The 288,358-nt window shown below is 43.5% G+C and overlaps 2 protein-coding genes, 1 long non-coding RNA gene and 1 other non-coding gene across 6 annotated transcripts; 1 reads left to right on the top strand and 3 right to left on the bottom strand.

Moving 5' to 3' along the window:
• Window positions 1–46,016: 46,016 nt before the first annotated feature.
• On the top strand, window positions 46,017–49,553 carry ID2 (inhibitor of DNA binding 2). The gene is made up of 3 exons (XM_040348647.1): window positions 46,017–46,495; window positions 46,756–46,817; window positions 48,966–49,553. Exons 1-2 carry the CDS (start codon window positions 46,133–46,135, stop codon window positions 46,810–46,812), a joined length of 420 nt encoding a protein of 139 aa, XP_040204581.1. The 5' UTR covers window positions 46,017–46,132; the 3' UTR covers window positions 46,813–46,817; window positions 48,966–49,553.
• Window positions 49,554–99,781: 50,228 nt separating this feature from the next.
• On the bottom strand, window positions 99,782–101,306 carry LOC120936367. The gene is made up of 2 exons (XR_005748608.1): window positions 100,564–101,306; window positions 99,782–100,050 (listed from the first exon to the last, which is right to left on the bottom strand). It is a non-coding gene; the product is annotated as an uncharacterized LOC120936367 (long non-coding RNA).
• Window positions 101,307–101,648: 342 nt separating this feature from the next.
• Window positions 101,649–282,359, bottom strand: KIDINS220 (kinase D interacting substrate 220). Of its 3 annotated transcripts, XM_040348643.1 has the most exons (31): window positions 282,234–282,359; window positions 259,699–259,836; window positions 253,015–253,113; window positions 250,640–250,738; window positions 250,135–250,233; window positions 247,312–247,413; window positions 241,012–241,110; window positions 235,459–235,656; window positions 234,523–234,621; window positions 234,197–234,295; window positions 232,788–232,886; window positions 231,468–231,645; window positions 225,497–225,661; window positions 220,839–221,018; window positions 219,787–219,952; window positions 217,659–217,810; window positions 211,181–211,470; window positions 209,637–209,777; window positions 205,041–205,284; window positions 200,747–200,835; window positions 195,644–195,788; window positions 193,773–193,935; window positions 134,649–134,827; window positions 131,483–131,706; window positions 129,691–129,804; window positions 127,486–127,542; window positions 109,705–109,842; window positions 107,368–107,466; window positions 105,412–105,633; window positions 102,574–103,789; window positions 101,649–102,421 (listed from the first exon to the last, which is right to left on the bottom strand). In XM_040348643.1, the coding sequence occupies exons 2-31, from the start codon at window positions 259,804–259,806 to the stop codon at window positions 102,384–102,386; spliced, it is 5,301 nt and encodes a 1,766-aa protein (XP_040204577.1). In that variant the 5' UTR covers window positions 259,807–259,836; window positions 282,234–282,359; the 3' UTR covers window positions 101,649–102,383. The 3 variants fall into 3 exon arrangements, with proteins under 3 accessions (XP_040204577.1, XP_040204578.1, XP_040204579.1); XM_040348644.1 differs by lacking the exon at window positions 127,486–127,542; XM_040348645.1 differs by lacking the exons at window positions 127,486–127,542; window positions 129,691–129,804 and having other exon boundaries at window positions 282,234–282,358.
• LOC120938706 lies at window positions 191,261–191,442 on the bottom strand. Its single transcript, XR_005749201.1, has one exon. It is a non-coding gene; the product is annotated as a U2 spliceosomal RNA (small nuclear RNA).
• Window positions 282,360–288,358: the final 5,999 nt, after the last annotated feature.

Below are 288,358 nucleotides of genomic sequence, written 5' to 3'. Positions count from 1 at the left end.
CACACCATGTCAGTTGAGCTGCGTTTATCTGCATAGATCAACACAGACTCGACGTAAGGGCACATCATCACACCATAATGCTTTGTTAGGGTGGGACATGTTGCATTTTTATGAACTACACTGCACCACGTCAAAATGCGCTGGGTCACGTGGAGTTCAATTTAGTGTTTTGCGAAACTTCAATAAAGTTAGAAAAAAGGACAGAAGATAAAAGGACTCACTGACCCTACACAACGTACAACACTGCTTGGTTTATTGTAGCCAGATCTGATTGATTCTGATTGGTTGTAATATATCACTGCTCTTTGCACCTATAAGAGTCATCATGCTTTTACTGTGTTAATAAACAAGTTACTAATTGTGACATCAACCTGGCTGTTAAAAGAGAAGTTTAGGAAAAAAAAGTTATTGAAGAATTATACTCACCTAGATGGATGTAGCATCAGTCTAATGCTGCATCTGTGCCCTGCCTGCTCTAAGACTGAGAACTGAGCGATCAAAGACCACATAGTTACATAGTTAGTCAGGTTGAAAAAAGACACAAGTCCATCCAGTTCAACCACAAAAAAATAAACAGACAAAATAAAAAACACAATACAATCCCATACACCCAACTCCATACCCACAGTTGATCCAGAGGAAGGCAAAAAACCCCAGCAAAGCATTATCCAATTTGCTACAGCAGGGGAAAAAATTCCCTCCTGATCCCCCGAGAGGCAATCGGATTTACCTACAAATCTTAGTACTCAGTTATTTTATGTACATTTAGGAAAGAATCCAGGCCTTTCTTAAAGCAATCTACTGAGCTGGCCAGAACCACCTCTGGAGGGAGTCTGTTCCACATTTTCACAGCTCTTACTGTGAAACAACCTTTCCGTATTTGGAGGTGAAATCTCTTTTCCTCTAGACGTAAAGAGTGCCCCCTTGTCCTCAGTGTTGACCGTAAAGTGAATAACTCAACACCAAGCACACTGTATGGACCTCTTATATATTTGTACATGTTGATCATATCCCCCTAATTCTCCTCTTCTCAAGAGTGAATAGATTTAGTTCTTCTAATCTTTCCTCATAGCTGAGCTCCTCCATGCCTCTTATCAGTTTGGTTGCTCTTCTCTGCACTTTCTCCAGTTCTCCGATATCCTTTTTGAGAACTGGTGCCCACTGATCGCTTGGTTCTCAGTGCTCTGTAAACAGAGAGCTGGTAACTGTCAGTCACCGGTTCTCTGCTCTGCCCTCCTCCCCCTGGGCTGTGGAGGGGGCGGAAGCGGCTGGCTCAGGCTTTAAGGGAGTGCTCCTAATCTCAGCTTGTTACCTGTATAAAAGACACCTGTGCACAGAAGAAATCAATCAGATTCCAGTCTCCCCACCATGACAAGACCAAAAAGCTGTCCAAGGATGTCAGGGACAAGATTGTAGACCTACACAAGGGTGACAACAGTTTGTGCTATTATTCGCAAATGGAAGAAACACAAAATAACTGTCAATCTCCTTCGGTCTGGGGCTCCATGCAAGATCTCACCTCGTGGAGTTTCAATGATTATATGAACAGTGAAGAATCAGCCCAGAACTACACAGGATAATCTTGTCAATGATCTCAAGGCAGCTGGAACCATAGTCGCTAAGAAAACAATTGGTATCATACAACACTGTGACAGACTGAAATCCTGCAGTGCCAGCAAGGTCCCCTGCTTAAGAAAGCACATGTACAGCCCATCTGAAGTTTGCTAATGAACATCTGAATGATTCAGAGGAAAAGAGGATGAAAGTGTTGTGGTCAGATGAGACCAAAATCAGACACTTTGGCATCAACTCAACTTGATGTGTTTGGAGGAGGAGGAATGCTGCCTATGACCCCAAGAACACCATCCCCACTGTCAAACATGGTGGAAACATTATGCTTTGGGTTTTTTTTCTGCTAAGGGGACAGGACAACTTCACCGCATCAAAGGGGTGATGGCCATGTACCATCAAATCTTGGGTGAGAACCTCCTTCCCTCAGCCAGGGCATTGAAAATATTTTGTGCAAATGGGTATTCCAGCATGACAATGACCCAAAACACACGGCCCAGGCAACAAAATAGTGGCTCAAGAAAAACTACATTAACCACTTAAGGACCGGACCAATATGCTGCTAAATGACCCAAGGGGTTTTTACAATTCGGCACTGTATCGCTTTAACAGACAATTGCGCGGTCGTGCGACGTGGCTCCCAAACAAAATTGGCGTCCTTTTTTCCCCACAAATCGAGCTTTCTTTTGGTGGTATTTGATCACCTCTGCGGTTTTTATTTTTTGCGCTATAAACAAAAATAGAGCGACAATTTTGAAAAAAATGCAATATTTTTTACTTTTTGCTATAACATATCTAAAAAAAAATGTTTTCCTCAGTTTAGGCCGATGCGTATTCTTCTACCTATTATTGGTAAAAAAAAATCGCAATAAGCGTTTATCGATTGGTTTGCGCAAAATTTATAGCGTTTACAAAATAGGGGATAGTTTTATTGCATTTTTATTAATTTTTTTTTTTTACTACTAATGGCGGCGATCAGCGTTTTTTTTCGTGACTGCGACATTATGGCGGACACTTCGGACAATTTTGACACATTTTTGGGACCATTGTCATTTTCACAGCAAAAAATGCATTTAAATTGCATTGTTTATTGTGAAAATGACAGTTGCGGTTTGGGAGTTAACCACAGGGGGCGCTGTAGGAGTTAGGGTTCACCTAGTGTGTGTTTACAACTGTAGGGGGGTGTGGCTGTAGGACTGACGTCATCGATCGAGTCTCCCTATAAAAGGGATCACTCGATCGATGCCGCCGCCACAGTGAAGCACGGGGAAGCCGTGTTTACATACGGCTCTCCCCGTTCTTCAGCTCCGGGGAGCGATCGCGACGGAGCGGATATAAACGAATAGCCGCGCCGTCGTCCCGGATCGCTCCTGAAGCCACGGGGACCGCCGCAAGTACCGGGGGGGTCCCGATCGGACCCCCGACCCACGTCAAGCAGAGCATGTGCCTGTCCGTGCCATTCTGCCGACCGAATAGCCGCGCCGTCGTCCCGGATCGCTCCTGAAGCCACGAGGACCGCCGCAAGTACCGGGGGGGTCCCGATCGGACCCCCGACCCACGTCAAGCAGAGCATGTGCCTGTCCGTGCCATTCTGCCGACGTATATCTACATGCGGTGGTCCGGAAGTGGTTAAGGTCCTGGAGTGGCCTAGCCAGTCTCCAGACCTTAATCCCATAGGAAATATGTGGAGGGAGCTGAAGGTTCGAGTTACCAAACGTCAGCCTCAAAACCTTAATGATTAAGGATCTGCAAAGAGGAGTGGGACAATATCCCTTCGGAGATGTGTGCAAACCTGGTGGCCAACTACAAGAAACGTCTGACCTCTGTGATTGCCAACAAGGGTTTTGCCACCAAGTACTAAGTCGTTGAAAATAGTACTAAGTCATTTTTTGCGAAGGGGAAAATACTTATTTCACTTATTTTCTGGATTTTTTTTGTTGTTATTCTGTCTCACTGTTAAAATAAACCTACCATTAAAATGATAGACTGATCATCTCTTTGTCAGTGGGCAAATGTACAAAATAAGCAGGGGGACAAACACTTTTTCCCCTCACTGTACGGGGTAAGAGACATGACTGTTCCTGGGGAATAAATTCAGTAGGCAGGATGTCCCGTATAGGAGGGCAGTGGCTGGTACTGCCAGACATTATAAATGTTATTCCTAGAAATCGAGAGATGCTTGTTTATGCTGAGTCCATCCTTTATCAGTCAAGCAACAACATGGTGTCTCTGATTACTGTCACAACAAAATCTGTTTCTCTGAGCAGTGATGGCAAACACTAGAGAAAAGGCATGGCTGTAACATGTCACAGATACTCTGCTGAAGCTGCCAAGCTGGGTCATCGGCTTTACCACCCGGAAACATTTTGCTTTTGCTTGTGTCAGCTTACAACATTTGTGTACAAAAGGCCTAACATTGTCTTGCTGGTGGTTATAGACATTCCCTGTTCAGCCACTGGGTCATGCACAGTCCACCCAGTGAATGACCCTTGTGATGAAAGACTGTGGTACAAGAATGCGAAATTCTGCCAGTAATGGAGGAAGACTGCTGACATCCCTGGTACTGGCCTCTCAGGGTAAAACGGTATTCATTGGTAAGGAAAAATATAGCCCGACCAGTCCAATCAGGTCTGCTCTAATAAACATACAAATCGTCCATCATCCCACCATAAACAGACAATCAGATGAATATTTTCCAATTTCCATAGGCACCGAAGGGGCAGATCCACAGAGCGAGTACGCCGGCGTATCTACTGATACGCCGGCGTACTTTCAAATTTCCCACGTCGTATCGTTGTTTTGAATCCTCAAAACAAGATACAACGGCTTTTTTGAATTAGATCCGACAGGTGTACGTCTTCGTACGCCTTCGGATCTAAGATGCAATACTTCGGTGTCCGCTGGGTGGCGTTCACGTCGTTTTCCACGTCGGTAATGCAAATGAGCTATTTCCGACGATCCACGAACGTACGAGCGGCCAGCGCATTCCTTTACGTCGTCTCTAGTCGGCTTTTTCTGGCGTATAGTTAAAGCTGGTATTTCGTTGTGTATAGTTAGACTTGCCATGTTAAAGCGGGGGTTCACCCTATAAAAAAAAAAAATATATATTTTTTTTCTTCTAGCATAAAATTTGGCATAGTAGCGCGAGCTACAGTATGCCTGTCTTAATTTTTTTCTCCCCGTACTCACAGTGTAATCGTACATAGAAGAATCCGACACGGGGAATGGGCGTTCCAATCCAGACGGAAGGTGATTGACGGCCGGCTCTGGCGCGTCACGCTTCTCCGGAAATAGCCGAAATAGGCTTGGCTCTTCACGGCGCCTGCGCATAGTTTGTGCGCAGGCGCCGTGAAGAGCCGAGACCTACTCCGGCTGTCTTCGGGGAGCGTGACGTGCCAGAGCCGGCCGTCAATCACCCTCCCTCTTGAAAGGAACACCCATTCCCCGCGGGCAGTCGGATTCTTCTATATACAATTACACTGTGACTACGGGGAGAAAAAAATTAAGACAGGCATACTGTAGCTTGCGCTACTATGCCGAATTTTATGATAAAAAGTTGTTCTGCAGGGTGAAACACCGCTTTAAGTATGGCCATCGTTCCCGCGTTCAATTTAAAAAAATTTTTTTTGCGTAAGTCGTCCGTGAATCAGGATGGACGTAATTCACGTCTATGTTAAAAAAATGACGTCCTTGCGACGTCATTTAGCGCAAAGCACGGCGGGAAATTTAGGGATGGCGCATGCGCAGTTCATTCGGCGCGGGGACGCGCTTTATTTAAATGAAACACGCCCCCTAATCGCCGATTTGAATTCCGCGCCATTACGCCGCTTGAGATACACTACGCCGCCGTAACTTATGGCGCAAAATCTTCCTGGATTCGAAATAAAGCCAGGTAAGGTACGGCGGCGTAGCATATCGCATATACGATGCGCCGGGGCAGATCTTTGTGGATCTGCCCCCTTAAGTCTTAAAGTACCCAATGCGAAAGGAAGAATTAAACCCTGGAGCAACTGTTTCCATATGCTCTGCAAATCCATTGGATGGATTTGGAATTACCTCTTGATAGCAGGATATAGACAGCCCTGACTCACAATTGTGCTCCTGTGTTGGCACCCTGTCAAAGGGGCTTCAGAAGCAGACTATAAGTGGCAATTTTAACACACATTACCATAGGCATGGTCCACTGTTTCCATCATCAGGAAACCTACCCTGAGAAATGCCATGCATCCTTCAGTGGAGTGCATGTAGTCAGGAAGAGGCTGCCGGAGATCAACCTTCAGTGGAGTGCATGTAGTCAGGAAGAGGCTGCCGGAGATCAACCTTCAGTGGAGTGCATGTAGTCAGAAAGAGGCTGCCGGTGATCAACCTTCAGTGGAGTGCATGTAGTCAGGAAGAGGCTGCCGGAGATCAACCTTCAGTGGAGTGCATGTAGTCAGGAAGAGGCTGCCGGAGATCAACCTTCAGTGGAGTGCATGTAGTCAGGAAGAGGCTGCCGGAGATCAACCTTCAGTGGAGTGCATGTAGTCAGAAAGAGGCTGCCGGAGATCAACCTTCAGTGGAGTGCATGTAGTCAGGAAGAGCCTGCCGGAGATCAACCTTCAGTGGAGTGCATGTAGTCAGGAAGAGGCTGCCGGAGATCAACCTTCAGTGGAGTGCATGTAGTCAGGAAGAGGCTGCCGGAGATCAACCTTCAGTGGAGTGCATGTAGTCAGGAAGAGGCTGCCGGAGATCAACCTTCAGTGGAGTGCATGTAGTCAGGAAGAGGCTGCCGGAGATCAACCTTCAGTGGAGTGCATGTAGTCAGGAAGAGGCTGCCGGAGATCAACCTTCAGTGGAGTGCATGTAGTCAGGAAGAGGCTGCCGGAGATCAACCTTCAGTGGAGTGCATGTAGTCAGGAAGAGGCTGCCGGAGATCAACCTTCAGTGGAGTGCATGTAGTCAGAAAGAGGCTGCCGGAGATCAACCTTCAGTGGAGTGCATGTAGTCAGGAAGAGGCTGCCGGAGATCAACCTTCAGTGGAGTGCATGTAGTCAGGAAGAGGCTGCCGGAGATCAACCTTCAGTGGAGTGCATGTAGTCAGGAAGAGGCTGCCGGAGATCAACCTTCAGTGGAGTGCATGTAGTCAGGAAGAGGCTGCCGGAGATCAACCTTCTGTGGAGTGCATGTAGTCAGGAAGAGGCTGCCGGAGATCAACCTTCAGTGGAGTGCATGTAGTCAGGAAGAGGCTGCCGGAGATCAACCTTCAGTGGAGTGCATGTAGTCAGGAAGAGGCTGCCGGAGATCAACCTTCTGTGGAGTGCATGTAGTCAGGAAGAGGCTGCCGGAGATCAACCTTCAGTGGAGTGCATGTAGTCAGGAAGAGGCTGCCGGAGATCAACCTTCAGTGGAGTGCATGTAGTCAGAAAGAGGCTGCCGGAGATCAACCTTCAGTGGAGTGCATGTAGTCAGGAAGAGGCTGCCGGAGATCAACCTTCAGTGGAGTGCATGTAGTCAGGAAGAGGCTGCCGGAGATCAACCTTCAGTGGAGTGCATGTAGTCAGAAAGAGGCTGCCGGAGATCAACCTTCAGTGGAGTGCATGTAGTCAGGAAAAGGCTGCTGGAGATCAACCTTCAGTGGAGTGCATGTAGTCAGAAAGAGGCTGCCGGAGATCAACCTTCAGTGGAGTGCATGTAGTCAGGAAGAGGCTGCCGGAGATCAACCTTCAGTGGAGTGCATGTAGTCAGGAAGAGGTTGCCGGAGATCAACCTTCAGTGGAGTGCATGTAGTCCGGAAGAGCCTGCCGGAGATCAACCTTCAGTGGAGTGCATGTAGTCAGGAAGAGGCTGCCGGAGATCAACCTTCAGTGGAGTGCATGTAGTCTGGAAGAGCCTGCCGGAGATCAACCTTCAGTGGAGTGCATGTAGTCAGGAAGAGGCTGCCAGAGATCAGCAGCACTGAAATTTAACAAAGCATAAAAGCTGGTGAAAACAATTATTTTATTAAAAAACAAACGTGGCATTTATAACACACAATGCTTCTTTAATCAACAAAATGTCATTCAGTGTCATTAGTGTTTACACATACTTTAACAACCCAATTGTCTTCCAGTTTCTGCTGAACCAGCCAAAACTCAAATCGCAGGTGGCCCTGTCAGGTAGGAAATATTTTCTGTACAGTAACTGCATCCTACCAGATGCAGTCACTGTTCAGGTATTTAGACAGCCATGGGTGCTGGCTGACTGCACAGCTGCATGCCCAGATAGGAGGTCTGGACTGGATTTGGGGGGGGGGGGGGGGTCCCATTTTTCTTGTGTTTTGAGTGGGGTTCCCTGTAACATTCATACCAGACACTCATATATATATATATTTAGTGGCACTCCACCTGTTTATTTTTTTCTTTTGCATCTATACCAGACCCTCATCTTGGGTTGTGTTTGTTTTTTTGATTTTTGGTTGATATTCTGTCTCTATCATTTAAAATACACCTATGATACAAATTATAGACCCTTCATTTTTTTGTAAGTAGGCAAACTTACAAAATCTGCAGGGGATCAAATAATTATTATATAAAGGGAATTTAACTAGTTGCCGACCAGCGCCGTCGCTTTACGGCAGCAGGTCGGCTCCCCTGTGCGAGAGCCCGTAGCTATACGTCGGCTCTCGCGCAGGCCACTAGGGGAGCGCTCGCCCCCGACTCCCGTGCGCGTGCCCGGCGGGCGAGATCGCCGCCGGGCACACGCGATCGCTCATTACAGAGCGAGGACCGGGAGCTGTGTGTGTAAACACATAGCTCCCGGTCCTGTCAGGGAGAGAAATGCTGATCTTCTGTTCATACAATGTATGAACAGCGATCAGTCATTTCCCCATGTCAGTCCCACCCCCTCCTACAGTTAGAACACACCCAGGGAACATACTTAACCCCTTCCCCGCCCCTTAGTGTTAACTCCTTCACCGCCAGTGGCATTTTTATAGTAATCCAATGCATTTTTTAAGGCACTGATCGCTATAAAAATGCCAATGGTCCCAAAAATGTGTCAAAAGTGTCCGAAGTGTCCGCCATAATGTCGCAGTACCGAATAAAATCGCTGATCGCCGCCATTACTAGTAAAAAAAAAATATTAATAAAAATGCCATAAAAATACCCCCTATTTTGTAAACGCTATAACTTTTGCGCAAACCAATCAATAAATGCTTATTGTGATTGTTTTTTCCCGAAAAATATGTAGAAGAATACGTATCGGCCTAAACTGAGGAAAACATTTTTTTTTATATATATATTTTTTGGGGGATATTTATTAGAGCAAAAAGTAAAAAACATTATTTTTTTCAAAATTGTCGATCTATTTTTGTTTATAGCGCAAAAACTAAAAACCGCAGAGGTGCTCAAATACCACCAAAAGAAAGCTCTATTTGTGGGGAAAAAAGGACGCCAATTTTGTTTGGGAGCCATGTCGCACAACCACACAATTGTCAGTTAAAGCATCGCAGTGCCGAATCGCAAAAAGTGCTCTGGTCTTTGACCGGCAATATGGTCCGGGGGTTAAGTGTTTAATATTTGAATTAAAATATCATTAAATTGCCTATTATCCCAGAAAATGGCCATTACTGATTCCTTAGATTTGGCTCCTATTGACTGCAGTGGGTTTCAGAGTCAGCATTCGAACTTCAGTAAAGGTTGCCGAGTGGCCGCCTCGACCAAGCCCAATCTAATGGGGCGAGTCCCATTTAAATTAGGCGCGCTCCCGCGCCGGACGTACTGCGCATGCTCCGTCGGGTAACTTACCCGACGTGCATTGCGCTAACAGACGTCGCTCCGACGTCATTTGCTTAGACGTTAACGTAAATGGCGTCCAGCGCCATTCACGGACGTCTTACGCAAACGACGTAGAGTTTAAAATTTCGACGCGGGAACGACGGCCATACTTAATAGGGCTTAGTCAAATAGGACTTAGCCCTATTTTTACACGGCGTAACTCGACGTAAACGACGTAGATTTAGCACGACGGGCCCGTCGGAACGTTCGTGGATCGCCGTAAGTGTTCATTTGCATATTCTAGGCCGGCCTCAATGGCCTCGCCACCTAGCGGCCGGCCTAGAATTGCATCCTTAAGATCCGACAGTGTAATTCAATTACACATGTCGGATCTTCTGCCTATCTATGGTAAACTGATTCTGTGGATCAGTTCCATAGATAGAAACAGGGATACGACGGCGTATCAGTAGATACGCCGGCGTATCCCTTTTGTGGATAACCCCCTCTGTTCTTTACTTCACCTGAGTCAACGTTGCTACTTTCTAGAATCTTGGCCGATTTATGGGCAGTCAAACCATGCTACATATCTGACCGCCCCAACTGTCGGCATCCTAACAGACAAATAGCAGGGGTATTTACATATACAAAAAAAAAAACATTTTTTTTTCATTTTGAGTAAAAATCTACATTGGGCATTAATAATATTTTGCAACATTTTTTAGTATATAATAATTTTTATCCTTTTTTCTTTAACTTTTGTTTTAGGAACACTGACAATCTTTTCAAACTGTTCTGTAAAAAAAAGGTAACATATCTGCCAAAATGCTAGATTTTGCTGGTGGTAAGTTCAGAAGAAAATGTCTACCAGCTGTATATACAACTACTGTTTTTCAAGCATCACTTTCTGATGATAATTCTTGCTAGAAATTTTCTTTGACCTCAATTTAAAGAACATTCCATAAAGCCCGCTCCTAAAACATGTGGCTCTAGAACGCCACAAACTATTATAAAGGAAGGCTGTGTGGTCAATGAGAACAATATAGTTTATAATTTCACCAAATTGAGACAAACAACTTTTTTTTTTCCAATATGTTAATTACAATTTTTCTGCCCTTGTTTTCTTACAGATCAAATTCCCAAATCAGAAAAAGTCACAAGATAACGTTTAAAGCTGAACCCAGGGCAGATAGAAAAGACACAAATAAATGCAAGTAAAGTTTTCATTACTATATCAATAAATACATTTTTAATATGCAAAAAGGTGTAAGTACTTAAAGCGGGGGTTCACCTAAAAATTTTTTTTAAAAGCCACAAGCTACAAATACAGCAGCTGCTGACTTTAAAAAAATTAACACTTACCTGTCTAAGTCGCCGGCGACGTCGGCAGCTGAAGCCAAGCGGTAGCTCGGCTCTCGGCTTCCCCCACAACCATCCTCGGTAAAGAAATCGGGAAGTGAAGCGATGCGGCTTTACTGCCCGGTTCCCTACTGCGCATGCGCGAGTCACGCTGTGCAGTTCCTACTGGTCCCCGTTGTGTTCTGGGAGCCGAGTGTTTCCCAGAACACAACGGGTGGGCGGGGGGTTGACGCGGAGGGGCCAGACTCCCGTGGGAGTCTATACCCGGAAGTGGTGCAAATACCTGTTTTATACAGGTATCTGCACCCCCTCCCCCTGAAAGGTGTCAAATGTGACACCGGAGGAGGGAGGGTTCGGAAAAGCGGAGGTTCACTTTTGGGTGAACCTTCGCTTTAAAGCGGAGTTCCACCCAGAAAATGGAACTTCCACTGATCCGGTCCCCCCCTCCCATTTGGCAACTTTCAGGGGGGGCCAGATACCTGTCTAATCCATGTATTTTGTTCCCACTTCTGGCGAAAGAGTGCCGCAGAATCCACGGCAAACTATGCCATGTCCGGCCTCTCCTCTGTCCCCCTTACTGTATTCTGGGAGACATACAGGACCCAGAAGACAGGACCATCAAAATGCGCAGCGCGACTCACGCATGCGCAGTAGAAAACAGGCTGTGAAGTAAGGGAATCGCCTCCACCCAAAACTGAGGGATGGGTCGGCTTCGGGTGAGGAAATTTCGGGGGCACCCTGGACAGGTAAGTGTCCTTATTTTAAAAGTCAGCAGCTGCAGTATTTGTAGCTGCTGGCTTTAAATATATTTTTTTTGCAGGCGGAACTCCGCTTTAATGTCACTTGGTATCAGCATCCTGAGATCCACATATAGCAAAACTCAGACTCAGGGTCAGGACATACAGTAGAACCAATCAGGTGTGCTGTATGCAAATATGCTTGCAAGGAACAACCTGATAGGAGGAGAGAGCAGATTGAGCAGAGAGATGACTTCACCAGCCCCTTGCTGTACTTCCATTGTACAATTAGCAGGTTGTGGTGGAGAGGAGACATCACTGTCACCACTTTGGCAGGTAAAATAGCTCCCTTATATGTATTTCAATGATGTCATTAGTTTTTTGTCTGGAGTTCTGCTTTAAACTAGAATACTTTAAATACCAATAACCTATTTTAAAGTGAAGCAATCATCTGTTGGAGATCTGTTGGAGAATGTGTGTTAAAGTGGTTCTAAAACCTTCTGTGCTGCTGGATCCCACCTCAACCCCCTTATACTTACCTGAGTCCAATCTTGATCCAGTGCTGTGCATGAGAGCAGTGTCTCTCTCTGCTCTCTTCCTCCTCATAGGGCAGATTGATAATGGCTCCCACTGTTGTCAATCAAATTCTCTCACAGGGGGGGCCTCGCTGTCTGTGCCTATAGATGCAGACTCATAGGTAGATTCAGGTAGAGTTAGGCCGACTTATCAGTAGATAAGTCGACCAAACTCAGAATCTACGCTGACTTATGTTTAAGCGTACGCTTAAACATATCTAAGATAAATTAGTAGATACGCCAATTCACGAACGTACGCCCGGCCGCCACAGTCGATTTACGCCGTTTCCGTAAGGCATTAGCAGGCCTAAAGTTATTCCATCTATTAGGTGGAATAACAATGTTAAAGTATGGCCGCCGTTCCCGCCGCGAGATTCAAATTTTTTACGTCATTTGTGTAAGTCGTCCGCGAATCGGGATTTACGTCATTTACATCCACGTCGAAATCAATAGGCCCGTGCGGCGTACGTAGCCGCAATGCACACTGGGAAATGTAGGCGCCCGGCGCATGCGCAGTAAAAAAAACGTAAAAAAACTTGAGGTCAAGCCTCATTACCATCAAACACGCCCCCCTCCAAGACATTTGAATTCGGCGCCCTTACGCCCGCCCACTTTAGGCTACGCCGCCGTATATTAGCAGGCAAGTACATTGAGAATCATGTACTTGCCTAGCTAACTTACGGCGGCGTAGCCTAAACAGGCTAAGCTACGCCGCCGCAAGTTTAGGCACTTCTCTCTGAATCTACCTAACTGACAGGACAGCTTGGGATTGAGCCCACGCAAGTGTCCCTATAGTGAGCAGATTTTTATGGGGGCCAAAAAGAGCCAGGAGCACCGATGAACCCTAGAAGAGGAGGATCAGGGCTGCTCTGTGCAAAACCATTGCACAGAGCAGGTGAGTATAACATGTTTATTTTATTAAAAAAATAAATATTTACAATCACTTTTATGTTTTAAAGATCCTTTGTCAGTGTGTATTTGTTATGCATGTACATTAGGCAGCCTTATTTATATTTAAACATGCTGTTTCTGGTTCTTCCTAGTGCTGCAATGTTGTCCTTTGCTAATCCTGCTATCTTACTTCAAATAAATCTACCAAACAGGGAAAACAATAGATTCTATGCATTCTCTAATGATGTGATATACCCACAATGCCCCTGCTAGTTAGAGACATGTGATCCTAGGTTTGTGATCACATGAGGACAATGAAGAGCAGTGCTCCTGAACATTAGCGTGCATGGCGGCTGTGGAATGATTCTTCATCAGAACGAATGCGTGGCATTGAACCTCCTGACCAAACTCTCATGTCTATTGATATATTGCCAGATTATAACTGGCAACCATATACACTGCAGCATAGTAGGCTCAGGAGAGAGACCGTGCCGGCACGGAAATCTAAACCCTCAGAGGAAATGTTAGATACAGCAATTGAAGGAAAAAAGCCTGAAGTCATTTTCTACATTCTTAATGATATGTAAGAGCATATGGGAATGATCTATCATTATTTTTTAGTTTATGAAGTGTAAAGGTGGCATTTCACCAAACTGATTCATGCTGTGATTTTTATCATAAACTATCTCAGCTGCAGGAATAAGGATATGTAGACCTGTTATATACAAGGAGGGGGAATGAATGCATTACTTTAGAAGTTATACAGTCTCTATGTACATATATGTATTGTCTTCTGGGCTACCAGTCACATGCACTTCCGTGGTCTAAGCAGACGTACCAATGGCCATGAAGGGAAGCTACATGCTGAGACTAGACAGGGGCTCTTGAAGGATGCAGGAAACATCTGGTGAGAATGAGAATGGGACTAGTAGAGATAGAAGACTCATAGAATAGCCATGAGAAACATTTCAATCTCTTGGGAGGCAGGAAGAATCAATGGGATGCCAGTAAGATATTCTGAGCAGTCAAGTAAGTCACGAAATGTTGTGCCAGCATTGAAAAAAAAAAAAGCCTTCTACAATATTTGGCACATAGCCATCCATATGTCCAACACAAAACTTGGGTAAGAAGAAAGAAATGTCACACACCCTAAAATAAAGCTGGCCATAGACTATTAGGCCCCGTACACACGAGGAGACATGTCCGATGAAAACGGTCCGCGGACCGTTTTCATCGGACATGTCTCCTGGGAGCTTTTGGTCTGATGTGTGTACACACCATCAGACCAAAATCCCTGCGGACAGAGAACGCGGTGACGTAGAAGACACCGACGTTCTCAAAAACGGAAGTGCAATGCTTCCACGCATGCGTCGAATCAATTCGATGCATGCGCGGGATTTTGGGACGCTGGTTACACGTCATAACCAGCGGACATGTCCGATTAGGTGTACTAACCAACGGACATGTCCGACGGACATGTTTCCAGCGGACAAGTTTCTTAGCTTGCTAAGAAACTTTTGTTCGCTGGAAACCTCTCTGCTAGGCCGTATACACGGTCGGACATGTCCGCGGAAACTGGTCCGCGGACCAGTTTCAGCAGACACGTTCGACCGTGTGTACGCGGCCTTACAATATACAGTCATTTGAAAATTTTCATGTAAAGCATGTTCGTTCGGTTTTCTAATCGTTCGTGGGGTCAAATCAATGTTTTTTTCTGACCACAGTGACAAGCCTTGAAAGAGCAGGATAGACATTTTTTGTTGAATAAACACATTTCTAACAGTGAATATGGTTTTTGTTTTGGAAAGTCCATTTACTCCAAAATCTAATGCTAAAAGGAAATTTGTTTTAAATACTTTGGAACAACATTCATCAAGTCAATGAGTGTACTGATAAGGATTTTTCTGGTACAATCATTTTTTTTTTATTGAGAGATGCACAGATGCAGATCAACAGGTCACCCATGCAGGGGGATCAGGTGAGGAACATATGATTACACAGAACATCAATGAATGAATCAGAGTACAACCCCTCTCCACAGGCTGTAGGTCTGCGAAAATTACTAAAGTCTAAAGGCACCGGCACATATCAGGAAAGGAGGAAGGTGAGAACGGGCATATGCATGAAGGTAAAAAACCTTATCTGTGCATGTGCAGCAGTCCCCCCCAGCCCCCCCAATACATACCTGAGGTCCCTCTCGATCCAGTGCTGTGCACAAAAGTCTCTGCTCTCCAGGGACTCTTCTTCCTCCATTAGCTGAGACGTTGGCTCCCGCTGCTGTCAATCACAGCCAATGAGGAGGGGGTGGGGCCGAGCTGCGGCTCTGTGTGTGAATGGACACACAGAGATGTGGCTCTGGAACAAGTCTGCTTGGGTGCCCTTAATGCAAGCTGTTTGCTCTGGGGGCACTCGGCAGGTAGGAGTCAAAATGAGCGCTGACGGGGGGACCTGAGAATAGGAGGATCAGGGCTGCTCTGTGAAAACCATTGCAGTTTAAAAAAAAAATCCTTTAAAATAACTTTAAGCCATCTGCCATCTGACAGTTTGCTAAGTTCTTAAGGACTCCAGCTCACAACGGAAAACGTCAATGACGCCGACGTGAGCGTCATTGACGTAAAGTCATATTCAAGAACGACTTAGTAAAACGACGTAACCGACAGAAAAAGATGACACGGACCCGACGCCATACTTAACATGGCATACGGCGGACTGGCGTAAGGTTACCCCTCATATAGCAGGGGTAACCTTACGCTTACGGAAACTACGTAAACGATGACGACGCGGCGCGAATTCGTTCGGGAATCGGCGTATCAGGCTCATTTGCATAGTCAAATGAGACCTGAACATAAACGCCACCTAGCGGTCAGCGCTGTATTGCATTTAGGATCCGACGGTGTAAGTGACTTACACCAGTCAGATCCTAGCCTAATTCCGGCGTATCTTGTTTTGTGAATACAAAACATTGATACGCCGGCGGGAATTTCGAATTACGCCGGTGTATCTTTAGATACACCGGTGTAACTCTTTTGAGAATCTGGCCCTCTGTTCAGTGAGCTCACTAAAGTTGAGCCATGTTCCATTGTAAAGGAGTTCCCATTCTCTGTGTTGGATTTTTATTTATTTTTTATATTGTGAAGAATCCAACAGAAGGATCTGGAACATGCGAAGATGATTGGCATCTTGAACATGAAAAGGTGGGTAAAAACAGCCTGACTACCAGGTAGACAAGAACAGATTTGGGAAGTGTGCCGGGGAATCTCACTGTTGGAGCATCCAACATTCCGCCCTCAAGGTTCTACCAATAACTGAAATAACACTTTTAGGTTAAATGATTCCTAAAAGTAAACAGTCATACCGCGTACACACGATCATTTTTCGGCATGAAAAAAAACGAAGTTTTTAAAAACGTCATTTAAAATGACCGTGTGTGGGATACAAATCGTTTTTCGGCTTCTGAAAAACGGCCAAAAAAAATTCGAACATGCTGCATTTTTTAACGTCGTTTTAAAAAATTTCGTTTTTCGGGTTGTAAAGAATGATCGTGTGTGGGCTAAAACAACGTTTTAAACCCGCGCATGGTCAGAAGCAAGTAATGAGATGGGAGCGCTTGTTCTGGTAAAACTACCATTCATAATGGAGTAAGCACATTCATCACGCTGTAACAGACAGAAAAGCGTGAATCGTCTTTTACTAACAAGGAATCAGCTAAAGCAGCCCAAATGCGAATAGAACTTCCCCTTTATAGTGCAGTCATACACGTTGTACGTCACCGTGCTTTGTTCATCATTTTTTTTAAAATGATGGTGTGTGGGCAACGTCATTTTTAATGATGAAGTTGGAAAAACGTCATTTTTTGGACATGCTGAAAAACAAAGTTTTTTTTTTCATGCTGAAAAATGATCGTGTGTACGCGGCATCAGTGTTAAAACTGATGAATGTTACTGGGACCTGGATTACCCATTATAGAATGGAAAAATTCAGATACTTGAGTAATGGATGTGGGTGAAACTAGACAATAAATGGGCTTTATAATCTTGTAGCAGGTATCCAGATGGAGAATAACTAGTGAATTATTCAATGACTGCTTTATAGGTGCCCCTGGAAATCAGGATCACTTAACAGCGTTGCATAGGTCCTTCAAGGCAGTGAACAAGTTAAAGTGTGGGTACAAGTGAGAACAATCCATCACGGTCATTTATAAAGTGTTTTCTACTGTAACACGATTAACTGTCAAAGCAATAGATTAGAATAAATCCTGTGCACATATGTTCACCGCGGCTGTGTCTTTATTCAAATTAAGTATGTACCTAGCGTGGACGGTATGATGAGACAAGATTAGAGGCAAGTATTTCTTTCAGGTTTAACTAGATGAAAAGTCTGTCACAGAGAACCAGTTATGAAAAACCATTTATCATCAAGGGAGACAAAAGTATTTACAAAAACTCTTAGATGTGTCCCGCTGTATGTGAAACCGGAGAATGGTGTAGGACACAAACATGCGCAGGTGTGTTATTGTTTAGTTTTATTTTAATGAGCTTTCTGTCCAGTTGTACAAAAAAAATTGGACTGACATGGGATGCTTTGAAACTAAAGTCTATTATCGTCTATGAGTCAGATGCTCCTAAAGGTGCCTATAGACACAAAGGAGTGGTTGGTCACATAGGCATGATCCAACCTCTTTATAGTAAAGGAGACAACCATAGCTGCCATGAATATGGAGTTGGGATTTAAAATGAGGTCCTATGTGATCCCACACATGTTGAGATGTCCTGAGTACACAATGCATGGCTAGTTTTGAAAAAGCATCCAATTTAGAGAAGACGTGGATATATGGCTGCCCACAAAGGAACAGGGAGGAGAGCGTTATGGGTAGATGGGACCAGTAAGGGCATAATTGTGATCAGTAACTTACTTTTTTAAGCAGGATGCACCATTCATAGCCCAATATTTATTTGAAATCACTAATATTCTTGAAACCTGTGCAATGCTAATTACCAACACAGGACACTGTCATGGATATGCAATAAAGTCTGGCAGCTTACCTGTCTCATGTGTTCATTAGAGGCCTGACTCTGACTTTCTGGCTGTCTTCTATCACCTTCCTCCCAGGTCATCCCAGGAAGCCTATATTAACCACTGCACTGCTAGTCTGCTTTGCTGCTCAACCTTTGTTTGTAGCTTGTTCCTGTCTGCAGGGTGTTACGTTTACCTTCCTGTGTACCGACCTTGGCTCTTCTCTGACTTCTCCTGTTTGCCTGACCCTTGGCCTGTTCCTTGTTTACCTTTGTCTGCCAGTTGCCCCGACCTCGGTTTACCCATCACTATCACTTGTCCTGGTTGCTGCTTCCCCTCTCTCCCTGCGGAGCATGACCTTGGGGACCCCAGGGGTCGCGACCTGGATCCAGCTGTGGCGAAGGCCATCGTCACCACCAGAGGCTCTGGTGAACATAAAGCTGGGTCTTAGACTCCGCGCCCTGTGGAATCTTGGGCTCACGCTTCCTCTCTAAACGCAGCATTTGGCCATAGGGTTCACTACCCTGTGGTGCATCCCTGACCTGGCCACAGGTGACCTGACAGACAGCTGCGCTCTTTCAATGCAAACAGATTGACTGAAAACCTGATATAATGGAAGCGCGCTATTCCCTTATTACATCTATAAAATATTAATTACTCAGAAACAATGAAAAATAATAAATAAATAAATATCCTGTGTTGATTACACATACCCTATATTACCAAAAGTATTGGGACGCCTGCCTTTACAAGCACATGAACTTTAATGGCATCCCAGTCTTAGTCCGTAAGGTTCAGTATTGAGTTGGCCCACCCTTTGCAGCTATAACAGCTTCAACTCTTCTAGGAAGGCTGTCCACGAGGTTTAGGAGTGTGTCTATGGGCATGTTTGACCATTTTTCCCGAAGGGCATTTGCATCAGCAGAGAGCGGACTTCAGTCCACTCTCTGCTGAAAACGGGTCACAGCAGTGCAAAACGAATTGCACTCCTGTGATCCATAGAAAGTACAGTGAAACAAGCTTTGGTTGTATTTCTTTTTTAATGATTGATTTATCCACTTCACTGCACAGCATATTTATTTTTAATTTTTTATTGTTTTTGAGTAATTTATCTTGTACAGATGTAATAAAGGATAAGCACGGTTCCATTATATCAGTTATTTGAAATCCTCACCATTGTTTACCTACTTTGTTCTAACACCTTTGTTTGATATACCTGTGCAAGCTGAGACTATTAAATGGCTTATTTCAATAGAGTACACACAATTGTTGTCAACATTTCTTCCTAAGGGTTAACTCCCTGATGAGCTTTGGGATGATAAGCTGTGTAATAATCAGAATATTTAGCTCTCTCTATCCCACAGAGTAACACAGCTTTTTTTTTTTTTGCACAGAGTGTATTGTACACCAGAATTTCTGCATAAGATAGGCTATAGGGAGAACTCATATTGTGTTAGGCTGGCCATACACGTTGAAAATATATTTCCTGCAACCACAGGTTGCAAGAAAGAAATTTGCACAGTTCTCCACAGACCGTGTTGACGGGGGAATGAGCAAATGAATGAGCAAATGTCTTCTTTTCTTCTCCCGACAGGGGGGTGGGGGAGGGCAGGGGAAGCCGTGACTGTAATTTTTGCTAGCGTCTATAGCAGCCACATCCGGCAGGCTGGTTGTGCAGACGTTAAATCGATCACCTTGGCACATTCAGCCTACCCATTAACTGTTTGAATCTCAGCCGGTTCCTGCTGAACTGGCCAAGATTTGATCCGTGTATGGCGAACCTTAGATTTGGCTTTCCACATGGTAACCACCATCCATTGTGGAGATGCCCAAAGCTTAGGCCCCATACACACGATAGAATTTATCCGCGAATACGGTCCAGCGAACCGTTTCCGCGGATAAATCCTCTCGAGGATTTCGGCGGATTTTCATGCGATGGAGTGTACACACCATCGCATTGAAATCCGCGCCGAAATCCTCTGGCGATGACGCGGCGACGTGCGCGACGCTGTCATATAAGGAATTCCACGCATGCGTCGAATCATTACGACGTATGCGGGGGATCCCTTCGGACGGATGGATCCGGTGAGTCTGTACAGACCAGCGGATCCATCCGTTGGGATGGACTCCAGCAGATGGATATGTTCTGCATGTCAGCAAATATTCGATCTGCTGGAATCCATCCCAGGGGATAAATATCCGCGGAAACAGATCCGCTGGCGTGTACACACCATAGGATCTATCCGCTGAAACCCATTTGCTGGGATTTATCTGAGGATGGATTCTATCGTGTGTACGGGGCTTTAGACATTATTGGCATGGGGTTATCTAGCTCTTGCTGCCATTTTATGTATCCTAGTGTAGCAAGGTCCCAGGCCTCCATTGATCTAATGAAAACCTCCAGGGCCAGGGATAGTGTCAAGTTGTGGGCTTAGTGCTGTATATTGGTTTTTATTTTTTATACTTTCTTTTCTTTTTTTCTCCTCTACTTTTAGTTTTGTTGATCTGTGGGACAATTTGTCTTTATGTCGTTTCGTACTTGGATTTTTTTTTTTTTAATAAAATGTGATTTAAAAAAAAATGTTTATTGTTTTCAATTTCCTTTTATACACAAATAATTACAATTATACAAAATTCATTAAAATTAGTTCTAATTCTTCTCCTGTATGTCTATAAAGTTGTTATCCATTACCTTTCTTATTCCCATCCTACATTCCTCTATTCGACTTCAGGAGTTTTACATTCTCACCCTCATACCCACCTATCATTCCAAACACATTCATCCTACCGAGAAAAATAAAAATGTTTATTGTTACATTAAAATTTTCAGACAGATCCAGGACCATGCAGGCTTTTCTTTTAAGCTTAACAATCACGTTCGCTTTTTTTCTGCAGTTCTAAAAGAACATTTAACAATATTCATTGATATCAAAGAGAGCTTGTGACCTTGCATACATATAAGGTTTTCTAACCCATCTGATCCACTTTTTTCCTTTCTTTCCTACTCTTCAGCTGTCAGTGAGGTCAGGGTCTCCCCAAAGACATGAGATCATTGCTCAATCAATCCCAACAACTGTTGAGTCATGCAACCTATGCCGTTGTTTACCTTGGATGTGTCGCCTACAGATTTACACCTGATTCTGGTGACCATTGCATCACAGCTGCAATTCTGTAATAATTGGAGGACGTCAATTGGTGTATTTCATAGTCATGTGATCACAGTGACAGACTTTCAAAGTGATCTCGGTAAAAATACTCTTTTTAGATAAATGATGTATTTGTACCTAAAGCTGCACAAAGACTTTAGAGCAGGGGTCTCTAAAAGTTTTAATACAGGGGCCACATTGTATAGTTTACAAATATCTATGGGTTAAAAAAAAAAATGTTTTATAAATTAACAAATCAAATTTAAAATGAATGAATAAGTTTTAATTGTTTTTTTTGTTGTTTGTAATTAGCAATAAATTATAAGAAAATAAAAATAAATCAGTAATACAAAGCAAAGACATTCTGAAAATACAGGAGCCCATCAGAGTCCCCATCAAAGTCCCCTTTACATCAGGGTTGTTCCCCCTTACTTGAGATTTGCCCCATCAGAGTCACCCCTTACATCAGGGTTCCCATCAGAGACTACTGAAACGATTCTAAAGCCCTATACACACGATCGGATATCTGATGGAATCTAATCCGATGGATTTTTTCGTCGGATATCCAATGAAGCTGACTTTCATCAGTCTTGCCTACACACCATCGGTCAAAAATCCGACCGTGTCCAAATGCGGTGACGTAAAACACTATGAGGTGCTGAGAAAAATTAAGTTCAATGCTTCCGAGCATGCGTCTACTTGATTCTGAACATGCGTGGATTTTTGACCGATGGACTTCCACACAGACGATCGTTTTTTTCTATCGGTTTCTTATCCATAGGAAAAATTTAAAACATGTTCTGTTTGTTTTCACCAATGGAAAACAAACCGATGGGGCCCACACACGATCGGTTTGTCTGATGAAAACGGTCCATTGGTCCGTTTTCATCAGACAAACCGATCGTGTGTACATGGCTTTAGCCTTTCCAAAACAGAAGTCATCTCTGTATTGGGAAGGGGTTGGGGGGACAATGATCCTGATGCCAAAAGTTTATTAGGGTAACATCAATAGAGACAAGTTTTTAACTTGTTCCTTCATGCTAGCTCCCTCTGATATTGACTGGAAAACTTGTTTAGGTGACTGCTGGTTTTTGTTGTATACCTAAAATATAATTGAAACTGTTGTAACATATTTATGTACTTTTCACATTATTTCTATGCTTACCCTTTAACTAAAGGCAAAACTTTTGGATAGCATGGTAAGGAATTAGAACCCCGTCAGGTTTTCTTGCGGTCTGTGCAACTATTATGGAGATTCACCCTCGTCATTTATCTTATTTACCTATATCCCCAAGAGTAAAAGTGAAAGAAAATCCCAAGATTTGGGTTGCCTTTAGAACACGAATAGAGAGGAAATCTTTCAATGAGGACACTAGTGACCCTGGGGACAACCAGGGATTCCCTCACTTTGTTGAGATTGCTCTCATTTCCTGTTCTGGCTCTTGGACAGAAAATGCAATGGGACTCCGAATTGATAACTGACAGGGGCTATACCCTTCCTTACCCTATTCAAATTGAAAAAAAAAAAAATCCCCTTAGTTCTACTTCTAAGGAAATTCATATGGAGGGGGCGAGCAGGAGTGTCAGGACACCCACTAACACACAGCTCCTTTCTCTATCTGCAAAGTAGAGAGTGTCCTGACTTGCCTGCTCGCCCCCTCCCCCCTCAAGAGGCTTTCTCCACACCAGGGAGAAAGCCTCGCATTATGGTGTGTGTGTAGTTACAGACAGAAGAACAGGAAGTGAGGATTTCTCAGAAGAAATAATGACATTTAAAAGCAAAATCGAAGGATGAGGTAAGTGAAGGAGGACTGCACTAAGGTAAAGGAAGCTATTTAGAGAAAACAATAATTTCCTTTACAACCCCTTTAAATCAATATTCAATTTGATGATGTTGATATTACTGTAAATATGTTTAAACATGCTATGTATGTACATATACATGTCTTTTATACATATCTATTTTTAGAAAATATTCAAAAATAAACTATTTAGTACTCAACATATATTTTAAGAAATTTGTGCCATAAAAGTCCACCAAAAGGGGATTTTTGTTTTCCTCTAATTTTACTGGATGTGGCACTTCAATGTTCAATATTGCCAACTCACACCCCTTTATATACTATCCAAAGGTATAACAACAAGGGCAGAAGATTTAATAGATGGAAAGATTAAAAAATGAATGAAGTTCTGCCTTAAGGGGGGTTCGGCAACAGAAGCCGTGCTGTCAGTCCACAAAGCAGTGGGCAGGACTACATGTAGCCAGGGGCTGATTGACAAACTACAATGCTGATAGCCACAACCCCTGCAACATTTTTTCATCGCACTATAGTACAAGCAGGTACATTCTCCATGAGAGTGGCAACTCTGCTTTGAATTCAGGAGCAGTGCAGCGTTGTTGTCACAACATAACAGGAAACTGCATTAGCTGTACTTCACTGGTAAGATCAACAGCTATTTTTGTGACATTGCAGGCAGCCATAGCAAGTTAGGTCATGGTTCTACTTTAAGCAATACAGCCTGATCTTGGATACACCATCCATGTGCTCACTCCTCTTATAAGCATGCTTACAATGTTAACCACCTAACGCCAGGCGACGTACATGTAGTGGTTATACTGGGATGATGCCTACAGCCGGAAGAGCACTTTTTTGTTAAAGCAATCCTAGTGGCTAAATAGCGGCTGGATTGCTTTTACAAGTGGTGGGAGAGGTCCCACCGGCTGCTTTCCCAGGCTCTCCAATCCCAACGGGGAGCCGGGGATTGCAGCCAGCAGTTCCTCTGGCTGACCATAGAGCTAAATGGGGACCGGAATGTCCCCAATCATCTCTATGGTCTAAGAAAATGAAGGCGACAAGTATTTCATAACTTCCAGTTTCATCAGTTAAAAACAAACCATTAGTGGTTTATAAAAAGCATCGGATCATACCGATCTTGGTATGATCTGAAGCTTTTAAGAGCAGAGGAGACTTGTGGGGTCTAATAGACCCCACATGTCTCCGTAAAGAGGACTTGTCACTGCCTATTGCTATCACAAGGGATGTTTTAAAGTGTGATATTTTTGTTATCTGTTTACTTGACGTAACATTATCTTTTATGGTTTACCAAATAATTGGATTATGTGTTGTGTTTGTGTGCATTTTTTTCCAAAAATATTGTGTTTAAAAAAACGCTCTGCAAATATCGTGTAACACAAACAATATTATTCTCTAGGGTCTTTGCGTTAAAAAAAAGGTTTGACCAGGCTCCTCTCAAGAGACTGAGTGAGTGAGTGAGTGAGTGAGTGAGTGAGTAACTTATATAGCGCTACAAGACTGCCATTCCTGAAGCACAGAGGCCCAGATTCACAAAAGAGATACGACGGCGTATCTCCTGATACGCCGTCGTATCTCTGTTTTAGGGTGTTCCTAACTATGCGACTGATTCATAGAATCAGTTACGCATAGTTAGCCCTAAGATCCGACAGGTGTAATTGAATTACACTGTCGGATCTTAGGATGCAATACCTCGGCCGCTGGGGGGAGTTTGCGTCGTAAACCAGCGTCGGGTATGCAAATTAGTAGTTACGGCGATCCACGCCGGTTTTTCGAGTTCGCTATGTCGCTGCTAGTCTAGTTTCTCGTCGCAAAGTTAGTCGTCGTTTTTGCTGCCCTAACTTTACACAGCCCACGTATGTGCTGTATAAAGTATGGCCGTCGTTCCCGCGTCGAAATTTGAAAATTTTTTGTTCTTGCGTAAGATGTCCGGGAATACGAAAGTACGTTACGCACGTCGCCGTTCGAAAAAATGACGTCACTTCGCGCAAAGCACGGCGGGAATTTCAAAACGGAGCATGCGCAGTAGGTCCAGCGCGGGAGCGCGCCTAATTTAAATGGCACACGCCCCTTTGAATTACGCGGGCTTATGCCGGAGGCCGCCAGCATAAGTTTTCATGCAAATGCTCTGAGAATCAGGCACTTGCGATGAAAACTTGCGGCGGTGTAACGTATCTACGATACGTTACGCCGCCGCGATTATATGTGAATCTGGGCCTAAATCCTTCAGGGACTGGCGTATGCGGAACACCCTTGATGACGGGTTTTTAACCATCTTATCTTGTGCCGAGGTTTCCTTAGTTGGTTCAGGTATCTCTTGAGTGGCATAAGTCCCTTTAAGTCCTCTAGACGTGTTAGACCTCTAACACGTCGGAGGAAGCCCGCAAGGGGGGGGGCGCTTTTATAAAAGCGCACCCCCTCCCGGTGGAAGAAAACCAGACGGCGGCGAAGAGCGGCACATTCCCCCCCCCCCCAGAAGACATCGAAGAAGCAGCCCCCCCTTGTGAAAGAGCTAAAGAAGAGAGGGGGCCCCCCGGAGCTGACTAATAAATTTTACTTTACCCTGTGTCGTGTGTTTTTTTTACATTTTTTATTCCGCCAGGTGAATGGGTAGGGGTATGATGTACCCCATACTCATTCACCTAGGGTGGGGGGCGGGCATCTGGAGGCCCCCGTTATTAAAGGGGGCTCCCAGATTCCGATAAGCTCCCTTCCCGCAGACCCCGACAACCAACGGCCAGGGTTGTCGGGAAGAGGCCCTGTCCTCATCAACATGGGGACAGGGTGCTTTGGGGTGGCACCCCCCTGCCCCAAAGCACCTACCCCCCATGTTGAGGGCATGCGGCCTGGCACGGTTAAGGAGGGGGGGCGCTCGCTCGTCCTCACCCCTTTCCTGACCAGCAGGGCTGCTGCTGCTTCAATTATTTTTTTGTCGTTTTTCACAAGACATAAAACAATGTTTTCCCCACACACGGTCATTTTAATTGACGTTTTTAAAAACGTAGTTTTTTTTTCATCACATAAAGTGATGGTGTGTACGCGGTATTATACATAAAATATTCACAAATTGGATCAGTGAAATATACAAACAACAGGGGCACATCTGATTTATCTCTACATGTTATCGCCTTTTACGGCTTCTTCAGGAGATCTTTTACAACAGGCACTGTATATGAACTGATCACTACAATAAAAAAATACATGTTACAAACCAATAACAAAAGAAAAACAAGAATATAATACAAGAATATTTAAATATTATATTACAGACTTAAACGAAAAAGATACAACCCGTGCACTGATCATAGTACCAACATGTGTATTCAATAATGGAACCCCTATTGATTGTGGAAGGATGTATAGGATCATTTGGGAGTATCATATATTAGAGAGGGGTGAAGGACTAGGAGGATCCGTAGGTCCATCTGTATGGAAGGTAGATGAACATATCTAAAACATTGTCCCTTACTATGTATCAAAAAAGGGGAGGGAAATTGGTCTATAGGAGAAAGCCTACCTTTGTACTACCCATGCCTCATATGAAATTGGGACACAAAAACTTCAAAAACGCCATCAGAAAAGGAAAACCAGCAAAGAATGGAAAATTTCCCTAATGGCTGTTGCCGTGATGTTCCAGGTGTTCCTTAAATGAAACAAAGTCAAAGCTTACTAAATTGATAGGGTAGATGGTGTAAAAAGGCTAAATCAGTCACCCAAATACCTAATTGTAACTGGAGCGCTTCCAAGGTTCCTTCCTTCATCGGACCGAACATCACAGTGAGTGATGATAACCTCCTCTTATACCCCTCTCCAGTTCGCTTGGCACCAAAATATTGACTGAACATCGGATCCCGCCGCACCGAAAATGACGCTTCACGTCATCCAGGCACACTGGAAATGACACAACAGCAACCCTAAGGCGCTGGAAAATGATAGGATCACTCTATTCACCTCCTGTCATCAGTTGGAAGCCTACGGTGGCCTAATGATGCCAGAAAGCACCACAATGGTGCGGAGATGGAAGTAATAAAGCAAAATATGCTCAGGGAACTTTAAGACCAAGTTGAAAAAGTATTAAAGGTGGATCGTTTGAACAACTAGGGTGGCGCTCTCCATAGGAAATACGCCTTGTGTGACAATATGATACATCTAATCCCCCATCATTCTACATATACTACATATCATACACAAATTGTAAGATACAATTCCCTTGAGGTTAACCAATAGTCATAACCAAGGGAATATCTAATCATTTATATTAAGCATTCTCAATTCTCATTTTACTAACACAGTTGTACTAACAGTCCAAATCAGGCATCAGTGGAATTAAAAAACCTTTAGTCCATTCACATGTATCCTAGATACACATATTTAATTGTTGAAAAAACACAATTAACAATGAGAAAAGAAAATTCCCTATTTACAATGGCTATATCACTATAGAAATGGCTTTAGGCTCAGGAGATTCATTAAGGTCTGGGTGGATAGTAGCAGATAAGGTATGTATCCATTTGGATTCTCATTGGAGAAGTACCCTATGAATCTCTCCACCCTTATCGGAATCTGGTACATGTTCTAGTGCAAAAAAAATCATTTTAGAAGCATCAAAGGCATAAAACAGCTCCATATACCTACTGATTGGCGTTTCCATCTTCTTTTTGTTCAAAAGAGTAACATGATCTTCTATGAAAAATTTTTTTTCTTTTTTGATTTACCAACATAAAATGTATTGCATTCACAGTTCATGTAATAAACTACACCAACAGTTTTACAAGTGGCAAAAAAATGTGGTTTATTTATTTGGCCATTGGGGAGAGTCACCTCTGCAGTATTCGTGAGAAGACCACAGAAGTCACATCTTCCACAAGAATAAGTGCCTTTATGTGTTATTTTTGCTCTAGGATTTAAATGTACCAATTAGTCTTTGAAGGATCTCGATTTACGATGGGTAATTTGAGGGTTTTCACCCACTTATCTAGACAAAACCTCATCTGTAGCAAGTAGATGCCAATATTTCTGAACTATTCTACAAATCTTTTTGTGTTCCCCTGCAAATCTTGCAATAAGACGCACATTTTGTTCACTTAACAGTTTTCCTTGAAGGGATTAGATTCCTTCTATGTTTCTGTTTAGCTCTTTTGTAGGCTTTTTTCAATATTTTGGCGCAAGCGAACTGGAGAGGGGTATAAGAGAAAGTTATCATCACTCACTGTGATGTTCGGTACGCTGAAGGAAGGAACCTTGGAAGCGATCCAGTTACAATTATGTATTTGGTTGACTTTATTTAGCCTTTTTACACCATCTACCCTATCAATTTAGTAAGCTTTGACTTTGTTTCATTTAAAGAACACCCGGAACATCACGGCAACAGTCATTAGGGAAATTTTACTTTCTTTGCTGGTTTTCCTTTTCTGACTATGTTTTTGGGTCCCAATTTCATATGAGGCATGGGTAGTACAAAGGTAGACTTTCTCCTATAGACCAATTTCCCTCCCCTTTTTTGATACATAATGAGGGACAATATTTTAGATATGTTCATCTACCTTCCATACAGATGGACCTACAGATCCTCCTAGTCCTTCACCCCTCTCTATTCTATGATACTCCCAAATGATCCTATACATCCTTCCACAATCGGTAGGGGTTTCATTATTGAATACACAGGTTGGTACTATGATCAGTGCATGGATTGTATCTTTTTAGTTTAACTGCTTGCCGACCAGCCGCCACAGTTATACGGCGGCAGGTCGGCTCCCCTGCGCGAGAGCCTGTAGCTATACGTCTGGTCTTGCGCAGGCCACTAGGGGTGCGTTACAGAGCGGGGACCGGGAGCTATGTGTGTAAACACATAGCTCCCGGTCCTGTCAGGGAGAGAAGTGCTGATCTTCTGTTCATACAATGTATGAACAGAAGATCAGTCATTTCCCCTAGTGAGTCCACCCCCCTACAGTTAGAACACATCCAGGGAACATACCTAACCCCTTCCCCGCCCCCTAGTGTTAACCCCTTCACTGCTGGTGGCATTTTTATAGTAATCCAATGCATTTTTATAGCACTGATCGCTATAAAAATGCCAATGGTCCCAAAAATGTGTCAAAAGTGTCCGAAGTGTCCGCCATAATGTCGCAGTACTGAAAAAAAAACGCTGATCGCCGCCATTACTAGTAAAAAAAAATATTAATAAAATTGCCATAAAAATACCCCCTATACCCGCTATAACTTTTGCGCAAACCAATCAATAAACGCTTATTGCGATTTTTTTTTATGAAAAATATGTAGAAGAATACGTATCGGCCTAAACTGAGGAAAAAAAAGTTTTTGTTATATATTTTTGGGGGATATTTATTATAGCAAATAGTAAAAAATATTCATTTTTTTCAAAATGTACGCTCTATTTTTGTTTATAGCGCAAAAACTAAAAACCGCAGAGGTGATCAAATACCACCAAAATAAATCTCTATTTGTGGGGAAAAAAGGACGCCAAAAAGTGCTCTGGTCTTTGACCAGCAATATGGTCCGGGGGTTAAGTGGTTAAGTCTGTAATATAATATTTAAATATTCTTGTATTATATTCTTGTTTTTCTTTTGTTATTGGTTTGCAACATGTATTTTTTATTGTAGTGATCAGTTCATAAACAGTGCCTGTTGGTAAAGATCTCCTGAAGAAGCCGTAAAAATGTGAAACATGTAGAGATAAATTAGATGTGCCCCTGTTGTTAGTATATTTAACTTATCCAATTTGTGAATATTTTATGTATTCAATTTATGAATTTGTATCTATTACAAAATACATTTTCTATTTTTCTAGTATTGGGGTATGTGCGCTTTAAAAGTCCCAACAAACCTATCTATATTAAATATAATATTCAGTTGATAGTCATATTTATATATTCATAGTCATATTTTAAAGTACATGTTTGTTTTTTATTAATAATTACAAAAGAGGCAGTAATGCTCTTCTACATTTTCTGGTGGGTCAGAGGTAAAACCAAACAATTTTGAGAGTGTCTCTGATCTCTTAAAACAGAAAAGTGCAGTTTAGTAAACAGAGTTGGACACAATAGAGCGAATGGATATGCATTCCAGTCTCATAAAACAAAAATAATAATATGGCATTTGTGTCGTGCACACACATCCAGGTGCCATTTAATGTCTATGACCAGCTTGGAGTCTCCTTTAGAACCTTTATAATTGTTTACACTCTATACTCAAAAGGTCATTTGCAAACATCTGATCTGCTGACTGCTCCATGATACTGTAGACACACCTGCAAAGTGATCTTTTATGGAAGGTTTATAGAGGTAGAGCCCTGCCATAAAAACAAACACTGAGTAGTCAGCTGTACGCCTCCAAGTTGCAATTGGAAGACATACAGGTAAATAGGGCTGGAAGGATTCTGAGCATGCAGGTGAAATTAGCAATGCACTGCCCTGATTACTGCCGAGAGCTGGATTGTTGGGTGACAGCAAAAACCTGATTCTGCTTCTGCTTCATAGAAAGAACCTGAGCAAATGTTACCTGATATGTAAATCAGGAAACACCGAGAGGATTTTACTTAGCTACTGATACGTGTTAATTATAGTAAAGAAGATAATCTTTGCACAGCAGGTGTGAAGTGGAGGTCACAGTCTCTTTAACATCAACACTGTAATGTAAGATCAGAATATCATCATCACGTAACCAGACAGCAACACCAGCTGACTCAGACACAAATGTGCAACCCTATGAAACATTGTCCCCACCAAACACAAAATCTGGGCAAATAAAAAATGATCCTCTTACAGTGGGGCTGTGTCTGCACTGCAAGGCTTGATTACTCTTTTTGGGCCAGATCCACAAAGATCTGCCTATCTTTAGGCAGGCGTAGCGTATCTAAGATACACTACGCCACCGTAACTTTGAGCCAGATTCACGTAGAATCGCGGCGGCGTAACGTATCGTATATACGTTACACCACCGCAAGTTTTCATCACAAGTGCCTGATTCACCAAGCACTTGCGTGAAAACTTACGCCGGCGGCCTCTGGCGTAAGCCCGCGTAATTCAAAGGGGCGTGTGCCATTTAAATTAGGCGCGCTCCCGCGCCGGACTTACTGCGCATGCTCCGTTTTGAAATTCCCGCGGTGCTTTGCGCGAAGTGACGTAATTTTTTCAAACGGCGACGTGCGTAGCGTACTTTCGTATTCCCGGACGTCTTACGCAAGAAAAAAACAATTTTGAAATTCGACGCGGGAACGACGGCCATACTTTAACATGGGCTGTGTAAAGTTAGGGCAGGTAAAACGACGACTAACTATGCGATGGGAAACTATACTAGCAACGACTTAACGAACGCGAAAAACCGCCATGGATCGCCGTAAAACCTCATTTGCATACCCGACGCTGGAATACGACGCAAACTCCACCCAGCGGCGGCCGAGGTACTGCATCCTAAGATCCGACGGTGTAAGACAATTACACCTGTCGGATATTAGGGCTATCTATGCGTAACTGATTCTATGAATCAGTCGCATAGATACTCTGAGAGATACGACGGCGTTTCAGAGAAACGCCGTCGTATCTCTTCTGTGAATCTGGCCCTTAGAGCGTAGTTTCTGTATCCTGAAAGAATTTGCGCTGTAAGTTACGGCAGAGTAGTGTAACTGTGTCGGCGTAAGGGCGCGCAATTCAAATGGATAAGATGTGGGCGTGTTTTATGGTAATTCATCTTGACCCCACGTAAATGACGTTTTTTTTAACGGCGCATGCGCCGTCCATGGGGGTATCCCAGTGCGCATTCTCGAAATCAAGTTGCAAATAGTCAATGCTTTCGACATGAACGTAATTTACGCAAAGCCCTATTCGTGAACGTTTTACGCAAACGACGTAAACGACGGAAAATTCGACGCTGTCCCGACGTCCATACTGAACATTGCATACGCCTCAAAGACCCAGGGGTAACGTTACGCCAAAAAAAGCCTTACGTAAAGGACGTAAAAAAATGCGCCAGGCGGACGTACGTTTGAGGATCGGCGTATCTATCTAATTTTCATACTCTACGCGGAAATCGACGGAAGCGCCACCTAGCGGCCAGCGAAAATATGCACCTAAGATCCGACGGCGTACTAAGACGTACGCCAGTCGGATCGAGCCCACATTCAGTTGTATCTTGTTTTGTGGATACAAAACAAAGATACGACGGGGCATCTTAGAACTTACGCGGCCTATCAATAGATATGCCGGCGTAAGTTCTTTGTGGATCTGGGCCATTATGTCTAGGGGAACAAAAAAAATATTTATTCACTCGATTTTCCGTTCCCCCCTCGCCACAGCCACAGCTAGACCAGTATCTGTAGTGTTCCCCTGAGGATGCCAAGGGACAATCCACGACAAACTGTGGGGAAGCACTTCCTGCCAGAGGATCAAGTAAGTAAAATGGTTTCTCCTCTCCCATAGACAAACTGGGCAGTCAACCCCTGCAGAGGAAAATTGCCAATTTCCCCCGGGGTTGGACTTTAAGGGACAACTGCACATTTATACCTAAATTCTTTCACACACACCCCCTCAAACACCTCCTGAGGTAACCTGCATTAACACCCCCAAGCCCAGTTTCTTACCTCCATAGCAGGACCATGTCCTACATCACTGCAGATTTCACCATAGGGTGAGGAACTCATCTTTGCAACAGACGGAAAGCTGGCCTACACCAATAAAATAAAATTCTGTTTGGAAATGTGTGTTTGTTTTCTAAACAATCATTAAATTTTTGAATGGTCAGTGGGGTCAAATAGACTTTAATTTTCGACCTCAAAGCAAAGCAAACTCACCCATTTAATCATTTAAAAAACAGTTACATTTTCAGCATGCGATGGGAACGTAACTGTCACATTAGTTGTGCTCTCAACGAACTGTCAAACCATCCAATGGCTGGTGTCATAACTGATCACATGTGCAGCATCATGGCAGTTGAAGATGAAACAGAGGCTTAGATGGCAGCTTCCTTGGCTGAAAACGATAGGAGGGTTTACTACAACTTTAATGATGGAATTTTTTTCTATATGGTGTAAAATTCTCAATGTGAATGTAGTTTAATTTGAGAAAAATCATACATATAATAAAATTTTTTAGGAGCTTTCAAACTAAATTAATTGATTCGGTGATAGCAAGAAAGAATGTTTTGACAAAGGATTCTTCTAGGAACATTTGAACGAAAGTCTCTAACCATGTATGGCGAGCTTAAAGCGGAGGTTCACCCGTACATAACATTTTTTCCCCTTAGATGGATGCTCGTTTTGTCTAGGGGAATCGGCTATTTGTTTTAAAATATGATCCGTACTTACCCGTTTACGAGATGCATCTTCTCCGTCGCTTCCGGGTATGGGTCTTCGGGACTGGGCGTTCCTTCTTGATAGACAGTCTTCCGAGAGGCTTCCGACGGTCGCATCCATCGCGTCACGATTTTCCGAAAGAAGCCGAACGTCGGTGCGCAGGCGCAGTATAGAGCCGCACCGACGTTCGGCTTCTTTCGGCTACGAGTGACGCGATGGATGCGACCGTCGGAAGCCTCTCGGAAGACTGTCAATCAAGAAGGAACGCCCGCTCCCGAAGACCCATACCCGGAAGCGACGGAGAGGATGCATCTCGAAAACAGGTAAGTACGGATCATATTTTAAAACAACTAGCCGATTCCCCTAGACAAAACGAGCCTCCATCTAAGGGGAAAAAAAAAACGAATTGGGTGAACTCCCCCTTTAAAGCATACAATATGTGAACCCTTGCCTTGTAAAACAACCCATTCATTTTAAAATTGAAATGCAAGGCAAAACTTTTGTATATATATATATATATACACACATACGCAATGTTTAAAAATTCCTACAGGTTAACAGTTTTGAGTAAAAACTATAACAGCAGTAGTCATACTCACAAAAAAACGTGTTAAAAAGGCTTGTCAGTACACCAACAAATGGAATCGTGTCCCTAGACACCTGCAACCTGGACTGGGTATTGAAGAGGACCAGATGGCATTGCAAATGGATAACGCATTTCGAGGGAGGACTCTCTTCCTCAGAGCCAAATCGGTGAACAACTGGCCTACTCTGGTTATATATCTCCACATACACATTTCCAAGCAAACACCCACCAGATCCTTCCATGCCCATCAGAGTGGACAACCCCCATTATGTGGATTAATCGGAAATGTATGCTATTATCCAATATCCTATGTTTTTCCCCTGCTAGCATGGAAGTGTCCCTAGCCCATGGACAGGGAGTCACAGCCCCACATCATGGACAGGGAACAGCATAGGTGTGCATAATAGCTACTATCACATACAGCATTGATACAGCATCCTAGCCACAAAAATGGAACCTCCGCTTTTCAGAACCCTCCCCCCTCCGGTGTCACATTTGGCACCTTTCAGGGGGGAGGGGGTGCAGATACCTGTATAATACAGGTATTTGCACCCACTTCCGCAGAATCTGCAGGGGTCTCCGTCACCCCCCCCTCCCCCCCGCTGTATTCTGGGAAACACACAGGTCCCAGAAGACAGAGGGGTCCAGTGAGGAAGTGCAGCGCAAATCACGGATGCGTAGTAGGGAACCAGGAAGTGAAGCCGCAACACTTCACTTCCTGATTCCGTCACCGAGGATGGCAGCGGGGGGCAGCCAAGCGATTGATCGGCTTCGGCTGCCAACATCCCGGGTACCCTGGACAGGTAAGTATTCATTTATTAAAAGTCAGCAGCTGCAGTATTTGTAGCTGCTGGCTTTTAATATTTTTTTTTTAGGCGGACCTCCGCTTTAATTGTGTACGCATGCCGCAATGAAACCAGGAAGTGTGAGTGGATTTGCGTTTCACCCACCACTTCTGGTTGCCGAAAATGTCACTTCCGGTCTGGGGTAATTTCCAGCATGGCGGTTTGATGTAAACAGACACACGCTGGCTTGTACATTAAACCCTTCTCCCTAGTGGATTGGCGGGCAGTTGCTAGAGGACAAGTTTGAACGCTCACACACACCCCTTACCCTCTCACAGCTGGGGAGAACAATGGTGATTTGCTAAGTGCAGGGGCCAATCAGACACCTAGCCTAACCAACATTTCACTAGGGAGGTATAGCCTTAAACAAAAAAATGTATCGTGTGCTTTCCTTTCTTCTTTATATGTTTCAGTTCTAAGGATACCCATTGTTCTAAGGAGGGTAGCAAGACCCAAGTTTTATCCAAAGGGTTGGCTGCACCACCTACCTATAGACTAAGCACCCAAGCGCAGGAGATTGTGTTGTAACAGTTTTAGGTTACAGAGGAGGTCTAGTGCTAGAATTATTGCTCTCGCTCTAACGATCGCGGTGATACCGCACATGTGTGGTTTGAACATTGTTTTTATATGTGGGCGCGACTTATGAATGCGTTCACTTCTGCACGCAAGCTCGGGACAACGGGACACTTTGGGCCAGATTCACGAAGCAGATACGACGGTGTATCTCAGATACACCATCGTATCTCAGCTTTTTTCAGGTCCTATCTATGCGCCTGATTCATAGAACCAGTTACGCATAGATAGGGCTGAGATCCGACAGTGTTACACTGTGTTACACTGTCGGATCTTTTTTTTGAATTAAAAATGGCGCCGGGGGCGTTCCCGCTGATTTACACTGAATAATATGTAAATCAGCGAGATACGCGAAATTCACGACCGTACGCGGACCCGACGCAGTGTTCTTACGTCGTTTCCGTAGCGCGGTACCCGTCGTATACTTACCCCTGCTAAAAGCAGGGGTAAGTATTGTTAAGTATAGCCGTCGTTCCCGCGTCGAGTTTGAAATTTCCTACGTCGTTTGCGTACGCCGATTCACGAACACGCGCGTCGCAAGTCTAGCTCCCGTCGCAACCACTGACGTCCTATTGACGTCAGTGGGAGCAATGCACGCCGGGAAATTCCCCGGACGACGCATGCGTATTTAAATCGGCGCGGGAGCGCGCCTGATTTAAATATGACACTCCCCTAGCCGCGGAATTTGAATTCCGCTGGGGGATTTAGGATCCGCCGTCGCAAGTTTGGAGGTAAGTGGTTTGTGAATTAGCCACTTGCCTCCTAAACTTGCGGGAGCGGATCTTAATTCACGTAGAACGAGCGGATCTATTAGATCCGCTGCGCTACGTGAATCTGGCCCTTTAAGTTTATTTTATTTTTTCTTAGTTATTTTACTTTTTATTTTTATTTTTTTTATTTTACATTCCTTCTAATAAAGGTGACCCAAAAAAGGACAGTGTAAAAAATAAAATAAAAAGTAAAATAATTAAGAAATAAAAATTAAAAGCGATCCGTCCCATCGAGTTTGCGTGCAGAAGCGAACGCATATGTAAGGCCCCATACACACGATAGAATCCATCCGCTGAAAAATCCCAGCGAATGGGTTTCAGCGGATAGATCCTATGGTGTGTACACTCCAGCGGATCTGTTTCCGCGGATATATCTCCCCTGGGATGGATTCCAGCAGATAAATATTTGCTGATGCTAAACAAATCTATCCGCTGGAATCCATCCCAACGGATGGATCCGCTGGTCTGTATAGACTCACCGGATCCATCCGTCCGAAGGGATCGGATGCGTGGAATTCCTTATATGACAGCGTCGCGCACGTCGCCGCGTCATAATCGCGGCGACGGCGCGACACGTCATCGCCAGAGGATTTCGGCGCAGATTTCAATGCGATGGTGAGTACACTCCATCGCATGGAAATCCGCTGAAATCCTCGAGAGGATTTATCCGCGGAAACGGTCCGCTGGACCGTATTCGCGGATAAATCCTCTCGTGTGTATGGGGCCTAAGTCGCGCCCACATATGAAAACGATGTTCAAACCACACATGTGAGGTATCGCCACGATTGATGGAGCAAGAACAATACCCCAGATTCAAGAAGCACTTGCGCCCGCGCAACCATAGGTTACGCAGCGCACGTGCTTACTTGCTCCGGTGTAACGAGTGCTCCTGATTCAGGAACCTTGTTACACCGACTGCAGTCTAAAATCTGCGCGGCATAAGGCTCTTATGCCTCGCAGATTTTAGGCTGCATTCTTGCGGGGGGCGCTAGGGGGCGCTCCCATTGTGTATCAGCGTGTAGTATGCAAATTGCATACTACCACTGATTCACAAGCTTGCGCGGGCCCCGCGCAAGCCAGGTACGGAGTTTCCGTACGGCTACTTTTAGCGCAAGGCTGCTCCTTCTAATAGTAGGGGCAGCCAATGCTAAAGTATAGCCGGCCTTCCCGCGCCGTGAAATTTGAATTTCACGGCGTTTGCGTAAGTGAAACGTGAATGGCGCTGTACGCCATTCACGTTCACTTAGAAGCAAATTACGTCCTTGAAAGTTTCCCGACAGAGCACGCGCTGTACGCTCGGCGCGGGAGCGCGCCTAATTTAAATGATTCCCGCCCCCGGCGGGATCATTTAACTTGCGCGCGCTTACGCCGGGAAAAAATTTGCCGGCGCGCCCTCGCAATTCACGGAGCTACTCCTCTGTGAATCGAGGGCGGCGCAAAATATTTGCGGGGGCGCAGGGCAAAATCGTTGCCCTGCTCCCCCGCAAATATCGCGCAATTCTACCTGAATCTGGGCCAATAATTCTAGGTATCAATTTACTCAGCGTAACATTATCTTTAACAATATAAATAGACTAACTTTACTGTTGTCTTATTTTTTTAGTCAAAAAAAGTATATTTTTTCCCAAAAAAAGTGCGCTTGTAAGACCGGTGTACAAATACGGTGTGACATTAAGTATTGCAACAACTTAAGCCCTGTACACACGATCGGTCCATCAGATGAAAACGGTCTGATGGACCGTTTTCTTTGGGTAACCGATGAAGCTGACTGATGATCAGTCGTGCCTACACACCATCGGTTAAAAAAACGTGTCAAAACGCAGTGACGTAAAACACAACGACATGCGGAAAAAAACGAAGTTCAATGCTTCAAAGCATGCGTCGACTTGATTCTGAGCACGCGTGGATTCCTAACTGATGGATGTGCCTACAAAGATCGTTTTTTTTCCTATCGGTTAGGCATCCATCGGTTAAATTTAAAACAAGATTGCTTTTTTTTAACCTATGGATAAATAACCGATGGTGCCCACACACAATCGGTTTGGTCCGATGAAAACGGTCCTTCAGACCGTTCTCATCGGTTTGACCGATCGTGTGTACGCGGCAATAATGTTTTGGGTTCCTTCCTCCAGATTAGACATTTTTTTACATCCCTGTCCCCCCTACTGACCCTTAGCGTTCCTACCGATTTTGAATCACTATGTGCTAGGGGCCCTCACGAACTTCACCAGATCTCCACTATCTATAAAATCCTACACTCAGATTCTCCCCTCTCTGAACACACCCATTTATATATGAGGAAATGGTCCCACATACTGGGTAAACCCATCTTACTGGGAGATTGGAGACGAATTTGGGACGCTACCTCAAAAGTATCTAGGTGTGTGGGCCAGAAAGAAACCGCATATAAAATACTTATGTTCTGGTACAGAACCCCAGAATTTCTGGCAGCACATGGATTGACCCCACATAGCCATTGTTGGAGATGTAGCTCCTCTGTGGGTACCCACCTCCACATCTTTTGGGATTGTCCATTAATTACTCCCTTCTGGTCACAGGTCCATAATCTCCTCGAGAAGGTCCTAGGGACCAGTGTACCTTTTCAGCCTTTACATATGTTGCTAGGCCTACCTTTCCCGAAAATCTCAAAAACTCTTTGCAAATTGGTGGCTTTTCTTTTACTGGCAGCCAAACGTGTCATCCCACAACGCTGGAGAGATACCTCCCCTCCAACCTTTGCACAATTCTTATCAACAATTGCTGATATTAGAAGGATGGAACGTCTTACAGCTGTCATAGACGATTCCTTACCCAGATTTGAAACTATTTGGGAGAGATGGGACTCTTCTGAGTTTAACACAGAGCCTCATCTCACCCCACCATAACAGAGTACCCATTGCCCATATCCCCCCACTGCTTCATATAAGATAATATCCCTTTCTTTCTTTTCTCGCTTTTTATTTCTCCTATGTATAGGTCATAGTTTGTCTATATAGGTTTCTACTTAGCAGAGCCATGATTAGCTGTTCTTGTTGAACTCGCTACTTAATTCCTAATTTCTTTTATTGTTATAACAAACATGTATACGTCTGGACCTGTATGTTTCATGCTGACAATGTGATTGTTTATTTCCTATATTCTCGATCAATCAAATGTCTGGATTTTGTTATTACTTTTTATGACTTAAAAATCTTTAAATAAACAATTTAAAAAAAAAAAAAATGTTTTGGGATTCTAAGTAATTTTCTAGCAAAAATAAATAAATATTTTAACTTGTAAACACAGGGTCTGAAAAATAGGCCCGCTCGTTAAGTGGTTAAAAAAGAGTAATAAAAATAAAATAATAACATGTTTGCTTTGCTATAAACTGTGCGTGAGAGATAAAAATAAATAAAAATAAAAATAAAAAAATTTAAAATTTCAATTCAAAATCTGCGAACACGTAGACAACACAGCGGTACCATAATTGTACTTGCTCCCAGATGTGGCCGCATCCCATATAAAGTGGATGCGTTGAATCTCTGTGCACAGAGAACATGCTATCCTATGTTTGTAATGTGCTTTGACAATTCATTTGTACCTCCTGCTGTTCTTGCTCAAAACCTCTCATCAGGCTCTCGGGCGCTGGCAAAGTAAATCTAGCAGGCAGCTCTGCATCCTTCCTGGTCTGTGTAGGGTCCTGAACCTCTACTCTTACTGTATCAATTTGTTACACTTTAAAGACACTCAATGTCAACCTATAGTGCCAGCATGAGATAAATGGAAAAAGATTAACCTCATACAGAGCAGAGGGGAATAATGCTGCCTCCTGCCTGCTTTCACTTCTCCAGACCTTAAAGTGGAAATGCTTGCTCTATTACTCAGCAAGTGAGCTGTCAGTCTTCAAACAGCACACAGCCACCTTCTGTTTACCCATAGCGCACGCATGGATTCCTGCATTCCTTCTAGGGACAAGCTCACCTCATTATCAGTCTTCAGACTATTTTAGCTGAAGATTTCCATCTACCGCTAAATAGTATCGTCTATAGGGGAGTACGCTCCCGTAAAAGCTATTAGATTGCTGCCCAATGTAGGAAGCTCAATGTTCATTACGCATAAGATGTACTGAGAGACAGGTGCCTGCCTGGCAAATGATCCCAGAGGATGGAAAACGTCTTGCAATTTTCTTCTCCTCTATGCGGACACAGCAGAGATAATCTGGCACCAGGTGGTAGTGCCTTAGAGGCGGTAATGAGGGGATCACCCAACATGCACTGAATAATGGCTCTACATATCAAGTAAACAGAGGATTGTTCAGGAAATATCAAAACTGACCAGGTGGCTGTTCTAGGGTAACCATAAATGTACCGATTGATGCAAGCGGTGTAACCAGGCCAAGCATTACATCCAACAACAGGCACATCATCACACTGTCTAAGGAAACTAGAAAAGGGTAAAAACATGGGGCTGGATTCAGATAGAATGCTCTATCTTTGTGCCGGCGTAACGTATATCAGATACGTTACGCCGCTGTAAATTTGGGCGCAAGTTCCCTATTCAGAAACAACTTGCGCCCTAAGTTACGGCGGCGTAACGTATGTGGGCCGGCGTAAGCCCGTCTAATTTAAATGGGGATGTTGTGGGCGTGTTTTATTTAAATTTCACTTGACCCCGCATATTTTACGTTTTTTGTGAACGGCGCATGCGCCGTTCGTGAAAGAATCCCAGTGCGCATGCTCGAAATTACGCCGCAAAGCCTCATTGGTTTCGACGTGAACGTAACTTACGCAAAGCCCTATTCGCCAACGACTTATGCAAACGACGTAAAATTTTCAAAACTCGGCGCGGGAACGACATCCATACTTAACATTAGCTACGCCTACGCCGGAAAAAGCCTAACGTAAATGACGTAAAAAAATGCGCCGGCGGGACCTACGTTTCTGAATCGCCGTAAATACCTAATTAGCATAATCCTGGCGTAACTATACGGAAGCGCCACCTAGCGGCCAGCGTAAATATGCAGCCTAAGATACGACGGTGTAAGACACTTACGCCGGTCGGATCTTAGGGAAATCTTTGCGTAACTGATTCTATGAATCAGGCGCATAGATACGACGGCCCGCACTCAGAGATACGACGGCGTATCTGGAGATACGCCATCGTATCTCGTTTCTGAATCCGGCCCTATATCGCACCACGTCCTTAAACTAAATCTCTCTAAAACTGAGCTATTAATTTCCCCCTAGCCCGTGCCCCCCTCCGTGGCTTTTTCATAAAAATCAACAATGCAACCATCAGTCCCTCCCTCCACGCCAGGGTACTAGGTGTAATCCTAGACTCTGACTTGTCATTTCAGACTCAAGTCCAATGGTTGTCAAAAGTTTGTAGAATTCACCTCCGTAACATCTCTAAAATTCACTGTTTTTAAACAAGTGGGAGGCTGGTCATCCTGTATTTGTAGGAGGAGTCAGGAGGTATTTAAACCCGCCCTCTATCCTCCTTTCTGGACGACGGTTCTCTCGTGTCCCACCCACATTTCCTTCTTTTTCATTGCTATTTCTTCTCTTTTAATTCTACTTGGGTATGCCCCCTTTTAGGCATACTGACCGTGTGTCCCTGGCACACCTCAGGTCACTTTCCCTGTTTTCCCCTTAGACCTTTCCCTAGCACGATTACCCGAGACTCTGAGTACAAATGAAACCACCCAGCTACTCATTCACTCCCTTGTTATCTCTCACCTTGACTATTGCAACTCCCTTCTCATTGGCCTGCCTCTCCATAGGTTATCCCCTCTTTAGTCTATCACGAATGCTGCTGCCAGACTTATTCACCTTACCAACCGCTCAGTGTCTGCCAACCTCTCCCCCAATCCCTACACTGGCTCCAGATCGCCCAGGAAATTAAATTCAAAATACTAACCACAACATTCAAAGCCATTCACAACTCTGCCCCGAGCGACATCACCGATCTTGTCTCCAAATATCACCCAAACCGTCCTCTCCGCTCTTCTCAAGACCTTCTACTCTCTCTACTCTCAAGCTCTCTCATCTCCTCCTCCCATGCTCGTCTCCAGGATTTCTCCAGAGCCTCTCCCATTCTCTGGAACTCGTTACCTCAACCTGTCCGGCTATCCCCTACTCTTGCTACCTTCAGGCGGTCCCTGACACCTCATTTCTTCAGAGAAGTCTATCACGTCTCCAACTAATCTTTTTACAACTATTTACCACTTCCATGAGCCCATTCCCCACAGTTACAACCTTTTGTACCACCTGCCCCACCCTATACAGGGCCCTCTTAATCCTCTTGTATTTCATTGTATTATAACTGTATTGTCTCCCTTTTATATCGTAAAGCTCTGCGTAAACTGTTGGCGCTATGTAAATCCTGTATAATAATAATAATTATCCTACCCAGAGACTTTTTTTTTTTTACTATGTTGGGAAATCTGTCTGATCATATAATCATGGAAAGGGATGACCCCCCACCCCCATGCCAACATCCAAAAATTGAATATAAGGATTGAGAAAAAATCTAAAAAAATAGGCGGATTTTGTAGGCACATCATGAGGCAGTGAATATGAAAAATCTTATGTCATGTCCTCTATGTCATGCCTGCACTCTCCTCATGTCATGCCTGCACTCCCTCCATGTCCTCCTCTATGTCATGCCTGAATTCCCTCCATGTCCTCCTCTATGTCATGCCTGCACTCCCTCCATGTCCTCCTCTATGTCATGCCTGCACTCTCCTCATGTCATGTCCTCCTCTATGTCATGTCTGACTCTGTTTATGTCATGTCCTCCTCTATGTCATGCCTGCACTCCCCTCATGTCATGTCCCTGTCTATGTCATGCCTGCACTCCCTTCATGACATGCCTGCACTCCCCTCATGTCATGTCCCCCTCTATGTCACGCCTGCACTCCCCTCATGTCATGTCCCCATCTATGTCATGCCTGCACTCTCCTCATGTCATGTCCTCCTCTATGTCATGTCCACCTCTATGTCATGCCTGCACTCCCCTCATGTCATGTCCTCCTCTATGTCATGTCTGCACTCTCCTTATGTCATGTCTCCCTCTAGTCTATGTCATGCCTGCACTCCCCTCATGTCATGTCCTCCTCTATGTCATACCTGCACTCCCCTCATGTCATGTCCTCCTCTATGTCATGCCTGCACTCCCCTCATGTCATGTCCCCGTCTATGTCATGCCTGCACTCTCCTCATGTAATGTCCTCCTCTATGTCATGCCTGCACTCTCCTCATGTCATGTCCTCCTCTATGTCATGCCTGCACTCCCCTCATGTCATGTCCTCCTCTATGTCATGCCTGCACTCCCCTCATGTCATGCCTGCACTGTCCTCATTTCATGTCCTCCTCTATGTCATGCCTGCACTCCCCTCATGTCATGTCCTCCTCTATGTCATGCCTGCACTCCCCTCATGTCATGTCCTCCTCTATGTCATGAGGAAAAAAAGTTGCGCTAACTGTAAATATTGTAAACCAGTAGCAGCTAGCACCAACAAAAGACAATATTGTGTACAAAGAATAAAAAAGAAAAAGTGCAGCGCTGAGTATTCAGTGAAATGAATCAAAAAATATGGTAAATAATCAAAATTCAGTGAAAAATCAAAGAAATTTAAAAAAGAAAAAAGAGGGGGACACACCCCCAAGTAATGTGACAGGTAAATAACCTGAAAGACAGCTAGAAAGTGAGATCTAGCTGGATAATGTGTAATATAAACACACCGTGATAGGTGAGAGGACACAAAAATAAATGATAATGAGAACCTCAAATGAAGTCCATATAATTTATACGTGTAACTCCAAAATGTAAATGTGATAGTCCAAGGTCAAAATGGCCTATACAGTCCAAAGAAATATATATATGCAATGTATTTCCTTTATTGGAGTTGGTCAAAAGTTCTTTGTGGAAAAGACCAGATGACTGTAGAGGAATGGAAGATGTTGTGATCTTCTCAGGTATGGAACTCAGATGTTCTTAATAAGCAGTTGGAACCTCATCAGCAATCCACAATGGTATCCAAATAAACAAGTATAAAGATGGGTACTCTTACCGGAAAGTGTGGACATACACGTCAGCGACGGTATGTCAAACACGCATGTACGAGCTCCTAGGCAGCCGTGATGTCAATGGGGAAGCTGTTTGATGTGCCAGCCTTTAATCCGCCAGGACGGGTCCAATCCAATGAGAGGAGACAGCTCGTGCAGGTGTGGTTCTCAGATGAAAGAGTGTAGTATGCAGGCCAAACGTAGAAACCTCCAATCACCAGGACATCACCAGCATTTACTATCAGTGTGATAGTAAATGCTGGTGATGTCCTGGTGATTGGAGGTTTCTACGTTTGGCCTGCATACTACACTCTTTCATCTGAGAACCACACCTGCACGAGCTGTCTCCTCTCATTGGATTGGACCCGTCCTGGCGGATTAAAGGCTGGCACATCAAACAGCTTCCCCATTGACATCACGGCTGCCTAGGAGCTCGTACATGCGTGTTTGACATACCGTCGCTGACGTGTATGTCCACACTTTCCGGTAAGAGTACCCATCTTTATACTTGTTTATTTGGATACCATTGTGGATTGCTGATGAGGTTCCAACTGCTTATTAAGAACATCTGAGTTCCATACCTGAGAAGATCACAACATCTTCCATTCCTCTACAGTCATCTGGTCTTTTCCACAAAGAACTTTTGACCAACTCCAATAAAGGAAATACATTGCATATATATATTTCTTTGGACTGTATAGGCCATTTTGACCTTGGACTATCACATTTACATTTTGGAGTTACACGTATAAATTATATGGACTTCATTTGAGGTTCTCATTATCATTTATTTTTGTGTCCTCTCACCTATCACGGTGTGTTTATATTACACATTATCCAGCTAGATCTCACTTTCTAGCTGTCTTTCAGGTTATTTACCTGTCACATTACTTGGGGGTGTGTCCCCCTCTTTTTTCTTTTTTAAATTTCTTTGATTTTTCACTGAATTTTGATTATTTACCATATTTTTTGATTCATTTCACTGAATACTCAGCGCTGCACTTTTTCTTTTTTACTCCTCTATGTCATGCCTGCACTCCCCTCATGTCATGTCCTCCTCTATGTCATGCCTGCACTCTCCTCATGTCATGCCTGCACTGTCCTCATTTCATGTCCTCCTCTATGTCATGCCTGCACTCCCCTCATGTCATGTTCTCCTCTATGTCATGCCTGCACTCTCCTCATGTCATGCCTGCACTGTCCTCATTTCATGTCCTCCTCTATGTCATGCCTGCACTCCCCTCATGTCATGTTCTCCTCTATGTCATGCCTGCACTCCCCTCATGTCATGCCTGCACTGTCCTCATTTCATGTCCTCCTCTATGTCATGCCTGCACTCCCCTCATGTCATGTCCTCCTCTATGTCATGCCTGCACTCCCCTCATGTCATGCCTGCACTGTCCTCATTTCATGTCCTCCTCTATGCCATGCCTGCTCTCCCCTCATGTCATGTCCTCCTCTATGTCATGCCTGCACTCCCCTCATGTCATGTCCTCCTCTATGTCATGCCTGCACTCCCCTCATGTCATGTCCTCCTCTATGTCATGCCTGCACTCTCCGCATGTCATGCCTGCACTCCCCTCATGTCATGTCCTCTTCTATGTCATGCCTGCACTCCCCTCTATGTCATGCCTGCACTCTCCTCATGTCATGCCCTCTTCTATGTCATGCCTGCACTCCCCTCTATGTCATGCCTGCACTCTCCTCATGTCATGTCCTCCTCTATGTCATGCCTGCACTCCCCTCTATGTCATGCCTGCACTCTCCTCATGTCATGTCCTCCTCTATGTCATGTCTGCACTCTGCGCTCTGACAGTATGAATCCATCGCAGTCTATTTACTAGCACAGCTGAGATCACACGGACACGCCCCCCGCTGTCCTTAATTGGTTTAGAACGCGGAAGGGATTCGCATTCCGTGAGTCTAATCCCCTTCCAATCACAAATCTCCGCCGTTCCTTCCAGCCAACCAGAACGCCGTGTACCGCCCACCTGTCATTCGCCTCGCGCTGGGGTATATAAGTGAATGCCGAGCGTCCTGCAGCTCATTCTGAGCTAATCTAGAAAAGGAAAATAGAAAGGAGTGTGAGAAGTGGAGAGGGACCGCTGAGCGATCGTCTCCCTGTCTGTGTCTTGTGTTTCGGGGAATCCCTGTCTATAGAGTCGGCACTATGAAAGCTTTCAGCCCCGTCCGATCCGTCAGGAAAGGCAGCATAACGGAGCACAGCCTGGGCATCTCCCGGAGCAAAACGCCGGTGGACGATCCCATGAGCCTTCTGTACAACATGAATGACTGCTACTCCAAGCTGAAGGAGCTGGTGCCCAGCATCCCCCAGAACAAGAAGGTCAGCAAGATGGAAATCCTGCAGCATGTCATCGATTACATCCTGGACCTGCAGATCGCCCTGGACTCACACCCCACCATCGTCAGCCTGCACCACCCGAGGATGGGCACCACCTCCTCCTCTTCACCCTCCAGCACCAGGACCCCACTCACCACCCTCAACACAGACATCAGTATCCTGACATTGCAGGTACGGGGAGCTGATCCCTATGATGATCCCTACATCCCATGCATCCTCTGTACATGCATTGTCCTGGCTCTCCTCCATCTGGACTGCACACACTTGTACCCCCCCATCCCCTATTACCCCCATAGCCAGGTGTCTCCTCTCCTCCTTCTTCCCCCTGCTGCTTTGTGTATGTGCTCCCCTCCTCCTCCTCCCCCTCTCCTAGCAGACTGTCAGCCTCTGTTGGCTCCCATCCTCTTACACGTGCTTGTTTTCTCTTGCAGGCGTCTGATTTATCGGCAGAGTTTATCACGAATGACAGCAAAGCTCTTTGTCCTTAAAAATGGTGAGTGTCTAATGTGTGATGTGATTGCGGGGTGCTTGTATGTGGGGGGCTGGGGAGAGGATGATCATCCTCACCAAGAAAGATACTCAACCTTCTAGGTGTCTTGCGGGGTGTGTGAATGTGGGGTGAGGATGATACTCCACCTTCTAGGTGTCTTGCGGGGTGTGTGAATGTGGGGTGAGGATGATACTCAACCTTCGAGGTGTCTTGCGGGGTGTGTGAATGTGGGGTGAGGATGATACTCAACCTTCTAGGTGTGATTGCGGGGTGTGATTGCGGGGTGCATGTATGTGGGGTGGCTGGGGTGAGGATGATCAACCTCACCGAGAAAGATACTCAACCTTCTACTAGGCTACGCCGTTTCATCAGTTCTGGACGTTCTAATGGACCTACTGAAGGTTCCGTTGGGATCTGCTGTCAATCTGAACATTTCTAGTACCCCCTTTGTATCCTAGAGGAACCGTTTGACATTTTCAGATCCCTGCTAAAAGTTGTTAATTGGTGGTCAGTGGAAAGAATACCCCCTTCGATTGGGTGGTCAATGGGGAAGAATTCTTCTTCCGTTGGTGGCCGGTGGGGAGGAATGCCCCCTTCAGTTGGGTGGTCGGTGGGGAGGAATGCTTCTTACGTTGGTGAGAATGCTCCTTACATTGGTGGCTAGTGGAAGGAATGCCCCTCACGCGGGGAGGAATGCCCCCCTTCGGTTGGGTGGTCGTGGGAATGCTCCCTTTGATTGGTCCATGGAGAAGAATACTTCTTACATTGGTGAGAATGCTCCTTGCAGTTGGGTGGTCAATGGGAAGAATGCCCCCTTCGATTGGGTGATTAAAGGAGAAGAATGCTCCTTACATTGGTGGCTAGTAGGAAGAATGTCCTTTGCACTTGGGTGGGGAGGAATGCCCCTTTGGTCAATGGGGAAGAATGCTTATCAAGTTGGTGAGAATTCCCCCTTCAGTTGGGTGGTCAGTGGGAAGAATGCACCCCCTTACCGTTGGGTGGTCATTAGGTAGCATGCACCCCTTTACAGATGGCTATAAAGATAACTGGTGTCATGCAGCTGGCTCTGCCAAGTGGCACAGGCCCCGGAACTATGCAGACACTATTAAATAGGAGGTCAATCAGTTACAGCTTCAAGAACCCAAACTGTAAAATTGAACCCTGGCTGAGAATGACTGCGATATTGGGGTACTGAATGTTCAGATTTATGGCACGTCCTATTAGGAAATTGAATTTCGGATATGCTAAAGGTCTATTAGACTGGTGAACGCTCTGTTGGATGTGCTGTCATAGCTGAACATTCGATTTATACTTCCCATTCAGTTTGAGCGGTCCATCTTCCTCCCTTCTGTCAGAGGCAGAGTAAGTGGCGGAGAGTCAGCCCTAATGCCTTAAATGTTTGTGGGCTCCTGCCATCACGTTTAAGTGGCTGCATTTAATCAAATAATTGATGCAAGCAGTACACTGGCGCCTACATGCGTAGATCCAAGAGAGAATGGCTTAAACGCCTTTTTTTTTTTTTTTTTTTTTTTTTATCTGCTTTAACCAGTGCTGTGCCTAAGCAGCCTGCCCAGTCTTATATAGTTTTATTTATTTTTTAATGCCCACCATGTCCTTATCACCTGTGCAGTGCCTAGCAGCATGTACTAGTCTTCATTATTATGCTGTGTCCATTTTTAATAATTACTACTATACCCAGCAGCCTGCCCCGATCTTATTCCATACTCCGCTTACGGTGTCGCTTCTTATAACCGGTGCTCAATGCCCTGGTCTCCTTTGTTTTTTATGCCCACCATGACCCTTATTGGTCCAAGTACCTTGCAGCAAAATTGGACAAATGATTTTGTTTCCTTTCTAAATGTATTATTGTGCTGTTTGTATACGAGTGTGTTGTATGTGATCTGTAGACTGTTGTAGTAAGTCTGATGGGGTGATCGGAGATGTGTGGGGTCTAGCATGTGACCTAGCAGTGTGGGTGAAGCTGCCTGTAGCGTGGGAAGGGTTAATCCTCCAGCTCCTGTGTACATCTGGAGGACTGGGTTCGCCCCCAGTGAGTGTTTGGTTAAATGTTCAGTGTGGCTTCCTCACTGGCGCCAGTCTGTCTCCTCACTGATCGCTTCCACTAAAGGCCTCCTTCTCAATCTCTTGCAGGTGTTCCGATTGACTGTTTTTCTTTGCACAACATGGCTACAAGACTTCTCTATTTCATTATTTGAGTACTGCATTTGTACAGAAGCTTGTGGAAGAGGGGGGGTCCGTGTGGCTATGAAAAGGGACTCGCATCCAGTTTTTATTTCTTTTTTTACCACCCCCCCAACCCCTGAATTTTTTTATTTTGTTCCCAGCCAAGCTTTGGACTGCTTATTTATGAAAGACTTTAATTCACCTTTCCTAATACAGGGAAGGCTTGAAATCTACTATTCTCTCCTGCAATGGGGAGTGGAAGCTAAAAAAAAGTTACCACAAGGGATTTGCCACTTTACCAACAGCTATTTTAATGCCTTTTTATTTAATAAAAGGTGAAGCATCAGGCAACGTGGACGGGAGTTAAAGTTGTATGGGATCAGATGTCTCCTCCAAGACTGAAATTAAAGATGTGCGTGTACATAGATTATTAAATGAGAAAATTGTGAACTCTTTAACATTCCAAGTCTTTTCCCCTCCCTTGTACAGTGGCAGAGATTTTGATTTCTGCAAAATGTGTAATAAGAATTTAATCATGCTAAACTTTTTATAAAAGTTTGGTTGTAAGCTTTTTTTTTTTTTTTTTTTTTTCTTTTTTTTTTTTTTTTATACAAAATAAATCAATGGTGTTTATTGAAATGAACAAGTTTTTAGTCTTTGTGGGCTTATTCTAATAAAGGTATTGCGTAATATGTTAAATAGTTAACGAAAATCCTTTTACCTGTGTACAGATATTCCTCCAGATCCTTTTATATGAATCACACTAATTGACTTGAGCAAGTAAATGATTGTCTAACAGACTTTGCCCTGCTCAGTTGGATCAGGTCACACATGATCTATAAGGTTATTGAACAAACCATGCAGAACATAAAAGAAACTTGTAACACTCCCCAGCCTTGTGTGTACCAGCTTGGAAGTGACTTGCTGTCCTTCTGTCCCCTCAAAATAGGCTGTATATGGTTGGGAGGTGTTGGAGATATAAATTCTTTGCACCCAAAGCAGCTGCCTTTGCATGTCATGGGTTTTATTAGGTGACTGGGGAATAGGTTGCACTCAATGACCCACTTCTTTTTTTTTTTTTTCTCTAGATCAGGCTGGAGTAATGGGAGTTGGGTTGAAATAACCATTATGTTACTGATTAAACCTTGGCTCCTCTTGGAAAAAGACTTAACGTCTCCCATAAGAATTGAATTATTCCCGTAATAGGATTTTTGTTTTTTTCCCAAGATCCAGTTGGAGAATTCTAGGTTATTTTACCCTAGTTTGACCTCTGCATTGGTGTCCAGCATTATTTATGCTTGTAGTAAGATTGAGAACTCCTTATCCAAGTTAGTCTATCCTTATGGTGGTAGACCTGGTGTCGTCTGACAAGTCATCCAATTTGAGTACATTATACAATTAACCCAATGTAAAGTATTAAGCTGGTCATACAGGAGAATGTAGTTGGCACATAATTTAGGACCATACCTGGTTTAACCACTATATACCCATGTTGGCCACTGTAATTCACTAAACACACCCACAGTGCGAGCTGGATTTCAAGTACTATATTTATTGGCGTATAACACTCACTTTTTTATCCTGAAAATTTAGGGTAAACTGTGCCTGCGTGTTATACGGAGGGGGTTGTGGAAAGTTTTTCTCCTGAAGCTTCCCTCTTAAAGTTAGGGTGCGTGTTATACACCAATAAATACAGTAAATAAAAATTTGCTCAACGTGGGGCTGCCTGTAGAAGTACCATGTAATCTTTAAATGATCAGCTATTTCTAGTTACCCTTATGGCTGACCAGAAGATGCTGGACAGAGCAGATTTTGGGACTAATGTGTGGGGGAAAAAAAACTACCTGCATAGTTGGTGCAACACTTCAAATCTTTGTCTGCAGTGTTGATGTAGAGCTCAAAACCCAATGAACCTTGCTCTTTTTGAAGCCTATATGCCAACACTTAGAGGTTGAATGCTATCTGACCCATGTACTAACCAAAATTAATTGTTGGCCTCTTCGATAAAATACACATTATTTTGGTTAATAGTGGTACCATCATCCTTGACTTAACTGAATAGAGGTAGGGCTCAAGGGACCCCTAAACCCGAGAGAACCCAAAGGAAAGAAAATGGGCAAAAGGACTTTTCCGGTACAAGATAAGTAGATAAAGAGAGTAAATATATAAAAAATTGATAAAATTTATTAACATAGTATCAAAAAAATAATAAAAACAAAAACAATACAAATATCGTGACAACCATACACGTCACCGAAACTACAGTCCCCTGTAGGGGTCACAATGCAGGGGGTCTCAGATACTATTCAACATTTCTCCATTATCATATAAACTGCTGAAGGTGCGATCAACACTTTTTATTGCTTTTGGAACTGACTTGCCTCAGACTTAACAAATGCTATTCATATATGGGGAACTACAGATGTTGGCAGCTACTACTATCCCACGTCTATGGGGTCGTCATGTGCAATAGTTGTACATGCTCGTTATCTGGAGGCAGAAGCGGCATTCCTTGTCGCGTTTCTTTATCTGTTCTGCTTCTATATTGAGGCTTAATGATTAATAAAAAAAAAAAAAGTATACTAGTGAGCTAATAATAAAAAAAAAAAAAGTATACTAGTGAATAAAACTAACATCCCAAACGTAGAATAAGTCTGCAAGGTGAAAGGACTTTTGCACAGGCTAATCCTATAGCAACTACTGCCAATAAGACCACTAAAATGTGTAATTTTCCCCCTTTAAATAATCTTTAGTAGTGGAGAGTTCTGGTAGGTTTTTAGTCTTGTTCTACTGGAAAGCATGGATTTCCCAAACAATCGCAGCTGTTACCGTACTGTAAGTCCCAGCATGCCAGGACAACGCGGTTTAGGAACTCTTAGTGACCGGCAGGCTCTCCGCAGTGAAGGAATGCAGTTTCGCTGTATAATAAGCAGAAGAGTTTTCATCCTGCCGACAGAAGGGGTTAACGTAACTGCCTGGGGATTGCCTGCTGCAAAGACTCTGAAAGGAAGCCTCCTCACCTGTATGCTGGAACACTTTAACCTGAGTTAAACAGGTGTTTGGGAGGCGCCAAACAGTCTGGAGCAGCTGCCCTTCCTTGCCCTTGACACAAAATCCATCTCCCAAGCCTGGGAGCCAGACCAGTACTGATCTAATCCAAACACTGCACTGACAGCTCTGCAGCCAAGAAGGCAGCTGAGGGGGAGAAAGCCTTTCATGGTTTATCAGTGAACCCAAAACATGAACAAACGCATACAAGAAATCTAAGGAGAGGCTCTTTTCTGGCTGTGCTTCTCTAACCACACAAAGTGCTCACATGCTCTACAAACATGGAATAGTTTTAAAGGTAGACGTGGGTCCCATCATAGTTCACGGGACCTGATAATGATTTCATTCCCCCTCAAACACTGCTGGCTGTCTTAGGCTTCATTCACACCTATGCATTTGTAGTGCTTTTTGCAGATTTGCACACAGAACATCTTCCATAGCAAACCATGTTAAATGGACTTTGGTGCAAATCTGAAAAATGCAGAAAGCACAAAAAAATCCATAGGTGTGATTCAGGCATAACATTGCAAATTTGAGAAACCCTTCACTATAACAGGGGTTTATTAGTGGCACATTGCAGGCGATGGGATTGGAGACCTTGCTCCGAATATTTTTTTTTTTTTTCGACGAAACATTATTACTGTCACTATAATTACAGCAAATTTATAAAGAAATACCACCAGATCAGTGATAATAAAAGTGGAAGTAAATAAGATCTCTTACATTTTGGAATACATTCTAAAGTCTAAAACAACATTTTACTGTAACAGATTTACATACCCCTTACTGGCACGTACATAAATCTGTCTCTTGTTGTGCCATTTGTCACACTACCCTGAGACAGATTTCTATTAAGTGTCCTAAGCTGGCCATAAATTATACAATTTTCTTATTCGATTTCCTTTAGATTTACCTTCAACCACTGTATTTTTCGCACTGTAAGACTAAGACGCACCTAGGATTTAGAGGAGGAAAACAAGAAAAAAAATATTCTGAACCAAATGGTGTACTAAAATATTTACCAGTGCCCACGAAATGCAGTCTGACCATTGCCAATTAAATGCAGCCTTACCAGTGCCAATTAAATGCAGCCTTACCAGTGACAATTAAATGCAGCCTTACCAGTGCCAATTAAATGCAGCTTTACCAGTGTCAATTAAATGCAGCCTTACCAGTGTCAATTAAATGCAGCCTTACCAGTGACAAATAAATGCAGCTTTACCATTGTCAATTAAATGCAACCTTACCAGTGCCAATTAAATGAAGCCTTACCAGTGACAATTAAATGCAGCTTAACCAGTGCCAATTAAATGCAGCTTTATCAGTGTAAATGAAATGCAGCCTTACCAGTGTCGGTTAAATGCAGCCTGACCAGTGTAAATTAAATGCAGCTTGACCAGTGTCAGTTAAATGCAGCCTTACCAGTGCCCGTGAAATGCAGCCGAATCAGTGCCCGTGAAATGCAGCCACACCAGTGCCCATAAAATGCAGCCTCACCTGTGCCCATAAAATGCAGCCTTACCAGTGCCCATAAAATGCAGCCTAACCTGTATCTTGCGAGGACATCTTTACATCCACCTGTCACTCAGATAATAGACAGAGCCATTTGGCTGCTCGGGCTGCTCTGTCTTCTATCTGTGACAGGCTAAGTCGGGAGATCGCTCGGCGCTCGCATGAGATGGCCGACCTGGTATTCTAACATGGGGGGTTGGGGTAAAAGTACTGGTCAGTATTTGCTCCATAAGACGCACAGACATTTCCCCCCATTTTTTTTTGGGGGGGGAGCGTCTTATGGAGCAAAACAATACGGTATGTAGTGCAAGGGCCTGCCTGATTGCATTCAAATGGGAAGTGTTTAGGTATGACCTCATATTATATGATTTTGGTAAATCTAAAGGAAAATTGTAATGTATGGCCAGCCTAAGGTGCTTTTTAGATTTTATAGTATATGTTTGTATCTAAGCTGAGCTCCCATTCACACAGCATACCTAAAACATACTTAAAAAATCTTTACCTTTTCTGGAATTTTTAGGTTTCTTTGGAGCAGGTTTATACATAGGAATCTATGCACAGTTTGTATTGCTTAGAATTGTTTGCATTGTGCAATCAGTGGACAGATTTGTTTAAAAGTGCATTAATATGCAATGTATGACCCAAGCCTTGAGATCTCTAATCCAGACAGTGAGGACATCTAGAGGGAGCACTGTGCATGTGCAAGGCTTGGAAGAGGGAGTGCCCTTGTTCCAGTAATGCTACTTCAGCCCTAGCCAATATAATGTAAACTGGGACTTCCACGAGTACTACTTCTAGCCCCAACCAGTACAATGAGACTTCAACAAATGCTAATTCTAGCCCTAACCAATGCAATGTGGACTGGGACTTCCACAAGAGTTAATTCTAGCCCTAACCAATGCAATGTGGACTGGGACTTCCAAAAGAGGTAATCCTAGCCCTAACCAATGCTATGTGGACTGGGACTTCCACAAGCGTTAAATCTAGATCTAACCAATGCTTTGTGGACTGAGACTCCCACAAGTGAATGTAATTCAGATAGTTTGTGGGTACCCCTAGAGCCTGCATCTCCTGTTTTTTAAAGACAGAGCAGCATTATATATAATGGTATCATAATTCAGTCCGTTGCTGAACCCTGCATAGAATAAATATTAAATATTATGATTTCCATAGTGAATGCCATTTACAAACACGTTTACTGTGCCCATCAAGTGTCAAAGGAGCTCTCAACACACCTCAACATACTGCAAACTTACTTGCAGGGCATGCTGGGAATTCTAGTTCTCTATTCAGTACTATATACATTAGTATATTACTTCTATATGCTCATACATTAATATGAAGGTAATAGCATATTCCAATACAGACCATGGAACTCCACGTACACAAAAGTTTACAAAAAAATAAATAAATGAAAGCTGATTTTCTTAAAAACAATCATCTGTTAAAGCGGGGGTTCACCCTATCGACAGGAAAAAAAAAAAATTTTTTTCTTTTACCTTTAAATCAGGCACTGTAGCGCGAGCTACAGTATGCCTGTCCCGAATTTTTTCCCCCCATACTCACCTTGTAGTCGTCCATCGAAGATACCGGGGAATGGGCGTGCCTCTGGAGACGGAGGATGATTGACGGCCGGCTCTGGCGCGTCACGCTTCTCCGGAAATAGCCGAAATAGGCTTGGTCTTCACGACGCGTGCGCATAGCCTGTGCGCACGCGCCGTGAAGAGCCGAGACCTACTCCGGCTGTCTTCGGGGAGAGTGACGTGCCAGGGCCGGCCGTCAATCATCCTCCCTCTCCATAGGCACGCCCATTCCCCGCGGGAGCCGGAATCTACGATGGACGACTACGAGGTGAGTACGGGGTTAAAAAAATCGGGACAGGCATACTGTAGCTCGCGCTACAATGCCTGTCTCGATGGTAACATCATGTGGGTCAGGGTGAACTACCGCTTTAAGTCCATATGTGCAACCATTAAATCAGACTAAGACCTGGTTCACACCTATGCATTTTTTAGTGCATTTTTAGTTTTGCAGAAACACACTACAGTCCATTTAACATGATTTCCTATGGATGTAGGATCTGTGCATTTTATGGAAAGGGTCAGGGACTTTTTTTCGGGCTTTGGTTCCATAGACTTCAATGGTTTTAAGAGAGAGAATGGCAACACTGCATTGATCAGGACTGAGCTCTACTGAACTATACAGTGCTATTAGCAAGACACTTAGTGCTGGGATGGAAGGTGCTTAGACCAGGGTGAGGGGCCTGCTCCAATGACCTGAGGTTCAGCAATGACCCAGTGAGCAGATACGGGGAAGGGACACAGAAAGCTGCATGTCCCGACCAGTGGAGTCACCCTCCAGCTATATAGTGTGGCAGGGGTGTGTGTGAGTGCCTGAACAGAATTACAAATATTTTGGCAGATAGATCAGGTCACATCTTTAATCGCATAGTTAGCTCTTTGCCTGGAGTTGTGGTTTCACACGTATTCAGTGGTAGCCTACAGTTTTATTCTCTTTATCTATGTATTTTCTCTACTAACACCATTTTTTTCCAGCTGATAAAGATTCAAGTGCCCAGTCCCAAGAGTTACAAAGCAGACTTTTATTGTAAATGCAGAATTCATGTAGAGGTCTTAACTGCATACACCTCCAAACACATATAAAGTCTATGCACAACCTCTTTAAAGATGTAGTAAACTCATGCACATTACAAAAAAAAAAATCTCCCTATCAATTAAGAGTATAATGTGCTAGTATGCACTGCATACTGACACATTATGAAAGACTTACTTTAAAATGAAGCCATCCAGCAGCACTCTGTCACCGCTGTAGAAGCCTCCATATTCACCTGGTCTTCCGTCCGGGTTTGTGGGCTCTGGCCACTTGAATGGCCGGCCGCAATGACGTCACTCCCGCGCATGCACACGGGAGCCATGGCATGGGTATGCCGTTCCTTCAGAGTGCATGCGCTGGTGACATCAGCTGGAGCAACATTTAATACCTACAGGTATTTATTGTACCTACAGGTAAGCTTTATTATAAGCTTAGCTGTAGGCATAAGTATCCCAGCAGTGTTTAATACCACTTTAAGTATATGTTTACAGTAAATTGATGGGAGTATCATTGGGACATACCAAGAAAGTATTCAACTGGGAGAAAGGTTTATCACAACAACTTATGCGATTGGCCACACAAGGGTTATGACACGCTGTATTATGTCATGAAGATCAGCTGGCAAAAACAAAACCCAAAATAGTTTGTGGAAGTGGATTCCTCTTTCCCATGTTTGTGGCACACATTCACAAATATAGTTTTTTTTTTTTTTTTTTTTTTTAAGTTTAGAGCATTTTTTGTTTTTTACTTTATAGTAGAAATAATAGCATACCTCCTGGCCAAAAAATACGTGCCAGATTTTAGACAAAATGTTCTCATGCATATTCACAACTTCAAATAAAGTAATAAAGCATAAATGTAAAGATGTATTCATTCAATGTGCAGTGCATGCTTCCATATTTCATCTGCAACAAGCACTGTATTATTATTAATTATTATTATTATTATTATATAGGCTTTATATAGCGCAGTGCTTTAAAAAAATAAAGGCATACAGTAGAGTTTAATTTGAGAATAGAAGGTTAGAAGGTCGCTGCTCATGACAGTTTATAATCTATAGTGATCATCACCTTGAGGTTTTTAGAGTATAGTCAGCACACAATGCAGCTTGTTCCCTTCTAGCAGGCTGTCAGCGCCAACAAAATCGTGTTAAATAGCTCTCTGGCTCCCTCTAGCGGCCACACACCAGTTTGCATTGAATGGTATGTGGAATTTGGTGGTATATGGTAACTCTCCTGCCAGTGACTCTAGCATCCTGCTGATAAACACTTTGCTCTCCTTCCTGTTCTGCTAATCTTGAAACAAACCTCCAAAGTGTCAGAAGGCTGCTGAGCAGAGCCACACTTGCAGGACTCTTGTCTTAACAGTGTCCCTTGTTAAAACAAAGCTGATCACTAAACTGCAGTCTGGGTATTTTTAGGTAGACGTTTCCTGGAGAGGAAAAAAAAAAAGTAAAGCCACACTTCCTATAGCGATGTTGTGAAAATGCTTTTATGCAGAGCCGGGTGTGCTGAGAGAGGAGATCCGGACCAAATAACAAACCCTCAAGATGATGAGGTGCAGACATCGAAGATTTAGCCGGGATCAGACCAGAAAATAGGTTCAAAGTAGAGCAATTAGTGGATTATTAAGGTTCTTCATTGCTTTGGTTGAGGAGGGGTAGGGTTATCTTTATTTATTTTATTAGAAGTGAACTGCTTGACTTTAGCAAATGCATGTTACTGTGTATAAAACTTTTTTTTAGCTTTAGACAGAGTAGGAAAGTGTTAAAACTGCTTTCATCTTATTTTTTTGCGGTCTAAATTCCATTGGGTAGATTTTCTTTCACTTCCTGTCCAGAAGAGACAACAGGAAGTGAAAGGAGATAACTAAAAAGTGAGAGGAAATCCCCTCTTAGTAATTTTCACTCACTTCCTGTTCTGATGACAACTGTATCCAGAGCTTTTTTTCTCAGAAAATAGGTACAGGAACTCAACCACGACCCCGTTCAGATTTCAAAAAGAGTAGAAGGGTCTTAAAGGGGCATTAAATTTCAGGGGGGTTACACACAGAGTGCAGAGCTGTCACTTGTAAACACAGAAACCAGACTTTTGTGTTTACAAGTGATTGTGGAGAGTAGGCACCAAAGGGTCTGAGGTGGTGGAACTGAGTTCCCCCAAGTTCCCCCTGAAAAAAAGCCCTGACTGTATAATTTTCTGTCTCTGTGACTATGGTCCCCATGACAAATAGTGCAGGTAAGTCTACACAGAAGGCAACAAAAACTTGACAGAAGTTCTAGTCCTTCCCCACTCTACTGAACACCAAAACGGCTTTTCATTAGGTACACTTTAACCCCTTGCCGTTCACTTACAATAGATATACTGCAAGTGGGTGGCACAGCAAGGTAGTACCCATATGTCATGGTGTATTTTCTGGTTTGGTGGCACACATGCACGCCCCTCCTGCTGACCTGTGCTGTGATTGGACACAGCACAAGTTTGCCAGCAGATTTCAGCCAATTCAGTGATTTTGGCTGAAACATGCTGATCGGCTGAACTCTGTACATAAACTGCAATCTGTCTGTTTCTTCTCCCTGAGTTCAGGGAGAAAAAGCAAATAGATCTGTTAGTGAATGCAGCACACATTACATGTTGTTAGGCATACAGTTAACTCCTTGATGCTAATCCCCTTCCCAGCCAGTGCCATTAGTACAGTGACAGTGTATAATATTGTCACTGATCACTGTATTAGTGTCACTAGAGACATCAGTGTCAGTTAGCGTCCCTTCCAGCCAGTGTCAATTAGCGTCCCTCCCAGCCAGTGTCAGTTAGCACTAGATTTCTCTCCACATTATTACAGTCACACTTTAGGGCCCCTTTCACACTAGGGCGGTTTGCAGGTGCTATTGCGCTAAAAATAGCGCCTGCCAACCGACCCTAAACAACGACTTTCACACTAAAGCGGTGCGCTAGTAGGACCGCTTCAAAAGTCCTGCTAGCAGCATCTTTGGAGCGGTGTGTTTACTGCTCCTTCCCATTGAAAGAGGCGCATTGCGGGCAGTATTAACCCTTTTTCGGCCGTTAGCGGGGGTTAAAAGCGCACCGATATGAGCTGAATACCGCTGCAATTTCGACGGTATACCGCCGCTAAAAATATTATGCTCAAAATTTTCAGTATTTTTTTGTTTATATAATAAAACAATAACATGATTTGGGGTTAATCAGAGACACTTTAAATGATGGCAGGTGTACTCCTATTTAAAGTGGTGTTCCGCCAAAAAAAAAAAAAAAAAAAAACATTAAAAGCCAGCAGCTACACATACTGCAGCTGCTGGCTTTTAATAAATAACCATTAATTTGGAGTCCAGCGATGTTTCCATCAGCTGTAGGGTGATCCGCTGCCATCGCGGGTACGGGAACCCGGCAGTGTAGCCTTTCGGCTTGACGCCGGGAACCCTACTGCGCATGCGCGAAGCCCCGCTCCTCTCTCCTATTGGCACAGCGGCCAGGGGAGGAGAGGGAGCCCCGTGGTGACGTCAACAGCTCCGCAGCAGGGACTCCCGGAATTGGGAAAGGATACCTGTCAAAGACAGAAATAGGTCAGCTGAAAAAGTTGCTACAGATGTCCTGTTACTTTGGACTGATCAGTTTAGGTATCTGGGTGTCCAGGTTCAGCGGGAATTTGCCAGTTTTTGTACCTTAATTTGGTGCCGGTATTGTCTCAGCTTCATTCCAAATGCGCTTCTCGGAATTCGTTGCCACTGTAACTTCTGGGCTGCATAAAGCTGCTGAAAATTAGATTTCTTCTGAAATGTTTGTACATGGTTCATAACTGTCCAATCTGGATACCCACCTCGCTTTTCTCTGAAATAGATAGATGTGTTGGGACATTTATCTCGGGGGGTTCTCTACCTAGGTTAGCCAAATCGACCCTAGTTCCTCCTGTGCGATGCGGAGGGTTTGGCTTGCCGGACTACCGGACCTACTATTGGTCAGCCATTTTGGTCACAGTTCGGTGGTGATTTGTGCTCTCTCTCGGCCCATGCAGTGGTGTGTCTGGAGGAGTCCATTCTTGGGTCGCTCCAGGAGCTGGGCAGCTTGGTCTATAGGGGTTGTCGGGGTTATGCTGACCTTCCACTTCCTACCAGAATGACACTGAGCGTCTGGGTGGTGGCCAGGCGTAGGTTTGGCCATCCCAATCATTGGCCCCTTTTTAACCCCGCTGTGGGGGAACCCCAACCTTCCACAGCTCTGCTCTATTCCTGACCCCCAGGTATGGGCCTGCTATGGCATTAAAACTTTTGGGGATGTGTTCTCCGCGGGGGCCTTGCACCCCTTCCCAGGTCTCAAGGCCAAATTTCACTTACCTGGTTGGAGGTATTTCCGATACCTGCAGTTGCATCATGCTGCTAAGGAGGGGTCTGGGACACCAGCCGCCATGTCCTTAACAACTGATGATTTATCAGCTGTCAGCGGGATCCCCCAAAACTTTCAGCTGATTGGATAATGAGAGGCCCCCCCCCCCCCCCCCCCATCCAAAGATAAGGTGCTGAGGGAAATCCAGAAAATAGCAGTAAGGGCGCCACATAACTAGAGATAGAGTGCAGAATATATTTTTTTTATTGTGGACAGATCAGCAAGATAAGAAAGCCAATGTATTTTGTGGGTTGGATTTAGAAAGGTTTAAAAGCGTTTGCAGGTAAAGTTAGGAGACACCTCCCAATCCCATGATGTCACATGCAACTCTTCCATGTTATTTCTACTTCTTAAGGGATCCTTTCCCCTTACACATTATGATCCCCTTATGTGGGCTTGCAAGTGGTTGTAAGGCTATGTGGGTCTATTGTTTATTATTAGTAATCTGTTGCACACATATTGTAAGCTTTAGTTCAACTGTACACCACTGTGAAACAAAATACATGTTCGATATTTGTATACGTGTAATATTTAATACTGGCATAAATAGAAAAAAATAGCGCACACCAGAGTGAATAAAAGTGTAACAGCTGCGTCTCAGAATGTCATACAACATCAAATAAACATAAAAAAAGAAGGAGTCGCACTTTGCGACGAAACGTTGGGAGGCGGCGCTTTGACGTCACCGCGTTACACGTGCGAGGACCCGGATCTCTGGGCACGCGCTTCCTTACACAGACCGGCCGGCTGTGTGTTATTTTATCTGTTACATGCCATTATTCATCGGATTGATGTAAGTGCACCACTTTTTTTATTAATAAAACATCTTGCAGTATCACGCTATGAGTTCCTTTTAATCTTGTTTCATACGCTGGAGCATTTTATTGGGCTGTCATCAGAGAGGAATACTGCTTATCATGGCGATTTATTGAATGAGAGTGTTACCTGTTCCTTAGTGGAGGCTGGATATCGTTTATGCTGATCATTGATTGATCTCTGGTAAGAGTCAGTGTGATCCATTGGTGGAGGTCTCCTGTCTGCTATTCATCACAGCATCTGTGGATTTCCCCCTTTTTTCGGCACTTTCGGGACACTCATTATTTGGGACTGTGTCTTATTTCTTTTTAGTTCATTTTGCCTTTTGGTTCATTCCCTTTTTTACGTTTTTCACTTTATGGACTATTTTATGTTGGAGCTGGTATGAGAACATCAGTTCATGCCCTATATATGTACACTGTTCACTCACTGTGTTCATTTTATATTTGCATTCACTTCAATCATTTAGCGCGACTCCTTTTTTTATTTATTTTTTTATATTTAATACTGTATGCTCAAAAAAATGTATTGAAACAGAAAACAGAAAAGGTTTTTGTAGATTCATAGCATCTGCATTACTGGCTGATATTGAATGTGAAATCAACAAACACTTTTGTGAGAACAGGCATTCCTAAAGTGGCTTGACATGAAGTGATCTACAGTAATATACAAGCCTTGATGAAGAGAGTGTGAACCCCGAAAACGTGTTGGCTTTCTTATCTTGTTCTTGCACTATTTGAAAAAAAAAAAAACGACTTTGGGGGCTGCCTAAAATGGGCATGTCTTGATAAGCTTCATGTCGAGTCTTACAAAAAAAAGTAACTTTTCGTAGGATCACAACTCAGTCCACAAATCAGGAAAGCAATGCACGTAGATGGAGACAAGAAATCAGGAAAGAGACCTAGTAGCCAGGTAAGAGAGAAAGAGAAGGAGACACTCTATCACGGCTATAAAGAAGACGTAGATGTTTTGCCTTCATCCAACAGTACAAACTCAGAGGAGTACCATAACATGAACCAGGAGGTCTAAGTGAGGGAAAACTGTTCCTCTGTCATTTTCCTGGGCCAACAGACATTCCAAGTCTCGTATGTGGCCTACTTCAATAGCCTATTCCCCAAGGGAGGGTAAATCCGTAAATTTCCAGTGGTGGGGAATTTGCATCTGTGCCGCAGCAAGGAACTGACGGAGTACATCTTTTTAAATTAATTTTAGAGGGCTAGGGGATGATGTGGCTCTCGCTTCTGTTCCACATCGCACATTAATAGAAATGTCCTCTATTGCTCCTGATAGGCATCCAATCACAGCACCTGTCGCTTCAGCCAATCAGGTGACAGGGTAACCAGACCCGGTGCACCTAATTGGCTGAGAGGTGGGTCAGTGTTAGGGAAGAGATTTGCTTCCCTAACACAACACTGAGTAAACAGCGAACGCACAGCATTGCGCCGGCTGTTTACCAAATCGGAAGCCTATTAGAGTCTATGGCTCTAATCAGGCGCTTCCAAAAAACTAAAAAAAAATGCTGTAATTCAGATGCCGGGCGCCCGACAAGGGGCCGGTCATCTGAAAAGGGGGCGGCGGTGGCAACAATAGATAGATTCATACAATGCATGAATCTATCTATTGGTGATAGACAGGTGCAGGAGAGAGGGGGTGGTGCTCCTGCACCCTTTATGGATGCACCGCCACTGGTGTATTCACAGTATTATTTTATGAATCATAGTATCTAATTTTCATGTAATTCTTTCATCTGAAGCACTTGGTTGAACTTGCCAGTAACCTTTCTTTCTTGTTCTGAACTGACCGCACAAAGCACAGAAGCCAATCTCTGTTAGCTTTGTCAGTTTTCATCCTTTGTTGGCTATTCAGAGATACAGGATACCATGCAGACACCCAGCATGTCTTTAATGGGTAGTTTGTTCAGCCACCACACCCCCTAACCAATCACAGCCTTCCTCTGGTGCACACACCCCCTTTCAATCTCAACCTGCCTTTTGAACATGATCCCTGCTTAAAGTGGAGTTTCAGATGTTTTTGTGTTTATTAAAAGCTATCAAAAAGTGTAGCTGCTGACTTTTCATAAACACACACTCACCTGTCCCCGGCCCCAGTGATGTGGCGGCCCGAACCCTCGGTCCTCTCCTTGGCGCCGGCATTACAACTGTGGGCACCGGCTGTGACGGCTTGCGACTCCACAGCTGAGTGCAAGTTGTGCTGCGCCTCCTCAATGGTCGGGCAATCTTCTGGGACCTGAGATGTGTCCCAGAAGTTTGCAGGGAGGGAGGGGAGAGGAGAACTTTTGCTCGGATCACCTAGCTGGCCTGAGTGGAAGTGGGAGCGGCTAACTGCCAAAACTAGATACTCGCTCCCCCCAAAAAAAATGACATGCCAAATGTGGCATAAGTGAGGGAGGAGTGCTAAAAGCAGAACTTCCCATTTTGGGTGGAGCTCCACTTTAAGCATTTCCTGCGACTTGCCTCAGTCTGAACAGACTATAGAATGCAGGCAATGTGTCTGCACAGTGTCCTGTAACCCTGCCCACAAAAGATGCATGGTCACATGACAGAACTTTTTTATCACTTCAAGTTTGGATACTTTCACCCCCTTCCAGTCCGGGCCAATATCCAGTATTCAGCACTATCTTTGAATGTCAATTGCGCAGGCATGCAGCACTGTACCCAAATGAAATTTGTATCATTTGTTTTTTAGACAGATAGAGCTTTCTTTTGGTAGTATTTAATCACCACTGGGTTTTTTTTTTTTTTTTATATATATATAAATTAAAAAATACTGAACATCTTGAAAAAAAAGCAGTGTTTTTAGAATTTGTTATACAATTTTGCAAATAAATCTTTCTTTATAAACTTAAGGCAAAATTTATTCTGCTACCTTTTTGGTAAAAAATAACCCAAATCAGTATATATTGTGAAAGTTATAGTCTACTAACCATGGTATATATATATATATATATATATATATATACAGTACAGACCAAAAGATTGGACACACCTTCTCATTCAAAGAGTTTTCTTTATTTTCATGACTATGAAAATTGTAGATTCACACTGAAGGCATCAAAACTATGAATTAACACATGTGGATCTATACATAACAAAAAAGTGTGAAACAACTGAAAATATATTTCATATTCTAGGTTCTTCAAAGTAGCCACCTTTTGCTTTGATTACTGCTTGGCACACTCTTGGCATTCTCTTGATGAGCTTCAAGAGGTAGTCACCTGGCGCAGCACCCCATCACTCTCCTTCTTGGTAAAATAGCCCTTACACAGCCTGGAGGTGTGTTTGGGGTCATTGTCCTGTTGAAAAATAAATGATGGTCCAACTAAACGCAAACCAGATGGAATAGCATGCAGACTTTTGGTCTGTACTGTGTATATATATATATATATATATATATATATATATATATATATATATATATATATATACACATACATACATACACACACACACACACACACATACATACACACAGTAGTACCTTGGATTACAAGCATAATCCGTTCCAGAAGAATGCTTGTAATCCAAAGCATTCATATATCAAAGCGAGTTTCCCCTATAGAAATCAATGGAAACTCAGATAATTTGTTCCAGTGTCACTGCTAGTGTATGCAGTACCGCATGTGGCCAGAGATGGGGGCGCCGGAGACACTCTGCGAAGCTTGGAGACCACTTGGAGACACTCCAAGCGCCTCCAAGTGTCTGAGCGTAACCGGCGCCCCTGCACCTCTGGCCAAATGCGGTACTACACTGCCCTAGAGGCTTAAATCCTGCTCGTCTTGTGAGACAACACTCACAAACTGAGTCAGGATTTAAAAAAAAAAAAAGAATCGGCTCTTACTGCAAAACACTTGTAAATCACATTACTCGCAATCCAAGGTTTTACTGTGTGTGTGTATATATATATGTATACACACATGCATTGCACATTAGACTATCATCAAAAAATTTATTTATTTCAGAAATTCAATTAAAAAATTGAAACTCTTATATAATATAGCTTCTTTGCACACAGCGTGATATATTTCAAGCATGTCCATGTTCAGTATAGTATGCTCTCAATACTTGGTCGGGGCTCCTTTTGCATTAATTAGTGCATCAATGCGGCGTGACATGCGGCCTGTGGCACTGCTGAGGTGGTATGGAAGCCCAGGTTGCTTTGATATCGGCTTTCAGCTCGTCTGCATTGTTGGGTCTGGGATGTCTCATCTTCCTCGTCTCAATACTCCACAGATTCTCTATGGGGTTTAGGTCAGGTGAGTTTGCTTGCCAATTAAGCACAGTGATACCACGATCATTAAACAAGGTATTAGTACTTTTGGCAGTGTGGGCAGGTGCCAAGTCCTGCTGGAAAATGAAATCGGCATCTCCATAAAGCTGGTAAGCAAAGAGAAGCATGAAGTGCTCCAGAATTTCCTGGTAGATGGCTGCACCGACTTTGGACTTGATAAAACACAGTGGAATAACACCAGCAGATGACATGGCTTCCCAAATTATTACTGACTGTGGAAACTTCACACTGGACCTCATACAGCTTGGATTCTGTGCCTCTCCTCTCTTCCTCCAGACTATGAGACCTTGATTTCCAAATGAAATGCAACATTTTCCACAATTGGTGACAATTTGGGGAGCCATGTCATCTGCTGGTGTTGGTCCACTGTGTTTTATCAAGTCCAAAGTCAGCGCAGTCCTTTACCAGGAAACTCTTGTCTTCGCTGACAAGCTTTATGGAGATGCCAATTAAATTTTTCAGCAGGACTTGGAACCTTCCCACATTGGCAAAAGTTTTTTTTACAAATGAGAGAACTTTATTATTCATCAGTATTTCAGTAATACAAACATAAGCAGAATGACAAGAGATCAAAAGCGTACATGAATATAAGACACGTGTAAACATTATGAAATGGTAAAACAATCAAAACTTATCTAACAGAGCACTTAATGAAACTCAAATACATGAGGAGACAGAACTAATCCAACACCTTAAATACGCATGCAAACATACAATGCAAACTCTAGTAAGAAGCGAGTTGGGGGGGGGGGGGGGGGGTCGGCTAACAGATAAAAAGGAGGGGAGTGAAGAGGAGAGGGAGGCAAAGAGAGACAAAGAGAAAAATATTCATAATGTGGATGCAACCCATGTGGACTGTATTGTCTATAATTGGGGGTCTGCTTCCAGACTATGTGGGGGAATCTCCAACTGTATAGATCCCCAGGAGTCTATCCAGGAGGACCAGATCTTGTCAAATTTACTCGGACATTTCCTATTAACATATATGATCTTATACAGGTAAACAGAGTTAAGCGTGTTCCACCATGTAGAAACAGTAGGTGGTGATGTAGCTTTCCATTTACGTAGAACCTCTCTGCATGCATAAAACGTGGCATATGTTAAAATAAATAAATAAAACACATCTTTGTTTCTAACAATCAGAAAGGCATGAAACAAATGCAAAAATATGGACAATATCAAGAGGTGCAATATACATGGACAGTTCTAGAAAAAGCAAAGTAATAATCAGGTGAACATATAGGCTATTAGTTCCAACACCATGGGTAAACCCTAAACGGAGAATAAACATCAATAAAAAAAGAAGAGAAATTTAACAAATTCCATTGCCCAAATAAAGCCCTAAAGAGACAAAGAAAAAGCAATGCAGCCACCCCAGCGTCAAAGCAAGGCACATGAAGGCAATTGCCCAGCCTAATATGTCCATGGTTGCCACACCTTTTCAAAATGCTTATATAAAAGGAAGAGCAACATTAATTGTTTTTTTCCCTTGAACCTACAGAGGGAGTGGAATGGGCATTCCATTTTAGAATATTTTCCTGTTTGGCATAATAGAAAGGGTATGCCAAGGCCAAGTACAGAGTCGACAATGATTTAGATAAGTACTCTTGAGCTTATAATTCTTCAATGGGATCCATAGATGGGCTCGGTAACTGGGCACGAGCAGCATGATGCAACTGCAGGTATCGGAAATACCTCCAACCAGGTAAGTGGAATTTGGCCTTGAGACCTGCGAAGGGGTGCAAGGCCCCCGCCGAGAACACATCCCCAATAGTTTTAATGCCATAGCAGGCCCATACCTGGGGGTCAGGAATAGAGCAGAGCTGTGGAAGGTTGGGGTTCCCCCACAGCAGGGTTAAAAAGGGGCCAATGATTGAGACGGGCAAACCTACACCTGGCCACCACCCAGACTATTAGTGTCATTCTAGTAGGAAGTGGAAGGTCAGCATAACCCCGACAACCCCTATAGACCAAGCTGCCCAGCTCCTGGAGCGACCCAAGAATGGACGCCTCCAGACACACCACTGCATTGGCCGAGAGAGAGCACAAACCACCACCGAACTGTGACCAAAATGGCCGAACAATAGTAGGTCCAGTAGTCCGGCAAGCCAAACCCTCCGCATCGCACAGGAGGAAATAGGGTCTATTTGGTTAACCTAGGTAGAGAGCCCCCCAGATAAATGTCCCAACACATCTATCCATTTCCGAGAAAAGCGAGGCGGGTATCCAGATTGGACAGTTACGAACCATGTACTAACATTTCAGGAGAAATCTAATTTTCAGCAGATTTATGCAGCCCAGAAGTTACAGTGGCAACGAATTCCAGAAAGCACATTTGGAATGAAGCTGAGACAATACCGGCACCAGATTAAGGTACAAAAACTGGCTAACTCCTGCCAAACCTGGACACCCAGATACCTAAACTGATCAGTCCAAAGTAACAGGACATCTGCAGCAACTTCTTCAACTAGCCAAGATCTTAGCCAAAATCTTGGTGTCCACATTTACGAGGGATATCGGTCTATATGAGGAGCAGTCCTCAGGGTCCTTGCCTGGTTTGAGCACCAGCACCAACACCACCACCGCCTCAGACAGAGACAGGGAGGGTATCTAGGAAGAAAAAATGTTCAAAAAAGGAAACAAGCCTAGGGGCTAGCAGCTCCAGAGAATAGGAGTAACATTTATTTGGGAGGACATTCATTTCCCCCCGGGAGTCTTCCCAGCCTGGAGTTGCAAAAGAGCAATCTGTATCTCCTCCAGGGTGATAGACTCCAGTCCTGCACTCACCTCAGGGTCAAGAGCAGAAAAAGCGACCTTGTCCAGGTAAGTATCTAACTCAACAGGAGTATAGTCTACCCTAGAGGAGTACAGAGCTCTGTAGCATTGAAAAAAATCTTTCATTGATACTGCTAGGTGACCTCAACACCTCCCCACTTGAATTCCATATGCCACTAATGTGGCTTCAAAGATGTTTAAGAGCAAAGCCCTGGGATCTAACTCAAGGGTTGAATCCGCCACCTGATTAAGATCATCCAGGACCTGCTCCCAAATTTGTTGTAAAGAGGGACAAGACCAAATCATATGAATAAAGGACGCATCCAAGGTCCCACAGCAGGGACACTGCGAGTGGGTATCAGGGTAAATGGTCGCTAATCTATGTGGCGTATAGTAGGCCCTATGCGGAAATTTCAATTGTATGAAGTGGTCTCTAGCAGAAATCATAGTTGTGACATAGGAGACACAGGTCCCACATTCCTCCTCAGAGCAGGAAGGTATATCTTGTTGCCATTTCAAAAATAATTTAGTCAGTTTAGTTCAAGCAGTAGCCAAGGGGCCCATGGTAACTCTGGAGGAGCTACAGAGATCCACAGCTCAGGTGGGAGAATCTGTCCACAGGACAACTATTAGTCGTGCACTCCACCAATTGTTGAAAAAAAGCCTTAAGAAGTCCCATTTGCAGTTTTCCAGAAGCCACGTGGGGGATTCAGAGAACATGTAGAAGAAGGTGCTCTGGCCAGATGAGATTTAAGTTGAAGTTTTTGGCTTGAAAGCAAAACGTTATGTGTGACAGAAAAGTAACACTGCACATCACCCTGAACACACCATCCCCACGTGAAACATGGTGGTGGCAGCATCATGTTGTGGGGATGCTTTTCTTTATCAGGGACAGTGAAGCTGGTCAGAGTTGATGGGAATATGTATGTAGCCAAATACAAGGCAATCTAATGCGACAAGATAGAACCTCACAATTCGAATCGCGTTCTGCGATCCACCGACCAAAATCTGGTCAGGGTACCAAAAACCAAATACAAGTCCAAAGGAGAAAGAAGGTTTGCTTTTCAGGGTCCTAGACTATGGAACGCTTTACCAACCAGCATTCGGTTGGAGGAAAACCACCTGACTTTCAGAAGACGGATCAAAACTCTGCTCTTTTGATGTCATGAGACACGAACAACTAGCGCCCAGAAGTGATTCAGTTCGCATGCGCCGAGCTTTATAAGTTTTTCATTCATTCAATGCCGCGTACACACGGTTGTTTTTCGGCATAAAAAGAAATTTTTCAGCATGTCCACAAAACAAAGTTTTTCCAACTTCATCATTAAAAACGATGTTGCCCACACACCATCGTTTAAAAAAAATGATGAACAAAGCGCGGTGACGTACAACACGTACAACAGCACTCTGAAGGGGAAGTTCTATTCGCCTTTGGGCTGCTTTTAGCTGATTCCGTGTTAGTAAAAGACGATTCACGCTTTTCTGTCTGTTACAGCGTGATGAATGTGCTTACTCCATTATGAACGGTAGTTTTACCAGAACGAGCGCTCCCATCTCATAACTTGCTTCTGAGCATGCGCGGGTTTAAAATGTCGTTTTAGCCCACACACGATCATTTTTTACAACCCGAAAAACGACATTTTAAAAAACGACATAAAAAAATGCAGCATGTTCGAAATTTTTTTCAGAAGCCGAAAAACGATGTGAGGCCCACACACGATGATTTTAAATGACGTTTTTAAAAATTTCATTTTTTTTCATGCCGAAAAACGACCGTGTGTACGCGGCATTAGAAGAAAACCTGTAATGCCCTGTACACACGATAGGTTAGTCTGATGAAAACGGTCTGATGGATTTTTTCATCAGTTATCCGATGAAGCTGACTGATGATCAGTCGTGCCTACACACCATCGGTTAAAAAACTGATCGTGTCAGAACGCGGTGACGTAAAACACAAAGACGTGCTGAAAAAAAATCAAGTTCAATGCTTCCAAGCATGCGTCGACTTGATTCTGAGCATGCGTGGATTTTTAATCGATGGACGTACCTACAGACGATTGTTTTTTTCTATAGGTTTTTTATCCATCAGATAATTTTAAAACAAGTTCCTATTTTTTTAACCTATAGATAAATAACCGATGGGGCCCACACACAATCGGTTTGGTCTGATGAAAATGGTCCATCAGACCGTTTTCATCAGACTAACCCATCGTGTGTACGCGGCATTAGAATCTGCAAAAGACCTGAGGCGGAGGTTCACCTTCCAGCAGGACAATGACCCTAAACATACAGCCAGAGCTACAATGAAATGGTTTAGATCAGCCCGGGGGCAAGATTTGGCCTTTGCTTGTCTTTATCAGGCTCTTGGGCACTATTTCATCCACTGATACCAACAATGAGGTATAATCCCCCCCCCCCCCACTGAGACCAGTGAAGGGGCACACTTCCTTCCAATTATACCATGAGGCAGAATTCCTCCCAATTACACCAATAACTGGGGGAAATTACACCAAAACTGTGTGTAGATTGGGCAAAATTCCTCCCAACGACACCAACGATGGTGCACAATTCCTCCCATTGACATCAATGATGGAGCGCAATTCTTCCCACTGTCACCAAAGATGGCGTATTGTTTATTCCCACTGACGTCAGGACCTTTACTACTCCCAATGGCCACAGTCCGGCCCCCCAAAGAATTTCAGTGGGTATGAATACTTTTTAAAGACACTGTGTATGTATATATATATATACACACACACACACACACACATATATACAGTGGGCCAGATTCACAGAAGAGATATGACGGCGTATCTCCTGATACACCGTCGTATCTCTTGTCGTATCTATTCGGCTGATTCATAGAATCAGTTACGCATAGATAGCCCTAAGATCCGACAGGTGTAATTGACTTACACCGTCGGATCTTAGGATGCAATACTTCGGCCGCCGCTGGGTGGAGTTTGCGTCGTTTTCCAGCATCGGGTATGCAAATGAGCTTTTACAGCGATCCACTAAGGTTTTCGCGTTCGTTACGTCGTCGCTAGTAATTTTTTCCCGTCGCAAAGTTAAGCCTGCTTTAACATGGCTTAACTTTAGATGAGCCATGTTAAAGGATGGCCGTCGTTTCCGGGTCGAATTAAATTTTTTTTTTTGCGTAAGACGTCCGGGAATACGAAAGTACGTCGCTGTTCAAAAACTTGACGTCACTTTGCGCAAACGGAGCATGCGCAGTACGACCGGCGCGGGAGCGCGCCCAATTTAAATGGTGCCCGCCCCATTTGAATTAGGCGGGCTTGCGCCGGACGTCTTTACGTTACTCCGCCGCAAGTTTATACTCAAGTGCTTTGTGAATCAGGCACTTACGAGGAAAACTTGCGGCGGTGTAACTTAAAGACGTTACGTTACGCCGCCGCAGTTCTTTCTGAATCTGGGCCAGTATCTTTGCTTCCGCACCCTGCTCCTGTGTATGTAGAATTTTTATTTTACTGTGGCTTGGATTCCACATCCTGCTCCTGGGGAACTTTACTAAAATTGAAATCTAAAATGGAGCACTTGCCCAGAACAGCCACTGACAGAAGTTACTGTTATCAGAATTTTTGTTCTGGTCATCATGAATTAGCCCCAGTCTTAGACCCCTTTCACCCTGGGTCGCATTGCAGGCGATATAACGCTAAAAATAGCGCCTGCAAAGTGACCTGAAACAGCCGCTGCTGTCTCTCCAGTGTGAAAAGTCCTGCTAGCCACATCTTTGGAGCGGTGAAGGAGCGGTGTGTATACTGCTCCTGCCCATTGAAATCAAGGGGCACCGCCGCCAAAGTGCCTCTGCAGAGACACTTTGTGATGGGTTTAACCCTTTCTCGACTGCTAGCGGGGGAATAGCGCCGGAAAATTGACAAAAAAAGCAACGCTAAAAATAGCGGCGCTTTGCCGCCGACGCCGCCCCCGCCCCAGTGTGAATATATAGCCCTTATGTGACCAGGTCCCTGCCAGGTAAAAGTATGTTCCTGTGTTACCAGCAGTAACTATACAGCTCTCCCACATAGGACTTGCCTCATTCTCATGATTTACAGAGTCATTACAAATGTAGGAAGTGTCTCCTGTGCGGTCTTTTAACAAAGTAGTCTTCTTTTATCGTATGACTTTGCAACACTGAATTAATGATCCCGTATCTCATTACAAATGGATGAAATTAGCTTCCCTATATAAAAAGCTGAAGATTTAATAAGTAGATCTTTTATAAACACATTAAACCTCAAGCTATTTTGTTTTATATATATATATATATATATATATATATATATATATATATATATATATATATAAAATTAAAAGAAGGTAAAGTGGCGCTGTTCTGCAAACATCAAATAATGAAAAAATAAAGTGTCCAGTGCTGCAAGGTAACAAATCCCCTGAAACTATGGTAAACCGTGTGCACTATATATTAAATGCCATAAGCTGGCTAATATAAATGTGTACTAAACACCACAAAATCACAAGCACATGTATGAAGCTATGTGCACTGTGTAGTGCAGGGGTGCCCAACCAGTGGTCCGGGGGCCACACGTGGCCCGCGGAGCCCTCTGATGTGGCCCGCGATCTCCTGCTCTGGGATGACATAGAATACTGTTATTAAAGGTCCGTTTTATTAATAAAATCACAATGTATATTATGAGACTTCTGTTATTACCTGCGAGTTTGGTGAGATTTCTGAAAGTGCACCAAACCTTCATAATATAATAGAAGTCTATTGCAAAGTGCAGGAAAGCCAAAGGTACACTGCGTTGCACCAGTGGTGTCGGTAAACTGCAGCGCATCAGTGTGAAAGCAGCCTTGGGCCCCTTTAACACGGTCAGTCTGACCCAATCAGATATCCGATGAAGCTGACTTTCATCAGTCTTGCCTACACACCAAAAGTTAAAAAAACGATCGTGTCAGAACGCGGTGACGTAAAACACAACGACGTGCTGAGAAAAATTAAGTTCAATGCTTTTTTTAACCGATGGACGTGCCCACAGACGATTGTTTTTTTCTATCGGTTTTTTAACCATCAGATAATTTTAAAACAAGTTCCTAGTTTTTTCACCGATGGATAAAAAAACGATGGGGCCCACACACGATCGGTTCGTCTGATGAAAACGGTCCATCAGATCGTCCCAACGTATATAGTCGTGCGGCGGTCCGGAAGTGGTTACCACAGTTTGGTGATACTTTAGAAATCCTCAGCCATGATGCAAGCACTGGGCCAGCTCTTGGGTGTTTTGCAAATATCAAAGTGCCTTGGTGGGTAAATGTTAGTATGGAATAGTGGACAAGCTCCATTGGCTTCACCCACATAGTAATACTGAGCCTCTATATTTGAAATACCTGAAATCCAGTGAATGAACGGGGTGGGTGGGGATAGTCTGGCTGGGAAATAATAAACTAAAATATGTTGGGCATGCTCCTGCTGCAGATTACAATGCACATTAAGAAGTTCACAGTTTGCAGTGAAATAAAAAAAAAATTTCAGTAGATGAGAGAAGCATGTACAACCATACAAGAGCGAAGGTAAGGCTGGAGTTAAGCTTAAAGGATTGAGGGGCATTAGCAGTGAGAAAAAAACAGCAGACACTATAGGACCCTGTTGCTACACCACTGATGATTTACCATTGCCCTTCAGCCTCCTATACACATATATGGCTTCTTCTCGGCATAGCTCCCAAAGTTTTTGTTTTGAAAGAACAATTCCTCTATACTTAAAGTGCCCTCTAGTGTATAGTGCAGCCATTTTGAACCAGGGCTCCGCCAAAGGTTGCTAGGAGTTCCTTGAGCTATTGCTTGCTAATTGACCTCACATTTGATGGTGCCTACATAGTTCTGAGATCAATGGCACTTGGCAGAGCCAGCTGAATGAACCCAAATGGTCTGTTTAGCTGTCTAAAGGGTGTCATTCTGACCACCCCTGTAAGGTGGGCATTCTTCTCTCTAGTCATCAGAATTTTTATGCTGACCACCAGTGAATGGGTTTTAGCAAGGGTTCCCCTAGACCTGAAAAATTATTTCAAGGGTTCTCTGGGGTAAACATGTTGAGAAAGACTGGTATAGTGTATGCTCCATTGGTGCACTTTGAAAAAGCAGAGGCTTGTGACAACAAGCCTTACATGGCCATTATGAGCCCACGTTGGCGAGGGTCTCACCAGCATGCTCCATGTGGAAATAGATCCCACTCTTGGATTCTCATGTAGGTAGAGGTTCTCTAGGTCAGGTTCCCATGTGGGGAGCAACTCCTGGTCAGCTGGGCAGTCAGGATAAAGGATTAAAGCTGGGCCCCACTTTGTGCTTTGAGGTGAGGTGACCTGCACTTTAAATCTCCTTCCTACAAAACGATCTGTGTTTTAGATTTGTTGTATAAAAAATGATGTATTGGCACTAAAGATTGTTCTCACTTTTTAACTTTTATCAAAGCACAAAATATGCATTTTGGGTTGCCATTAAAACTTTTTGTTATACCAAATCCCTGTGTTTTACTGCGTTTTGTAGTATTTTAGGTATTGTTGTAGTTGTTGATTTTGTAGTCAGACCTCTGTGTTAATAAAGAATGACATTTACATATCTTAAGCGGTGGTAACATGAGGCTGCCTCTTTTTTTCTATTTTTTTACATTATAGTTTTTATTAACTCTCTCATGAAATTAAATACAATCTTTCACAAAATCCCTTAGGCCCCGTACACACGGTCGGTTTGGTCCGATGAGAATGAACCGAAGTTCATTTTCATCGGACCAAACCGACCGTGCCTATAGGCACAAAATGTCTAAACATGCTTCAAAACCGAATCGATGGACCGCTGCTCCATCGGACCAAACCGATGGTTAGTACAGAAAAGCATCGGTTCAAAACCCGCGCATGCTGCGAATCAAGTCGACGCATGCTTGGAAGCATTGAACTTCGTTTTATTCAGTACGTCGTGTGTTTTACGTCACTGCGTTCTGACCCGATCAGATTTTGAACTGATGATGTGTACACACATCAGGCCGTCAGGCCACTTCAGAGGTGAACCGCTGAAAACGGTCCGACGGGCCAGTCTCATCGGTTTGGTCCGACCGTGTGTACGGGGCCTCAAAGTGGTCGTAAAGCCTAACGATTTTTTACCTTCATGCATTCTCCCCCCACCTGAGCCCCCTCTCGATCCAGCGATGTGCACGAGAGCCTCGGCTGTCGCAGGATTCCCTCTCCTCATTGGTTGAGACAGTAGGGGGAGCTATTGGCTCCCCTTGCTGTCAATCACACTTAGTGAGCCAATGGGGGGAGAGTGGGGCTGAGCCGCGGCTCTGTGTGTCTTATGGATGCATAGGGCAGGGCTCGGGAGCAAGGAGCTTGCTATAGGGGGCACTGAGCAGGTAAGTATGGTATGTTCACTTAAGTCCAGGTTCACATTGGGCTGTGGGAGTGAAGCCGTGCGAGTTCAGGTGAACTCACACGATTTCACTCGCGCTTTTCAGTCCCAATTTCGGCCGCAATTTCAGAGACAATTTTGCAATTTCAGAGTCAATGTAAATCGCGGCCCAAAATCGCAAAAAGTAGTACAGAAACTACTTTTTGAAATTGGTGCAGCGCGGCAGATGCAGCGTCGCACCGATTAGGATGGAGCCATTGCCGACAAATACCGCCGATTTGAGATGTGATCTGACATGTCAAATCACATCTCAAATCGTAGCAATGTGAACCAGTGCTTAAGATGCAAATCACACATATAATTACTATAAACCATTATTTTAGCCCTGGTTCACACTGGGTACGATTTGGAACGATTTGAGATGCGATTTGACATGTCAAATCGCATCTCAAATCGGCGGCAATTGTTGGCAATGGCACTGTCCTAATCAGTGCGACGCAGCATCTGCGATTTCAAAAAGTAGTTCCTGTACTACTTTTTGCGATTTCGGGCCGCGATTTACATTAAATTGCGGCCAAAATCGCGGCAAAATCGCAGCCGCGAAATCGCGGTAAAATCGCGCATTTTACCACGATTTTGAATTCGCAGCAGTGTGAACCTAGGCTCACACACTTTTAATACTTGGCAACAGACTATTAACAGTTTATAACATGTTATCCAAGGTTTCATTCCATATAATATGGCACAGATGAGTGGAGGAGACGCCACTGCCTTCTCCTTTTCTGATGATGGGAAATCTAATAGAACGGAAATCTTTCACTGGGGACACTTATTTTGGTGGCAGCTGGCTAAGAGGATAATTTACTTTTAGAAAGAGTTCCTTTTACTTCCTATTCCAGGGCAGGAAGTGAAGAGGAATCTCAACAGGTCAGAAAAAACTATTTAACATGGGTTTTGGCTAGACACAAACTTTAATAGCTCACAACATGGAACAATGAACTCAGACTTGTAAGAACATTGAGTAGGATTGGTGGACCAGCCATAGAAGACCTCCAGTCTCCAGGGTCCATCCATCATCCCAGGGGACAGCCTTTTATATTCCATGGTGCATTCTGTGTTTCACAACATGCGATTGTTATGTAGTCCCCCTTAGAAAACAAATTTATGTGGTTGAGCCAATGAATGCACCATACTGGGACCACAAGCAGCACGAGACACTGCAAAAGACACCCACATATTTCAAGATGTCAGGCATGGAAATTGATCATTTATAAGTTTATTCTGGCACTTTAGAGGCACATGTTTTTTAATGTGCCACTGCCCCAGCTTGTTGAGTGTTATTACACCACTGATGCTACTGTGGGCGAGGAGATCATTTGGATGACATTTTCGTAGCTGCCTCCTATAACGTGAGAGATTGAGAAGGAATATTATGCTTGGAAGCCGCCTGACTACGCATAATATTTTAATGTGCACAACTTCCATTTACCTGTAGTAAAATTTTTTATGAAGGTTTTCATTATGATAGCGGAACTAGCATCATAAAGCTTTATAGGTTGCATTTAACTTGCAGGTGGAGTGGGTGATGGATGAGCTTACTGATGCCCATTATAATATGGGGCCAAGTCTACATTTCATAGTTCCAGCAATGAGGTGCATCGCATAGGGGGGAATTAATGATTGTTTCCTTTATTTATGCCTTGCAACCTCGCAGGTGTAAACAGAAGCAACGACATGTGAAGCGGTATCATGTCCAGCTTTAACTGCTGTCAGTTTGCAATCCTACAGCCTATTTTGCATCGCCATGGCGACAGTCAAAGAAGAAGGCGGCACACTAGCATGCTAATAGTAAATGGTACAAAGCCAGCACACCAAACACTTCAGGCTAGATAGGTATTTTGTATTGCAAATCTCATAATTGCAAAAAAAAACACCCATACAATTATTACAGCATGTAGTATGTATAAGGGATTCATCTACAATGGCCGCTAAACAATACCCTAAATCGTACAGGGTTACAATAGAAACCTAATAGTAGTAGTGCTAATAAGCATAGGACAGAGAGGAGGATAACAAACCACTACATGTCAACATATACAGTACATAGCAAAGGAATGTAACGAAAAACACCAAGAAGAGTAGCAGTGAAACCCCAACCCCCTAGCAGAAGGGGTGGAGGTGGAAGGGCATTTGTCACATTAAATCCCACCCATGGTTAATGGGTGGCAAATTCCTAAATTTGTACGCAGGCATGATAACTCCAAAATATACGAAAATGTAATTCATTGAAAGTTATTTAAGGTCCAGCATACTTGTGGTGTCTTGAAGAATTGAAGGATGACATCTTTACACCTTCTATAGCCTGAAAATGTAAAAATCAGCTACTGAGAACCAAGGATAAGTTTTTGTTATTGGGTAAGGGTTGAGGCTCATATATCAAAGCCCACTTCCACCTCCCCCATACAAACATTTTGTTTTTTAATTCTTATACATAATTTTTTTCATCAGTCTTCCATCTGGTTGTGATGTGAGGGGATGTCCCAGGACCTCTCCTTCATGTTCCTCTGGTGGTGAATGGATACTGAATGCTGCCATATAATGTGGTGGCACCCCCAATTCTCCCATGCTTCCAGGGTGAACTGGTGGTGCTCCCCAAGAGGGCAGATTTTTGACACCCTAGGCTCACAGGATGTCAAGCGTTATTCAACCCAAGGGAGGACAAGGCACTTGACAACTGCAGCAATAAGAGCTACATTTCCTATTTAAATCCTGGCGGGGCTATTTTTTCTTTTAAATAAACAAATCTAAGAATGGGCTTAATGGGCAGTATATTTAATTTTTAATGGTACATTTTTCAAAATTAAAAAGCTGCAACCAGTCAACAGCATTTTCAGTTATACATTTGTGGTGGCTGAATTCTGTATTTTTCACAGTGGCGCTCCTGGCTCTTCCTCTTCTCGGGTGCCCCATTGGAGAAGCGCTCATTCTTGGGGTACTCATGTGGGCGTGCTCTGCTCCCGTGTCCTGCTGCTGCGTTTATTGACACAGACAGCAGGCCTTGGCTCCGCCCCGGCGCTGCTATTAATCTATCCAATCAGGACCCGAGACAATGGCTGGAGTTGGTGTGCTCGTTCTCGGCACTGGAAAGACCGTGTTCAGGTAAAAGGGGGGGGGGTCTGGGGGGCGGGGTGCTGCACTATAAAAGGTTTGTCACCTTAATGCATAGTATGCATTAAGGTGAAAAACAAGGGTTTACAACCCCTTTAAATTACCAGAAAAAAATATATAATAATAATAATAATATAATCTTCCGAAAGTGTTGCAATGCTTTTCTGAATTACACATGGGCCATTTTAAAGAGGCAATACGGCCCTTATTGAATTCCTGCTAGGTTGTGTTTTTGAGCTTGAATTGACAACTGAAAACTGCAGGTTAATGCACTGAAATGCAGCAGCGCTCTGGTTTGAAGATAGATAGAATCATTTTTCATCCCATTTTTTCCATGCGGTGAAAGAAAGGTTCTGCTGTTTAACATAAGAGACCATTGGCCTTCTAAAGCCTTGCAAAGGTACAGTACTTATATATGTAGTACTACCCCTGGAGAGCCTCTAATTAGACACCAGGATCCTTTTTCCTAGAAATTTACTTGCAGCAAAACACACAGTTCCAATCACACTTCAGGCTCATTAACCAGTCTAGGGGTATGCTTTTTCTGATACTTTAATAAGAACTTGGATACGTAGTTGGTAATGGTAGGATACTCCAGTAACCCATAGTAATGTTTTGAGGACACTATTTTCTTTTGTAAAACTGTGAGCCAAGTCCTTGCACAAGAAAACAATGGACTGAGCTTTGTAGTAGCAACTTAAGGAGATAAATCTTCCTCTCCAGACATTTCAAGCAAAGTCCTTTAAGAATTAAATAGACTAAGCTCTTCAGGACGCAATGTCCTTTTTAAACCCGCTGGTCCTAGCACACGAGGGATGGCCTCAACACAGTCTCTAGAATCTCTCTCACCAGTCTGTACTCACTAATGTCCTTGGAAAAATTGGTGGTCTCCTTCCAAAATCCTTCAGACGCTTTCACCCTGTGGGATCAGTCTAGAATCTCAGACAATAGCCCCTCAGTCAGCTTCAGCAACTCCCAGCAAAGTAGGCCTCCAGGTAGCCCAACTGAGGCATTGACAACCCACAGGCACATGACAGAATAGGCTAGGAGGCTAGTAGCCTCCTTAGGCTGTGATCCTCTCCTCGGGGGAAAAAAAAGAAAAAGCTGCATCCAGGTCTCAGAGTACTAATACAGACTCCCAGTCAACATCTGGGCACCTCTCACCAGGGATTGGCCAGGGCTGTGTAAATATTCAGCTGCTGATTAGACTCTTCCTGCCCACTAACTTCCAAAATATTTCAGCACAACAAAGGGAAAGCAGTCAATCCCGCAGCCACTGAAACACAAAACAGGCCAGAACAATCAAACAGAGCCACACTGTGAGCCAGAACTAAATTTGCCTATTGATGAAATGCAGCTCCACTGGATACAGCGAACCAGAACTAAATTTACTTAATCCTACCTCCTATCTAGGGCGAGCGCTACATAGATTTCATAGTTGGCCTCCTCTCCTGGTTATTCTGGGACAAATTACCTTTTTCCTATGTTAAAAAAGGCCCTGTGCATGTGTACAGCCTCTAAAATAGAAAATCTCAAGCTGACAGCAGTAGCTCTTCAACATTTTACAAACATTGGACAGCTAAATATTTAAAACAAACACCTGCACAAAAAGACAAGGAGGGTATCCCGAGCTGTCTACCATCCATTCCAACCCCCAACTTCCAGAGCAGAAAGAAATTAGCGTAGGAAAGTCATTAAATTGCTGGTAATCCATCGTGACAGTAAGGCAGATAGGAGATCCTTGCCAGCACTTGAAAAAGTGCATCCTTTGTGTGGAGCACACACCTGCCTACATGCTGTTCCAATGCATTACCAGTGGACTGCCTCTTGACAGACACTTCTATTTGTGATGCATGAGATAATAAAGTTGTTTTTTGCCAGAAGGGACAGGCCGAGTCACCGCTACACAGCATTGCTCATTCATCAGCAAAAAGAACACCTCAATGCCAAGCCAATGCAATATGGATTTACAATATGCTTTCTGCAGTGTTTCCAAAGCTGCAGATACAACTTGACTTTCCAATAATATGCTGCAAAGAGTAAAAGCTACAAACAACCAGGTCTTGTTAGTCTTCATACCCTTAAAGAAGAACTCTCAATCACCTAAACCCGTAACCAAATGCAACTTTATTAGAAAAACAAAACAAAACATTCTTGTAAAAGAAAAAAGGCTATTAGAAGGGTTATCCGGCGATAACATTCATGTACATGTGGGAAAAACGTACCAACCAGCCAGCGTCCAAAACGGGTTTTTAGTTGCACACATTTGCAAATACAGGCGTAAGCTGCAGGCCCTGAATAATCTCCTAAATGGTGCATGTTTAGGTAAGCTTTATTATACAGTGCATCCGGAAAATATTCACAGCGCTTCACTGTCCACATTTTATGCTACAGCCTTATTCCAAAATTGATTAAATGCATTATTTTCCTCAAAATTCTACAAACAATACCCCATAATGACAACGTAAAAGAAGTTTGTTTGAAATCTTTGAAAATGTATAAAAAAAATATCACATGTACGTAAGTATTCATAGCCTTTGCCATGACACTCATAATTGAGCTCAGGTGGATCCTGTTTACACTAATCCTCCTTAAAGTACAGGTTCACCCTTTAAAAAAAACAGAGTTGTGCCATCCTACCGACAGAATGCCGGTGTTTTTTTTTTTTTCTCAGCACATACCACTTAATCCCGATTTTCACCTCACGGCAATCCCACGGGAGTGGGCGTTCCCAAGCACTGCCTGTGATTGACAGGCTTCCGAACGGCGCATACTGCACGTCACAGGTTGCCGACAGAACCCGAACGTCGGTGCGCAGGCGCCGTATAGAGCCGCACCGACGTTCGGGTTTTTCCGGCAACCTGTGACGCGCAGTATGCGCCATTCGGAAGCCTGTCAATCACAGGCAGTGCTTGGGAACGCCCACTCCCGCGGGATTGCCGTGAGGTGAAAATCGGCATTAAGAGGTATGTGCTGAGAAAAAAAAAAAAACACCGGCATTCTGTCCGTAGGATGGCGCGACTCCGTGTGATGTCAGAATTTTTTTTGAGGGTGAACCTCCACTTTAAGATGTTTCTACAACTTGATTGGAGTCCACCTGTTGGAAATTCAGTTGATCGGACATGATTTGGAAAGGCACAGACCTGTCTACAGTATCTCACAAAAGTGAGTACACCCCTCACAATTTTGAAAATATTTTGTTATATCATTTCATGGGACAACACTGAAGAAATTACACTTTGCTACAATGTAAATTAGTGACTTTACAGCCTGTATAACAGTGTAAATTTGCTGTAGCTCAACAAGCAGCCAATAATGTCTAGACCGCTGGCAACAAAAGCGAGTACACTCCTAAGTGAAAATGTCCAAATTGGGCCCACTTAGCCATTTTACCTCCCTGGTGTCATGTGACATGTTAGTGTTACAAGGTCTCAGGTGTGAATAGGGAGCAGGTGTGTTACATTTGATGTTGTCGCTCTCACTTTCTCATACTGGTCACTGGAAGTTCAACATGGCACCTCATAGCAAGGTACTCTGAGGATCTGAAAAAAAAGAATTGTTGCTTTACATAAAGATGAACTAAGCTATAAGAAGTTTGCCAAGACCCTGAAACTGAGCTGCAGCACGATGGCCAAGACTATACAGCGGTTTCACTCACAACAGGCCTTGCCATGGTTGACCAAAGAAGTGCACATGCTCAGTGTCAGATCCAGGAGGATTTCTTTGGTAAATAGAGATATGAATGCTGCCAGCATTGCTGCAGAGGTTGAAGGGGTGGGGGGGGGGGGGGTCAGCCTGTCAGTGCTCAGACCATGCGTAGCACACTGCATCAAATTGGTTTGCATGGCTGTTGTCCCAGAAGGGAGCCTCTTCTATAGATGATGCACAAGAAAGCCCGCAGTTTGCTGAAGACAAGCAGACTAAGGATGTAAAAAATAAAATAGAAAAAGTGCAGCGCAAAACTCAAATATATAAATGATACTGGTATACTCAAACACCAATACCATAAGTGTGAATATGAATATGCAGAAAAAATGAATGAAAAAAAAAAAATATTAAAAATTAAATACAATTCAAACAAACAGTCCAAAAGTCCATAAGTGTCAGAAGATGAGTGAATTAAACGAAAATAAATCTCCACCACGTGACAATCCACCAAAATTTTGAAGTGATCTCTCCACCGTTGTAGATGGCTACTCTCACCTTCATATATGGACCACTGAGTTAACAGATGGTCAGTAAAGCAAATCAAATAGGCAGGTCATGAACAGGAACCAGGCTGATGTATTAGATCCTCATAAGACAACCAAACCGCAAAGGACAGGTGCATGTAAAGAGATAATCACAGACTAAGTGCTCACTGTTGCAATGACTAAGGATGTGGATTACTGGAACCATGTACTGTGGTCTGATGAGACCAAAATTAACGTATTTGGTTTAGATACTGTCAAGTGTGTGTGGCGGCAACCAGGTGAGGTGTACAAAGTGCCTACAGTCAAGCATGGTGGTGGGGGTGTCATGGTCTGGTGCTGCATGAGTGCTGCCGGCACTGGGGAGCTACAGTTCATTGAGTTACAGTTCATTGAGGGAACCAACATGTACTGTGACATACTAAAGCAGAGCATGATCCCCTCCCTTCGGAGACTGGGCCGCAGGGCAGTATTCCAACATGATATAGGACCCCAAACACACCTCCAAGACGACCACTGCCTTGCTAAAGAATCTGAGGGTAAAGGTGATGGACTGGCCAAGCATGTCTCCAGACCTAAACCCTATTGAGCATCTGTGGGGCATCCTCAAAACGGAAGGTGGAGGAGTGCAAGGTCCCCAACATCCACTAGCTCCGTGATGTCGTCATGTAACAGTGGCTACCTGTAAAGCTCTGTTGAACTCCATGCCCAAGAGGCTTAAGGCAGTCCTGGAAAATAATGGTGGCCACACAAAATATTGACACTTTGGGCCCAATTTGGACATTTTCCCTTAGGGGTGTACTCACTTTTGTTAGCAGCGGTTTAGACATTAATGGTTGTGTGTTGTGTTATTTAGAGGGGGCATCAAATTTATACTGCTATACAAGCTGTACACCGACTACTTTACATTGTAGCAAAGTGTCATTTCTTCAGTGTTGTCACATGAAAAGTTATTATAAAATATTTACAAAAATGTAAGGGGTGTACTTACTTTTGTGAGATACTGTATGTAAGTCCCATAGTTAACAGTGCATGTCAGAACACAAAACAATCCATAAAGTCCAAGGAATATTCTGTAGACCTCCGAGACAGGATTGTATCAAGGCACAGAAAAATGTCTGCAGCATTGAAGGTCCCAATGAGCACAGTGGCTTCCATCATTCATAAATGGAAGAAGTTTGAAACCACCAGATCTCTTTCTAGTGCGGGCCGTCTGGCCAAACTGAGCGATCGGGGGGCAAAGCCTTAGTCCGGGAGGTGACCAAGAACCGATATGGCCTCTCTGATAGAGAGAGGAAAACCTTACAGAAGAACAACCATCTCTGCAGCATTCCACCAACCAGGCCTGTATGGTAGAGTGGCCAGACAGAAGCCACTCCTCAGTAAAAAGGCACATGACCGCTCACCTGGGGTTTTCCAAAAGGCACCTGAAGGACTCTCAGACCATTAGAAACAAAATTCTCTAGTCTGATGAAACGAAGAATGAACTTTTTGGCCTGAATGGCAAGTGTCAGGCCTGGAGGAAACCAGGCACCATTTATCACCTGACCAATACCATCCCTATAGCGAAGTATGGAGGTGACAGCAGAATGCTGTGGGGATGTTTTTCAGTGGCAGGAACTGGAAGACTAGTCAGGATCGAGGGAAAGATGAATGCATCAATGTACAGAGACATCCTTGATAAAAACTTGTTCCAAAGTTCTCTGGACCTCAGACTGGGGTGAAGGTTCATCTTCCAACAGGACAATGACCCTAAGCACACAGCCAAGTTAACAAAGGAGTGGCTATGGGACAACTCTGTGAATGTCCTTGAGTGGCCCAACCAGAACCCAGTCTTGAACATCTCTGGAGAGATCTGAAAACGGCTGTGCACCGACGCTCCTCATCCAACCTGATGGCGCGTGAGAGGTCCTGAAAAAAATAATGGGCGAAACCACCTAAAAATAGGTGTGCCAAGCTTGTAGCATCACAATCAAAAAGACTTGAGGCTGCAAATGGTGCCAAAGGTGCTTCAACAAAGTATTGAGCAAAGGCTGTGTACATGGCATCGTTTTAATTTTTTTTATTTTTAATAAATTTGCAAAGGTTTTAAACATTTTTCTTTCATGTTGTCATTATGGGGTTTTGTTCGTAGAATTTTGAGAAAAATCATGAATGTAATCCATTTTGGAATAAGACTGTAACATAAGAAAATGTGGAAAAAGTGAAGCGATGTGAATACGTTCCCGGAAGCATTGTAAGTATCCAATCGGAGTTTACTACTGCTTTAAGGAGATTTTCAGCAGAGTCAGAGTGAAGGAGGTCTTCTGTCAAGCAAGTAGGTACAGACACCAATGATAAGTTTAGCTCCCACTGATCACCAGCTTAAGTGGGCCTACCAAACTACCTATCACCAATGTCATTGGGGGCACTGCACTGGTGACCAAATTGCACTGACCACCAAAGAAGGATTCACTGTCCACTAATGTAAATGGAGGCTCTAAATTGACCACCAATGTAAGGGACACTACACTAGTTACCATTGTAACTAGGAGCACTACACTGAACACTAGTGATATGCCAAACATACCCGAATTTGGTTCAGGGAGGGTTACGTTTACCATAATTAACCATGTCTGTACTGTGTTCGCAGATCTTAATTATTTAGTTTAAACTAAAATGTTCTCACGATCTCTGCTAATAGAGTTAAATATCTCAAGGCTTGGGTGGTACTGTATATTGTATGTTAATGCATTAAAAAAAAACGCGGCCCCAAAATTGGTAATTGCAAGCTATTAACTTCAAGTTGCCTATACTGGAGAGTATATGTATAAAGCAGCTCCAAAGATACCGATAGAAAAAGTTTTTTTTAGTTTTAGGTATGCTGTTTAAATGTGAACACATACAAAAAAAACTTACTGTATAGTGAGGGTGTAAGCGGGTGCAGCAACAGTAAACACACATAATCCAGTTGCAGGAACAGAATTTGTATTAAAGATGTTAAGTTTGGTAATAAAAAGGAAGCCCAGTGGGTAACCTCCCGACCTGGAACACTCACAGGATATGACAGCAGTGTATGGTGGAACAGGTCTTGAGGTGCTGACAGCATCTGTCTTTAGGGGCGGAATGTGGCCTGGCAGTTTGGACCCAAGCAAGGAGGTTTCTAGGAAGGATGGAAGGTCCCTATCCTTTGTCTACTCATCTAGGAACTTCTCCCTACCGCTATTCACTGTCCCGATTAGACTGGGGACCTAAATAAACAAAAAGCCGCGCTAAGTTAATATAAATGAAAAAACCTCTCCTTTAAGGAATAGAGGTTAACAGAAAGTCCAAAGAGAGTCCTTATACTTATAAGCAAAAGCTTCTAATATGAGGTTCAAAGAAATATTCCTTAGAAAGTTGCTCGTGCTGTGATAATGGATCTTTCAATCACCCAGTGACATGTTATACAAATCGTGAGGTCCCTCCACCGAGAATAATGAGCCTCTTACCAGATGGCAAGTAACCAGAGCAATTGGCTATAGCCCAGCCACGGCCTTTGGGTTCCCCAGAAGTCACAGGACAAAACCAACAGCGTCACGACCGTTTCTGAATCGATCGCTCCAATGCAGGGAGTATATAAAAGAAAGGACGCATATAGTGTAATACCGCCAGTTTTAAGCTTTATACATTTCTTCATCAATGTTACTGGTGACGCATCCTCAAGGACATCTTCACGGATGTATATTCCAAGAGGTCCCCGCAGCACAGCTCCTCACCGACCGGCAGATCATCGTCCAGGGCGCACAGTGGGGGGAAGGGGCTCAGTCTGTAGCTGCAGCCAATAGAAAACCGAGATACCGGCACACAGAATGCTGAAGTTCAATGTAAAATCCAGGAAAGCCAGGAAATGAGCGGCCATTCCGCTCACGGCCGCTCATTTCCTGGCTTTCCTGGATTTTACATTGAACTTCAGCATTCTGTGTGCCGGTATCTCGGTTTTCTATTGGCTGCAGCTAAAGACTGAGCCCCTTCCCCCCACTGTGCGCCCTGGACGATGATCTGCCGGTCGGTGAGGAGCTGTGCTGCGGGGACCTCTTGGAATATACATCCGTGAAGATGTCCTTGAGGATGCGTCACCAGTAACATTGATGAAGAAATGTATAAAGCTTAAAACTGGCGGTATTACACTATATGCGTCCTTTCTTTTATATACTCCCTGCATTGGAGCGATCGATTCAGAAACGGTCGTGACGCTGTTGGTTTTGTCCTGTGACTCCTGGGGAACCCAAAGGCCGTGGCTGGGCTATAGCCAATTGCTCTGGTTACTTGCCATCTGGTAAGAGGCTCATTATTCTCGGTGGAGGGACCTCACGATTTGTATAACATGTCACCGGGTGATTGAAAGATCCATTATCACAGCACGAGCAACTTTCTAAGGAATATTTCTTTGAACCTCATATTAGAAGCTTTTGCTTATAAGTATAAGGACTCTCTTTGGACTTTCTGTTAACCTCTATTCCTTAAAGGAGAGGTTTTTTCATTTATATTAACTTGGCGCGGCTTTTTGTTTATTTATGTTTATTGTGTATCTCGCACGATAGCTGCTGCCTTGAAATCATTGTGTTGCAGCGCAGTTTCTTGTGTTTTTTCTAGACTGGGGACCTGTCCCTACACTATCCACATGCGAAATGTGCGCCAAACCCGGGAGCCAGGGTCTTAAATAAACTCTGCCTGGCCTAAAATGAATGCCAGAGTCACATGGGCAGCCTGCATCCAACTGGATCACTGCTCCAGTGACCCAGGAAACCAGAGAGGAATGTTTCTCTTTCCTTTTTCTCCCTCTGCAATGCCACGGTGATTGAGCGCCACCTGCAGTGGAGAAAATAAACTGCACCTGTCTACAAGGCACTTGTAGTAGTTGCACACAAAAAAAAAAAAATATATATATATATATATATATATATATATATATATATATATATATATATATATTCTCACAAAAGTGAGTACATCCCTCACATTTTTGTAAATATTTTATTATATCTTTTCATGTGACAACACTGTAGCGAAGTGAAATTTCTTCAATGTAAAGTAGCGAGTGTACATCTTGTATATATAATAATATACACACACACATATATATATTGTATATATAGACATACACACACACACACACACACACACACACACACTAGCCCGCACACCAATGTATATATTACCTACCTTGCAATGGCTGTTCCCTTCCAGCTTTTCAGTCAGAAAATTTCATTCATTAATCATGAATCCTTCTGTGTCCAGAAGAAACCTGTTAAAGTATCTCCTCTATCATAATTTCTTGAACTACTAGTGAACATCACTTCTAATTGGGCATAGGTTACCCAGCATGTAAAGTCAGAGTGGGGAAATGTGCTAAACGATTTTACCCACCACTGAGCATTTTCTGACTCTGAACCACCATTTTATATATACAGTATATAAGTACAAACATTTAGAGCTAAAGAACACAGAGGCCAAATACTCCTGTAAGGAAACTGCCCCTCAAAAATAAGCACCTATATATTCACATACTGCAGTCCTGGGAAGTCATTGATAGTATTGAAGTCTTTGATAGCCAAGAAACCAGTATGGAAAAGAGATGGGAACAGAAATTCTGCTTTATTTTCTACACAATGCAATGTGAGCACACAGCCGGCAAATACAGGAAGTAGTAGTCATAGTTGGGTTCTCTCACCTCATGGACCCAGGAACAGCTGCCCCCTCCATGCCCTATATATCTAAATCATAGAAGTGTTTTATAGCTACATTTACACAGTGTATATAGACACACTTTCATTTCTAGGATCTCGCCTTTCCTGTTCACGAAAGCATGTAATGCAGTGAAATAGGATGAAGGACAGAAATTTAATTTCACAGTGACCTACACAAGTGGAACAGTGGATAAAAATGTGGTGGAGGCATTTTGATGCCGACTAATGCAAGCAATACATCAGACATCAAACAATTATAAGCGAAGGAGAGAGAAGGAAGCAGTGTAATGGAAAATGACCTCAGGCTGCTAATAAATAAACTAAAATGTGATCACAGTGTACTGCGGCAGACAATTACCAAGTGTGACATGAGGAATGAACTTCATTATTTTCACAGAGAAGCCCTATCATAATTTGATACACAATTTGGCAGCTTCTGTTGCAGGAAAAACATTACAGGACTTCCACGCCGTTATCAATGACAGAGAGGGAACTGTGATTTTATTCCAGGGAAATTACGTTCTGTGCTGGATATACGGGCCGTAATTCTTTAACGTTCAAAGCACAAAGTCAGAGGTAACAGCGCAATGCACAGTTTCACTTGCTTTAGCAGATCACAGAATCCCAATGGCCAGAGGACAGTCAGAAAATCCCTATTGCGATTCTTAAAGCACATCTCAATTTTGGAGGTCAATCCACCCCAAAAAAATGTATCTTGGTATTCAGGCCCCGTACACACGTCCGAGGAACTCGACGGGCAAAACTCATCGTTTTGCTCGTCAAATTCTGTGTGAAGCCGCCGAGGATCTCGGCGAGCCAACTTTCCTCATTGAACAACGAGGAAATAGAGAACATGTTCTCTATTTGGCTCGACGAGGAACTCGTCGGCTTCCTCGGCCCGAAAGTGTACACACGGCCGGGTTTCTCGGCAGAATTCAGCTCCGATCGAGTTTCTGGCTGAATTCTACCGAGAAACTCGGTCGTGTACGGGGCCTAAGATGCAGGTCAGTCAAAGAATCACTTGCTTCCTACATACACTCTATTGCCAAAGGATAGTGGACCTCACCGCCAGATCTACATGAGTTTGTTGGACATCCTCCTAGAGTGAATAACACCCTCTACTCTTCTGAGAAAGCATTCCACAACATTTTTGAGTGTGTCTGCGACACCCCCCTTCAGCCAAAAGAGTATTATTGAGGTCAGGTTCTGATGTTGTATAGCGATGCTGCAATGGAGTCGTTCAAGGTGTTTTGGTGGCAAGCACGCTTCAAAAGCGGAAGAACATCACTGGAAGACGATGCAAGATCAGCAAGACCTTCAACGAGCTCAACCCCCTGAAAATGTTATATGTGGCAATGTGGTTTGAGATTTTACCAGAGGCGTTTCTGTATCTATGTGCATCGCACACTTCCGGGTACAACCTGAATTCAGGGCTATACTGTGCATGTGCGATAATCGCACGGCACAGAGTCCATCAGCAGATTATGGGTATTTCTTGAGGAGGAAGGTTCTCCCCCCCACACTATACCCTGAATGGTAGCGCCGCTACAGCTGAAGGAACTTGGTAATCAGCTGTTTTTACTGCTACTGGCCAGCCCTATTTAAATCCATACATCTGATAGCAACTCTAGCAGTGGCATGCCTTGTCATGATGAATCCACAGGTCTGTGTATCTATCAATTTTTTCTCTATATCCACCCTTTTTTCTTGGGACTCTGTATATTTGTAATATAGTGGCGGGTTCCCTTCAGGAACTAACACGACTGCTTTGACTTACATCATCTGTGCCTGATCAATACTGGACCTCAGTGTACACGGATTAGTATATTCTTGATGAGTCTAGATCTAGGCAATACAGATTATATTATTTTTATGATTATTAAGTCTGCATGCATCCATTTTTGGGCAGGCCATGTGGAACAACAGTTCTGTAATCGGATCATCAAATACAGTAAGCTGTTCCCGGATTGTCTGAGTGCAAGATGGCACAATTGTTAGACTCTTCACCAACCCCGAGGAAGCCGCCACATGGCTTGAAACTCTGCTTAGGGACCGTTGATTCACCAGCCTAAAGGTATTGTCCTATATGCCCTCTTGTCCCTGTGTGATGGGGTGCCGGACCATGGGGGCAGCTGCACAACTCCACCTCTCCCTGGCTATTTTCTTGTGACCTTTTCACGGTTTGAGGAGAACGTTTCGGGGGTGGAGGAGAATGTACACTACCTGCTCTTGGGAACAGTCCTGCTCACTTTGCTCTACCATACTCAGGTTTCTGACTGGAAGGTTTTGCTTTATCCAGCTATGAGCGATATGTTTTATTGACTTTACCTAGCGCTAGACTTTTGCCAACCCTCGTTCACACCACTACTCCTTTGTTGCTTGGGGGTTTGCCTTTATTGTTTTTCTACTAAGCCTGTGCCCTCAGAGGGTCCCTCTGAGTGAACTGCATTCCCAACAATTTCTGCATGGACCATGCTCTATTACATGAACTCTACTAGTTGACCTTACTTCGACCACCTCACCTGTTCCAATGGACTATTCAGCTCATGCCCTACATGGGTGTCACACCCTTTGTCATTTTGGGATCAAAGAACTCTCAAGTTGGGGTTGGGTTTCCTGGGAATGTTCTTGGGACTACAAGTTTGTTGCTGGCACGCCTTGAGAAGGCTTTTGTTTAAACAACTATGAGCTCTGTCTCTGCGTTTAGTTATCCCAGATGCATTGTATGCTGGGTTGGGACATGGGGGTCAGGGCTACTATGCCTCACAAAGTACATTGGGTCCTCCATGGATAAATCCCAAGTTATTTGCCACTGCATCTATTTCATGGCTCCTCCTATTACTGTAGTGTCATGGAATGTTAGGGGGTTGAATGCCAAGATCAAACGTTTACTTATCTTAAAACTTACAGCCCTCATATTTGCATTTTACAAGTAACCCATCTCCCCAGGAGTAGAGTCCTCAGCCTTAAAAAAGGGTTGGACATTACTACAATGCAACAAACTCCTATGCGAGAGGTGTTAGTATACGGATAAGGAAAAATCTGGCTTTTTTTCATTGGACCTTAAGCTGGATCCAGAAGGCAAATGTGTGGTGCTTAATGCAATGATATATATAATGTGGATATGGTGATCCTTGGGATATACCTTCCTCCGCCAGTGCTCTCTTCCCACATCCATAAGTTGACATCTCTTCTGACGAACCATGTAATTGCGGTAGTGGCTGGTGACTTAACTTCTCCAGGAGCTGCATAAGCGGACTCTGGATACTGCTAATGCCTCAGTCTAAATGGGCCACCCTTTATAGGCTGTGAGATGCCTGGTGTTGGAAGCACCCCAGGGACAGATAGTATTATAAGAAGAGGAGAAAAATGTAAACTATGTCTTGTATTGACATTATTTGTGTGCCCACCCCTTTAAATCGCAAAAATTAGGGGAGGTGTCTATATGCTCGAGGAGTATCTCTGACCACGCCCGTGTTGTTGTTCATTCAGTTGCATAATACCCACTCGGACAGGGTGTGGAGACTTTCCTGATACTGGATTTCAGATGAGAAGGTGGAAACGCCAGCTTTTTTTGGGGGGGGCGGCTGGGTACCTGCTTTCAGAGTGGGATTTCCTATCCCACTTCCTCCATCCGACCGCCTCAGCAACTCCTTCTGTCCCCCTTGGCAGTCCCTCCCGGCAATGTTCTGGGACATGTCACAGGTCCCAGAACATTGACGGAGCGCAGCACAGCTCGCGCATGTGCAGTGCACGCCCGGCTGTGGTACCCCTTTCCCCGCACCCCACTAGGGCTCCTCATCCATGAATAGAAGCCGATTTCTCATGAATATATTTTGTATAAGCCTACTTCCGCATTCCTGAGTGGTTCATCCAAGCCACCGTAGTGGTGCTGTCCACAGTACTCCAGATGCCTGAACCAAAAAGTCCGGAGTAATAACCACATGGAGGAAACAAACAATCCCTTGGCTCAGTCTTTGCAAGCAGTGGAAACTCAGTAAAGCGGCTTCACATTCATACTACATGACCGCCTCTACAGAAGACACACTGAATGGCACTAATTGCGGCATAATTAACCGAATACAGGAGTAAGCGCCCGTTCAGGACAAACTTTTTGTACATGCCACTTTCCTATATTGTGTCACTTTGGTGATCATTCAAAGACTGAAATTTGTTGACATACACTGTTAATACTAATCAGTGTAGAATTGATATTGCTGCCGTTGCTGCGATAGAGCAATGATTCAACACCCCTCATTTCTGTTGGAACCCGTGATTGCTAGAACCATAGAATCATTTTCCTGCCTAACTACAGGCAGAAATGTTATGAACTCCTAAACCATTCCTTTTCCAACACCCATTGTTGTTATATCAATACAAGCCTTTTCAATGGACAAAAGGAATTCGACCTAATGACTATTAATAATCCAAGGGTGGATTCAGTACTGGGGTTCTTCTTAAAGGAGCAGGGGATAAATAGTAGCACCATCTTTTGTCCACATCCTGGCTAGAAGGACTTCCATGGTGGGGGTAGCGGGGCATCCGGGTTCAGCTGGGTTTTTAACGAAAACATTGTCTATTACTGCAGTAATTATTTATTAGTCACTGTGTACTTTGTAGAAACGAGGTCCACCAGTATGGTCACTGTACCAAATTGGTTGGACTTTATTCATTAATTTTTGTAATTCATCAATAAAGCCTTGTTTTTTGTACAATACCATTGTTGACCCACCCTTAATTGCTTTCTGTGGACACCTTTGTCCCTCATTTTTTCAATAAATGGACACTTATGCAATTGCTGGGTATTTGTGTCAAGATGGCCACCATGTACTACAAATGTTTGTTTCTGTTTTATGCATTCTATTATGCCAGGAAAGCCATGTAATAAAAATGGAAAGTGCTGGACCACCTACAATATCCCAATAGTGCACTTTAATAAATAATGTCCTCCCATTGTACAAGCTCACCTACTTGGGTCGTAACTGCACCAATAAAATTCAGCAAAATATGGATTTCCTGGTTTGACCTATGACGATTTGATGGTCTTCGAAAAAGTATTTTCCTCACCCTCTCCAGCTTACCCTTTTTTATTCTTCTTTTCTTACTCCCCCCCCCCCCTCAATTCCCCCGATACTCCACATTATGTCTGCTTTATTATGCTTCCTTTCTCACCATGCTATAAAATTTTATGAATTACTCTTCTTGGGTATACTCTTGCATACTAGAAGGTTTTGTTACCACTTAATGTAATGGTTCCTTGTGTAGAACAGTCTTTGATCGATCACTGGGGTAATCTGTTGGTTTCTTTGACTTGTATATGTGATCAGCTGGAATGTTACTGTCAACCAGCGTGGATTGGGTCTTGGGATTTATAGCCCCCCTTTTTTTCTCTTTTGAGCAAGTATGGTTGTTTTACTGTTTTGTAATGTTATACAAGAAATAATCAAACTTCTGTTATTAAAAAAAATCTCCAGTACATTTTAGTAGACTAAAATTTCTGACTCTGACATTAGGGCAAACTTTAATGGGTCTCTGCTGTGGAAGGGGGCTCTAATGGGCTGACATTTTGAGGAATATCTTTGCTTTGTTTTACTTAACGTGGTAAACTCTGTTACACCACTTGTACCTACAGGTAAGTATAATAAGGCTTTCTTGTAGGTACTGTAAATATCTCATCACACGCTCTGAAGGTCTGGCTTACAGTGTCAGACCTTCAGAGCTCATTCCGTAAATACACAGGAGTGACGTCATCGCGCCCCTGGCCACTCATGTAGTTGGAGGCCGCAAACCCAGAGGGAAGACCGGGTGAAGATGTCAGCCCTCTCAGTGGTGACATTGTGGCACTGGAGGGTTTTGTTCTAAGGTAAGTTTCTCATAATGTGCTAGTAATGTGATGCATACTAGCACATTATGACAATGCCTTGCAGGGATTTTTTTTTTCCCCAGCAGCTACGGGTTTACTACCGCTGTAAGAGCTTTTTCTACAAAAAAAAACTCCACGCTACACATATACATTTAAATTTTATTCATTTTTAAAAATTTGTTTTTAGAGCATGTAAATATTTGTACAACCTTATGACCCTTGTACTGTACCCTTGTGAAAATTTACGACACCCCTGAACTATTCTATAACACAACTTTTTTCATTCTAAATAAAATCTTACAGATTCGGGTTAAAATGAACCTGTACTGAGAGAATACAAGGGTTGCCATTGGTGACGTCTCCTTCAAAAAAAATAATAGTTGCCTGGCTATGATGACCCACTGACTTCAATATTTGAGTAACAAACAAAACAATTATTCTTAGAAGGCTGGCAATGACTGATCCCATGTTCATCTCAGGTATCCTTTAAGTGTTAATGTTCATTAAAAGATTCACTTTAAGCGACACCCAAGAGGAGAGTCGATGCAGCCGTCCCTCTTCATTGCAAATGATTCTGCTCCTGTCTTGGGGGTGCTTAAATCGGCCAATGTTCTGCAATTGATAAAGACCAGTCTCTTTTTTTCTCTCCTGGACTGCATTATAGTAAAGTAAGGATGACACCAAATTCCTAAAAATACCACTGTACTGCCAACGAGATCCACTTATCGATCATCTAGTATACCCGTTTCTACACATATTACTATGATATCACTGTAGGCGGTATTATTTCTACTGGTGACTACAGTAAATGCAATCAGGAAAGACAGAACACAACACTGTTTACAGTTTGTTTTATTTCAACATTATGAGACAGTTAACAGCACTTTTATTAGGTTTTGAAATACTGTCATCATGCAGGCTTGGGGACAGGTAAATGGCATTTAAACACAGTCTGACAACAAGAGACACTAGCACATACCTTTTTATATTAACCACTGTCACATGAACACTTCTCAGAAACTGTCTTGTGCTGGCCGTGAAACAAAGCACAGATCTTATGACCAAGGAACTCCGCTGAGCTGTACTGACCGGCAGCACAAGTCAGTGCCAGGAGCTCTGGCAACCACATCAAGACCACTGTCAGCCACCAGTCTATTTCACTGGAGTGCCCAGGGCATGGAAATAACTGGAATTTGAGGGACTTCTTTACATCCTTCATACTTTAAGTACATTTAACTAATCAGTTAATAAGCAGACTGTATATTTTTAAGGTCTGCTTTTTATGAAAAGCTTTTTCATTAGCCACTTTTTGAATATGAAACAATCAATAGTGGCCCTTTAAGGGTAAGTGGCTTGTCTTTTTTTGTGAAAGCCAAATCTCATATTTCTGTGGTGAATGGGGCGGTTATTGTTAAAGTTGCAGCATCTTCAGAGCAGTGTTCATACATCTGACACCTGCACTCAGGCCTGTCGCTACAGGACAGGCAAAACAAACAATTGCTTGGGGCCCCGAGCTGGCCTGGGGCCCCCCAACTTCCCCTTCCCAGGCTGTAGTGTGGCTGAGCTCCTCTTCCTTCCTCCTGGAGTCCTGTCAGTCTGGCTGGGTACTGTGCGTGGTACAAGAGATTCAATTTCCTGTTCCCGGCCGGACTGACAGGAAGTGCACACTGAGTGCTCACTTCCCTTCAGTCCGGCCAGGAACACAGGAAACTAAATCTCCTGTACCGCGTGGTACCCGGCCCGGGTACTATCTGATAGGGGACTGGGGACCCATAATGATAGAACACCGGACTGACAGGAGGAAGAGGAGCTCGGCCACCTACAGGGAAGAAGGGGAAATGAGAATAGAAAAACATAGGGACTAGGGAGTGCTAACGTAGGCTTTTCGTGCGGGTGGGGTGCTTGGGGGCCCCCATTTTGCTTAGGGCCCCCCAAATTCCTTCAAACGGCCCTGCCTGCACTCACCATAGGAATAAATGATTATACAGATATATTATCTTAGGTTTTAAGCATACCATGAACCATACCAATCCATAAATGTACATTAGTCTTAAGAGAAAAGAAGGATGTACTGAAGACAACACACCAATATTTGCTTTAGTTTTAGTTTCTAAATGGCACTGGAGAAACGATGTCTTGCTATTGGTAGCACACATTAACGTGTATCCAGTTTTTTTATTTTATTTCAAAAATCCCATTGCCAAGTGTTTTAATGCAACCCTTTTACTAGTGTTGTTGACTGCATTCAATTATATGGACATTTTTGTTGTGCTGCTGAATAACTCCCCATTTTCAAAACTGGATAAATTGGCCCTTTAGCCTGATGATGTTGAAGAATTCCCCCGTGTTTTATTCCTATATTCGTTTGGCCATTAGTCCAGCATGGACAGTTTCAACCATTCTACCATGATATCACTTCATTCAAGCTTGCATGAGTTCTCAATGTCTGTTGTGAACTGGGCAAACGTTTATGGACAATTACATATTGTATTGTCGTATTAGAGTTGCTCCTAAAATACAGACTTGACAGGTGACAAAGGTTCCTGACCAGGAAGGATATCTATAGGTTTACAGCATGCAGTTCACCAGGACACCATCGTCAAGGCATGCATCACAAACACTTAGAACATCAAACATTGGTATGGCACAACATAATCTCACAATTACCGAAACAAATGACCACTGGATAAAAATACTATTGTACAGGCATGTTTCACTAATGTTTGCTCAACACAATGTCATCATTTGACTTTACAAGAGACAAGGTGACCCTAAACTCTCATTAGCATGAAGATCAAATAGACTTATGTGAAATCAACCTGGAAAATATTTGAGGGCATAACATAGCACAATTATTAAAGAATTCCACTTTAAAATACAAAAAGGGATTCATGAATATTGTGTTGTCCACTGATTGCAAACCTCAATGTCACAGATTTCCAAGGCTCATGGCCTTCAACTGAATCATCAGATTTTCCCCCCAGAAGAGAAGCCCAACACTTAAAGTGGTTGTAAACCCTTCACATATACCCAGTGAAGAGACTATCCTCAGGTAATACAGAGATGAAACGTGTCCTACATAAATTGTACATGTCCACCTGCAGTCTTCTCTACATCCATTCAAAGGGCTGAATTTAGAAGCGTGTCCGAGTCTTAAAAAAAAGGGGGGGAAGGAAGGGGAGGGGAGGGAAGGAAGAGGAAGGAGGAGGAAGGAAGGAAGGAAGAGGAGAAGGAAGGAAGGAAGGAAAGTAAGAAATAAAGAAAGAAAGAAAAGACCCCCCTTTCAAAGCTCAGGCTTGAGGTCCTTCCCCATCACCCTTTTTTCTCCTGGTGTCATCCTACAAATAAAAGAGGAACAAAGCAGTGCGCAGAAATGACACTTTGTGCTTTTTAATTGAGAAAAGTAAACACTATAGAGGGATATATTTCATGTCTGAGGTTTACAACCACTTTAATATTGAATAGATACATAAAATGGCTGTAGATATAAGTAGTGAATCACTGGGTTATAATCAGGGGACAAATACCATGGGGAAAGTTTGCTGTCACACTTCTCAGATTTCTGCTTCGCGCTTTAAACTGGTAGTGTTAGCCAAGACACTGGAAAAGCCTTTAACAAATTCCCAGGCAAATTAGGGGGGGGGCCACGTTGTAGTGCGACACCCTTCTCAAATACAACGTTCTGGGTCTTTCAAAAAGCACCATCAATGCACAGGGCAAACTGTGCCAGAGACAAAAGAATGAGCCATGGCTGCCTTGCTGAAGATACACAGATCAATGCACCATATCCAGGCTTCCACTAATCTTGCCTATGAAGTCTGGCATTCGTGGCATCAGCAAGCCATGAGCCAAAGCCATATGTTTTCAATTAACTAAAAACATGAAATAGTCCACAAAATGGCTGCCTACTGTGTAGCTAGGAGACACATGCACTTTAACCCCTTCAGCACTGTAAGGATTTACCCACTTCCTAACTAGGCCATTTTTTGTGAAATGGCACTGCATCGCTTTATCTGACAATTGCGCAGTCATGCGACGTTGTACCCAAACAAAATGAATGTCCTTTTTCCCCCACAAATGGAGCTTTCATTTGGTAGTATTTGATCACCTTTGCAGTTTTTATTTTTGCGCTATAAACAAAAGAAGACCGACAGTTTTGAAAAAAATAAATAATAATTTTACTTTCTGCTATAAAACATTTCCAAAAAAAAAAAAAAAAAGGAAGTATTCATCAGTTTAGGTCAATGTGTATTCTGCTACATATTTTTGGTAAAAGAAAAAATAAAAATAAAAAAAAATCGCAATAAGCATGCATTGATTGGTTTGCGCAAAAGTTATCGTGTCTACAAAATAGGGGATATATTTATGGCATTTTTATTATTTTTTTTTACTAGTAATGGCAGCGATCAGTGATTTTTAGCGGGACTGCGACATTGCCGCGGACAGATCAGACACCCAACTGACATTTGACACTTTTTTGGAAACCAGTGACATTATTACATTAAATCAGTGCTAAAAATATGTACTGTTATTGTACCGACACTGGCAGGAAAGTGGTTAACATCATGGGCGATCAAGGGGTTAAACGTGTTCCCTGTTTGCGTTTTCTAACTGTATTGGGGACTGTCACTGGGGAAACACACAGATCCATCTTCCTGCATAGCAGAAGAATTGGATCTGTGTGATCTCCTCTGTCAGAATGGAGATCTGCCTTGTTAACACAGGCAGATCCCCGTTCTGTCACTGCGGGGAACGATCGTGGGTGGCCGGCAGACAGAGTCCACCGGACCCGCTTATTGGCTCCCCCGCTGGCCAATGAGAGTGCGCACCCACAAAAGCAAGATCACAAGCCGAGTACAGCTATGGCAACTCGCGGGATCGTGCCACATTGCCGCAGTATAAGAACGGTGGCAATTAATATATAAACAGCTCACGATAAAAAATAAACAAACTGAAGTTTCTGATTAGACTTATGATTTTTGGAACATTCATTTTAGATTTGTAAAAAAAATTTTAGTCACTAGTGTGAAGAATTTTTGCTTGGGAAAATATGTTTGGGGCCCTCTGCATTTATATGTAGATATTTGATATTTTATGCCGTTTCAGCAATTCAGTTACCATACGCACAGGTCATAACATTAGCTGGTATTCTGACAATGCTGCCCATTGTATTAATATAGTCAGTCTTAGAAAGTGTAGTGGTTTGCACAGATTTAAAATCTCAAACTACCTATTGAATTATTTAGCATTTATACTTCTCATGAGCAATGCAGATTCACCCTCTTTAAAGCGGGGGTTCACCCTATTGACGAAAATTTTTTTTTTTTTTTTCTTTTACCATAAAATCAGGCATTGTAGCGCGAGCTACAGTATGCCTGTCCCGAATTTTTTACCCCCGTACTCACCTTGTACGCGTAGATCGAAGATACCGGGGAATGGGCGTGCCTATGGAGACGGAGGATGATTGACGGCCGGCTCTGGCGCGTCACGCTTCTCCGGAAATAGCCGAAATAGGCTTGGTCTTCACGACGTGTGCGCATATAGCCTGTGCGCAGGCGCCGTGAAGAGCCGAGACCTACTCCGGCTGTCTTCGGGGAGAGTGACGTGCCAGGGCCGGCCGTCAATCATCCTCCCTCTCCATAGGCACGCCCATTCCCCGCGGGAGCCGAAAAATACGATCTCCGATTACAAGGTGAGTCCGGGGTTAAAAAAATCGGGACAGGCATACTGTAGCTCGCGCTACAATGCCTGTCTCGATGGTAAAATCGTGTCGGGGGGGGGGGGGTGAACTACCGCTTTAATACATTTTGGATTGCCTGTGATATTGATTTGTGAAGACCACTCAGTGTAAACCCAGCAAACTTTCCATCGTCACTGAATCAGATTTTAGCACAGCGATTCTGATCTATAGCCCTTACTGGCATTGAACAGTATTATGTTACCTAGAATTTCAGGAGAAAATGCAGCTTGGTTATGCAATAATAGCTACAAAGAACAGTTGATATTGTAGGGAGATCTGAAACACATGCACTGCTGGCAGCCACCAAGGGAAAAGAGTTGAGAAACACTGCTATAGATCTTTATATGGTTTCTCCACCCGGCTAAGGATTTTCCTGGCTTCTAGTGTAAACGCTAGGAATAAGTACTTTTATATTGTAAATGGTCCGTGCAAGTGATGCACAATCTTTTGCTTACCACACCTGGAGGGTGGCTGAGGATGCTAAAAATGTATTTTTTTATAATGCCAGAAACTGAATGCATGCCATGAACTTGTGCAGCTCAGATCGTTCCCCTTCCTCTGTCATCAACAAAAAGCTTTGTATTTTATTCAATGAAAACAAGGCTTGCTATGAATGGGTGAGGGGAGATCTCATGGAGGAAGGGAAGCATGATAAACTATATTTCTCTGTACACAAGCTGGAGCAGTCAGTCTCAGCTGCAGAAGCTCACAGTCAGTTTGCTGCTTAAAGTGGTTGTAAACCCCTTTAACCTACGGGTAAGCCTAGATTACGGCTTACCTGTAGGTGCAACAAATATCTCCCAGGTTTAGGAGATATTTGCAGAAAAGACAGGCATCGATATCTATGGCGCATGCGCCGTAGACATCAAGCGCAGGCACACTGAGCGTGCCGCTTACAATGGCGATCATGCCGTTAGTGGCGGCACCCACGCAGGAGTGACGTCATCGCTGCTCCAGACAGTCGCAGCCCTGGAGCAGCGATACTCGAAAGTTACTCCGGGTATCATGGTGGCGACAAGGGGAGGTGTCAGAGGACCGCTGTGGGGGCTTGGATCCCAGGTAAGTAATTCATAATGAGCTAGTATGCTATGCATACTAGCTCATTATGCCTTTGTCTTGCAGGGTTTTTTTTTTTTTAAAAGAGGGATTACTTCCTCTTTAATACAAACATTTTTAGCATCCCCAACCAACCTCCAGACTTTTTTTGGCAAAGAAACATAACATTTCTGGATAATTCACAATAAAAAAAGAAAAGTAATTTTTCTGGATGTCTGCTTTAAGCCATCTTGACATTAACTTATTAAGAAGAAAAAAAAAATAAAAATTCAAAGCTCAAATGATCTTTTGGACTACATCTGGGATGACAAAAGTTTTTATTTCTTTTTTTAAAGACTTCCCAAGTTGATTTGATTTATGATGCAATCGATATTGATCAGATTTGGTTAGGTTAATCCAAATCTTTCTAAAAGCATTTTATTGGCACCCTAACTATTTCCTGATTTGCCTTTCAGCTAAGCGATAAAAACCTAGTATGGAAAGTCCAAACTTTATAGTTGAAATTTGTCCACTAAGGAAACTGCTAACCGTTTAAGAAATTTAGCGTGAATAAAACATTGTGCTACGTGGAAAAACCTTATAAAGTATTAAATTAACAGCTCTAATCTCACTGTCCATTACATCAGGTCATGACGGTTCAATAATGCTTATAAATGTGACTGTAATGAAATAATGAAATGGCTAATGAAGAGCACAAAATCTAATGGTCATAACACTTTCTGGAACAAGATGTTCTCTTCTTGTCACATTAAAGAGCAGTAGAAAGATCTGCAGGAGGTATTATGGCTGCGGATAGGATTCAGTGCTCTTTACTAGGTTAGTTGCTGGTTTTTGCTTTTACATATTTTCCAGAACATTTTAAGAAAGATGTGTTAAGGATCACAAGTACTTAAGGTTTAAGGTTGGATGAGGTTGGCAAAAAATGGTAACGGAGAAAGAAAAATAATGAAATAAAAAAATGGATGCTGACAGGGACTGAAACGATGGAGATTGAGTTTAAAGGATACTCTCTCGTTCCTCCGCAAAGCCAGCAGAGTCAGATGATGTGACTGTGTGCAGCTCTGAGGAATCTTTTGCTAGGCGGCTGTATCCTGATCGCTGTCCTCTCTTGTGGGTCAATCTCTTCAGGTTTTCGTTGTGAACTGGGCTGGACCCAGGCACCACTATGATTGGTGACTCTTCTTTTGCTGCTTCTGTTTCTTCAAAGTTTTGGTTTGCAGTGTTATTATTTAGGGTCACTGTGCTGGGAGTACGGTTGAGATTGTAGCCTTTCTGGCAAGTTGGCCAATTCTCCTCTGGGCTGCTGGCTATGAGGCTGCTTTCAGATGGGCTCTTCCTGCCTTCCGAGCAGATGGACATGCGTGCTATTGCGGAGTCTTGAAGACCGCTTAGACTGTTTGGTATTCCCCTCTTTGCACGCAGGCGGTCATCCTCAAGTTCAATAAGGTTAGCCTTTTCAAGCTGTGGGTCATCACTGGCTTCGTTGTTGAGTGAATGGTTTGGTGAACTTTCATTGGACCTCACGCCAGAGTCGGAGGAGTCTTTCTTGTCCAATATAGCATCAGACAGGTATTCTTTTGTTACGATGAATGTCCTCACGTTTTCTGGTGCACTTTCAGACACTTTCTTGTCTGTGGTAGTATCTGGATTTTTGTCCTTGCCATCCTTTAGAAGAGGGGTGTTATCAGACTCCTCTGGACCAGACTCCTCTTCATCGCTTGGAAGCTTCTGGTAGCGCATTCCATTTCCCTTAAGCTTTATATCAGCTCCCTGGAATATGCTTGCCCTCTCTGCTGTCTTCTTACTGGGAAGAAGCTTGGAACCAGACTGATCAGACTTTTCATCCTCTTCTGTGATCGGGTCCAATGGGGAAGCATCAGTTGTAGAAGCTGTGGAAGATGTGTAATCAACAACATCATTTCTCTTCAGCAAAAATGGCTTCCTTCCATCTTCGAGCTTTTGCTCTTCTTTTCCTTTGTCTTGTTCTGAAGTGGAGTGTATGGAGCTCACAGATGTGCTCTGCCCAATGTAGTATGCACTGGAGCTCATAGGAGAGGATCGGTCACTAGTAGAACTTGCAGCACCTTCTATATTTGCCATCTGTGCAATATATTCCCGATAGGCATCTCTGTATTCTGCCTGAACTTTATCAGTCAGCCGCAAGATTTCCTGGCTTTCCTGCGAGTTGAGACTGGTTAAGCTTGGAGTTCTATGTGCCTTTCCCTGAAACAAAAATGCACTTCATCAACAACTCACCAGTTACTGCAAATAAAAAATAAATTCTACAATTAAAGCAAGATATGGATTACTTTTAAGTCATTCGATTTTCCATGTACAGTACTTGGCCATCTTCTACAATTCCTTCAATCTATTGACTATTCTTTGCATATCCAAGAAAAAAAGCACAATATCGCTAAATGCACGCAAAATCTGCATTACCAGTTATGCGGCTGCATGTACATTTATTTCTCAAACGTCTGTTTGTCAAGCTGCCCTATCACTATTATGGATTTCTTCACCAGCCAACATTAATCTGTAGGCGATGAGGGGGGAGGGCATGCTTCTGCACTACCAGGTGGTACCAAACCCTTGCATAATCAGACTTCTCAGACATGCAGGCAGAGCATGGGGCACTGTAAGCTGCTGCAAGTATGTGCAAACATGTTATGTAAATCTCCCTTTATATCCTTCAGAAGATTTTTCTTTTAAATATCAGGAACCTGTAATGATATATGGGAACTGCTACTTCCAGCAGTTATTTAAGTAGCACACTGCTGGACTGGCATCATTACGTCACCATTAGCGGGTCATTGACCTAGAACATGAAACAGGTGAGGCGGGGACTCCTGACAGCCACACTTCATTCCAGACCATAGACTCACTAAAAGGTAAAAGATAATCAATTCAAAACTTGTATAGGAAAATGTGAAAAGGATAATAATGGCACTGTCCTTAGTAAAAAGATGATAACTAAAAACCAAGCATTAACCTTACCTAAAGGTAGATATTTTATGGAACTAGAGAACCTAACACTATATACATCCAGAAAAAATATATAGCATAGCAAGTTAAACACAAACAAAATGGTTTTAATTGTTGCCTATTTTTTAAAAAGGTGGTCCGCCCGTCCCTTTAAAAATTAAGTCAGCAGCTACACATACTGTAGCTGCTGACTTTTAACATTAGGACACTTACCTGTCCTGGAGTCCAGCGATGTGGGCAAAAACAGGCGATCTTTGGATCAGCTGGTCGGGTGCTGCCATGGCCAGAGCTACTAAGGGAACCCGGCAGTGTAGCCTTTTGGCTTTATGGCCGGGCCCCTACTGCGCATACGCAAAGCGCGCTCTTACTATCCAGCAGATGAGGGAGGAGCGAGGAGGGGGATCGAACTCCTGACGTAGATCGCCGCGTCGCAGTCTCCCGGAAGTGGGGACAGGATACTTGTCAAAGACAGGTATAAGCTCCCCCCCCCCCCCCCCCGTAAGGTGCCAAATGTGGCACCGGAGCGGGGGGGAGCAATCAGATGAGCGGAAGTTCCATTTTTGGGTGGAACTCCGCTTTAAATTCTAATGCGGTCAACCAGAAAAAATGCAATACTCCCAATTAGACAACTACCAATCAGCTCCAAGAGAACAGAGAAATAAATGACTCCTAACCTACTTAATGGCAGTTTTTTATACACTGAAATTAACCATTCCATTAATGAACTGTAATACTTACAGCTGGAGATGCCCAGCTTTCTCAGGCCACATTCAGATTGATACTATTGGACATCAAGTTAGAAAATAGTCCCAAAGGCTAATCACTCTTTACAATGGAATTCAAAAAATTAAGTTGCTGTGTACCTGCCAATTACGTTGTGGTGCCTCCTCAAATCCAAGTGTGTTAAGTTCTTCAAAGCTGAAGCTGAAATCGTAGTTTTGACCAGCGAGGTCAGTATGTGGAAGTTCTTGGTTTGGCATTGAACGCCGGCTAACCTCATTGTGAGCAACTACATTTCTCACTGGCTCAGTTATACGGGTATCATCATGATGTATCTGTGTCTCACCAGTTCTCATCTCTTGAAGCTTTAGCAGAAATTAAAAAAAAAACGCACACAAAATTACTTGACAAGGCAAATACAATTTTCTAGCGCCCCCCTACAATAATACAGATAACACTACCACCATCACATATCACAAGCGAACGGGAAAGTAAGACAACAGTTTCTTTTCAAAAACGTTTTGTGATTCTATAGCTCACTTTCAGGCTCACGTGTCAAGTTAGCAGGCTGGAGATATAAGGGTGGAATGTTGACCAGCCTTCTTTTGCACCGCCTTACATCTCTTTGAGGAGTTGACCCATGAGATTTCCTGCTGATGTTCCTATTTTTTTAATGGCCAACAATATAGCAATACTGATAAAACATGCAGATTCTCAATTATACTAAATTACCCTTTACTAATTAGATTTTAATAACGAAAAGGAAGTAATGATGGCCTCAAGTGCCAGAACAAATTTTTCCCTACAAAACAAACTCCAACAGAGGAAGGTTTGCAAAGTACAGAGTCCTTGACACTGAAATCCCTGAATAGAAGATGTCAATTGGCTAAATTAACCTCACATCTACTCAAGTATCAGTTTTGGGTAAACTGACCCATATCTGTTTGTATGATCTGCATACAGGGTGCCGGACTATGGAGATTACAATGGGGGGGGGGGGGGTTTGAAGCACTTGATTAAAGCCAGAGGCTCTAATGGACTTCAAAAAAGGGTGGGCAGTTGTGTGGCAATAGCGAATGAATATTCGCTATTTTCACACTAAATCTCTTGCCTGCCAATCAATAAGCAGTTCGTAAGACCCATTTCCCGATTTTCCAAAACGTCAGGTGATCCTATTGGACTCCTAGCACCTAGGAGGAGAGAGGAGATGCACGGTGGAAGCCGCCCTGCTGGAGAAAGGGACACCGGAGCCGCCTAGATGGGGTCTGTGTTGGAGGAGGGGACACTGGAGCCGCTGGCAGTCAGCGACCGTGGAAGGGAGGGTATGTTGGTGCAGCCTCCGGCCTGGATCAAATCTCAGCCGGTCCCAATCCATCTAAGGTTGGCTTAAAGAGGAACTGCAGTCTGCTCACAATTTGTAATACAAAACATTTTTGACATTCTGAAGCTTCCCTCCACGTTGCATATTTTATATATACTGTGATTCTGAACTTGCCAAATATGCTGCAGAAAGCTCCCTCCACCAAGTCTGGCTGCATCCATTTTAACTGTGGGTAGATGAAGCTGCTGCCTGTGCAATTCCTGGATTTACACAGAGGCACACCTCCAGCCCTGCAGCTCTCATTACCCTCTTATGACTCATCCCCCTCCCTTCCTGGCAAACTCTCACAAGGGAGAGAGAGCGCTGTGCATGGTGTCAAAAGCCTAGGCTTTTTATCAGACAAGAAACAGGAAGTGGGCTGTAAAAGGTATTTACTGTCAGAAAAAAAAATGTTTTACTATCCAAAGTTACAAACAAGGGCATAAGATTTAATAGATGAAAAAATTACTGAAGTTCCGCTTTAAGCAACTTCATTTAGATGGCCGAGTGTGATAAATATGAGATGAGACTGGAGATGCAGGAAATCTTCAAGAACGCAATACTCTGAAAGCGATTTTTCCCAGGAAGCAAAACGAAAGAAATGCAGGAAAATAATACAGCTAGAGGGTGCAGGCACTGAGGCTCAGCCTGTAATAAGCAGAACCAACTATGAAATACCACATGCAGTCAAATGACTATCAGCAGACCAAACAAGTACAAATGTGACTAGAATCCTTACTGCACTCTTGAAGAGGTGCCAATCACCAAAGTTCATGCTCATCTCTTTCTTTAGCTCGTCCATGCTGCACTGTACCAGGACACGACCATTGATGTTTGCCTGCAGAGGAGACAGAGTAGTGAAGTGAAAACAGGACAACTCTGCCCTAAGCTCAGATAGAAAAGATAAATTCTACCTGCTATGGCATAGTTGTCAGTAGCAAAATGTTCCACAAAGCTAGCAATCCAATGGTTATATTCAATCTATAATGATGCTGAAAACATACATTTATAGCAATAAAAATAAACTTTACGTATTAGGGAATGTAGATGAACTAGCTCTATTATAAAGTTAAGCCTAATAAATGAGCTGGCACCACCAGGTTACTGTATATACAACTTTTGTTTTCTGGCAAGTGTCCCCCTGAGCACCTCAGATGCCAACATTTGGCACCCAATATGCCAATATTAAATTTCAGAACCCATAGCTCTGACAAGTTCCCCCTACCAATGCAATTCATCTGTCACAGTCGCCCACCTCACCTCCATTACATACCCTGGTGCTCGCAGGGAGATCACATATCATCCATGCTGTGCGCCAGGGAGCCGTTTCCCGCCGAATCCTTCCATTCTGTCCTACCCTAGTGCCAGGCAGTCTGCCTCCCTGCTGTGCCTGCATATGGATTCGCCACATGCAGGCTACAGGTCTGTCACTGTGCGCTCCACCCCTAAGTCTCTTGGCGGGCCCAGCATGGTCCCACTGTTGCTACACTTCAGTGCCCGAAGACAAAATGTCGCACCCCTGTGTAGGGCAGGAGCTGAAGGGGCGGACCCTGTTGCCAGGTCGACCCGACAGCAAGTTTGGGATACCCGGACACACAGAATCGCACCCAGCTCTGTAATAGCTCAGATCCCACCTTTCCAGGACCAAGCAAACTGGGGAAGACCCCTGCCTGGCATGCCTCCTCCAACGACCTCTGGATGTTCTTGGCTGCTGGCTGGGGAGTCCGTTAACCCTTGCTGTGCCAGACCACTGTGCACCCTTGATGAGTGCCCAAACTGCTGCCCTGTCATAAGGACTTAATCCTTACTGTGCCAGACTCCTTTCCATCCTTGTACCCAAATTGCTGCTCTGTGCCAAGGACTCAACCTTGGCTGTGTCACCCTGTGGTGCCCAGATTACGGCCCGTGTGCTGGCCCCAACTGTACTACTCCTACTGGGTAATACCGCAGTGTAACTTGCTGTGTCTGAATCGCTGCTATGGGTTTATGGACTTTGCCCATTGCTGTGCCTTATTACGATCCCATATTGTTACTACATAAGACTATCTTTGCTGTGATATATTGCTGCTGGTGGACTATTTTTTTGTGCGGTGTCTCGTTGCCCCTCCTGTACACCCATATTTTCCCAACACCTGCACATCAGGTTTCGTGTGATTGGTCTACGTGATGCGTGTGGGTACCCACAACTCCAAGTTTGGAGCTGGGGTCTGCAATGTAAACATGTAAGGTGGACACAGTGTCAGAAAATCAAAAAAAAGGTAGATGCAGGCATATCTTGGGGACGACTTAGCAAAGATTATGCTGGCTTGACAGCCGATAAAGGTGCACTTTAAAAAAAGGCCATGTAAAAATCTTTTATGGAATTATTCCCAGGATAATTGAGACCTAGAGGAAGGAAGGCTCAGCATTGTATGAGCTGTGAAACACCTGAATTCATGTCCTACTTTCCCTATGGCTTGAGGTGGTGGTTTTTACAGACCACAAAATCTGCCACTGGAGTCTAAGGGATGCCAGTAGCCGTGCACAATTTTTAAAGGAGTTCTATGATCACAGGAAACACTTTCATTTTAAAACATCAGCATTGTAATGGTAATATAAACAGTTATACTTGACAATCAAATCGTTCATGTTGTGAGTGCTGCCCGTCTGCTGACAATCTCTTTCCACAACTTCCTGGATTCCCTGCATGCTTTGCAGCTTCTACTCTGCTCTTTACTTTCAATTACTTTCAAGGACTACATATCCCATGGTACCTTAATGCCTGCACGTAGTGATTCCTGTACAGACTCCGCCTCCTGAAACTCCTCCTCTCAGCACCTCTGCAGTTCAGAAGGCAGGCTCTGTGAAATGTGACAGCAGTGCCTACTCATAGGGCATAGTGAAATACATGTCACAGAATTCAAGAAAGTAATTTTCTGGGGATCTTCACAAAGTCTACAAACTTCAAGATCATTTAAATAGCAGTAGGCTAGAAATTATTGAAATATATTGTGGAAATTAATATAAGATTTTACAATTTGGCAAGAGAAACCAACTTTAATTTTAGAATTATTAAAAATAATACATTAAAACTCACCTTGCGGATGGTTGCAGTGTACTGTGCCAACATGCTCTGATCAATGCCTTCAATTTGCTTCAGCTTTTCACACACTGCATCCACATTCAAGGCACTTAGTGCAGAAGAGTGCGCAGTTGCCACACCGCCACCACTAACCTGCTCACAGAGGAACACAATGTAAGCAGAGAAGATAAAAAAAAAAGGCAAACAGATAAGCCAATAAAAAGCCAAGTACCCTCATTATTATAACCCAGTTATGGGACCATCTGAGCTCTTCCTATAGAAAGCCTCCTATCCACACTCCCCACCCACCTCCGCACCCATTAGATACAGAGCATGTAGTCCTTTTGCATGTCCGATTTCAATTTGCAGCTAGCATACAGCAATTCAGAAAGCAGACAAATTTTAGGTAATTACACTGAACCGAAAAATTATTTCATTAGCTTTAAAGAAATACATAACTAAAGAATGTAGTTTTGCACCAGAGAGTAATAGTGCTTCTAAAACACATTAACGTTTTTTAATTTACCTAGGTGCGCAAGCATTTCTGAGCAACAAAATAAAAACGTAATCGCTACTGCCCCAAACAAAAAGACAGCTTTTATGATGGGTTGTTGATCACATAATAAGCACCTTTGAAAATATAACCTCTTAGGTTCAATTTCTTCCCCTACTGTCAACCATGGTCCAGGCCATCCCAAGCACAGGAGGAATGAAAATTGGTTGGAATGCATACAGAATGCATTGTTTACATATCAGAAAATACAGTGCAGAACACATACAGCTCAGTACACAAGCTATACGTGTCAGTATACACGGTGCAGAACACATACAGCTCAGTATACAGTCTATCCGTGTCAGTATACACAGTGCAGAACACATACAGCTCAGCACGCAGTCTATCCGTGTCAGTATACACGGTGCAGAACACATAGCTCAGTACACAGTCTATCCATGTCAGAATACACAGTGCAGAACACATAGCTCAGTACACAGTCTATCCATGTCAGAATACACAGTGCAGAACACATACAGCTCAGTATACAGTCTATCCGTGTCAGAATACACAGTGCAGAACACATACAGCTCAGTATACAGTCTATACGTGTCAGTAAGTGCCTGAGAATTTGCACACACACCAGTGCCCCCAGAGCAAGCAACTTGCTATTAGTGGCACATAAAGAAGAAGAAGAAGAAAAAAAAAAAAAGGAACGGCTGCACTCCCAATTCGATGCAAAGGATTTATTTCAGGAGATCATAAAAACAAACTACCTGAGCATAAGGCTCAGTTTCTTAACAGGCGACACGTTTCACACGACTAGCGTGCTTCATCAAAACCATTTTGCTATTGGTGGTACTGGCTAAAGAGGAGGAGCCAGGAGCGTAGATGGGGGACCCAAAAAGAGGAGCATCGGGGCTGCTGTGTGCAAAACCACTGCACAGAGCAGGTAAGTAGAACATATTTATTTTTCTAAATAACAGACTTTAACCACTTAACACCCGCCGCACGCCTATTTACGTCCACAGAATGGCACGTACAGGCAGATGGGCGTATATATACGTCCCTGCCTTCTAGTGGGTCGGGGGTCCGATCGGGACCCCCCCCCGCTGCGTGCGGCTTACCTCGGGGGAGCGATGGCGCGGCTATTCGTTTATAGCCGCTCCGTCGCGATCGCTCCCTGGAGCAGAAGAACGGGGAGAGCCGTATGTAAACACGGCTTCCCCGTGCTTCACTGTGGCGGCTGCATCGATCGAGTGATCCCTTTTATAGGGAGACTCGATCGATGACGTCAGTCCTACAGCCACACCCCCCTACAGTTGTAAACACACACTAGGTGAACCCTAACTCCTACAGCGCCCCCTGTGGTTAACTCCCAAACTGCAACTGTCATTTTCACAATAAACAATGCAATTTAAATGCATTTTTTGCTGTGAAAATGACGATGGTCCCAAAAATGTGTCAAAATTGTCCGAAGTGTCCGCCATAATGTCGCAGTCACGAAAAAAAAACGCTGATCACCGCCATTAGTAGTAAAAAAAAAATAATGAATAAAAATGCAATAAAACTATCCCCTATTTTGTAAACGCTATAAATTTTGCGCAAACCAATCGATAAACACTTATTGGGATTTTTTTTACCAAAAATAGGTAGAAGAATACGTATCGGCCTAAACTGAGGAAAAAAAAAACATTTTATAAATGTTTTTGGGGGATATTTATTATAGCAAAAAGTAAAAAATATTGAATTTTTTTCAAAATTGACGCTCTATTTTTGTTTATAGCGCAAAAAATAAAAACCGCAGAGGCGATCAAATACCACCAAAAGAAAGCTCTATTTGTGGGGAAAAAAGGACGCCAATTGTGTTTGGGAGCCACGTCGCACGACCGCGCAATTGTCTGTTAAAGCGACGCAGTGCCAAATCGCAAAACCTGGCCTGGGCATTTAGCAACAAAATGGTCCGAGGCTTTAGTGGTTAATGTTACTTTTAAACAATTACTCCTGTTCAGTCTTCTCAGAAATTAACTGTACTAATATCAAGTTGGGAAATCATAGTGGTTCTAGTAATGATGGTTTATTTCCAAGATTTCTGGAAACCGAGGTAGCAGAGGAACTGGAACTTATCAACCAAGCATGGTTCTCAGATTATCATCATTTATAAAAGACAAAATAAGTCCACAGAGGGGTAACAAAAATGGTGAAAACATGTTTAAAAAATATGGCAGACTTGGACCACTTGGTCTTTTTTCTGTCATCAGTTTTCTATGTTTCTTTGTCATCAGTGGTGGACGTCTTAATTGTTATAGGGTCCTCAAATGCAGACCTCCAAAAGGGCCACACATAATATTCAATGAATGTACAGGTAATAGTTACAACATTCTAGAACTCACGGTAGAATACTGCGAGTCGAAAGAATGCAGTATTCAGTGTTTTTTTGGTAAGCTTTGAAAGCTGCTTACAATGTTTCCTAGTTGTTCTGCGTGTTTGAGTAAAAATACTTTTGCCTGGAAGAGAGGTCAGTGCCTGTTAGTGAGAGTACGTGATAGGTCGGGAGTGAGTTTCAGTGGAGCACCATAAAAATATCAGTATAAAGGGCAACCGATGCAATCAGTTATTTCTCGACTTCTTGATGTCTGAAAAAAATATTACTTAGTTTTCCATGGTGTTAGAAAAAAAAAAATATATATCTTTGCCAACCAGTTGTAGGAAACTTTCTTGGGGTTGCAAGTGCTATAGCCTCCTCCCATGTCAGTTCTTTCCCCAGAACTTAAAGCGGATGTCCGCTGAAAAAAAAAGTATTAAAAAAGTCAGCAGCTACAAATACTGCAGCTGCTGACTTTTAATATTAGGACACTTACCTGTCCTGGAGTCCAGCGCCGTCCGCAGCAGAGGACGAGCGATCGCTCGTCACTCTGCTGCCCCCCTGCCATCCTCGGTGAGGGAACCAGGAAGTGAAGCGCTCTGGCTTCACTGCCCGGTTCCCTACGGCGCATGCGCGAGTCACGCTACGCCTGCCGATTGGCTCCCGCTGTGTGCCCAGAACACAACGGGGACGACGACGGGAGGCGACGTCATGCCCGAGACTTTATGGCCAGAAGTGGGTGCAAATACCTGTCTTTAGACAGGTATCTGCACCCCTCTCCCCCCTGAAAGGTGTCAAATGTGACACCGGAGGGGGGAGGGTTACGATCAGCGGGAGTTCCACTTTAGGGTGGAGCTCCACTTTAACCCAAGGGGACAATAAGGGTCAGTTCAAGTCCGACCCTGCATATGCATTTATTGTGCTTAGTACACCCTTTTCCCATTGTTGCTGGAAACTTACAAAGCGTGAGAACAAAGCGTCAGGGTTGATGTTTTAACCTCTGAGTGTGCAAAATTAAAGAGAAATCACTAAAGAGACACAATCTCCAAAGTCATGGCTCTGAATAGTAACCCCACAGCCAGGATCCTGGTAATAGCCTCTATCCATCAAAAATTTAACATTACAGGAATATTCCCAGCCTTCCCCACTTCCCATCTATATTTGACTCCATCTATATTTGACTATAGTTCTTCAGAATAGTTCCTTTGCAAGTTCCAGAAGATCTCCATCAATTTGCCTAGTGCCTACTTCAAACATGAAAGAAAGATCGACAGCTTTTATATTGAAAATGACAACATGTGTATACCTCAGATCTTTAACAAGACCCAAGCACTTAGTGGGGGTAGGTCTCCTGGGCTTCACTGCTTTATAGTGAACACTCCTTACAAGCTTGACTTTTAAAACGCTGGGAGCATGGAGCAACTCATATGTGCTTGTTCCTGACTCGGCCCCACCCCCTGCTCCCTCGTGACTGGCTTTGTTTGCGAGCACTGGAAGCCTATAGCTCCCTGTGCCCCAGCAAAGCCAGCGAGACCTGGAAATGAGGGGAGAGAAGAAGAGCTGCAGACATGCACAGCGCTGGATCGAATGAGGGCTTAAGTAAAAGGGGGGCTGCTGATGCCTAAACATTTTTAAAGTGGATGTAACCCCCGAATAAGAAATTTGAGTGGAACACATATCTGCAGTGTTTTCTTATCTTTCTTCAAAGCACCATGTCCCGTAGCCGTCTCCTGCTCTGTTCTTCTGTTATCAGCCTGTTAACTGTTAAGTTCTCCGTCACATATGATAAAAGCAGCCCGAGTTGTGTTGGAGAGGATGCTATAAATAGATTAGCCCTATACGATTAAAAAAAAAAAAAAAACAGAGCTGAAAGTCTCTACATATGAAGGGGGGGGGGGGGGGGGGGTGTGCGTGCCTTTCCTTCAATCAGCTGTCTTGGTTGTATGCCCACGTTTAACTGAAGTGCTAGCCAAGAAAAAAATAAAATCTAACACGATGTGCACTTTCTAAACAGTACATAAAGATGAAGACAGCAGATACACATGTAAACCTTATGTAGCGAGATTTGTTTAATCTCTTTGTATCATCTGAGGTTGTTCAATTCACTGGGTATATGTGAGGGTTTACATCCACTTTAATGCAAAGAATGCATCAAGGTAGAAAATGTTTAGGTTTTAGATCTACTTTAAGTTCTCAATTTTCATGACTGTCTGGATTGTAATTTACACACATGGCAAGACCTTCAACATTGATTTTCAATTAATTTGGACTTTTCGGATGTTGTTCTCAGCAGTATATAAAAGTGTGAGAATGTGAACATGTTCTACCACAAGTGCAATGTGTATTTTGTCATCATACACATTTACAAGCCACATATTTGTCTACTGGCTTAATGTTGTGCTATACTGTGTTACAATTTCCCCTTGGTGTTGGAACACACTTCTGAAGAAGCTTCAAGACAAAAATACTGAGAACACTGCAGTACCGGAGGTTTCATAATGGAGATGGCTTAATCAAGTTCCTCACAGGAGCCTTCTGTATGCGCAATGGAACTGTAACATTTACTTCAATAAAGGAGTAATACTAATTGTAAGTACACTGATGTACAGTGTTATTACACCATGTACGGTCTTATTGCAAACACCTATGAATATTTTCCTGACCACTCAAAAAAATAAATAAATAAAAATAAAATTAAAAAAAGAGCCAAACCTCTTTGAATGTTGCTACTACGATCTAATAATGGCTAAAACCAATGGACACCGTTCTGTAATCCATTGTGCTCCTGGACTTCTCTACTGCCTTTGACAAAGTTGACCAACCCCTCCTCTTCCCCAAGGTTCTATTGTTGGATGCCCCTTCCTAACTAATGACACTACAGTTAATTCACTCCCTGGTCATCTCTCGCCTCGACTACTGCAACTCCCTTCTCATTGGCTTACCTATACATAGGCTATCCCTTCTTCATTCCATCATGAATGCTACTGCCAGACTCATCCCCCTTACCAACTCTTCAGTGTCTGCTTCTCCTCTCTGCCAATCCCTCTCACTGACTTCAGCTCATCCAACAAATTAAATAAAAAATACTAACAACTTACAAAGCCATTCACAACTCAGGCTCCCCAGCTACATCACTAACCCGGTCTCAAAGAAACAACCAAATAGTTACTGTATTTATCGGGGTATACCGCGCGCCGGCGTATAACGCGCACCCCAAGCTTAGAACGGTAGTTTAAGGAAAAAAAGAAAACTTCCATTTTTGCCCTGCGTCCATCGGCGGCCTTGTCCGGCGTCCGGCTGCGGCCTTGCGCGGGGTCCGTCCAGCCTTGTGGCTGTCCGTCTGCGGCTTTGGAGGTGTCCGTCTGCTGTCTCCGTCCAGCGTGTCCATCCGCACCTTGGCCGGGGTTGCAGCGGTGTTTGTTTTTTGGATTTGGCGCAGAGAGGAGACGGATTTCCTATGTGTTCGGCTTGTCTCGGCTCCTCTTGCGTAGCTACGGGCGGAGCCAAGCATAGCCTAGCCGAGTGCGCAGTACACTCGGCTCGGCTCTAGGCTGCGGTAGGCGGAGCCAAGTGCTCGGCTCTAGACAGCGGGGATCAGCGTATATCGCGCACCCAAGATTTTCCCACAATTTTAAGGGGAAAAAAGTACTCGGTATACGCCGATAAATACGGTATTTGTTCCTCCCAAGACCTCCTGCTCTAGTTCCACTTGTAACTTCCTCCCAAGCTTGCAAGACTTCTGCCCATCATATGGAACTCCCTAACCCAATCTGTTAGATTACCTCCTACTCCACTCTTGGGTGATCCCTGAAAACCCTCCTTTTCAAAAGAAGCCTATCCTGCCCCCACCTAACAACGGTACTTATTTTCTCCATCAACCCATCCCCCAATTATTACCTTTTGTATTACTTGACCCTCCCTCTTAGATTGTAAGCTCTAACGCACAGGGCCCTCCGACTCCTCCTCTATTGAATTGTATTGTAAATGTACTGTCTGCCCTCATGTTGTAAAGCGCTGAGCAAACTGCCGACACTATATAAATCCTGTACAATAACAATGACTACAAGCGCAGTTGTAATATAGACCATAGAAATATTTAAAAGAATCACCCTTCTGAATACAATATATACTGTACACATATACTACTAAGCATTATCTGTGCCTTTGCTCTTTTTCTGTGGAGGTGTCCATTATGGGTTTTAATACGGTCTCATCTATGCACAGTCATTATCTGGTCTCACAGAAAGACTACCCCTGCTATAGGTCAACGAGATTTGGGTTAAGATATAAATGTCTTCTTCCCTTATGCACAAGTATCTCCTTAGCTTGCTGCCTCAACTATAGGCTGGTGATGGCCAGATCCATCACATAGCCATATCATACTTAACATGGCAGCCACTACAGAGAAAGCTTCTGAAATTACAGGATTTGGCCATGCATGTGGATAGTTAGAAATCACACCAATATAACCTTGGACATCTGATTTAGAAACAGTTCCATGATTTTGGGCTGCAGAAATGTGTCTCCATTCAGCCAAAAAATTATTTGTGAGATCAGATACTAATGTTGAAAAAAGTACTGGCCCGCAATTCATGTTCCAATGTATACCAAAGTTGTTTAGTAGTGCTGAAGTTATAGTTTTGTGAAGGTCATTTTAGTTTGTACTATAATGCTTTACTGGAGACACCTAAAGTTAATTCAGAACGGGTGTCCCGATACCTTTGATCACAAACACGTGAGAAATATGGCTGCCTTCAAAATTACACCCCGTGATAATTGTTTTCTTTTTCAGGCAAACTTCAGATCTTTATTCAAACAGTGCAGATAGATAAAATGTGATATAATTGAACAAGAACAGAAGGAAAAAAAATGCCCTTTCAATAATTTATGCAACAAAATAAGCAAGCACACATTTAGCATCAAAAGCTAGTACTGCCCCCTAGCAGAAATTACTTCTCGTCTATGACATTGCCTATGAGTTCAGATGCAGCCACACACAGAGAAGTTAGCTGTGGTAAGGGACAGATATCCGAGCCTGGGCGCAGCTTATTGCATCCAGGCTCAGACTTCTGTCCCGAACTGTAGCCATCTGTTCTATGTGTGGCTACATGCAACTAGCAAAATATAAACCCCTTCCCCTATAATCTGTGCCTCAACAGCCAAGCCGATAAAGTCAGCGATTGAGCAGCAGGATGGTGGTTTGGTCCTTGGGCCAGAAGGCATGGATGATCCAAACTGCTGCACAGAGTTTGCCATGAGTCCAAGTAGGTCGAAAAACAGCATCCTCCTGGGCCAGTTCAGCGTGATGAGAATCACTGGGTTTCCCTCCATCTGCGTAGCAGGCGGGGGAGAATTTGGAGTGTGAAAAAGCATACAACAGGTAGAACTGATCCCATTGGGTTACTGGAGAAATTACGTGGCAGGCCTGAAGGTCCCTGCAAACCAGTCCATTTTTTCTCTCCAACACCACATCTGAAAGTCCTCAGTCTGTGACAGAGTTTAAAATGCATTCAGATGGTGAGTGCCCCCTCAGATCCTGGCGAAAAAGAAAGTCTGCCTGCCAATTTTCCTTGCCTAGGATGTGGATCGTGGAGGAGGCTGGAATGTATCATTCTGCCTGAGAGGATCAAGCACAATTAACTTTTGAGTAGTGTAACTCTGTAGTCTGCATTGTTCACTGAACCTTGGCCAATAGGCATAGGGAGGACTGATCATTTAGCAGAAGATGGTCCAGGTAACTCACAAAATGCATGTCCTGGCAACAGGGCAAAGCGAAGACTGAGACCTAGATGAAAATCCAGGGAGCAAAAAGGATAGGCCAAAAGGTAAGGGTGACAAATTGGTAATTCAGATCACCTAGAGAAAATTGTGAACAGTGTTGAAGAAGAAAGGGATTGTGCAAGTAAGCATCCCGGATAGTCTACTAAAGCCAGAAAATCTCCCAGAAGGATGAAGGCAATAACCAATGTGGCCGATTTCATGCTGAGCTTTTAAACCCAACGGAACATGGTTACTATTGAACAAAACGCTTTGGAGTAATGAATAGCTGTCCAAAGTGAGGCCAGTCACCATATAACTGGGTAATTGTAATGACTCCTTGCGGGAGACCTTAGGGAGTGAAGACTGGCTGCTCTAAAGCTAAACAGGAGTGTACATCATCAAAGGTTGCAATGACAATTTAGATAAAATTTTGACCAAAGGCGCCACATCCTGATCCAATTCTTTATAAGGACAGGGAGACTCTTTCAGCTGTGATAAAAATGGGTTATGAACCCTTAAACCAGCGCACTCTGTATCAATAGTGCATAGGTTCTATTATAAAGTGAAATGGTACAAATACAAAAGAGAAGGTCATGGTGAGACCCAAACAAAGTCTAACATGAACAGAAAAGATAAAATAAAAATAATATGTATATACACAGTGGGGAAAATAATTAATTTGATCCCCTGCAGATTTTGTACGTTTGCCCACTTACAAAGAAATGAAGAGTCTCTAATTTTTATCATAGGTGTATTTTAAATGATAGAGACAAAATATTAACCAAAAATACAGAACACACATAAAAATCGAGTTGCAGTTGTAGCGAGTAAAATAAGAATTTGATCCCCAAGCAAAACATGACTGTTTGCCAACAAGGGTTTCTCCACCAAGTACTGAGGTAAGACTTTTCTTTTAGTTGGTGATGAGGTTTGCACGTTTCTCATGAGGGTTTTTGGTCCACTCTTTTACAAATTTTCTCTAAATCCTTAGGATTACTTGATAGTCGCTTGGCAACTAGATGTTTCAGCTCCCTCAATGCATTTTCTATAGGATTAAGGCCTGTGGAGACTGGCTAGGCCACTCCATGACCTTAATGTGCTTTTTCTTGAGCCACTCCTTTGTTGCCTTGGCAGTATGTTTTGTGTCATTGTCATGCTGGAAGACCCACCCTGAACCGATCTTCAGTGTTCTGGCTGAGGGAAGAAGATTCTCATCCAAGATTTTACAATACATGGCCCTGTCCATTGGCCCTTCAATGTGGCAAAATTGGTCTGTACTTTTAGCAGAGAAACAACCCCAAAGCATAATGTTTCCACCTCCGTGCTTCATTGTAGGAATGGTGTTCTTATGGTCATAGTCAGCATTTTTCTTCCTCCAAACATGGCGAGTCCCCCTCTCAGGAAAGCAAATGGTAGCCATGCCAATGAACATCTAAATGATTCTGAGAAAGATTGGGAGAAAGTGCTGTGGTCAGATGAGACCAAAATTGAGCTCTTTGGCATTAACTTGGCTCACCGTGTTTGGAGGAAGAAAAATGCTGACTATGACCACAAGAACACCATCCCTACAGTCAAGCATGGAGGTGGAAACATGATGCTTTGGGGCTGCTTCAGGTACAGGCCGACTTTGTTGCATTGAGGGCCCAATAAACCGGGCCATGTATTATAAAATCTTGGATGAAAACCATCTTCTCTCAGCCAGAACGCTGAAGATGGGTCATGAACACATCTTTCAGCATGACAATGAGTCAAAACATACCACCCAGGCAACAGAAGAAGCACATTAAGGTCATGGAGTGGCCTAGTCAGTCTCCAGATCTTAATACTATAGAAAATTTATGGAGGGAGCTGAAACTTCGAGATGCCAAGAAACCATAAGGATTTAGAGAAGATCTGTAAAGAAGAATGGACCAAAACCCCTACTGAGATGTGTGCAAACCTGGTCAAACTACAAGAAATGTCTTACCTCTGCTTGCCAACAAGCGTTTCTCCACCAAGTACGAGTGTCATGTTTTGCTTGGAGATCAAATACATATTTTGCTCACTGAACTGCAACTCAGTTTATAATATTTTGTAGTATTTGTGGATGAGGCTCTTTATCTTCTCAGATGGTAAAGCTGCCCATTCCTCCTGGCAAAAAACCTCCAGTTCCTGTAAATTCTTGGGCTGTCTTGCATGAACTGAACGTTTGAGATCGCCCCAGAGTAGCTCAATGATATTGAGGTCAGGAGACAGATGGCCACTGCAGAACCTTCACTTTATTCTGCTGTAGCCAATGACAGGTCGACTCTGCCTTGTGTTTTGGATCATTGTCATGTTGGAATGTCCAAGTACGTCCCATGTGCAGCTTCCTGGCTGATGAATGCAAATGTTCCTCCAGTATTTTTTGATAACATACTGCACTCATCTTGCCATCAATTTTGATCAAATTTCCTGTGCCTTTGTAGCTCACACATCCTCAAAACATCAGCGATCCATCTCCGTGTTGACAGTAGGAATGGTGTACCTTTTATCATAGGCCTTGTTAACTCCTCTCCAAATGTAGCGTTTATGGTTGTGGCCAAAAAGCTGAATTTCGGTCTTATAACTCCAAATGACTTTGTGCTAGAATATTTGAGGCTTGTGTCTGTGCTGTATGGCGTATTGTAAGCGGGGGTACTTTGTGGCATTTGCAAAGTAATGGCTTTCTTCTGTCGACTCGACCATGCAGCCCATCTATCGTCAAGTGTCTTCTTATTGTGCATCTTGAAACAGCCACAGCGCATGTTTTCAGAGAGTCCTGCATTTCACCTGAAGTTATTTGTGGGTTTTTCTTTGCATCCTGAACATTTTTCCTGGTAGTTGAGGCTGAAATTTTAGTTGGTTTACCCGACTGTGGTTTAGTTTCAACAGAACCCCTAATTTTCCACTTCTTGATTAGAGTTTGAACACTGCTGATTTGCATTCTAAATTCATTGGGTATCTTTTTATATCCCTTTCAGTTTAATACAGTTCAACTACCTTTTTCCGCAGATACTTTGACAATTCTTTTGCTTTCCCCATGACTCAGAATCCAGAAACATCAGTGCAGCACTAGATAAAAGATGCAAGGGTCTGTCAGGAGTCCAAAAGCTCATTGACCTTTTACACACACACACACACACACACACACACACACACAGACACACACACACCAATTACAAGCAAACAGATTACAGGTGAGCATGGTTACCTTTAATCGCCAAATCACCAGGGTATGTAAACTTTTCATCAGGGTCATTGGGATAGTGTCTGTTGCCATTATGATTTAAAAAGAGTAAACACACAGTTGATTGATAATAAATGGCTTTAGCCAAACACTAACCATGAGTGAAAGAAAAGTTTTTGTGTTATTCATATTCTCTGAAAAATGGCCAAGAAATCATAAATTCTGCCAGGGTATGTGAACTTATGAGTGTGTAAATCTCTCTCACACACACGCGCGCATACAATTCCGTGCTCCCAATATTAAAATAAACACATAGAGCAACCTAGTTTCGGGCCAAAAAACAATTATGTAAAGTTCATCCTACACACCTGACAGACATGACATCCATTACAGGTAGTCATGTAAGGCATGGGTAACAAATGCTGTGTCCTCCAATGGGAAGTGGCCCAGACCGATGTGCCAGCCAATAAAGGTTTATATGGCCAGGGGAAAATAGATCCTCTTAGTGCAGTTTAAAACTTTTGTTGCCATAAAAACAAGCATCAATTACAGTCCAGCAAGATGTAAAAAGACCATAAAAAACGAGCAGGCACGCTGATCGCGTTCTACTTCCGTTTCAGAGAGATGGCGGAAGTGACGGTTCAACCTGACGTGTTTCATCAGCAATGTCTGACGTCATCAGGGGTCATGAGTCTAGTCGGTTATTAAACATTGAATATATAAAAAATATATATTTTTCTTTAATAAAATATATAGTATATATTGCTGGTAATAGGCACATGGGCTATGTATGCATGTTTAAGCAAATATCAATAAAAATAAATACTTGATTTGAGAAAGAAGAGGTCCCATCACCTAAGGACATGAGTAAACAACTAAGGCTAGCTAGGAGAGGGAGGGGTTATATAGGGCAGGGCTCGACAAATCCCGGGCGCCAGGTCGCCATGGCGACTAGAAATGGGGCCCTGGCGACTTGGCTTGGAAGGGGGGGCCATCTGGTGGTGAGCCGTTGGTATTACACGTTATTACCACCAGATGTGAGCTGGCGCCATCTGGTGGTGGCCGTTGGTATTACAAGTTAAGCATTACAAGTTAAACAGCAATTCTAATGTCATTTTTCACTATTTTCACTGCCATCTTCTTCCCTCTAATTAGAACCCCCAAACATTATATATATTTTTTATCCTAACACCCTAGAGAATAAAATGGCAAACGTTGCAATACTTTCTGTCATGCCGTATTTGCGCAGCGGTCTTACAAGTGCACTTTTTTGGTGAAAAAATTACACTTTTTTTAATTAAAAAATAAGACAATAGTAAAGTTATCTCCATTTTTTTTTTTAATATTATGAAAGATAATGTTACGCCGAGTAAATTGATACCCAACATGTCACGCTTCAAAATTGCGTCCGCTCGTGGAATGCAGACAAACTTTTACCCTTTAAAATCTTCATAGGCGACGTTTAAAAAAAATCTACAGGTTGCATGTTTTGAGTTACAGAGGAGGTCTAGGGCTAGAATTATTGCTCTCGCTCTACCAATCGCGGCGATACCTCACGTGTGTGGTTTGAACACCGTTTACATATGGGGGCACTGGTCACGTATGTGTTCGCTTTCTGCGCGCAAGCTCGTCGGGACGGGGCGCGTTTTCTGGCTCCTAACTTTTTTACCTGGCTCCGAGATTCCAAGCAAATTTGTCAACCCCTGATATAGGGGATGTCCCTGCAGCTCTCTTATACCAGTGTCCAGTCACTTGAAGGTATCTACATTTAAACCATAGTTTAAGGCCAAAATCCGTGTCCTGCACCATACGACTGGAAAATGACTTCCTCCACGTTGTGCAAGTGACAACCAAGTTCACAAATTGGCAGTTTAAAATAAATACAAGTACATTTTAAAAAGATTAAGAACAGCAAGAAACCTCAGCATAGCATCGTACAGGCATCTGCAGTATATTGTATTGCTCCTTGCCAGAGTTCCCTTGTCAAGCATTTATCCAGTGAGGAGCCAAGAACACAGGGTTAAATTGCTGATTCAGCACAACATGAGTATTAGCATGCAAGCAGCAGCCTGTCCACAGCACGTTAATGTGGGATGAACAATTTGCCGTATAACTATTTTGTGTCAAGTGCCATCCATTTGAAATATGCAGATTAGTATCTCTCCCCACAAGCAATGTTTTATTTAACAGGCTGTCTCTACTTTGTTTTGTATGCGAGAGAAAGCGGAAGTCTACAATTCACTAGCTCCAATTTTATTTTAGAATTTATTTTAATTTTTCCCCCCCCGTAGGCTAATAGAAGGGGGGGTACTTTATACAAATGTGAAAAACGATTTCTGAATATTGGCATAACAGAAAGAGCATTGTTAAAGCTATGCAAACCTTAGTGCGCCCAGCTCACCGAGATGCTACCTGTTTTTATTGACCCAATGCAGATTTATGTTGCTGCGTGGAAAAATGATAAAATATTCAAAAGAACAACTACAATTTCCTTACATTGGATGTTTATCTTTCAAATAAAATATTTAGCTCAACCCATGAGGCAAACAATGAGATTCTTCAATGTTCATATTAACTTCAAAAGGAGAACTCCAATTTCTAAGTCATAATCTAGAGATGGTGTTATTGCCTTACTGTTGGAATGATGATGACTCTCTCCCTAGACAGCGGAAAAATAACTTCTAAAGAAGGCTGTCAGAGCAGTGCTTAATTGGCAGAATAAAAAGTGTCAATTTCAGCTGAAGTTGTTTTTTTTATTACAAGTGGAAAACCCATTCAGTATGGAAACCCGCTCAATATGAAAATTGATCTTTACACAATAAAAAATTAAAGCCAAATCATCTTTAATAAAGGCTATGCTACACAATGTTTCACAGATTGCGTACTTGAAAGCTCAGAACCAATACAATCAGTCATAAGGAAAGTTTTTGGCCCCTAGGTCGATCCATGAGTGTGATTAATCAGTCTCTCCAATAGGCCTTAGGGAATAAAAAAAAAAAAAAGAAAAGGCATAGACATATATAGTTGTACTCATCATAAAACCCACTTCTTGACGTCTATTGAGGGACACAGGAATTCAGAGACTGTTAGGCTGCATTCCCAACTACCAAAAAATCCTACACCGACAAAAAGAAAGAAAAAAAAAGTGGGTGAGAAAATCAATCTCTACTCTCAGCATGCCTCAATTTTAGGGAAAGCAGTACCAAGAGCACAATCAGACAGAGGGGTGGGGACCACCTTATTTTCTTTCTGGTGAGGGATGTAAAACTAGACAAATATTAATGTCTTGAAGGAGGCTACCATTAGCCCCAGACATAGAGAGTCAGGCAACTACTGGACTGAAAAGTCCAAGTCTGGGAGCAGAAAGAATATACTTTTTGCTAGGGAAGAAAAACTCTGGCTTGAGCTGAGTCTGGGATAAGACCCAGATGTTCCACGTGAATGAATCTGTTTTAGTTGGCTTCTGAGGATTCAGGACCCAGTCAAACTTTTGCAATGTCTGGAAAGCCCAGACTAAGTTGTCTGCCAGAGCACATGCCAAATATTCCCCAAGAAGACAACGTCCCACGATAGAGCTCTGAGGGCACAGCAGAGCTAGCACATAAGCTAAACGGCCACCAAGCCACCTTGGTGAATGTTTGAGGTGCATAAAGCAGGCAATGCCACAAGCTGGAAGTGCCAGTGATGCACAGCAAAGCAAGGAGTTGTGCTGGTAAAAAAAAAAAAAAAGAAAAAGCACCTGCAGGTACGCTTCCTTGATGTCCACAGAGACCAGAAAGTACCCTGATTGAGAGAGGCCAATACAGACCCTTATGGATTCCATGTAGAAATTCTACAGCCATTTTAGTTTGGGATTTGAACGGGTTGAAGTAGAACCCCTGGAACTATACCGTCACACTGAGCAATGACACAGTGAGCAATGACACACTGCTCCAGAAAACCTACTAGGGCAGCATGGATTTCGACTAACCTTTGAGAGGCACCCCCAGGCTGCAGATCTGAGAAACTGGGGGACTTTTTAAGTCCAATATTTGCAGGTGGGACTGGGAGCCAGACTAATGCCCCGTACACACGATCGGACCTTTGTCGGACGGAATTCCATCGGAGTAACAGAGAACATGTTCTCTATGCAAATTCTGATGGAATTCATCGGAATTTCCGATGGGGCATACACACGGTCGGACTTTGATGGAAAAAGTCTGTCTGACTCTTTCCATTGGAAATTCCCATCGTGTGTACGGGGCATTAGACTTGGCCTCAGAGGCTGAGGTCTGGGAGTAATGAAAGGAACTCTTCTTGGCCCCTGAGGAGAAGCAAGCCTTCCTAGATTCAGCCCTCTACTTGTGCTGAAAAATGCTTCAAGGAAGCCTCTACCCATAAGCCTAGGTTCTATAATGTAGCTAAATAACACTCGCTACTGAGAAAGTAACATTCCATTGGTCCGGCTAGTGAGGGAATGACTTCATAGTAAAATGGTGGTCTGTTATTACTCTTGTTGCTAAAGACTTGCTACCAGTGACAAGATTGCTTATGTAACAGCTGCTTCCAGGCCCAGTGTTAAAAAATCATCATCGTAGTAACAGCAACACAAGAGACAATTTCAGGCGTTAACACATAGGTAAAGACTCGGACAAATCATTTACACCCAAATGTTTTCGCCCGGAACAGAAGCAGCCAAAACTGCTGGATATCACCCAAATGTATGTGGCATGCATTACTAAAAGTTTCAGCTCCACACAGTGGGTATCAAGGATGGACATCCACCCTGCTTTTTAAATGTCATTTTCCAGTTATTTGTGTACTTCCTTCTTCGCCAGTATAATCCCAAACACAGAATAAGCCCAGAGAGGGCAGTAAGCTGTTCGGGCACAGTGTCAGCTGCAGTTTTGCTTCAAATTACTGCAGTAAGAGGGTTATCCTGGCATTAGAGAGAAGTTATGTTCCCTTCAACGTGGAAACAGGCTCTAGGCGACCAGGAATGCAGGAGAGAGCAGATTTCATGATTGTTATAAGCTGGCTGACATACATTTGTTTGCTCCCAAATAAACAGCCAAGTCAATCTGTGTGAAAATAAAGACAGGTTACTGGCCAAGCAGAAAAGATTCCCTAGGCCCAAATAACTTGTTCATACAAGTTTGTTCCACCAACCAGATCACAGAGCCTGTGTGTCAGAGTACCTTTACAACGAACACCGAAGTGATCTGCAGATCTAAAATTTCTGAAAGAACTCTAGTATCTGGGAAAATAGAAAAAATGATTTGGTTGTTGGAACAGTATTTCTTTCAGACACCAATAGCAATGGTCCACTGCCTTTCTGTAAGGTCCTAAAGCAGAACTCCATCTACAATAAATATCACACAGGGGTGGCACAGCATTTCATAATATCTAAAATCCAATAGGCAGGACATATATCCCTAGATGCACTGCCAAGTGGCCCAATAAAAACTGCAATGTTTAAATTTTGAGTAAATGAATTTGCCAATATGAAATTCCATAGGAAGATCCCTCTATAGAGAGGGGATTGCAGTATCACTACCTAAGGTGAACTATCGTAAAATGTATAAATACTAAAAGAAAAGTTAAATGGAAAAGCCACCCAACTTATTTTGTATGGAACCTTAAATTTAAAGCCAAAGTCTGCATTTTACATAAACTGATCCATGAAGACAAAAGGGACCCCAGTAGTTTAAACTAGCGAACCTCTCTGGAAATTAGTGTTGGGTGAACAGTATCATAGTTATCTTTTATACGTCATGCCCATAGTATAAACCAGAAAACCATTACACAAAAAAAAAAAAAAAAGAAGAAAACAAAATATATAAAACAATATCACACAAAACACCAATGAGTCACACCATTAGTTTTTAGACTAGTCTACTAGATGTTTATCAACCAGCTGCTGATGTAAGGTTAGTAAGGTATATGTTAAAAGGGACTGATCCTAAAGCAATGGGATGCCACCACACAGCACCACACAAGTGCATGTTTTACCAGAGGGGAGTGTGTGGGAGTAGACAGATTCTCAGCGGCATCTTCTTCAATAATTTCCTAAGCAACACAACAATGTGTACAGTGTGAAAAAGTTCCCCAGGAAATACAGTTCTGTGATGGGATGAGTCAAGAATTTATCAAAGAGCTCCCAATGTTAGGGTGGAACACGTTATAGAAACAGCACCTACACATTTACTATCGAACAACATATAGAGACACAACTATTGTAAACACAGAGCCGCATATGACCCTTTTTTGGTCCGCACCAGAATTGGATCACATGGGTGTTCACACCCATGCCATCTGATTCATGTTCGAACCAACAGTTTGCATTGCAATATGCAAACTGATTTGGGGGTGTCACTAACTTTATATTGACACACCCAGCAGTTTGCATAGTGCAGTGTGAACTGCCTTGCGAGTCAGGGGCGATGCGGGAGCCCGCAGTGTATTTGCATGGTTCCCGCATCGCACTAGTGTGAACAGAGTGCATATGTCACCCAAAACTTGCTTCTCATGTGGCCAGCAGACCGATATACCCATGTCACATGCAAACCAGGCTGTGTCAAGTAACTTGCAATGCCTGCTTGCCACCCTCTTATAATCCCCAATACACTATGCTTACAACATTGTGTTGAGATAGAGAGAGGAAAGCAAAATGCTAGTGTTACATTTATGCAGCATACACACAGCAACCTAAACGCAAGATTGCACCTGGAGCCTATGTGCAGATGCCAGCATAGTTTTGTTTGCACACAAGATCAGTACAGCAAAAAGTGTAAGCACCAAAAAGCATAGTATATTGTTTTTAAAGCAGAGTTTCGCCCAAAAGTGGAAGCTCTGCTTATCTTACACTTCCCCATTTGACACCTTTGGGAGGGGGGGGGGAGGGGGGAAAAGTACCAGTCTGACAGGTACCTGTCCCCACTTCTGTCGGACCTTGCCATAGCAAGCCAAGTCAAAAGTTCAGCCCCTGCCACCGGTCATGTGCAGTAGGGAATCTGCTGTGAAGCTGCAAGGCTTCACTGCCTGTTTCCCTTACAGGCTATGGTGGTGGCAGCACCTGAGAGAGACAATGGAAACATCGGCTGGGGTGCCAACATAGCTGGATTCCAGAACAGGCAAGTGTCCTTGTATTAAAAGTCAGTAGCTACAGTATGTGTAGCTGCTGACATTAAAATGTGTTCGGTAGGGGGGCTGGAGCGCTGCTTTAATGCTATAAGCCAGAAATGGCTAACCTTGGCAACCCAGATGTTTTGGGACTACATTTCCCATGATGCTCATGCACTCTGCAGCGTACTCGAGCATCATGGGAAATGTAATTCCAAAACATTTGGTTTTCCATCACGGCTACAAATGATATCAAACAATGCTTTGGGATGTTAGGAACAAATGCTTGAACAAAGCTTTGTTGCTTCACCCAGGTCATTTTTTTTTTTTAACTAAGGTTATTGCAAGGTAGTGTTAGAGCATGCAAATTGCACTGTTCTTTGTCACCCTGGTATTAAACCCACTTAAAAAAAAAAAAGAAAAAAAAGAAGACGACAGGTAGGGCTTTTATGACACAAGAGACAGTACTGGTCTGTCATCTGTAATGTACACTAAGCCACACATGTGGGATCAGTGAATGCACAGTACTGGATGGCACATTATGATAGGCAAGTCTACCATAATGTGCTAGCACATTATGGCATGAACCTACAGAGGGTATAATTAAAAAGAAATATGATTGCGCAGAGTTTACTACTGCTTTAAAGCCCTGAACTGAGCACTTCGTTCTTGTTTCCATGGGCTACAATTCCCCCCTACTTCTACTAGGTGCTGGCCTCAGAAAGTTCCAGGAGGAGAAACTTCAAAACCAAGTGGATGCTGAGGGGAGAAAACGTGAGTGGCAGTTACACAACAAACGTAACCTGCTCTACTAAATGGTTATATGTCCTCCTTTAGATGGCTTCCTCGCCAGTCTGCAAGAAATAGGTTAACATATATGGTGGAATCTGCACCAGATGCAAAAACAAACGCACAGTCAGTAGAAGAGAGATGAGCAAATATAAAGCATCTTTCTAATACTAAATACATCTAACCAGCCTTTCGGCACAAAGACAGTAAGAATAGTTAGTAACAGCACTCTGCCTATTACAACCAGACATGGGTAACGGCTTCTGGTTAGTTTCATGTGACCTTTCTAAGCGTCTACATACTTACTAGGCCATTGGTTTGATCTCTGGACAGACTGTGTTTTACAGGTGGGCGTGACATGGGATGTTGGGGGTGGCCAAAGTAATACTTTGGCAGGTAAACATGAGGTGCAAAGAACGGCTATGGAAAAGAAAAACAAAACATGCAGGAATAAAAAAACAAAAAGGACAAAACTTAAAGCATGGAATAAAAGAAAATGATAACAAATGAAGCTTAATGTGAAGAATAGATATCACTGAAAATGTGGAATTATAAAAACGTACATTTCTAAAAAAATTAAATCCATGTTATTTCAGGTCTTGGATTACAACATTGGGGTGTTTTTAAAAGTAACTTAAGTCAAAACTTTTTTTTTTTTTTTTCATTTTGCAAAGAGTAAGTGAGAGTTACCCCTTATAACCCCCCCCCCCCCCCCTTGTCAGTTTTGTTTTTGCCATCTGTGTGACATTGGGAGGATTTCCCTCCACTTCCTGTCCCATAGTTAAAAACAGGAAGCGAGGGAATCCCAGGGTGTCACCAGGTCAGCAGAACCAATGACCCCGTTGGAAGATTTCTCCTGTTAATGTTTTGATGTCAACTCAATATATTTGGGTTTTTATTTTACTTTTTATGATAATGGTCAACAGGACAAATAGAGAGGGCGAATCTCCCCAACAGAGTTCTAATCCCTCTCCTCTCTTTTTTTTCTTCATTTTCGAAAAAGGATTTGCGTTTTGTTACACTTTAAGGGCCAGATTCACAAAGAGATACGACGGTGTATCTACAGATACACCATCGTATCTCTGACTTACACTGGTCCTATCTATGCGCCTGATTCATAGAATCAGTTACGCATAGATAGGGCTTAGATCCGACAGTGTTACAATGTCGGATCTTATTTTCGATTTAAAAATGGCGCCGGGGGCGTTCCCGCTGATTTACCTTGAATAATATGTAAATCAGCGATACGCAAATTCACGAACGTGCACGGACCCGACGCAGTCATCTTACAACGTTTCCGTAGAGGTTTTCCCGTCGTATACTTACCCCTGCTTTTATCAGGCGCAGCCAATGTTAAGTATAGCCGGCGTTCCCGCGTCGAATTTGAATTTTCTAACGTCGTTTGCGTACGCCGATTCACAAACACGTGCGTCACAAGTCACGCTCACGTCGAAACCACTGACGTCCTAGTGACGTCAGTGGGAGCAATGCACGCCTGGAAATTCCCCGGACGGCACATGCGCATTTAAATCGGCGCGGGAACGTGCCCGATTTAAATAGTACACTCCCCCTAGCCGCGGAATTTGAATTCCGCCGGGGGATTTAGGATCCGCCGCCGCAAGTTTGGAGGTAAGTGGTTTGTGAATTAGCCACTTGCCTCTCAAACTTGCGGGAGCGGATCTTAAATCACGTAGATCGAGCGGATCTATAGATCCGCTGATCTACGTGAATCTGGCCCTAAGATTTTAAAGCGGTTTCCTACTTTAAACAGACGCTCCCTTGAGGAAACATGAAGGAATCTATTTTTTACATAGCATGTTTCTCTAGGGCCATATCAAATCTTAGATTTACAGTAGAGTATAGAATGGTCTTACAAACAAAAAAAAAACCATAAAAACATTCTAGACATGATGCATTTAATCTTTTAAACACTTTATTGCTGTGGGTTTTCAATACAATGTGGCAAGGGGCATAAAAAAATAAAATAAAAAATACTATGATCAAATTTATCGACAGAAGCAGTACCTTGCAGGTGTGCTGCAATTTTCATATAGATCAGTCTTCTCACAAGAAAAAGTACAGTGAAGGGCACACTTACCCTATTGTAAAAAGGATGCTGTGGACCAGTCATACCACTATAGTAGCTGCTGGGGGGCTGTGGGGAAACAACGCCACCAGGAAAGGGACCGTTAAATGAAGAGGAGGAGCAGACAGATGGTGGCTGGCTGAAAACAGAGGTTGCCCTGGGTGGAGCTTCCTGCAAGGGTAATGAAGGGTAGGGGAAACCTCCAATGTTCATCTGATCTCTGGCTGCACGCACATCTGAAACAGGAGCATCACACATCGACTTTAGTACAGTGCAAGCAGGGCACAGACTATGGCAGAGAAACAGTGAATGCCATCACCCATCATACACAAATGCCCAACATCAAACTTAAGCTGTCAAAGTGCAAAACACATTAAAAGAAGTGCAATTTTAAACAAAGTACAATAGAACTCTGTAAGCTCTTTCAGTGTGAATCGCAGTTAGTTCTTCCTGTGTAAATTCTTTCTGCTGGACCACAGAACTTCACCTTCCTGCCCCTCTCTACATACATAACTTTAAAAGCGGAAGTAAACCCATCACAATCTAAGTTTCAAAAAACAGTTACATTCCTGGCAAGTGCCAGGAATGTATGTTGGGGATCCGGGCCAACTGCCCCCCATCCCTGGGGTATACAAGTGGAGACTGAAGTCCCATCCACTACCACAGGAACTCTCTCTCCTGCTAGTTGAGAGCAGAGGCCTGTGGCGCTCTGTTGCCAGCTCTTCTGCTGGGGATTCCACACCATCTGCTCTGGCTAACTGTTGGGGAGGGAAAATGGCTGCTTCTCGGGGGGCACCGAGATGCCAATGCGCGAGCCTGGCGGCCCGCGATGTCCGCCAGGCACCCGTGATCGGCGGTTACATAGACAAGGACGTGGAACTGTGTGTGTAAACACACAGATCCACGTCCTGTCAGGGAGAGAGGAGAGCGATGCTGTGTCCCTTGTACATAGGGACACAGATCGGTCACCTCCCCCAGTCAGTCCCCTCCCCCTACAGTTAGAACACTCACTAGGCTACACATTTAACCCCTTCCTCGCCCCCTAGTGTTAACCCCTTCCCTGCCAGTCACATTTATACAGTAATTAGTGCATATTTATAGCATTGATAGCTGTATAAATGTGAATGGTGCCAAAAATGTGTCAAAAGTGTCCGATGTGTCCGCCATAATGTCGCAGTCCCAATAAAAATCGCAGATCGCCACCATTACTAGTAGAAAAAAAAATTCTGTCCCCTATTTTGTAGGCGCTATAACTTTTGGGCAAACCAGTCGCTTAAAGCGATTTTTTTTAACCAAAAATATGTAGAAGAATACGTATCGGCCTAAACGGAGGAAAAAAAAAATTGGGATATTTATTATAGCAACAAGTAAAAAATAGTGTTTTTTTTCAAAATTGTTGCTCTTTTGTTGTTAATAGCGCAAAAAATTAAAACCGCAGAGGTGATCAAATACCACCAAAAGAAAGCTCTATTTGTGGGAAAAAAGGATGTCAATTTTATTTGGGAGTCACGTGCGCAATTGTCAGTTAAAGCGACGCAGTGCCGGAAGCTGAAATTTCGCCTGGGCAGAAGGGGGGTATATGTGCCCAGTAAGCAAGTGGTTAATGTGGTTGTAAAGGCAGAAGGTGAAAAACCTTCTGCATGCAACTCCCCTAACCCCCCTAAATACATAGCCGAGACCGATCTTGATGCAGTGATGTGCATGAAGGCTCTTATGGACCCATAAAGTGGGGCTTGGGAGTGAGCATGCATAAGCAGCTTACTATGGGGGCACTCGGTGGAGGAGAAAAGGGGATGTGGAGCCCAAAAGGTCAGCAAGGGACCCCAGACAATGAACATTGGAGCTGCTCTGTGCAAAACCATTGCACAGAGCATGTATGACATGTTTATTTTAATAAAATTAAAAATAAAGCTTTACACTTTAAAGGACCAAGGCAGAATTCAACTCTCAACTTAAAAGTATAACTTTTTTTTGTAAATATTGAATACCCTATGTTGGATACATTGTGTACATCTGTATGTTCGTCCACGCTTCTCCCTAGCTATATACCCCTTTTCTTTGGTCTCCCTAATCGTCAGGTTAAGTTTGGGAACTGCCCAAGAAACACCCACCAAAACGCCTACTAAGTCAATCCCTTTCCATGTGCTTATGGGAAATTTAGTATTCCCTATGTGGGGAATAAGTTGAAAATGTGACCCAGGGCACAGAAACCTCCCATCAGCACTGGAGGATATGAAACAAGTGCACCATGACAACGCAATGATTTACGTCACTTACTTCTTGCAAAGTAAGTGTCCAATCACTAAAATCAATGCAGTAGGGTTTATTAGGGAAATAAGTTGGAAGCTGTGAGTAAGAGGAGAGATCAATCCTGGAGTTTGGCTTTATGCAGACACCCCTCTCTCCACCCTGACTTTGCAATACAGTATTATAAAAGATCAAACTACAAACACATTACAGTATTATGCTCAGCAACAAGAATGCAGCTTCTAACGCAATTGATAATGGCAGTTTACTGCAGGTTGGATTTCACAAGTTAAGTACCGTATTTATCGGCGTATACCGCGCACTTTTTTGCCCTGAAAATCAGGGCAAAATCGTGGGTGTGCGATATACGCCGATACCCGCTTTCCCGCGCCGAGTTTGAATACTGCGCCGGCATATACCGAGCGCAGTACACTCGTGTATAGTCGGGCAGGCTCGGCTCCTCGTGTATAGTCGGGCAGGCTCGGCTCCTCTCGCGCTCACGTCCTGAACGTACAAGACGTGAGCGCGAGAGTAGCCGAGCCTGCCCGACTATACACGAGTGTACTGCGCTCGGTATATGCCGGCGCAGTATTCAAACTCGGCGCGGGAAAGCGGGTATCGAGCGGGGAGGATGCCGCAGAAGGACGCCGGACCCGACGAAGAGGACACCCGAAGCCGCAGACGGACGCCAGACCCGACGAGGCAGCCGATGGACGCCGCACAAGACACCAAAACTAAGTACTATAATCTTTTTTCCACAGGAATGCGGGTCCACTTTAGGGGTGCGCGCTGTACGCCGGAGCGCGCAATACCCCGATAAATACGGTACTTTTGTAAATGAAAAATACAAAAACCTAAAGATCAGTTTCACAGAAAACAGCAGGCAGTTCGGCTAAACTGAATTATTTTCTGTAGTCGAGGTTACACTTACCTGCAATAATCTCCCTGAGTTTTGGATCCAAATTTACTGTACATGGCAAAAAGGTCTTGACATCTCGTGACACAAGAACAGGTGTCCTAGATGAAAGGAAAACTTCAAAATTTCTTATGTCAGCATCGATCTCCAGAAGTGGTTCCACATCTTTTGTTGTCGGGATATTTTTAGAAATTCTAAAAAGAGAAAAAGAAAATGTAAGGTATAGTACAACTGGTATAAAGAGAAGACTCTCCATAAGAAGATGTGACTTTAATGTACATTGTAGGCAGGCAAGTGAAGGCCTCACCCCTACAGAGTGTATAAAGCCCACCATGGCCACTGCTGATGGAAACCATGGTGGAGAGTACTGCTTAAGCTTACTGGGTCTTGTCCGCTACCGATGAACAGCAAGTGAAGCAAAATAATGAAGGCCAAAAATGACTTCTAGAGAGCACCCAAGTGCAATTATGTAGACCAAGGTTATTAGAAGACAAGAATGAAATATCATCAATGTCAAGAGAATTCCAGTGGAAGGCATATTTTCCCAACACAAACCTTACAAAGACGGGACTACACCAGACAGAGAAACCAAAATGCAGAATAAACCTATAGTCATTAATGACAAATTAAGTATGTTCCAACAAACTTGGAAGTATATTGCGAAACAGATACTTGAGTGATTATACGCTTATATAAAGATAATAATCCTTCAGCTTCTCAAACAGGGGCAAGGAAAAGGAAAGACCGATTAATTAACCCCTCCTTGTAAGAGTGAAGAACAGAACTGAGAAAACACTTTCATATCTTGAACAAGGTGAAGATGTCATTAAAAAATGTGACCAGGGGCTAGAGAGATTCTTTAACGCTTAGTTCTTTGAAGTCAACCAAAAGGTTAATCATTTCTTATTTTAATAGAGTCAGCATAAATATAGTTTATAGTGTACAGATTGAAAATAATGGAACTAATAGTTTCCAAAATCTGCAATATCAACATGTAAAACCAGAAACAATAGAAATGAAAAAAAAAAAAATACTCTGAGTTTATGAGCAATAAACTGTACTGTTTATGACTCAACCAGTAAATTCAACTTTAACTACCAAGCAATAACACATCTACCAAAGGGAGCAAAAATATATTGCTGAAAAAAAAATGTGCAAAGCAAGCAGTCCACTTGTGCTGATTCTACCCAATTCACATTGTTATTGCACCAGGGTCACTTAATATAGTTTGGGAAAAAAACAGCCTATTAAGAAGAAGCTTCAAAATGAGTGACAAAAAAAATTAAATTCTAGGACGTAGCAGATGTACTGGTAATTGCAATTCTGCAGTACAGAATGATTCATAGTAGACATAGATGTATTTATTTATATTAATTATAAAACATAGGTAAAAAAAAAAAAAAGTCAAGACCAACTTTAGCCAAAACTTTTTTAAATAAATGTAAATCCACATTACTAAAAATTATAATATACAGGTAAATACAATTTTTTATTTAAAAAAAAAATATTCTGTAGCTTTCATTAAAGTGAAATTAAACCTAAAGAAACACGAATAGGTAGGATTGTCACGACAGTCTCCTGTGTCAGTACCCCTTTTCCCTGCCCTCTGTGCATGCGCAGCTCAATGTACATTTTACAGCATGGCTTTGAGCAGTAACAACGTGACTCCTGTGCTCATGTTCGCAGATGACATCATCCTGGCCCATTCAGAGCCTGAAGAATTAGACCCCGGAAAAAAGACTGGGAGAAGCTTGAAAGTGCCAGTGACCGACTGGAAAACTGACAGTGCAGCGTTGGAGGGGATGGTTTCCCAGATAAGTCTGCCATAATGTTCTAATATGCGGTGGCTAAAAGCTCCCAATGACCAGTTTTCGAACTACATTTTTGCAAAAGTTTAACTCTGCTTTAAGAATGCCTGGTGAGTCTGTTATAAGAGTAGAGTACTTTAACACTTTCTGTTATAAGGTGACAATGCCCTGTCCCCGTCTCCCAACTGTACTCCTGCATTGCCACCCTGGCATGGCCCACTATTATCACCATCATGAAACCTGCCCTGAGAAATCCTATGCAGCCACTAATTGCATGAGGACAGAAGTAGCTACATGAAGATTGCAGGAGATCCTTGGCACCGAGATGCAACAACGGATGCATCAAATATTTATGTGCTTTAGATAATGAAATGTGATAAACCAAAGGGTCATCAACTGGCGGCCAGCAGCTGCTAAATTTCTGGTCCATCAGTGCCCGTGATTATTTCAAAGGCACCTGACCCGTGGACAAGTGGTTGTCTGTTTAAAAATGTGCAAAAGTGTCTGTGTTCTAGAATAAAAATTTGGCTATATACATCATTAAGAGCGCTGCTCGGGGCTCAGGTGACTCGCCGTCTCCCCTCCTGATGGATGTCATTCTGGGCCCGTTCGCTGCAATTGTCAGACGAGGAAAAGAGGCGGTGGATCAAGTGAGCGTTGCTTTTAATGAGGTATATAGCTGCGTTTTTATTATACAACACAGACACTTTTGCAGATTACATTTTAAAACAAAGTGAACAATAGGAATACAGTCCACAGCCACCTCTGTACCCCCCCACACACAGCCACCCCTGTACTCCCCCCCCCCCCCGTACACAGCCACCTCTGTACCCCCCCCCCATCCACAGCCACCCCTGTACTCCCCCCCCCCCCCCCCGTACACAGCTACCTTTGTACCCCCCCATCCACAGCAGCCACCTCTGTACTCCCACCTCATACAAAGTCACCTCTGTATCCCCTCGTACACAGCCACCTCTCTACTCTACCCCCCCCCCCCCAATAAGTATCTACCTCTGTATCATCCCCCATACACAGCCACCTCTGTATCCCCCCCTGTCTACAGCCACGACTGTGCCCCCCTCCATCTACAGCCACCTCTGTACCCCCACGTTACCCCCCATCTTTTATTAGCAGGAGAATGCGGCCCTCCAGGCATTCACATACATTGAATAGGGCCCTTAGGTGGAAAAAGGTTGCTGACCCCTGTGATAGATTCAATTTTTTTTACAAATAAATATCTGAAAAGTGTGGCGTACATTTGCATTTAGCCTCAGAGTCAATACTTTGTAGAACCACCTTTCACTGCAATTACAGCTGCAAGTCTTTTTTTGGGATGTCTGTACGAGCTTTGCACATCTACAGAGTGAAATTTTTGCAGATTATTCTTAGAAAAATAGCTCAAGCTCTGTCAGATTGGATGGAGAGCGTCTAAAAAGCAATTTTCAAGTCTTGCCACACAGATTCTCAATTAGATTTAGGTCTAGACTTTGACTGGGGCATTTTAACACATGAATATTCTTTGATCTAAACCATTTCTGTGTAGCTCTGGCTTCATGTTTAGGGTGTTTTCCTGTTGGAGGGTGAACCTCTGCCTCAGTCCCAAGTATTTTGCAGACTAATGCCGCGTACACACGACCATTTTTAATGGTCTAGAAAAAACAATGTTTTTTTTTCAACCGATTCTTGTTAAGCCTGCCTTGCCTACACACGATCGTGAAAAAAATGCTTGCGCAAAGTGCGGTGACGTACAACACGTACAACGACACTATAAAGGGGAAGTTCCATTCAGATGGCGCCGCCCTTGCGGCGGCTTTTGCGAATTTAGTTTTAGTAAAAGTTTGGTGAGAGACGATTCGCGCTTTTCAGTCTTCGTGCTTTTCAGTCTGTTACAGCGTGACGAATGTGCTATCTCCATTACGAACGCTAGTTTTACCAGAACGAGCGCTCCCGTCTCATAACTTGCTTCTGAGCATGCGTGCTTTTTTCACATCTTTAAAGCCTACACACGACCATTTTTTTTTACGACGTGAAAAACAACTGAAAAAAGAGAGCATGTTCTAAATTTTTAATGCCCATTTTTCACATCATTAAAAATGCTCTGGAGCCCACACCAAAAAAAAATTTCACATCATGAAAAACGGTCGTGTGTACGCGGCATAAGATTTTCTTCCAAGATTGCCCTGTATTTGGATCCATCCATCTTCCCATCAACTCTGACCAGCTTCCCTGTCCCTGCTGAAGAAAAGCATTCCCACAACATGATGCTGCCACCACAATGTTTCACGGTGGGGATGGTGTGTTCAGGGTGATGTGCAGTGTTCGTTTTCCACCACACAAAGTTTTGCTTTTAGACCCCTTTCACACTGGGGCGTTTTTGCGTTAAAGCGCCTGAAAGAATCTGCATCTGCAATCCCAATGTGAAAACCCGAGTGCTTTCACACTAAAGCGCCTGAAATGGTCTACGATTGCCACTACAATTCTGCAGGTACAAAGAGTACGAGTCCTGAAAGAAAGAAAATGTACTATTTTTTCCACACACCATGTGCTTCATTTTACTGAGATGTACAGGTAGAAGTTAGTGGAAAATAACCCGCCTCTATGTAATGTCATCAATTTCGGAAAGTGCACTGCTCTGTGGAGCTTCCAATTCTAAAGTGTAAAATAGGTGCCCAGGGCAATATTTGGATAAGGTAAGGAATCTGTCTTTCAATATACGTAATGAGATCACAGAGTAGCTTACACACTATTTGCCTGCCATCTGTGTGACTCACGTTCATGTTTCCTACAGCACTATTTAGAAGCAGAGACAGCAATGAGTGAAACCAACATCTCTAGCCAGGACCATAACCATTAGCAACCTCCTGAGAGTGTTTCCTTATATTGCCCACACAATCTCTTTAGCCGAAGTGGACTAATAGACAATATTTTCTGTTCTTCAGCAGTGCATACAATTCAGGAGAGATAAGACGTGAATGGTGGGAATGAAAACCTCAGCTGACAAGTCACATGAAGTGTATTAGCTTTCCTCTAATACCCATTCTGCTAAAACCTGTTAGTACAAAGCTTTTATTATATGTACAGTAGAGCCATTGTTTATGAGGGGAAACTGAACAGACTGGAAGAGACTGAGGTCTTAACAGTCCATAGAAATAAAATGCCATACAAAAGGAAAACATATACTTAATGTCATGATGGGATACATTTCATTGTAAACACTTTTTTCCACACCTATGATAACAGTAAGGTACTTTTACAATTTTAATCCAAGTCAAGTCACTGAAAGAGCAAAAGCACCCAAAAGTCAAACTTTAAATCGCAATCTTGGTAATGTAGCGATCCCATACTAAATAATCTTGCTCAATTGAGTAGCCTAGGCTTCCCCCTGATAAAGTGAAAGGTTTGACCTGCACTTCCCCTGAAGATGTTCCAATGGACTGCTAAAATGTTCCACAATGAAAACGGTAAGGGAGGTTCTAAAAGAATGAAGCCAGTGCTGAGCTTGTCAATTTGTGTACGAAACCAGACAACCCTTGTCGTTGGTTGTCGTGGGTCTGCGGGAGGGGAGCTTATCGGAATCCGGGAGCCCCCTTTAATAAGTTGGGCCCCCAGACGCCGGCCCCCCACCCTAGGTGAATGAGTACCCCTACCCTTTCACCTGGCGGAAAACAAATGTAAAAAACACCACAAGGTTTTTAAAGTAATTAGTCAGCTCCGGGGGGGTTCTGCCGGGGCCCCCCCTCTCTTCTTTAGCTTTTACGAGGGGGGGCCCTGCTTCTGCCGCAGGGCGCCCCCCTGCCCGAAAGCACCTACCTCCCCATGTTGAGGGCATGCAGCCTGGCACGGTTAAGGAGGGCGCTCGCTCGCCCCCACCCACTTTCCAGACCGGCCAGGCTGCTGCTCGGATATAGGACCTATATGGATTTTGGAGGACCCCCACGCCGTTTTTTCGGTGTACGGGGTTCCCCTTAAAATCCATAGCAGGCCCAAGGGCCTGATATGCTCCTGGAGGGGGAACCCATGCCTTTTTTTTATTTGAAATTTGGCGTGGAGGTCCCCCTCAAGATCCATACCAAATGCAGCTGACACAGTGCACTGCGGTTACCTGTGTTTATGTGCCGATAGCTGCGGGACTTCACAGCTGGATGCATTCAGTTCTATTTTTTCTATCAAATATAGTGAAACAGTGCAGCGCAAAATTATTAAAATAATACAAAATAGAAATGGTCCATATGTGAATAAGTGAAGGAGAAATCCTATTTTTTCTATCCGCACAAAACCGTGGATAACAAAACCGCAGGTAACCGTAGTGTGTGAAGGGTGTGCTTCTAGCTGCGGTAAAATCCGCAGCTAAAAGCACCATTCTATCCGTCCGTGTGAAAGGGGCCTAATGGTCTTTTTTCTTAGATGTGTGTAAATATGATCAAATTATGTAAATAATTATCAATGTAAAGATTATAAAATCTTGGTGTTTTATAGTTTGTAATTGTATATGTACAAGTGTTTTGCTTTATAGTTTGTAATTGTATATGTACAAGTGTTTTGCTTTAGAGCCGGTTCACACTGGGGCAGCACGACTTGCCGAGCGACTCAGCAAGGCGATCTGCCCACGACTTCAGAGGCGACTTGCAAAATGACTTCTGTATTGAAGTCAATGCAAGTCGCCCTGAAGTCGTCCCAAAATAGTACAGGAAACTTTTTCTAAGTCGGAGCGACTTGAGCCGCTCCTATTAGAACGGTTCCATTGTACAGAACGGAGCGCGACTTGTCAGGCGGCTAAGTCGCCTGACGAGTCGCGCCTGTGTGAACCGGCTCTTACTGTTTTGTTTTTTTAAATCCATCAATCACAGAATTATTAAAACAATTACATTTTTTTTGGAGCATATAAGGTGATTCATTTGAACTGAACTACAAATCAAGTACAACTGACAACACTGTAAAATTAGATATGCACAGTCATATGAAAAAATAAGCAGACCCCATGGAACGAGTTCACTTTAACATTTGAATTGAATACATACAATGCCTACAAAATAATGGGATATACAGTGGATATAAAAAGTCTACACACCCCTGTGTGATGTAAAAAAAAAAAAAAAAAAAAAAAAAAGACAAAAATAATTTCAGAACTTTCCACCTTTAATGTGACCTATAATCTTTTAGGGGGGGTTGTGTAAAATAAAAAAATTAAAAATAATGTGGTTGCATAAGTGTGCATGACTGGGGATGGAGCAGTGTTCAGAATGAAGCAATTACATTCAAACTCATGTTAAAATAGGAGTCATTGCACACCTGCCATCATTTAAAGTGCCTCTGAATAACCCCAAATATAGTTCAGCTGTTCTAGTAGGTCTTTCCTGACATTTTCTTATTCGCATCCTATAGCATAAACCATGATCCGCAAAGAGCTTCCAAAGCATCGGAGGGATCTCACTGTTAAAAGTTATCAGTCAGGAGAAAGGTACAAAAGAATTTCCAAGGCATTAGATATACCATGGAACACAGTGAAGACAGTCATCAAGTGGAGAAAATATGGCACAACAGTGACATTACCAAGAACTGGACGTCCCTACAAACTTGATAAAAAGACAAGACGAAAACTGGTCAGGGAGGCTGCCAAGAGGCCTACAGCAACATTAACTACCGGCTCCTGTACATTTACGTTGGCAGAATGGCACGGCTGGTTAAAGCAACGAATATTTACTTCACTTTGAAATTCCCCCCTGTGCGGACGCACGTGCCCCTGCCGCGAGCTCCTTAACCGTGCCTGTGGGACCCGTGGACTCGATGTCTGCCGTTGTCCCGTGATCGGGGCACAGAGCTGCAGAACGGGGAGAGGCAAGTTTAAACGAGCCTCTCCCCGTTCTGCCTATTGAAACTGTCACTGATCATCTGCTCCCTCTCATTGGGAGCAGTGATCAGTGACGTGTCACTTGTAGCCACGCCCCCTAAAAGTTAGAATCACTCCCTAGGACACACTTAAACACCTTCACTGCCAGTGTCATTTTCACAGTAATCATTGCATTTTCATAGCACTGATCGCTGTAAAAATGACAATGGTCCCAAAAATTTGTCAAAAGCGTCCGATATGTCCGCCATAAAGTCGCAGTCCCGGGAAAAAAAAAAAAAAAAAAAAAGCAGATCGCCGCCATTACTAGTAAAAAAAAAAAATGCCATAAAACTACCCCTATTTTTTAGATGCTATAAGTATTGCGCAAATCAATATACGCTTATTGCGTTTTTTTTTACCAAGATTATGTAGACTACATATCGGCCTGAACTGTAGGAAATTTTTTTTTTTTTTATAGCTCTATTTTTGTTTATAGCGCAAAAAAAAAAAAAAAAATACGCAGAGGCGATCAAATACCACCAAAAGAAAGCTCTATTTATGGGAAAAAAGGACATCAATTTTGCCACGTCGCACGACCACACAATTGTCAGTTAAAGTGACATCAGTTATATCTACTAAGACTATGATATACATAAGGAATAATTCCTTCCTGATTTTAATGTATTGTTAATATTTCAATGGAAAAAAAAAAGACTAAAGAATGATTAAAAAAAAAAAAAAAAAAAAAGTGACGCAGTGGCGAATTACAAAAAGTGCTCTGGTCTTTGACCAGCAAAATGGTCCGGGGCTAAAGTGGTTAAAATAGCTGCAGGAAGATCTGGCAAGTACTGGCTGTGTGGTACATGCGACAACAATATTCTGTATTCGTCATATGTCTGGACTATGGGGTAGAGTGGCAAGACGGAAGCCTTTTCTTAAGAACATCCACGCCCGGCTAAATTATGCAAAAACACATCTGAAGTTTCCCAAAAGCATGTGGGAAAATGTGTTATGGTCTGATGAAACCAAGGTTGAACTTTTTAGCCATAATTCCAAAAGATACGTTTGCCACAAAAACAACACTGCACATCACCAAAAGAACACCATACCCACCATGAAGCATGGTGGTGGCAGCATTATGCTTTGGGGCCATTTTTCTTTAGCTGGAACAGGGGCATTAGTCAATGTAGAGGGAATTATGAACAGTTCCAAATGCCAGTGAATATTGGCACAAAACCTTCAGGCTTCTCTAGAAAGCTGAAAATGAAGAGGAACTTCATCGTACAGCATGACAACGACCCAAAGTATACTTTCAAAATCAACAAAGGACTGGCTTCACCAGGAGACTTAAAGTTTTGGAATGGCCCAGCCAGACTCCAGACCTGAATCCGATTGGAAATTTGTGCGGTGATATGAAGAGGGCTGTGCACAGGAGATGCCCTCGCAATCTGACAGACTTGAACAGTAGGTAAATATTGTCAAGACTAGACGTGCTATACCCAAAAAGACTGAGTGCTGTAATAAAATCAAAAAGGTGCTTCAACAAAGTATTAGTTCAAGGATGTGCACACTTATGCAACCATATTTTAGTTTTTATTTTCTACTTCCCTCCACCAAAAAGCTTTCAGTTTTTTGCCCAACTAAGTTTTACAGTTTATAGGTCACATAAAAAAAAAAAGGTGGCAAAAACTCTGAAATAATTTATCTTTGTCTCATTTTTCTTCATGATGACAATGGCACTACATAGAATCTCACAAGCCAGCGGTCAACCCTACTCACATTTTTAGAGCCAGGATCTGGAAGATCATCAACATTGTTCGGATCCACCCGGCTGCCTGACAGCTGACTCCGCCTCTCAGAGCACAGGTGAGAATCAAAGCCACCTGTGCCAATCAACTCTTCTTCCTGGCATCTCACTGAGATCTGAAGAAGCAGAGCAGTGACTAGCAGTTACTGCTCTGAACAGACCAAGAACCAAGTAGTCAACTGTCACATGATCGCTCAGTGGTTTGTCTTAGAGCTGTGGGAAACCTGCAGCATACAGCGGAGTATGAATGGATATTTGAAAAAAATATATTATATAAAAATATATATATATCTCACTACCCCCGAAGGAGCTGCTGGTTTGTTCTGGGTGGCATGTTACCTCTATTCCTTCGCCATCCAGGGTACTTGATTAGAGCTGAAAAAGAGTTCAATGTCCACACGTTGCACTTCTTTTTCTATGCTTTATTTACCAAACGTGGTAAAAGAATAAAAAGTGGCTTGAAGAGGTGGAAGGGTAATAGGTAGTAGGTTCAGGTGTATAACTTTTGATCAGAAGCACTCCTGCTCCCAGCCATGCAGCCTTCATCACCACTCTAGCCAGAGTGGGTATTGTGCATCTGGATAGGCCTCTCTCACTAACCTAGCAGCCAGGGTGTCACACGGAACTTGGTAAAGTCTCTGCCACAGACCTTCCCAAAAGTGGAGATATATTTGGTTCAGAATCCTCTCAGCATAGGATTAAGCACCCGGATCTCTTCTTGAAATAGATTCTTGTGAACGGACAGGCGACCTTCACTTGGACTCTCAGTATTAGTGCGCTCTTCAATGAAGTTCAAGACCTCTCCTGAGCGTACCAGCCTTCTGCTCGGTGCTCTCCAGAATAGGTGCTTCATTAAGTGGCTTCCTCCCTCTAGGACGATCAACGAGGCGATCAACTCCCACTGACTGCCGAGGAAAAACCTCCAATACACCTTGAATCGACTGCTGCCACCCTTGGCCTGGGGTGGTACAAACACCCCAGACAACAATAAGGGTCACTCACAGTACAGCCACGGCTGGAACAGAAGCCCAAATTTGGCAAAACAATACAGTCATAGGTAATTAAATCTGACTACCCTCTAAATTTAAGGCAGCGCCAGCTATAAAAGTAGCAGGCCGCTACATATACATACATATATATATATATATATATATATATATATATATATATATATATATATATATATATATACACACACACACACACACACACACACACAATATTATATATACACATATATATATATATATATATATATATATATATATATATATATATACACACAGTGAGGGAAAATAAGTATTTGAACACCCTGCTATTTTGCAAGTTCTCCCACTTGGAAATCATGGAGGGGTCTGAAATTGTTATTGTAGGTGCATGTCCACTGTGAGAGACATAATCAAAAAAAAAATCCAGAAATCACAATGTATGATTTTTTTAACTATTTATTTGTATGATACAGCTGCAAATAAGTATTTGAACACCTGAGAAAATCAATGTTAATATTTGGTACAGTAGCCTTTGTTTGCAATTACAGAGGTCAAACGTTTCTTGTAGTTTTTCACCAGGTTTGCACACACTGGAGGAGGGATTTTGGCCCACTCCTCCACACAGATCTTCTCTAGATCAGTCAGGTTTCTGGGCTGTCGCTGAGAAACACAGAGTTTGAGCTCCCTCCAAAGATTCTCTATTGGGTTTAGGTCTGGAGACTGGCTAGGCCACGCCAGAACCTTGATATGCTTCTTACAGAGCCACTCCTTGGTTATCCTGGCGGTGTGCTTCGGGTCATTGTCATGTTGGAAGACCCAGCCTCGACCCATCTTCAAAGCTCTAACTGAGGGAAGGAGGTTGTTGCCCAAAATCTCGCAATACATGGCCCCGGTCATCCTCTCCTTAATACAGTGCAGTCGCCCTGTCCCATGTGCAGAAAAACACCCCCAAAGCATGATGCTACCACCCCCATGCTTCACAGTAGGGATGGTGTTCTTGGGATGGTACTCATCATTCTTCTTCCTCCAAACACGGTTAGTGGAATTATGACCAAAAAGTTCTATTTTGGTCTCATCTGACCACATGACTTTCTCCCATGACTCCTCTGGATCATCCAAATGGTCATTGGCAAACTTAAGACGGGCCTTGACATGTGCTGGTTTAAGCAGGGGAACCTTCCGTGCCATGCATGATTTCAAACCATGACGTCTTAGTGTATTACCAACAGTAACCTTGGAAACGGTGGTCCCAGCTCTTTTCAGGTCATTGACCAGCTCCTCCCGTGTAGTCCTGGGCTGATTTCTCACCTTTCTTAGGATCATTGAGACCCCACGAGGTGAGATTTTGCATGGAGCTCCAGTCCGAGGGAGATTGACAGTTATGTTTAGCTTCTTCCATTTTCTAATGATTGCTCCAACAGTGGACCTTTTTTCAGCAAGCTGCTTGGCAATTTCCCCGTAGCCCTTTCCAGCCTTGTGGAGGTGTACAATTTTGTCTCTAGTGTCTTTGGACAGCTCTTTGGTCTTGGCCATGTTAGTAGTTGGATTCTTACTGATTGTATGGGGTGGACAGGTGTCTTTATGCAGCTAATGACCTCAAACAGGTGCATCTAATTTAGGATAATAAATGGAGTGGAGGTGGACATTTTAAAGGCAGACTAACAGGTCTTTGAGGGTCAGAATTCTAGCTGATAGACAGGTGTTCAAATACTTATTTGCAGCTGTATCATACAAATAAATAGTTAAAAAATCATAAATTGTGATTTCTGGATTTTTTTTTTTGGATTATGTCTCTCAGTGGACATGCACCTACGATGACAATTTCAGACCCCTCCATGATTTCCAAGTGGGAGAACTTGTAAAATAGCAGGGTGTTCAAATACTTATTTTCCTCAATATATATATATATATATATATATATATATATATATATATATATATATATATATATATATATATATATATATATATATATACATATACATATACACACACACACACATACATACACATACACATATACATACATACATACATACATACACAAACCCATACATCTAAATTTAAAAAGGCAGGAGTGTGGCGTGTATTTGTATTCAGCCCCTGAGTCAATCATTTGTAGAACAACCTTTCGTTGGAATTACAGCTGCAGGTCATTTTGGGGAAGCTGCAAGTGTTTTTGGCTCTACCAGCTATGCACATCTAGGAAAGAGTAACATTTTTGCACATTCTTCTTTGCAAAATAACTCAAGCTCTGTTAGATTGGATGGCGAGCGTCTGAACAGCAATTTTCAAGTCTTGCTGCAGATTGGCAATTGGATTTAAGTCTGGACATTGACTGGGCCATTCTAACACATGAACATGCTTTGATCTATACCATTCCATTGTAGCTCTGGCTGTATGTTTAGGGTTGTTGTCCTGCTGGAAGGTGAACCCCCACCTCTGTCTCAAGTCTTTTGCAGACTAACAGGTTTTCTTCCAAGATTGCCTCATATTTGGCTCCATCCATCTTCCCATCAATGCTGAAGAAAAGCATCCCCACAATATGATGCTACCACCACCACATTTCACAGTGGGGTTGGGGTGTTCAGGGTGATGCACAGTGTTAGTTTTCTGCCACACAAAAAGTTTTGCTTTTAGGCCAAAAAGTAAATGTGTCTGATCTGACCAGAGCACCTTGTTCCACGTGTTTGCTGTGTCCCCCCATATGGCTTCTCACAAAACTGCAAACAGGACTTTCTTATGCCTTGCTTTCAACAGGCCACATTTGTGGAGTGCATGACCAATAGTTGTCCTGTGAACAGATTCTCCCAGCTGAGCAGTAGATCGCTGTAGCTCCTCCAGAGTCACCATGGGCCTCTTGGCTGTTTCTCTAACGCACTCCTTGCCAAGCCTGCCAGTTTAGGTGGACGGCCAAATCTTGGTAGGTTTTCAATTATGCCACAGCCTTTCTATTTTTGGCTGATGGATTGAACAGTGCTCCGTGAGATGTTCAAAGCTTGAGATATATTTTTTTTTTTTATAACCTAACCCTGCTTTAGACTACTTTCAAACTGGGGCCGCACCGTTGTTGCGGCACGTCTCAACCGCTAGCGGGGTGCTTTTAACCCCTGCTAGCGGCCAAAGAAATCACTGACCTGTCTGGTGTGTTCCTTGGCCTTCATGATGCCGTTTGTTCACCAAGGTCCTCCAATAAACCTCCGAGGGCTTCACAGAACAGCTGTATTTATATTGAGATTCAATTACAAACAGGTGCACTGTATTTACTAATTGGGTGACTTCTGAAGGCAATTGGTTCCACTAGGTTTTAGTCAGAGGTAAAAGGGGGCTGAATACAAATGCATGGCACGCTTTCGGCTATTTGTCCAACAATAAGTAAAAAATTAAAACCATTTATCATTTTCCTTCCACTAGACAATTATGTGCCACTTTGTGTTGTTCTATCACATAAAATATATTTACGGTTTTGGTTGTAACATGACAAAAAGTGCAAAATTTCAAAAGGGGTCTAAATACCTTTTCAAGGCACTGTATATTAGGAGAAGGGTCACCCAGCTATAAGCAACTGGCAGGAAGGGTTTTTTTCATCTATAGTTGATAGCAACCATCCAATGTTTATGGGAAAGCCCAAGTGTGCATTTAAGGAATAAAATTAAATGGCACAAAATTTGAAAAGCTTGCTCGATTATGCTCATAATACTTAGTGCCAGAACTGACTTGTATTTGGCAATGTCTTCCTCTTCCACTGCTGTAACGTAACCTCTCATTTGAACAGAACACTTACATTTTTTAAGGGAGCTACTGGCAAGGTTGAATCATCTCTGACTGATCTTAATGTCTACAGCCAGGTTTACCAAAGGGTACTGCTGGTGATATATGTAATTTGCCAGTAAAGCTGAACTCAAGGCAAACAGGCAAACACACAGGTAAGGATTTACATGCTGGCTCACTTAAAAGTGGAGATTTACAAAGCGCTGCCAGAGTGTATAGGCAGCCTGGTGACCAAACTTTACTCTGCTACAGATAAGCTATGGTCACTCTCCACTCATTGCTTTCCTTTTCATTGTATTTATAGTGCAGCAAACCTAATGGGAGCTTAGTGTTGACCCTACCCTTCCACAGTCTGAGTCCTCTGTGTAGAAGTTTACAAGGTTACTTGATAGTTATACCAGCAGTATTTAAAAATACTTAATGAATACTGTGCATAAGGGCATGCATTCATGAGTTTTCATATCTGCCCAGAAAGTCACCTTAAAAATTCCATGCAGACCGAAATGCAGACCGATATGAAAAATCACTATACGAACATAAGCAAAGAGTGACATTCTGGTAAAACCGGTCTAGTGTCATGACTGTCAAAAAAAAGGAATTTGAATATTTTGTCAATTTTAGAAACCCATAGCTGGCATATATAGGAAACTTTCATTTTAACAACAGTAAGGAATAAAATAGCTTGAAGCACATACATTTTTTCTAACAAAATTGCATTTTACTTTAAATTTATAACCATAGACAGACAGACAATGCTGAAATGTATCAGAAAGCAGAACTGGAATATATTAAGTGAAATATTTGCAGAGTGGGAATGCTTTTATAGATAATCAAAGACAGCAAGAAGAGGCCATGCCAGAGTCATTCATCCAAGCACAAGGAGATCAGAATCTGAAGCCACAAGGAAGAAAGGAGCAGACTGTGGACTCCATTCGAAGTTTCCACTATTGGCATCAGTGAATGGAGGACCAACACATTGACTTGTATAAACATTCAAGACAAAACAAAAAACAGAACAGCAAGCTCTGTGAAATCAATTCCATGTTCAGTGGAAGAGCACTAAAATTATTAATTCCTTGCAATAATGGCACACAGAGCTGTGGGGGCATGTTTCCAGAAGTGAGAACCTTACACAGCACACACAATGCACCTTGTAGCTTCTAGAAGAACAGGAAACAACCTTTTGGTTTTAAGAGGGGAAACTCCAGCTTATATCATTTTGAAAACAAATGTATTAAAACAAAAAAGATATAAGAACAATTGCACACCAGGGAGCCGTTCTCTGCAGTGGACATTCAAATATTTAAATAATCCTATCAATCTTTAAATGAGCTTTAAAACAAACTCTCACTAACCTCTGTAGCTGCAAGTACATTGGAACAATTAATCCTCAAAGTTCACAGGAGAAACACTTAAAGCAAAGTTCCATCCAAAATTGAAGCACTCCCCCCACCCCCCTTACATGCCACATTTGGCGTGTCATTTTTTTTTGGGGGGGGGGGGGGAGTGGGTGACTACTTTAGAGAGTGACTTCTTCCTGTCCCACTTCCACCTTCCACCTACAGGCCGCCTAGGCGACTCCTTCTCTCCCCTAGGCAGCCCCTCACCCCACAATCTTCTGGCACATGTTACAGGTTCCAGAAGATTGCCTGTCCACGTGGAGAGTGCAGTGCGACTCGCGCATGCGCAGTGCACGCATGGCCATAAGGCCTGCAAGCTGTCTTTTGCCGAGTGCCCACAGTTCCAATGGAGGCATTGAGGAGAGGCGAGGGAAAGGAGAGGGGTGCCGTGCAGCTGCATCACTGGACCGTGGAACAGGTAAGTGTCCGTTTATTAAAAGTCAGCAGCTAAACTTTTTGTAGCTGCCGATTTAAAAAAAAAGCTTGAAACTCTGCTTTAAAGAATTAGGCTAGGTTCACATCACGATTTTTACATCCGATAATCGGACCGTTAAATCGGATGGAATCGTATATGACAAAATCGTATGTAATCGTATGTCAAAATGTATTTTTCAAATCGGATTCATAAATCGCACAGCTAAATTTTCCATCCGATTTTCACTAAAAAAAAATCGGATCCTGATTTTAAATAATGTCTGGCAATGGCCATAAAGTTTTGGCTATTTGAATGTTTTTTGTTTTGTTTTGTACAATAAAGCTTGTTTCTAGCTCGTTCCAGTGTCTAGTGCGCATGCGTAATAAAAAATCGGGTACGATTTATCGGATAAAAAAAACGCACAGTCATCCGATTTATTACGATTTAGATTGACCACAATATAAAAAAAATCGGACACGATTTTAATACGATTTCAAATCAGGACCAAAAATCGTGGTCAAACACGATTTTTGATGCGATTTTAAATCGTATCAAATCTGATGCGGATCAAATCGGATGCACTTGGGGACCTACATTAATGAATGGAAGTGAATGGATACGTTTTGCCCTACAGATTTGTACGATTTCAAACCTAAGAATCGTGAGAACAAGTAGGATGATAAAATCGTGGTGTGAATGCACCCTTACTATATCCAGGACCCTGCATTCAATATATCTGGTATCCCACAGAACATGGAAATGCAATTGTTTTAGTACATATAAACAGCCAAGTACCTTTTCTCATTCGCAGTATATAGCAGTCTTGTGACTTCTATCCGTGTCTGGCCGAGCAATACCAGGCACTTTAGCCCCTTCCTGCCCATGTCAATTTTCAGCTTTCATCACTCTCACACTTTGAATGACAATTGCCCAGGCATGCAACACTGTACCCAAACTAAATTTGTATACATTTTCTTCCCACAAATAGAGCTTTCTTTTGGTGGTATTTGACCACCTCCGCGATTTTTTTGTGCTAGTCTTTTTTCTTAGTTTTTGTCATAAAATTTTGTTTTTCCCTTCACTGAAAGACACTAATGAGGCGGCACCGATATGTAGAATTGATGGGCACAGATAGGCAGCACCAATATGCAGCACTGATGGGCACCAATAGGCGGCACTGATGGGCACCGACAGGCGGCACTGATAAATTACTGACACGTGACACTGCTGGGCACGGATTGGCAGGCCATTGGCACATCTAAGGGGGCTGTGCTGATAATAAATGTGCCGATTATCAGCCTAGCCCCCCCCCCCCCCCGACAGGGAGAGCCACCGATCGGCTCTCCCTGTCAGCGCGAACTGAGGAATGCCGTTTACTGACACTTCCTGGTTCATGTGATGATCAGCTGTGATTGGTCACAGCTGATCACGTGGTAAGAAGCCTCTGACAGAGGCTCCTGATTATAATCGGAGAAGCGGCGTGTCAGAATGACACGCCGCGATCGCAGCGCTGCGTGTCCCCATGGGCAGGCGCCGGCATGTTATCCTGTTGGACGTCAGGATAACAGAATCACTTCCCAGCCATCAATCTGCTATAGGCTGGGCGTGAAGTGGTTAAAGATTGTAGGAGGAGTTTGCATTCTCCTCTGACTGTCCAATGCGGCTCCACGACCCCTGGCCCTCTGTCTAGACAGTGCAGATTGGGCATGTGCTAATCACATGCACAGTCTACAAAAAAAAAAAAAAAAAACTCTAGCAATACACACCAAACTAAGCATGTGCAGAGTAGCCTCATAGGGCACTGTTCTATCAGCAAATGGATTGGGGACAGTGGAAGGGAAGGATCAGAGAAGACAGGATCAAACAGCCTTTTTACAGAATGTGGAAGATTAACCTCTTAGGTTCCACAGTCAGTATACCAAGCATGCTTTACTGCATATAAAATAATGTTTTTACTGTTGTGGGTTTAGGAACACCAAGTCGTTCAAGGTGTTCTCTTTGTAGTTCATCTCAGACTTAGTTTAGCTCAGCCGCTGAGAGGACCACTTCAATATTTTTGTTATGAACTTTGAGATTGAATTGCTTCACATTTGTATAATCATGTATTGGTGCACCATTACTTCCAATTAATGAGTGAAATAAAAAAAAACTGCATGGTGAATCTAAAATCACAAAAATGTTATTTAATTCTGTAAATCCGTGATGTATAAATAAAGTGCTAGGTGCAATTTTCCAAAATGCATATACAGTATACAATGCATTGATTAATTCATTAGGTATTACATTTCACAGCATATACAATAAATGATGAATTCAAACCGTTTATGATCTTGATCTATGGTTCCGACTTCCCCACGTGCAATAAAGCAAATGAATTGTCATAGTGCAAAGTCAATATAACAAAAGTGCATGGTGTTCCACCGTGTTCCAAAAAACTAAAAAGCATGGCCACTTAGAAAATACAAAAATGCCACAAAACGAATATGTGTCCTCAATCAGGGACACAGCCAAGTACGGATGTCCCGATACCGATACTGGTATCGGTACCGATACAGAGCATTTCCCGAGTACTTGTACTCGGCTGAAATGCTCCGATGCTTCACCCGATACCTGGGCAGTCAGGTATTGGGTTGGTGGGGGGAGTTACAAGTCTTCTCCGTGCTGTCTTCTCCCCCATGCTGTCTTCTCCCTCTCTGTGCCGCTCTCCCCCGTGCTGTCTTGTCCCCCTCCACCCGCTCTCCCCCCTGCTGTCTTGTGCCCCTCCCCCCCCTGCTGTCTTGTCCCCCTCTGTGCCGCTCTCCCCCTGCTGTCTTGTCCCCCTCCATGCCGCTCTCCCCCGTGCTGTCTTGTCCCCCTCCGTGTCGCTCTCCCCCCGTGCGGTCTTGTCCCCTTGTTCTCTCTATTCATTTCAGCGGAGGCTGCAGAGAAAGGGACTAGGGAATCTGTGTCCTTAGTCCCTTTCTCTGTCTTAAAGGGGAGATGTCAGAGGTCTGTTAAGACCCCTGATATCTCACCAAAGCCCCCCCAACAGGGCTGATAAAAAAGAAAAAAATTGCAATAAATAAATTTATCCCATCTTTTCCCATCTCCAGTCTCTGGAGATGGGAAAAAGCTCAGAGTTTAGAAAAGGAAAATATTTCTGTATTTGATTCCTTTTGTATTTTTAACCACCTCAATACAGGTCACTTTCACCCATTTTCTACCCAGGCCAATTTTCATCTTTCAACGCTCTCACACTTTGAATGAGAAGTACTCAGTCATGCAACACTGTACCAAAACAAGATTTTTATATATTTTTTTTCACACAAATAGGGCTTTATTTTGGTGGTATTTAATCACCACTGGGGTTTTTATTTTTTGTGATACAAATGAAAAAAAAATGGTGGGGGGGGGGGGGGATTCTTTTTTCATTGTTTCTGTTTTTAAATTGTAATTAAAAAATACATACAAAAAAAAAAAATACAAGACAGCACGGGGGGAGAGCGACACGGAGAGGGACAAGACAGCACGGGGGGGGGGGGGGGGGAGAGCGGCACGGAGGGGGACAAGACAGCACGGAGGGGGAGCGGCACGGAGGGGGACAAGACAGCACGGAGGGGGAGCGGCACGGAGGGGGACAAAACAGCACCGGGGGAGAGCGGCACGAAGGGCCGTTGCTGTGTCCCTATGTAAAGGGACACAGATCGGTCTCCTCTCCATCTTGCCCCCACTCCATTCCCTATCTAGCCATCGTCCGATTCGGATCGGGTTTACTGAAGGCTCCGCCTACAAAAATGATCTTGCGCGGAATCCACCGTTAAGATCTCTTTTATCAGAGATCGGGAAAGAAGATCGAAATCCCTTATTTGCTGCCTTGATCCAGTCCAGGAGACCCCCAAGCACCATAGCCAGCATCAGGTGGTGGGCTGCTTTCTTTCTCCCCTAGAGACACAACTGGAAGTGAAGCAATTTCCCCAAATGAGAGGTATAACCTTCGGCAGATGTCAATGGAATAAGTTCCACAATTTGGAGATTTGAGGATAAAAAGGTGCCAGCACTTATCACTGTAAGCACTTTTTAAATCAGGACTGTATCATTTTAATGTCAATTTCCTGCAAAAGATGATGTATTAAACCTATTCTGGTGACCAGTGTCTCAAATTTTCTCTAGGCCACCCAAGCGGTATGTATAGTACCACTTTTAAATGGAATGGCTTTTGAAAAAAAAAAAAATTCAGTGACCATGCTGTCGCTTTAAACTTCTAATAAGCACGGCATCAACAACTCCCATATCCTCAAACTATGAAGAACTTATCCAGGCTAGCAATAGCAGTTGCCTGGCCACTTAAGTTGTGGCTATATCAAAAAATTGAGGGCAAGCATCCATTTGGCTGGAGAAGCACACATTTTGTATAATATACGGTTTCAGAGTTCAGTAAGAGATGGATTCCACATCACAAAAGAAACCCCGAAAAAAAAATAAAAAAAATAGAATTTACGATATGAAACTCTCAACACAACTAAGGAAACCTCTTAGGATTTCCACAGAATGGTGACAAACCCTCAACTGACAATACAAGAGCTATACAGCAGCGCTCTTCAGTGGCCACACTCAAGCTTGCCATGAAGTTTCTTACAAGGAGTTCTGGAAGGCATACAAGGAGGCTTGTTGTTGATTTATAATTTAGCATGAGAAACAGGAAGAGCGAGAATGCCATCATATGCCTGTGATGGAGAATTATAAAGAATTAATGTTTCATCTCAATATCAGCAACAAAGGCAAGCTATATTTTGATAAATAGAGCTATCTAGCCAAAAATGATTGCCACTCGATACATTTTTAACTGATACAAAGGGCACAGTGAAAGAGCTCAGCAGCTGTTGAAATGTTAAAGTCTATTAGGCTAGAGGGTCCTGAAAAGCGTTCTGTGCAGAAAACACCACAGATATTTCAGCCAGCTTGAGGGAAATAAGGCCCCTCTTAAGCAATGCACAAATTGGCAGGACATTTAAATTTTTAGATGGAGAAGAGAATGTAACCCTTATGAAGACAAAGTATGACCCACAAGTGTGTTTTCTGCAGTGTTAACATTTACGGACATTGGAGGGACGTACATGAATATTAGAAAGGCTTCTCTTCATTAATTGGAAAAGTACTCAGAGGCTTTAACTACTTTCCTGCCGTACCTGGAGAACCCTTCTTGTGTGGGCCGTTAGTAGCTTAGCATATTAAGCACGAAAAATGTAAAAAAACAATGAGTTTACCAGCAGCAACCAGATTTACAGTAGTTTGAAATTTAACTTCAGCAAAAAGTATTTTTTTAGCTTTGTATATACAGGGCAGGGTTAGAGTGCATGCCAAGGTTCTACCGATATACGTTTCCCCATTTAAGGCTATTTACCCTTTTCCTTTCCCATGACAAGACAGAAAGTAATAAATAAGAAGGTCCCTTCCAACCCCTGGGGCATGGACAAGAGGAAACAAACCGGAAGTGAAGTCTTTACTGTGTCCTGCCGTAACCGAGTTAGTCCAAGCTGCGGCACAGAGTTTTTGCACAGAGATGATCATTCAGCTGTATATGTTTAGTTGGGATCATCTTCCACACTGTAAGTAGGATTTTAAATAAGTCATTTAGTTTTTAGACACTTCACTATTGAAGAAAGTTTTTATACATTTTATATACCAGGACCATTTCGCCCGGGAGTGGAGGAAAGGGCCATTGTAGATCTGAAAGTACCCTATAACATCTATCTCTAAAAATCGTTTTATGCCTGAGCGGCATTAACTTGGGGTGAGCGTTTCATTCATCCGGAGTGATGAAGCACATTTGAGAGGTGGCATTTTGTTGGATTAACAATTTACAGTCTGTAAATAGGTTGAACACATGTTTATTTGGACTTTATAATGACACTTGCCGATTCACATTTTAATCACGGGACTCGCTGGTAATTTTTAAAGTTATTTATTTCACAGCACTGCATTTATTCTTTGTAGAGTGAGTTTCTTTGAGAAAATGTTTTGGGGGGATATGCGAATACAGCAGCAGTGAATTTAATTGAATCTATTGAGGTATTAGATATAAACATAAGATTTATTAAGAGTTTCAACTATTCATTCATGTTTACAAATTTTACCTTTCAGCACAGAGGTGGGGAATATTGAAAATAATTTATAATTATTTTTTTTTTTTAAAACACGAGGCTTTAATCCTAATTAAAAGTGATTTTGTAACCGTGCTGTTACATCTTTTTCTGGTTTATTCAACAAGAGATTGGATTAGAAGCATCAAGTTGTATAACTCGTTTAAAGTGCTCAACGACCCACTGATGCCACTCTTCTGAAAAAACACTGCTGCTAGGTGAAATGCTAACCACTTTGACACTGTTAATTAAACTCTACTGTTAAAAGTAAATTATATATTTACACACACACACACACACACACACACACACACACAAAAGTGATTTCCCCCCCCCCCCCCTTAAATGTTCATGTGAGGAAATGACACTTTGCTACAATGTAAAGTAGTGAGTGTACAGCTTGTATAACGGTGTACATTTTTTGTCCCCTCAAAATAACAGCACCATTGATGTCTAAACCGCTGGCAACAAGAGCAAGTACACCCAAAGTGAAAATGTCCAAATTGGGCCCAAAGTGTCAATATTTTGTGTGGCCATCATTTTCCAGCACCGCCTTAACCCTCTTGAGCATGGAGTTCCACAGAGCTTCACAGGTTGCCACTGGAGTCCCTCTTCCACTCCTCCATGACAACATCAATGAGCTGGTGAATGTTGGAGACTTTGCGCTTCTCCACTTTCCATTTAAGGATCCCCCACAGATGCACAATAGGGTTTAAGTCTGGAGACATGCTTGGCCAGTCCATCACCTTTACCCTCAGCTTCTTTAGCAAAGCAGTGGTCGTCTTGTAGGTGTTAGGTGGTTGTTACCATGTTGGAATACTGCCCCATGGCCCAGTCTCCAAAGGGAAGGGGATCATGCTTTGCTTCAGTATGTCATCCATGGTTCCCTCAATGAAAAAAAAGTCTAAAACATCCACTAACTGACTGAGTTTTGGCAGGCTGGCAAGTAGATCAAGCCTTTTTTTGTTATACAAACCCATACATATTGTGCATGAAAACCTTGGGCACCATGTGGGCCAGCTACCGTAGCAATTGATGAGGTTTGCCCCTCTCCATCAGCACTGGGGTCATGCTAGCTGTGTTAGGGACAGAAAATTAGTAGAAAAATGCTGACATACTAGTCAATATCAGTGTGTAAAAAAACAGGGCACAAAAAAAAAAACATAATTTTGGGTGTCCCATGTGCGTGGATGCTGCTGTGTTATGTCAAAGATTAGCTTAATTTTCTACTTTTAGAATGGGCTTCCCTGGTATAGAAACATTGCAATAGCTGGTATGAGTTGGCTCACCTAAGACGTATAAGAAGACACCCAGGCAGACAGGTAATTGATGCACAAGGTCAGAACCGTATCCCTATGCTGGGGCCCCCACCTAAATTAACAGGTGTGGTTCCTTAACGTCATGCATAGACTGAAAATGCATCCTTTTTATCCCACTGTCTCTGGAAGAGCCCATGTATCCCCATAGACATATTGCAATGTGAACTGTGTGTGGTGGTGTACGAGGTGTGCTGCCGGCAGGTATCAGTTGTTCGACAACGTCATTTAAACGTTTGAACTAGTGGTAGTTTTTTTTGCATCAATTCATTTAATCATTTTAAATAAAAGTCCAGAGTGTTCCTTAACCTCTTCCCCGCCCAGCCTATAGCAGAATGACGGTCGGGTGGTGGTTTAGTTATCCTGACTGGGCATCATATGACGTCCAGCAGGATAAAAGCTGCCATTGTGGTGTTCATGGTGCAGCTTGTCAGTCTGACACACCGCTACACCAATTTCGGGAAAGAGCCTCTGACGGAGTTGTCCAATCATGGCTGATCACAATGTAAACAGGAAGAGCCGCTGGCTCTTCCTGTTTACATTCCTGACAGACACGAGTAGAGGAGAGCCGATCAGCTTCTCTTTTAACAGGGGGTCTGTGCAGATGCCTATCAGTGCCACATATCAGTGCCACCCATAAGTACCCATAAGTGCAGGCTTTCTGTGCGCATCAGCACTGCCCAACAATGCCCAGTGCCACCCATCGGTGCCACATTATCAGTGCCCATCAGTGAAGGAGAAAACGTATTTACAACATTTTAGAACAGAAACAAAAAGGGGGAAAAAAAAAGTAATTTAAAACATTTCTGTCTTTTTTTTATATGTTTAGCAAAAAAAAATAAACCGCAGGAGGTGATCAAATACCAACAAAAGAAAGCTCTATTTGTGGGAACAAAATGATAACGTGGGTAACTATTTGTGGGAACGACAATGCTAAAGGCTGAAAATTGCCTTGGGCAGGAAGGGGGTGTAAGTGCCTGGTATTGAAGTGGTTAATAAGGTTTTTCTTGGTGATCGTCAATCCCCATTTTTTCAGTTTGGCTCATCTACGAGCACACTTTTCCCAATGCTTTTTTTACTCCAGAGATACGCCTATCCTGCAGCTTCCCATACACATGGGAATGCCCAAAAGCGACAGAATAAGGAAACAGGTTTTTTTATCTATTGGAAACCTTGAGAGGTGAGCAGAATAGTAGATACAAAGAAAAACGTCAAACTGTTTTTAGAGTAAACAAAACTCTGAACCTAGAACATATGCTCGATAAAATATCCATCTGCTCCTTTCTACCAGCCAAATGGTAATGAAAAAGTCCTAGGTATTTGGACCATTGCTTATGACCACTCAACAAACACACCAGTTAAAACAAAATAATCAAAAAAGGTGAGCAAGAGACACAAAAAAGTATAAAATTAGAAACATTTGCATGCAAGTACGTGTATTTTTCAATCCGCATGTTAATTTATAATGCAAAAAAAGGACCTTTTCTTAATTTTGTATGACCAACATGGTTTCAAGTGTGCAAATTTGTGCTGTGTTCAAAACATACTATACCTAAACTGGATTTGCATCTTAAAACAAAAATGTAAATGGCGAGGAAAAGTGTGTGCCCAGTTTTAAATTGAAATTTAAAGCGGATGTGCCATGGGAACAAAATATTAAAAGTCAGCAGCTACAAATACTGCAGCTGCTGACTTTTAATATTAGGACACTTACCTGTCCTGGAGTCCAGCGCCGATCGCAGCAGAGCACGAGCGATCGCTCGTCACTCTGCTGCTCCCCCCGCCATCCACGCTCAGGGAACCAGGAAGTGAAGCGCTGCGGCTTCACTGCCCGGTTCCCTACGGCGCATGCGCGAGTCGCGCTGCGCCCGCCGATTGGCTCACACGCTGTGTGCTGGGAGCCGAGTGTTCCCAGCACACAACGGGCGACAGACGGGATGTGACGGAATGCCCGTCTTTCGCCCGTATCGTGTGGCCGGAAGTGGGTGCAAATACCTGTCTTTAGACAGGTGTCTGCACCCCCCTCCCCCCTGAAAGGTGTCAAATGTGACACCGGAGGGGGGGAGGGTTCCGATCAGCGGGACTCCACTTTAGGGTGGAGGACCGCTTTAAGGCCGATATGTAAATTGTGCTCATTTTATTTATTATCTGTCCACTTAGAAACTATTCTTTGGCAAGAACAACCTGCTGTCCTTCAAGCTAAGCAGTGGCTAGTGATCTGGTCACTTTGACACGGTTAAATATCCTCCATGCCGGGGGTCTCCAACCAAACCAACCTAATTGCAGCCTGGACAAAAAGGTGCGGCGGCTGGTGAGCAGAGATGACATCTCTTACCGCCTGTCCCTCTTCTCTGCCCTCACAGCCGGGCGCCGAACGTACAATTTCAGAGGTGGAGTGGGCAAGCAGAGAAATTACATTTCTCACGGCCTGTTCCGCTCTCACTCTAGGATAGGAAGGAACCCACAATTGGACCTAGGCCTGCCTCTGCGCTTAATGGATCAATACACAGGTCTGTGCTTACACCAATGTGGTGACAATCTGCATCTGAAGGCAGGTGATGTGGCAAGTGACGAGCTGCATCTGAAGGCAGACAACGTGGCAAACAACGAACTGCATCGGGTGGCAGGCGACACGCTCATGGCTCCCACCGATTCTAAATAATGGTAAACCATTTCATTTTTAATTACAACATAATAAGAAATAATGCACTTTACTCATCCTGACACCATATCAACCATGGTGTCACGATGATTAAAGCACGAACACCAGCCATTGCCTCAACAAATTGGCCACGAAAAAAACGTTCGGTACCTTATAAAATACTTTTCTGGGAATTTTCCAAGGGTCCAGCACCTGAGAGAAAGCTCTTCCCACCCTAGTACACATCACCCACCATTATAAAAAAGCGACACATACCTCTGTGCCTCAGTATTATAAAAGTACAGACGGAACAGGTAAAAATTTGTAGCATGAAGGCATACAACAATTTCCAAATACCAATCCCATGAAAAACGTAGGGTGCAGACCTGGAAGATCGCCAGAAAATTAGTTACCAGGTAACTAATTTTTTCTTCTCAAGTCATCTTCCAGAGCAGCATCTGAGAGAATTGACAAGGATACTTGCTTAAAAGGTGCCCACAGCACGAAAGACCATTTTACCAAAGATTGGCCCTAGCTGGACAGGAGGTCTATCCTGTAGTGCCTCACGCAGATCTGGTCAGGTATTGCTCCCCATTTTCTGCATATCAAGCCGCCCAAGCTCTGGTGGAATGGGCTGTGACCCTTTTAGGAAGTACTAGGTTTTGAAACCGATAGGCATGCGCTATGGCTTCTTGAAACGATCTAGACATGGTACTTTTAGAGACCTTGAGGCCTTTGTTCAGTCATGAAAAAAAATAAAAAATAAATCGCTGTTTTTATCCAGTCTTTTGTCTTCTCCAAGTAGGTTATGAGGCATCTCCTAAAATCCAGCTCATAATTAAGTTTCTTTGGTTGCTGGTAGCATTTCCACAGAATGAAGGTATGACAACTTGTGATCTGTGAAAGGTGCAAAAACTTCTGTGTTTGCACCCATCAGCTCATTAATGCTCCCTAATGGGATATATATATATATATATATATATATATATATATATATCTCATCTCCCTCTTCCGTCTGTATCATTGTTTCACTCAACTAATTGTTCAAAACATGTTGGAGGCTAACCACCAATGCCAAATGTTCAGAAATGTTTTAGAACTCCTCTTATGTTTATATGTCAATTTCTCATGTCTTAAGATTTTGATCAATCGCCCTAACCCATTGATCTATCTTTGGCGGGTGTTTTGATATTCATTTTTGTAATATAATTTTACGAAACCATATACATAGTTCTCAACCACAACAAATGTATTTCTGCTGGCAGGATGCCTTTCAGTATGATCCTTAGCAATGCCATTTTTGGATCTAAATAAATCTGCGTAAAGCATACCAGATTTAGAATATCAAATACACCAACCCAGTAGTGATGCAGTTTAGGACATCGCCACAGCATATGTATAAAAATGTACCTGTATCAGTAATGCACCTTGGACAGTTTGGTGAATCCATTTTACCCCAAGAGTATAGCTACTACCTTAACTTACCTTATTTTGGAGGATTTCTGCGCCCATGTCTTGTGCTGATTGGTCCAAGTGCATGCCCCACCACCATGCATTAGTGGTTATCTTGATTATGTTGGTTTGCGTCTTCAGACATCCCTCCTGTATGTTTCAGTGTTCAGCCAGCATTGCATAGAATATATTAGACCTGTTGTGGAATATGGGCTGAGTTTTCAAGCGTCTTTTGTTGTCCATCTTATTAGGAGAGCAGGAAGTTCTGCAGGGGTCTTGTATGAAGTTGGGCCCATGTTACTGCCAGAATAGATGAGGTCATGAGGCCCAATAACCCCATTAGGTTTCTGACTGTTGTCGTCAGGTAGAGGGAGGTTCTCTCTTCCATTAAAGGGGTTGTAAAAGGAAAAAGAAAAAATGTTTTCATAATAAGCATCCTTTACCTGCAGACATTCCTCTTTTCACTTCCTCATTGTTCGTTTTTGCTCAGAAGTTGCTCTATTTCTTCTCTGTTCACTTCCTGCTTGTCCGATTGTTACTCAACACTGTGAAGGGAGGCTTTACTGCGGTGGTCAGTGATGTGCTCACCCCCTCCTGGGAACTACATCTGTGCGGCAGGACGCTCTCTCCGTGTTAGAGACTTCAAGGAGGTGTGAATTACTGGGCGTGCCGCAATGCATTCTGGGAAATGTAGTTCTTACGTGAATGAGCGCCGCAAGCCAGAAAGTGAATGAGAGAACTAAACTAGAATGCCGGAGGTGATATAGATGAAGGAATTTAATAGGTATTTACTCGTTTTTTAACAGAATCATTACACTATTCTGTCTGTCTACCTTGCAGACATTAATTTTAGGCAACATTTTTTTTTCCTTTACAACTCCTTTAACTTCTGCCCTTTCTCCTTTGTAAGAAGAGTTTTATCTGTTTGGAGTCTATTATGTAATCCAAGAAGGTCACCATTTGAGTCATTGTTGAGTGCAATTTTTTTTCTTAATTCGCTAGCCACCCAAGATTTGTGAGGTATTGGATGGCTATCTGCAGGTTGTATTCCAAAGTTTCCTTCGACTCGAATAAGAAAAGGAGGTGATTTAGGCAAGTTATAACACATATTCCCCTTAGTCTTAACCCTTTCAAAGCTTTCACCAATATTTTTGTAAATATCCTTAGTGCTGAGTGACCAAATGATAGGGCGGTATATTGCAGATTTACAGTGCCCATTGGACCTGTGTCTGATAAGGACATGTAAATAGGCATCCTTAAAGGGGTTGTAAAGGTTTGTCATTGTTGGTTCACTTGCCTTTTCCTTTGATTTCCCTTCTAAATGCTTTTTTTCTTTGTTTGAATTTCTCACTTCCTGTTTGTCCTCAGTAAGCTTTCCACCATCATCTGAGCGGTGGAAAGTCATTTAGAACAGCTTACTGAACACCTTACTGATGAGAAACAGGAAGTAAGAAATTCAAACAAAGAAAAAAAACATTTAGAAGGGTAATTGAAGGAAAAGGTAAGTGAACCAACAATGCACTAGCTTAAAGCAACATATTTAGAAAAAAAAAAAAAGAACCTTTACAACCCCTTTAAGATCTAATGCTGTCATACATGCTCTTGGTTGTAGCATGTCCCTGATAGAATGTATTGATCCCATCTAGAATTTCTTGTATCTTCTGATCTTGTTTAAAGGTTTGAGATTTAGAACAGGTGAGAATTTTCCTGAAGGCTTTCTCTTTGAAAAATGTGACACTAGAACCCTTCACCTCTCCTCTATGGGTGGGGAAACAAATGAAATGAACTTTTGTGCTAGAATATCTTCCAATAATGTCATGTCTTCTGCCTTTTCCTTGTCGGTCTTGTCTGGGGATGAGTAATGAAAGGTTTCCTAGTGGGAGTACTGGAAAATTCTATTTTGTGTCGTCCTTGAATAATATTCAGGATAAACTTGTTTTCTATAATTTTTTCCCCCATCGCGCCAAGTAAGCTGCCAGTCTTCTTCCCCCTACTGGCAACGAGTCATTGGCTTGAGGTGGCAGTAAGGTTTTTGAGAAAATAAATCCCTCTTTACCTTTCTTTTTGGTGAAAGACCACCTCTTTTTTTTTTAAGGTTGCCACTGAGGGCAAAAAAGTACTTTTGTTTCTTCTTGGGTTAAAGGGAACCCCTTTTTTCAACCCGCTGACCAGTCTAGTACAGACTTATATTCTGGTCAAAAAGAAAATTCCCTGAGAACGTGATTTCACATAGCTTGGCTTTGAAAGTGATGTCTCCTGCCCAAGATTTGAGTCACAGTGCCCTTCTGGACAAGTTTATGAGGGCTATTGAACATGCAGTGATCTTCATAGCTTTTTCTGAGTCCGCAAGGAACACACCTGCCTCGTTCAAGCCTCCAGATGAGTCTGCAACTGGTTCAACCAGAGGATGAGCATGGTTTGAAGTTAGCCAACCCGGTTTTCCAGACAATTTTTAGTTATGCCTCTGGCTTCATCTATTGGATCTCTGTGTGCCCGTATCTTTCAAAAAGATATGTTGATCTTTGATATTTTGGACAGGGAGCCATCTATTTGAAAACATTTTACCCAGGGATCCATGTCTTCTGACAAAAATTGGAATCTGCATTTTACCGAGCTTGGGGTAAATGTGTGCCGGGTCTGCCCACTCATTCTTTAGGACATCTTTTAAAGATTGATGGGCTGAAAACTTACATTTTGTCATGTAAAGATGGCTCAGTATGCTTCCTCGATACCCAATTGAGATGTGAATGTCCTTACCATATCCCGGGGAGAATGTACTACAGGTTGAAGGGCACAGAACTGTATTCTCTACCCTCATGTAGATTTTCATATGATGCTACCAAGTGGTTTTACCATATATCTGCATGCATGTTAACTGAGATGTCTCTTTTCTGTTGAAGTACTGGAAGCATGTTTTAATCAGGTTTATTTTAGCTAACAGAATGAGTACAATAAGACCGTGTTTGTATGTTCTTTATGATAACATCTGTTAAGCACCTCCCTAGATTATTTATTGTTAAAAGCTAGCCATTGTGTCCATTTTCTGTACTTGCCCCACACACATGCAAGATCTGCAGGCGTCAGTAAATTTGGTCCTTGCATGCTGCTATATGTATGCTTTACCAGTACACAGTCTTGAAACATGTGTGTGCCTGTATAAAACAAATAATGTGTAGGGTGTTTACACAGACCTAAGCATTGCAAATGTTGCCTACCTCTTGTGATCAAGAGCTTTGGCTCCCCTTCTTCTGCACTTCTTTACTGATCAGTATGGTCACCAATTACAGTAATTGACCAAAAGCTCTCCATAAATACAGTTTATCAAAATTAAAAAATACAGCACAATGAAGTTAAAGCGGATGTGCCACTAAAAAAATATATTAAAAGCCAGCAGCTACAAATACTGCAGCTGCTGACTTTTAATATAAGGACACTTACCTGTCCTGGAGTCCAGCGCCGATCGCAGCAGATGACGAGCCGATCGCTCGTCACCCTGCTGCTCCCCCCTCCATCCACGGTGAGGGAACCAGGAAGTGAAGCGCTCCGGCTTCACTGCCCGGTTCCCTACGGCGCATGCGCGAGTCGCGCTGCGCCCGCCGATTGGCTCCCGCTGTGTGCTGGGAGCCGAGTGTTCCCAGCATACAACGGGGTACGGACGGGAAGCAAGGAAAAAACCCGTCTTTTGCCCGTATCGTAGGGCCGGAAGTGGGTGCAGATACCTGTCTGTAGACAGGTATCTGCACCCCCCTCCCCCCTGAAAGGTGTCAAATGTGACACCGGAGGGGGGGGAGGGTGCCGATCAGCGGGACTCCACTTTAGAGTGGAGATCCGCTTTAAGGGCTCCCAGGTTGCTCTGGTAAACCAACTTAATACAGATACCCAGCACAACAGACATGGAAGTAAAAGTTTACTATAATTTGAATGTCAAAAGGTTGGTTTTAAAGATGGGGTAGCCTGCAGGAAAGAACGCGTTTTAGTTATTCGTCTTTTGAGGTATAAAAGGGGTGACAGCGGGCATTAAAGTCTGGTATAAAATGGTGGATCAAACTCTGCTCTATTGGGTCTAGCTGTCTTAATCCAACATACAGTATGATTAATGTATGGCATAACTGTTTAAAATATGCCTTTTATTTTTAAACTATAAAACATCACAAATATATGCAGTACACTATTGGGTAGCAAAAAAGGCAATCAATATGTTTTAGATAATATTTCATAATATTGGGCTTTAATCTAATAACAATGGATTAGAAAAGCATAATCTACATTTTACATCACACTTATCTAGTGTGTCAAAAAAAAAAAAAAAAACTCAAATGATTCAGACAAAAGCTTTTAACTCAACACATAATTGCATCAAAATTACAATAATTGTACCAATTAAAATAATCCTGAATGAACAGTTTGTCATTTTAATGTTCCAGTAGTTTATAGAAGGATCTACTTAATTAGCTGAAATTACTTTGCAGTGCTGGTATCAAATGTCATTTGTTAAAAGTTGAACGGTTTGGAAAATAATTTAACCAAGCAATTTTACAAAAACACCAAGAAGTAACATTTCCCTTTTCAGCTGAATAAAGCAAGCAGATGTGTCATCAAATTACTATAAAAATAAATGAGGCTTTTTATGGAAAAAATAAATTTTACTACTTGCGCTAGGAAGAAAAAATACCAATTCTAATTGTTTTACCAAATCTGAATTCCTTAATAGTAAAATAAATGTATCATTTATCTCCTGCAGCTATTAGCGTGCTGTAAATACAACAGATTTCCGCCCCCGCAATTCATACAACATGATCGCGGTGTACAGCACGTTAGAAAGAGAAACGCAGAGCGAGAGGATGCGTTTAATGTGTGATACATGGAAGCAGGTAATGGCGCTATAGGTCCTGCAATGCAGCTGGGTAATTTGCTCACAAAAGTAAGCGCTCAACTAAAAATGGAAACATTAACCAGCCGTCTGCAATGAGTCAAATGGAACAAACAGTCAATTTTAACAAAACTGTTTAGTGTTCCAGGTGGAAAATTTAAAATAAATAACTTTGTGTTGTTTCCTTTTAAGCGAGTGGGCAATTGTCATTCAGATTTTTTAATTTTTTTTGCCATGTCTATACCAGCACTGTGCTTTAGGCTCTGTTCACATTTAGGCATTGCTATTTTACAGGCGTTTTTGCAGAGTTTTGCAGCGTTTTTGTACAGGCGTTTTCAAGGTTAAAAGGTCACCAATGTAAAAGCAGTAAAACGCCCGTTATCTGCAAAAAAAGAAGCTCCTGTACTTTGAGCAACGGGCATTTTTCTTCAGGCGACAGAATGCTCAGATTTGAACAGGGTCCATTGAAACGACGGATTAGTCTTGCGTTTTTTTTTTGACCCGAGGGTTACAGCAGAAAAACGCCCCAAAACACCTAGGTTTGAACAGAGCCTAAGTGTTTAGCACTATTAAAATATCTGCGGTGAAGACATGTCTTGCTTGTAATAAGGTCCTGGATAAGACTTGTACTGTCAGCCATCTACTATACATGGTCTCATTGGGGGGGACCCATACCCATCCTCTACACGGCTGCGTCATGTTGACCTTGGATCCCCAGCCGATCTGCCTTTGTCACAGTTTTATGTGAAATCTTCAAACTATGAAGCCTCGTACACACGACCGAGAAACTCGATGGGCGAAACACATAGTTTTGCTCGTCGAGTTCCTTGTTAGGCTGTTGAGGATCTCGGCGAGCCAAATTTCTCCATTCCCGTCGAGGAAAAAGAAGACATGCTCTCTTTTTGGCTCGATGAGATCCTCGACAGTTTCCTCGTCGAAAAGTGTACACACGACCGGTTTCCTCGGCAAAAAAAAAAACAAAAAAACAGCAAGTTGCTGGTTTTTGACGAGAAACTCAGTCGTGTATACGAGGCCTGAGTGGATGGGGGCAGGGTTAATGGGGAGATAGGGGTTGAATCTTCAAGCGGAGGTCTTTTACAACACAAATACTTTTTTCCTACCCTAAACAAGCAGGAAAAAAGGAGTTTAGATGCAGTAAGTAGCGGCAAGCATGAAGAGGACTTGCCTATATCTTCCAGAAGTCTTGGCTCTGGAATGATGCAGATCAGCCCTCCCCAAAGCATACCAAGGTCTTTCTCAGGGCACACAACACAAACTAATTGTACAAATGTAATAAGATGGTGATGTCTGAACTAGTGAAGTGGACCGAAAGGTGGGCTAAAAAAATAAATAAAATAGCAAATAGGTATTATGGAAAATGTGTCCTTCGGTTTAAATTTGCTCACTGTACTCTTGCTGCAGTAAAATTGTATTCTGGCAGTTAAATAGCAGGATGTCCTTTCGAACAAGTAATAATGCTTTTAGAGAGAAGGCTTAAAGCACGTCAACAAAACATTGTATTTATCTTTAGAAAACAATGGCAAAGATATATATAAAAAAAAAAAAAATTATGTCATTAACTTGCACTTTAGGTTTTCATTTTTTTTTAAATCAACCCCCATATATTTAAACTGTGCAATTATTACTCCATCACCGTATAGCAGGAAACTGTGGTTTCTTCTTATGCAACATTCTACTTCTGAACTGGATTTCCTCAATTTGTTTTGTTTAACCAGTAGCATTGCAAATGGACCCCCAAGGACACAACCACATAATTGTGGTTTTAAGAAGAAGAATGCAACAAAACAAGCAAGGTTTAAAAGTCACTATTATTTTGTTTGGACAGGACTATGAACACTAGGTTAGATAGCCCACTGACTGCGAAAGAGGTGACATCCAGGCACCAACTCTGCTAGTTTCGAATTCTCCCACTTGGTTACTGAATACGATTGTACAATGAGCTACTTTCTGTAATCATGGCAAAAAAACAGGCTAGACCTGTTTATAGCAACTTCTGTTTGGGTCAATTCTCGCAGTACTGATTTTGCATGTTAATAAAGCATTCCTTTCAAAACAATTAAAACAATAATTTAAAATATGATTACGCCACACTGTTTTAGCACAAATTCATTAAAGCTAATCTCTAGCCAAGTAAAACAAACTAGTGAAGCAAATGATTTCTGTCGTAAGGGAGAAGAGGTCCATCACATTAGGACACTAGCAAAAATGTAGCTCTGATGGAGTGGGGTAAGGATACAAGAGTGTGCCCAGAAAAGCTTTGCCAGTGTCCAATCACCTGAAGGTACCAGCCTAAAACCCAGGGACTATGAACATCCAACCTGTGTTACTGTATAATTAAGATATATCATTAGGCATTCATCTTTAATATCAGGAAAACAACCAACCAGGTCAAGAACGTGCATGTGTAATAATCTGATTCACCTTTATCTAGGTTTGCTTTGAGCACCGAAGGAGAATTTTTGCTAGCACATGACTGGGTATTAATGTGAACAAAGCTTCACCTTATTCACCGACATTAAACTTTGCAAAGTAAACAAAACTTTCAATGTAAAAAAAAAAAAAAAATTACTTCACAACATGAACAGTCTTAATTTCTTTAATAATTAACCTCACTGATTTGGAACAAGCATGCAGGGTTAAAAATTCAGAGTCAAATAAGAATTAATGGTGTATATACTGTACATGTTTCAGGTCAGTAATTACAAAAAGTACTGAAGCCAATGGATGAGCATAACAGGCAACTAACATTTTCAGGAGGGGCACTGTGGGCCTCACACTAAACTAAATGTAAATGGCTGCTCTACATCCTACCTCAGGAGGTAGCATAGAAGAAAATATAGGGGCAAATCCACATACATCGGCGCAGGGCACAGCGTATGTAAGATACGCTACGCCGCTGTAACTTACTTTGCTTTTCTTTGAATCCTCAACGAATTTGTGCCGTAAGTTATGGCGGTGTAGCGTATCTCTCGCGGCGTAAGGGCGCGGAATTCAAATTCGGCGAGTAGGGGGCGTGTTTCATTTCAATGAAGCGCGTCCCCGCGCCGAACGAACTGCGCATGCACCGTCCGTAAAAACTCCCAGGGTGCATTGCTCCAAATGACGTCGCAAGGACGTCATTGGTTTCGACGTGAACGTAAATGGCGTCCAGCCCCATTCACGGACGACTTACGCAAACAACGTAAAATTTTCAAAATTATACGCAGGAACGACGGCCATACTTAACATTGAGTACACCACCATATAGCACAGATTACGACGGGAACGCCACCTAGCGGAAGCCGAAAAATGTAATCTTAGATCCGACGGCGTACGAAGACGTACGCCTTTCGGATCTAGCCGAGATGCCGTTGTATCTTGTTTTGAGGATTCAAAACAAAGATACGACGCGGGAATTTTGAAATTACGCCGGCGTATCAGTAGATAGGCCGGTGTAATTTCTTTGTGGATCTGCCCCATAATGCATAGACCCTGACAAGGTTTACTACCTGGCTTCAATATGTAAATAACTAGCCCTTTAGATCCATAATGATGAGATGGGAGTGAAACTAAAGGCAAAACTTTTTCTCCCCATTTTGGATAAAGTCGACCATACATGAATGGAACTGAGACTGCCCGAATTTTCATCCATGTATGGGCAAACTGGTTGTACAAAAGTCAATTGGTAGATTCTGCATGATCAGCGCCGCCATGAATCCCTGCAGTCAGAACACAAGAGAGTTAGCTAGAGAGATTCCCTTATACATGACTGTGTGGAAGAGGGAATCCAGTCTTTCTTTGTTTAACCCACTGGTTGAACAGAACAGAAGAAGAAAAAAAAAACGAATGCATGCCTAAGGGAGGATTATAAAACTGTCAATTTTTGCCATCTGTATGCCATAGAAGATATTTCCCTTCACTTTTTGGACCATAGAGAAAACAGGAAGTCAGAGGAAGTCCATCCAAAGTGAGGGAATCCAGGGGTGTCAGCAAAATTAGTGCCCCCATTGGAACATTTACCCTTCGTTATTAATTATTCAGGATTTATATAGCAACAACAGTTTGCGCATCGCATTACAAAATTAAGGCAGACATTACAGTTACAATACAGTAGGGCCCTGCTCTTTAGAGCTTACAATCTAAGAAGGAGGGCCAAGTGATACAAAAAGGTAATAACTATGGGGGATTAGCTGAAGGAGAAAGTAACAGTGTATTAGTTAGAAGCAGGACAGGCTTCTTTAGAGAGAAGTGTTTTTAGGGATCGTTTAAAGATGGATAGATTAGGAGAGATTGGGGTAGGGAGTTGCAATGGATGGGAGAAGCTTGGGCGGTTTCCTGGAGGCGAGCATGGGAGGTGGAGACAAGGGAGATAGAGAGCAGGATGTCTTGGGAGGACTGAAGAGAGCAGCTTGATTATTATTTTGAGACAATGTTATTGATGTAGCTCGGGGAAGAGTTGTGGATGGCTTTGGGATGAGTTGTTGGTACTTTGAATTTTATTTGTTGGGTGAGTGGAAGCCAGTGGATGAATTGGCACAGAGGGGTAGAGGACACGGAACAGTTGTGGGGTAAGGTGGATGAGTCTGGCGGCAGCATTCATGATGGACTGAAGGGGTAATAGTCTATGCAAAGGTGATCCAAATGAGAAAGGGAGTTGCAGTAGTTGAGGCAACCAGGGAGTGAATTAGAAGCTTAGTGGTGTCAATGGTTAAAAAGGGACATATTCTGGAGATGTTGGGGAGGTCGAGGCGGCAGCATGATTTAGACAGGGATTGGATGTGGGGCTGAAAAAACTGTTCAGGGTTACCCCTAGAACCCTGACATGTGGGGATGGACTGATAGTTGTGCAATTGAGCTTAATGGAGAAATCAGAGGAAGGGGCACGTGGGGAGGGAAACGTGAGCTTGGTTTTGGATAGATTGTTTAAGGAAGTGGTGTGACATCCAGTCTGATGTGTCTGTTAGTAAATCTGTGATACGTTAGGAGAGGGAGAGGGAGAGAGGGGGAGAGAGGGAGAGGGAGGAGGTGAGGGAGAGATGGAGGGAGAGGGAGAGAGAGGAAGAGGAAGAGGGAGAGGGAGAGAGGGAGGAAGGAAGAGGGAGAGAGGGGGGAGAGGGGAGAGGGGAGAGCGGAGAGGGAGGGGGAGAGGCAGAGTGTAGTATTTGCAATGGAACATGGTCTAGGGCAGTGATGGCGAACCTTGGCACCCCAGATGTTTTGGAACTACATTTCCCATGATGCTCAATTACATTGCAGAGTCCATGAGCATCATGGGAAATGTAGTTCCAAAACATCTGGGGTGCCAAGGTTCGCCATCACTGGTCTAGGGGGTAGGTGGGCGTTAGAATTTTTTTTTAGTGACTCCCTCTATAGTAGCTGGGTTAAACGAGGGAAGTTCGATTGTGCAGGTGGACAAGGAGTGTTTTTCTGTCAACCCAAAATTTGGGATTTTCTTTTACTTTCGACAGGACAAAAAGAGAGTGCGAATATCCCCAACTAGGACACAGACCTGTTCTCGGTCTACTTTATTCAAAACTCGTTTTGCCTATAGTTATACAGTAAAACCTTGGATTGATAGGAACTTGGTTTTAGAGCGTTTTGCAAGACAAGCTAATTTTTTTTAAACATTTTGACTTGATAAACAAGCAATGTCTTGATATACAAGTAGCATCACGTTACAACTGAGTATAAAAAAAGAAGAGGTGCCTTGAAGTGTAGCAATATGGGTATGTTTAAAGAGGAAATGCAGTCTGCTCACATAATTTGTAATAAAAATATCTTTTGAAGCTTCCCTCTAACCACTTTGCATATTTTATACATACTGCGATTCTGTACTTGACAAATATGCTGCAAAAATCTCCCTCCACTGAGTCTGGCTGCAACCATTTTAACTGTGGGCAGCTGAAGCTGCTGCCTGTTCTCTTTCTGGATTTACACAGACACGCAGCTCCAGCTCTGCAGCTCTTATTGGCCCTCTATTGACTCATTCCCCCTCCCTTCCTGAAACTCTCACAAACGTGAGAAAGAGCTGTGCGGGTCGTCATAAGCCTAGGCTGTTTACCAGACAAGAAACAGGAAGTGGGCTGTATAAGGTATTTACTGGCAGAAAAAAAAAATGTTTTACTATCAAAAAAGTTAAAACCACAAGGGCAGAAGATTTAATAGATAGAAAGATGAAAAAATGACTGAAGTTCCACTTTAACCACTTCAGCGCCGGAAGGTTTTATCCCCTTCCTGACCATGCCTTTTTTTTTTCCCCCCCCCCCGATACAGTACTGCGTTGCTTTAACGGCCATACCGTACCAAAATAAAATGTACAGTATGACCATCCTCCGCACCCCCATCGATGTCATCCCTTCCATGCGGCACTCCAGGAGCACTTCAAGCCTCGCTTTCAGAACGCTCTACTGCAGGGTAGTCTTCCCGGTCACGATTGCAGACTGACAGTGGTGAGAGCCAGTGGTGCGGAAGATGGTTTATGTGGACAGCTTTATCCTGGATACCTGCATACTTAGATGTTCCTGTTTTAGACATCAACTATGAGAGTTGCTAAATTTTGTACATTTATTAAATTTAACCATATTGCTACACTTGGGAGACGCCTTTTATACTCTGGAGCTCCTGCTGGATTTTGCTTCTAATCCCCTTGTGGATGGACATTTTATGGTTACAAAACCTGGTCACATTGCTAAAATCTTTTTATATGGACTATAAACTGAAGGACTTTTGAATAAAACGGTTGTGGAACGAATCATCTGAATTTCTATTATTTCTTATGGGGAAATTCGCTTTGATATACAAGTGCTTTGGATTACAAGCATGTTTCTGGAATGAATTCTGTCCGCAATCCAAGGTTTTACTGTAGTTGGAAAGACAGGCAAGTGCTCCAGTAACAGATTACCATATCAGATTTTGTATTGCTGCCGATCCATACGAGAGAGACGCTTATTTATAGTAATTTAGGTGTAGTTTATCACATAACATGCACATCTGAAAGCCACACATTCCCTATAAAGATACATATGTTAAAGGCCTACTGGTATCAGTATGGTTTGTATAAAATGCACGCTCCCTACAACTTTCTAACTTGCACACCTTCCACTCTCCAATCTGCACTGACAGTTTGAAAGACAAACTAGTTGTTCTCCAAGTACTTTTTTCAGACACTATTATAGAAGTTCCTTTAGCTTTACAGCTGACCTTTGCTATCCTAGAGCATTGCTGCAGAAGAAAATGAACCGCAGTGATATGAATTAGCAACAGTCCATCTCAAGGCTACCCCGACAGATTTAATTTTTATATAGTGCAACAAATAAAAGAATCAAGCTAGAACACTGCTGTCCTCTTTATTAAATGTACCGTATTTTTCGGCGTATAAGACGCACTTTTTTCCCCCAGAGATATGGGGGAAAAAGTCCCTGCGTCTTATAATCCGAATATACGGTATGACACTGCCCCACGCCGCCGCTGGCTCCGCCCCCTGTCACCGCTCGCATCTCCTCCCGCCGGAACCTCTGGAAGAGAGGCAGGAGAGCGGGGGACAGACTTTCCAAACCCCCCTGTTCGCCGGGCGATCTTCCGGCTGGCTGGCTCGGGCTGCTCTGTCTTCTGCTAGGTGGTATGACACTGCCCCACACCGCCGCTGGCTCCGCCCCCTGCCACCGATCGCATCTCCTCCACCGCAACCTCTGGAAGAGAGGCAAGAGAGCAGGGGATAAACCTTCCAAACCCCCCTGTTCGCCGGGCGATCTTCCGGCTGGCTGGCTCGGGCTGCTCTGTCATCTGCTAGGTGGAAGAGCAAGGTAAGGTAAGGCTGCATTTGTGGCATCTCTCACTCTGCATTCACTATGGGCAATGGTCACTCTGCATTCACTATGGGCAATGGTCACTCTGCATTCACTATGGGCAATGGTCACTCTGCATTCACTATGGGCAATGGTCACTCTGCATTCACTATGGGCAATGGTCACTCTGCATTCACTATGGGCAATGGTCACTCTGCATGTACTATGGGCAATGGTCACTCTGCATGGGCAATGGTCACTCTGCATGTACTATGGGCAATGGTCACTCTGCATGGGCAATGGTCACTCTGCATTTACTATGGGCAATGGTCACTCTGCATGTACTATGGGCAATGGTCACTCTGCATGTACTATGGGCAATGGTCACTCTGCATTCACTATGGGCAATGGTCACTCTGCATTCACTATGGGCAATGGTCACTCTGCATTCACTATGGGCAATGGTCACTCTGCATTCACTATGGGCAATGGTCACTCTGCATTCACTATGGGCAATGGTCACTCTGCATTCACTATGGGCAATGGTCACTCTGCATTCACTATGGGCAATGGTCACTCTGCATTCACTATGGGCAATGGTCACTCTGCATTCACTATGGGCAATGGTCACTCTGCATGTACTATGGGCAATGGTCACTCTGCATGGGCAATGGTCACTCTGCATTTACTATGGGCAATGGTCACTCTGCATGTACTATGGGCAATGGTCACTCTGCATGTACTATGGGCAATGGTCACTCTGCATGTACTATGGGCAATGGTCACTCTGCATGTACTATGGGCAATGGTCACTCTGCATGTACTATGGGCAATGGTCACTCTGCATGTACTATGGGCAATGGTCACTCTGCATGTACTATGGGCAATGGTCACTCTGCATTCACTATGGGCAATGGTCACTCTGCATTCACTATGGGCAATGGTCACTCTGCATTCACTATGGGCAATGGTCACTCTGCATTCACTATGGGCAATGGTCACTCTGCATTCACTATGGGCAATGGTCACTCTGCATTCACTATGGGCAATGGTCACTCTGCATTCACTATGGGCAATGGTCACTCTGCATTCACTATGGGCAATGGTCACTCTGCATTCACTATGGGCAATGGTCACTCTGCATGGGCAATGGTCACTCTGCATGTACTATGGGCAATGGTCACTCTGCATGGGCAACGGTCACTCTGCATTTACTATGGGCAATGGTCACTCTGCATGTACTATGGGCAATGGTCAGACTGCATTCCATGGGCACTGGAAAAAATTTTACTACAGTATTTGGTTCAGAATCTTTTTTTTCTACATTTTACTCCTTTAAAATTGGGTGCGTCTTATATTCCGGAGCGTCTTATACGGCGAAAAATACGGTATATGATGATTTGTTATGATGAAGTGGCATTAGAGGTGCCAGTGAAAAAGACCTAACAGAGCACTGTGGACCTCAAGAGGGCATATAATATCTCTAACTGAATTACAAAGCTTGGAGCCATACTTTCAAACATGGGAGATGGGGTAGGAGGAAGCTCAATCACAGAAGAGAACAAAAAGCATAAAAAAAAAAAAAATGGATTCCACTGTGCAGCTTTATGAAAAGCTATTCAAAAAACGTAGGCTGGTCTCCAAAATCAAGTCATTGAGATTCAAATGAACCAAAGAATAAAAAGGTTGTAATGGGCAACAGTATTTAAAGTTGGTGTAAACCCTTACATAACCCTTGGTGAAGTGACTAGTCCAGGGCTCGACAAATCCCGGTCGCCAGGTCGCCATGGCGACTAGAAATAGGGACTTGGCTTGGAAGGGGGGGGCAACAAAAAAAAAAAGCCGAGTCTAAATCAGTCACCTGCTGTGTTCGGGGGGGGGGGGGGGGGGGCGATTGTCAGCCTAATATATTAAGACTCTGGTTCCACTTCTGCGAGTTGTTGTGCGACTTGACAAATGTGAAGTGACAAGTCAAAATCCATGCATTTCAAAATGGTCCTAGTTCTAATTGGTGCAACTCAAGTCGCAGAAAAACCAAAAAAGGTTTTTGTACTACACTGTGCGGTTTAATCTGCTTTAAGGGACTATGCTGTGTATTTATTTTATTTTTTGGGGTTAACAAACACTTTGACCACATTGGCGGTATGATCATGTCAGATTTTTTCGTCTCAAAAGTGGTACATTGTTTTGCATAGAAATTTGGCGTTTTATTGTTTAGGTCTGTAATCCTTAGTAATAACACACTTACATCTGTCCAAACAAGAGTTCTCGGGCATGATGAAGTTTGAAACACTAAATCATAAATTACAATATAATAACGAACTATAAATAAAATAAAAAAATGTGATAATAAAAATTCTCACGATTCACTATCGCTCAATTCTGCAAGTGTTTTAATTTACTATCGCTGTTTTCTATCTGGTCTAAAACCACTTTTGACATAAAAAAGGGACACTTTTTGGTTGCCATGGACAATCTCAAGTTTCCAGGCAGAAAGAACAGTATATACAATATAAAACGGCATGCAGGCCACTGGACAAAGCACTAGGGACAAAAGGGAGGTGAAATGATTTGATACAGTAATTACTCTAAGATTACAGTGTACTGTATGTGTTATGTTTTGTGTACTTTTTGAATTTGCCACCGGGCTCCGCCCTCACGCTTCGAGACGCTCGCAGGGAATGAAGCCTGGCACACAGAGAATCAGGCGGAGGACATAGCCCGCAGACACAGAGGGGGGACATCGCAGGATCATGGGGACAATGTAAGTAACCTGGACCCGGATTCTGCAATGCAATTCTGAGTGTGGCTTGGGGTTACCGCTGAAATTTAACCCTGAGCCACACTCAGGAAAACCATCAGGGAGGTTAAAAAGTGTTTTTTTTTATTCACGGTAAAGGACCCTCTCAGATCTGACATTTTCATTCAAGGGCCACTTTAGTCTCTACTAAGTGGAACTTGTGTGTGGCTGCCCGGATTACTATATTCACAACATATTTATATCCCCCCCCCCCCACACACACACACTATATATCTTGCTTAATATAATATATGATGTCTGTCCAGAAAATTTTAATATAAGGAGAATGGTTTGCATGACATCAATGTAACCTGGCAGCCAAGGAGACTGTACTGGAATGCGAACTTGTGAACAATGGCGACTTCACTGTACAAGTCAGTAGGGGGGTAGCTAGACGTCGTTAAGTGTATGGTGTGGCCGTCACATTCAAAATGACAGAGAATGGCAGAGAAAGGTATATGCATCACATTTTGCCTTAAGCTTGAACATTCCTCTGCAGAAACGATTCAGATGGCTTTCGGGGATAATGCAGTGCAAATAAAAATGTGGCACAAACGCTTCAAAGATGGTCAAGAACCTGTTGAAAGTGATCAACGTTCAGGAAGGCCTGCAACAAGCAAAAACACCCGAGAACGTTGAACGTGTACGGGGGGGGGGGGGCAATCAGGAAAGATCGACAATTGACAATGCGAGAACTAGAAGCCGATTTGGGGATTCCTAAAAAGACTAAAATTTTGACGCAGGATCTTGTGGAAGAGACCCTGGAAGGACTGTGTGAGGTCCCAAAGCTTGTACTTTGAAGGGGACCAAGGTGTAATTGTCCTATGTACAATGTTTCTTGTATCCTGTTCAATAAAGGTGCATTATTCATCTTACATGGCTGGATACTTTCCGGACAGACCTTGTATATAGCCAGCATTAACCACTTGCTGACCGGCTCACGCCGATATACGTTGGCACAGTGGCACGTTCCCGTGAATCGCCGTACGGGTAAATCTTCTTTAAGAGCCACTGGAGGCACACGCCCGTGGCATGGTGGGGGACCTGATGCGCATGTGGCCTGTGGGCACGATCGATGCTGGCCACCTGCAATTACGGGAATGAGAACTAGATAGCCATTTAGAAACACCACATTTAACCCCTTGAGTGCCCCCTAGTGTTAACCTCTTCCCTGCCAGTGACATTTACACAGCAATCAGTGCATTTTTAAAGCTCTGATCGCAGTATAAACATCAATGGTCCAAAAAATTTGTCAAAAGTGCCCGATCTGTCCGTCGCAATACACCCCCAAAAAAAAAAAAAAAAAAAACGCATAAAAACATTTTTTGGGGATATTTATTATAACAAAAATCCGGTCTGTAAGCTGTTAAAAACAAAATTTAAGCAATTCACCTGGGTAAAAAAAAGCCAATAAGTCTTCTTAAAGTAAGCACAAACCAGTAATAAATGTTAGTACCGATAAGCCCCCCGCCCCCGACAACCAACGGCTAGGGTTGTCGGGAAGGGGCCCTTGTCCTCATCAACATGGGGGCAAGGTGCTTTGGGTTGGGGTGTGCAGGGCTCCCCTGCCCCAAAGCCTCCACCCCCCCATGTTGAGGGCATGCGGCCTGGTACGGCTCAGGAGGGGAGGGGCGCTCGCTCGTCCCTACCCTCTTTCCTGACCGGCTGGGCTGGTGCTCAAATAAGGGTCTGGTATGGATTTTGGGGGGGGGGCCACCCCATTTTTTTCGGCGTGTGGGTTCCCCTTAAAATCCATACCAGACCTATGGGCCCAGTATGCTCATAAAGGGGGGACCCACGCAGGTTTTTTTTTTTAAATGGCGTGGAATTCCCCCTTCATGCACAAGTCGTGTACAAGTGGCATGCCACAGTCGGATCTGTTAATATGGAATCTGACTTTGATCCGACTTCAGAAAAAAAGTAGTGCAGGAACTACTCTGAAGTCGTGCCAGTATGAATGGTAGTCATTCAAAATCATGAAGAATGACTTTTCATAAGATTTTGCCGTCCAAAATCATGGTACAAGTCGCATAAGTGTGAAAACCGACTGTCATTGACCTAAAAGTGGGCGATAGATCACCCAAAAAAGTAAAAAACACCAGCTATTTAGGAACTACTTGAATGCACTTCCAAGACCTCTCCTGGCTTTGACAGGCTTGCCTAAGAGCAACGGCAGGCATTGGCTCCAGCAGGTCAAAACCTTTTAGTAGATAGCAGGGGGCGGGTCAAGCTGGGCTGCATGTTTGAATAGATGCAAACAGCCAGGCTTGCAATCAAAACACACACACACACACACACATCCCCATGGAAAGCAGCTTCCTACGGGGGTACTTGGCAGGGGGAAGAAGCCAAAAGTGGAGGCGGGGAACCTCAAAAGAGGACGATCCAGGCTGCTCTGTGCAAAACCATTGCACAGAGCAGGCAAGTAAAAAAATAAAAATTTCAGCATTTCAAGCTTTACAACACTTTAAGATGTCTGTAGTCTTAGAGGTGGCTTCAGATTGGCCTATCTTACTGTTGACTTTAAGACAGTGGAATCTCAAGAAAGTGGAAGATCACTTTGAGGTGATAGAGGGGTTGTAAATAGACATAAATTTCACCCTTCAAAGCGACTTACCATTTTCTTGATGCTCACTGTCCTATAGGTCAGAGATTACAATATATTCCAAGGTGTTCCACCCCCTGATAAACAAGAAATGTTAAAACTGCATCCTGTAGTCAAATCCTGAAGCCTCAGTTTAGGTATCCTAGAAAAATAAAAAAGTCTGTCCTATGCAAACCCCAGATTTCATTGGGCAAGTCCTTAAGAAATCCAGGAAGGAATGTCATAGTCCTATTTTCTTGTAAAATATTATCATCATCTGTGCATTTGTCATCAGACCAATCTGTTTTCTCAATGAGGTAGATGGATGAAACAAAAAAAAATTATTTGAAGCAATGAGTAGGGTAACTGCGATAGGAAGCCGAGAGAACGAAAGGAAAAAAAAAAAAAAAAATCACGCTGCAGGAGGATTTAACTATCCACTTTAAATGCTGTCATTTCCCATCTGCTCTGGGCAAGAGGCAAGGAGAAGAAGCAGACCTGCACAGACGGAGGCTTGATATTTATTTCACTAATGCCTCTCAGGCTAGAAATCCACAAGAAAATCCTGCTTAAACTTCTTACTTGCTAAACTGCCCGGAGGAAAAAATATGGCTTCAGTTGGAGAAACAGAACTTGAGCTGGACAAAACGGCAAAAAAAAGCGATGCCCAACAAGTCCTCCTACCGAAAACCATTATTAGGTTCTTAAAGGATAAATGTGTCTACTACTGAGCTCTGGTATTTTGATTGGAGGGATGAGGCCCCCACCCCCCCCCCCCCCAACAGTGTGTGGTAATCCTCCTACAACATTGTTATTACCCGTTAATCCTACCAGTAGACCTGTTAATATTCCACTTCAGATTCAGAATACTTTATTAACCCCCAAAAGGAAATTAAAGTGGATGTAAACCCTCCATACACCCAGTGAAGTGAACAGCCTCAGATGATACACAGAGATGAACCAAATCTCCCTACATAAGTTTTATATGTATATCTGCTGTCTTCACATTTATATACCGTTTAGAAAGTTCAGATTTTGTTAGGAGATTTTCTCTTCCTGATTAACACAGAGTGTGAGGTCTGGCCATACAGCCAAGATAGCCAACATTGCCGATTGGAGGAAAGGCGCACACACCCCTCTCATCATAGGCAGAGACTCTCAGAGCTGATTTGTAACAGGAGCTGCTCTCTGCTAGTCTATTTTAGCAATCTCCTTTGACAAAAGATTCTGGCTGCTTTTGTCTAAAAAGTCAAAAAATATGTCAGGAGTTCTCAGGCTGATTACAGAGGAACCGTTCAGAAGAGAGCTATACGACTTAGCTCATTGAAAAGAGATAACAAATTTCATGAATCGGGTTTACATCCACTTTAACCACTTCCATACAGGGCACTTATACACCTTCCCGCCCAGACCAATTTTTAGCTTTCAGCGCTGTTGCACTTTGAATGACAATTGCGCGGTCGTGCTAAACTGTACCCAAACTACATTTTTATCATTTTGTAGCCACAAATAGAGCTTTCTTTTGGTGGCATTAGATCACCTCTGGGATATTTTTTTTCTGCAAAAAAAAAAAAAAAAAAAGACCGAAAATTTAGAAAAAAAAAAGTTTTTTTTGTTTGTTATAAAACATTGTAAATAAGTACGTTTTCTCCTTCACTGATGGGCACTGATGGTACTGCACTGACGGCACTGATAAGGCGGCACTGATGGGCACCGACGAGGTGGCACTGATATGGTGCCATTGATGGGCACTAATATGCGGCACTGATGGGTGGCACGGATAGGCGGCATGGATGGGCATGGATAGGCGGCATGGATGGGCTTGGATAGGCGGCACCGATAGGCGGCACCCATAGGCGGCACGGATGGGCACCCATAGGCGGCACGGATGGGCACCCATAGGCGGCACGGATGGGCACCCATAGGCGGCACGGATGGGCACCCATAGGCGGCACGGATGGGCACCCATAGGCGGCACGGATGGGCACTATTGTATGTGTTGTACTAATGGATGCCAATCAGTGCCAAACAATGCCTGCCAATCAGTGATGCCCATTGTGGGCACTGATTGGCATCCATTGCGGCACTTATTGGCATCCATTTTTTGTGTCCTCCTCATCCCTGGTGGTCTAGGGGGGGGGGGCTGTGCTGATAATCGATCAGCACAAACCCCCCCATCACAGGAGCAGCCGATCGTCTCTCCTCTACTCGCGTCTGACAGATTTACATCGTGATCAGCCGTGATTGGCCACGGCTGATCACGTGGTAAAGAGTCTCCCTGAGAGACTCTTTACCTTGATCGGTGTTGCGGGGTGTCAGACTGACACCCTGCAACAACGATCGCCGCGATGCGCGCCCCCGGGGGCGTGCAGCGGCTCAGAATCCTGAGGACGTCATATGACTTCCAGTCAGGATTCTACAACCACTTTGCCAACGTCAATATGTCATTGGCGGGCGGCAAGTGCTACCGAACCCCACCCCTCTGTTAGTCAGTATAAACTACACATTCATCTAAAGCTTGCCGCAGATGGATTAAATTTCATTTGGTTCAGCAGGGAACGACCCAAATTTGATCCATCTATGGCCGTTCCCACTCAACAGAATTCAGTCTAAAAAGTGATTGTAAAAGATCACCTTGTAAAACAACCCATTCAGTTTAAAACCTAAATGAAAGTCAAAACATTTGTTTACAGATGTAAAAATACATTATAAATCCCCTTTTTTTTTTTTTTTTTTTTTTTTTTTAATATATAAGTGATCAGATTCCCTCTGTTCTCAGTTGCATAAGAGACGTTTTTGGTAAGATTTATTGTTTAACAGATATAACAAAATGCTTCCCATTGTATATTAAACAGACCAAAAGGAACCAAATAAAAGAAGTTGATTGCTCGGGATTACATACACTTTAAAGAGGAACTTGATGTTAACTATGATTTTAAAAAGTTTGCTTGAGCCAGCTTGGCTCAAATGAATGTTTACCCTTTGCATAATGGCCAGGCCGCTGTAATACACTGTAGCAGCTTGTTCTGCATACAGTAAACTGTACTGTCCTCCTTCCTAAGTACTGGACACGTCATTTCTGCGCCCAGAAAAAATAAATAAAAAAAAGAGGTCGGTCATACACTATCTCAGCCATTCAGGAGCTGCCTTATGCTTTTATCAATGAAAAAAAAAGGTGTTCTCTGATTAGCCGGGGTGAAGAGGTGGGCGGATGACCTCACAGCTTGCTGTATGCGGCACAAGCTGTTGCAGTGTATTACATCATCCAGACCGTTTGGCAAAAGTAAGCATGTGACTAAAGTCATAGTGAACATGGAGTTCTTTTTTTTTTTTTTTTAAGCTTCATTTCCACTGGCGTTTTTACAGCCACTGTTGTTAGGCTTTTTTACAGCTTAAAAACGCCTGTCCGCTTTAAAAATGCCGCGGGCGCGTTTTTGAGCGTTTTTGCGCGTTTTTACGTGTTTTTGAGCGTTTAACGTCTGGCGTTTTTACAGCTCTACTCTGGAGCTTCAGAACGCCCTGGTCCTGCGTTTTTTTTACAGCTCAAAAACGCCTATGCCATTTGCAGCTCAAAAACTTCTATGTGGGCATGATGCCATAGAATAACATGGACAGGCGTTTTTAAGCTGTAAAAAACGCTCAGAAAAGTGGCTGTAAAAACGCCAGTGGAAATGAAGCCTTAGAGTCGACAAACAAAAATCTAACTCCAGCCAACACATTTTTAAGCAGTGGGGATTTTTTTTTTTGAGTTCAGGCAACATATCTTTCCAGTTTCTCTGGTCACTTCTACAGGTAAATGAAACAATGTTCCATCTACAGTATGTTATGGTGCCTGAGAAAAAAAAAAATGCTGTCAAGATGTGGTGGCTGCATTCGTTTTTCTTTTTAAAGTTTTTGTTCTCAGTTTTCACCTGGTGATCTAGCCAGTAACACACCACCTGTATTAGGGCTCATGTACATGTTCAAAGCTCAAAGAAGCCGCATCTACAGGCTTTTGAGCGCTCATTTTCTGCCTGTAAACTCCCCTCCGTGTTAGCCAATGTGTCCATGCACACTATGGCTTTTTCAAGAGTTTACAGGCAAAAAAAAAAAAAAAACACACCAAACTTGTGTTTGAGAGGAGCTTTCGAGCAGAAAAGAAGCTTACGTGGCCAATAACACAAAAAAAAAAAAAAAAAAAAAATTAGCTAAAGGGAGGGTTTGTGAAAAAACGCTTATGTTCAAAAAAGCTCAACAAAAACATGCAAAAGAGCACAAAAAAGCACAATCTTCTAGAGGGCTTTTAGGCAGAGAAATAAAAGCTCAAATGTCTGTAAAATCAAATCAACTTTTTTTTTTGAGCTGCAGTGTGCACGAGTCCTTTGAGTGCCTCCAAATAGCAGCAGAGGGGCACCTTTGGATAACAGCATTGTTAATATTGGGGGAGGGGCATGTTGGATGGACTAACAAATTTGGATACACTAACAAAATTGGAGCCAAACTCCAGCTCACACTTTTACCATCAGTCGCAGCAACAGTTTATCTCTTGAGATAAAAGTTTTACATAAACAAAAGCTGATCAGTGGTTTCTCTCATCCCTCCAACGGCTATATCTGCAAGAGAGCTTGTTCTTTTGAAAAACCAACAGACTTACTTGCCAAATCACCAGGTGATAGCCTAAAAAAGAAAACAAATGCAGGCACCACATCAATGATCCAATGGCAAGGTGCAATATAATAAATGTTTGCTTCTGGGTTTAATACTCCTTTAATGCTAGGCACAGAATGCATCATACATGCATTTCTTAATCTTGCACAAAGTTACACAAACTCTTGTAACGGGGTCTTTTTAATGGCTCCTTACTTAAAAGGAGCAGTAAAGGAAAACATTTTTTTTTTGCTGAAATTACTGTTTACAGGGTATAGAGACATAATAGTTAACTGATTCCTTTTAAAAATGATTAAAAATAGATAAAAATCAATCATATAATGTACCTGCAGTTTAGTTTCATTTTTAAACTAGTTTCATGTTCCTGTGAAGTACAGAGACACACATAACAAAAACAAACAAACACAGGGCAGTGTTTGTTTTTAAAATTAATCTGATTGGCTCTGAGGAGTTTTAGACACACAGTAATCGCACCTTCTTGATCATGGACCACAGTGAGAAGCTCGCATGAGTTTTTTCATAAGGAGCCAGACAAGCAGGAAGTGTGGAGATCAGAGAAGAATTACAGCAACTTCAAAGCAAAAACGAACAATGAGGACATGAAACCAGTACTGCAGTAAGGTAAAGGAAGCTATTTAGCTAAAAAAAAAAAAAAAAAAATTCCTTTAGTGACCCTTTAAATTAGCATTTAAAGAGCACCTGTAAGCTACGGTGAACTATTTAAAGTTGCTGTGTCCTAAAGCAGGAACCTGATTGTAGCTGCTATTACCTTTATTACCCAGAAAACCCTCCTCTAAAGGACTCCATTGAAAATGCTTTCACTTCATTAGGCTCGATTTCCTTGCTTTGGTACTAAACCCTTCCAAAACCACAAACCCAATGTCCAATGAGAGCATACGTCTTCATTAATTGGCACCGTCATTAGACAGGGTGATGACAGCTAAAAAGGACAAATTAAGAGAAGTCATTTTCTCTGTAGCAAAACTAAATACGTTTTAAAAAGGGAAACAGACTTTTTTTTTTTTTTTTTTTAGGTATATAAAGCCAACAGCATGGCAGGTTTTATGGTTCTTGAGAAGGATTTATAGATTGGCCGTCAGGTTCACTGTAATCTCGACCTAGTTCCTATATATCTTAGCCAAAATCTAACAGTAAAAAAGCTCAAAGACTAATCACAATGAACACTGTTTTATTACGTAGATAATATAGCCAATCTAAAAATGTGCCTGCACCATAATTCACAACACCAAAATAATGGCAAAAGGTTTGTGTCACAGCAGACAAACTAGGGCGTCTGTCGCTTTAGCAGCATTCAGTGCTGATGCTGTGGAGTCTATTCACTCACAGCGGCTAAGTGGTTAGCACTTCTGCCCGGCAGCACTGTGGTTGTCAGTTGGTTGTCAGTTCCAATCCCAAACATGGCACTACCTGCCTGGAGTTTGCATGTTCTCCCTGTGCCTGCATGGGTTTCCTCTGGGTACTTGGGACTCCTCCTACACTCCAAAGACATGCTGGTAGGTTAATGGACTCCTGTTCTGATCACTTGGGGAACGGTCATCAGTGACAGTGGCACCAGGCAAAATAGGGGGAATGCCTTGTCTACAAAGGCATTCCCCTGTTCTGCCTGCCGACCGCAATCGCGGGCCTCCCGGGAACATCAAGTTCCCGGAACCCGCGGCCACACTTGCGAGGCACGCTGGGCGGCAGATTTAAAGGGACGTACCTGTACCCCAATCTGCCTGCCCGTGCCATTCTGTCGACGTACATAGTCGTGCTATGGTCGGCAAGTAGTTAAAAGAGAAATACAGCTTTAGAAAAAAATAAATTGTAAAAACGTTTAACTCACCTAGATGGATGCAATATCGACCCGATGCTGCATCTGTCCCCCGCTGGCTCTGATTGCTCATTTCTCCACACTGTCAGTGGCTCTCTGTTCATCCCCTCCAGAGCTCACTGGAGCACTGGGCTGTGGAGGGAGTGGGAGGGGTTGGCTCAGGCTCTCAGCAGATTGCTGAGAAGCTGAGGAAGGTGCTGGTCCAGGCTTCTGGGTGGATCCCAACTTTAAAGCGTTGATCTTTCCCAAGCCTGGGCCGAGTGACTTCAGCAGAAAGTAGACTATAGTTGGTTGTCCGTTGAAAGCGTGTTGGTCACAGAAGTGCGGAACGAACTACACTACTGTGATCCCCCAGGGATGGCTATACTTCTCCTTTAAAGTATGGTTCACACCAGATGCAGCCCAGTGTATTTTTAATCTTCATTAACCACTTTTTCACCCCCTTCCTGCCCAGACCAATTTTTAATTTTTAGCACTGTTGCAATTTGAATGACAATTGTGTGGTCATGCAACACTGTACTCAAATAAAATCTTTGTGCTTCCCCCCCCAAATAGAGCTTTCATTTTGTGGTATTTGATTATCTCTGCGGTTTTGAAATTTTTGCGCTATAAACAAAAGAGCGACAATTTTGAAAAAAAAAATATTTTTGACTTTAATAAATATCACAATTTAAAAAAAAAATCCTAAATTTAGACCGATATGAATTCTTCTACACACCCGTGATCGCGGGCAATCGCGGGTGCCCGGCGGACATCGCAGCCACCGGGCACGAGTGATGCCGTGGGCGTGCCCTAGACAGCCGGGAAGAAAGGACGTCATATAACGTCCACCCGGAGGGTTCCTGCCGGCTTCATATTACTATGGCCCGGTAAGGAAGTGGTTTTAAAAAAAAAAAAAAAAACCTGCACGGTGTTCTGTATGAAATGCATGTGGAATGTGGCAAATTTAAAATGCACCAGGATGCATGTAAATGCACATGTCCTGAATTGAGAAAAAAAAAACAAAAAAAAAAACAAAAGGGAGGGAAAAGGTGCATCAAAAACACACTGGAACACATAAAAAATGCATGTAAACTCACAAGCAGAAATGAACCCGGAACACAAACTGTGGTATGAACTGGCCCTAAAACCAGTGAACTGAAACAGCATGCAACGTATCAAATAAAATAAAAAGTCTACAAATGCAATAAATGATCCTGAACACAAGCATGTACCTTTCCTATACCCTATAAACACTCAAAAATATGCCTGTATTTATGGAATAAACCAATTCACTCATCAGCAGAAGACTCCACGCTTACTTTTAATCAAATTTATTGCCGCTATTGCAGTTTATATCCTAATAAAGCAGCTCTTAGTTAACGTTCGCAAAATCCATTGTGCTAGACTATAGACAAACCAGCATTACTGTTCGTATGGCATTCATTTTAAAAAGTAAATGGATGGAGGATTGTCAACCAGCATTGTACAACACTGCCACCTGCTGGGCTGGAATATCTTTCATTCTGCACTTAAACCGTGGGGTTCTGTAAGCAAACCAATACAGCAAAACCTTGGTTTGAGAGCCTTTGCAAGACAAGCAAAATGTTTTAATACATTTTGACTTGATATACAAGCGATGTCTTGATATACAAGTAGTGTCATGTCACTACTGAGTATAAAAGAGAAGAGAGGGGCCTCTAAGTGTAGCAATATGGTTACATGTAATGAAGGTACAACATTTAGCAACTTATTACTACACTTAGAGGCGTCTTTCTTCTCTTTTATAATCTGTAGCTCCTGCTGGATTTTGCTTCTAATCCCCTTGTGGATGGTCATTTTATGGTTACACAACTTATCACATTGCTATAATCTTTTTATATGGACTATAAACTGAAGGACCCAAGAATAAATGGTTGTGGAACGAATCATTGGAGTTTCCATTATTTCTTATGGGGAAATTTGCTTTGATATACAAGTGCTTTGGATTACAAGCATGCTTCTGGAACGAATTATGCTCGCAGTCCAAGGTTTTACTGTACAGTACTCAATTATTGAAAGTTATGTAATTTGGCAGACTGGATAAAGAAAAAAAGTTAGACAAGTAAAAAAACAACAAATCCCAACATTGATGGTCAAGAGCCTTAGAAGCTGTTGCAGCATTGCAGCTGGAGCTAAAGGGTCATATAAAATAAGCTTTGAATTTCTTCAACAGAGAGCAAACACTTTTTTTGTATTTTAATCATCTTAGCAGCACTGTAAGGAACCTGAAAAAACTTGTACGTATTTCAGCTCTTTACACATCTCAGCAAGATTGCCAACGGTTTCAGGTGAATATTTGGGTATAAGCCAGCCTTAAGATTCTGGGGGTCACAGAGGCAACCCAGGCTCCTCTAATGGGCTCCACACGATTCAATTTCTGTCCTTTTGCAACATAGGACAAGATTCTTCTTCAGCATGGTGATTTGTGGGTTCTAAGTGCTTGACTGATGTATGTGTGCCTAACCAATGAAGGTTGGAAACAGAGTGCCAGGTCTACAGCTCGTTTGTCTCAGACCACCAGCACAGTGAAGCACCATACAGTGAGGATCCCCTGCTGATTTTGTAAGTTTGCCTACTGACAAAAATGATCAGTCTATCATTTTAATGGCAAGTTTATTTTAACCGTGAGCGACAGAAAAACAACAAATATCTAGAAAAACGCATTTCAAAAAAGCTATAAATTGATTAGAATTCTAATAAGTGAAATACGTATTTGATCCCCTATCAATCAGTAAGATTTCTGGCTCCCAGGTGTCTACTATACAGCTAATGAGCTGAGATTAGGAGCACTCTCTTAAAGGGAGTGCTCCTAATCTCAGCTTGTTACCTGTATAAAAGACACCTGTACACAGAAGCAATCAGATTCCATTCGCTCCACCATTTTTTATTTATTTTTTTAAAGCCTATGGCGTGTGAACACACCCAACAAAAACTCCACCCAATACAGAAAAAATGTGCACACACATAAAGAGTGTTCACAAAAATGTGCAGACGGGGGCAAAGTCAAGTGGTCCTCCTGTGAAAAAGGACCCAAACCCTGATCCCCCGGGGCGTTAAGCTCCAGACGGGGACTAAGGTACTGTGGTCCGAGCAACCGAAGCCGACACGGACCCAACTTCCTTGGAGGGACTGCCGAAACAGAACCCTCCCAGTACTAGGTGGGGCTCCCCCGAAGGAAGACCCCATGAGAGCAGGCGGACCAAGCCAGCAGGCCATGTCCACCCAATCCCAAGACGTTCAGGGCTGGCCCGAGGACCGACACTCGACTAATCACACAGTGAACAAATAATGTGCACAAACAAAAAAAGACAAAAACATGACAAACCTAGGCAATAAATTAAATAAAGTGGGGGAAAGGGATAGTGGCGAGGAGAGTGAAAGAATTGGTCATTGTGTTATACAATGACCAGGCCCTCCAGCCAGGAATAAAAAATTCCTCCGGTCCCAGCCAAAAGGCCCGGCCTAGGAGGCAGGTGCTAAAAAAAAGCGTGTTATTGGTGCAGTGACTGTGGTACCAGTCAAATCATAGTGACCCTCACTCACAGTGATTCTTCCGGTACCCCTGGACTGCCAGTCCAGGGGCACATGCAACATAGGCTTTTCCGTTCCAAATCCAACCCCCTGACCGGCCAGTGCAGCCCTCCACCCCTAGAGAGCCCAGTGGAGGCTCCAGTTAGCAGCCTCCACCAATACTAGCCCTTCCAGACCCCCGTCAACCCGGCGGATTTGCATGGTATTACCCAGTCTACTCTCAGGGCAATACCAGCTCCTCCTACCAGATCTCTGACAGGGACAGCACTTATACTGGCCAGCCAGAAGGCCAGACTAGAACTCGGCAAAAAGACCAAGACCAAGCGCAGTACCCATCCTCACCAGGAGCACCCTTCCAGATGGCTCAGACGCAACCATTGGCCGGCCCCCAGTATCTGTCAGGCAGCACAACGTAGTCCCTGCTGAAACCATCCTTCCAGGTGCAATGACGTCATTGGATTGCATCCACCCTCCCCATGTAGGAGGTGCTTCAGCTCCTCTGACAACTGATGAGAACAGATTTTTTATTTTTTTTTGAAAAGCCTATGGCGTGTGAACACACCCAAAAAACTCCACCCGGTGCAGAAAAAATGTGCACACACATAAAGAGTGTTCACAAAAATGTGCAGACGGGGGCAAAGTCAAGTGGTCCTCCTGTGAAAAAGGACCCAAACCCTGATCCCCCGGGGCGTTAAGCTCCAGACGGGGACTAAGGTACTGTGGTCCGAGCAACCGAAGCCGACACGGACCCAACTTCCTCGGAGGGACTGCCGAAACAGAACCCTCCCAGTACTAGGTGGGGCTCCCCCGAAGGGAGACCCCATGAGAGCAGGCGAACTAAGCCAGAAGGCCATGTCCACCCACTCCCAAGACGTTCAGGGCTGGCCCGAGGACCCGCACCCTACTAATCACACAGTGACAAAACGTGCACAACAAAAAAAAGACAAAAAAGTGACAAACACAGGCTTAAATAAAATAAAGTGGGGGAAGGGATAGTGAAGAGGAGAGTGAAAGAAGTGGCCATTGTGGTGAAACAATGACCAGGCCCTCCGGCCAGGAATAAAAAATTCCTCCGGTCCTAGCCAAAAGGCCCGGCCCAGGAGGCAGGTGCTAAAAAAAGCGTGTATCTGGTGCAGTGACTGATGAGAACAGATACTACACTTGATCTTAGCCAAAAGGCCAAGACCAAGGAGCTCTCCAAGCATGTCAGGAACAAGATTGTAGACCTACACAAGGTTGGAATGGGCTACAAAACCATCGTCAAGCAGCTTGGTGAGAGGGTGAAAACAGTTGTTGCGAATATTCGCAAATGGAAGAAACACAAAATAACTGTCAATCTCCCTCAGTCTGGGGCTCCATGCAAGATCTCACCTTGTGGAGTTTCAATAAATTTTTGAGAATGGTGAGGAATCAGCCCAGAATTACATGGGAGACTCTTGTCAATGATCTCAAGGCAGCTGGGACCATGGTCACCAAGAAAACAATTGGTAATACAATACGCCGTGAAGGACTAAAAATCATGCAGCGCCCGCAAGGTCCACCTGCTCAAGAAAGAACATTTACAGGCCCGTCTGAAGTTTGCAAATGAACATCTGAATGATTTAGAGGAGAACTGGGTAAAAAAAGTGTTGTAGTCAGACGAGACCAGAATCGAGATCTTTGGCATCAACTCAACTTGCCGTGTTTGGAGGAGGAGGAGGAATGCTGTCTATGACCCAAAGAACACCATCAACCACCGTCAAACATGGGAGGTGGAAACATTATGCTTTGTGGGGTGTCTGTTAAGGGGACAGGACAACTTCACCACACCAAAAGGGACAATGGACAGGGCCACGTATCATCAAATCTTGGGCAAGATCCCAAGCTAGGGCATTGAAAATGGGTCGTGGATTCCAGCATTAAACTGACCCAAAATACATAGCCAAGGCAACAAAGAAGTGGGTCAAGAAGGAGCACATTAAGGTGCAGGAGTGGCCTAGCCAGTCTCCAGACCTTAATCCCATAGAAAATATGTGGAGGGAGCTGAAAGTTCGAGTTACCAAATGTCAGCCTTGAAACCTCAATGACTTGGAGAGGATCTCCAAAGAGGAGTGGGACAAAATCTCTCCTGAGATGTGTGCAAACCTGGTGGCCAACTGCAAGAAACATCTGACCTCTGATTGCCAACAAGGGTTTTGCCCCCAAGTACAAAATCATGTTTTGAGAAGGGGTCAAATACTTATTTCACTCATTAAAATGCAAATCAATTTATAACTTATTTGAAATGTGTTTTTCCAGATTTTTTTTTGTTTTTCTGTTTCTCACGGTTAAAATAAACCTGCCATTAAAATTATAGACTAATCATTTGTCAGTGGGCAATTGTACATAAATCAGCAGGAGATCAAATACTTTTTTACCCTCGCTGTACTTGTGTGCCCAACCAATGCAAATCAAACACAGTTACCAGTCTGCTGCTCCTTAACTTCAGGGCACCAGCACAGAGAACATGGCATTCCTTAGGGTGAACTGTGTCTCCACCAATGGAGAGGAGGTTGGAGAATGGGAGTTTACCACTTGCCTCCCTCACTCTTTCCTGAATGTGCATACATTAAAGTGGATGTAAACCTACTCTCATCCTTTCTAAACTACTGCCATAGTGCTGATCTATTAGGATATAGATGCCTCCTGCATGTATCCTTACCTGTCAAATGTCCCCCCTCTTTTAGGAGACCCGAAAAACTGCAGATTCTGTAGGTGGGTCTGTTGTCCGGAGCTCGGTGGGTGGAATCGCGATGTCCGTAGCCTCCCCTTGTCAACATGCATTCTCTATGTATTTCTTACACTGAACTTCTGCTATGATCACTAACATCCAGTCAAAATCCAGAAAAGTCACCACATGACTTCAGCATGCCCAATCATGCTGAGGTTTGGAGCAGCCAATCCTGGGAGAGCTGAAGAAGAAAGGAGGAGGGTATCTGAAGTACACAGAATGTCTCTCTCAGGCTTGTGCATGAGATATGTAAATAACCTGTCACGCACAGCAAGGGGGAGAAACAGACTCCTATTTCTCCGTGTGTCAGTTTTTATCTCACTGAAAAAAAGATAAGAGGATTTCTCAGAGCTGGATTAACTCCTAGTGGCAAGACTGGGTACAGATGACATGACATCCTATACTGTATAAGGTGCAAGCCTTAATTAAAAAAAATAAAAAAAATTGAGCTTACATCCACTTAAAGATCCTGTATGCACTGGCATGACAAGTCGCTACCCATTGCTGGCAATGGAGACGTTCATGTCGCAGCAATTATGAAAAAAGTTCCTCTGCTACTTTTTGACTATTTAATTCCGACTTGCATAGAATTCTCTTAAGTGAGTGGGACGTGGTTTTAGGTTCCACACAGAAAAAAAATTGATAAATAAAATACCATCAGATAACATTTTAAGCCTTTCAACTGTACTGTCATAGTAGGTACAATGGTAGCAGTGATCCCTTACAGGACAAAATAAGGAAATTATTTTAAAAACTGTAAAACTAAACACTTACCTTTCATAAATCGTCTTTAGTGTGGTCTGATCATTGACACTCTCTGTCTCTTCAAGGTACAGGATAAGCCAGGATGTTCTATATGGCCACTGCTCTGTAAGGTTGATCCATGAGGCCAGCCTGTCCCAGTTAAAACTTATCTGGTTGGCTCTTAATAATCGTCCTGTAAATGTGACAAAAGGAATAAAAAAAACTGGTTACAAAAAAAAAAAAAAACACACACACACACACACACACACACACACACACACACACACACACACACAAATGTAAGTGGTTTTGGATGTTCAGTTACTGATGGGCAGTCAGCTCACAGGCATCCATGTATAAAGCGTTGGACCTTGTAATCCAGACTGCTGACGCACTTCTACGAAAGATGTATTGGACAAAACATTGAACGTGTCCGGTTCTCTGCATTGTTCCAGTCCAGTAGCCAAGGACTCTGAGGGAATCTACATTGATTGAATTATCTGGAACATCTGGAAATATCAGATTCTTGGTCCTGAAAAGCATGGCCTCTCTTTAAAGTGGAAGTTAACTTCCATCACTAAATTTTTGCTATAGGTAAGCCTATAATAAGGGTTACCTATAAGATAATGTAAATATCTCCTAAACGTGCACCGTTTAGGAGAGACTTACAGTACATGCAGCCGGTGACATCACTGGCGCAGGCGTTCTGAAGGAATGGCCACCCATGCCATTCCTTCATTGCCGTGACGTCATCGCGACTCCGAACAGTCACAGAGCTGGAGTCCGCGAACTCGGAAGCAAGACAGGGGAATATGAAAGTGGCCTCCAGCGATGACCTTGCATTTCAGGCAAGTTTCACATATTGTGCTAGTATGCAATGCATACTAGCACATGCCATTAACTTGCAGGTAAGAAGAAGGAAAAAAAACAAACACATCCAGCGATTTACAACCACTTTAAGGCCTATCCTTTTTACAGATATGACCTGGCCAGTACAAAAGGCTGCCCTGCAATGCCACACAATATAGGGGGCCAACTGTCCACTTAGTTTTTTTTTTTTTAAATAAAAGTTTACGTTATGCAGCACTTGCCAACTGCGCACAATTAAAGTAGACATTTTTATATTTGGAACCTATATGAAAAATAAACGTTTAAAAAAGGAATGATTTTTTTTTGTGCCGAACAAAATGGCTATTTATTCTTCTCTCCAGTGAGGCCCCGTACACACGACCGAGTTTCTCGGCAGAATTCAGCCAGAAATTCGATGGGAGACGTATTCTGCCGGTCGTGTGTACACTTTTCGCCGAGGAAACCGACGAGGATCTCGTCGGGCCAAAAAGAGAACATGTTCTCGATTTCCTCGTTAGTCAATGGGAAAAGTTGGCTGGGCGAGATCCTCGGCGGCTTTACAAGGAACTCGACGAGCAAAACGATGTGTTTTGCCCGTCGAGTTTCTCGGACGTGTGTACGGGGCCTGAGTGCTGATCAGATGTACAGTCCTTTCCAAGATGAATGGCTGGTTTGTAGTGGCTCCGATACAAGTTGGGTTTATTCAATAAAGCAGTAAAAACACCACAACAGGACCCGCCCCCCCCCCCCGCCCCCTTTTCACACAGCTTATAAGAACAAAATTGAGGCGGTCAATCACAGAGCTCCCTCCCGTGTCATCATTTTTTCTCTTGGCGTCAGAAAAACCTGTCATAAGTAACTCATGCTGATAGCAGAAGAATGAGGCAGCAGACAGAAATCACACTTATTGTTCTGAATTGAAACATGTACACACTATAAAAGGGATATGCTTTGTTCATATTTTAAAGTGGGTGTAAACCTCTGACATAACTACTGAATTTAGTTTGGCTATAAAGTTACATTCTAACTCCGATACCCCCTCACTTCATTACCTGTAACTGAAACAATATTTAACAATCTTCTCATTGTCTGGGGACTGATGTCACTGAACCAGTCTTCTGTCACTAATAGTTTGGTAAGGTCGAAGGACATCTGTCGAGTAATCGATCTCTGCATGTGACGTCTTCTGTAGGTATCCTAGGAGGAAAAATTAAAAATTTAAATAAGTAAATAAATGCATGGCAACGGTAAAAAGGTACTGTGCTGCATCCACTGATAATTATTATACAGGATGTATATAGCGCCAATAGTTTGCGCCGCACTTTACAACATGAGGGCAGACAGTACAGTTACAATACAATAGGAATCAGAGAGTCCTGCTCGTTAGAGCTTACAATCTATGATGGACCTTACAGCTTAAATGGTAAAAAAATTAAAAGTCCCAAAGCAGTCTAAACTGAACGGCAGACACACCCAAACACAGGCAAGCAGCCCAACAGGAAAATATCAAAAGAAAAAGAAAACCAAAAGGTATTAAAAAGAGCCGCTTGCAGAAAATGTTACCCAAAACTAGCATTTGCAGAGGAAGACACCTCGAGCTTGTAAAACTTAGAAAAAGTATTAAATAAAGAACAGGTTGTTGCTTTTTAATATCTAGGACACCGAGGACCTGGTGACACAAAGCCCAAATAACTTTAACCCATTTTACTGCCACCGTCATATGTCTTAGGATGGTATTAGGGGGTGCGGTAGCGTGGTACCCCACCAGTGTAGTAACCCAGAATTCTCAACTTGACAGGTTGACAGGCTCCAGGGAGCTTATAACATACAGAGGAAACTGGCGTTTCATTTTCATCATTATTTACTAAAGTCCACTTTGGGACCTGGAGCCGGAGATTTCTTAGAGATCTGGGTGGGATAAAATCCCCAGTCCTGGGTCCGGGTTTTCAGACTCACCGGCACATTGATTGTTCAGGTGTGTGTGGGCCTGATAGAGTCAAGACCATGATTCTGGGCTCCACCCTCCCAAGGAGTCCAGGCTTGCAAGGGAGAAGCCAGAGAGTGCAGGTGTGCATTGGAGTAGCTAGAGAAGCTGGAGAGTGCAGGCTGCACTGTGAAATCCAGAGAGTGCAGGTGTGCACTGGAGTATCTAGAGAAGCTGGAGAGTGCAGGCTGCACTGTGAAATCCAGAGAGTGCAGGTGTGCACTGGAGTAGCTAGAGAAGCTGGAGAGTGCAGGCTGCACTGTGAAATCCAGAGAGTGCAGGTGTGCACAGAGAAAGTCAGAGACCCAAGTCTGAGGGTCAGAGCAGTGAGGGGCTGCCATTTGTATGGACTGTTTGCAAAGCGGAGTAGTCTGTAGGAGACAGAGATGAGCCTGAAGTAGAAGGCCTGAGCAGCACTGCTGTATGCATAAACCGGGAGGCTGAAGTTATTTGGTACTGACGGTGAAAACCCCCTGCGAGGGAAAACCTGTGATTTTGTTTTCTTAAAATTTTCTTAATAAAAGTGGGCCAACAAGCCCTGAAATAAAATTTCTGGAGTGGATTGTACTCGCTAGCGGGTGCTACACTTATGCTAAACAACCCCCAAATATCACAGGGGATACTAAAAGACATGAGACCTATAGCATGCTGCTCCTCTAGATACAGGTTAAAGATGAACTGCATCAAAAAGGTTTGAAATAACCCCCCGTAAATCCAATGGCAACTCTGTATCCAAGTCAAAGATGGTGATGGGACCCAAAGCCCTGGCCTGATCTAAGGGTTAGATGAAAAGATGCTGGGAGTGCCATTAGAGCCTGAGCAGGCAGAGCGCTCCAAACCCAGAGCACATGCAGTCAAAAAGGTCCTGAGAGGGCATGAAAGCCACTGTGGACATGGGGAGGGCTTGGCCTCACCTGACGGAGTGATAACCCTAGCACTGGGTTCCAGATGTCAGGTACCGTTTTTTTCTGCGGAAGCTGAAAAAAATGCTCCCTAAAGCACTAGAGACGTATAGGCTGGGGTCACCATAGCAGCCAAAGACATTTTGCACCCAAGCAGCAGTAACAACTAAGCCCTAAAACAAGGCAAGGCCTCAGGTGGTCACAAATCCGGCAACTTGTGTTGGTGAGAGTTGTAGGTGGCTGAAGGTGTCCACTGTAGTCAAAAAGTGGTAACAGAGCAGACTTGAGATCCACATTGTGTGTCACAAGCCGATGCAGCAGTAGAATGAGGTTCTGTAGGCTGAAAGGTGGGAGAGCGCACAGAGTCACATTAATACTCCGTCCCTCACCCTTCACCTTTACCATGGAAAAAAACAGCACTTGCAAAACAATTTGGGAAGTTCTTAGTGGCATAAACCGATAAAGCTCCTGGTTTAGCTCGAATGGCCTACTCATGAAGTAAGTGTTCAAAAACATTGTCACACCTGGAGCTCTGCCAATGCTGGAAAGCATTCCATGGCCAACAGTACTCTCAAGTCTGAAAATGTCACATTGCAAAGCCAAGTGCCCAAAAGTCATATTACAAGCTAGCCTTGCATGTTCATTCAAGCGGGGTTTGGGTACAGCCTCCAAAGTAAGGTGGAAGAAACGCTAGTCCTGTTAGCCACTTAATAGAGACCAGTTTAAAAAGTGGTGTAATAAGGAGTCTTGATTGAGGCGAGAAAAAAAAAAGACTAGTAAAAGATAGACTTACAGCGGAGCTGAAGTAAAAGGTGTCCAACCTTCTAGAACTAGAAAAAAAAAAAACTGGAGGCATGCTGGGTGAAAGGGACTGGCTTACAGTTGCTCTGTTTGCCAGTGCCAAAAAAAAAAAAAAGGTCCCTCCGACAGATAAGAAGGCTCAGTCGCAAGAGCACTTGGGTGCCGTTTGCCCATGGAGATACCCTGCAGACTACCAGTGCCACCCTCTAGATGTGCCCACGTGTCCTTAGGAATGGGCTTGCTTGTATACTTGAGGAATCAAATCAGTCTCCATAGCATTGGTCTGTGTCTTGTTCTGCCCCGATTGCCACACTGCTCTTATAGCACAGTGTTACCTCAAGAGATTCTGTGTCCCATTGTACAAGAAAACGGTCACTGAAGCCCACTCAGTCTCTCCGGCAAGAGCAGGGGGTGGGAGTCAAACCTGCCCCTTGATATAAGACTGAAAACAACCCGGGTAAATAAAGTTTAGCCTAAAAGGACTAGCTGGTGGCAGAAGAGAAAACAAAAGCAGGGCTCTGTAGCAAAGGGACAAACAAGGAGAGCACCAGAGATACACCACCAAGGGCAGACCAGCCGATAGGGAAGGGACACAACCAGGACATCACAGATTTAACACAAAGCACTCTAGGACATTCAGCAGCACCCCCCCCCCCCCCCCCACACACACACACTATATTTCACACACCACACCAAAAGTACAGTCTGCAGTAGCAAGCAGTTGGGCTACCCAGAAGCATTCACCAGTATTGCTGCCAGACCCCCCCATGTGGGTGCAATCTTCACCGACCGCCATAGTTTCAGGCACTCGAGTTTTGGGTCTGCTGCTCTGGACCTATATAGCACCCTGCTGCAAGCACTAGACAATATAGAATTGCACAGGGTTTCATACGTTCAGGTCCAGTGCCATCTGGCAACATCAAGTGCCGGGTTCAGGTTCCATCCTCTAGCAATAACCTTTAGTTTATCTGGATAACCTGTCTCCTGATCCCTGTTGAAACCTTTGAGAATCTAGAAAATCATGTAGAAAGCTGCACACCATCACCTTGAACACTGGGAAAAAAAAAAAAAAAAACCCGTCCTGGCAGGGGAAGGGTTATGCCAGAAAGAGGGCTTCCTTTATTATTCTTGCCAGTGTACATGGCACATAACTGATGTAAGAACTCTGTGTCCCATGAAGTACAATAAAAACATAAACCCATTTGTCTGATATAAATGTCCATTAAAATGTAAAGTGAAAATTGCATGGTGTGCAGCTTAAAGCGGTGTTTCACCCTAAAAACACATTTCTAGCATGCCATCAAGCATACTAGCGCGATCTACAGTATGCCTTTCTTTTATTTTTTGGCGCCGTACTTACAGTTTACTGCCGTAGTGAAATTTCAGACTCCTCGCGGGGAATGGCCGTTCCTATGCAGAGGGAAGATGATTGACGGCCGGCTATGGCGCGTCACGCTTCCCAAAGATAGCCGAAATAGGACTTGCCTCTTCACGGCGCTATACGGCACCTGCGCACAGACATCGGAGCTGACTGCGCAGGCGCCGTGAAGAGGCAAGTCCTATTTCGGCTATCTTCGGGAAGCGTGACGCGCCATAGCCGGCCGTCAATCATCTTCCCTCTGCATAGGAACGCCCATTCCCCGCGGGGAGTCTGAAACTTCACTACGGCAGTAAACCAAGTACGGCGCCAAAAAATAAAATAAAGGTGTACTGTAGATCGCGCTAGTATGCTTGATGGCATGCTAGAAAAAAAAAAATGTTATTTTTAGGGTGAACCCCTGCTTTAAGCAGGTTATATAGGAATACACACACACACACACACACACACCTCTTCTTAATAGGCATACAAATAAAACAGCCTGCAAAAATCACAAATTTCCTTCCTAGTAAACCATCTGCAGACAGCCAAACCTTCTCAGTCTTTGATTTTCCGAATTTCTAGTCTAGTGGTTTTTATTTTTATTAGCGCCATAAGAAAAAGTCAATACAGCCTGGGCTATGTCCCAGTGAAAATTGCTTTTCTAAAACAGTCAGGATACAGAACATAATAAACCTTCAGTATCAGACTCTGGAAGCCCAACGCAATTCTGATTTCACCATTCCGAGTAGCGGGATTATAACCTAGCCAGCATGGCTATTGGCCCGACTTACAAGTAATGGGAACAGCAGAGTTTGGTCAGGCACCATATTTCCTATATTTGGAGAACACGCTGACTTTTCAGCCATGTAGGTAAATGATTTGCTTTCCAAGCATACTTAAGAAATCGGAAAGACGTGTTTTATTCATCCATCTTTTAACAGTAACGCGTTTTCCCTTTCTGAGAATTTTACAGGTGGACATTTCAGATGTAGAGAAAATTAAAATAGAACACAGATGTCTTGCTGCCGTGATATTGAAGGGAAAACTACAGAAAAGCCCACAAATGGCTCTTGAATGCCGACTGCAAAAGCTAGCCGCTTCCTCTTACCCGTCTGTTTAGGGCTGTTTTGCTGCCAACTTTGGCAGTCTCGGCAAGACTGTGCTGCGACACCCTGCGGTCCAGATCCTCATGGCCACCTAAAAGGAAAAAGAGGGGTGTATATTTTAAAAGGAACTTATTGCAGCCATGTGACACATGACAGACCACTGATACGCAACATAAAACAGTGTAAAATTTAGGCATAACACTGTGGCACAAATGTTTGTTTTGTTGCCTTGCAGTGCCTGTAAATCCACGAGGATTGACACCAACAATCCTATTAAAAACAGAATCTGGCAGCCAAAGTTCCACAACGACTTGTTAATAGTCACATTCGACTTTTATTGTTCTGCAGCATTCAAAGCAGTATTAAAAACACAAACATTAATCATATTGCAGCCTACCAATTCTTAGATGTGAATGCGTTCCTTTTTTAGGCTTATATTCTTCTATTTTCATCTAGAGATCCAGCCAGTAAGTCTATTGTTTTTCATAGACACAAGTTCTCCAGCAGACTATCAGTTGGATAAGAGAAACAACTTAACCACTTAAGACCCGGACCAAAATGCAGGTAAAGGACCCGGCCAGGTTTTGCGATTCGGCACTGCGTCGCTTTAACTGACAAATGCGCGGTCGTGCGATGTTGCTTCCAAACAAAATTGGCGTCCTTTTTTTCCCCACAAATAGAGATTTCATTTGGTGGTATTTGATAACCTCTGCGGTTTTTAATTTTTTGCGCTATAAACAAAAATAGAGCGACAGTTTTGAAAAAAATGCAATTATTTTTACTTTTTGCTATAATAAATATCCCCCAAAAAGATATAAAAAAAGTTTTTTTTTTCCTCAGTTTAGGCCGATACGTATTCTACATATTTTTGGTAAAAAAAGAAAAAAAAAAATCACAATAAGCGCTTATAGATTGGTTTGCGCAACATTTATAGCGTTTACAAAATAGGAGATAGTTGTATTGCATTTTTATAAAAAAAATTTTTTTTTACTACTAATGCCGGCGATCAGCGATTTTTTTCGTGACTGCGACATTATGGCGGACACATCGGACAATTTTGACACATTTTTGGGACCATTGTCATTTTCACAGCAAAAAAATGCTATAAAAATGCATCGTTTACTGTGAAAATTACAATTGCAGTTTAGAAGTTAACCACTAGGGGGCGCTGTAGGGGTTGTGTGTGACCTCATATGTTTTTCTAACTGTAGGGGGCGGGGCTGAACGTGTGCCATCATTGATCGTGTTTCCCTATATTAGGGAACACATGATCAATGAAGCTGCCACTGAAAAACGGGGAAGCTGTGTTTACACACAGCTCTCCCCGTTCTTCAGCTGCAGGGACCGATCGCGGGACTCCAGCGGCGATCGGGTCCGCGGGTCCTGCGGTCACGGAGCTTTGGACCCACGGCTGGGCACTTAAAGAGGACGTACAGGTACGTGCTTGTGCCCAGCCGTGCCATTCTACCGACGTATATCTGCAGGAGGCGGTCCTTAAGTGGTTAAGTACATGCCCCCGCAGATCGGCGAGGAGAAAAGGCAGAACAGAGCTCTGCCTATGTAAACCAGGCAGAGCTCGGTCCTGTCAGCAGGCATGTGAATTGGATGTGCAAAGCAGGGAAGAAAAACCAGCAAATCCCTTAGGGAAGCACCTCATTGTAAACACAAAAACACTGGTAAAGCACACATTTAATCCTTTGATCGCCCTAAATGTTTAACCCCTTTGCAGCCAGTGTCATTAGTACAGAGATGGTGCATATTTTTAGCACTGATCATTTTATTAGTGTCACTGGTCACATAGTGTTACAATATCTGCCGCAATATCACAGCCCCACTCTGCTGATTGCTGCTATTACTAGTATAAAATAAAATCTATTCCAGTATATATACACACACATCATTTGGAGACACTAACTTTGCATAAAAAACAATCAATAAACGCTTAGTGGGATTTTCTTTTACCAAAAATATGTAGCAGAATACATATTGGCCTAAATGAATGAAGAATTAATTTTATTGGATATGTTTTATAGCATAAAGTAAACAAATAGTTAATTTTTTTTTGAAAATTGTTGGTCTTTTTTGCTTTATAGCGCAAAAAAAATACAAAAAAACATAGTGATCAAGTAGAACCAAAAGGCGGCTCTATTTGTGGGGAAAACATGACATAAAATGTTATTGATGTACAGTGTTGCATGACCACAATTGTCAGTTAAAGTAACGCAGTGCCGTATAGTAAAAAAAAAAAAAAAAAAAAATGTCCTGGTTATTGGGGGGGGGGGGGGGGGTAAATATTCCAGAGTTCAGGTGTTTAATTTATTCATGCAAACTTTATCCCAAAAGGAAAAAAAAAAACACGTTTGCTGTAACGGATTATAAAGTGAGAGAGTTTGGCTTCAATATGTTAGTGTATCTAAATCTGCTAAATACATTTAACACTAGCCTCCCCAGACCAACAATGCTGCTGTCTGTTGTGCCTTCTCTGCTCATTCCTTCCGAGTTGTGTCTCACCAATACTGGAGTTATGTTAATGGACAGATCACCAGGTAAAAAAGGCCAAAGAAAAACCAATACAGCCACCACATCTAGATTGGTAAGCTGCCATTTATTAAATTTTTTCGTTTTGGGTTTAATACCACTTTAAGAAGTTTCACTCCATTGGCTCCCTCTGTACAAATTAGTGTGAAGAAAATACTTCAACAATTATACCCCTTTCACACCGTTTTTCAGGCGTTTTAGCTTTCACACCGAGGGCTTACACACCAAGGCGATGCGCTGGTGGGACCGCTCCAAAAGTCCTGCTAGCAGCATCTTTGGAGCGGTGCGGTTTTTACCACTCCTTCCCATTGAAAACAACGGGACACCGCGGCTATACCGCCGGCAATGCGCCTCTGCAGAGGGGCATTGCCGGCGATTTTAACCCTTTTTCGGCCGCTAGCAGGGGTTAAAACCGCACAGCTGGCGGCTGAATACCGCCGCAATTCTGATGGTATAGCGCCGCTAAAAATAGCGCCGCTATACCCCCACCGCATCTCCCGCCTCAGTGTGAAAGGGGCCTTATATAGACAGAGAACCCCTATCAGATTTTCCTCATCTGTGTCCCATTGTGGAGATTTCTCTTCACTTCCTGTCCCATAGCCAAACAGGAAGTGAAGGGAGTTCCTTGGGGACCCCAGGTCATCAGCACTAGTGTCCCCATTGGAAAATTTTCCCTCTATTACTTTTCTGAGGACAACCCAAAATTTGGGATTTTCTTTTACCTTCACCTTCAATGATAATGGTAAACAGGACCAATAGGAGGGTGAATCTCCCTAACAGGGGCACAAAAAGCAATAAAAAAAAACGACCCTCTCCACTATATTCAAACTAAAATAAAAGTTCTGCCTTTAGGTATACTTAAAAAGGTAATGTGCATTAATGTACCAGGACAGTGTGAACTGCTCTGACAGCAAAAAGTCCAGCTCAGAGGAAGCAACACAAGCTAAATAAAGAAGAAAAAAACAAAAAGCTTCAATAAAGGAAGCCTACACATGCATAGCAATTCTAGGCGCTACATTTAGCTACGAACAGAAGCCTAATGGTGACTTTAATTTAAACATGCTTACATACCATCTATTTAAATTACTGCACCTTAGATTTAAAGACCCCTTTCACACTGGAGCGGATTGCAGGCGCTATTAAAAATAGCACCTGTAAACAGACCCCAATCAGCCGCTGTCTCCAGTGTGATAGCCCTGAGGGCATTCACACTGGAGCGGTGCGCTAACAGGACGGTTAACAAAAAAAAAATCCTGCTAGCCGCATCTTCGGATCCGTGAAGGAGCGGCTATACCGCCATCAATGTGCCTCTGCAGAGGCGCTTTGTGGTGGTTTTTAACCCTTTATCAGCCGCTAGTGGGGGGGTAAAACCGCCCGCTAGCGGCCAAATAGCGGTAAAGCGCCACTAAAAATAGCGGCGCTTTACCGCCGACGCCGCCCCAGTGTGAAAGGGGCCTATAGCTGCCATGACTATGGCAAGAAGTTGCATGTGGTCTGCAGCCAAATATCTCTTATTCAGACTAAATGAATTTTCAGCTGCACAGATTACAGTCTATCATGGCTCCGCCCTCTGAAACAGGAAAAAACTTGAGGCAGTTCAATGAAAGCTGGAGAACAAACATGATATACATTCTTCACAGCAACAAAACTTCGCTTGATTTCCCCACATGCTGCTGTTGTAGGCCACACCAATATTTAGCACTGCTCTTGTTTCAACCAATGATCCCCATGATGGTCGTACTCTCAAACAGGTCTCACCTGCATTATCCACGCCTGGCACATCTCCATTAGTAGTTGCTGCCACGTACAACTTCCTTGCATTGCTAAGCCCACGACTGTTGAGGAAAACGGGCAAGTGGACAATATTGCGCATGTAGTCGTGGCCATTAATGTTGGAGTCTCTTAGGACACTATTGAGGTTTTGGTTGATTGCCTTGATGATAATATGTGGGTCACTTGCAAATACTGCAATGAAAGGGCCTTTGGAGAACAAGATCCGCACCTATAAAAATAAATAAAAAACACCATTCAAAATGACAAAAAAAAATATTTTCAAGCAGTTAAAACAGCTACTTTCCACCAGTAGATTTCACCCTCTGCAGTTAGGCTTTGGTTACTTCCTTGTCTTAAGCCTACATACTGACCCCCTCTGCAAAATATCAATAATTGCCCGTCTGCCAGGTGGGGTCCAACTTTTCCCATAGGTAGACATCCAAAAGCCCCGAGACGGTTGTTGGGTGCCACCATTTTAAATTTGATGGTCAGAAGCCTAACAGACTCAGATTTGCCTTTTAGATGACACACTATTGCAGCATTTCTCAATCGGGTGCCACAGCCTCTTAACCTGGTGTGCTGTCTTGGATTGTCAGGGGTGCCACCTGTAGTATATTCACATCACTACACCACCCTGTATTTTAACACAGCAGCAAACGTTTCCATGGTGCAGGCGGGCTGCCCGACGGCACCATGGAAAGACATGATGCTAATATCCAAGGTTAACAGTGTGATGATAATGCAGTGTAAGAGGGCCCAGGGTAGCCATATTGTTTAAAAATCAGTCAACTATGAGATATTTTTTTTTTCTTTTTTAAATCTATCTCATAGTTGACTGATTTTCAAACAATATGGCTGCCCTGGGCCCTCTTACACTGCATTATCATCACACTGTTAACCTTGGATATTAGCATCATGTCTTTCCATGGTGCCGTCGGGCAGCCCGCCTGCACCATGGAAACGTTTGATTGGTCAGATCATTTCTGTCAAACATTTGTCAATACCCTCATGGACCAGAACAGAGGGGCTAAATCAGCAGTCTGGAGTTCTTTTTAACATCGAACAAGGAACATCAGCTTAAATCATCTTACGCTCATTGACTGAACTCTGCTGAATGCACAGAATCGGGATGCTGTTAAAGGAGTTGTAAAGGCAGAAGGTTGATTATCTTCTTGCATTCTCTGCATAAAGACAATAAACCTGTGTGTAGCAGCCTCACCGGCACCCCTAAGGCCGCGTACACACGACCGGTCCAAACCGATGAAAATGGACTGAAGTTCAGTTTTATCGGTCCAAACCGACCGTGTGTACGGCCCATGGACGGCTGACCGATAGGTCAAAACCGATGGTTAGTACACAAAAGCATCGGTTCAAAACCCGCGCATGCTCAGAATCAAGTCGACGCATGCTTGGAAGCATTGAACTTCGTTTTTTTTCAGCACGTCGTGTGTTTTATGTCACCGCGTTCTGACACGGTTTTTGAACGGATGGTGTGTACACACATCAGACCATCAGTCTGCTTCAGCGGTGAACCGATGAAAACAGTCCGTCGGACCATTCTCATCGGATGGACTGACCGTGTGTACGCGGCCTAATACTTACCCAAGCATCATCTCTGCCCAACGATGTCCATGGGTCCCTCGGCCATCCGGGACTCTCCTCCAGCAGCGGCGCCATTGGCGTCCATGGCTGTCAAAGTCAGTTTGCCAATCAGGAGAGAGAGGGGGCGGGGCAGAATGGCAGCTGGGTCTGATTGGACACACGGAGCTGCAGCTCGGCTCAGGTGCCCCCATAGCATGCTGCTTACTGTGGGGGCACTTAATAGGTGGGAGGGGTAAGGAGCACAGAAGAGGGACCCGAGAAGAAGAGGATCCAGGCTGCCCTGTGCAAAACCATTACACAGGGCAGGCAAGTATAACATGTTTGTTTTTTTAAACAAGACTTTACAATCACTTGAAGTATTTTCATTCTTAAAACTTTGTTTTGCTGTTGCATCATTGTCTTTTTTTTCTTTATAATGCTCTTTAAAGTACATGTTTTGCTTGCACTGTTTTACTTTTTATATATTAAAGAATATTCTGATGGCAATCAGAATGCTGAGGGCATTTGCATGATCTATGAGCCTGCCCATGAATAGATGTCGTCTCAAAAACAATTCCAGTGACCCCCCAACCCCCCTCAATTGCCAATAATAAAGATTGTACAACAAATGCTCACTTCTGCTCTTCTATAAAATGAACATCTTGCATAACTTAGGTTAAAGGATCAGCAGCTCTCACATAAATTTGAATAAAAACCCGTTCATAGGATGGCAACGGCAACTTTGATACAAAATAATCAAGTTTCATACGTTCATTGTTCACTCTGACACAACAGATAAATATTACAAGCCTATTTTATTTCATCATCAACCCAAAGCCACTATAGTAGCAGAGCCAATCTGCATAAACTGTAAAAAATGCAAGCATCTTCAATAAATAAATTGGATATTTAGTGCATAAACCCCCAGCAGGTGGCACTAAAGGAAAATAAGTGCTAGTACTTTGCTGCCCTCCTGTAAGGTCAGTGCCTAGGTGACAGCCGGTGTTTACTGGTCCTGTGCGTAATCAAGCAGCCCATTACTTGGGAGATATACAGCTCAATAAACAACCTGCTCCCATAAAACAGACACAGACTAGCAGGATGTATTGCCATCATTTATTTCTGCTTCTTTCATGAAGCTCTGTCTCTGGCTATGGCAGCCCTCCGGGGCAAATTCACAAGCTGCTTGTAAAACCTCCTGCGAACGGCAATCATTATACAAATAATAGTCATGTAGATCATTTGTGGAACTTCCAATGCAGTTAATTATGGCTGTAAAAGTGCTACAAAACAGCAGTGATACAGCATTCACAGCACCGCGAATGAACGGGCTTTCAGAGCCTGTAATTAAAAGGCAATGTTTTCACTAAGTGTTCAGTGCCATCATTTGTTATCCAGCATCATTCTATGCCATTTATTCGCAATTCACTTCAATGTGGAGCACATTTAATTACCTAAAGGAGAACTCCGGGCAGGAACACTAAAAAGGCAACGACCCAATGACTTAACATTATTTGGCTGCTCATTTTCTAGTTATCTTTTGACATGCAAATAAAGATTTTTAGTTGAAGTGCTTCTAAAAAGACAGAAGGTTTTTTTTTAACTTTTACTCTAATGCATTCTCTGCATTAAAGGTTAAAAAAAAAAAACTTCTGTAAGCAGAAGGAATAAGGAATGAGTCACTATGACTTATCACTCCTCCAATTCATTCACTTTTAAATGTAGATTTCAGTTTGATCTACTGATCTGAGAAGGTAAAACTGCCTTTCCAACCTGGGTGCCCTCTTGGGTTTTTTCTTTTTTTTTTTTTTAGATGTGCCATGGGTGGTGGGGGAAAATGGTACAGTGAAATCATTAGTTTCTAGGATGTAGGAGGTTGCCCTGCACAGCGGCCCTTCTTGCATCTTCATTTGCCCCCTTCCTATGTCACAATGTCAATGCCGGAATCAGCATGTTGTGTGAAGTAGCTGCGTGCAAGCGGTGTTTTGGCTTGGTCAGAAGGCAGAACTTGGTTAACTTGCTGGTGAGAGTTATATAGCGCTGTATGAGGCAGGTATGGAGCTTTCTTAGTGCCTCTCCTACTGTAAACCATGCTCTGGCCTTGCTGGAAGGCAGACCTTTATTTACTTGCCAAGTGCTTGGATGTGGCAAGAGCAGCATAGTGCGATGTGTCAGTTCTAGAAGTTTTATTAAATGCACTTTAACTGTTGTGGGAATACAATTCTCCATACTCCTTCAAGAAAGTTTTCTTGTCTTTTTTTTTTTTTAAGTACAGCTTTCTGGGTAGCGTCCCTGTCAATACATGTCGAAATAAGAGCATGCAGCATGTACCCGATTGGTCCCTAATCTGCTCCTGCAATCTGTTGAAGGGCACGTATGGAGAGCAACTGAGGGTGTGGAGCAGGAGCTCCGAATCTGTCTGTCATTTATGCCAATTTAGGGCAGTTGTCTGCACCCCCCCCCCCCCCATTTTAAACTGCAGAGCCTAGAGATTTTGCATACTTCTAAATGTTGGAAAAACGCTGCTGTAGGGACACCGGTAAATATGTAAAAAGGAGCCTAAAGCTCCACCTGCTGGTTCAAAGGAGTAATAAAACAGAAAACAGACAAAAAAAATAAAAAACTGATAAATATTTTTTATAAAGCCACTACGCATTCATTTAAAAAGTTTTCTTTATTCAAATTTTTCTTTTCCCTTTCCATCAGAGAATTAAATTTTATTTTATTTATTTTTTGTGTTCCGTTTTGTTGTAACATTTCACCTTCTGCTAAAACTTTTGTGAATCAGTACTGCTTGGACCTTGAAGAAGGGGACACACCTCGGAAGCTCGTCCATGAAAAATGATATGTTAGTGCAAATAAAAAAAGTATCACGGACAGTACTCAATTTTCTCTTTATTCTAATCAAAATAGAAAACAGCATTTACTAAACCAAGCATGTAATACATTACCTTTACTAAGTACACAACATAAAGGCAAACAGAAAATGGGGGTACCTACCGTATCCAGCATTTGCAAGACCTTGTCTTGCTCACAGGCATCCAGTCCATCAATGATCACAACGAGTCTTGTCTGGTTCTGTGTGAAACTGTCAATTGTCTTTGTCATTTTAGCCATCAGTTCTACTTCACATTTCAGAACCTGGAACCAAAAATATTCACACCGACACCATTAAGACAAAACAAACTGGCTGTGGTTTATAGGCAGTCTGGATACCTGATTGCTTAGATGTCAGAACAGGAAGGGATCTTTCAATCTATCATAGCCAGAGGACCACAGAACTTAAAGCTTTCAGTCATATATTTCACCTTATAATGGTTTCCTTATCATTGTTATTTTTCTCTCTCTGCTATATCACCCTACCAACACCCATGTGCCTTAAAAAAAAAAAAAAAAAAAAAACAAGCAAGTGCCTGGTTATCCAAAAAACACAAAAGACAGCTTTTCTATGAAAAGTTATTTTTTCACTGTGGTCTAGAAATTATGTGAACCAACTTCTATTTTCCGCTTCTAAACCTTTCCCAGTAATCCTTATCTGCAAACTCTAGACCCTCTCCCTGCTTTTAGTCACATAACATTGGCAACAGGGTAGGATATCATTACAACATTCAAAGTAGTAATGGGCATTACTTGGAGTAGTGCAGACCAATAACCCAGTGGCTCTAAACCTGGGAAAAGGTTACATTTCAGCTGCCATGCTAACACCATTTCCTGATGCATGTTCTAGGTAAAAACAACCCAAGGTATGCCCATATCACAAGGGTAAACTAAAAGGCCTGGACTTGTAGTCCAGGAGAAGCCATCTAAAATTATTGCAATAGGACACAGCAGGGCCCAAATCTTTCTGCCCCCACTCCCCACCAAGCATGTTCAATTCTATGCAATGGTGTTATGGTGCTATAGAAGAGTGGTCTCCAAAAGATTAGACCCTTTGCTTGCCTTTATTCAGCCCATGGGCAATATTTCATTCACCAATACCATCAATGGAGCATAATTCCCACCCATCACTGAGACCAGTAAAGAGGGACAATTCCTCCCAATGACACCACAATTGCTCCTTATGACACCAAAGATGGGGCATGTTATTTTCCCCTCCGACGTTGGGACCTTTTCTACTCCCAATGGCTACAGTTCGGCCTCCCTAAAGTCTGACGGAAAGTAAACTGGCCCCCTGTTTAAAAAGTTTTTCAGACCCCCTGCTACTGACAGGCGACCTGGCTATGAAGTAAAAAATTACCTCAAAATTAGTGACCCGTCAAATACAGTATGGGGTGCGACATAGCAGAAAAAAGGGAGGGGAGGCTTCATAAATCACCAATGGTATGGTAAAAAGTGATGCACAGGTACTTTTTTTTACATAAGTACGGATACTTTTGCTCAAGTATGCGCCAATACCAAGAACTCATGCAAAGGCTTACTATCAGTGCAACACTAATAAAAGGGATATTCGACAAGAAGGCAAATATTGGGGATCATTAATTTAAGAGCACAAACAATGCAGTGTCTTTTTAATTGATCATAAAAAAAATAATCAGTGGCAGTACCTTCATGAAGCCCTCACTTTTCAACTTGTGAAGTCTGGAGGCCGCACTGTGAAGGCGTTTTCTCTGTGAGTTCAGTATGGAATCCATCACTTGCCACCATGTGAGACAATTCAGAACCAACACCAGACCAACAACACAAGCCACAGCTATCAGAATAGCATTCACAGTCATGTTCTTTGCATCCACTTTGAAGATTGCCAGTAATATGACCCCAGCAAAAATGCAGGTCATTATAAAGATGAAAATGACAAAAGATGGAAGGCAACAGGTCTTCTTCCATTTCTTCTTCCCTAAAACAAAAAGGCATAGATCATTTACAAAACAGTTTTAAAAAAGACAAGAGACCAAAGTGAATGTTATGCTGAATTTGCAGGGAAATGGGGCAAGGAGCATGACAACTCCGCTGGCAACCAGAACCCATCATCAACAAGATGAAAAACAAAACTGCAACCAAAAGCAACAAGTCAATCAAATACCCTCATTCAATCACTTTGCTTGTAAAGGTGCCCATACACTGAATACCGTATTTAATCGGCGTATAACACGCACCCTAACTTTTAGAGGGAAGTTTCAGGGAAAAAACCTTTCCACAGCCCCCTGTGTATAACACGCAGGCACAGTTTACCCTCTATTTTCAGGGTAAAAATTAAGTGTTATACACCAATAAATACAGTAATTGTTAGCGGAGAAAAAGGTGTTCAATCTGGCCTTTTAACAACTGGCCACTGTATAAAAACTAGAAAGCCAGGATATACAAGCAGAGGAATAACAGAGCCGAGGAGCCATTGGTGCCAGTTCCAGAAGAAATGGTGGGGACAAAACTTAGATACTAAAGGTGTCGTTCTTTTTCATTTAAAAATAACAAACATGTCATACTTGCCTGCTCCATGCAGTAAGAGCAGCCCAGATCCTGGGGTCCTTCATCGTCGCTCTTGATCCCTCCCTCCTGCCGAGTGCCCCCACAGCAAGCGGCTTGCCATGGGGCACCCGAGCTGCTGCTTCTGTGTGTCTATTCAGACAAAGAGCCTGAGCTTGGCCCGGTCGTCTCTCTACCCTCATTGGCTCACTGACTTTGCTTGACAGCAGGGGGAGCCAACGTGCCCGCTGCTGTGCTCAGCCAATCAGGAGGGGGAGTCTCCCAGGCAGCTGAGGCTCTTGTGCAACATCTCTGGATCGAGATGGGACTCAAGGTAAGTATTAGGACTCATGCACACTGGACGTTATAAAAAGGCCAGTAGCGTCAGCTGTAGAATGAGTTTTGCAGCATTTTTGTAGTAATGTTTTTTTTTTTTTTCTTAAGCAAAACTATACTCCTACAAAAGCTTATGGCTCAAAAACACGGATAAAGGCAGAATAGTTGAGTTTTTCAGCGTTTTTAAGCTTTTATTAGAATTAGAGCGTTTTTACAGCTGAAAAATTCCTCTTAAAACCCACTAGCTCTGCATTTTTTTTTCCAGACAGAAAACCCCCCCCCACCAAAAAAATGCTAAAAACAGCCTGTGTGTGCATGGACACATAGGACAACATGCTGGGGAGTTAACTGGCTGCAGATAAAAATAATTGAAGTAAAAAACAGCAGCTGTAAAAAAAATCCAGTGTGCATGCAGTTTTTTTATCTTAATGCATAGCATACATTAAGATAAAAAAAAACTCCTGACTTTAGAGCCACTTTAAGATTTTTAAAGAGGAAGTAAACCCTAATGCCGCGTACAGACGGTCGTTTTTTGTGATGAAAAAAAACGAAGTTTTAAATCACGAAATAAAACGATGTTTTTGAAACTTCATTTTCAAAAACGACGTTGCCTACACACCATCGTTTTTTCAAAATGCTCTAGCAAAGCGCGGTTACGTTAAGCACGTACGACGGCACTCTGTTCCATTGAAGCTCGCTTCATAACTTGCTTCTGAGCATGCGCGGGTTTAAAAACTTCGTTTTGCCCACACACTATCATTTTAAATTACACAAAAAACGACATTTTGAAAAACGACACAAAAAATTCAAGCATGTTCGAATTTTTTTTTTGTCGTTTTTCAGAAGACATAAAACGGCGTTTGCCCTCACACACGGTCATTTTAAATGACGTTTTCAAAAACAACGTTTTTTTTCATCACAAAAAACGACCGTCTGTACGCGGCATAATGGGTTTACTTGCTCTTTTCCCCCCCTGAAAAGTAAAAGTATAATGGGCTAGTATGTTTAAAATGTTGACTGATTGTTTTCCATTTCAATTGCTTAAGAGCACTACACATTATTATTATTTGTTTTTTGAATTTAGTGAGTAATACCCAAAGAGTATAGGCTTGCTGTATAGAGAGTTTATTTGTTGCGTGGACACATTTTGGAATTTTATTTTTACAAGGGCAGGAGAGATAAACCATGCATAGGAGCCTCTAATGACGACTGAACAGCACAGAGAGGCTACCAATTCAGTCTGATGTGAGCTGAAGCCATCTCTAACAGCGTCCAACTCCGATATGCAACAAACATCACTATAGATCAGGGGTCTCCAAACTTTTAAAACAAAGGGCCAGTTTATCGTCTTTCAGACTTTAGAAGGGCCGGATTGTGGCCAGAAAATGTCCCAGGTCCGGCATTGGTGAAAATGAATTTGGCCCCAGGGTTGGTGGTCAATAGAGGAGGACGAGTAATGCCCCTATTAGTAGGAGGAATAGTATTCCCATAATTGGTAGCGGTGGAAGAAATAGTGCCCTATTGTTGGTGTCAGTGGGAGGAATTGTGTCCCAAGGGCCGGATAAAGGCTAGCAAAGGGCCACATCTGGAGACCCCTGCTATAGAGTATGGCTACATATGACTTGCTAGGAGCACATCAATGCTATTAAGTTCAATGTGTTTTTTCTTGGATGAAATGATGACTGCTCTCTCCCTTGAGGTCCTGTTGGTTGACTGTGAATAGCTGGGTGCATACTATGTGGGTGGACATACAGTATCTCACAAAAGTGAGTACACCCCTCACATTTTTGTAAATATTTTATTACATCTTTTCATGTGACAACACTGAAGAAATTACACTTTGCTACAATGTATAACTGTAAATTTGCTGTCCCCTCAAAATAACTCTACACAGCCATTAAATGCTTAAACCGCTGGCAAAAGTGAGTACACCCCTAAGTGAAAATTTCAAAATTGGGCCCAAAGTGTCAATATTTTGTGTGGCCACCATTGTTTTCAGTACTGCCTTTACCCTAGGGCATGGAGTTCACCAAAGGTTGCCACTGGAGTCCTCTTCCACTCCTCCATGACGACATCACTGAGCTGGTGGATGTTAGAGACCTTGCGCTCCTCCACCTTCCATTTGAGGATGTCCCACAGATGCTCAATAGGGTTTAGGTCTGGTGACATGCTTGGCCAGTCCATCACCTTTACCCTCAGCTTCTTTAGCAAGGCAATGGTCGTCTTAAGCCGCATACACACGACCATTTTTCAGGTCATGGGAAAAACAACGCTTTTCTCGATGCGATTCTTGTCAAGCCTGCCTTGCAAACACAAGATCGTGAAAAAAAAAAGCTTGAGCAAAGCGCGGTGACTTACAACATGTACAACGGCACTATAAAAAGGGGAAGTTCCATTTGGATGGCGCCACCCTTTGGGCTGCTTTTGCCGATTTTGTGTTAGTAAAAGTTTGGTGAGAGACAATTCGCGCTTTTCAGTTTTTGTGCTTTTCAGTCTGTTACAGGGTGACGAATGTGCTATCTCCATTACAAACGCTAGTTTTACCAGAATGAGTGCTCCCGTCTCATAACTTGCTTCTGAGCATGCGCATTTTTCCCCCCCCGTCGTATAAGCCTACACACAACCGTTTTTTCACGAGGTGAAAAAGGACGAGAAAAATTAGAGCATGTTCTTAATTTTTAATGGCCATTTTTCACGTTGAGAAAATGCTCTGGAGCCCACACACGATCGTTTAATAATGACCAATTTAAAAAATTGAATTTTTCACGTCATGAAAAACGGTCGTGTGTACGCGCATTAGAGGTGTATTTGGGGTCGTTATGTTGGAATACTGCCCTGCGGCTTAGTCTCCAAAGGGTGGGGGATCATGCCCTGCTTCAGTATGTCACAGTACATGTTGGCATTCATGGATGCCTCAATGAACTGTAGCTCCCCAGTGCCAGCAGCACGCATGCAGCCCCAGACCATAACTATCCCACCACCATGCTTGACTGTAGGCAAGACACACTTGTCTTTGTACTCCTCACCTGGTTGCCACACACACACACACACACATCTTAAAACAAATAAGTTTATCATGGTCTCTCTCATCAGACCACAAAACATGGTTCCAGCAAACCATGACCTTAGACTGCTTGTCTTCAGCAAATGGTTTGCAGGCTTTGTGCATCATCTTTAAAAGAGGCTTCCTTCTGGGACGACAGACCAATTTGATGCAGTGTGTAATGTATGGTCTGAGCACTGACAGGCTGACCCCCCACCCCTTCAACCTCTGCAGCAATGCTGGCAGAACTCCTACATCTATTTCCCAAAGACAACCTCTGGATCTGACGCCGAGCACGTGCATTCAACTTCTTTGGTCGACCATGGCTAGGCCTGTTCCACGTAGAACCTGTCCTGTTAAACCGCTGTATGGTCTTGGCCACCATGCTGCAGCTCAGTTTGAGGGTCTTGGCAATCTTCTTATAGCCTAGGCCATCTTTATGTAGAGCAACCATTTTTTTTCAGATCCTCAGAGAGTTCTTTGCCATGGGTGCCATGTTGAACTTCTAGTGACCAGTATGAGAGACTGAGAGCGATAACACCAAATTTGACACCTGCTCCCCATTCACACCTGAGACCTTGTAACACTAACGAGTGACATGACACCAGGGAGGGAAAATGGCTAATTGGGCCCAATTTGGACATTTTCACTTAGGGGTGTACTCACTTTTGTTGCCAGCGGTTTAGACATTAATGGCTGTGTGTTGAGTTATTTTGAGGGGACAGCAAATTTACACTGTTATACAAGCTGTACACTCACTACTTTACATTGTAGCAAAGTGTAATTTCCTCAGTGCTGTCACATGAAAAGACACAATAAATTATTTGCAAAAATGTGAGGGGTGTACTCACTTTTGTGAGATACTATATCTTTTTTTTTTTTTTTTTTTTTAAATGTTGGCTGGCATTATCATGAAATCATCTTGTCAATTTTATCTTTTCCCAATGTCCCGAGCAAGGGGCACTATAGGTCTATGAAAAAGTGAAAAGAAAAAAAGTCTCGCTGTCCACATCTTGGGAATCCTGCATGGTGGAAATGTATTATTGTGATATATCGCCTGTAGCACGTTGTTTAAAACCAGCAACCTCATCTATGTAAAATAAATGCATGGATTTTATACAAAAATGTCTTAACCTGTTAAAAGTCCCATTTTAGGCAACTACTACTGTATTCTGTGATAAGGATAGTGGTACTTACTAATAAGGATTTGATAACACACACACATTCCCCATTCTATGCATTAAGATAAAAGCCTTCTGTGTGCAGCAGCCCCTCCACCCCCCTAATACTTACCTGTGCCACATGTCGATCCAGAAATTTTGCAGGAATATCTAGGCTGCCAGGGACTCCCCTCCTCACTGACTAAGACAGCAGTGCGGCACCATCAGCTACTGCGGCTGTCAAAGTCAGTCAGCCAATGAGGAGAGAAAGGGGGGCAGGGCCGGGCCGCGGCTACGTGTATAAATGGACACAGGGAGCTGTGGCTCGGTCGGATGCCCCTGTAGCAAGCTGCTTGCTGTGAGGGCACTCAACAGGAGGAAGGAACCAGGAGAGCCAAAAGAGGGAACCAAGAAAAGCAAAATCAGAGCTGCTCTGTGCAAAACCATTACACAGAGCAGGCAAGTATAACATGCTTGTCTCATTTTTAACAAAAAAAAAAAAAATCAACTTTACAATCACTTTAAAGTGGAGACCAAGCTTTGGATATATTATTTCATGTTCAGTGAATCCACGCCAAGCAATGTGTAACACTTACAGTTAATTATTACGTCTAAAAATCACGGTACTCCATCTACTTTCTGGACCGAGATTCTGATTGAGTCTTGTATACCCTTGGGGCATGTGCAGTTTTTTTGCCTGTGTTCACAAAGGCATGACACAGATTAGGCCCCTGCTGCAGCCTCTTACTTTGTGACCATCTAAAAAATTACAATGTTGCAGTCTGGTCACTGGGGGAAGAGGAGATTGAGAAAATGCCTGTCTGATAGCATGAAAGCGACCTAGGCAAAGACATTTAAATGGGAGGGTTACGTCTTATTTTTTTGTTTAAGGAACTTTTTTTTTTTTTACAGATGCTGTATATCAGGAATGCGTACAAGCAGACATGCAAAGTTACTGAAAAGGTCCTCCTAATCATATACAACTTTTAAAATACAAGTATTTTTGTGATAGTAGGATACGTTTTTTTAATACAATGAAAAAACCCAATTGCCAGTGAATGTGTCATAATAAAAAAAAAGTACCTTGGGATTCTTCCGTCTTGAAGACCCTGAAAAGTCGGGTTGCCAGAAAACCAAACTCTCTTTCACATGCATCAGAGAGAGTGGCGATCATTTCTGCCATGGAGGTCTCTCCACCAACACTAGAGAGCCTATTATAATCTGTAAAGAGGAACCTGAAGAAACAGATAAAAGTACACACTATTATAAATATTGTAATTGTTATTACACATGCACAACACTACAGGTTTGTCTCACTTCTGTATCGCAAGTCATGAATTTGAATTGATAGGCCCTTAGCCGAAATGCAAAAATTACTCTTCATTGAACTACACACAAGGCTTCTGTATAAAAATGTCACAACCCAAAATCACAGCATAAAGCCGCGTACACACGATCAGTCCATCCGTGGATTTTGAACCGATGGTCGTGCATACCAACGACCGGTTTTGACCTATCGGTTAGGCGTCCATCGGTTCAATTTAAAGCAAGTTCTCTTTATTTGGACCGAAGGACAACTGACGATGGGGCCCACACACGGTCGGTTTGGACCGATGAAACTGAACTTTAGTCCGTTTTTATCGGTTTTGTCCGATCGTGTGTACAATGCCTAATACTCGGGGTAATTTGGGAGTTCCATCCATGGAGACTCAATAGATCAGGCAAAAAAGAATTGTGTGTTAAAATTCCAGTTAACAATGGATTTTCAAGCTACTGTAGGTGACATTGACTTGTCTGCCCATGTAGTGAAATTATTACTATCCTAAAATCATGTATTTTTGGAAAATGGGGATTATGTTTTTATTTAAAGTGTTAGTACCACAGATGCATCCAGACTTATTGTGCAGGTGGTCGATTAGAGATTAAACCAATGTGCTTATGTTGTACCAACCATCAAATCTCCTGTAATATTTATTGTGCAATCATTGCATGGGATATTCTCATCAGTCCCTGTCTGAAGAGTTTCCAATCTAGTGACCCTACACATAGGAGAGTTTATGGACAGAACTCAATTTATCTAGGAGTATGCCATTTAATTTTAGGAGAAATACTATATGCAACAATACGTCAGTGGCCCGAAAGTGGTTACAGAACACCAAAGCAGTACACGTTAAAGCGCAAACCACTTTGCCACATAAAACGCAACTCTTTGTTAGGACAAGGTGGAGGAGATTGTGATGTCACCGCCCTACATTCTCACCACATCCAATCAGAACACCTTGCGTTAATTGAGAAACATGCAAGGCATTCTGTGAATGGCACTCATGCCGAACAAACAACCCCCTGGAGGTTCCCAAGTCGCAGGGTAGCCACTCAGCATAGGACCCAGAGACCAGCTGTGTTCACTGTAGTCATAGCAACTACTACAGCGATTCTCCACTTCCAAGTCGGGCCATTATAACTATGCAAAAAATACCTAAATTTTAGCTTTTACGTCAGGAGAGGGAAAGCAGATCTCATGGCCTGCAGGAAAGGGCAGGGATGTGCAAATCTCAAAGCCGAATGCTGAGAAATTGAAATCCTTTGACAGATAAAACAGCTCCCATATATGCATTTCATATGTTTTAAGCTGTTTGGCTGGAGATCAATTTTTAAACATGATGGGGGGGGGGGGGAGGCATTTTGACATGCATGTAAATTCCATATCTTGCATCATATAGTTAGGCACACAGGCTTGATAATCACCTTTAGGTGATTGGACACTGGAAAAGCTTTGAAGAACATGCATCCTGGACATGCCCCTATAACCCTACCCCACAGTCCTGAGTTATGTAGCACCCACGATTAGAAGGAAGGGTGGCATGTGTCCAGTACTGCACCCCAAGATGTGTTATTTAAATATAAGTAAAAATGTGGGCGCTTTGGAGTAGGTCACAAAAAGTGAAGGTAGGGTAGAGTTATAGACGAATGCCCTTGGGGGGGGGGGGGGGTTATTTCAAGCTTTGCCAGTGTCAATTCACCCGACGGTACCAACCTACAACACAGGATCTATGAATATCAAGCCTGTGTCCCGAGTGTACGATTAAGATAAACAGTTAACCAAACAAATCATAAGTCTGGTTCAGGACACATTACGATCAAAAGGTAAATATTTTGCGTTTTCCACACAAGCATTTAGATTGAGTTGCGTCCTATGACAACATCATCTCACCTGACAGGCAAAGCCTTGGTGGTCTGCTCTGGCAGCTCTGGAGGGTTCACAAACATCAGTTTCAAAAGCAGTTCCAGATAACCAATATGCCGCGCAAGTCTGGTACTCAATACCCAAGCCCAGTTCCAATTCTCTCCTTCTTGTCGCCCACCAAAATACACTGCAGCTGAAAATAGATAAATATGGTCCAATATAGTTACATTCCTAAAACGTATTAGAACGCTAAACAGCTTTTTATATCTTAAGATAATCGCCTATTTAATTGAAAAAGTATGGCAAGGTGTAAAAAAGGACTAGCTAAATATGAATTTTAAATATTGGAATAAATGGTTCTAAAACATTAGGCTATCTTGCACTATAAACCAAAAGCTCTGGGTGTGCATTTAGCCATTGCAAAGTAAACAAATGACTGGCATAGCTTCTCCCACTGTCCTGATTTTTGGGATATGTGATGGTATGAGGCATGTCAACAGCTACTGATCCAAGACTGATGGTCTGGAGGGCTTGGATTTCTTTGGTTCCTTCTCACCATAACCTTAATGGTTATATTGTCTTCATGCTGTGAATACAGCATGTCAAAAGGTGGGGATTGCAAGATAGGGAAGGTGAAATGGCCAGATAGACAAAGCATTTGACTAAACATGAATCTGTCGGGTATCAAATTAATAAAAAATATTTTTCCCGAACAATTACCCCAATGGTATTTAAAAAGATTACACAGATAGGCCATTTGAACTCAAGCAGATTCCAGTGAGATTTGTATTTAACTGACTGGAGAACATCATAAGTGGGATGCCTGGGGAAAGGACATACCATACAGTCACAATTCAGCCACTTTAGAGGAAGTATGTGAGCTTCAGAAGCACAAATATGGTTTAATTAAGGTTGGGAGGCTGCCGATCATTTTTTTCATTTTTTCTAGATCTGCTTAGCTATGACATACTGAACTGGCCACACACCGTAACTAATATTCAAAACATTTACATGTGTGAGAGGCAGCCAGAAACACAGCCACAAATGAAACGGTAACAAATAATAATATAGAAACTTACTGAAGAATATATAGAGGACAGCCAGCAGGCTGAGCGACACAGATATCCCCAACTTGGCATCTACACTGAATGACAGAAGCAAGCCAACGGTGCTACACAACATCAAAATGAGGAAGACAATGAGCCAAGAGAACTGGAAGAGGGGCTCAATCTGCTGGCCTGCAAACGTTTTCATTTCATCTAAGAGAAGAAGGAACAATACAGGACATCAGACATAAAATGCAATGCCTCCTTTACACAATACAATGCTAGCTTCACATGTATGCGAGTACAGGAGTGTGTAAATCGCACACATTGCCGCATGCGGTTGCACATAAAACATGATGCTTTATAGAAAAAACGTGGGAGCGCCATCAACTTTTAACGGCACCCAGGCGCACTGTAAAACATGCTGCAGTTTTCCACACATGGAAATGCGGGTGCTAAAGCACTGTGCGATTTTCCTTCAGTCGCACGGTGCAGCGACCTTTTACTTGCAGGAATTGCAGGCACAGCTGCAAGGTTTTAGGAGATGGGAAAAGGTGGGTATGGGAAAAGGTGGGTATCCTGACTTTGTCAACTTTTCTCAGGGGGCCTTTACAAGTCATATTTAAAAAAAACAAAAAAAAAACACTGTACTCGGTTTTTGGTTTAAACCCAAAATGGTTTTATCAATATCTTCAACTAAAGCATGCCATATACTCACTGTCGGCCTTAAGCCTCGTACACACCATCAGACTTTCCAATGGGAATTGTGACACCAGGATGCTGTCGGATAATCCGATCGTTTGTACGCATGCTTTAAAATTTTCCGACAACAAATGTGTGGTGTGGGATAATCCGACGGTGTACACACGATCGGATTATCCCACACCACACATTTGTTGTCGGAAAAGTACAAACACGTATGCTCCGAACCAATGCTAATCATAAAGACAACTTTAGCAGAAGTTGCCCAAAGGGTGGCGCTAAAGAGCTAATAAAACCATGTAGTTTTGTGTTTGTTGTCCAACATTTCTTTGCCATTTGTATGCAATACAGGTTCACAGCCAGCCCCCTTCAGACAAAAGTCCTATGCTTTGTCCGCGGAAAATCTTATCGCGTGTACGAGGCTTAACCCTCACTTCCTTCTTTTGCATTCCACTCTGACACTTTGGTCAAGGCTACCAAGACCAAGGGTCGTATTTCAGAAGTATATCTGGCTCTTTTAGACAGATTTCTATTGAAATTTCACTTGAAGAATAGGAAGAAGTGAGATGAATGCTGGGAAAGAAGCTTGGGAAGGTATTTTACAATCTATACGTAGAACCGCTCACTTGTCTCTTAGGTTATTTTGATACATCTTCTATGGACACAGTTTCTCTTTCTAAAGCACAGTTTGCTGCCGGTAGGATATTTTCTTGGAAGTGGACCTTACCTTGCCCACCTTCTTTCAGAATGGATTACTGAACTTAGATGCATTTCTATTGAAAAGCATACTTCCTACCTGTGCAATGCCACATCTAAATTTGAAGCCATTGCGTCTCATTGGACGGAATGTATGATCTCAGTTAAAACTTCAGACTAGAGTCGTTGGTTTTTATTTCATATTGAAAAATCCAATGTTAAATTATGGTATATATTTTTTAGTATGTATTACAACCTAAATGTTTCAACGGGAATGCGATTCTTTTTTTTCTGCCGTTGTGCACCTCTGTCCTCAACAGCGGTTTCTTTGCTGTAAAAACCTCTAAATAAAAGCCAAAAAAATAAAAAAGCTGGAAGTGCCAATAGACTAGGAGAGCACCGATAACCACACTTGTAGTCCTTTGAGAAATACAAGTTTGTCTTATGCAGTGAAAGACCGGACTTGTAGTTTATTCATTCGTAGATCTCTGTGAATGAAAAACACAGCTGTGTGGGTGGAGCCCTCCACAGCCCTATCGAATCTACTGTAAATATGACTGCGGGGAAAAACCCACCCCAGCACGCTGTCATGGGGTGGAACGGGGGGCCCTGGGGGTGAGAGGCAGGTGTTTAGGAACATGCTACATATCACGCCCTAAATATGAACGAACAACTTGTCAGCTGAAGCTGAGCTGACAAGCAACTTAGCTACGTGAGCTAAAAAAAAGTTACTACATCTGATGTGCCTGTTTTTAACCTGAACATCGTAAGCATTACTTTTTATGTGGGGCTGTGTTTAAATAAAAAAGCATTATTACACCATGTTCCTTTCCTATGCTCATTTCCCATGATCAAACCCTGCCCCTGGTCATCCATTCACTTCATTGAGAGACGCTGACAACAGGAGGAAAGAGATTCTTAGAGTCATCCAGGATACATCCAAGGCATTCCATTAGAAGTATCCCAGCAGGATTACAGGAGTTCTCAAGGCTAATTACACCATAGGCATCTGGTGAGTAGAACTCCTAAGGGAGACCTGCATGTGAAGATCTTTATTTGGATACCTCAGGAGTATATCATCGCATAGGAATTACAATGATTCAAGAGACTTTTTTATGCTAATTGTTTTTTTTGTGAATGGACTTTGCAATTCTAACCATTATCATTGCAGTGAGGTTCAGTTTTCTTCTTTGTCACTCATGTCTTATGATTGATTCAGATTGACACTTGTCTTTACTAATTGTGATTAATCATCACCACAAGCAGAGGGGTAATTTTAGATTTATATTATAATCATTTACCGTAGCGCTGTTAGTGTTTCCATCTAGAGACACCTTTCCCCATACACCCTAAATATGGATGCAACAGGTTCCGAAAGGTGAACTTAGCATTTAAGTACTGTATTTATTGGCATATAACACTCACTTTTTTACCCTGAAATCAGAGGGTAGACTGTGCCTGCGTGTTATACGCAGGGCGCTGTGGGAATTTTTTTTCCTGAAACTTCCTCTTAAAGTTAGGGTGCGTGTTATATGCCTGTGCGTGTTATACACCGATAAATACGGTACATAAATCTGTATCATAAATCTGTATCATTCCCGTGAGCAAGTCTATCTGTAGACGAAACGTTGGGAGGTTGTCGTGCTGACGTCACCGCGTACCGAGGACGTGCCTCGTTTGTTTGCCGGCCGGCTACTGTTATTATCTGCTTTTAAAAACTTCTTAATCGTAAGTGTTCTACTTACTCTATTTTATTAAAAACTTGGCGGTACTTCACCATGTGAGTCTATTTTTTTATATGATCTGGCCACCTGATTCCCCGGATCGCAAGGACCATCTGAGACCGTCTCTCTGCTATTCACCATATCAATTATCTATGCACCAGAGATCCCCTATTGTGTTCGCTGAAGTTGGAGCTTCCACATCCACTGTGATCGGATTCTTGATCTCCATTATGGATGGCTCATTCTGATCCTTGTGATCTTTATTTCTGGTAAGGGTCAGACAGATTACTTTTCATCCAGAAACCGATCCAGCATTATATATAAGAATTGGACTCAGCAATATTCATAGTATTGAACTTTATTCTTGGATTAATTACACATTTGTTTCAATTTACATGTACACTTATATCTGGACTTTATTTGGTTGACCTTTTTGGTCATTACTGAGAGGTGTCATCACACAACTCGCTTATTTTTTTCTTTTTATATAGTCACCTATATATGAATTTTTGAGCGCAACTCCCTTTTATAATCATCCGTGTTTATGTTGTATAACATTTTTGAGTTTGCTGCTGTTTTTTTATTTATATTTTGGTATGCGCATTTTTTCACTTTCTACAAATCTGTATTAATGTTGGCATCCTGTAACCCACACTGTGCCAATTAGTTTAAAACTGTGACCATACTTAAAGACCAATAACCTCCCTTTGCTGTCTACCAGGATTGCCTATAGTTCCTTTATGAGTGTATATGATCCGCAATATACAAACCTAAGTTCAGTGAGCTCAGCTTTAAAAGCCTGAATGATTTCAAAACAGCCTTTGCTTTTAGTCTGTTCCACCCATTTCTTTTTTGGACTTTTACAAAAGAAAAACAAAAATATCAATAAAAAAAATTATATATATATATATATATATATATATAATAACCCACAAAAAAACATTTATCCCGTTACCCTTTTTCAGCTTTTCTAGGCACTACTTTGTCACATACACAAGCTGTGCACGTACTCACAGCCAGAAGTTCGCAAGTAACCCTCAGGTAGTCATCTGCTCTGAGCAGCAGGAAAAAAGGCTAGAAAAAGTCTCTAGCACCTACTTATTACAGCCAGGAAAAATCTGGAAGGGTATAGATCCCACAGAAGTCCAAAAGGCAAGCCATTTATCCAGGCTCTGCCCCCAAAATAAAATGTACTGCTGTGTCTGACTTTAAAGAAGAAATGTTGCCAAGTTATGGACATCAGATATTCTACTGTGGAGCAATTCAATTTCAAAATTCAGAGGAGAAACAAAGCCCAAATGCACCTTCCTCAGACATTGGGAGATGGGAGTGTGTCAGATCCCTAGAGAGATCGCCGCTTCCACACAGAGAAAAAGTAATTCTAATGACTAATCTAAACGAACATTTCATTTGGGCTTAAATTGTGTGGCTGTCAGCAAAACACATACACACACAGTACTGCTAAGAAACAGTATTAATCATTTATTTTTACATAACACGCTCCCCTAGTTGTTCTGGTAGGTGCAGTTGAAGTGGAGCTGAATCCAGATCTCTTGGCCGGTACATTACCTTCAAGCTTTTTAAGCAAAAATGACTTTCCACTTCCCCACTGAGCATAAAGTCCAACACAGATTGGAGGCTGCATGGTGGGCTCACTGAGTATGTCAGCCAGGGCACTGCTGTAGAGATCATAACCCAGCATATCACCATCCGATTCAGTAGGAGAAAGGTGCCCTGTATCAAACAAGAGACAGATTAAATATGGCTGGATGCAAATAGCCTCATATAAAAGCACACAGTTCATTTAATGCAGGGGTCTCAAACTGGCGGCCCTCCAGCTGTTGCAAAACTACAAGTCCCATGAGGCATTGCAAGGCTGACAGTTACAAGCATGACTCCCACAGGCAGAGGCATGATGGGACTTGTAGTTTCACAACAGCTGGAGGGCCGCCAGTTTGAGACCCCTGAGCTAGATGCATTGCTTGAAAGCAGAAAGTAAGGGTCTGGAGTAGAACCAGAGAAGGGCTGGAGATCTCCTGCAGCTGCAGGAGAGGTGCGAGGGCCACATGAAATGGCCTGGAGGGCCACATTCGGCCCACGGGCCTTGTGTTTGACACCTGTGCTGTAGAGAATATTTCCTTGTTGAGCTGAGCTGAGCTAGTCAGGTCACATAGTATTGACAGCACACATGTGAGTGTGTATACGGATCCTAAAGGACAGCCCAGTCCCTCCCTCCTCCATACCCAGTAACTAAAAAAAACCACAGTGGGTGGGAGGTCACATCTTGATTGATGGATGATCCGCCTCCCATAACAGCATGAGGACACAGGCTGTAGTGGAAATCTTCTCCTACCTGGACACTCAGCACTCAAGCAGACCCTGTAGTTTATCACGTGACCGTGGTATACAGGTCAGCCAAAAACATATATAGTGGCAGCATTTTAATGTAAAAAGATTTATAAGCTGGGGGACGATTAACTATTTTTATATCACTGGGTTCAGTAACACTTTAAAAAGTGTAAGAAAAATCAGTAGGGTTAACTTACACAGGACCCCTTACTAAATCCCCCCCCCCCCCCCCGTCCTATCCTGTCCCGCAGCAATCACCCATACTGACCCCCGGTATATCTGCGTCAGGAGTCTGGGACTCAGAAATCCCCTCAGCTGAAATGCGATGCTTCCGAAGCACTGCCCATTCATTTCAATGGGCAGGGCATTTGGGAGCGCTGTATACAGCGCTCCCAAACCACCCCAAAAAGATGCTGCTTGCAGGACTTTTCCCAACATCCCGCAAGTGCACCGCCCCAGTTTGAAAAGTCACACTGAAATGAATGAGAGGTGGTTTTCAGGCATTTTTTGGCGCTAAAAAATGCCTGCAAACTACCTCGGTGTGAAAGCAGCCTTAAACATTTTTTTTTTTTAAATCCTGAAGCAGATAAACCCCCACAATGTTTGTAAAGAAGTTTCGTGATTAAAAAAAACAAAAAAAAAACAATTCTGTATTTTATCTGTGTGTTTAGTCGTTTGCCTGGAGTTCAGATCTATGGGCTCATTCACAGTACTGTACACAAAGGAGCGGTAGCAATAAGAAAAAGAGAGGGCAAAGGGGGTACCACATCCAAATAAACTATAAATTGTAAATTTAGAATGGTTGTGGGCGGACTTTAAAAAAGGTACCAGAAGGAATTCTCCATAATTTGAAAAAAAATATATAATTTTAATACATATTTATAAAAAAAAGTTACAAAAAATTCATATTAAAAACATACAGATTTGACTCTCCATAGGAGTCATACAATTTGAGCAATTCCCTAATGATACATATAGGACAATATAAGCCTACGTTTCGCTTCCTCAGGACTTATTGTCACGTATGAAAGAAGAGGGAATCTGTACATGCATTTCAGATTCCATCTTCTTTAATATGTGACAATAGGTCCTGAGGAAGCGACAAGCGAAACGTAGACTTATATTGTCCTATATGTATCATTAGGAAGTTGCTAAAATTGTATGACTCCTATGGAGAGTCAAATCTGTATGTTTTAATATGAATTTTAGTAACTTGTTTATAAATATGTATTAAAATTATATTTTTTCAAATTATGGTGAATTCCTTCTGGTACCTTTAAAGTCCGCCCACAACAGTCCTAAATTTACAATTTAAAGGAGCGGTAACATTATGTTTTATTATAATGCAGAATGATGCCTTCATAAAAGGCATCATCGATTGTCAGCCAACTCCACTGATTTTAATGCTAATGCTCTGTAACCTTAATCTCAACCAGAGCATTTATGGCATGTTAGCTGGGCACTGGGGAAGAAATAGTGGGAGGTTCCTGTATCCCAAAATGCACTGTAAAATAGAGAACTAGGACAGAGCAGCTCCTGCCACTCCCTCTTTGTACAGAGCAGCGATGTGGCAACACCATTTGCTTCTGTATGCAGGCAAAGGCATCAACCAGCAATAAGCGTATGCCTGAACTCTGTACATCATGTACTCAGCAGGGGCTACCAAAAGCCATCGCAACCACCAAATTTTTGCCGCAGCAAGCTGCTTCTTTTCCTCTGGCAAAAGGGCCCAAATTATGATCTTGCACATACAGTGCCTTGAAAAATATTCATACTGCTTTCACTATTGTCATGTTACAACCAAAAAAAGTAAATGCAATTTATTGGGATTTTAGATAGACCAACACAAAGAGTTCAAAAAGTTATATTTTGTTCTCATCTGACCAGAGCACCTTCTTCCCATGTTTGCCGTGTCCCCCACATCGCTTCTCACAAAACGGGACTTCTTATGGCTTTCCTTCAACAATGGCTTTATTATCACTCTTCCATAAAGGCCAGATTTGTGGCGTGCACGACTAAAGGTTGTCCTGTGGACAGATTCTCCCTCCTGAGCTGTGGATCTCTGCAGCTCCTCCAGAGTTACCATGGGCCTCTTGGCTGCGTCTCTGATTAATGCCCGCTTTGCCCGGCCGGTCAGTTTAGGTTATCACAAAGGACAAGGGGGCACCCTTACATCTAGAGGAAAAAAAGATTTCCTCTCCAAACACGGAAAGGTTTCTTCACAATAAGAGCTGTGAAAATGTGGAATAGACTCCCTCCAGAGGTGGTTCTGGTCAGCTCAGTAGATTTTTTATTTTAATTCTTAAAGCAAAGGCCTAGATACGTTCCTAAATATACATAACATAACTGGTTACTGACATTTAAAGTTGATCCAGGGAAAAACCGATTGGATCAGGAAGGAAATTTTTTCCCCTGCTGTTGCAAATTGGAGCACGCTTTGCCGTTTTTTTTTTAGTCTTCCTCTGAATCAACTGTGGGTGAAGGATTGTGTATATATAAAATATAAAAGTATGTCTTTGGTTGTAACATGACAAAACTTGGAAAATTTCAAGGGGTAGGAATACTTTTTCCAAGGCACACACTGCTTTCACACTCATAAAATACCCCTTAAAAAGCTTTGCCACTGGCGATAATGCTATTTCAGCAACATCGAGCTGAACCACGCCAGGTGTCAAAGAGATCAAAGTATACAAATCCATCTTGCAGAGAATTCACAAAAAAAAAGTAGCCATTGTGCCATTTGCTGGGTATTCGGTGCGCCCCTGTGCCTTTGAGGAGTGGACTCCCTCCAGGCAAAACTGCCCTCAATCTATCCATTACTATATATGTACTCCTATGGCGGCTCTCAAAATGTATAGTTAGGACTGCAGATAATACTGGAGTGACTTGTAGCAATCTCTGCAGCATACACATCTATTTGCAAATGTTTTCAAACTAAACCCATTTTTTACGTGAACTGTTAAGACAGGGCAATTTGCTTCGATACAGGCTGGTTGGCAAGTTGAGCTGGGAATTTCTTAGCTTTTGTTTGAAATGTTTCGCCCTTCTATGTGCTCTTTGTTGTTGAGGACAGTTATAAGTTAGGGCAGTTGCCATTTGTTTGAAAAAGCATGCTATCACACCACAACCTAACCACACCTCATAGTAGATAATATTCTTCACATCACTTCTCCATTAGGCACTTCCCACTAGAAAAACAACACTTTCATGGACCTATATAAAGCACACTTTGAGCTTTTTCAATGCTTCAAAAACACAACAAAACATGTCAAAATTCCATATATTATAATATATTAATGAGCATTGCTTCTTTTTCATAAGAAACACGTACGTGAATGAGCCTCACCAGAGCTGAGGCAGCACTGATACAGTGACAAACGGATCATTTCAGAATATTTAATAGTCCCATTCATATAGACTTGCTCTGAAATGCTGAAGAGGTTTTGTAGCTTGTCCAAGTCACTTCAGTTAAAGCGGTGGTTCACCCTCCATGACAACATTTTACCATAAAATGAGGCATAGTAGCGCGAGCTACAGTATGCCTGTCTATTTTTTTATCCCCGTACTCACTGTGCACTCGTAGATAGAAGATTGCGACTCCCCGCGGGGAATGGGCGTTCCTATGGAGAGGGAAGGTGATTGGCGGCCGGCTCAGGCACGTCACGCTCCCCGAAGACAGCCGGAACAGGTCTCGGCTCTTCACGGCGCTATACGGCGCCTGCGCACAGACTATGCGCAGGCGCCGTGAAGCGCCAAGTCCTATTTCGGCTATTTCCGGAGAAGCGTGACGTGCCAGAGCCGGCCGTCAATCACCTTCTCTCTCCATAGAAACGCCCATTCCCCGCTGGGAGTCGTAATCTTTTATCTACGAGTGCACAGTGAGTACGGGGATAAAAAAATAAAGACAGGCATACTGTAGCTCGCGCTACTATTTTATCAATAGGGTGAACCCCCGCTTTAAATGAATGTCAAGAAAATACCAAAGTATGAATAGCCACACATGTAGTCTCAAAAGAATTTAAGTGGTGATCTGGAGAAGCCATGAAACATCTTCAATACTGCAAAACAAGTCCAGTTAAATAGAACCAACTACTACTAGATACTGTATATCATGACCTGAATAAAATGAGATGCTTCACAGACATTTTAGAATATAAGGCCCCTTTCACACTTCTCCTACGATTTGTGACGGAAAAGTAGCATGACAAGTCGTTTGACAACCATTCATATTAGTGCCCCTGGAGTCAGTTTTGACGAAACTACGTAGGGAGAAACGGCGTGCTGACGTCACCACTATATAACAAGAGTCCCGGAGTGAACGGGCCGTGTTAGCCGGCCGGCTATACAATTTCACAAGCAAATTTTTATATAAACACCAAGTGTAATTTTAACTCAATTTTTTAATAAATGTTACTGGATTACGCTATGTTGGCCCTTTCTCTTTCCTCACCTGGCTGTGACTACATGTGACTGTTTTGTGAGTGGCTGAGGATTGGCACATTGCCGAAGAAGGGATATCCGGTTGTAAAGACACCCAGGCTGGGTTACAGGCCATACACCAACAGAAGATCTCTAGTTGGGATCTTCATCTTCAGTAAGAGGCAGTCATTTAGAAGGTGGGGGATTTATTTCCTATTACGTCACTTTTCTTTGGTTTGTTCTGGTTTGGGGTCACCAATTCACCTATAGGAAGACTCTGCACCTTCAAGCATTTTTTCCGATTTTCATCTGAAAATATTCGAACATTCATTTGCTCATATATTTGGGACTAATTGGATCACTGTACTGATAGGGCATCCCATCTGTGTCACTATAATTAGTGATATTACAACTTTCATACATTTATATTTAATGATTGTATTGGCTCATTTGGATACCATTACATCCTTTGCGCAGCTTGTTATTTATATATTCATATTAGTACGACTTCAAGTCGATCCGACTTCAAAGTAGTCCCCGATGTTGATGCCACTTACACAGGCATTTCCTGAAATCACCGCAAAATCGCGGAAAAAAATCGCAACTTTGAAGTGGCAGTAGTGTGAAAGGGGCCTTAGCAACACTTGCAAAACTACAGTTCCCTTTAAGCATGAATAGGATTCTGCCTATAAAAAAGGTTTGCTTGTAGGTGACAGGCAAGTATACAGAAGTATTGCAGATTAATGCAAGCCAACAAAACAACTATACTTACTGGCTCCAAATATCTGGGTAAGAATGCTCTTCTGGTGGGTGCAGTCTATGTTATATGGAGTCTCTCCCGCCTTATTTGGCCTGTACAGTAATCTGCCATCTTTTGGGTTCCTAAGAAGCAATTCTGCAAGTTTCCGACTTCTGCCTCTGATGGCAATATGTAGAGGAGTGTCTCCTTTCTGAAACAAAAAGTTTGTCAAAAATCCCCAGCGATATCTAAATGGACTGAAAATGATGCCATACACAAAACGCGTTCTCAGCCTTTAAATGTAGAAAAGGCAAACCCCCCACCATTTTGGATAGAGGTTTGCAGGGTTATAACTAGGGCTGTGCAAATTAACTTTTAATTCATCGATTAATCTTAATTTATTTGATCGATCAAAATCTTTTTGATCGATTAAAATTCTTTCGATTGGTACTCACCTCTCCGCCGGGTTGTCCCGTTGGAGATCCAGTAACGTCACGGACACCGGCGGGGCTTGCCGTGTCCATCTGAAGGGCTCCTTTGCTGTGCCTTCATATCTACATGCCGGCGGGACCTCACTATCTGCCACACGCAAGGGCTGTTACACTTCCCTCCATCACTTACCTCTATTAACCTGGGATTCTACAGTCATCCACTGGGAGTTGTGATAGTTCCCTTCATGGGACATCTACATGCCGATGGACTGATGTTAACCTCTCCTCATCTGGATTCAGCAGTGGTATCGTTGTACACATTTTTATACCAGTATCATACTTAGCTACATGTTTTTATGACTGCTTTTGGTACCGTTTGGTATTACTCGCACCATTTTTACAGTTTATGTAGCTACATCGATTTTATCTCCAGTGCAATATTTGGTTACCTACTTGAAGACTATAAAAGTTTTAATGCTATTCCCATCGAGTGCTGCCTTTGTGTGTTTTTTGTATCCTGCTATCCATTTTTCCAGTTGTTGGTAGCTGCACTGGGAATCAGCCTGCAAGGAGATCAGCTAAAAGTAGTTGGATCTGTATGTGCGTTATAATTAATCGAAATTAGTCGATTAATCAATAAAAAAAAAAAACGATTAATCGAACAGAAAAATTTTGATCAGTAACAGCCCTACTTATAACCCATCAAAATTGACTTTCCATCATCTATCCCACATTGGGAGATTTATCTTCACTTATGTCTCATAGCCAAACAGGAAGCGAGAGGGAATCCCTGTAAATAAAGGGAATCTATTGGGGGGGCCCAGGTCACTTGAACTAGTGTCCCCATTGGAAAATTTCCCCTCTATTACTTTTTCTGTGGGCAGGCTGGATTGTCCATAGACTGGACTGGTGTTTCTCTTACCTTATCAATTGCAGAAACCTTAGCTCCCTTATCCAGTAAGAGCTCCACAATTTCAATGTTTCTCATCTTTGTGGATTTAATCAGAGGTGTTTCTCCATCCTGCATAACATATGGAATAAACAGAAAAAAAAAAGTTACATTTTATTACATACAAAACCTACTGCAGGAAAAATGCCTCCACACGGTCAACGTGGGACCGGAGTGTCTGCAGAACAGGCAAGAATAGTGATTTTTTTTTTCTCTACAGGGCCAAAAAGATTAGGCTTATGCCGCGTACACACGATCGGTTTTCCCGTTGGAAAAACCTTGGATGGTTTTTCAGACTGAATTCTGTTCAAGCTTGTCTTGCATACACACGGTCACACCAAATTCCGCCTGTCAAGAACGCGGTGACGTACAACATGTACGATGAGCCAAGATCAATGAAGTTCAGTAGGCAGTTTGGCTCATCTGCTGGATTCCAAGCATGCATATCGGAATTCCATACAGACGAACGGTTTTTCCGATAGGAATTTTTTCCGTCTGGAAAATAGACAACCAGCTCTCAAACTTTTGCTGGTGGAAATTCCGACAGAAAAAGTCAGATGGAGCATACACACGGTCAAAATTCCCATCCAAAAGCTCACATCTGACTTTTTCCGATGGGAAAACCGTTTGTGTGTACGCATTAGAATGTGGCTAAAATACACAGTAAACAGAGAAGTGTTTCCACAGCTTTGAGCATGAAAGGAAAGTTCTGAAAGTGCAGAGAAAGTAGGTATTTCCAAAGCGGCTTGGTACAGATCAAAAAGAAAATCTGTATTTTTAAATAATCTGTTTTAAAAACTATAGGCAAAACTTTTTACTCCCCCCATTTTGGATAGATCCAGAGGCTAGGATTATAACTTTTTTTTTTCTGCGCCCCGTTTGGGAGATTTCCTTTCACGTCCTGTCTAATAGCCAAAAAGGATGCAAGAGGAAATCCCTGCAGATTGAAAGAATCCCCTGGGGACCCCCAAGTCACCAGAGCCAGTGTCACCCATTGGATAATTTCCCCTCTATAACTTTTCTGGGGACAGCCCAAAATGTTTTCTTTTACTTTTACTGCTAATGGTAAACAGGACAAATAGAGAGGATGAACAGACAATGATAAAAACCTGATAGGTTTTGCCTTTACTTATACTTTAAGCTTACAAAAAAAAAAAAAAAAAACACACACACACACACTTCCTACAACAATCAAGGATTACTTCTCTAGCAGAACATATGCCAAGTGCACTTTTCAGGCAAAGAATGTGTCTACTAAACCAATTAAGATTTGTGAAAACAAAAAAGAAAGGGAGAGAAAACACACAAGCAGCAAATATCAGGGAAAAAAAAATGCATACAAAAAATAAAAAAAACACAAAAAAAAAAAGTAAACATATTACCTTTGTGCAGAATTCCGTATCTGGATTACACTGTAGGATATCCCGAACCATGGTGGCGTTGCCTTTCTCAACAGCCCAATATAAGGCAGTTTTATTATCCTAGAAAAATTTAATCCTAAGTTTAGCATTTATTCTAATAGGTATAAAATGATAAATTATATGCCATTTTCTCTTAAACATTGGCATTTTAAGGGGAATAGATTATTAAAATACACTTTTCAAAATCCCACTGCACGCTTATAACCCATTTAAAAAAAATCTCTGATTACACCAAATCAGTCCCCCAACACAATGTGGAACATGAAGAACAAAAGACATTTATTTACCTGTCCTCTGATGTCAATATCAGCATACTTGTTCAGTAGAGCCCGTACAATTTCAACATGACCTCCTCGAACCGCTCCGATCAGTACAGTATCTCCATTCTGCATGGAAGAAAAGAAAGGATATCTAGGTTTTCAAAAAGATAATTTTGAGCTTCTTTCCAAAAGGTAGATCTTTACAGTTATAGAATAACCATGACCTGCATAACACTACCTTTGTTTTCTCTGATTATTCCAATCAATGCATATATAAGAAATCTTTGTTTATTTCGATGAAAGACTGGACAGTTTTTTGCCAGTTGATGGGATGATGGGCTGTTACTCAGAATCTTCGAACACTATAAAACCAAATCCCTTACAAAACTTAAAGCACAGCTCCACCCATAAGCATTCCACTTTAAGGCCTCCTCCCCTGATCCTGTTCAGGGAAATTCTGTTTTTTTGTTTTTCTTCCAAGACCAATGCAGGGGAGGATTGGGCACGTAGAACTGCTTTCCCTGTGACCTAGACCCAAACGAGCATTTAACCCTTGCAACCTCACTGCAAGGAAATTTTTTTTTTTTTTTACTTTCCCTGAAGTTGAGCTTAAAATCAATGAATATGTTGACTTTAACCTGTTCCTTACCGAGTCATTGTAAAATGACGTCGGCAGGAACCTTTCATCTTCCGGGTGGACGTCATAAGACACAGTCACACCCTCCTCTTTGTCTACACACCTCTTTCTCCAATGATACAGGTGCACAATGAATGATACAAAAGTTGACTTTTCCATGCAAAACAACCCCCCGAATCTGCCTCTAGCATCCCCTAGGATACACTTTACAGTATTAAAGACTGTGGTCTAGCATTGCATTTATTGATTAGCTTAATAAACAAAAAGAATGTCTTAAAAATAAAATTGAAATAAAAAACACAAAAATAAAAATAATAAAAGCTCACCCGATCAGGTATATTGACATAAGTTCCAGCATCGAGAAGATCCTGCACAATCTCCGTATGGCCCTCCTTGGCGGCGATTGCCAGAGCAGTGTTCCCATCTTTGTCAGTCAAATTCACATTGGGATTTCGCTTTAAAATTTCCTTTACGGTCTCAGTGTAGCCACCTTTTACAGCCACAATCAGGGCGGTCATCGAATTCTAGAGAATGGAAAGTGTAAAAAAAAAAAAAAAAAAAAAGTACAGAATTAAAGTTTATTCACTAGCTTAGGTGAAAGGAAAACATATCCAACAACTGTAATTCGTTTTTCTTTAATGGGAATTGAAAAGTGTTTTTTTTTCTTTTTCTTTTACACAAGCATAATAGTCACATACAACTAAAGCCCTGTACATGTGGGCTGAATGTTGAGAGACAACGGCCGGTTTCCAAAAATAAAAAATACAGCCGACATTCAGATAGAGCTGCACAATTAATCGTTAAAAAATCGTGATCTCGATTCAACCCCCCTGACGATCTCCAATGCAGAGTTTGCAGATTCTTTTATATAACCAGTTGGGAGACTTATCAGCTCTGCCAAGTTCTTAACAGGAAACACTAACTAATGCTGCCTTCTTAGATCAAAGGGATAAACTTCTGTGAATGAATGAATGAATGAAAAACTTATAAAGCGCGGCGCATGCGAACCGAATCGCCTCTGGGCGCTAGTTGTTCGTGTCTCATGTCATCAAAAGAGCAGAGTTTTGATTCGTCTTCTGAAAGTCAGGTGGTTTTCCTCCAACCGAATGCTGGTTGGTAAAGCGTTCCATAGTCTAGGACCCTGAAAAGCAAACCTTCTTTCTCCTTTGGACTTGTATTTGGTTTTTGGTACCCTGACCAGATTTTGGTCGGTGGATCGCAGAACGCGATTCGAATTGTGAGGTTCTATCTTGTCGCAAAGATATTGCGGAGCCTTCCCATGGATGCACTTATGTGTCAGGCAGAGTGCTTTAAATGCAATTCTGTCTTTTACTGGCAGCCAGTGAAGGGTTCTCAACGAAGGTGAGATTGATTCCCATTTTTTTTTCCCAGTCACAAGTCTGGCGGCCGTATTCTGTACGACTTGCAGACGAGAGATTTGGTACTTTGGGAGTCCGAGGTAAAGGGCATTTGCATAGTCCAGTCTGGAATTCACGATTGTTCCCACCACGACTGCTACGTCTTCTTTGGGGATAAATGGAATAAGTCTGCGTAGTAGGCGCAACAGATGGTGCGCTCCGCTGACTACTGACCCTATTTGTGCGTCCATTGTCATGAAGGTGTCGAAGATGACCCCGAGACTTTTGACTTTGGAGCTAGGGGTGATGATTTGGCCCAGAATGGGCGGGGGTGTCCAGGTTGTTGCCAGTTGACTCTTTCGGCTGGCGTGAAACATAAGGAGTTCTGTTTTTGAACTGTTGAGTTTAAGATAACTCTTAGTCATCCAGTTTTCTATCAAAGAGAGACATTTCTCTAAACTGAGATGATGATCCTTTTTGTTGCAGATGCGAAAATACAGTTGCGTATCGTCTGCATAAGAGTGATAGAGTAGTTCTTGGCTACTGATAATATCAAAGAGAGGGCGAAGATAGATGTTGAAAAGCACCGGTGACAGGGGGGATCCTTGGGGGACTCCACATGACACCGTGCGCTTTTCCGACGTGAAACAACCCAATTTAACTGTTTGTGATCGGTTTTCAAGAAAGGAAGAAAACCATGGTAAATCACCTTCTGCGACTTCTGCTACCTTGGCTAGTCGCATCAGTAACAGTTTGTGGTCTACCGTGTCAAAGGCTGCGCTTAGGTCCAGCAGAACCAGGAGACAAGATTCTCCTTCGTCTGCGGCCTCGAGGGCATCGTCCCATATTTTGAGTAAGGCCGTTTCTGTCCCGTGTCCGGGACGGAAGCCTGATTGTAATGGATCCAGTAGATTGTGGGTATCTAGATGCTGTTGCAGCTGTTGTACCACTACTTTCTCCATTATCTTGGAGAGAACATTAAGGCCTGTTATGGGACGGCGGTGAGTTGGGTCCTTGGGATCCAGGTTAGGTTTTTTCAAGATGGGCTGGATTGTGCCCTCTTTCAACAGGGATGGCACTGTGCCTTCCTTAAATGACTGGTTTATAAGCTGTGTGATGGGTGGTGCCAGGATGTCGGCACATTCCTTCAGCAGTTTGGTGGGGATGATATCATTGGGCGATGTGCTGTTCCGCAAAGCACCAATGATATTTTTTGTGGTATCGATGGAGATCGGTTCCAGAGTGAACTTTGTTGATTGTAGAGCGTTTCTGTGGGTGTTTTGTGGTTGATTGACGGTGGGGTTGAGGGGGGTATTGTTTTGCATGATGCTTTCCCGGATTCTTTCAATTTTGTTGATGAAGAAATCCGATAGTTCATTGCAGAACTCTTGGGTGTCTGAGTTGGGGACTTCAAGACATCCTGGGTTCATGGTCTGGGTGACCATCTTGAAGAGTTCGCGGGGGCGGTTTAGGGCGCTGTTAATCGCCAAAGAAAAATGATGTTTCTTGGCTTTGAAGATTTCTTTATGATATCGTGTTGTTATTGCCTTGTAGATGATGAGGTTATCCTCTGCAGGACTTCTTTTCCAGGCGGCTTCCGCCCTTCTGCGCTCTTGCTTCAGAAGCGACAGCTGGTTGTTGAACCAGCCGGACTTTCTTTTTCGAATGCAGGCTTTGCGTTTCGGTGCTACTAAATCGGCTGACTGTAGCAGGGCTGCGTTTATGGCGTCCAGTGTATCTGCGGCTGTTTGATGTGGATGGATTGTTTTGATTCTGTTTCCCAAGGTAGATTTGAAGAGTTCCGAATGGAGCTTCTTCTGAGATCTAGCCCAGTGTATTGTCACCGGCTTGGGTGCTTTTATCACTGGGGGAATTTTGGAGATTATGAAATTAATTGCATGGTGGTCTGTCCATGGCAATGGTTCATTTTCTAAAATGCTTATTTTCAGATTTTGTCTGAAAATTAGGTCGAGTGTGTGACCTGAAGCATGTGTTGGCCCGCATATAAGTTGCTGTAGCCCTAATCCCTCCAGGTGATCAATGCAGGCGTCCGCAATGGGATCCTGTGCGGAGTTGGCCCACAGATTAAAGTCCCCGAGCAGCAAAAGGTGTTTGCTGTTAAGGGTATAAGTGGATATAAACTCCGTTAATGATGGCAAAAACTGCGATTTTGGCCCAGGTGGCCTATAGCAGAGGAGAATGTGAACAGTCTCCTGGGGGGAAGTTTGAAGTTGAAGAGTAAGGGTTTCCATGAATGGAAGAGGATTTTGAAGGGCTGGCTTAGTGATTGTAATGCGATTCTTGTGGATCACCGCCAGGCCTCCTCCTCTTTGCCCTATTCTGTTTTCCGTTATAATGCGATAGTTTTCTGGCACCAATTCTCCGAGAATGGTGTTGCAGTCGTCTGAGAGCCAGCTTTCTGTAATAAAGAGGCAGTCTAGATCGTTTTGTAGTAAGAAATCGTGGATTTCTAATCGGTGTTTTACTGCCGATCTTGTGTTGATCAAAGCACATGATATGTGCTCGAGCTGGGTTAAATAGTTAAAATTTTTGATGGTCGATCGTCGATCGAATCTCAAAGTTGCTCTATTTTTAAGGCCTTTTTGGTGACGGCTGGTAATGCTGTTGCGAATTGTCTCAGACCCCGAATAGAGTGCGCAGAGTATCGCAGATTAGCCATTGTCGCCAGTCACATTGTCATCAGTCTTTCCTAATTGCGGCGGCCGCGAATGAGGCCTGGTCTGGCGCGGATGCGGGAAGAGCCGCGAGACGCCGGACGTGATGGGTGGAAGACTGTCCAAGTGAGCCGTCACTCGTTGAGTCTTCTCTCCCCGATTGGTCCAGAGGAAGGCGAAAAACCCCCGGCGTGCTGTGCCAATCTGCAGCGATCGGGGGAAAAAATTCCTTCCTGACCCCTTAACGGCGATCGGTGCAACCCTGGATCAATTGGCTAGGGGGGTGTGGTGGACCCTGCCTGGCTGCACTATCCCTGGGGAGAGCCGACTCGTTTGAGAGCGTCCTGCTCTCACTATCCCTGGGGTGAGCAGACTAAGATGAGAGCGTCTGCTGCACCGCTGAATCTATATAGCAAGAGTTCCAACTTTATTAGCTGCAAGCTTGTTCTGGATCAGTGATTGAAAAAAATAATGAAGACTCCTGTCTTACCTCCTGTTTCAAACTCCTGGTTTTTAACTCGCACTTTTGATCAAAGAATGCACTTCTGATCAGAGAGTCCACATGTGAAGCCACCATCAACTGGGAGCCAGCTCCTCTGGGAGCTTGTACAGCCACTTTAATACTCACCTGTGAAGACCTGTGAACAAACACACACCTGTGAACAATTAAACCCTCCCCTTAATTAGCAGAAAGGAAAAAGAAAAAAAAGCTGTTTAAAAAGTGTCAGAGAAAAAGAGGGGAAAAAACAAATCTGCAAGCAGAAGCAAATGATAGCCAAATCCTGGTTTTTAACTCGCACTTTTGATCAAAGAATGCACTTCTGATCAGAGAGTCCACATGTGAAGCCACCATCATTGGGAGCCAGCTCCTCTGGGAGCTTGTACAGCCACTTTAATACTCACCTGTGAAGACCTGTGAACAAACACACACCTGTGAACAATTAAACCCTCCCCTTAATTAGCAGAAAGGAAAAAGAAAAAAAAGCTGTTTAAAAAGTGCGAGTAAAGAAAAAATCCTGCCAAGGTTTTAACAACATGAAACATTGTAACCAACTTCTTTCTTAGAGCAAACTTCTGTGTGTAAATGCAGAAAGTTTAACCACGATCTTACCCTATGTCAGGGAACAGACGATCAATGACACTGCCACAGTGAAGAACAGGGAACCTCTCCCGTTCTTTAGCTCCGGTGACCGATCGCAGGACACTGGTGGCGATCGGGTCCCGCTGGCGCGGTCACGGAGCTAAGGACCGGCTGGGCTTAAAGAGACACGTACAGGTACGTGATTGTGCCCAGCCGTGCCATTCTGCCAACGTATATCGGCGTGAAGGGGTCCTTAACTGGTTAATACCAAAAAAAAAAAGGAGGATGATCTACAACTCCCCATGTAGGCTTAGGCTGGTGTTTTTGAAGGCAGTATTCAACCTCAAAAACGAGGAAAAGGATTAGGTCAATCTACCAGCAAGTGTTTCAATTGTTTCAGTAGAAACTGCTGGTGGTAGGTTGCCTTGATACATCTGGTCACCCTTTTCTTTTCCAATAATGTATTATATTCCAATATAAAAAGGAGGGGGGTATAAAAACATAAAAAGGATGACCATATATGTCAATCCCACTATGTTTTTATACCCCCCTCCTTTTTATATTGGAATATAATACATTATTGGAAAAGAAAAGGGTGACCATATATGTCAACCCCACCAATTGACAGAGGACTGTATTTTGAAAAGGATTTAAGTCTTTGTGTGTACAGCATCATTATAGTTGACATTCTAAATCTTCCCATTCTTATTTTAGAATCCCAGCAGCTTTGTTTGGGTAACAAATAGTAAGATGTCAGATACTTACAGCTCCTTCCTGATCAACATCAGCCCCCATCTGCAACAGAGACTTGACGCTCTCCAGGTGCCCCTTTCTCGCAGCCCAGACGAGCGCAGTGGTTCCATACTACAGATACAATGACATTTTTTTTTTAATTTTTCATAAAAATATCACAACAGATACAGGAGGCTTTTCATAAAAATATCACAACAGATACAGGAGGCTTAGTTAGGTAAAGAAGACAAAACACTAGTTGAATAAATGGCACCAGTAATATTCTGTTCCCAATATTTTTTTTTTCTGTTATGCCCTGTTCACACTGGCATTAGGAATGCATTTTTTACTGCTCCCCGAATGCTTAGCATAGCAGCCTACAATGGATAATACGGACATCAGAAAGAGCTGTTCACATTTGAAAAACATGTACCGTTTGCATCACTTGGCGTTGCTGTGTGGCAAAAACAACGCTACATGTAGAGTCTGGGAGGAGCTGAAGCTTGTCAACACCCTCTAAGTCATGATAATGTTTGGTAAACGTGCCTATAGCGTTCAGTGTGTTTGACAAGCGTTTATTTAAATATCAGTGAGGTGGGGAAAATAAAAAAAGATTGAGGGTGTCTGGGGTGCGTTTTTATATTAATGTGTTCTAAAAACGCACATTTTATAGGTGCTTTTGTTTGCATTAGATGCCTAAAAACACTTATTCACAGCTGTAAAGCCTCATACACGATCGAATTTCCATCGGACAAATCCGTGGAATTTTGTCCGAAGGGGCATTGGCCGTGAAATTGTTCTGCATACAGACGGCAGAACTTTTTCAATCAACATTCACAAAACTACGTGTTTTTTCTGCTCTCGAGCCACCCTTTGGGCAACTTCTGCTAATGTTGTCTTATGGTTAGCATTGGTTCGGAGAATGCGTGTTTGATTTTATTCCGGTGGACTGGATAACCCGACGGCACACATTTGTTGTTGGAAAATTTGCGAGCATGCTATCCCACATTTGTTGTCGGATATTCCGACAACAAATGGTCAGATTATCTGACAAAAACCCTGCCATGACACAATTATTGTCGGATAATCCGATTGTGTGTACGGGCCTTTCAGAGTCCTAAAAAGAGGTCTATTCCATTCTGGCCCTCTGATGCACATTATCCGAAAACACAAATCAGTCAGTCAACCTTCTATACTTCACATAATTGTACTTGAACAGTGAAGAATTATAAAATCCTCAAACAATGCGAGCTCAGTGTTGGCAATTAATTAGGGCTGTGGAAATTAAAGATTAATTCCTCGATCGGTAATTTTTTTTTGATCGATCAGAATTCTTTTGATCGGTACTAGTGGTGCAACGGATTGTAAATGATCCGTGATCCGAACGGGTCACCGTGTGCGGATCAGCACACCACGTGATCCACGGAGCTCCGCTGCTGCCTCTGCCATAGGAAAGGCCGTGCCGTTGGCTTAGCTCCCGGAGCGGCAGCCATCTTGGTCCACCCGGCGGCGGCCTAGGTGAGCCTAGAGCGGCGCGCTGACGTCATCACCCAGCATCAACGGCTCGTGTTCGGCCGGCTTCTCTGGTAAGACTAAGAAAGCACTAATCTTCCTATACAGTGGGGGAGATGTCTGTGGTTATTACAGTGGGGACTCTATATGGTGGTGATCCGAAAAATGTATGTGCATTTGTTCTCAATCACCAAACTCGGACATACCACACAAATATTAAAAGGACAGAGGCCCAAAATATTTGTAGAGTTTATATCAGAGGCAACATCACATGCTATCTTGGCTGTTTCCTCCACAGCACTTAAAGTGATTGTGTTTTGTAAAGTGAGAAAAATATCACACGTCTTATTTTATTGTAATGCAATCAAGCTGCATATAAAAAAAAAAAAAAGTTAAAAGATGTGTCTAAAAAAAAAAAAAAAGTACCAAGGTGCTGCAGGAATATCTCTCAGGCTAACAGCACGCTGAATATACACAACAGTGCTCAACAGAGCAAAACAACCTTGATCCAACACGCTTCATGCATAGTGATCTAATTAAAGCGGAAGTAAACCCATCCATTTACCAGTTTAAAAAAAAGTTTAATTTCTGGCACGTGCCAGGAATATAACACTCCCATTGGTTGCGCTCTCCACCAAACTGAGAAACCATCCAGTGGCTGGTGTCATAACTTATAACATGTGCAGCCATGGCAGTTTTAGATTAAACAGAAGCAAAGATGGCAGCCTCCTTGGCTGAAAACGATGGGGGGGGGGTTTACTTACACGTTAAACAAACAAGCGCTCTAAGCAACATTGTTGCTTAGAGCACTGTACAGGGGAACATTCATTTCTTGGTCCCTCGTCATGTTCAGTGCTTTCTCCTGCAAACCCCTACATCACTACTGTGTCCTGTAGTAACTTGGTCAAGAAGGAGGATCCATGCAGCATGGTAGGGGACAATGAGATCAACACTACTTAAAAGTGTTTCTGAACAGAAGACTTCAGTGGACAATTTCTCTTGACTAGAACAGAGTAACATAGTTAGTAGGGTTGAATAAAGACACCAGACCATCTAGAGTTCTGAAGCACAAGCAGTGGGGGAGGTACAGTGCCTTGAAAATGTATTCATACACCTTGACGTTTTCCACATTGTCATGTTACAATCAATAACGTAAATGTATTTTATTGGGATTTTGACCAATATTATTGGGTGATAGACCAATACAAAGTGGCACATAATTGTGAAGTGGAAGGAAAATGATAAACCGTTTTCAATTTTTTTACAAATAAATTAGTGAAAAGTGTGGCATGCATTTGTATTCAGCCCCCCCAATACTTTGTAGAATCACCTTTCCCTGCATTACAGCTGCAAGTCTTTTTTGGGGATGTCTCTACCAGCTTTGCACATCTATAAAGTGACATTTTTGCCCATTCTTTGCAAAATATCTCAAGCTCTGTCAGATTGGAAGGAGAGCGTCTGTGAACAGCAATTTTCAAGTCATGCCACAGATTCTCAATTGGATTTAGGACTGGACTTTGACTGGGCCATTCTAACACATGAATATGCTTTGATCTATACCATTCTATTGTAGCTCTGGCTGTATGTTTAGGGTCGTTAAGACTGGGGTGCAGGTTAAGTCTTTTGCAGACTAACAGGTTTTCTTGCCCTGTATTTGGCTCCAGCCATCCTCCCATCAAATTTGTCCAGCTTTTCAGTCCCTGCTGAAGAAAAAGCATCCTCACAACATGTATGTGTCAAAATAACTAAAGCGCTGGAGTGAAAATAATGTGAATGAACCTTATTATAAAAGATACTAAAGTGATGATTGCTGCTATTATTGTGTGGTGTACCGATAGCACTTTATTGAAATGACCTATTTTGTGCTAACATCAACCTTACAAAGGTGCACAGTGCCAAAATAAATACTAATAAATAAGATAGTAATAGATGTCCAGTAAAAACACTGAATAATAAATGAAATAAAGTGCTTCCAAGAGTAACGAACATGTGCAAAAATGAAATAAAAATTAAGCCGTCAGGCACCACTCCTTAATAGGATTAGGATCAAAAAGACAACGATACCTAGATGATCAGGTTCGAGTCTGGTGATATTCACATGTGATGGATTGCTTTTCAAGCCTTTATGGAACCATTATGCGCAAAAGAAAAAAAGATCATTGCGCAGATAAAAAAAGTCACGTGTCTGGTGACGCAATGCATCGGGAGGAGCCAAGTGCCATCATCCTCAGTGTTGTGTGAGCAAGGAAAGATAAGTGAGGAGATCGCTCTGTTTGTATGCAACGGACTTTCATAAATGAGATTACATTGCGGGACATGTGCGAGTGCAACTGCTCTCTACTTATTTTATCTGCACAATGATCTTTTTTCATACTTTTTTCTTTCGAGCATTATGCCCCGTACACACCATCACTTTATGTGATGAAAAAAAACGACACTTTCTGTGAAGTAAAAAATGACGTTTTTGAAACTCCAATTTTCAAAGACGAAGTTGCCTACACACCATCGTTTTCTCACAATGTTCTTGCAAAGTGAGGTTACGTTCACCACGTTTTACCATTGAAGCTTGCTTCATAAGTAGCTTCTGGGTATGCGTGGATGAAAAAACGTCTTAGAAAACGACGTTTTTTGCTACACACGGTCAATTTCTGTGAAGTAAAAAGTGCACTTTTGAAAAACGACACATAAAATTGAAGCATGCTTCAATTTTTTTTGGTCGTTTTTTACAAGACATAAAACAACGTTTTCCCCCACACACGGTCAATTAAAGTGACGTTTTTAAAAATTTTTTACATCACATAAAGTGATGGTGTGTACGCGGCATAATGGTTCCATGAAGGCTTGAAAAGCAATCCATCACATGTGAATATCATCAGAGACTCTAACCTGATCATTTGGGTATCGTTGTCATTGATCCTAATCCTATTAAGGAGTGGTGCCTGACAGCTTATTTTTTATTTCATTTTTGCACATGTTAGTTACTCTTGGAAGCACTTTATTTCATTTATTATTCAGTGTTTTTACTGGACATCTATTACTATCGTATTTATTGGAGCACTGTGCACTTTTATAAGGTTGAAGTTGGCGCTTTATTAACTTTATTGAAACATCCCCACAACATGATGGTGCCACCACCATGTTTCACAGTTGGGATGATGTGCCGCGTTAGTTTTCCGCCACACATAGCGATTTGCTCTTAGGCCAAAAAGTTACATTTTGGTCTCATCTGACTAGAGCACCCTTTTCCGCATGTTTTCTGTGTCCCTCACATGACTTCTCACAAACAGGACTTCTGCCTTTATTTCAACAATGACTTAATTCAGATTTGTGAAGTGCAAGACTAAAAAGTTGTCCTGTGAGCTGTGGTTCTCTGCAGCTCCTCCAGCGTTAACACGGGCCTCTTGGCTGCTTCTCTGATAAATGCTCTCCTTGCCCGGCTTGTCAGTTTAAGTGGACGGCCATGTCTTGGTAGGTTTGTAGTTGTGCCATACTCTTTCCATTTTCGAATGATGGATTGAACAGTGCTCCATGAGATGTTCAAAGCTTGCAATATTTTTTTAGAACCCAACCCTGCTTTAAAACTTCCCCACAACTTTTCCCCTGACCTGTCTGCTGTGTTCCTTGGCCTTCACGATGCGGTTTGTTCACTAAAGGATCGCTAAGAAACTTCAGAGGGCTTGACAGAACAGGTGTATTTATACTGATATTAAAATTACACACAGGTGGACTCCATTTACTAATTAAGGGACTTCTGAAAGCAATTGGTTCCACTAGATTTTAATTAGGGGGTATCAGAGTAAAGGGGGCTGAATACAAATGCAAGCCACACTTTTCAGATATTAATTTATAAAAAAAATTGGAAAACCATTTATCATTTTCCTTCCACTTCACAATTATGTGCCACTTTGTGTTGGTCCATCACAAAAAAATCCAATACAATTATGTTGTTGGTTGTAACATGACAAAATGTGGAAAATGTCAAGTGGTATGAAATTTTAAGGCAGTGCATTCCATTTCTTCTTTACAGGAATGCATACTAGCACATTATAAAATACCTTAGAACAAAGCCCTCCCAGCAGCGCCCGCACACTGCTGCGATGGCTGACAACGTTCCCCGGGGTTTCTTTCAGGGTCGTGGCCTCTGGTGCTGCGAGTGGCCGGAGCTGTGATGACGTCACTCCACGCCTGCACACAGGAGCCGTTTTTGGCACTGGCTCTGAAGGTCCGGCACTGTAAGACGGACCTTCAGGAGCTCATGCGCCGATGATGTCATTGGCTGCATGCACTCTGAATATCTCCTAAACTGTGCAAGTTCAGGAGATATTCACAGTACCTACAGGTAAGCCTTATTATAGGCTTACCTGTGGGTAGAAGTGGTGTAACAGTTTACAACCACTTTAAAGTAGCTAAAAATGTACTGTGAGCCCAATGTACAATCCTGGCACACCTTGATGCTGGGATAAATGAAGATGTCAATATCAACAGGAAAGCTCATGGCCCTCCTATCGCTGGAGCAGAGACAAGCATTTGTGGGCTTTAGCTCCACTTTAAATTAACCTTGGATAAGGAGGTCGCAGATAGAGATTCCTCAAACCAAGCACAGGAAATAAAAAGTAAAAAAAGTCAGTGGTCTATGAAATCTAAAATATTTCATAAGTGACCCGTCTTCACTTTATTCAACACAGAAAATGTCCCGACTGTTCCTGACAGTTGCCCTTTTAAAAGAAAGACCCTTGCCATTTTATTTCCAGGAACCTGGAAGTCCATTCCCCACAAACATCCTGCAATCCAGAGTGACTGCTGAGGCTTTCGGTCACCCACCTTATCAGAGCAGTTGACCTTGGCTCCGTACTGCAGTAAAAGCTTCAATATATCAGAGTGGCCTCTCCCGGCTGCCCAGATGATTGGACACACACTGTATTGCTGAAAGAGACCAGAAGAAAAAAAAAGTAATAATTTGGTGCTTCATGGAGAATAGCGAGAACAATTTCAGAAGCTGAGAAAAACCAAGAGCACCACAAATCACTACCTGCGAGCCAGTATATACTTACAGGAAACTTGAGGTTGTCTGGACTAAGAAGGCACCAGTGGCTACATGCATGAACTTAATTGTGGAAAATGCAACAGCTTGTGTCGCGTACATCAAAATGACTCAGTTTCCTATAACACTGTTACCTGTAACAACTTTAACTGCTATGAAAAAAAGCACAGGACTTTAGGAAGGCTTGTTTTGTAAATATGTGCACTCTGGACAGTCATCTCCACTTTAGCTTCACTATCTGAGTGAATGACCTGGAATAATCATGCAGCCAGTGAAGTGTGAAAAAGGTATGCATGCCCACCCATATCGCATACATGTCCCAGGACAGTGGCTCACTAGGTAGCAAAGCCAGGATTATCCTCCCAGTCCTAAACCTGCACAGGCCAGCAATAGGAGCTCCAATATTACTACCCTCACTGGCTTACCTAGGACAAGCAGTGTACAGTAAAAGGGCCTGGGTCTTCTGTGGTTGATGGGCTTTTGAATGCATTCCATTTGCACATGAGATACGTTTGAGACAACTCTGAGATTTCAGCGGTTCAATACCTGCTTTGAACTCCAAGGCTGCACTAACCAGCTTAAAGGGGTTGTAAAGGTAAAACATTTTTCCCCTAAATAGCTTCCTTTACCTTAGTGCAGTCCTCCTTCACTTACCTCATCCTTCCATTTTGCTTTTAAATGTCCTTATTTCTTCTGAGAAATCCTCACTTCCTGTTCTTCTGTCTGTAACTCCACACCGTAATGCAAGGCTTTCTCCCTGGTGTGGAGTGTCGCGCTCGCCCACTCCCTTGGACTACAGGAGAGTCAGGACGCCTACTAACACACAGCTCCTTTCTCTATCTGCAACGTAGAGAGCGTCCCGACTCTCCTGTAGTCCAAGGGAGGGGGGGAGCACGACACTCCACACCAGGGAGAAAGCATTGCATTACTGTGTGGAGTTACAGACAGAAGAACAGGAAGTAAGGATTTCTCAGAAGAAATAAGGACATTTAAACGCAAAATGGAAGGATGAGGTAAGTGAAGGGGGACTGCACTAAGGTAAAGGAAGCTTTTAAGGAAAAAAACAAATTGTACCTTTACAACCCCTTTAAAGAACGGTTTTGCTTTTCTATAGGCTTGTATGGACATAATAGTCCATAGATACAAGCCCACAGTGTAGCTTGTGTTTCTAAATGACACATGCCCTGAGTCAATTTTCCATGAAAACATGGCTTCTGTATATAATGCAAATATATAGGGCCAGATTCACAGACGAGATACGACGTTGTATCTCCTGATACAACGTCGTATCTCTCAGACTATCTATGCGACTGATTCATAGAATCAGTTACGCATAGATAGCCAGAAGATCCGACAGGTGTAATTGTTTTACACTGTCGGATCTTAGGATGCAGTACCGCGGCCGCCGCTGGGGGGAGTAAACCAGCGTCGGGTATGCAAATTAGGAGTTACGGCGATTCACAACGGATTTTCGCATTGGCTACGTCGCCGCTAGTCTAGTTTCCCGTCGCAAAGTTAGTCGTCGTTTTTGGTGCCTTAACTTTACACAGCAATCGTATTGCTGTATAAAGTATGGCCGTCGTTCCCGCGTCGAAATTTAAAAATGAACGTCGTTTGCGCAAGCCGTGCGGGAATACGGAATTACGCTACGCGCGTCGCCGTTCGAAAAAATGACGTCACGACGGGAATTACGAAACTGAGCATGCGCAGTAGGTCCGGCACGGGAGCGCGCCTAATTTAAATGGCACACGCCCATTTGAATTGGCCCGCCTTGCGCCGGAGGCCGCCGGCGTAGGTTTTCATCGCAAGTGCTTCGTGAATCAGGCACTTGCGATGAAAACTTGCGGCGGTGCAGCGTATCTACGATCCGTTACGCCGCCGCTCCCCTACGTGAATCTGGCCCATAGAGCCTCCGCCCATCTTCAATGCCATCATTTAAATCAGGGTAATCTATTGCAACATAAGCTCCAATATGATTCGTAAAAACAAAATAAGCAAACAAGCATTTTTTTTTTCAAACCTGCAATAATTTTACGTTATTCCTCGTTTTTCCAATTTACCAAAAAGGGCATTTCATTCCCAAACTTGACAGTTCCCCTGCAAACACCATCATCATTATCTATCAGATCCTCACTCGCTTTTTGTATTCTTCCGAGCCAAATATGATGCTTACCTGGCTTGGCCTAGACAATACAGTTACACCTTCAGGTGGCACTGCAAATGAAATCTGAAACTCTTCCACCCCCCCCCCCCCCCCAAAAAAAAAGAAAAAAACACACACACACACACACACACACACACACACACACACACACACACACACACACACACACAGAAGGGGCACAAAAATAAATAAATAAATACAATTTCAACAGATGGCGATGTATTGCGAGACATTTTTTCTCTCAATTAGAAATAGCCACACAAATTAAAAGAATGCACTGCAAAAGCACTGAAACAATATTAATTACTAATGAAGCAAGAATATTTCATATCAACCGGATATAATAAAAAAAACAAAATAAAAAAAATAAAAATCTATTTATACCCAATACGGTTTTAAAACCTCCAAAGGATGTGAACTGGGAAGACAAAAGACTTACCAAGCCAGCTATGTTTGGGTTTGCTCCTTTTGATAATAGAAGCTCCACCACATCAGTGCGTCCTTTGTAAGAAGCCCACATAAGAGCAGTCCATCCTCCCTAACAAGGGACAAGGAAAAAAGCACCATTAAAATCACCATTAAAATCATGGATGTGGCTGCATTTGTAAATCATTGAATATCTACGGTAAGTGTTTTTCCAGCTGCTGTGAACAATCAAGAGCATATTCTAGCTATTTTTTTACAGAGAACATGCCCTACTTGCCTGTCACTTGCATACATATATCCATTTCCTCCATGGAAAGAATTCAAGAATATTAATGCCCATGTGCCAATCACAGAAAAAGAGGATTGTATTGGGTTCCAGCAGGTTTGACTGTGGGCAGATTTCTAACATCAATAAGCAGCTTCTTAAAATCCTGTGTAACCTAATTTGATACAATTGGCTATACCAAGATCACAAAAACATTTTAGCAATAGTGATCCTATATGAACACAACAGATACCATATCACGATGTTCCAGGTTGGCATTGCTCTCCAGGAGCTCTTTAACAATCTCCAAATGTCCCTCTTTGGCAGCAGAAATGAGGGCAGTCCAGTTATCCTAAGAGGAAAAAAACTCAGATTTAGTAACGTAGACAAAAGAACAATACAGCATCTACAAACACCTACCAAATAGTCATGCCAGACAGACATGGAAGCACCGTAATCTGTGCCAGTCTCCTCTGAAGGGGTATGAAGACTTGTGCTATCGGCTGTGTTGACGGGAGATATTGGGCTAATTACAGTCTACACCCACAGTGGAATTATAGTATGCAGGATAAGTATGTTCAGCAGACAAGGCATTATGCAGCTTCTACCAAATCAGTTATACTAAACATGACTAAGAAAAATCACCACAAAGTCTGGGGTGTCATAGCACCATCCATTCTAATGAAGCAAGCTTAGCGTTTTCTGTAAAACTTACACTAAGGTTATAAATGTAAGCAGCTGAAGACATACAAGCCAGTTAACATATGGCATGGATGTTAAAGTGTTACTAAACCCAGGACCCTGCATTCACTAAATCTGGTCTCCCACGGCAATCATTTTAGTAATCATAAACTGCTGAATACCATATCTCATCAACAGTATATAGCAGTCTTGTGACTCCCATCAGTGCCTGGTTAAAGCTTGTAGGAGAAGTTTTCATACTGTGCTCTATCAAGATGCAGAGCCACTGACTCTCTGTCTGGACAGGGCCGATTGGCCCTGTGCTGATCACATGCACGCTACCAAGAAAGAAAAAAAACTCTAGCCATACACACCAAACTGAGCATGTACAGTCCGACTCCATAGACTGTCTTATCAGGACCTGTTTTGAAGTCAGTGGAAGAAGGAGGAGGATCTGTGCATACAGGATCAAACAGCTTTTTTACACGAATGAGTATAATAAGCATGCGTGCGCGTATATATTATACACACACACACACACACACACAATGATTTTACTGTTGTGGGTTTAGTAACACTTTAATTCATGTCCCATCTGCTAAGAAAGAGGGCTGGAAAATTCTAGCATTCCAATATGGCCCACTCCAGCAAATTTTCATTGTATGGGCCTGTATTTAGCGCCACCGCTTTAAACACCTCCTTAAGCCCATTCTCATCCAAGTAGAAAGTATAAATAAACGCACAGCCCTTTAAATATGTGATGTATGATAGAGGAACAAGGCAGGACATACAACGAGCCCTGGCTACAGAAGCTCTGTTTCACTTGCAATGTACATCTTATGCCTTGTACACACGAGCGGAATTTCCACCGGAAAAAGTCAGACGAAAGCTTTTCATCGGATATTCCGTCCGTGCGTATGCCCCATCGGACTTTTTTCGTCGGAATTAGATAGAGAACATGTTAGAAATGTTTCCAATGAAAAAAAAAATCGGAATTTTCGTTCGTCTGGATGCAATTCCGACAGACTAAAAACCACACATGCTCAGAATCAAGTCGACGCATGCTCGGAAGCATTGAACTTAATTTTTCTCGTCTCGTCGTAGTGTTGTACACGTCACCGCGTTCTTGACGGTTGGACTTTAGTGTGACCGTGAGTATGCAAGACAGCTTAAGTGCAATTCCGTCGGAAAAATCGTGTGTACAGGGCATTAAAGATTCTCATGGGCTCCCAGAGAGGCATCATACTTGGTGATGCCAGGTTAAATGGGTTTCAGAATCCATTTTCAGTCAAGCCACTAGCACAAAAGCCAAATTCCAGGATTTTTTTTTTTTTTTTGCACAAAAGTTACATTGCGCCAGCTCGGTCCATCGGCCAGGTATGGAATATGCATACTTACAATCACTGTGGAAGAGGGAAAAACCACCATAGTAGCTATCACTACTACAGCGCATTGTCTTCCAAATCCTGTGCTGAACAGCCGCTATGCTCCATAGTAACCACATGGGGGTCATCTGTTCAGTACAGGCACCATGCATAGAATAGTAGTATCCTCCTTGTCTCCTATGTGTATCCGATTCCTATAATTTGAGATCTTTCCTGTCTGGTAAGAGGCCTTCTTGTCCGAGAAGCACTGGAGCACCTTTATCATATGGAGCACATTGAAGGCACATGGACACGCTGAATGTGTGATCTGTTGATATATTTTTAGTCTGCACCTTTATATAAATCAATACTTATTTTTTATAGGCATATGAATTTGTAAATGGCTTTTTTGACAAATCTATTTTCATTAATTATGTGCACTAGTGCGTAATGTTGCAATCAAGGGTATTGAGTTGTAAATTAGTTTTCACACTTTATTTTGAGAACCATGGATAGAATGGCTTGCTGTGACCAGTGGTTCCTCTAGAGTAAGAATACTGCAGGCACATGGTGAGACACTTACCACATCATCTAGATTACAGTTTGCCCCCTTCTCTAGGAGCTCCAGGAGCACCTCCATGTTGCCTTGTTCCGCTGCAATCATTAGGGGGGTCTGCCCGTTCTGAAAGACATAACACAGTATTAGCTTTTCTAGCCTAACAAAACAAAAAAATGCTCAATGTCTACAGGGATATATTATTCAAGGAAGACAACGATAATCAAGAGCAAAAGTCTTAGATCCAAATGTTCCATTTTTTTTTTTTTTTTTTTTACTGAAAAAAGTAAGCAGTATGCACGGTTTATTTTTTTATAGGGGGATGTCACTCCAAATACAACACAATGTGGGATAAGTGGCTTACACAGACTGATACCCATGTTTAAGGCCTTGTACTCACGAGCAGACATGTCCGATGAAACCGGTCCGCGGACCGTTTTTATCGGACATGTCTGCCCGGGGACTTCTGTTCGATGGCTGTACACACCATCGAACAGAGGCCTGCGCGTAAACAATACGCAGGGTGTGTCCGCGGTGTCGCCGCGACAATGACGCGGCGACGTGGGCGGCCTGCTTTTAAAATGCTTCCACGCATGCGTCGAAGTCATTCGACGCATGCGAGGGATGGCGGGCGGCCGGACATGTACGGTAGGTCTGTACAGACGACCGTACATGTCGGGGGGACAGGTTTCCAGCGGACTGTTTTAAAGCAAGTCCAGGAAACAGTTGTCCGCTGGAAACCTGTCCGATCCGCCAGAAAATGGTCCGCTCGGGCCTACACATGGCCAAACATGTCTGCTGAAACTGGTCTGCGGACCAGTTTCAGCAGACATGTTTGGTCGTGAGTACGGGGCCTAACATTTACATTGTTGTATCAGACTACCCTACTTTACATCACTGAGCCCCTCCCTGTGTGGGCAACTGCAGTCCATTGATGTTAGGGTGTGTTAATGGTTGTTGACAGCATGCTCTCACCCAATCGACTATGCTCCCCCTCCCTCTTTGGCCGAACACTGATGGGGTCCTCCCTATCCCCCCCCCCCCCTCACTTATTTTCTGTCATTTATACTCTGTTCACATTACTGAAAGTGCTATATCCGATATCTTGCACTGGTTTCAGAAGTCCAGAAACGTTGTACTCCTGTCATGTCTGTCCACATCATGTTCCTATACTACGCCTTTTATTTTTCAATAAAAATAAAAAACCAAGACAGCAATTTCTGCTTTTAGGCCAAGCAAACCTTATAATGTGACAGTTCAATCTTCTATCTAAATCAGGGGTCTCAAACTGGCGGCCCTCCAGATGTTGCGAAACTACAAGTCCCATGAGGCATTGCAAGGCTGACAGTTACAAGCATGACTCCCACAGGCAGAGGCATGATGGGACTTGTAGTTTCGCAACAGCTGGAGGGCCACCAGTTTGAGACCCCTGATCTAAATGAATCCAATGTATATCCAGTATGTACACTACAAGGTTGTTAGTAAAGTTGGGCAAACGGTTCGGGCCGAGCAAAAAAGTTCAGCCCGATCACCCCCCGTTTGGCGAACACCCGAATTTGCATAAAAGCATTAACCGGCCTTCCTGATTAACGGTGATGATGTCTCCATGATGTTTTCAGGTTTAAGGCTCCATTCACACCTAGGCATTTTCACGCCCGACGCCCGCCGCTATTGCAGCCTGCAATATGCTGGAGGGGTGATTTAACATTGTCGGCTATGGAGATGGTTCACATCTCCACGCCGAACCGCCGAAACGCCTGAAGCTCAAAACAAGTCCCTGACCCTTTTTTTCAGGCGTCTTCGGCGTTCGGCCATATTACACAATGTGTAATCACCCCTCCAGCGAAAATCGCGGTAAAAAACTGCGCAAATGGCCTACGCCTAGGTGTGAATGCAGCCTAACAGTTTGAATACAGAAACTGAAGTTTTAAATGACAGTTGGTGTGCGATTATCAGTCTCCTACTTTCATGAGATTTTACAGAGATTGCACAATCCAGCTTTTGTTGAACACAGCAGCCAATTAAATATTAGTTTTTATTTTAAACCTGCATCAGGAAAAGGGCAGATGGAACACAATTTCAGAGAAATTGGAGTAGGAAGATTTCAGCTAATGCAGATCCTATCGACTGTCAGTAATGTGCTTGATTTTAGTTTTTTCATTTGTGACCAAACACTATACAAAATTTGGTAGTACAATCACCTCCTGATCTACCATCATCTTTGTAGTACAGTGGCCTGCCTGATTTGATACAAGTTGTATGGATTGTAAAAGCGTGTTCTCATTTTACTTACCGTACTTAGTTTTCTTAATTCTAAAGGAAATTGTACAGTGTATGGCCAGCCTTAGGCTTTTACATTTTGCCAATTTGCAGTTTGTATATTGGCAGCGCTTGGACCGAGCTGAAGGGAACACCCCAAAGATTACCCTGAACACTGATGTTAGTGCAAATAAAGTACCCCAGTTTTTGTTGCAAGCGTACGGATACAGCTACAATGACCTCAAGCTTAAAGCAGAGCTCCACCCAAAGGGGAAGCACTGCTTGTCTGCCTCTTGCCCCCCTCAGCAACTTTTGGGGGGGGGGGGGGGAGGGTACCTGGTTTTGACAGGTACCCACTTCCACATCCGGGTGAGTTTGCCGTGACAAACTCCTCACCCAGAAGTTCAGCACCCCTCCTTACCCCGCAGCCGGCCCATTAACAGAGCGCTTCACGCATGTGCAGTAGGGAACCGTTGTGAAGCCGCAAGCAACTTACACCCAATTGAAAAATCGGCCGGGGTGATGACACTACTGGATTCCTGGACAGGTAAGTTCCCAATATAAAACTCAGCAGATACAGTATTTGTAGCTGCTGACATTTGATTTTTTTTTCTGAAAGAGCCTGGAGGGAGCCCCTCAATAATGCAATGTATTGGAGGCATGTGTATCAGGATCAGCAGAGAGAGAGCAAGACCTCTTCGGAATGGCTGACAGATAGAGGGTACAAATGCAGGTGCAATAATCCCACAATATGCACAGCAGAAACTTTTGGATTTTCCATCACTTTGTCTTGGAAACAATGGTCACTAGAACAAATAGTGGAGTCAACCCAAGAGTGGGCATAGACCGTAAAAAAATAAATAAAAAAAAAACACCCATGACAGGAGGGTCTAAACCTTTCAGCACTCAAAAAGAAACTATGAAAAATAGAAAAATCTCCATATCAGGAAAAGCAACATGACCCCACTATCTAAGCATCTTGAGTCAGGGGCACCTGTTCAGTTTCAATGATGAGCGTACAAGGTTTTTGTATGCCCAACTGACGCTCAAGTCTTCCTACGGTATTATGAAGGCTGACCACCCTGCCATTTCTTTGGTGGAAGACCATTCAACCTGCCGGAGGACCAGCGAGGTACGTACAGAAACCTCCTAGCTTACATATGGCTCTTCTCTAATCTCCTTATACTTGTATATCCTGTCTGCTCACCTGTTTCCCCCTCCCAGGTAGTCCCACAATAAAAGTGACCCTAGGGGTTGTATGGGAGGATCCTCCATGCAGGTTTGAGTACATACCAGACTGTTGGAAAGACTAGGGACTGTGGCTGGCACTGATGGTACTGCTTTGGCATGGATGGCCTCTTTTCTGCAGGAGAGAGTTCAGCGGGTAAGATTGGGACCGTATTACTCTGCTGATAGTTCTCTCTCCTGTGGGGTCCCTCAGGGTTCGGCATTATCGCCCATCCTGTTTAATATCTACATGAGACCATTGTTGTACATCATACGCCGCCATAATCTTCTCTTCCACGTCTACGCAGACGACACCCAGATATACTTCCGCCTCCCCAGGACCAACGAGAGGCAAGTTGATCTTGCCTCTTGTTTGGAGGAGATTAGAACCTGGATGGGAGCCAATTACCTCAAGCATAATGGCTCCAAAACTGAAACTATGATCTTCAGTAACCATGATTGCCCTAGTAAGATGCCCGACTGGCCAGACTCCTTTAAACCGAGTCCGGTACCAGTCTCTAAGGTCAGGGACCTGGGGGTTATCCTTGATTCTAAGTTGGCATTGCGTAGCCAGGTGAATCAAGTGGTAAGTGTATGCCACTTCCACTTGAGACTCCAGAGATCTACGTTTCGCTTTATCGAGGACTCTGACAAAATCTCTATGGTCAATGCAATGGTTGGTAGTCGACTTGATTATTGCAATGCCCTGTATATGGGTGTGTCTAAGAACATCTTGCACAAGCTTCAGCTGGTGCAGAATGCGGCTGCCAGGTTACTCACGGGCGTGGGCCGGTACGATCACATCACTCCATCCCTACAAGCCTTACACTGGCTGCCCGTGGCACAACGGGCTCAGTTTAAGACGGGGTGTCTTGTGCATAAGGCCACCCATGGTTTTGGACCGGGCTATCTCAGAGAAAAATTCATCAGACATGTGCCTACTAGATCGCTGCGGTCTGAGAATTTGGCTTTGTTGAACATCCCCAAATTTGCTAAAAACAAATGTGGTGGAAGGACCCTGGAAGTTCAAGGAGCTCAGTTCTGGAACTCCTTGCCCCTTCATATAAGACTGGAAAATGATCTCCTAAAGTTTAGGAGATTGTTAAAAACATGGCTTTATATCCAGGCTTTCGGGGTGACTTAAATATTAAGTATTTTGATAGCTCAAAAATGTTATATATTTAGCTTTGTATGTTTTATATTTTTTATTCGCTGATTGTTATCGTTTTATTGTCACTTGTTTGGTCGATGTAGTTTTTGCCCCTTTTCTGTTCTGTTTTTATCCCGCCAGCGCATCGAGGCACGTGTGCAAGACTGCGCTGTGTTTTATAAGCATTTTAATAAATAAATAAACTGTACCGCTCCATAAATTCACACTATGGGGAGGGGTCATGTTATTGCCAAGTATCCCTTGGAAAGTCTTAGTAAGAAACAATTAAGCAATTCTTGTATTCTATATATCTGTTGCAAATATGTATGTATGCCGATTTATCTGTAGTCGATTTTGTGTGTCATACTGTGATAATGCACACAATCAAGCATTTCTGTGAATTTGGTCCATGCACTTTTAGACAATGATACATGAAACCAGAATTCATTGTGCCCCTGTGATCTGTCCCCCAGTTCCTGCAGATGCAATGCATATACACCCATGTGTTAAGATTTGCTGCGGATGCTAAAATGCACACACAGAAAAATGACTTACTAGTAACAGAACTGGTTGGATCACATGGCTCTAGTCTAAGTTAATAAGAAGAATAGAATAAAAACACTAGAACAACTTATTCACTCTTTCATTATTTCCCACGTTGACTACTGCAACTCTCTCATTAAACTGGAATTCCACCCAAAAGTGGAACTTCCGCTTTAAGTACTCCTCGCCCCCATGACATGCTACGTTTGGCATGCAATTGGGGGGGGGGGGGGCTTCGGTAGGAGCGGGACTTCCTGTGCCACTTCCTCCTTCCGCCCAGGGGCCGCCTAGGCAACTCCTCCTCTCACCTTAGGCGGCCCCTCCCTCTAGGCGATGTCTCCTGGAACACGTGACAGGAGATCGCTTATCCACTCCGGGAGCGCAAAATTACTCGCGCATGCGTGTCCGGCCGTGAAGCCGAAAGCTGTCATGGCGGGGTGCCCAGAGTGGCAATGGAGGCACCGGCGGAGAAGAGCGAAGCTCAGTTCGCATCGCTGGACCGTGGTACAGGCAAGTGTCTGTTTATTAAAAGTCAGCAGCTACACGTTTTGTAGCTGCCGACTTATAATAAACCTAAAAAGCCTGGAAATCTGCTTTAATGGCCTACCCTTAAGCAGGTTACCCCCCCCCCTCCAGTCCATTATGAATTCTGCTGCTAGACTAATACACCTCACCAACTGATCCGTGACTGTTGCTCCTCTCTGCCAATCACTTCGCTGCCTACCCTTACCCCACCCGGTAAAATTCATAATACTAACCCCAACATACAAGGGCATCCACAACATAGCCCCCATTTACAGATATCTCCCAAATCATCCCATCCACTCCTCCCAGGACCTCCTGCTCTCTTGTTACCTCCTCCAGAGCCTCTCCCATGCTCTGGAACTCCCTGCCCCAGGATGTCCGATCAGCCCCTACCCTGTCCACCTTTAGGAGATCCCTGAAAACTAATTTATTCAGGGAAGCCTATCCTACACCCACCTAATTGTCCCCAAGCCATACCAATCATTCTCTGCAGCTATTGCCTTTTGTACCACCACCCCCTCCCTTTAGGTCGTCGTCGTCGTCAGTCCCACCGCAGTTAAGGATCTACTGGACTGGTAGTCCTGGCCAAAAAAAAAATACACCATGATGTTTGTGTAATGTTATTCTAGAACCAACTTCTTTAATGCACAAATTTAGTCCCACCATACCCAAAGGCTGACGGGAGCTGCAGTTGCTCCTAGACAACTGTCTACCCTCCGCCCACCCCTCCTGCCTTCTCATGTTCTTTGAACTCATCATACCAATATAACACATTCACTGTGCGTTGTGAATGGGCAGGCAAGCTGCACAACTTGTGAGCAGCAGCAGCTTCTGTTCAATTTAAGGTGCTATATCCCCCCAAAAATAAATCACCTAAGCTTTGTTATCGCTAATAGATATGGCTGCCACTTGTATGACATGTAATCATTTTTTTGCCTTTATTGAACTGCATCAGAAAGCTGCCAACAATCAAGCTATATCAGAGGTTAATACTGGAAATCACATACCTCATTCCTCTCATCCACATCCTTGTATTTTTCCAACAGAGCTTTCAGAGCAGAAATGTTGCCTTCTTCCACATAGGACAACAGGTTCTGAGGACCCAGGCTGGCCATGGTTTCCCTCTATGTCTACAGCTAGGCAATCTGGAAATAATGCATACATGGTGTGAAATCTCACGCATTTGGATGAACACAACAAACGGCATAATGAGTGCAAAAGTTCAAAATAAATATTAAATAATCAAAAGTAAATAATACATTATTGATTAACCAAGACATGCTAAAACATAAATGCCAGCAAATATCCAAAATAGAAAATGGGTCCAAGGTACGCACTCCTTGAAATAATGGAGACACTGTACAGCACACTACAGTCGCCTTATCATGTTAGGCGCAGAACATTTATGTGCAGTTCACACACATGGCACACATGACCATTCATCCTTATAGAAGGTGTTTAAAGCGGAACTTTACTCATTTTTTTTTCAACTATAAACCATTTTTAATCATTATGGCCCTTTCACACGGGCTGTCCAATCAGGTCTGCCTGTCAGTTTTTCACGTGGACCTGATCAAGACCCTCCAGTCTCCCCTATGGAGCGACAGATGGTGGTCCCATTTTCCATCTGTCTGGCGGACCGGATATGATCGAATGAAAAACAGACAGCCGTCATCTGCCTGCTCAGCGGGTATCAGCAGAGTGAGCAGAGACAGAGCCGTCATCTGCCTGCTCAGCGGGTGATCAGCAGAGTGAGCAGAGACAGAGCCGTCATCTGCCTGCTCAGCGGGTGATCAGCAGAGTGAGCAGAGACAGACCCGTCATCTGCCTGCTCAGCGGGGATCAGCAGAGTGAGCAAAGACAGAGCCGTCATCTGCCTGCTCAGCGGGGATCAGCAGAGTGAGCAGAGACAGACCCTTCATCTGCCTGCTCAGCGGGGATCAGCAGAGTGAGCAGAGACAGACCCTTCATCTGCCTGCTCAGCAGGGATCAGCAGAGTGAGCAGAGACAGACCCTTCATCTGCCTGCTCAGCAGAGTGAGCAGAGACAGACCCTTCATCTGCCTGCTCAGCAGGGATCAGCAGAGTGAGCAGAGACAGACCCGTCATCTGCCTGCTCAGCGGGGATCAGCAGAGTGAGCAGAGACAGACCCGTCACCTGCCTGCTCAGCGGGGATCAGCAGAGTGAGCAGAGACAGACCCGTCACCTGCCTGCTCAGCGGGGATCAGCAGAGTGAGCAGAGACAGAGCCGTCATCTGCCTGCTCAGCGGGGATCAGCAGAGTCAGAGCCGTCATCTGCCTGCTCAGCGGGGATCAGCAGAGTGAGCAGAGACAGAGCCGTCATCTGCCTGCTCAGCAGGGATCAGCAGAGTGAGCAAAGACAGAGCCGTCATCTGCCTGCTCAGCGGGGATCAGCAGAGTGAGCAGAGACAGAGCCGTCATCTGCCTGCTCAGCGGGGATCAGCAGAGTGAGCAGAGACAGAGCCGTCATCTGCCTGCTCAGCGGGGATCAGCAGAGTGAGCAGAGACAGAGCCGTCATCTGCCTGCTCAGCGGGGATCAGCAGAGTGAGCAGAGACAGAGCCGTCATCTGCCTGCTCAGCGGGGATCAGCAGAGTCAGAGCCGTCATCTGCCTGCTCAGCGGGGATCAGCAGAGTGAGCAGAGACAGAGCCGTCATCTGCCTGCTCAGCAGGGATCAGCAGAGTGAGCAAAGACAGAGCCGTCATCTGCCTGCTCAGCGGGGATCAGCAGAGTGAGCAGAGACAGAGCCGTCATCTGCCTGCTCAGCGGGGATCAGCAGAGTGAGCAGAGACAGAGCCGTCATCTGCCTGCTCAGCGGGGATCAGCAGAGTGAGCAGAGACAGAGCCGTCATCTGCCTGCTCAGCAGGGATCAGCAGAGTGAGCAGAGACAGAGCCGTCATCTGCCTGCTCAGCGGGGATCAGCAGAGTGAGCAGAGACAGACCCGTCATTTGCCTGCTCAGCGGGGATCAGCAGAGTGAGCAGAGACAGACCCGTCATCTGCCTGCTCAGCGGGGATCAGCAGAGTGAGCAGAGACAGACCCGTCATCTGCTTGCTCAGCGGGGATCAGCAGAGTGAGCAGAGACAGACCCGTCATCTGCCTGCTCAGCGGGGATCAGCAGAGTGAGCAGAGACAGGCCCGTCATCTGCCTGCTCAGCGGGGATCAGCAGAGTGAGCAGAGACAGAGCCGTCATCTGCCTGCTCAGCAGGGATCAGCAGAGTGAGCAAAGACAGAGCCGTCATCTGCCTGCTCAGCGGGGATCAGCAGAGTGAGCAGAGACAGACCCGTCATCTGCCTGCTCAGCGGGGATCAGCAGAGTGAGCAGAGACAGACCCGTCATCTGCCTGCTCAGCGGGGATCAGCAGAGTGAGCAGAGACAGGCCCGTCATCTGCCTGCTCAGCGGGGATCAGCAGAGTGAGCAGAGACAGAGCCGTCATCTGCCTGCTCAGCAGGGATCAGCAGAGTGAGCAGAGACAGAGCCGTCATCTGCCTGCTCAGCGGGGATCAGCAGAGTGAGCAGAGACAGACCCGTCATCTGCCTGCTCAGCGGGGATCAGCAGAGTGAGCAGAGACAGACCCGTCATCAGACTAAATCAATACCCCTGTTCTTTAAAAAACCCTTTATATGAAAACATGGATTTAAAGCGGAGTCCCAACCAAAACTCCCCCTCATTTGGCACTGCAAAAGGTATCAGCAATTGGTATCGGCTAGTACCTGAGCACAACTACCGATACTCATACTCACTAATAAAAAAAAAAACAACACACACATACACAGGTACCGAGCATCCCTAGAATCCTCCCTACATATTCTTGCCATCTTCTTGCTTCTGAATTTGCGCCAGGGTCATGAAAGCCCCAAGCTCAAAGAACCCTTGTGAGCTCAGGTACTCAAGCTGGGTGGGAGGACCTGCAATCGGCATTCCAATGCATCCCAAAAGGTGTTTATTAGGAATAAGGTCTGTGTAATGGGATAAAATCCTACAAAATTACTTGAAACACTCAAGCGCATTTGTAAGGTCAAGGACTGATGTTGGACGAGAAGGCTTGGCTGAGTTGAAGCAGTTATGGCTGCAAAAGGTGGGCCAACTCAATACAGTATAGAACGCTACGGACTAAGCAGTAGTGTATTTAGGTTTTGTGCTGCCCTAGGCCTGACTAAACTCATGCACCCCTAATTTAAATATGACCCACCCATTCCTGTCAATGCCACACCAATTTCTGTTTCAGACCCACACCAAATTTTTCAAAAGGGGGGCACTAGCTCTGAGGGCCTGGGAGGAGGGGGGCAATGGATTGCCTTAATTTGCATAGATTTCAACTCACTTCCTGTTTGGCTATGTGGGAGGAAGTGAAGGGAGATCTCTGCAACGGGACAGGGATGGTAAAAAATAAACTGATGGGCTATAACCCTCCCTTACTCTATCCAAAAAAAAAAAAAGTTGATTATAGTTCTACTTTAAGCACCAAATTTCTGATAATTTTATGGAGAGGACCAAGAAGATATAACCATGCCAATGGCACAACAAAGTGAGAAAGGTTTAGTGGTCCAGGATGATAGGACAGTCACAATTAGAAGCGGCGCCACCACAATTGTGAAATGCCAGCCGCCCGCATACCAGAAGCAGTGCGGCCGCTTTATGGGGGCGCTAGACTAATTTGCCTCTCAGCCCAGTCCGTCCCATAAGACTGGCGTTACACTAACAGTGTAGCGCAAGAAGGTGGGGACTCTTTCCATGCTGCCCCCCTAAAAAGTGTTGGCCTAGGCCAGGATACAGCGTTGGGACTAAGACTGGGATATTAAAGTTCATGTGCGCCCCAATACTTTTGGTAATATAGTGTAGTTGTCAAAGTCAGAAGGACTGAAAGCTTTATTTGAAAAATATCAGCCCCACAACTCCCCACAGCAGAGAGTATATATCCCCCCCCCCCCTTTAGATGTCTCCCTAAAAGGCTGGGCCAATAAAGCACCTGAACTCACTCTATTGGATTGATCGTTGCCAAGTGTAACCCAAGCCAATAGACTGAGGACATCTAGTGGCAGAAAGTAATTACTGCAAGGGACAGCACCTGAAACAAGCCAGTATTGCAATGTAAGCTGCATTTTTTATTTTGCTTGGTATTGAGCTTTAAAGCGGGGGTTCGGCGGGATATCATTTTTTTTTGTGTGCAGTAATCCTCAGGGCTTACCTGTACTCCCGCACTACCAGGGTGTCCCACTCCTAGAGCTGGCGTAAGCGATGTAATTCTAAAAAGAAGATTTTATATTCACAGGCGATGGACGTTTCCATCTTACCTGTGGGCACTTTGAAGCCGACAGGGTCTTCTTCCAGGATACAGTGAATGCCTCCCAGCATTCACCGCTCTATCCCGCGCATGTGCAGTGTTGACGGCGAGCGTCGCCGTCAACACTACACTGATGCCAAAACAACGGCCGGCGTCACAAGCTCACGCCCCGTTGTCCAGCGCTTCTCCGGAGGAGTGTAAGAAATTGATTGACAGGACGGGGAGAATGGACTTACACGCCCATTCCCCGCGGGGGATTTTGAGTGACAGGACACAGACGGCTGCTGAAAAGGAGGTAAGGAGGACTTAAAAAAAATAAATAAAAAAATGGTGTGGTTACTGTCAGTGCCTACTAATTGCATAGACCTAATGTGTAAAATCAGGGTGAACCATCGCTTTAAGCACCTTCTGCTGGCTGAAGAGGCCTGAACCAGTAAAAAGGAAAAAAAAGCCGACCTTCCATGATAAAACAAAAAAAGTTTTCCATGGTTTGATTTGACACAACCTGCACAGGCAATGGGCATGGCACAGCAGAGGCCTGAGCAGACAGTTTGTATGCGGGCAGATAATGGTATTACCTTCTCATAGCTCTCCCATCGCAAAGGGAAATGGCAAAACTGACAGCCCGAGCATTTCAAAAACCACCGTCTAAAATAAAGCGTCAGGAACTTTTGTTGCGGTAGACAGGTCATCGGAAAGAATGAGCAGATGCCACTTTGAGGAAACAATTTACAGGAAGCGCAAGATCTGATAACACCATATTGAAGTGGAACTCCAGCCAAAACTTAATTTCTTTTAAATATTGGGAAAATCTCTCTAAAAACTGTCCCCCGGCTCCTTTACCTGCTCTCTTCTAGAGGCCCCCGGGGGCTTGCATTGCAGCGATCGTTGTTGCAGGGTGTCAGTCTGACACCCTGCAACACCGATCTAGGTAAAGAGTCTCTGACGGAGACTCTTTACGACGTGATCAGCCGTGTCCAACCACGGCTGATCACGATGTAAACTGGAAAAGCCCGTAATCGGCTTTTCCTCACTCGCATCTGTCAGACACGAGTAGAGGAGAGCCGATCGGCTGCTCCTCTGACAGGGGGGGGGGGTTTGTGCTGATCGATTATCAGTGCAGCCCCCCCCCCCGAGGATGCCCACACTGGACCACCAGGGATGCCCACCACAGGTATGCCACCCTAGATCACCAGGAATGCCAATCAGAAATGAATAATGGATGCCAATCAGTGCCCACAATCGATGCCAATCAGTGCCCACAATCGATGCCAATCAGTGCCCACAATGGGCATCACTGACACCAATCAGTGCCGCCTATTCCTGCCCATCCGTGCTGCCTATCCCTGCCCATCAGTGCCGCCTTATCAGTGCCCATCAGTGCAGTACCATCAGTGCCCAATCCGTGAAGGAGAAAACGTACTTATTTACAATGTTTTGTAACTGAAACAAAACAAACAAAAAAAGTTTTTATTTTTTTTAATTTTCGGTCATTTTTTTTATTTATTTTTAGCAGAAAATAAAAATCCCAGAGGTGATCAAATACCACCAAAAGAAAGCTATTTGTGGGTACAAAATGATACAAATGTAGTTTGGGTACAGTGTAGTATGACCGTGCAATTGTCATTCAAAGTGCAACAGCGCTGAAAGCTGAAAATTAGTCTGGGCTGGAAGGTGTATAAGTGCCCTGTATGGAAGTGGTTAAAGGATTATGCCGCGTACACACCATCACTTTATGTGATGAAAAAAAACGACATTTTTAAAAACGTCAATTTAAATGACCGTGTGTGGGGGAAAACGTTGTTTTATGTCTTGTGAAAAACGACAAAAAAAAATTGAAGCATGCTTCAAATTTTTGTGTCGTTTTTCAAAACGTCGTTTTTTGTTTCACAAAAATTGACCGTGTGTAGCAAAAAACGACCAGAAGCTAGTTATGAAGCGAGCTTCAATGGAAAAACGTGGTGAACGTAACCTTGCTTTGCTAGAGCATTGTGAAAAAACGATGGTGTGTAGGCAACGTCGTTTTTGAAAATTGAAGTTCAAAAACATCGTTTTTTACTTCGCAGAAAATGACGTTTTTTTCCCATCACATAAAGTGAAAAAAAAAAAAGCTACATCTGTAGACATCCACAATCTAACACTAATCTATCTAGCCCTGTAAAGGAGAAATCAGTATACATACCTTCTGAAGCCAACACCTGACCCAATCCCAGTTGAGTGGTCAGCTGCGGCTTTGTTGTGGAGGCGGGTGCAGAGAACACAGCCAAAAATGGAGGCCCCATAGTAACTCTATGGACGACGTCACTCCCCATTCATTTCACAGCCATTGTCAGCTGTGTCCTCTGCAGAGCTTCCGCTACTGAAGACCAGTCTGGAGCAGCTTCAAAAAAAAAAAAAAATGATATGAATAATGATTTCTTCTTTACAGGGCTAGATAATGTCTAGAGCACAGGTGTCAAACACAAGGCTCGTGGGCTGGATCCGGCCCTCCAGGCCATTTCATGTGGCCCTCGCACCTCTCCTGCAGCTGCAGGAGAGTTACAGTCCTCCTCTGGTCCTACTCCAGACCCTTACTTTCAAGCAACGCATCCAGCTTCTTCCCAGCTTTTAAGCTTTTTGAAAAACATAGAGAAGGGTTATCACCCCTGTAACATTTGTTTTGCTGTCTGTGTGCAGACATCTGTTCAGAAGATTGCACCTCACTTTCTGTCCCAATGACAAATGCTATTTTGAAAATTTGGGTTTTTTAGTGAAACAAGGAATGGTGATAAAGCATCAGTGGACAGGAGACACGTTTTTCGCATATTAACTCTTACAGGAGCAAATGTCCCTTCCTAGGGGTAATTTCCTCTCACTTCCTGTTGTCTCTTTCCGTTTGTAACTAGGGGACCACCTGTACTCACTGTGCAGCCACTTCAACCAATCACAATCCAAACTTTTCTGGTTTGTAAAACAGAAGCAAATATCTGGTAATAAAGGCGACAGCCCCCTGCACTTCATAACTGTCCTCTGTACATTTCATTAGCTGAAACTGATGAAAGTGGAAGATATTTTTAGAAACAATGTTACGGATGTTGTAAAAAATGTGAAAGTGTCTGCGCTGTAAAATCCTGAAATGGGGGAGGGGGAAAGGGAGGGGTGAGTGGACAAAGATCCGTGGACCAGTGGGGTGGTGGGGTGTACAAACACAAATGGAAGTGACCTTCAATTGGAAATAAAGTGGGTGCAGTCTGACCTAAACTGTATAGCAGGGAACATACAAAGAATCTTCCAATGTAAATAATTAATTAATGAACTACAGTTCAAAAGAAAAAACCTTGGATTGAAGATGGAAGTCAGAAAAAACGGGGTTACTTAACGGTAACATCCCTTTTCCAGGAGTCTTTCAGGACAGGTACTGTAGAGAGACACAGGCTCCTCCCCTCACAGGAAACACCGCCTTCCAATTAGGAATTTAAGCCTCATCCTCCCTCAGCTCCTCAGTTTTTTCCAGAGTACCTCCGGCCAGCTGGGGAGACACAAGAACACGTCATAAAAGTATAAAATTACATCTTACCTGACGGCCTCGTCTGATGAGTTTTCATAATATCCCCTACAACAAAGAGGGTGGGTACCAGTGCTGTCCTGAAAGACTCCTGGAAAAGGGATGTTACCGGTAAGTAACCCCGTTTTTCCCTGTTCGTCTTTCAGGACAGGTACTGTAGAGAGGATAAGCGAGCACCTTACCCTAGGGTGGGACAACTGCTTGCAGTACTTTGCGTCCAAAAGCCTGGTCTTTGGTTGAAAGTAGGTCCAGTCTGTAATGTTTTACAAACGTTGAAAAACTAGACCATGTTGCAGCCTTGCAGATCTGCTCCGGGGAAGCACCAGCACACTCTGCTTGGGAAGTTGCTACTGCCCTGGTGGAATGAGCCTTGATACCCTGTGGAGGCTCTACTCCCCTAGAAGAATAAGCTAGAACAATGGCTGCCCTTAACCACCTGGCTATCGTGCGTCTAGAAGCCCTAGACCCTTTCCTGGACCCAGAAAACAAAACAAATAGTGAATCAGCTTTCCTGAACTGATTTGTGTAATCCAAGTATTGTAGGACACACCTCCTAACGTCTAGGTTGTGAAACTTGTGTTCCTGTTCCCTCACAGGATTTGAACAAAAAGAAGGCAATGTTATTTCTTGACTTCTGTGAAAATTAGAAGCTACCTTTGGTAGAAAAGCCGGATCTGTCTTAAAAATGATGCTATCCGGAAAAACTTGAAAAAAGGGGGCCCTAATAGATAGGGCCTCGAGTTCGCTCACTCTCCTGGCAGTAGTGATCGCTACTAAAAATACTGTTTTGAGAGTGATCACTTTTAAACTACAATTGTCTAAAGGCTCAAATGGTTCTACTGTAAAGGCCTGAAGAACCAATGAGAGATCCCAAACTGGGAAGTTGGAGGTTTTTACAGGTCTCCGTCTACTCAAAGCCTTAAAAAATCTAGAGACCCAGGGGTCAAATGCTAGTTGTTTTTCAAGAAATACACTTAGTGCTGACACTTGACCCTTCAGCGTGCTAGTTGCCAGCCCTTTATCAGCCCCAGCTTGTAGAAATTCTAAAACAGCCACAGAGCTGTTGACACTGAAGGAGCTTTCTGCACACCAGATGTTAAACCGCTTCCACACTTTTTGGTAAATGGCTTGTGTCTCCTTCTTTCTACAGCTTAAGAGTGTTTCAACCAGGCGTTCTGAAAACCCTTTGCCCCTCAGCAGCTCTTCCTCAGAAGCCAAGCTGCCAGATTCCACCTCTCTACCTGCGGGCAGCAGATTGGACCCTGTAAAAGGAGATCCTCCCGGATTGGCAGAATCCAAGGAGGTTCTATTGATAAACCTTTCAGGATAGAGAACCATGGTCTCCTGGGCCAATGAGGTGCGATGAGAATCAGTGTTGTGTTCTCCCCCTACAGTTTCCTCAGGACTGCTGGTATTAGAACCGGAGGGGGGAAAGCATAACACCTGGAGAACTGCCAGGTTTGGGCCAGAGCGTCCACCGCCAGAGCTCCATCCCACCTGTTTAGGGAAAAAAAGAGCCGAGTCTTGGCATTTTCTCTTGAGGCGAATAAATCCACCTCCGGAAGACCCCATCTTTGAGTGATCGCTCTGAAGACTTCTTGATTCAGAACCCAATCGCCCTCCCTCAGTTTCTTCCTGCTGAGGAAGTCTGCGACCTGATTTAATTCTCCCTTCAGATGTATGGCTGAGAGGGACAAGACATTGGCCTCTGCCCATATGAGAATAGACTTTGTCAGATCCCATAAGGACTTGCTCCTGGTGCCCCCCTGCTTGTTGACATAAGCTACTGCGGAGGAGTTGTCTGTCCTGACTCGAACATGCTGACCCTGCAGCTCCTTCTGAAAGGCTTTGAGAGCTAACTCTATCGCTTTTAGTTCTCTCCAATTCGAAGATTTTTGCGAGTCCTCTTTTGCCCAGCGACCCTGTGTCAGAAGGGAGTCCAGGTGTGCTCCCCAACCGGAGCCACTGGCATCTGTTGTCACTGTTCTGGAGATCGGGGAGACCCAATCCAGGCCCTGTAAAAGGTTCGCCCCCTTCCTCCACCACCAAAGGGACCTCTTGATGTGAACCGGTATGGATATCAGGGAATCCAAGGAGTCCGGTTTGTGATCCCAAATGTTCAGTATGAACAGTTGCAGGGGTCGGTAATGCAGACCTGCCCACTGCACTGCAGGAAGAGAAGATGTCAATAACCCCAGAGCTGACATGACTTTCCTTATCGGAAGCTGGCCGCTTCCCTGAAGGAGTGATATTACATTGTCCACCTTCTGAACTTTTTCTATTGGGAGAAAAGTCATCTGTCTGGTTGAGTCCAGTACATATCCCAGAAAAGTGACTCTTTGGGAGGGTGTCAGGCTGGATTTTTCCAGATTGAGTAGCCAACCTAAGTTTACCAAAATCTCCTTTGCAACCTGGAGGTCCTGGGACAACCGTGTCGGGGAATCTGCAAAAAATAGCAGATCGTCCAGGTATGCCACTACCAGGATGCCCCTGAGACGTAGAAAGGCTAGTACCTCCACCATCACTTTGGTGAATATGCGGGGGGAAGAGGAGAGCCCGAAGGGGAGTGCTTTGAACTGTAGGTGAAACGTCCCTTCTCTGGACCTCACGGCCAGTCTGAGAAATCTCTGATGGCATTTTGCTATTGGGATGTGCAGGTAGGCATCCTTTAGATCTATGGATGCCATGAAGCAGTTCGGAAGGAGGAGCGTCCTCACGGAATAGATAGAATCCATCCGAAAACTTTTGTATGTGACCGAGGTGTTTAGAGGTTTCAAATTCAGTACAAGTCTGAATTTCCCGGAAGGCTTGCGGACCACGAAGATGTGGGAGTAGAAGCCCTTGCCCGTTTCCTCCGATGGAACCCGAACCACCACATCCTGATCCTCCAACTCCTGAAGAGAGGAGAGCAGGGCCACAGATTTTTCTTTGTACTGTGGTAAATTGGTGACTAAAAGTCTGGATGGGGGGGGACTTGAGAACTCTAGTCTGTACCCTCTCCTTATGATCCCCAGCACGAATTGGTTGCTGGTGATCAGCTCCCATTGTGGGAGAAAGGCCCCCAACCTTCCTCCCACCTTGACTCCGTCATTGAGGTTTTTGGGGCTGTTCAGGAGCACGAAAAAGCGCCCCAGCACGGCCCTTACCCTTTTGTCCCCAAAACTTTTTCTTTCCCTCAGGTTTTGAGACGTCCACCTTCTTTTGGGTCCAGAATTTTTTCTTTGCTTGTCCCCCAAATTTTTTCTTTAAGGGGAAAGCCTTTTTCTTATCGGCTGTACGATCTAAGACAGCCTCTAAGCCTGGCCCAAATAATAAATCTCCTGTAAGGGGGATCCCGCACAACTTCACCTTTGAGGCGCTATCCCCCTGCCATGTCTTGAGCCAGAGAGCCCTTCTTGCAGAATTAGATAGAGCTGCAGACCTGGCCGACATGCGGATTGACTCTGCTGAGGCGTCCGCTACATACCGCACGCCATTCAGCAAAGTTGGAAAAGAGGATAGTATGGTCTCTTTAGGCGTTCCGGCTTCAATATGTGCCCTGATCTGTGAGAGCCAATGCTCTAGATTACGGGCCACCACCGTTGCTGCCATAGCTGGCTTAAGGTTCCCTTGAGAAGCATCCCAGGACTTCTTTAACAGTGAGTCCATCCGCCTGTCCATTGGGTCTGAAAGGACCCCCATGTCCTCAAACGCCAAGTCCGTATGTCGGGATACCTGCGAGAAGGCAGCATCCAATTTGGGGGATTTGTTCCATACTAAAGCTTCCTCTTCAGAAAAAGGAAATCTTCTCAACGAGTTTGAGAAGAAAGGTTTCCTTTCTGGATCCTGCCATTCTTTTTTGATGGCATTGACCAGGACTTCATGGACTGGGAAAACCTTTCTCTTTTGTTCTCCCAAGCCACTATACATCTGGTCATGGAGTGACAGTGTCTTTTTCTCCTCAGCTATCCCTAAAAGTAGTGTGGATAGTTTCTAACAATTCTTCCACCTCTTCAAGGGAAAGCTTGTAGCGAGAGACCTTTGAGGGCCCTGCCTCTGTCCCCTCACCATCTGACTCCTCTTGGGAGCTAGAAGCGGCACTATCTTGCTCCTCCTCAGCGTCCTCTCTGATGTCCGCAGGTTTCTCTCTACTCACAGAGGGAAGAACCTCAGGATTGGGTGGAATTAACTGTTGCGCTACAGAAGGGCTGCTTTGGGGCAACTGAAAATTAGCAAAAATATCTTTAAACGATTGAAAGGTGCCAGAAAGCTCTTTCATAGAAGCTGCTAATTCAGATGCCTGCTCTGCCTCCCTTTCCTTAATCAGCCCCTCAATACATCTCCTGCAAAGTGCTTTGTTCCAATTCTCACTAAGGGAAGATCTGCAGGAAGGGCATTTCTTCTTGCTGTGGGCTGATTTTTCTGTGGATTTCTGAAAAACACAGAAGCAAAGTGGAGGCTAAATGAGAGAGAGCCCAGCGCTAACATAGGTAACCACCAGGAGTGTTCCAGGACCAACCACCACCAGGGTTCTAGACACACTACAGAGACAAAAACTCCGACCACCAGGAGAAGAAAAAGTGACAAAAAACACCAGTGAAGCTGTAACATGATAAGGGAACACCACCCCAGGGTTCTCCTTACCTTAGAGTGGCTGGTGCTGTCGTCATCCGGAGGTGCACGTGAAGCCTCTGCTTCCGACATCTCGCTGAGGAATGTGGTCGCGACTGCCTCCAAAAACGCCGACACTACGGCTGAAAAGAGAGGCCGCACCAGCCCAGCGTCAGGCCTTTTCACTCTGCAGCGTCTGGGACCAGTGACGCGTATCCGGCGGAAGTGCCCGCCCCCCCCGGAACTGACGTCACTCGTCATCCGGTCCGGCCCAGCTTCCTGGCCGACTGTGATTTCTCACAGGGAGTGTGCACACCGCCTGCAGCGCCACCCCTGTGCGAGTAGTAAAATAGACCTCCGCGGTTGAAAACCACCCCAGGAATGTCCGCGGGACGCTACACGGCGATGTCCTGGGTAAGTAGCTTCCCCAGCTAGCCAGGACGCCGTGTTTTAGAAAAATAGCCCTGAGCCCAGGGAGAACAGGTCCCCCCTCTCAGGAATTTTGGCCTCAGCTTCCCCAGCTGTCTGGCCCTTGGCCCCAAGCGGTGTCTCCCCTCCGGAGGAAACACCATAAACTGAGGAGCTGAGGGAGGATGAGGCTTAAATTCCTAATTGGAAGGCGGTGTTTCCTGTGAGGGGAGGAGCCTGTGTCTCTCTACAGTACCTGTCCTGAAAGACGAACAGGGAAAAATGAAATGAACAAGACTAAGTAAAAAGTGAAATCTTACAAACAATATTGGAGTGCAGTCCAAAATTCAGACAAATTCAAAGTGAAAAATGGGTAAAATAAGTGGTTAAGTGTGAGAGGTACCAGGCTCAGGTGAGCGAAGGTATGTAATCAGGTAAAGTCCACACACCGTGCACCCTTCACCAATGGGGAATCAAACAGCTTACCTCCCTACTGACATACAGACCCAGATGAATCACTATACCAGCTTTCTGTTAGGTGGATGTCTACTTGTCAGATCTCAATCGTTGATCATACATGTAAAAACAATGGTAAAGGTATTGTAGCTTTATCCTCTTTCAGGCAAGGAGGAGAAAAACTGCGCAAAAAAGGGTGACCAGATGTCCACTTACACAACTTACAAAAGTGTGTAGGGAGCGTGTGCCTATCTCCACGAGCACCGAGCTCGTATCCTTGTCTTCTTCCTGCTACCAATTTCTCCCCTTAGCATCCATAGAGCCGTCCGCTCATAACGAGATATGAAAGGCAGGGGTGGAAGAAGAGAAGGGGGCACATCGCATAAACCGTGCAAAGTAAATTTATTAAAACATAAAACAGTCGGTAAAAAACTCACATGGGGCAGTCTAAAGGCGGTCACGTAGCCACGAACACCGCGCTTGTCCACCGTCCGTCAGGTACTGCTCCTAGTGTATGCTCTGTTGTCCCGACGCGTGTTCGTCACATCACGTGACTTCATCAGATCCCCTGATGAAGTCACGTGACACAAGGCCCGCGGTCCAAATCCAGCCCTCAAGGCAATTTAATGTGGTGGCCTTCGCACCTCTCCTGCAGCTGCGACATTCCACCCCCCCCCCCCCCTGTCTCTGCTCCCACCTTGTCTCAGCAGTTGGCAGCAGAGAGGACAGGACTCCTCCGACAGATTCTGTGCTTCTCCATGCAGCTGCAGAAAGGGCTTCCTCTGGCCCCCCCCCCCCCCCCATCTCATCAGTCGTTTGCAGAGAGCAGGACAGAACGCTTCCTACAGATCCTGGGCCTTTCTGTGCAGCCGCATCACACCCTCATCTCCGCCACGCCTGAGCCCTCCTATAGACCTCCTCAAGACTCTGCACTTTCAACTTCCCGGATCCGTCAACAGCTTCTTCCTGGCAGCAGCACAAGATAAAGGGGGGTGCACTGTGATGTAATGGAGGGTGGGAGACACTTGACACTGATAATTGGGGGGGGGGGGTGTTCTTGATATCCAATGAAAAGGGAAGCTTCGGATATCTAGGCTTTCAGATACAACTGGCCATTTGAGGACAACCATAATGCCAATTTGGCCCATGATGAAATGGAGTTTGACACCCCTGCTATAGAGGGATATGGTTTTTGTCACATTTCATGTCTGAAGTTTAAGACCACTTTAATAAATACTGGAACCTACTGAGCTGATTAACCCCCTAGCTCTTTGGGATGCCACCATAAAAAAATAACTTGGTTTATAATTTTGCTCATGTCATGCCCAATTAGGGTTGGCATTTGCTCATACGGCTGCATTCTCCGCAAGATAAATGACATACCAAGTCTATGAGTGAGAGTGGAAATCCCTATAATGGTCACAGCAGGTACAGAAAGCCTCTAGACTCAGATCCAACCACCACTGATCCCAGGAGGCTGGAAGAAAGAGGGATCAATACCTCAGCCTCTATAGCAGGCAAATGCAATTAGCAGACCTCCAGCTGTTGGAGAACTACAAGTCCCATGAGGCATAGCAAGACTGACAGCCACAAGCATGACACCCAGAGACAGAGGCATGATGGGACAGCTAGAAGGTCCGCTAATTGCATATTTCCTGCTCTATAGTATCCATTGCCATATGCCTTTTGTCTACGATAAACCTCATTGCTGACAATTCTGCCCGTTTAGAAAGCTGCTCCTGGCAACTATTCCGCCAATTTTCCCAACACGTCATGTAATGTGGAAATAGCAAAAACTATTTAGTAGATGTTACACTAATCTGTAAATTTGTGTCTCCATTCTCCATCATTTTATTTATTATAAGATCAATCGGTGCAGATCTCATATTGTATGCCAATCATCTCACATTGTACGCCAATCATCTATCCGACTGTCAAAGTACCTGGACTTTGTTTTGTGGTTAAAAGTAACATAATAATAATACTAATAATAAAAATAAAAAAATTGTAAAGACCTTTTTTTTTGTCTTTGATAGGCTTAAATGGATAACATACCTAGGTTGCGATGGATTATGTTCCATGAAGGAAAAATGAAGGACAGAGGATACGGGAGAGGACCACACCCAGGATGACACACAGGAAGGTGACAATGACAAGTGGAGGACATGAACAAGCAGCGCAGAATGTGTCATGTAAAAGGTTTATAATAAACAATACGAGAACATGTGACGTTCATGTCAGAATATGGGCTCTGTTATATGTTGGCTGGGGAATATATAGAATATTATAAATTGTAAAAAATACCATGTAACAAATGAACATTCTTTTTCCATTGGGAAGGCAAGGCAAGCACAACAAATGTATGTAGTCAAAAACAATGAAAATAGTACCGCTTGAATGCCCCCCACCCCCATACCTGTGTCAGTCAGATGTGAAAAGACTGGTGCAAGACAGACCTGATCGGCATGTCAGTCTCTAGTAGACTTCAACAAAATGGTGACTGTCTGGCACACAGAAACGGACTCACTGTTGCATAAATGTGAAGAAGATGGGTAAAAGATGGCTTCAGCCATTGTTCGAGATATCTGACCTGTTTCGTCCCTTTTCTACGATAGAGCCTAGGTTCACACTGCTGCGAATTCAAAATCGCGGTAAAATGCGCGATTTTACCGCGATTTGCCGCGATTTCGGCCGCAATTTAATGTAAATCGCGGCCCGAAATCGCAAAAAGTAGTACAGGAACTACTTTTTGAAATCGCAGATGCGGCGTCGCACTGATTAGGACAGTGCCATTGCCGACAATTGCCGCCGATTTGAGATGCGATTTGACATGTCAAATCGCATCTCAAATCGTTCCAAATCGTACCCAGTGTGAACCAGGGCTAAAGGGGATATTAAAGTCTTGTTTGTTTGTTTGTTTAAAAACAACAAACATGTCATACTTGCCTGCTCTGTGCAGTGGATTTGCACAGAGCAGCCCAGATCCTCCTCTTCTTGGGTCTCTTGCCGGCGCTTCTGGCCCCTCCCTCCTGCAGCAAGCAGCTTGCTATGGGGGTGCCTGAGCTGCTGCTCTGTCTCAGCCATATAGGAGGGAGAGTCCCGGAAAGTTGAGGCTCTCGTGCGACATCGGTGGATCGAGATGGGGCTCAGGTAAGTATTAGGGGGGCTGACACACACAGTTTTTTTTATCTTAATGCATAAAGTTAAAAGTCTTCTGCCTTTATAACCACTTTAAGCCCTGAAAAGGATGAAACACGCTTGAAGAGTTCTCTACAGGTGGAGAACAAGAGCTTAAAGTACAAGGCCACCTTAAAAAAAATATATATATAGTAACGGTCACCACCGTTTACGATATTCCCATTCCATCAACACACGACAGCTTATCTGACACTCCACAATCCAGCAGACAGGACCCATTGGATTTTCCCCAGAAATAACGAGACAGAGCTCTGTTACTCTGGTTTCAAAATGTATGAACGAATTTAATAGTATCTTAGCTTTCTTATATACAGTACAAGCATGTTACAGTTAATCAAAGGCACAAAGAAACTCTCCACCCACACATCACACAATGGGGCTTCAATCACATTCTTTTAGATAAAAACATTCAGAGGAGTTAATTATTAGTCATCCCTCAGACGTCCTGTCTCCGACAAGTTCCCCTCACCTGTTACACAAAACACATTCCTTTACTAAACATAATTGACATGCTAATTCCCTACCCCTGAAAGGAGACATCTGACCTTTACGGACTGAATTAGCATCTCACAATGGAATGTCTAGGAGCAGCCCTAATTAACACCTCAAAAGCATGTGTCCTCACATTGAATGAAAACACTTGACTTGGTGGGGTCAGAATAACCACTTGTAATATCTCAAGATATTCTGCAACATGAATTATCAGTTATCAGTCACCCTATACCCAAAAGGGGCACAGGGTGACCCTAGACCCAAGAGTCATTAGTGACGCTGGCACAGGAGTACCCCCCATCCTTCAAAAGTCTCTGGATGTCACGGGTCATTCCATTACAGTAATAAAAGCCTTTTTTTTCTTTTTTTTTTTTGCAGGTTAAAATTAATTACGATTGTCTTTTTGTGGATGATCCTGGAAAGCATTGCACCCACAATCAGCAGATTGCAGGTGCCATGCAGGACTCCTACAGACCGTCAGTGTAAGCCGTCTGTCCATACCTCGTACAGGCAGGAAGTTTCACACTGACAGGAAGAATAAATAAACTAAGGGCACTCAACAGCGCGTTCTCATTGAGAACTAAAAGCCGACAGCCACAAAGGCCGTCAGTACTTATAGTTCATTCATTCACTCACAGAACTTTGAGAATTAAATGATGGGCTGGAATGGGCGGAGTGTTTTTTTTTTAAACGTGACAGTGAGAGAGAGGAGAAAATCCCCCACCTCACTGTCACAACAGAGGATCGTGGAGGTGCAGGGACGGTGCTACAGTAACATGTTACACCCTGAATATGGATGAAACATGTTACAAAAGATGAACTTATCCTTTAAGCAAGTGGTTCTCAACCTTCCTAGTGCTGTGACCCCTTAATAAAATTTCCCAGGTTGTGGGGACCCCTAACAGTAAAAAAAAAAAAAATGGTAGCATGGGTTGTGAGCACCCAAGACAAGTAATTTGCCCCCCTAACCCATTAACGTTTAGAGCTCCCTGAGTTCCTTCCACAAATAGTAAAACCCTTTTGTGGTGTCTCGTAGCAGCGACACCTAAAGCGAAATCAGGAGATTGGGTCTCCTCCAGCCCCTCCTACTTCACATTCATCACCAGCCAGCTGACCTCTCGTCTCTGCCCCCCAGCCATGCCATGAAATAAATGGGCGCCTGCGAAGAGGCAGAGTGGGCAGAGTGGACAAAAAGGCTGGGAGAGCAGTGCAGGCTTTTGGAACAGCCCAGGATTCGTGACCCCTGGCAAATCATCATTCGACCCCAGGTTGAGAACCACTGCTTTAAGCCATCTTTTCCCCAGCTCATTCAAATTTATGCAACAGGGAGCCGATGTCTGTGTGCAGACGGCCACCATTTTGTTGAAGCACAACTGATGGTCTTGGACAGATGAAGGTGTTCCATGTACTGTAAAGTGGCCAACATGTCACATACATACAATAAATGGGCCCGGATAAAGCAAACCTACCAACCTGTCCAGAGACAGCATTGGGACTGGGATGTCCAAAAATTATTACTTGTCATTGCAGGTGCACATAAGTAGGGTCATGTGATCAATGAAAATTCATTGTAAAAATACAGAACAAAGGAAATCTCTAGACAGCAGAAAATGTACAGATTACCCGTATACCAATAAAAACACAGTGGGCTAGATTCACAAAAGAGATACGACGATGCATCTCCTGATACGCCGTCGTATCTCTGATTTCGGCCAGTCGTATCTATGCGACTGATTCACAGAATCAGTTACGCATTGATATGACTAAGATCCGACAGGTGTAACTGTGTTACACCGTCGGATCTTAAATGCAATTTAAAAATGGCCGCGGAGGGCGTTCTCGCTGATTTACACTGAGAAATATGTAAATCAGCGAGATATGCCAATTCACAAACGTACGCGGGCCCGACGCAGTGGTTTTACGACGTTTCCGTAGCAGTTTTCCGGCGTATACTTACCCCTACTTCTATGAGGCGCAGCCAATGTTAAGTATAGCCGTCGTTCCCGCGTCGAATATTTTTTTTTTCCACGTCGTTTGCGTAAATCGTTCTCGAATACGGATGGACGTCATTACGCGGGGATGCGCCTGATTTAAACAGTACACTCCCCTCTAGCCGCGGAATTTGAATTCCGCCGGGGGATTTACGATCCCCTGCCGCAAGTTTGGAGGTAAGTGGTTTGTGAATTACCCACTTGCCTCTCAAACTTGCGGCAGCGTATCTTAAATCACATAGATCACGCGGATCTAAAGATCCGCTGATCTATGTGAATCTAGCCCAGTATATTCACCCCACACACATAGCCCAATAGCCAGTGCAAAATTGTATGCCCGGTCTATGGCCGTACCCCAATAGCTGCGCTCTAGATATTAACGTGCATGCCAAAAGTGCATTGTTACAGCTCCTTTACTTAAAATGCACTATTTTGCCGTTCCACCTATCCCCTCTGTACTTATGAATGACATTTTTAAATAAAACCTGTTGTCATTACAACTTATTTTAGACACAGTGATGTCACTGCTTTTTAGCAGACAGATCAGATGCCGGTGGTGTAAGCGGACACGTCTGCTGACATCCACCACTCCATGGAGAGTAGTGATGAGCTCCAGGGTGTTCACACAGTGCACGTGCAGGGCCCGCCAGGAAGTCTGCACGTCGCTGCGCTAACCACAGGCAGGGAGACATTTCCTGATCTCTGCAGCCGAGCATCGGGAATATGTCTCCCTGCCTGTGATTAGCGCAGCGCCATGCAGACTTTCTGGTGGGCTCTGCATGTGCACTGTGCGAACACGCCGGAGCTCATCACTAATGGAGAGCAATGGAAGGTCCGATCGGGTCCACCAGAAAAACTGACAGATGGACCTAATCTTTCTGCTGGTATGATCTGATATCTGTATAAGTAAAGGAGCTGTGTCATTGGAGGATCCAATCTCTGTATATAGTGTACAGAACGCCAAGGGTGGGTCCTGGATGGGTGCTATGTGTCTCCAGTATTTGGCTTATGATCCCTTTAAGGGAAGTGTGTGGGTACTCAGGGGGTTCACCCATAATGGGTGAGGAATTCCAGATTAGCCATAAAAAGGAGAGGTCCGACTCGCAGTCCTCTGTTACTAGACCCAGAATTTCAGAGGCCCTGAAGTGACATACGGGTGGGGAAAAAAAAACATCCACTCCTGACTACAGGAACTCCAGTCCCCAAAGGGTTTTAGAGCCCCTAGGAAGCAGAACTTAAAACAGGAAGTAGTATTAGGTGTAAGGTGTGGGGGTGTGAGTAGGAGTTGGAGAGAGACACCTGTTAGTGCTGCATGGATGCTGGAAGCTGTCAGATCGCCAGACTAGGACGGTGCTCACCCTGGGGGTAAAGTCTCATCTATGAACAGTTTTCTTATATTGTTTGTTTATGCTGTTGTGGGGAAGACAAGTGGACCTTTTGGGTTTCAAGTTTGTTTTGCTGCTGGAAGCATTTCTTTGTGTTTGCCTAAAGGAAAATAAACACCTCTGCTTAAAGTTAAACAGTGTTTGCACATGGTCCTGTGGAGCTATAACCCTCAAACTTTACAATAGGTCATTAACAGTTTAATTGGACTATCCAATACTAGCAAAAGTAAAGAAGCCGTTACACTGGATGATCCAATAACAGCATAGGTAAAATAAGTTGTGTCATTGGACTACCCAATATCTGTAAAAGTAAAAGAGCTGTGTCATTTAACAATCAAATACCTCTATAAATAAAGGAGCCGTGTCATTAGACTAGTGGACACTTGTACAAGTAAAGGAGGATAAAGGAAGATGTGTCGATGGGTGATCCGTTACATGTATAAGTAAAGGAGCCCTGTCACTGGACAAATGTGTAAGTAAAGGAGTGGTGTCATTGGAGGATCATACATCTGTGTCGGTAAAGGAGTGGTGTCATTGGAGGATCAGACATCTGTGTCGGTAAAGGAGTGGTGTCATTGGAGGATCGGACATCTGTGTCGGTAAAGGAGTGGTGTCATTGGAGGATCAGACATCTGTGTCGGTAAAGGAGTGGTGTCATTGGAGGATCAGACATCTGTGTCGGTAAAGGAGTGGTGTCATTGGAGGATCAGACATCTGTGTCGGTAAAGGAGTGGTGTCATTGGAGGATCAGACATCTATGTAGGTAAAGGAGTGGTGTCATTGGAGGATCAGACATCTGTGTCGGTAAAGGAGTGGTGTCATTGGAGGATCAGACATCTGTGTCGGTAAAGGGGTAGTGTCATTGGAGGATCAGACATCTGTGTAGGTAAAGGAGTGGTGTCATTGGAGGATCAGACATCTGTGTCGGTAAAAGAGTGGTGTCATTGGAGGATCAGACATCTGTGTAGGTAAAGGAGCGGTGTCATTGGAGGATCAGACATCTGTGTCGGTAAAGGAGTGGTGTCATTGGAGGATCAGACATCTGTGTCGGTAAAGGAGTGGTGTCATTGGAGGATCAGACATCTGTGTCGGTAAAAGAGTGGTGTCATTGGAGGATCAGACATCTGTGTCGGTAAAAGAGTGGTGTCATTGGAGGATCAGACATCTGTGTAGGTAAAGGAGCGGTGTCATTGGATGATCGGAGATGTGTATAGGTAAAGGAGCTTTATTATTGGATGTTTGGACATGTGTATAGGTAAAGGAGACGTGTTATTGGATGATCAGACATGTGTATAGATAAGGGAACTGTGTCATTGGACGATCGGACAGGTGTATAAGTAAAAGAGCCGTGTTATTGGATGATCGGACAGGTGTATAGATAAAGGAGCCGTGTTATTGGATGATCGGACCGGTGTATAGATAAGGGAGCAGTATTATTGGACAATCAGACAACTGTATGGATAAGGGAGCTGTGTTATTGAACAATCAAACAGGTGTATAGGTAAAAGAGCTATGTTATTGGATGATCGGACATGTTATTGGATGATCGGACAGGTGTATGGATAAAGGCTCTGCATTATTGGACGATCTGACATGTGTATAGGTAAAGGAGCTGTATTATTGGATGATTGGACCGGTGTATAGGTAAAAGAGCTATGTTATTGGATGATCGGACATGTGTATAGGTAAAGGATCTGTATTATTGGATGATCGGACAAGGGTAAAGGAGCTGTATTATTGGATGATTGGACAGGTGTATAGGTAAAGGATCTGTATGATTGGACAGGTGTATAGGTAAAGGATCTGTATTATTGGATGATTGGACAGGTGTATAGGTAAAGGATCTGTATTATTGGATGATTGGACAGGTGTATAGGTAAAGGAGCTGTGCCATTGGATGACTGGACAAAAGCTGTCATTAGGGGACCCAGTGTCTGTACAAGTAAAGGATCTGTGTCACTGCCAGCCCATTATTCTCCATGTCACCCCCTGTACAATGACTGGACATGTCTTCCATGTATCAGACCATAGATGGCCATAGCTGGTCCCCTTCCCCCATCCTCCCTGGGATGTCTATCCCCAGCAATAACAAACACAGAAGGCGGCTCCCCTCTAATACACCCTCCGGGTCACCCCTCGTCTCCCGGGAAAAGTCCTGTCATCTCACCGAATATCACGGGACCTCCTCAGGGACTCGCACCTTCCACACGTCACAGCCCGGTTCAGCAACAATCAGCCATCTTGTCTCTCAGGCTATGAGACAAACACAGAGACAGCTCTATCACGTGACATAGAAGCCGAACGCCTGCCGGAGGGGGCGGAGCTGTCACCGGTGGAACATCCAGTGAGAGAACACGAGGGGCGTGGTAGAGCGAGCGGCTCAGGCGAGGAGATGAGCGTGAAGGTGTTTCTATGGAAACTGAGTCTCCTCTGTATTCTCCTCAGAGAGGACAATAGGGCGTAGAATAGAGAACATGGCTCTATGTGTCCCCTCTATAATAAAGACGTGTATGGACAGTGACAGAGTGTCCTCCATGTTCTATGCCTGTAGCCAGCTGCTGTTTCCTCAAAAAGAGCCACACCCATGACACTGCCATGGAGCACCTAGAGAGGACGTGCAGTGCAATATAGGCAGGACCATAACCTGCAGGCACACGACCTCCTACAAGGCCTATACGTAGCGCTAGCAAATAATTGAGGGTCCATGTACACGAGGAGCAGCATAAGAAACTCTCATAATGGCTTGTAGGCAGGTGCGGTCTACCTTCTCCACTGCAGGTGGCGCTCTTCCTCAAGGGCACTGCAGCTGGAGAGGAAATCTAGAGGAACATGGTTCCTCTATGGTTTCCTGGGTCACTAGGGAAGCTATCCCATTGGATCCCGCAGCTCCATGTTACTCTCGCAGCCATCTTGGGTCAGGCAGAGCCTATTTAAGCCCTGGCTCCCAGGCTTGGAGCACATTTTGCAAGTAGTTCAACGCAACGCAGCCACTGTGCCATCGTTTATCGCCACTGTGCCCATCTATTGTCACCACTGTGCCATGCCATCAAATGCAGCCACTGTGCTATCAATTGTCGCCACTGTGCCATCATTTGCCGCCACTGTGCCATGCCTTCAAATGCAGCCACTGTGCCATGCAACACAGCCACTGTGCCATCGTTTATCGCCACTGTGCCCATCTATTGTCACCACTGTGCCATGCCATCAAATGCAGCCACTGTGCTATCAATTGTCGCCACTGTGCCCATTAATTATCACCACTGTGCCATGCCATCAAACGCAGCCACGGTGCCATCAATTATCGCCACTGTGCCATCAATTGTCGCCACTGTGCCATGCCAAACGCAGCCACTGTGCCATCAAACACAGCCACTGTGCCATGCCATAAAACGCAGCAACTGTGCCATCAATTGTCACCACTGTGTCCATCAATTGTCACCACTGTGCCATCAAACGCAGCCACTGTGCCATGCCATCAATTGTTACCACTGTGCCCACATCAATTGTCACCACTGTGCCCACATCAATTGTCGCTACTGTGCCCACATCAATTGTTGCCACTGTGCCCACATCAATTGTCGCCACTGTGCCCTTTAATTGTTGCCACTGTGCCCTTTAATTGTCGCCACTGTGCCCTGTAAAATACTGCCCCCTTACCCCCCCCCCGCCCGGCACTTACATTTATGGGGTCAGCCATCCTCCTTCCACGGTCCCTCGATGTCTTCTCCCGCCCTCGATGACGCTTCAGCCAATCAGGTTACCCTGTGCATCCCCTGGATAACTATTTGGAAGCTGATTACAGCCTGAGGGCTGTAATCGGAAAGCCTATCAGAGCCGCTGGCAATGATAGGAACTTCCAAAGCCAAGCAGCTGCCGTTATTCAGGTGGTCGGCGCTCGCCAGGGGGTCGGCCATCTGAATAGTGGGTGGCAGCAACAATACACAGATTCACGCAATGCATGAATCTGTGTATTGTATTCAGTGGCGGTGTGGGAGCGAGTGGGGGCGGCGCTCCTGCGCCCTCTATGGACGCACCGCCACTGGTGCAGGTATTGGTGCATGAACCCAAACCAGTGCATTTAGGGCCGTGCACCAACACAGATGTCTTATTGGGAGCAGATTATGCGTCCGAATTGACAGCAATGGGACAGCTGGCATGGGGGTACACAAAACACCTGTGCATCCCTATGCAGATAAACACCACCCTGCACAGGACACAGATGTAATCACCCCATAGGAGCAAGGCCTAATGAGAGTCTAAGGCTACATGCACAGATATACACGCATATACAGTGTCTCACAAAAGTGAGTACACCCCTCACATTTTTGTAAATATTTTATTATATCTTATCATGTGACAACACTGAAGAAATGACACTTTGCTACAATGTAAAGTAGTGAGTGTACAGCTTATATAACAGTGTAAATTTGCTGTCCCCTCAAAATAACAACACACAGCCATTAATGTCTAAACCGCTGACAACAAAAGTGAGTACACCCCTAAATGAAAATATCCAAATTGGACCCAAAGTGTCAAAGTGGCCACCATTATTTTCCAGCACTGCCTTAACCCTCTTGGGCATGGAGTTCACCAGAGCTTCACAAGTTGCCACTGGAGTCCTCTTCCACTCATTTATGATGACATCACAGAGCTGGTGGATGTTGGAGACCTTGCGCTCCTCCACCTTTCGTTTGAGGATGCCCCACAGATGCTCAATAGGGTTTAGGTCTGGAGACATGCTTGGACAGTTCATCACCTTTACCCTCAGCTTCTTTAGCAAGACAGTGGTCATCTTGGAGGTGTGTTTGGGGTCATTATCATGTTGGAATACTGCCCTGCGGCCCAGTCTCCGAAGGGAGGAGATCATGCTCTGCTTCAGTATGTCACAGTACATGTTGGCATTCATGGTTCCCTCAATGAGCTGTAGCTCCCCAGTGTCGGAGTCCTGCCGAAAAAGAGTCCCCAGGCGGATAATGACCCCCCCTGTACTGCGCAGTACGAACCATGATGATAAATAGCACCTGTAAAGTGCCTGAAAACTGCCTTCAATGCCACCTGAATGTTAAACCTAAGTGCTTTCACACTGGGACTGTGCGCTTGTGCGACGTTAGAAAAAGTCCTCCAGTTTGGGAGCGCTGTATACAGCTTTCGAAGCACCTGAAAAGCTATTCGGAAGCGCCATAACGCAGGCGGTTTTAACGCCTTTTTCGGCCGATAGCAGAGGTTAAAAGCACCCTGCTAGCGGCTGAAAAGCACTGCTTAAACAGTGCTAAAGCTCAGCTAAAACAAGCGGCGCTTTAGTGCTAACGCATGGGCAGACCACGTTTGAAAGTGGCCTTATGCTCAAACCACTATTTATTCTAACCCATACCAATGCATTGAGTTTATTTACCACTAAACAGTCTTGTGTCTATTTCCTGGTGCTAATTCAGTGTTCTTATAAGTGCTTGCAGTAATTTTCATTTAACCGGATGTGTCAGAGCAACTGAAGTCAAGGAGTCAAGGCACAGAAAAATGAACCCAAATTACCATTCAGCTCCTGCAGCGGTAGTGCTACACATGTGACATAAGGCCATCTTAAAGCAGAGCTCTGCCTAAAAGGGGAAGTTCCACTTTTTTGCACCCTTCCCCCTCCACTGCCTCATTTGACACTTTTTGGGAGGAGGGGTTTTGACAGGTACCCGCTCCCACTTTCAGCTCAGATTGCCGCATGTGATCTAAGCTGGAAGTTCGGCCCCCCTCTTTCCCTTGTAGTCTTCTGGGACATATCACAGGTCCCAGAAAACTACGGGACTATTGACAAGGTGCAGCACGGCTCACTAATGCGCAGTAGGAAACCAGCTGTGAAGGCTTAAGTACCTGTTTCCCTTATTTGCAATGTCGCTGCCTGCACCCGAAGAACTACAGAATTGGTTCGGGTGAGGACATCGCTGGATCCCTGGACAGGTAATTATCTTTATATTAAAAGTCAGCAACTAATGTTTTGGGTAGAGCCTGGAGATCTTCTTTAAGTTGGGTGTACACAAGCAATTTTTGCTTTAATGATCATTGCCCGTGGTTTTCCATCTACTAATCACTACCAGTTGCTACACATAGGGAACTATGGAGTGCAGAATGTAGAAGTGGTCAATCACCCAAACTTGAAGCATTGTGCTACAAATAGCGATTCATTTCTGCTACTTTCTAAACTCCATTGTTGCCTATGTGTAGCGATCGCCCAGCAATTAAAGAGGAGATCCACCTGGGGAAAAAAAGTTAAAGCGGGAGTTCACCCATTTAATAAATTTTTTTTTTCTTCCCCTAGATTCCTGCTCGTTCGGTCTAGGGGAATTGGCTATTTGTATTAAAATATGAGCAGTACTTACCCGTTTTCGAGCTGCATCTTCTTCCGTCGCTTCCGGGTATGGGTCTTCGGGAGCGGGCGTTCCTTCTTGATTGACAGTCTTCCGAGAGGCTTCCGACGGTCGCATCCATCGCGTCACTCGTAGCCGAAAGAAGCCGAACGTCGGTGCGGCTCTATACTGCGCCTGCGCACCGACGTTCGGCTTCTTTCGGAAAATCGTGACGCGATGGATGCGACCGTCGGAAGCCTCTCGGAAGACTGTCAATCAAGAAGGAACGCCCATTCCCGCAGCCCATACCCGGAAGCGACGGAGAGGATGCATCTCGAAAACGGGTAAGTACTGCACATATTTTAAAACAAATAGCCGATTCCCCTAGAGAAAACGAGCAGGAATCTAAGGGGAAAAAGTGCCCTCTAAGGGTGAACCCCCGCTTTAAGTCAGCAGCTATAAATACTGTAGCTGCTGACTTTTAATATTAGGGCACATACCTGTCCAGGGAGCCCACGATGTTGGCACCCCAGCCGATTTTTTATCAGCTGTTGGGTGCTGCCATCGCCATTCATTGTAAGGGAAACTGTCAGTAAAGCCTTTCGGCTTCACAGCTGGTTCTCTACTGCGCATGTGTGAAGCACGCTTCTCTTTCTTACTGGCCCGGCGGTGGAGTAAGGAGGAGGGGGCCAAAATTCGGAGGGACGGTGCTGCTGTCAAAAACAGGGGGGGGGGAGCAGATAAACGGAAGTTCCACTTTTGCGTGGAATTTCACTTTAAGTAGCAGTGTGATCACAAGTGATGATGACTGCAGCATAAATCATGTGAACCCAATCTAATGCCGCGTACACACGATCATTTTTCGGCTTGTAAAAAACGACGTTTTTTAGCCTCTCGAAAAAACAAAGTTTTTTCCAACTTCATCATTAAAACGACGTTGCCCACACACGATCGTGAACAAAAAAAATGCTCTAGCAAAGAGCGGTGACGTACAACACGTACGACGGCACTATAAAGGGGAAGTTCCATGCGGATGACGCCACCCTTGGGGCTGCTTTTTCTGATTTTGTGTTTGTAAAAGACGATTCGCTCTTTTCTGTCTGTTACAGCGTGATGAATGTGCTTACCAGAACGAGTGTATCTGTCTCATAACTTGCTTCTGAGCATGCGCAGGTTTTTAACGTCGTTTTAGCCCACACACGATCATTTTTTACAACCCGAAAAACTATAAAAAATGCAGCATGTTCGAATATTTTTTTTTTTTTTTTTCGTTTTTCAGAACCCGAAAAATGCTCTGAAGCCCACACACGACCATTTCAAATGACATTTTTAAAAAACAACGTTTTTAACAACCCGAAAAATGATCGTGTGTACGCGGCATTAGAGAAGTTACTTGACTTCTAGAAGCAATGAAGAGCAATGAACAGCAGCAGTAATATTATTCACTACAGACCCAACGTCTTTATTTGTGCCCCAGCCAATGTGTACGTAGCTGCTTACTAGGGGATTGTTTTCTTTGTTATGTTTTACAGGACTGATGGTGCACTGTTTAGTTGTGTTGCACTATTGAGCTGATGCTTCCTGAGAAGCAAGGGTTAACACTGCTGGCCTGATTTTCCCAGGCTGTTTAGGGACTTCTGCCCTCTGCTGGAGTAAACATATAAAAAAAGGAGGGAACCATCTCCACAGGGGGTCTCCATAGGGTGCCCACGTGTCCCGGATTGCCCGGGACTGTCCCTTAATTGGCATCTGTGTCCCTGTTCCCGGATGCCTTCATTCCGGGACAATACAATGTCCCGGAATGAAGCACTGGGTAAAGTCATTATGAATTCGGCAGAGTCTGAGCTGCCTGTAGCGCTGTCTGCGGCATGCAGAACCACCTCCCCATGACTTTCATTGTGCTCACTGGTTGCTACAGCCGCTTGGCTTGTAGCAACCAGTGACATCACGGCTGCAGTGC

This window comes from Rana temporaria, chromosome 4 (genome assembly GCF_905171775.1).
Source record: "Rana temporaria chromosome 4, aRanTem1.1, whole genome shotgun sequence".
In the NCBI taxonomy this organism is placed as follows: domain Eukaryota; kingdom Metazoa; phylum Chordata; class Amphibia; order Anura; family Ranidae; genus Rana; species Rana temporaria.
Note: the sequence above shows the minus strand (reverse complement) of the source record. Positions and strands in the feature narration are given on the sequence as shown.

Coding starts and splice junctions, on each gene's coding strand:
- KIDINS220 (XM_040348643.1), bottom strand. CDS start 259,806: ATGGCCAGCCTGGGTCCTCAGAACCTGTTGTCCTATGTGGAAGAAGGC. Junction 234,296..234,522: donor ATATTGACATCAGAGGACAG/GTAAATAAATGT, acceptor AAATTTTTCTAG/GATAATAAAACTGCCTTATA. Junction 219,953..220,838: donor TGTCCTCTATATATTCTTCA/GTAAGTTTCTAT, acceptor ATCTATTTTCAG/CTGCAGTGTATTTTGGTGGG.
- ID2 (XM_040348647.1), top strand. CDS start 46,133: ATGAAAGCTTTCAGCCCCGTCCGATCCGTCAGGAAAGGCAGCATAACG. Junction 46,496..46,755: donor TCAGTATCCTGACATTGCAG/GTACGGGGAGCT, acceptor TTTCTCTTGCAG/GCGTCTGATTTATCGGCAGA.